This window comes from Lissotriton helveticus, chromosome 9 (genome assembly GCF_964261635.1).
Source record: "Lissotriton helveticus chromosome 9, aLisHel1.1, whole genome shotgun sequence".
In the NCBI taxonomy this organism is placed as follows: domain Eukaryota; kingdom Metazoa; phylum Chordata; class Amphibia; order Caudata; family Salamandridae; genus Lissotriton; species Lissotriton helveticus.
Window position 1 is genome coordinate 634,064,304 of NC_136070.1, and position 288,358 is coordinate 634,352,661.

Genomic DNA, 288,358 nt, shown 5'->3' on the forward strand with positions numbered 1-288,358 from the left:
CACCTTTCAACTCCTATTCTGTCCAACAATATTCACTTTGTTGCTGATAACTTCAATCTGCATTGAAGAATCCTAATAATTCCTCATCCTTTCTACATGAGAATTACATGCTCTAATACTGTTTTAAACCTACTCTTCTAAAAGGGTTTGCCTCTGATCTCATTAATTGCCAAGAAGGATTCTTTACTACTTGAAGATTCAATTCTATTTGACTAGTCGGCACACTTTGGTTCTTTTTTCCCTATCTTTCACTTATCTGGAAACTTCACTGACCTATGATGTGCCTCTGTTCTATCCAATGCAAAGCCAGATTCAAGTTCATATTTCTATTATGAATCATACTTTTGTGTTTTGTTATTAGAATTTTTATCTTCCTTTCCAATTCCCTAATGGTCATTAGTCCACATGGACATTTATACAGTATATGAGATTTTTAGTGTTGCAATCAGTTGAATGACTAAGAGTGACTGCTTCTCCTGTTCTGGGGTGTATGATGGTACTCCCTGTTATGACATTGTATCAGGAGTTCATTTTAACAAATCTATAGACTTGTTAATTCAATGATGTGTTGCATTATTTGACAGGTCACTGTTGTGAGGAGGTTATCTTGGATTTAAGTCCTGCATACTTCTAAATGTATCGAGCGGTTCCGTCCAAACCCTTCCGGCTGATTTCAAGAGGTATGTCATTTAGCAGAGCGGCTCATGCACTAGGCATGTTTCAAGCATGGGCAATCCACTTAGTGGTATTTTGATTTATTTGAGTAGGTCATGCCTACAGTTGTGATCACTGATGGTCCGCGGTGAACCAGGAACATAAGGGGCCATTAGGATGGCGGGTGCACATCCTTTCCGGGAATGGGACTGCCCACCATCAATGCAGGGTCCCGTTGGTGGTATTAGGATGTGCCCGCCACACTGGAGGGCGCATCCTGCATACTTGACATTGCGGCGGGCGGTGCTCTCAGCACCACCCGCCACAATGCCAAGAAGGCATGTTGTGCAGTTTCATGCACAACGTGGCAGGCACCGTGCGGTGCCTGCCATGTTGTGCATGGAAGAGCAGGGAGGGTACCCCCCTGTGCACCCCCCACCCCCTAGAATCCATGTGGCCCGCTACGGGCCCCTAATGGCGAAAACCACCTGCCTTTCTGTGGTGTGAAGGCATGTCCCTGCCATAATGCTAATATGGATGGTGGTGTCTACCAGACACCGCCACCATGTCAGCAGCTTTTCCGTCCAGTCGACTCCTCGACTGGGTGGAAAACCGGCGGACAGTCTTTCCGTCTGCCGGGCTCCCACCGCCATTGTAATGTGGCGGGGGAGAATTCAGAGCGGGCGTATCGCCACCGCCATATGTGCGGTGGTGAACCGCCCGCAATCATAATGGACCCCATAGTTCTTGAAGTAGGTTTGATTCCCATTTTTTTTATTTGCCACTTCTTTTGAATTAATAACTAGATAATGAGTATAAATTGCATGAATTTTCCAGAGATGCTAGGTATTTTGGAGCATGAGGGTATGCTCTTTCTCAATAATATCCATTCACTTTTTTCTTCACTTGGTGTATCAGAGCTTTTGCAGTCTGTTAGTTATATTCAGTGCTTTGGTGATCCAGTCTAGGTGCACTTAATGATGTGTATGTTCACAAACATGTACTTGTTTGTGCTTTGAAAGAAACCCAACTTGTACGTTTTGTTTTTATGTAGATTAGCCTGTGAAAGAAACCCAACTTGTTGTACATTTTGTTTTTGTTTAGAATGGCCCCTGAGGAAGGGACAATGTCCTGAAATGCATTGGGCACAACTATTATTAGTAGACATATCAATGGACTTAACATTGTAATTGGTTCAAGCAAAATGTATAATTCAGGCAAAAAATAAGGTCATAGGACCAGGTTCTGTGTTAGATAAGGGAAATTGAAATTGGATCCTGAATATTGTTTAAATAACCAATGAAGAAGATAAATAAGTGTTTATGGTTTATAGTGTAAGATAAGTTAATAAGCAGTGTGCTCCTAGTCCAAAGAACCAGAATTATTGTGTTTAAAACACTTGTTAAACACCCCAGATTAAACAGTAAGGTGGGGCTTTGGTACTTTTTTTCTTTTTTGTGTGTGAATTTTGTGATAATGTGAACTGGCAGGTCTGTTCCCTCTGGTATTTGTACTTGGAGTGTATTGTTATTGCTTTAGATTTGTACTAGCATGAATAGCTGTGGGGCTGGTTGTATTTTATAGGTGATGTAATTGTTTGGAACTAGTAAGATATGTTTTTGATTAAGGCTAGGTATACGTAGCTCACAAGAGATACATTTTCACAACTAATTTTTTTCTGTGATCATAACTTAGTGAGCGTGTTTACTCTGTATATTTCCTGTTTTGTTTCTGAAAGCTGTATTTGAGAACTTATTGTATAGACTTATGTGTAACCTAATTCTGATTTGTTTAGGATATATGTGGAGAAATATATATTTTTAGGTATGTTCTGAGTATTTTTATGCCTCTAGATTGGCATCCATTAAGGTGTTGTCATGTGTGGTGGTTATATTTTATGTAATTTTTTATAGTTTGTGATGGAGAGGCCATTTGTAATATGTCACAAATAGGTGTTTTGTTAGATTTCTGATGTAATTTGTAGACACTGCATTATTGCCTAATTCACTTTGCAATACCAAGCTGATGTATTATATGCTGGTGATCTTTGTCACAATACAATATGGGTTCTACCCTGTGGAAAAGGTTCTTTCACTAATAATTGTGTAATTAATTTGGTGGTGTTTTTCAATAGGCACATCATGGAATGTACTTATTGTATCTAATATGATTATAACAAAAGAACTTGTAATTTTGCTTACCTTTAGCCCTGATGAAGTCAAAGGCATAACAGGAGTACGGCGAAACATGTGTTGGCTAGAGGCTTGAAGATTAGAATTAAAGAGACACAAGAATGGAAAGTTTTAGAGTGGAGTATTAATTTTTATGTGTTCAAAGGTTCCTTTGAAAAACAAAACTATGTTTTCTATCGAAGACTGTGTACTGGCAGCCTTTCCTTTTAGAGCACTATAGCTTGGATGAGACATATGTAGATTGAGTTCTATATAATGGTGGGCATGCACCTGTTGATATTCTGTCACCTATTGATGTACATTTAATATATAAACAAACTCCAGACTGCTCCTTTGTTGCACCTACCAAATAAGTGTGGCAAAAGGTGGTTTATCTATCCGTACACCCATCCTGTAGATAAAAAACATTGGCAAAGATAATAGGTCTTGGTTTGTTGACATATTGACTTTTACAAGAATTTATGCAAATGCTGTGCAGCATTGGGGAAAAAACACAAAATGCTTTTTGCAGATGCTAGGCAGATTCGGCACTAAGAAAATGTTGCCCTAATAATTGCGCTGGTGCAAGCTTCTGTGATGACATATGACATATGCATCTGTCAAGCACTTGTGTGCCACCATAATGCCATGGGCGGCACTATATCTTTTATATTGATCCAAGTTAGGGACACACTTAGATTGAGTAAAAACTTTGCTTGTGCAAAGGCTCTGAAAGGCCCTCCAAAAATAAAAGTGAAATACTTTTTCAAAACGTTTGGAGCACAAGAGGAGGGAATAAATATATCCACATTTGTAAAGCGCACAATCACCCGTAAGGGTCTCCAGGCACTGGGGGCCGTCGGGAAGATTAAGCAAGCTATTGCCCAGAGTCACATGGTGCTGGGCTAATCTGCCGCCGGTGGCAGGGATCGAACCGTGATCCCCAGATTCCGGAGTCAGTCGCCCTAGCCGCGGCGCCACACCTCTTCCTCAAGAGGGAAGCAATGGGGAGTGGCCTGGAGGGCAAAATACAACAGGAAATGAGTTTGGGGGGGAAGCAAGAGGGATGTGAGGGGAAAGCAGCATACAAGGGAGAGAGCAACGCATAGCTTGGGGAGGCACATGATTGGCGGAAGAGAAACACAAGAGGGAGAACGGTGGCAAAAACATGCACTCTCATACATGCCAACAGCCCCTACTCAGAAGAGAGACTCACACTTTTTAAAGCAAAAAATGGGTTTATTTTAGCTGTCTCTTGCTTTATATTGCCTCTGCTTCAATATAAGTCAATGGGGAAAATACTCTCCGTTTTTTAATTTCAAAATCCTTAACTTTCATGTTGGCATGTATGTAGTCTCATGGAGTGCTTAACCAAAAAGAAAAGTATTTCCCTATAAGTAAGCAGTGGAAGGGTACAACTCAGCCAGTCAGACGGATGGTAAAAAGGCTGTGTTCCAAGGGCAGCACAAACACAAGATGGACAAGACGGGACATTACATCTAAACAATGATATACTAATGGCAGGCTCCAAGTTCATTGTAAATTCTTGGTAAGCCCACAACCAAACAGTTTGCATTGTTTGTCAGGGAAAAAAGTAAACGAAATCAGAATTCCAAAATCGAAAGGTACTTTGAAGCTATTTTAACGGTCTCTGGCCTAAAATTGCCTCTGCTTATATATAAGTCAGCAGGGAAAATGCATTCCCGTAATTTCTTTTCACACTCCTCCACTTTCCAGTTTTACATTGTTGGCATTTATGTAGTCTCATAGAATGCCTAACCAAAACGAAAAAAGAAGTTCCCTAAAAGAAGGCAGTGGAAGGCTACAAGTCAGCCAGTCAAAAGGATGAGAAAGAGGCACGAACACAAGATGGGAGAATAAAGCTACCCAATAGTAAGCAATGTGCAGGTTCCAAGCTCATTGTAAATTCTTGGAAAGCCAACAGACAGACAGCTTGCGCTGTCTGGTAGGCGTGACCCAGAAAAGGAACCAGAACACCAAAAACCAAAGGTGCTTGAAGGATTTCTTCTGCCATGCCAAAACCATCAGGATCCCTTGAACCCTCTCCTGTCTGATCTGTAGCTGATTCATCTTGATCATGGAAAGAAAACAAAGAGAATGAGAGGAGCAAGGGCATCACCCCAACTGCCCTGGGATCCCACCTTTGGGAAACAACAAAGTCTGCAAACAGATTAATTTGAGGCCATCTTCTCCAAAACTCATTCTATTCTCAGTAAAAACTCCAGCGATGAGTAGAATTTCAACAAATGAGATGCTGTCCTGGCATTAGTGCTCTGCTCCCTGACTACTGCAGGGGGGGACTAATACTTCATACACGGGGATGCCCCCCTAATGGCACTGAGTCAGACACCAGGGTGTCAAGGAGACCACCAACAACCCAGGGCTTCAGGTTCATGATGACATGTGAGTGGGGGTGGGGGGGCAAGAGTAGTGAAGAAGAAGGACAAACAAGGATGAGGGCCAACACCATAAAGTGTAGATCCCAGGGGAGTGACTATACAGCAGTATCTCCATACCAGAAATTGAGCTAGATGAGAATGGGAGGGCAGGGACCCCCTGGAAGAAAAAGGGAGGAAAAAGAGTAGCAAGGTTCCAACCCTCACTCTCCACCTCCAAGGACAAGTGACAAACCAATCAGGTGCATGCCTCCCCTAGAGTGAACATGAGAGAAGTTCAGAAAGGGGTTGCTAGGATTAGGGTTTACAGATTCTTGTCTGGGGTTGGACCATCCACTGGACCGAGGAACAGTGATGAAGGTGTAATGCCTCGGATATTGTAAGGGCTGCCATTTTACGCTGGTTGTAAGTCAACAGGCAATATGAAAGATCTCTCTGATGGTGTAATAGTTCTCCTCCTGTGACAGTTGTTGCTGCATTACACCATTAACAAGCCAGCGTCGGTTTCTGAAGGGCTCTTAAGGAACTGTTTCCTCATAGCACTGGAATAGTACAGTGTGCTCCAGGTAGGGTGAACAAGCATAGGTATGTTAGGACCCCTGTGATAAAATAGCTGTGGGTATAAGAGCTTTTTATGTTCAGTACTAGAATAGGAGGTGAATGAAAATAGGGTCTGCTTCTATGGTTAACCCCACTTTTTGCTTGATGCAATACTGCTTCTGACTAGTCTGACTGGGATCCTGCTAATCAGACCCCAGTCTCTCTGCTTTCTCCCCTAAACTGTTATTGCAAGTACTTAGGTACATCCCATATAAATACTGGGGTACTTTATCAGTCCCTAGTATATGGTACTCAGGTACCCAGGGCATAGGTACCCCAGAGGTCCCCCATAGGCTGAAGCATGTATTGTACCACCTATGGGAGACCATTCAAACTATCTCTACAGGCCTGCCATTGCTGCCTGTGTAAGCTGGTGCTAGCACCATTTACGAAAGATATAGGTTTCCCTATGTCTAAGGTCACTGCACTTGAAACCTATAAGTCACCCCTACAGCTGGCCTTTTCAATCCTGATCGCAGGATGCTTGGTTCTAACTGTGAGGGTGTCCCTGCATGAACAGGACACTCTACAGCCTTCGGAGTCCCTTCTCCTGGGTTGTAAGTGAGACAGCCATATAACATATAGAGGGGCACTGCGTCATTACCCGATGACAATCTCAAGACTGGCTGTAATGAACCCAGTCGTGCTTGGTATAAAAAATGTTGGAATTATACCCCCACACCGTAAACTGTGTGGAAGGTATGATTCCAGGCACTGTAAAGACCCTTCTTAGGCCCTCAGTGGTCCTGGCACCAGTCTTTTAGACCCGGACAGCACAACATGGCTGCCTCCGACCAGAGACACGATTCTGTCCTCCTGCTGTTGAGCCAAGCTCGAGCAGGGGAAGGCAGAACAATAGGCATCCTGTCACAGGGAGGTGTGACCATCTCCCAGACAGGGTTCAGTGTATTGGGGCAGGGTGGGAGCACTTGACAGTGCCACATATCTGTAGGCAGGGCACATTTGTGGCCCTCCATACATTGTCAAGCTCAAACCAGTTCAGGGAGCTGATGGCTCCGGCTCAAAACTGGACAAAGGACAGCCTTCCTTGTCCAGCACCTCCATAGGGAGAGACCCCTGTATCGTCCCAACCCTTTCCTTAGGGTACTTAAGGGCTTACCTGTGGGTTGGTCCCCTAGATTTGTCGTGGGACACGATACAATTCAGACACAATTTCAACGTCGACCGTCTGGGCACTCTGAACTTCTCTCTGGGCATCAAGGATGCAACCAGGAAGACTCCTGCTGCTCCTGATTTCTTTACCCTGCTCGTCTGCTGCAATGTCCATGCCTGTGCTCCAAACAGTATCCAGTCCAAGGTCTGTGGACATCAAGACTCCTGAAGGAATCTCCCTTAAAGTGAAGGAGTCACTTCCCTGCATCTGCAGGCACTGCAACACAGCTGATAGGTCTGCTGATTCTGAGCTCCTACTGACTCCGAAAGGCTCAGCAACACAGGTGGTTGCTCTCCACATCCCTTGAGGCCTGCCCTGCTCTCACCAAGTTTGAGGCCAGTATCCCTCATCGGAGCCACAGGGACCGAACCCCTGTGCACCGCATCAACTTGCAGTTGCAAAGGTTTATTGCCTTCCTTCCACCACGATCTTAGAGCTCCAAGTAGCATCAACCTCAAGCATCTCCAGTGACCAGAATCTTTGATCACACCACATTGCTTGCACCGTGGGGCTGCTTCTTTGGTAGCTGCTCGAGGTCCTCTTGCGACTCTAGTGCCTCGAGCCTGTGGGTCCTGTCGAGGATCACATTTGAATTCTTTTGGGCTCCTCTGATTGTTCAGGGCCTGCCCTGACTCCCCTGCTTGTGGTGAGTTTTCTGGACCTTGCTGGTCCCGACATTGCACCTTCTGCTACTCCTTCATTGGTTGCAATTGCCAAGGCTTGTTGGTGCTCCCGCCGGACACTGACCCCTCAACTTCCACATTGTTGCCTGGTACACACAGCTAAAGTTTCAAGGTCACCGCCAGCTCTCCTACAACACCTGACATCGATTGGCATTCGTCTTCCATGCCTCTTGGTCACTCCTGAGTGGCAAATACTTTGTCCCTTCTGCTTGCAGGTTCTTCACATCTTGAATCCACCTTTGAGTTCCACCAGACACTTTCACGTACTTCAGCAGTGGTATCTTTCTGAAGTTCCCATTTAGTTTGACAACGGTTTCGGAAGCCACTTCACACCTATGCACCAGGCATCCCTGGTGCAGGTATCCTGGTTCCTAAGGTATCCACGGGTGGGGTGGCTCTCCAACCTCTTACTTCCACTGGGTTTCTTTAGGGGCCATTGGGAAGGGCCCTTTTTCTTTAAAATTGCAACCGCGGCTTACACATTGATTTGTACGGAGAAGCGGTTCACGTTCCTACACTGCATACGACCGCCGTGGGACTCCTAGATACTCACCTTGGGTGGTTCCTTGCGTCCCCGGCACTTCAACGTCCTCTGACTATTGTCTTAACTCGAGTCGTGGTTCGCATATGCAGGCCTGCCAAGTATCATGCAACGGACGGGACTCTAACGCATGTCAGTGTGGTGTTCCACATCACCGCACTGAAATGCATTGTCACGCATTTTAATTGCACTGTCTCTCTGCTGTACCAGCCACGCTGAAGTAACGCTACACCAGACTGCTAGCGCGCGCCGGCCTGTGACACCTTCTAGTGTTAGTGATGTTGTGCACTCACTGCTGTTGCTACAATGTATCTTGATAGCCTTGCTGAAATTCCCGCCCGCGGTGCAGCATGGGCATAGCTGAGTCACTCACTACTGCCAGGCCTGACGTCACCCGGCAGAGTGGCAGTCCTGTGCTCATTCAGACACAGTAACCCGCGGCGGGCGGGGCCTTCCCTGAACAGTGGTTGCTTACTGGCTGTGGCTCCGCTGGGGGGGGAGGGGTGACCTCACATCCTGGTTGTGGAGGGAAGTGAGGTTGGATCGGTAGGAACTTAAGCGGGGACTCGACTGGAGATAATTTGGATTGCCGCGCGCCAGCGGGCAGACTGAATCACTGTCCTGTCTGCGTCCTGGCGCTTGAATTACCTTTTTTGTGCGGTGCAGCGCATATTTTACCGGTGTTGGACGCAGGCAGCATCACTCAGCAGCATGGCGCCTGAGTGGCCTCGGGCGCTGCAGAGTCACCGCCGCCCCGGATTGCAAATGCCAGGGGGCCCTGTCGGCATACGTGGTTAATGACATCATGATGTAATTGTTGGGCCGCCGGCCCAGCAACACACATGTCCAACTAGTCCATGGGTCCGATTTTCAATTTCCTGCCTCAGCCTGTCCAGTGTAGTGAGCACCAGCATTGATGCCTAAGTTAAGGGAAAGCAATCGAGTGTAATGAATGCCAGAATACACTGCAGCACTGAGCCCCAGTAAGGATAACCACTGCTTCAGCCTACCTACTACCACGCCAGCACCAAAAACATTCAGCTAAATTATCCGAGAAAACAGCACTAGAAGCCCGACTCCAGTACAGTAAGCTTTTTAATATCTTGGCAGATACAAACGGTATTTTACCCATATTTGTACATACTTTAAACAGTGCATAAGATATGAAAACATTATAAAATATGTTCCCTAGCTGCCTTAAGGACCCCTAACTGAGAATGTAAACAAAGACAGAAAGTGCATTTAAAAAACGAATACAAAAAATGTCATATAAAGTTGCCTTAAAAATTAAGTCCAGGCCTTAGCAAACTGTTAAAACCTGGAATGGTGGCCGGTATTTTTTCTGAAAAAAAGTGGCAATCCTAAGTGAGCACCAGAATTGAGGCCACAGTTAGGGGCCACCACTCTCTGCAGCACTAAGCCCCTGACAGATGACAGTGCAATCATCTTAGAAAGGGCCAGTAGGTTAGTGAACTTCCTTTTCAGGTATTTTATAGTAGTTTTAATATCTTTTTGAAACTTCTCATTACTTGAAAGTGTGTAATTTTGGATCTTTATTTCTGTCAATGCACTTCATTGCTTGATTTGACTTGCGGAAGTGTCACTCTAAGTGTTACACATGTTGTCACATGTTACCATTGAATGTCACTCATATGTACAGTGAAATCATGAAAATGTGACACATAAAAAGTCAGAAAACCTGCCAGCTATGAGTACGTGCTTGAGACCGAGATACAGTAGAATTTCTTAGTTGCACTTGCTATGCTATAAAATGTTCTTCTTAGGATACTGCGTGGTCAAGAATGCTCAGATAATAAGATCATCTTCTGAGCAGCTGCAGTTTCTGCCCTCTGTTACTGAGAACTGCAGTCACCCCTTTCATTTCTCGTGCTTAGCAGCAGTTTTCAGATCTTCTCAGAGTTTTTTGTTGCTCAAAAGGGTGTCATTTCTGATATTTAAATGTTTCCCTCGTCTTAATTGCTTGATTTTGCTTGTGCGAAAGTGTCACTCATAGTCATTGAAATGTCACTCACAATTACACTAGAATTATGAAAATTTCACACATAGCAATGTGAAACCTTGGCAGCTATGCATACCACTATTTTAGTATATGGTTTGGTCTTCCCCTGGGAACCACTGTGTATTCTGTGTTACTTACCTGTTTCAATTGAAAAGTATTGTGTGCATTGTGTATATCTCCGGCTAGGAAATATCTGTATGTGTTAGTGAGTGTCTTATAATAAATACATATTTTTATAACTACACTGTGTGGGTCATTTTCACATATATGATTGTGTTCTGGTAAAACAAGCTGTTTTACACTCCTGGACTAAGCCTGAAGGCTGCTCTTCACAGCTACCACTTAAAGAGCCTTTTAAGGTTGTCTAAGACCACTAACATCACCATAAGGGTTACTTGGATCAGTGCAAGGTGTCCACTTACACAAGTGTACATCATTTACTGAGCCAGCCTCTCACAGGAGGTTTCCATTGGTTTGGACTGAGGTGCGTTTGTAAGGCTGTGTGTCAGCTCCAGTACTGGGTTAACTGTTTTGCTACAGAAAGAACTGTCATTGGTGCTGTTAAGTTTATCCGGCCCTCGACAGTCCTTCTCGGTTAGTTTCCAACAGCGAATGTTGCTACAAATAATCTGTATTTTGTTCCAGTTAATCCGACCCTGGCGAAGCAGATGGCGATGAATCAAATAAAGATGTCGCAACATGGGAGTCCAAGCGCCCACTGACCAGACCAGGAGGTAAGGAAAGCCAGTATCTCTTATTCAAATCTCACTTTGCAGGCGCTGATAACGTCTGATGAGCTCGAGCTATGATAGACTCCGGTGTGTTCGAATGAGTTTTGATTGCTCTTTGCTGGGCTCTGGTGGTTTGTGAGGAGCTGAGATGAGGTGTATCAGGTTGCACTTACCGTACTCGGAGGCAGCTGTGATAGTCGCCAGTGGTTCGTGTAGGCCTGTCCGTTCGATAAGCACCAAAGGGCTCCAATTGGCCCTGACTGAACGTTTGTGATGGGCTCTGGCAGTCTCTGGGGGTGTTGTGATTGAATTCAAGGTGCTTTTCGGCTCCTTCTAGGATTCACACGCACATATTTTGTAAAGCAGTGCTTTAAATGGGCCGGTACTCACCGGTACTGAGTACCGGCACTTCCAAATTATCTAGCCGCCAGTACCGGCACTTTTTTTTCACTCGGGGAGAGTACCGGTACCCTGATTGTTGGTACGGCAGGCTTGGGTTGGGTATCTCCTCTAAAGCAGACATATGCCACTCTGCTTCCTGATCTCGCAAATCGCCCTGAGGCCCTGAAATAGCCTTTTTGCAGCGAGGCTGCTAGATTAGAATCGCCCATTAGGAATTTCTCCACACTGCAGGAGGTGTTGGAGAGGGCTTGTGTCACCCAGTGATTAACAACCCTACACCCTCGCCAAAGCGGGTTTTCTTTTGATTTTTTTTAAGCACAGTAGCTGCTTTCCTTTGTGCGCCCCTCCAACACAAATGGCCGCATTTACATGATAACAGCAAGGGATCCCTAGGTGTGAAGGAAGCCCTGCCCCAAAAAGCAATGAATAGCAGGGACCCCTGCACCTCTGCAGCACCCCAGGAATGACAACTGGCAATGGATCTGGTTGGGGAAAAATGAGATAAACATAGAAGGAAGGGAGAAGGAATGTAAATAAAAGTGTGGTGACAGTTTAAGTCAGGATTGCCACTTTTTCCCGATGAAAATACCAGATATTTGCTCAATTCTGAAATGGGTGCTTATAAATGATATTTTAACATAAATGTGTGTAAAGTTAAAAATCTGCTGTATTTCTTGAAGTAACTGGTTTAACTATTGATGAACCACATGCAATTTCAATCAAATTGCCTCTTTTAATGCCGGGAAGCAGTCTGATCAAATGAAATGAAATAACTTTTAGCCTGACATTTAGTTTAAAAATATTGCCTTGCATGCAGACGCGCTGGGGATCTCTTTGATCTACAAGGCTTCTTCACACTCTCAAATATCAAACAACACTATGACATCGTCGACCCCCACCTCTTCCAATACTTTCAATTACGTCACTGGCTTACTGACTCTGCGATTGTCACCTTGGTGGGGCGCCCTATGACTCCTTTTGAGAAATGGCTCCTGACCAAAGACACTGACCGTCATCTGATTTCTGATATATATAAAATGCTTACACCTCCAACGGAGTTACACAAAACCGCTGGTCAGAAAAGATGGGAAATCGAACTGGGCAGAACCCTATCACCTAAAGAATGGGGCCAAGTGTACTACAGGGCATCGCACACCACACGCAACACGGCAGGCAAAGAAGCTGCCGTGAAATTAGCGACCTACTGGCACCTTACACCGGTTAGGCTTCAGAAAGGGAACCCATCTAGGAGCGACCTGTGCTGGAGGGGATGTGGGGAAAAGGGCACTTTGACACATATCCTTTGGGAATGTAGGATGGTCCGGGGCTACTGGGACTTGGTTTTAGATGACATTGATGAGACCTTTGACACCGAGATCCCTCGTTTTCCCGCATATGCCATTCTGGGGTTACCCAATACACTTACCTTCCCCCTGAAATCTGTCCGAGGCCGCCAGATGGGCATCGCCATGCAAGCCGCCACACAACATATCCTCTCACTTTGGGGGTCCACGTCCGAACCCACTCACACAGGGTGGCTACACAAACTCTGGTTCACTTTGGGCATGGAGCGTATTCAGGCCACGCTCACCCAGACTACAGCCACATTTCAAAAAGTCTGGCAACCATTCATCTCACTGTTGTCCAAAGAATTTAACGAAATTACATGCCCGAAATACTTACGGCTGCTACGCCTTACGGACCCGGCACCTGACACCTAATCACTTTAAAAGTTTACAAGGCATGTCTCTTCTGTTCCAAAGACTATGGACCTCTGTCGTACGGCACACTGGTTGGGGAGGAGGGAAGGGGGTTGGTTGGGGGGGTGAGGGGGTTTTGTGGGTTTGGTTAGTTCTAAAATGTTGGCCAACATTGCCTATCAAGTGCCTCATCTGCATCGGCCAGCTCTTATTGACTGCTCGCTTCCAATGCCTATTCTTACTTGGCGATATATGGACAAGTGCTTACAATCCGCGACTGTCTTACCTGTTACATATACTTTGTACTGCGATGCTTTGCTGTGCTTTCTTTTGGCTCAATAAAACACAATTTAAAACTAAAAATATTGCCTTGCAGAATTTGCAGCAGGGCCGCGACGGCTCGTGCGCGCGCACTCAGGCACACACTTTAGCAGATTGTAAATACTTTTGAAGTGATTAAATGATTTAGGCTTTTATTTATTGGAAAAAATACCAATCCTGATTTAGCAACGTTTTTTTTTTGCGAGCCTTTATTTAAACGTACAGGCCTCAACAGTAGGCGTGCTCTATTAACACAAATAATGAAATACAGCACAACAAAATACTGGCCAGGTGACAAATTTAGGGCATGGGTACATCACTGAATAGAGAAGGGGAGGCAAGTGGGGAAAAAATAGTAACAAAATCTAAGAGACTTGTGGAGAGAGTAAGCGAGAGGTGGGAGTAAGAGGCGCAGAACGACGAAGAAAAGGTTAGAGGCTGGGTAGAAATGAGAGGTGAATTCAGAACGGAGCGGAGATGTGGATGTAAAGACACTGAACCAGCAAGAGACAGGAAGAGCCTGACCTTAGTGAAAAGGGCAGAGACAGTGCTTTAAATGGGACGATACTCACAGGTACTGAGTACCGGCACGCCTTATTTTTATCACTGTTAGTACCGGCACTTCGCTACTGGTAGGCTCATTGGCTGATAGTGCTGGTGAGCACAAGGCTGTCCGAGAAGAAGCTTCCTCTGACAGCCAAGGCGCTTCTGTAGTCCTGAGCTCATCTGCTGATGACTATTCAGCATAGGCTCCATTGCATAGTGAAATGCTTTTGTGTACGTCTGCGTGTTTGTTTCTGTGTGTGTGCATGCTTGAGAATATACAGCATTGTGCAAAACAACAGCAAATAACGGTTTGACATTAAGAATTTGCAATATTGCAAAACAAGGAAATGTTAACATATCATGTATGGCTTTCATTTTGTGTAATGATTTCACCTATTTTGTGTACATAAATGCATTTCTGTTGTGTTTTGACATGTGTTGCAACTGGTGTAGAAATCATCAAGTATCATTATGTCGCCCTTAGCCCCGCCCATACTCCACCCATAGCCCCGCCCCCTTGCCACACCCCTAGCTCATTTTAATGAGTACCTGCACTTATTTTTTCCCATTTAAAGCACTGTTGTAAAGAATGAACTATTCCCAGAAAGGCATACTTTTCACAGAGAAGCGCCAGGAAGGATGCACCTCAGAGGGTGTGAAGTTTCTGACAGGCCCTTGCATGCTTCTTCCCTCTAGTCTCGAGAGAGGGGGGGTGGTGGTGTTGTGACGGAAGTGGTGTGTCATTATTAACGAAGCCAATGCTCGCAGTCTAACTTTCTTCCGGCGGTAGTAACGAATTCATGTGTTTCCCTAGAGCGTGTTCCCGAGGAAAGAGAAGGCTGCTCGCAGACACATCGAAGCTGGAAGTTCCTGGCTGCAGCCATTGGCCGAACCGTGCACAACATGGCAGAGGTAAGAGAACCCCACGCTCCTGCTTTAAGTGGCCTCTGTTTTCTTGCTCGCACGGGTCTCGCCTTCAAGGCGCTTACTGAGACTTCGCGGGTTGTAGGGAGGAAGTTGGTGGTCTTGGGTCACGGTGGCTTATTTTGCTTTGTTCCAGGTTACCATGCTTCAAAAGAGCCTTTTCTTAACAGCGTATGTTCTTTTACGATAAGGATAATAATGACAATAATCAGGGCTTTAAGTAGTATGAAAAAACAGGGGGGGGCGGCCCCAAAGGGGCGTGGCCGACGTAATTGGGGGTGTGGCTTAAAACATAAACTGAAAATCTGTACTTGGCATAGTGCCGCCTGACTTAAATGTTGCTGCTCCTGTCATTACATCCAGATATATAATACAGAAAGTAGCATTACACGTACAAGCCAGTACTATTGGCTTTGTCAATGGTTGTTAGTTGCATGACATACATGAGCAACAACCATGGCTCCGTTACAGTATAGCATATTGAAAATGCCTCAGCTTTGAAATGATGAGACTATGAAAGAAGTATAATGCAGGATTTGAAGTCACATTAAAGGCAGTGGACGGTGGCACTGCTTCAGAGTTAAGATTTGGTTTTCACCCTGATGGTGATGGCAAAAATTAAGAGCCCGATAGGGACAAGTCCAACTGCTTTTTAGAACAGCTGGTGCTCAGCACCGGCAGTACCCGGCCCACTTAAAGCCCTGACAATAATTATTATTATTAGAGTCATAACAACTTGTTTTTAAGTAGCACGTCTGTAATTTATAAGCACTGTAAACAGCGGGGGTACAATTTCCAAATAATTTTACTTACCTCAGAAGGATGAAATGCTGACCAGCAGTGAGCATGTTTTTTTGCGCTGTTCGCATTGCAAATGCAATAGCACTGGGGAATTTAGGTTTTGGAGTTGGGGCTTTCGTGAGGGCTCCACATAAAGAGAGCAGTACACGTCAAATCTGCTACGAATGGGAAAAGCTGCGTTAGCTTCCATGCTCATCCACTCATTGACCTCTCTGCTGGCATTGTCAACATCGGATGTCTTTCCAGTACATCTATATAGACTGTTATGATTCCTAGTGATGAGGGTCATATTGAAAGTCGTCAATTTGAGGTGAAAGACTCTGTAATCCCAGCCAAATTCCTGAACCATCCAACCCAGCTTTTAAATCTACTTATGTTCTTCGGAATGCTGTCTCGGATTCCTCTGTAACAAGATATTATACTGCTTTAATAGATTGTGAGGGGAATATGAAAGCAGTAGTGTCTCACAACAGAGCAGCAGAGGCCCAGTACACGTTCACCCCTCTCAGGTTCCCAACCCGAGTTAGTGTTTCAGATTATGAACCACTGGTAATAAAAAAGATGAAGCTACCAGAAAGTGTGTCTAGTGTTCTGTTAATATTGCACAATCCTTCCCAGCACATGTGCAATAGTGTCAGTGTGGCAAGGAAATGTTTTCTGGTGTGAGGTGCTAGAGAGGAAGAATAATAGAAAGTATACACTTTGTATGAGTACACTTACAACATATCCTGCCAGAGAGCCATAGGGCATACAAACGAGGGCGTATAAAGACAATGGGGAACAAATCATCTCAGCGCAACTCTTGTAAACCACGATTACTACCAGGTAATCTCGCCCCAGTCCTAAAAACGTCAAGGTGTACCCTAGCAGGAAGTCTCTTGACCACAGTTAAATGAAAGAAACACTCAGAGGAAACACATTGCAGTCCACAGTGACTTTTACTGAACAAGTAGAAGGAATCCACACTGAGATTAACCCTTTAGCTACTGGACCTTATCCCAACCCCGTTAGTCCTTCTTTGGCTATTTGGGGTAATTTGTGCTTAGGGCTCCATAACTTTTTTTTACATAAGGTATTAAGCCAAATTTGTGTCCATTTTAACAACACGCTGGGGAATCTAAAGGCAGCCAGGGTTTGTGGATTTCCCTGGAGGGGACTGAGAAAAGAACCAAAATATAGCTTACAAAATAGGGTAAAAGTGTCTGATTATCCCCCAAAATATGGCATCAACGAACAGTTTTCTGCAATAAAGTCACCATCTTCTCAGCTTTCAGGAACATACAGAGCTGAATTAAATAAACGTATTTTGTCCCACAGTTTTGGCATTTTTCAAAGAGGCAGCTCATTTTTCCTATTTTTTGTGCTCTCAACCTACTTCCAGTTTGTGGTGGAAATCATTGTGAAAAGAAACCATGGGTGAGCCAGGAAAGCTATAGATTTTTGAAAAGTAGACAAAAGTCCAAATTCAACAAGGGGTCCTATGTGTAGATCCACCAAGTCTTTCCCCAAGGAATATAACTGTTAAATAAATATTGAAAATGAGTAGGAAAAAATGGCTATTCATGTTTATATTTTCCTCTGTAATGTTTTGTCATGGTGACTGATTTACAAAAGCAATATACCATTATGTCCGCTGGACCTTTCTGGTTGCATGGATATATGGAATTTATAGCTTCTCCAAGAACCCAAGGTACCTAGAGCCAACAAATGAGCTGAACCCTACAATGGTTTATCATTTAGTACTGATATAGACCAATTCGTATAGTGAAATAGGCAGAGTGAAAAATGGGTTTCAAAGAAAACCTATGTATTTCAGAAATAAGCATAAGATACAGAGTTTAAGAGCAGAGGTTATTTGTGCATCTCTGAATTTGTGGGTACCCATATTAGCGTTGAATTAAAGGGGATTTTTCAAAAGGTCTTCTTTATTTTGCACTAGCTTACATCTGAAAGGCACAATGCAACAAAATCCAATTGGCAATAACAAATGTTTATTATTCTATGCTCCCACAAGTCTTCTGATAGAAATGGCACCTCACTTGTAAGGTTAGGCTTGCTGCCTGCAACAGGAAATGGGCCAAAACACAACATGAACGCATCACATTTTTCACTTAAAAACTGAACATTTTTTTCCAAAGTGGTTAGCTCTAGATTTTGGACCCTAGCTCAGCCAGCACCTAAGGAAACCTAGCAAGCCATACTTTTTTTTGAAAACCTGACACATAGGGGTATCCAGGGTGGGGTGACTTTTATGGTTTTCACCATTTTTGCGTGCCAGAATCCCTTGCAAACCTCAAACTTTGACTAAAAAACACATTTTCCTCACATTTCTGTGATGGAACGTTCTGGACTCAGGTGTGAGTCACAAACTTCCTTCCACCCGGCAATCTCCCAAGTCTCTCAATAAAAATGGTACCTCACTTGTGTTGGTAGGACTAGTGCCCACAATAGGAAACGCCCCAAAACCCAACATGGACTTATTACAATTTTCCACTCAAAACTGCACCAATTTTTGCAAAGAGGGTAGCTGTAGATTTTGGACCCTAGCTCAGACTGGACCTATGGAAACTTATCAGAGCTGTACATTTTTTAAAACTAGACAGCTAGGTGTATCCAGGGAGGGATGACTTGCATGGATCTCACAGTTTTTTTTGTTTTACCCAGAATTCCTTGCACACCTCAAACTTTGATAAAATTACACATTTTCCTCATATTTCCGTGATGGAAAGTTCTGGAATCTGCAGGGAACCACAAATTCCTTCCACCTGGCATTCCCCAAAGTGTCCTGATAAAAATGGTACCTCAGTTGTGTGGTCCGATAAAAATGGTACCACACTTGTGTGGCTGGGCCCAGAGCCCACGACAGCACATAGCCCAAAACGCAACATGGGCGCATCACATTTTTCCACTGAAAAATTAAGTGTTTTCCCAATGTGGGTAGTTGTAGATTTTAGACCCTAGCTCAGACGGCACCTAGATAAACCTAACCGATTAGTATATTTTTGAAAACTAGACACCTAGGGGTATGCAAGGTGGGCAGACTTGCCTGGCTCTTATCAGGTTTTTTACGCAGAATCCCTTGCAAACATTAAACTTTGACTAAAACAACACATTTTCTTCACATTACTGTGATGGAAAGAACTGGAATCTGCCTGAAGCCATACATTTCCATCTACCCGGCATCCCCCCAAGTCTCCCAGTAAAAATGGTCCCACACTTGTGTGCCTAGGCCTAGTGTCCACAAAGGAAGTGGCCCAAAGCGCAACATGGATGCAGCCCATTTTTTCACTGAAAACTGACCCATTTTTCTAATGTGGGTAGCTGTAGATTTTGGTCCCTAGTCAGCCGGCACTTAGGGAAATTGAGCAAACCTGTACATTTTTTAAAACTAGGGGTATCCAGGGAGGGCAGCCTTGTGTGACTCTCTCCAGATTTTTTTGACCCAGAGCCCCTTGCAAACTTCAAACTTTGACATAAATAACACATTTTCCTTACATTTCTGTGACTTTAAGGTCTGGAATCTGTGGGAAGCCACAAACTTTCATCCACCCTGCATTCCCCTAAGTGTACAGATAGAAATGGTGCCTCACTTGTGAGGGTAGGTCTAGTGCCCACGAAAGGAAACTGTCCAAAATACAACATGGACTCATCGCAATTTCCACTGAAAAATTACCCTTTTTGTTTGCTAAGCGGGTAGCTGTAGATTTTGGACCATAGCTCAGCTGGCACCTAAGGAAAGCTATCAAATCTGTAAATTTTTTAAAGCTAGACATCTAGGGATATCTGCGGTGGGCTGACTTACATGGCTCGGTATCCGTGGTGGCCTGACTTGCATGGCTCTTACTAGGTTATTTGACCCAGAATCCCTTGTAGACCTCAAACGTAGACCAAAAAGACACACTTTTCTCGCATTTGTGTCTTGGAATGTTCTGGAATCTGCAGGCAGTCGCAAACTTTCATCCACACAGAATTACCCCAAGTCGACTAATAAAAACTGTATTTTTTTAAATTTATTTTTGTTATGTTTTGGCTCTCAACGAGGGCCACATAAAATTCACAATACAAATTACATACCGAAGGAAAAATTCAATCAACACACATGAAACTAATTGCATCCATTGACAAATAGACAAGAGGGAGCTATGTCAGACCTCTCCTAAACACCTTAATAAATAGCTAAAAAACCTTTAAAAAAATAAAAAATGTGGAAGCAAAACATTTCATTTGGAGGACAGTATAGAAATTGTAGAAAAGTATTCACATTAGAAATACCTAGTTGAAGACATATTGGTTTTAACCATTTAAGCCGCAATGGGCGGAGTGCAGGGCAAATCAACAAGACATGCATACGATACTGAATACTCAAGTTACAAAAATTGCACATAGGAGAGGTTCCATACCATTTGGATAAAAGTAAATTTAGGGGCAGTAAATCATATCGTAAAATAAACCATAATCTGCGAACACCATGTGGCATATTCCATGTGGCATAGGGTTGGGCCAACTTCATAGAGTAAGAATTAAGGACGAGGTCACAACCCCCTTTTTCTTGTATTGTATTCTTATCTGTTTGAAAACATAGTTCCCACGATGCCTGTTTTAGCAGGAGTTTTAGCTGTGTCGATGAGTGAAGGAACAAAACACTTTCATCTAACTTTAAAAATGACACAGCTCTTCTAAAGTTCCTTACTAATCGTGAGAACTCTTTAAAGTTGCCCAACAATTCATTTTTAAGGAGGGCTCTCATCGACCCTGATTCGGCTCTAGCCAAGCAAACCACACATCTTACCAGGGCACATAGTCCCTGAACCCAGCTGCTCCTAAGACCGAAATCGAGCCTACATGCGGCCAAAGAACACGCGGTGTTGAGGGTAGATAGGGATCTTAAGAGTTTCCCTTCAATTTTGTGACAAAAATCCCAATGCTTCAGCTCTATGAGTTCTATGCCATATAATATCGTAGCAGGAATCTTTGCCCTATACACCTCAAGTAAACAGGCGAAGTGTCTTTTTCCAGTGGCAAGATAGAGGGAATTTAAACCTTTGCCATGAGCGAGGGCTTTACGTGAACTATGCTCGATATGGGGCCTCTCACTCAAATTGGCCGCAATTAATTTACCCAAAAAAGTATAGGATTTAACAACCTCTAATTTCTGGCCACCGATAAACCATCCAAAGTTTTCAGAACTGCACTTCTTTTTCCCGGCAATACACATAATTTTACTTTTAGATGTATTAATCTTCATAAAATGGGAATCAGCAAAAACATGTAGAGCTTGCAGCCGATTAGCAAGACCTTTGGGAGTTAAATCTAAAACAAGGATATCATCGGCATACATCAAACAAGAAATGGGGGTCCCCCCCTACCACCGGAGCTATACCCACACAAGCTGACAAGGAGGCAGGAAGGTCTACAGTGTATAAGGAGAACAATAGTGGGGCCAAAAGACAGCCTTGTTTAAGGCCGTTCAAAGATGGAATTCTATGCGAGAGTCCCCTTTCGCCCCCCTTGGAGAACACTACACCACGTTTCCGTATGGAGAGCACGCAGAAGATCCAATAGATAAAGTGGTAAACCAAGGGCTGCTAACTTTCTCCACAGCGTTCGACGATCAACTTTATCGAACGCCCTGGAGAAATCGATGAACGCAGCGAACACCACCCCCCCTCTCACATGTGTATATTTATCAGTAATCCCATGTAGGGTGGTGAGATTGTCTAATGTACCGTGCCCCCTACGGAATCCAGTTTGTTCAAATGGTAAAATATTATTCTCCTCGATCCAATTGTCAAGTAAAATTAAGATACATTTAGCGAAGACCTTTCCGACTGAGTCGAGGAGAGCAATCAGACGGTAGTTCATGGGGCTATCCCTAGCTCCCTTCTTAAAAATAGGGACCAATATACTTCCCCTCCAAGAGGCAGGGACCATTTTAGTATCAAAGCAGGATTTAAACAATGGGTAAAGAATCTTATTCCATAGTAATGGTTCCTGCTTCAGAACCGTCATAGGGAGTTCGTCAGGTCCCATTGCGCCGGAGGAGCGCATGTTCTTTATGGCCATTTCTATTGTTTTTTCTGTAGGATAATTAATCGGACCCTCAGATGTTAAGTCAGGGTCACTATCTGCAGCCGATGTTACGTTCCCTGCATACAGCTTCCGGATGTAAGAGGACCATACTTCTTCAGAAATAGGGATGGGGAAAGGGCTCGTTCTAGTACCACATCCCTTCCCAACTATGGACCAAAATTCTCTCGCTTTGCCACGCGCAACTGCTTCCCGCAAGTTTATCCATACTGAATCTTCCTTCTCCTTTTTTAGTTTCGCTTTCAATCTAGTTCTCCTTCTTTTTAACCTCGATATTTCTTTAGCTAGTTCACCTGATCTACCTAAAAATTGCTCTTGCACTAATTTATTTATTTCCTCATTCAGGATGCGCAATGCACTAGGAAAAAATACCTTTTTCCTAGAACAACTAACCTTTTTTACATCTAAAATGATCTTCCTCATAAATTTTTCAAAATTAACAATTTCGGAACCATGCCAGTCGTTTAGTTCTAATATAGTTTTGCATAGAGTATCATGCACACCTATAATGGCAGTTGGGTTCCAAAAACATCTACCCGAAGATCCATGGAAAGTAACATCATTGTTATTAAAGGACCAGGACTCAGTGGGCGGAGGTTTTAGAGAAAGAGTTATAATGATTATGCTGTGATCACTCAAGGATGTAGGGGCTATCGTGAGATCCTGGATACATTGGAAAATGTCATAATCTGAGATCACATAGTCAAGAATTGAGGCACTAAAAGGGGACCTATGAGTGAATTTCGCGGGCACATCAGAGGGAAATCTCCTATTTAAAATGAGCCCCTCAACTGCCGATAATTCTTCCAGCAGAATCTTCCCTCTTTTATTAGTTATTATTTTGTCTGGAAAGAGGGATTGTGGGATAAAATAAGCCTCTTCTTTGGGTTTATTTCTAAATAGATTTAAACTAGCATTAGAAATTTTACAATTCAAATCTCCAACTAGGATAACTTCGGGTGGAGAATAAACATTTTTAATCTGTCCGATATACTGAAATACGTACTTCAATAAAATATTAAAACGCTCTTCGGGAGGAATGTACACATTAATGATTACGACAGCAGACTTATTTAGAGAGCTGGGGAGATTTGCTATTGTTATAGCTTGAAAGAGATTACTTGGGTCAATATAATGTGAGAATCTCCAATGCAGTTTATTAGATAACAAGCAAACGATTCCCCCTTTGGCATGACCTTTCTTGGATGGGGCAGCCGGCGCTTCCAACACATAGTAATCCTTCCCTACATAGATATTATCAGTACACCATGTTTCTTGGATGCAAATCACATTTGCTCCCAGCGAGAATAAAAATTCTAGTTTCTCTGGACTACTATGTATCCCAGCTGCATTCCAGGAAATAATTTTCAATTGATTATTAAAGATGATGGAATAATTTGGAATTATCTGTGCTCTTAGTTGATAGGGCACTATGCAGCCAATTCCACCGATGATTATCCTCTGATGGCAAAGAGTTCTGGATTAGTGGAGGAGGCAATGCCTGGGAGACCGAACGTTTCCCCTTAGAGATCCAAATCTTTAGATCTTTAAAAGGAGAAAAAACCCCATCTTGCTTAACACCCTTTTGGGTCATCCTATGGGGTGAAGTGGTATTACCAAGACTAAAAATAGGCAGAACGTCAATACCTCTACATTGGAAATTCTCCGCTTGCTGTAATATCAGATTTACAATAATTTTAGAGTAAAATTTGACCCTTATACTTGATACACTATCTCCACCTAACAAAGACACTAACTCAATATCACTTGATTGAATGAGGTGAAGACTTTCCAAGTCACTGAAACATTTAAGCAACCATGATCTATTTAAGGGCAAATCCGCATCAAATAGAGGGAAAAAGTCCAAAACCAAAGTGTCCACATAAGACATTGATATTTTTGCCTGGGAAGAGAGGAGTGGGCATACACCGACCCCATCCATAGGAGCAAAAGAAGGAGCCAAAGGGTTGAGAGCCCCCAGTTCAACCGGAATAGTGCTTCCTTGTCTCTACCATAGGAGGAGCAGTCAGCCCATGTCCACCCTTCTGAGGTAAGTCTTCCACAGTCGTAGGCAGAGTATTACAAATGATCTCTGGACCATAATATGGATGGCAGGATTCACTTGCCACTTTTGTGGTCACCAGGTTAGAGTCAGTGGCATTCTCTTCATTATCAGTTACAACAATAGAATTTTGGAAGATTATCCGCCTTTGTCTTTACTTCCTGTATTTGTGCACAGGTTTCCTTTTTTTCCCTTTATTATTTCTATGTTTGCAGGTTTTTTCCTTTATTTCTTGATCATCCTCTTGTTGCCCTTTTTTTTCAGGGATGAAAATTAGAAATAGTTCCTGTGCTACTTTACAGACTGAGACAGACAGATTTTCTTCCTCTATTTCAAGATCAGAGTTCTTTACACAATTAGTCGCCGCAGAAACTGGCAGGGCCGTAGCATTATTTTCTTGAACTATTACTGATGGCTTTATACCAGAATTCTCTGCAGGCACATTTACATTCCCCGTTGCCAAGCTAATATCGGCCGCGGTGGAGGGGGCACTCCTCATTTCAGGAGCCTTTTGCAGCATTGTATTCAGTATTTTAGTGACAGAATCCAAGATACAATCAGAGCTGCCCACAAATTTGCCCAAAAGACATAATATGGAGGATAACAGATGTTCCAGGGCAATCAGAGATTCCGATATGGGTTTTTCGCCAGCAGCAGCAGAAGGACAAATTCCAGATAGATTGAGCTCAGGGCTCATAGAAACATTTAACAACGCGGACATGTCCTGCACATTTATAGAGGGAGTACTGCTATATAACAATAACCCAGATGGGGTGACACGCACTGATGGCTTAATGGCTTCTAAAGATTTCAAACTACCTGCATTCACATAACGGCCACAAAGTTCGAGGTCAATGGATGACAATGAGGGATCTCCACCTGACCTAACGTACGAAGTAGAGGCTTGTGGCGCTGGAGAATTGTTAGCTTGTTTTCCTTCCATAGAATGAACGTGAAGCTCAATAACACCATCAGCTTCGGAATGTACAAGGCTGGTCCTCGCAGTGGATTCTATTTGGAATGGGTCTGTCATTAATGAAAGGGGGACCGAATTAACAACCATTTGAGTTGGGCCAACCTGCGCGACGGAAAGTAAGCCTTCATTTTCAACAACAGATACTTTCTTATCCACTGCTTTTTCCCACAGGTCGAAAAGCTGACATTGTCCCTTTAGTAAAGGATTATTCACTGATTTGTTTCTTAGGGGGTTGGATTTTGTTTTTGCACAAGTCCTTCCCCCCACTAATCTCCCAGAGCGAAGTTTCTTTGTCATCCTCTGAAATTTTTTTCCAAAGGGTGTCGTTGATGGAAAAATGTATATCCACTGAAAGTGTGATTAAAAATATGAATGGACCAAAAAATGGGTTTGATAATGGAGGAAAGTATGCAGTTGCCCTCCAATCAATGTCAATGGAGCGAAAACTGTTCTTTAACTTCTCAAGGGGACACTTCGTTTTAGACACAACACGTATATTTATAAGCAATTAAAAATAACCGGGCCCAGCCCAGCCTACCTCAGTCACCGAGGGCCACAGAGGGCCCGCCCCTTGCCCGGGCTTAGCTCCGCGCTTTGCCCGGGCTTAGCTCCGCGCTTGGCCCCGCGCTTGGCCCCGCGCTTGGCCCCGCTGCGCGTTTAGCGCTAACTGGTAATGAAGGGAAGTGGGCGGGAAGAGGACCAGCTGCGGCGGGTCTTGAGCGCAGCGCACGCTGGTCCTCGCAGTCCCACAGGAAGAAACAGCGGCGGTAGGCAGCTCCTCTCCTGTTAACAAAGTCCCCAAAGTCTAGAGCCTCGAGCGGCGCCCGCGAAGCGGGGGCCGCGAGGAGTGGGTTAGAGATGAAGGGGAGAAGCACTTGGCCAGCAGAAGATAACAACGGAGTCCCTCGGTGATTAGCACAGTACGCAGTACTCGCAGCGCTCTGCTCCTTTATGCAGGTGTGATGTGGGCGGGAAGAGGACCAGCTGCGGCGGGTCTTGAGCGCAGCGCCCGCTGGTCCTCGCAGTCCCGCAGGAAGAAACAGCGGCGGTAGGCGGCTCCTCTCCTGTTAACAAAGTCCCCAAAGTCTAGAGCCTCGAGCGGCGCCCGCGAAGCGGGGGCCGCGAGGAGTGGGTTAGAGATGAAGGGGAGAAGCACTTGGCCAGCAGAAGATAACAACGGAGTCCCTCGGTGATTAGCACAGCTGTAGATTTTGGTCCCTAGTCAGCCGGCACTTAGGGAAATTGAGCAAACCTGTACATTTTTTTAAACTAGGGGTATCCAGGGAGGGCAGCCTTGTGTGACTCTCTCCAGATTTTTTTGACCCAGAGCCCCTTGCAAACTTCAAACTTTGACAAAAATAACACATTTTCCTTACATTTCTGTGACTTTAAGGTCTGGAATCTGTGGGAAGCCACAAACTTTCATCCACCCTGCATTCCCCTAAGTGTACAGATAGATATGGTGCCTCACTTGTGAGGGTAGGTCTAGTGCCCACGAAAGGAAACTGTCCAAAATACAACATGGACTCATCGCAATTTCCACTGAAAAATTACCCTTTTTGTTTGCTAAGTGGGTAGCTGTAGATTTTGGACCATAGCTCAGCTGGCACCTAAGGAAAGCTATCAAATCTGTAAATTTTTTAAAGCTAGACATCTAGGGATATCTGCGGTGGGCTGACTTACATGGCTCGGTATCCGTGGTGGCCTGACTTGCATGGCTCTTACTAGGTTATTTGAGCCAGAATCCCTTGTAGACCTCAAACGTAGACCAAAAAGACACACTTTTCTCGCATTTGTGTCTTGGAATGTTCTGGAATCTGCAGGCAGTCGCAAACTTCCATCCACACAGAATTACCCCAAGTCGACTAATAAAAACGGTACTTTACTTGTGTTTGTAGGCCTTGCACCTGTGACAGGAAACTGCCCAAAATGTAATATGGACGCATCCCATTTTTCCACTGATAACTGACCCTTTTTCCCAAAAATGGTAGCTGCATGGTTTGGACCCTAGCTCAGCCGGCACCTAGGCAAACCTAGCAAGCCTTTACATTATTGAAAACAGACACCTAGGGTTATCCAGGGTGGTCTGACTTGTGTGGCTCTCACAGGTTTTTTCACCTAGAATCCCTTTCAAACCTCAAACTTTGACTAAAAAAACTGTTTTTCCTCCCATTTCTGTGATGGAAAGTTCTAGAATCTGTGGGGAGCCACAAACTTCTATCCACCTGGCATTTTCCCAAGTCTCCCAATAAAAATGATACCTCTCCTGTGTGTCTAGGCCCAGTGCCTGTGACAGAAACGGATCAAAGCAAGGTCAATGGGAGTACCCTGGCGAGGGCTCCCATTGACCTTGGTTGGAGCTGTTCCGCAAATTCTGTCAGTTTCCATCAGCGAAATGGAAGGAAAACGAGTGAATTCAGTCAGTTTGAGGTGTGCAGAGCATTGTGGGTATGAAAACCTCATGGGATCCAAGCAAGCACTCAAAATCCACAACTACCCACATTTGGAAAAAAAGAAAACAAGGTATTCTTGGTAAAGGCCATCTGTACATTTTGGCTGATAAAAAAAACTCAGTTGCTCTTGCGCAGGACTTAAGGCCTTCCATGCTGAGACTACTCCACCTGCCAAATTTAGCAAACGACAGCCAAGCTGGTGGTCAATTCAAAAACATTGAAAGGAGCTACTGAAACCGAGGATCTTTCAGTGCCTTTTTATGTTTGGCGCACTACTCCATCAACATGATGGAACCGTCCATCAATGTAATTTTTTTTTTTATAAACAAATTTAAAAAAGTTGGATTTTCTTTTTGAGAAAAAAAGTCCCTCTCTCCATGGGAGTTATCTCCCATGGCAAGGGGGGCATTAGACAGTTATAACTGTCCCATACCGCCATGGTTTTCCAGGTGATGAGAGCAGGGAAAACTGCCCTATATGTCTGCACATCTAAATTAAGTGGACTGACACAGAGGTCAGCCTCAGATGGCCTTAATCAGTTGAGACATAGAAGGGGTGCAAGCATGCCACAGATGATAAATTAAGTACTAGATTTGGCAACTGCATTTTTTGCCTAAACTGAAGGTGACAGAAAACATATTTTTGTAAGCCAAACAAAACAAAATTTCTACAATGAAATAGCTACTTGGCTTGCCAAACGTCGCCCGTCAACTCAGAGGCAAGGAAGAATTTTCCTTGTGCTCTTCAAAATGGAATAACGTGCCAGAAAGTTTGTAACCATGCGGGCAGAAGGTAAGATCAGCGTTGATATCAGCACCTTACTTTTTGGGTATAGTGGCAGGGGCTGGGAATGGACCAAGTGGCAATGACTACCAAATGGAGGTTCAGGTCTAAGAATGATTCCCTAGAATTAACACCTATACTATCACAATTCCCTCAAAGATAAAGGTTCATAAGCAATTGACAAGATTTGAGGGAAATTCAACATCAATTTATAAAAATAGAGTATATATTTATGTACATTTATACACCAAAATAAACTAAATGCCACACATATAACTGGAGTTATGGATTTTCAAAGCATTAGAAAATAAATGCATTAAATAGGGCAGACCTTTAAAATTGCAGTCAATGGGAAAATCTGCTAGTGACAATCGGTCAGTTAGGAGTCAAGTTACATTGTACCCTCGCAGGGTAGAGGTCTTTTGGGTCCCAGTACCAGGGCCCAACAATCAGTTAAATTTTACTTGACCCGCGGAGTCCGGATGAAGTGGTTGTCCTGGCTGTTAGTGGTCTTCAAGTGGGAGTCGTACCAAAGCTGCTTTCACCACAGAGACTACGACAGCAGAAAGGGGATGCAGATGCACGAGAGCAGGGTCTTTGCTGACGTTGATCACAGGTGTTGTGAATTGCCCTCCTAAAGCAGCATCGAGTAAAGGGGTTGGTTATCGGATTAGTGACCAACAAGCCTTGGTAGCATTAAAAGTAACTAAAGGGAACTTGGACGTCTGGAGGTCCAGGGGAGTGCGGTAATAGTTTGAAACTTCAGTGAAGGCCAGACTACACTTTCCACAATGCACAACACCATTTATTTTTGGGAGATCCATCGAAGGGTCTGATGGCCAGTGCTTCTTTGGTTCCAAAGTATTGTTTTACTTGCAATTTGCAGGGGACAGGTCACACAAATCCAGGGGAGTCTGAGGGTGCTTCTGGCTTCCACAAGGGTCCATCACTTTGTGAGTGTCAAGCCAAGGACGAGAGTTGTTCACTCAGTTCCAAGTCTGTTGCCTCTGGGACACAATATCACTCTTTTGTTTTGTGCTGGTGGGCAACTTCCTGTTGTTGTGACACATGTCTCTATTTTGCCCTTCTCTGAAGTAAGTTGATCAGATCTGAAGTTCTGGTGTCAGGGGGTCCTTTAAATCCTAGAATTTGGGGATTTAGGGGTGTGGAAGCTAGTAGCCAATGGGCAGCTAGTCCGTCCCTAAGGCGACCACATCTGTTGGTATAGGTCACCTTTTCTACCTAGGGCCCACTATTTCTGCCCTCCTAAACATGGCAGAGCTTGAATTTAGGTGTACAGATCAGGCTGGTCACCCTGGAGGTGTGGCCAGCCTTCCTGAAGGTGTATATCTCTTGCATTTCTATTTTCTCGCAATGCCAGGGTCCAAGCGTGCATGGGTCAAGGGGAGGGCTGTGTCCTCCTCAGGTGGACAGCCAAGATGCATATCAGAGGTGGGGCACCCCATGAAGCTGATCGATCTGATGCAGCACTTCACCAGCCCACTTGGGAGGAGGAAGGTGTGCCCTCCTTCCAACCCAAGCCTTTGTTCTGACTCCTGGGAGTGCTTGCATTGCCTCAAAGGATGCCAGAAGCCTGTCCTGGCTGCGGCAGAAAATCTGGGCCTGCCAGCTAAAGCACATGTCAGCTAGGGTAACCAGGTGAGCAACCACTAGGTAGCCACCTGGGTGCATGCTATCCTTCCCTGAGAACAAGATTTGTGTCAGGGGAGAGAAGACATGTTGTTTGACACCAAGCTCAATATATTTAGGTGGTGCCATAATAGAGCTACCAACCCAGATATCCCTGGGTGCAAGTCCCATGTTATCTTATGGACCACCTATCACTTATTGTGTACTTTAATGATAAAGCCATTATAGAAACATATACGCTTGTACTTGTATGTCTAAGCTCTTAGTATACTACATCCTGCCTCCTGGGCACAAGAAACATTCAACCTTCTCTAGGGGTGACTGACATATACTTAAAAGCAGTGCTGGGACCCTGTCACACATGGTGAAGACAAAGCTGATATGCAGCAGTGAATACTGTTCCTGCAGTCTGCAATGGCCGAGCTGCTGTCATCTGCTAACTGGGTCACTCAGAATGGTGCAACAAGTGCTTCAGGCCCTGGGTACCCCAGTACCACTTACCAGGGAATTACAAGGGGGTTATGGCCTCTGTCAATCGAGGATACCATTTACGCATGTCACTTTTAGGGAGAGAGTACTGGGACTGGAGCCTGGTTAGCAGGCTTCAATGCACTGTCAGAATAAAAAAAACTGCATCTAGTAGTTCAAATGGGGGCAAAAGTGGGGGGGGGTATCTGCAAAAAAAAACTGTTTTCTTACAGAACTTTAATTCAGCCACAACTAAATTCTAAACCTAAAATGACAATATACTTAAAAGGTAACCTGTCTAGCATTACCTCAGTTAGAGAGCTAGTCTCTTAGTGTTAAACAACTATATAATCCCTACCTGAGGATAGGCTACTGCTAGACCTAATGTCAGATAAAGCCCCTTCCCTGACATACAGAAAGATAATGTACAACATACCAGACCCACTGGGAGCATTGCGAGACACATGGGAGGATGAACTGGGTATGCTGGAGGATGAATGAAATGAAAATGAAATGAATGAGAACTTATATAGCACTACATAGCCCGGAGGCATCAAGGCGCCTATCAAAAAAAATCACAAAAAAGGCAGAATCCCCAAACTAAGGGTAGGCTTTGGCAAAGAGCCATGTCTTCAGGGCCCTTCTAAAGGCTTGCAATGATGGCAGGGACTTGATTTCACAGGGCAGAGTGTTCCACAATTTAGGAGCAAGGCTAGAGAAAGCCCTGCCTCCCCACTTAGCTCTTCGAACGCGGGGGACTGATAACAAGAACTTTTTAGAGGAACGAAGGTTTCTGGAGGGGGCATACGGAACGAACAGGTCTCTTATTCCTCCCGTCCCATTCCTGTTCAGGGCCCCATAAATCAAACAGAAAACCTTAAAGGAAATCCTGGCTTCAATCGGAAGCCAATGCAGGGATTTCCTAGCGGCAGTGGCTGACGAGCGCCTAGGCACGTCCAGCACAAACTTAGCCGCAGCGTTCTGCACAATTTGTAGTCGCTGTAACAGGCCCTTGTTTATTCCTGCGTATAAGGCATTACAGTAATCGAGCCGGGAAGCTATTAATGCGACCACAATTTGCTTGCGGGCTTGCAGGGACAGATAATGTTTGATCTTCCGCAGGATCTTGATAATACCCCAACAAGTGGATATTGTCCTGTTCACTTGTTGACCCATCGCAAGGGCCGGATCGATCAAAACTCCCAGGTTCCGAGCCAGGGCCGTGGGTACAGGGCAAGCTCCCAGGGATGAAGGCCACCATTCCGCGGACCAGATGTCCTCCTTCCCACCGACCACTAGGATCTCTGTCTTCTCGCCGTTCAGCCTCAATGAATTGTCAATCATCCATTGAGCAACTGCCTCCATACAGTGTCTAAAATTGGAGGCAGAGGAGCTGACGGACTGGGCGAGAGACACCAAGATCTGAGTGTCATCAGCGTAGGAGACTACCTCCATCCCAAAGATCTAATGAGCCTGGCAAGTGGGGTCACATAGATGTTGAAGAGGGTCGGACTTAATGCCGACCCCTGTGGGACCCCACACTGCACAGGATTGGATGGAGATAGGAACTCCCCCAACTTAACTCTCTGTTCCCTCTGGTCAAGGAAGGAGGCCAGCAAACTGAGTGCCCTATCTCCCTCAGCCGAGCTATTAACACCGAGGGGGACAGGGTTTCGAAAGCAGCCGTAAGATCTAACAGGATGAGGAGGGAAGTCTGGCCCTTATCAGCTCTGGTGCGGATGTTATCAAGCACTTTGGTAAGGGCCGACTCCATGCTATGACCCCTCCGAAATCCATGCTGCGAGTGATCCAAAAGACCAGAGGTTTCCAGAAATGTTGCAAGATGCTGGTTGAGATGGGTTTCCAGCATCTTTGCAGGAGCTGGGAGCAGCGAAATTGGGCGAAAGTTTTTAAGAACCTCCGGGTCTAGGGTAGGCTTTTTCAAAAGGAGCTTAACCACCGCACTCTTCCACTGAGAGGGAAAAATGCCATCCCGCATTGCCCTGTGCATAATGTCCAGTAATGGGGGTAAGAGAGTTTCCTTACACTGTTTAAGAAGTTTAAGAGGGCAAGGGTCAAGGGGAGACCCAGACCTGGTCTTACTCAAGAGAACATCCAGTTCCTGATGGGAAAGAGGTAGAAAACTGGACAAACACACCAGGGAAGGAAGGAACCCCGGCAGATACTGAGGGGGGGATGGATGGAGAGGGGGAAAAAGATTTTGACGCCCTTTGTAACTCTAAGGCCGAATAAATTTTGACAATTTTTTTATGGAAATATTGGGCAATATCGTCACAGAGCTGCTGTGTGCTGGCGACTGGGTCCGGGGTCTGCAGGGTAGACAGCGAGTCCGCGATCTTAAACAACTCTTTCGGCGAGGTAAGCGAGGTAGTAAGATTTGTAAAATGCTCCTGCTTTGCTCTCATAACCTCAGCCTTATATCCCCTCAAAAGGGATTTGTGGATTTCCCTGTCCTGTGTAGCCCAGCTGGCCCGCCAGAGTCGTTCCTGCTTCCTGCAACCCTGTCTAAGTAGTCTTAATGACTCCGAGAACCAAGGGGCCGACGGCTTTTTTCTGGCAGAGTAGCATAGGGAGGCTGGAGCCAATTCATCCATAGCTACTATGATGGAGTTTTCTAACTTAAGTACAGCCGAACCCACATCCTCCTCCGTAGAAATAGCCATAATGGGAATCAGGGGAGCAAGTGAGTCATTAGTTATACTCTTAAGATTTCGCCTGGATTCCATTTTACTAGGTCCATTCCGCTTGCTGTTTGCAGGAGTAGCCACCAATTCCAAGGGGACCGCAAGGTGGTCCGACCAGGTGAGCGGGATAGGGACATCGATAGCCAGCCGACTGTCATTCGAGAAGACCCCATCCAACGTATGGCCCGCCTTGTGGGTAGAACCCTTGACTAGCTGCTGCAGCCCACAAGCGGATAGAGCATCCAGGAGAGAGAGGGTTTCACTGGCCTCTAGATTTTCTAGATGGAAGTTCATATCTTCCAGTACCGTTAAGTGCTCACAACCAAAATAAGGTTATAAAATGCCGAGCAGATGCTGACCAGGGGGGCGGTAGATGAGAATGCCCATAAATGGAGCAGCATTTGCTGCATTGATAGAGAAATAGAGGGCCTGAAAGGCATCCTGTGGGACTAATAATGGGGTAATACGGCAGGAGTGAGAATCCTTATAAAGGATGCCCAACCCTCCACCTGTACGGCCCACTCTGTCCTGCCTAACCAGCGTATAACCCTCCGGTACCGCCTCCACCAGGTCCGGTCCCGAGGAGTCTTTAGCCCACGTTTCCGTAACGAAGACGCAAGAGGGTCTTCTATCTGAGACAAAGTCCTTAAAGGCAATATTGTTCTTTATCAAAGATCTCGCATTAATAAGGAATCTATTTTCCCTCCTCGTGCTAAGCACAGGTTTACCACTAGTGCCTGCCTTAGTGGGTCCAAATGGCGAAACAAATCCCGTGCAGCTTGTCCGAAAACACCTGCAACAGGGGGATAGCTTTTGGATAGCCTCCGGGGGGTTCATATAGTGACACGGTAACCGAGATGGTTAAGGTTGATCAGATCATGATGAGAATACCTGATACAAACGTGTCCACCCCCGGTAGGGCCAGTCGCCCACTCGTACAGCCCGTTCTTAGCGCGGACGGGCGCAGACGGGCTGGACTCTGGCGTGACTCCGGCGTTACTGCGGCACACACGCCACGCGCACACGCCGCGTGCTTGCATAAATAGGGCTCTAGCCAGTCAGCCTGACTGCTAGAGCGCTGACCACAATGGCGTCCGGCCGACGTCCCCTTCAGACCCCCAAGATGGCAAGGAGACTCCCAGGGAGCGCTGAAGCCGTGGTGTGGGGCACAATTATAGTGCAGGTATGCGGAGTGGATTAAAAGCAAGGGAAAACGATTAAATTAGTTTTTTAAACTATGGATGACGATTGGGCAGAGGCAGTGCAGAGTACCAGGTAGGTGGCCGTAAGTATGCGTTTTCACCTTGTACAACTTCGCATTTAGCATAGATCATACACCTCTAGGGCCCTCCTGCCACAATGGGCCGCAGCGATACTGATTTTTGCGCTAGGGGCTGCCAGGAGGTGGGCTCCTTCTTCCAATACTGGAGAGAGGTAACACAGGTTATGTCAGAACTGGTGGGCCAGCAAAACCCACTAGAAGCTAGGTAGCACATACTGTATGTGACAGGGGAACACCATGGCTGAAATATTTAAGGATCTGGCTAATGGTCGCAGATATAGTAAACTCAAAATTTTCCCTTTTGAAATTTGCCCAGGAAATTCACATCACATGAGATTCCTGACGTCTCAAAAGGTTATAAGAATTTGTATACTGTACTCTTCCATTAATGCCCACCTGCAGAAAGTTGCTTTTAGTCTTCCTTATACTAAGTTATCTCTATGTGGTCGTGCACTTTAGAAATAAAGAAACATCTAAATATATAGACTTCCAAATTGCAGCACTGCAGTGTCATGACCCAGTGCTAGTTTTGCTTGTAGTTGTATGCCTGGTTCCTTCATTAATTGCTGATTTGGTCTGGGTCATCTGTAACCCACAATCAGTGGTGCACTCATCTTTTCTTCATGGTCTTCATGGTCAGTGGCATGGAAGGCATCCCAGGACTTACCAGCTTTATTGATGTGTAACCATGAAAGGAACAGCTCATAGTCTCAATTACTCAAAAATATGAGACTCAAACCTAACTTGCTATACTCAACAGCCTCCTCTGTAGAGTCATCCTTAAAGACAAACATCTTCTTCTATGCAAATTTTCTGTTTCTTCTTTGCCTCTTCTATTCTGCTAACTTTTCCATTGTATACTTGTAAAGAGCTCTGCTGAGTAAGTGACTATGGGCAAGATTTATATCTTGGTGGTAAGCTACTCTGACGCAATGATAATGGTCCCACGGCCAATTTAGATGCAGACACACCATAGGTTTGGTACGGAGATAGCTACTCTCTTACCGCCATAGCCAAACCTTTCCGACAGATTAAGGGCAATCGGAGGAATGGCTATTTATCTGCATACCCAAATAGGATGGGCAGAAATATAGCCATTTTTTGCTGTCTGTCACCGCCAGGCTAACCCTGGCGGTGAAGGATAGTAAAAAAGGAATGATGCCCCCCTCTTCATAGGAAATGACTCCCATGACAAGGCGATGACTCCCATGGCAAGGTGGGAATTTCCTTTTTATTTTCAGAACGAAAATACAGTTTCAGGATTCTCCTTTTGAAGAAAAAAAAGAAAACTGTTTTGTGCAGGGCTCCATCATGTTGACCTAGCACTGCACTAAGCAACGAAGAGCACCGTCAGGAACCTCTATGACGAATATAGCACATTACAACGCAATGTATTACATCGCGTGCTTTTACAGTGTGGTTGTTACAATGACCGTGTTGTTAGTACGCGAAGCATTTACATCGCAAGTCATTACAACAACTTGCAGTAGGGGCCCGCTGGACTCAGGAATAGTATTTTTTACTATTCCTACTCCAGTTTGCGCAACAGTAGGGAAGGTGTTGGAATTCATTTTTTCATTTCATTTCAATACCTTAGCGCTCCCTACAGCAAGTTGTAATGACTTGCGATGTAAATGCATCGCGTACTAACAACGCGGTCGTTGTAACAACCACGTTGTAATAATTCTGCAATGTAATGACAGCGTTGTAAACACTGTTTCCCGCTATGACGGTGGTTCCTGTCAGTGTAATATAAATGACCGCCAGCTTGGCAGTCATTTATATATTTGGTGGGCGTTCTCTCACCAGAGGGATGAAGTAATAGAGTCCATTCCCCTGGCATGACCACGGGGCGTCTACAAACATATAAATCAGGCCCTATGTCTAAGCTAAATAAACACCCTCAACAAATACAACAATTGCTCATTAGAATTAACTTGAGGTGTCATATATACTTCTAGTGACCTTGTAGGCATCTTTGGTAGCCATGACGGGAAGTGTGAGGAAAATCTTCATTCCTCCTCCTTTTCTACGCTGAGTAGACAGTCTTGTTTCATTACTATGCTTTCATTTTGGTGCAAGATCTATTTTTTTCAGCATAGGTAGTTTGAAGAAGCAGAAGTGGTAAACATGACAATAACACTGCCTTGTACATCATGCAGGCATATGCTTTCATTGCACCCACTGCTGGTCCTGTCCTGATTATGTCCTTAGTTTTCTTTTTCCTTCTTTGAGTTCTCTTCCTTCACCATTTTTTTCTTTTCCTCTGTGCACATGGGGGATCCCCTCTGCTACCATCCCCTTTACTAGTGGTTGCATGAATTACATAAGCAATTGGGTGGTTATCAAAATAGGACTGCAGCTGTGGCGCAAATACAGCAGGACCCCTCGGGCATAATATCGGTACATTCTCAATGCTTGGGAAAGTCTCATTTATTTGCCAGTGTGCCACTCATAATAGCCAGGGGGCCTACATATGTTTGGGAGCTGCCATGTCCACATTTACTTAGTGGTGGCCAGGTGATTTCCACATATCACTCGTCACAGTCCTTAAGTAGTGTTTACATCTGAAACAGGACATTTGCCATCTCTACTGGTTTCGACCGCTACTTACGCTATCTCGTTCTGCTACAAGTCTGTGGTGTAGGTAGGGTTGCCATCTTTGCTGCAGGCAAGATTTGGACTTTAAACCCTGCTTGTGTGAAAATGACTAACCATTTTTTCTGGGAGGCATTTCACACACTTTACATACATATATAAGTACATACATAAGTAGTAATGTATATATGCATTATCATATTACTCACCCTAGAAGTAGGAATGCTTAATTTTTGCAACAGTAGTATGTGAAAATTTGCGATTTAGGTTGTGTTAAGTTTGATAGAGTAAGTCATTAGCCACCTCGGTTATTTTACTTTTGTCTGCTGGGCAAGTTAATCTTCTGGGAAAGCAGCCAAATGGGTTGAGACACCTAATGGAAAGATATATGTGTATCTACCAGTTATTGGTGTATAATCCTCGCAAGATGCCTCTGATAGTGGATGCACTGTCTTCAGATATCTGTTAGTAATCTACTGGTTACAGATGTGGATCATCCTAAAACAGGTTGGATAGTTTGGGGCCTATTCATCAACTGCAATATGTAGTATGTTTAGTAATTCTACAATAGCGTACTTATGTACTACAAAATGCTATTCACTGACCTATTTTCAGAGTTCTATGCCCCTCCTATCATATCAGTGTGGAGATTTCCACACCCATACCTCCTACATTTTAGTGGTAAATGTTGGCAGGACAGTAGTAGTGGCTCGAAAATTGGGAACACTTACTACAAATTAGAGGGGCATACAGAGGACTAAGGAAGGATTTAGGAAGGCACATGCAACCACCCAAAGAAACATAAGCCCATTGCTATTCACATCCAGCACTTCTAAAGTTACTGCAGCCAAAAAGGTCCCAAAACATCGTAAATGTACTCCAGCTCAGACCTGGAGTAAGTTCAGCACCACACACGGCAAACCACTTGTTTTGAAACATCCTCCCATGGACAACTTTAAGCAGGCACATAAAATAGAACCTAACAGGAACATTTTTTAAATAAATTAATTCATTTCTACTCTTAACAAATATATATATACGTAATTTAACGTTTAAAAGAAAATAAACAAAAAGAAAATATTGCACTATAAAATATTTTAAAAACCTTATTTCAATTTAGAAATAAATGTAACTTTATTTGTTTAAGACAAATAATTAGATTGGCTTAAATTAATTCCAAACACATCTTTTAATAGTTTACATTACATAATAAATATAAATATTTTACCCTAGTTGGCTATTTTTTATTAAATAAAACATAAAATACTAATATAACGTTATTTATTTAAATTAATTAAATATGTAATAAAACATTAACTTAATAGTGCTGTTGTTTTTTTGTGGACACATTTAAAATATATAAAATTAATTTACAATAATATGTAACATAACAATGTTTTCACTAGTTTAAATTTTCCCATATGTTACCACAGGGATATATTTACATCAAAGAGTGGAGTCTCCCGGCTTATGTGTGAAACATTACTAGTCATAAGTTTACACTCGCAAATTAGACTCAACTTCCTGAATTGAGAGGCGGGGTGACGAAGGCCTCCACTTTGTAGTAACTTTACACTCATAAATGTTGACTAGCCAAAATAAGTCAAGGTGCTATGAAGTGTAAGAGTAAATTTACACTGTAGATTTACTCATGTGTAAATTTACCTTTATGAATAGGCCCCACATGCTCATTATGCAAAGCACAACAAGTAACATACCTCTCATGAGTTTGATTCATAGTTGGATAGCTCAGTAGGTTCATGTGTTTGTTGTAGAGACCCTTACATAACCAGCAGGTTACAAGTTCTAATCTTGGGGCCTGATTTCGAGTCTGGCTGTCGCAATACAGGAGTGGCAGTTATGCTGATGACAACTCTCTAAGTCATGTCGGCGGTGGACTGCTGGCTGCGCCAAGTAGCAGTTGTTCCCCGGCGGTGGTGCAGGAGCACCACACCGCATTATGCTGTGCAGGGACTGGCGCAGTTCCGCTCAGCATGTTTTGAGATCCTGGACTACCAGCCTTTTCATGGCGGAGCCCCGTCATGAAAAGGCTGGCAGAGTAGGAACAAAGGAGGCCGTACAGGGCCCCCATATGCCCCCACCATGGGGATACACTAAGTTCTGTATTCCCCCCAGTTCCAGCACGGCATTCAGAGGTGGAACTTTTTGGCCATTCACATTGCGGTGCCTGTTTTCAAGCCAGCGCCATGGGGAATGACAAAGGACCGCTGACCGTATTACGAGTTGTGCTTTTACAACTTGTAATACGGCTGGAGGTCCATGTGCAGGTTTGGCGCAGCAGAGCCGGCGTTGAGCCTTTATCATTGCGCCAAACTTGTAATCAGGCCCTGGGTAAATCATTTATTGGCAGCAACTATCCGGATGCATCTGGAAGGCAAAAGTTTGAAACCCTGCATAGCTAATGCAAACTATCATCTTCGGAGGCCAATAAAGTGAGTGACATTCAGTTGAGTAGTATTTTACGTATATTAATATTCTCAAGATCATTGTGTTTTATTGAAATGGTCAATATTAGTAAAACCTATAGATACATCTAACTACAAATGCTTGTTGAAAGGACATAACTTTTATATGCCTTGATTGAAGACAAGATGACATGTATGCTGTCTTCCCTTCTGATAGAACCTTCAACATGAATGTGTAGGACTTATATTTAGCAATCCTCGATTGCCCCGCAGTGATCTTTGTAATGAAAGTTCATCAACCACTATGTACGATGCACAATAGTTGTAGTTGAATGACAGGCAGGTGGGCAAGGTAAGCAACACCCCCCCACCCCAAAAAAAGCAGAACCTTCTTGCTGCAAAGCCACAGGTACATCGCCATAAGGTTCAGTGAGTTTTATTCCTGCTCCTCAGGGAGATTTTTAACATTTTCCTTCCTGAGACTACCATGTCTTGTGTGAAGAACCAGGGAACGAGTAACAGTGATGGTCACCCCATACAAAAGTGTGTGTTACCGGGACCCGGTAGCCAGTGGTAGAGGGGCTGTCAGATCAAGAGTCTCTAGCAGCAAGCTGACTGGGACTCTGAATGTGGAAAGTAGTTACCCCACCTCTGAATGGGGCCCTAAGTAGGCAGGTGAGGCGTTTGCTGTGTTTTGGCAGATAAACTTAAATATAAAAATATTTGGGAGGATAAAAGGCATTATTCAGGTAGGAAATGGTTAGAAATGTATGAGGGGACCACCTTCAAACTTACTAGAACATTCTGGTAATTAGTAAACATCTGTGATGCTTATTATTTGATAAGTGCATCATATGACTTTTGTGAAAGAATTTATATAACTGTGGAATTGGCCACTTGATTTGGATTTTTTAATAGTGTTCCAAACTAACCCGAGTATTAGTGAAGGTTTGAGAATTGACCTCAAATAACAATCACAATCAGGGTGAAACACAAATGTCAATAAATTATCCTTTGCTTAACCATCTGGTAGCTTGGCACAAAGCAATCAGGCTTAACTTGGAGGCAATGTGTAAAGTATTTATGCAGTACCAAAATAGTGATAACATTAAAAAGCCAAATAATAAAAATCCACTAATTAGATCAATAGGGTATATTGGGTATATTTGATTAAACAAAATGACACCAAAATAACAAAAATCCAATAAGAGGAACCAAAGTTCTAAATTTTTTAAAGTTTAAGTAAAAATAGCACCAAGAAGCACAAAGTGCCAATAATAGTCAGCGATCGTGGTAGAAAAAGACTCAAATGCAATTTTGCTGACTGTGAGGGAGCACAGGTCAAATACACCAATCAAGTTTGTACTTATCAAAGACTTTTACTTTCTGACTTTAGGAGTACAATTCTAAAGTCTGCCAGGCACTTAGAGACTCACATGTAGCAGGTAGGGGCTGCAGCAGGGCCCAGTCCTGATTGGCTGAGCAGTTGTAGGAAATGGCATGTTGTGCCCCCATAGCTTTTACAGGAGGTCAGCCAACTGACCCTTGGAGTCACTTCTGATATCCTGCTTTCAAGGCAAGCAGGTCCTGCCTTCCTTCTTCATACACCAGGCAGGCCTCTGAGTCTTCTCAGATCCAGGAGTGTTCTGATTTCAGGTTCTGAGGGTTCCACTTTTACACTCAATGCCAACCTGAGGGTGGCGAAAATCCTTTGTCTACCTCCAAAACTGGTTTTGGTCAGTTCATCACTCTTCCTTGGGTTTGGCTCCAGGCACCAGCCTGGCTAGTGAAACAAAAAGAGAGGCAGTCTGGGTGTCAGGTTTGTTTGGTATGCTGGGGCTGGCACCTTTGAAGTGTAATGCCAACAAAAATGGGTTTTGCTACAGAAGGCAACAATCTGGGCGTGAAACATGGTAATTCCTACGAGGCTGCTCATTTACATATGTGGAAAATCGAACTACCGGCTTGTACCCATGTTTCATTTCAATTTCACTGGCAATATGGGAATTTACTAAATCAATTTTTGAGAATTTTTGGAGTTAAAGTGTTTCAATATTGAGAAACAATATTATGTCCTGAGTCAGAATATCATCAAGGGAAGCCAAAATACAACATGCTTATCACTTTGCAAGTTGGTCAAGTGATAAACTGTGTTCCAACTCCAGGACTCGGCTCCATGTAAGGGATTATAGAGTGCCTGCCTTTCAATTACTGCAATTATAGAGTGGATTTTGGGCACCGCTCTTTATTCCTAATCGAATCATAGATTAGATTTATACTGCAAAGCTTGACTGCAGTCCCAGGGAGAGACTAAAAGCTGACACAGACATACAAAGCACAGCCTTTCTTCCCACCAATTACCAGGCGCCCCAGGGTGGCAAAGGCAGTGCTTAATTTGAGCCAGTGGTTTCCAGTGCTTGGTACCTGCACTTAACCCCTTCGGTGCTGATGACGGAACCGCTCCGTCATCAGCCGCGGTCGCGCTGTGTTGATGATGGAGCGGTTCCGTCATGGCCCGCCCAGCTCGATAGAACGCTCATGCGCGGCGCGAATTCCGCGCCTGCGCTGAGGGTTCTATTGAGCGGGCGGGGCCATGACGGAACCGCTCCGTCACGAGCACAGCTCAACCGACGCTGGTGACTGAGCGGTTCCGTCACCAGCATGCGCCTGCCGCGCGGCCGCTCAAAACCCGTAGCACTGCGGCGGAATAGCCGCCGCAGTGAAGGTGTTAATTGTCAACACCGGCACTTATGACAGTCTGCTGCATGGTGGTGCTCTTTGTCTTGTTTAGAGATGAGCATACCAAAAGTTGTTTATTAATTCAATGCACTTTAAAAATGACTAATACCTGCTGCCAAAGCCATTCTTATAGCTTTCGGGGTCTGGAATAGTCAGCTTGTCACATTTGTAGGTGTGTGACGCTTAGTAGATGTGTCATTGGCAGCTCTGAGAGCAGCAATGGGCGGTGCAAGCTGAAGCGACCTCCAGAAGAGGGCTCTCTCCTTTCTATTTTAACAAATTAAGCACTGGAAAGGGATGGTCCCTTCAACTCCTCTTATGATTTTGGAAATCGTGCACAATATTTAGCCACAGTTTTTTGAGTTCAGAGTTGAGAGTGTGTGGTGGTTTCACCTGTATGTAAGCGTGCCTCTAAATCAAGGGGCACATGTTTCCTGGGGCTCAGACAGCGCTGGCAGCGATTCACCATCCACGCAATCCTGGTTCACTGTTTCCTTGCGAATGAGCATTACGTGCACCTTTGTGTTTTTTGCCTTGAGTTGCACCCTTAGGGCATCAGTAAGAGTGTCGGACACTGGGCAGTCAAATTTACTATTAAAATAATTCCACAGTTCTACAATATTTTGGGAAAGTGCAGCTTTCCCCAGAATAGTCCAAGAGGTTCATTTACTCTTCTAGCTCTAGTGCTGGAATATTTTGTAAATTTTCGGCTGAGTAACACAGATGTATCTGTGCAGAGGTTATATAGGGTAAGAAAATATTGCCATGTTCTAGAACATTATGAATAATATGTTTTGGGGATTTGTACAACCATAAGTCCTCCCATGATACAGGAAGGGCGAGAGGAAAATCACTAAAATCCACCGCCTGTTTCTCCCTGGATGCTGCCTGTGTTACCTGTACTTGAATGTAAATACAAAAAACAATATGACAGTGGTGGCCCTTTGGATGAGGCTTATCAGGCAGAACAGAGTAGAGCATGTTGTGGTGTGGCAGGAGAGATGCCTTCTCAGGGGCTGGAGTGCAATGTAGAGGGTAAGAGGAAGGAGGAAGATCATGTGACTTTGGCTGCTCAAAAATGAGATTCTTCTCTGTGATTCATGTATTTCCTATGCTGACCAGATTTTGGCAGAACAGGATTATAGGCTACAAGTTCCTTAGTCAAGTCATAAAATTTGTATAGCGCACTACATACCCAGAGGGTTTCAAGGCGCTTAGGAAGGGGAGGAGGATTATTTGTCAAATATCCACGTTTTAAGCTGCTTTCTGAACGCTAGGTGGTTCTGGGTGAGGCGAAGGTAAGCGGGGAGTGAGTTCCATGTTTTAGCAGCCAGGTATGAAAAGGATCTGCCTCCCATGGTGGTCTTGTTGATGTGAGGTACAGTGGCGAAGGCTAGGCTGGAAGAACGTAGTTGGCGGGGGGGGGGTGTAGAAGGACAGTCGAGAGTTGAGGCAATCTGGTCCGATGTCGTAGAGTGATTTGTGTGCGTGGGTAAGCAGTCGGAAAGTGATCCTCTTATTGACGGGGAGCCAGTGAAGGTCTTTAAGGTGACCGGAGATGTGTTCGTTGCGTGGGATGTCTAATATGAGCCTGGCTGAGGCGTTTTGGATTCGTTGGAGTTTCTTCTGGAGTTTAGCGGTGGTACCTGCGTAGAGGGTGTTTCCGTAGTCCAGTCGGCTCGTGACTAGTGCGTGGGTGACTGTTTTCCTTGTTTCGGAGGGGATCCAGCGAAATGTTTTTCTGAGCATGCGAAGAATGTTGAAGCAGGAAGAGGATACGGCGCTGACTTGTCTGTTCATTGAGAGTGAGGAATCCAGGATGACGCCAAGGTTCCGTGCGTGGTCTGTCGGGATGGGTGCTTTTCCGAGGGCTTCCGGCCACCAGGAGTCGTCCCAAGCAGAGGGGGATGTGCCTAAGATGAGGACTTCTGTTTTATCTGAGTTCAGTTTCAGACGGCTTTGTTTCATCCATTCGGCGACTTCTTTCATTCCTTCGTGTAGGTTAGTTTTGGCGGTGCTGGGGTTCTTGGTGAGAGAAAGGATCAGTTGAGTGTCGTCCGCGTAAGAGATGATGTTGAGGTTGTGTTGGCGGGCGATGGCCGCGAGGGGGCTCATGTATACGTTGAAGAGGGTGGGGCTGAGTGATGATCCTTGAGGCACGCCGCAGATGACTTCAGAGGCCTCGGACTTGAATGGTGGTAGTCGGACTCTCTGGGTTCTTCCGGTGAGGAACGAGGTGATCCATTCAAGTGCTTTTCCTTGGATTCCGATGTTATTGAGGCGTTGTAGAAGGGTGCTGTGGCAGACTGTGTCGAATGCTGCAGAGAGGTCGAGGAGGATGAGGGCGACTGTGTCTCCATTGTCCAGTAGAGTTCGAATGTCGTCTGTTGCTGCGATGAGGGCGGTCTCAGTGCTGTGTTTTGCTCGGAAGCCAGATTGTGAGGGGTCGAGTGCTTTGTTGGCTTCGAGGAAGGCGGCGAGCTGGTTGTTGACGGCTTTCTCGATGACTTTGGCCGGGAATGGAAGAAGCGAGATGGGGCGGTAATTTTTGAGTTCGGTGGGGTCCGCTGTTGGTTTTTTCAGAAGGGCGGTGAGTTCAGCGTGTTTCCAATCTACTGGGAAGGTCGCGGATATCAGGGAGCAGTTGATGACGTCTCGGAGGTGCGGTGCTATGACGGAGTCTGCTTTGTTGAAGATGTGGTGAGGGCATGGGTCTGTGGGGGATCCAGAATGGATGGAATTCATCAGGCGGATGGTTTCCTCAGTGGAGATTGGGTTCCAGGCGTTAAGGGTGTTTACGGGGGGAGGATGGTCAACAGATGGTGGGGTGGGTTGGTTTCCGGGTTGGTTGTCAAAGCTGTTGTGGATGTCAGCAATCTTGTTGTGGAAAAAAGAGGCTAGGGAATCGCAGAGGGTTTGAGAGGGGGTGATGTCGTTGGAGTTGGCCGAGGGGTTGGAAAATTCCTTGACGATGTTGAAAAGTTCCTTGCTGTTGTGGGCGTTGTTGTCAAGTCGATCCTTGAATGCTGTTTTCTTGGCTTTTCGGATCAGTTGGTGGCGAGTGCGGGTGGCGCTTTTGAAGGCGTCCTTAGTGCTGGTGGATGGGTCTTTTTTCCAGGCTTTTTCGAGGGAGCGGCAGAGTTTCTTGGATTTCTTAAGATCCTCGTTGAACCAAGAGGCCTTCTTGCTGCCAGGTTTGCTTTGACGTTTTTTCAGTGGTGCTAGGATGTCGGCGGTGTTGGATAGCCATAGGGTGAGGCTGGCTGCGGCTTCGTTGGCGTTAGAAGAGAGGGCTGGGGAGTTTCGAAGGAGCGATGCGGAGATTTGTTCCGTGGTGATTTTCTTCCAGTTTCTTTGCAGGGTAGGTTGGGGGTGGTTGATGGGTTTCGGCTTGTTGTAGGTGAAGTGAACGCAGCTGTGGTCGGTCCATAGGAGGTCCGTAGTGTGGCTGAAGGAGACATGATTGCTGGAAGTGAAGATGGGGTCGAGTGTGTGGCCTGCGATGTGGGTGGGGGAAGTGACCAGTTGTTTAAGTCCAAGGTTGGCGAGGTTGTCCACGAGGGTGGCGGTGTTGTGGTCGTTTATCTTTTCGAGGTGAAAGTTGAGGTCTCCCAGAAGGATGTAGTCTTTGGAGGGGAGCGCGTGTGGAGAGATGAAGTCCGTGATGTCTTCACTGAATTTTGCGCGGGGTCCTGGTGGTCTGTAGAGGAGAGTGCCTCTGAGAGTGGTTTTGGGGTCGATGTGGATCTGGAAGTGAAGGTGTTCGGAGTTGGCGAGGTTGGTGTCAGAGCTGGTTGAGATGCGGATAGATTTCTTGTGGACGATAGCGATTCCTCCTCCTGTGTGGCTGGTACGGTCTTTGCGAGTGATCTTATAGTCTTCAGGGATGGCAATGGTGATGTCTGGTGCGGAGGAAGCGTTCATCCATGTTTCCGTAAGGAATGCGACGTCTGGAGAGAAGGTGTCTAGAAGGTTCCATAGGTCAATGGCGTGTCTGTGCACCGAGCGGGTGTTGAGAAGGATGCATTGTAGGTGGTTGGGGTCGGGAGTCTGTGGAGTAGTCGTATCAGAGATGTTGTCGGTGCCGCTGTATTTGCAGGAGTAGCAGGAGAAAGGTCCATGGGTGTGTCCGGGAGTGGCTTGGACGCAGTTGGGGGCGCGACCGGGGTTAAGGGCTAGGAGGGTGGCGGCATCATAGGTAATGCGGGGGGGCTGGGCAGCGCGAGGGGCAGGGGGTCTGGCGCTGGGCGCGGTCCAGGCGCGGACGGGCGTAGACGGGCTTACCTTTGGCGCACCTTCGGCGAGGCCGTAGCGCGTGGACGCTGCGCGTGTGGACATTCGACATAAATGGAGCGTGGAGGGGGCGGAGCGTGGGAGGGGCAGCAGGGAGGCGGTAGTGTGGGTGAGGGGCGGGTCAGGGGATCCCAACAACAAAATGGAGGGTCAAAGGGGAAAGCCAGACAGGGACAACAAATGCGAGTTCTTAGAGATCAGTACATGAACAAGAACACTGGAGAAATGAGCGCAGCTGCCTGAGCGAGGTCGCGCTGATGAAACCAATCAAAGCTGCGGCGCTGCAATTCACTTCTAAACCGCGCTAAATATGAATGTTACACAGCGCTATAAGTGAAGGCTACACAGCGCTATTATGCTATGTAAAAACGGCGCTACAATAGGATGATGCACAGCGTAGCGATTCTATATAAGACAGCGCTACAAATGGATGCTACAAAGGCGCTACAATTCTCTGTCGCACAGCGCTACAATTGTACAATTGGAGGATACACAGCGCTATTATTCTATGTAAAGCAGCGCTACAGTAAGATGTTACCCAGAGCACGAAATTGAAGAAATCAGCAACGCGGTATCGTGGAGTGATGCAGCTGTGAGTGAGGAGGGGCAAGGGTGAGCGACCGTTCTGAAGAGAGTCCAGGTGGTCACAGTTTGGCCAGGGGAATGGAAGGCTCGGTAAACGTGGGTGGGAGGGGCAGCAGGGAGGCGGTAGTGTGGGTGAGGGGCGGGTCAGGGGATCCCAACAACAAAATGGAGGGTCAAAGGGGAAAGCCAGACAGGGACAACAAATGCGAGTTCTTAGAGATCAGTACATGAACAAGAACACTGGAGAAATGAGCGCAGCTGCCTGAGCGAGGTCGCGCTGATGAAACCAATCAAAGCTGCGGCGCTGCAATTCACTTCTAAACCCACAAAAGCACTCCTCTAGTCTCTCGTTGGTGTCTGAGTTGGGCATTAGGAGTGTCCCGTCAGTACGAAGTGCCATAAACAAGGTTGAGATAAGGTGACCAGGTTCTCCCTCCTTGGCTATGACTAATTGCAGCTCATTGTACCCCCCAGAACAGTCACTTGAAAGATAACTCAGCACCAATTGGGATGGTGCATTTAGTCTGTGGCCTGCAATGGCATTACAAAAATCAGAATTGCTAAAATGTATAAACAATGATATATTCAGGTAAATATAATAACATTCAATTGCCAATAAATAATTACAGGGAAATCATTAAAAAAACTGTTCATGGTTATGTTTAAAAAAATATTCTTCAAAAACCTGTAGGTATTCGGGAAACATTGAAGAATGACAAACAATATTTCAAAACGTAATACACAATACAAGCGGCTGAACGAATGTCGCAGAGCTTATATTTCAGCATCAGAAAACACTTTACAATAAACATCGCATCTCTTCATGAGACTATCATCAGGACGTAAGTATTCCTAATATATAATTCCTGAAAACTACAAATCAACCACATACAAAGAAATAATTTACCAAGCACCATCAAAATATGTGGTCATCAAGGCAAGAGGCAACATTTTATGTTTTTTAAAATGTTATTTTATAATACATCCATATTGCGCCCATGCCTATGTTGGCTTACAGCTGTGAGGCTTCAACTTCCATTGGAGTATTATCTTTCAACAATTACCAAACAAAAAACATCCATGTTGTCCCCTTTCCGATCAGTCAGTTTCTCATCACGCCATTAGGGATTGATCCAATTGGACTTAGCACAGGCACTTTTGCTTGAAATGCTTTTCTCGTTGCTCTAGTACTTAACGCAGAATTCTCAATGTAGCTTTAAGTTTCCTCCATTCACTCCCGGCCATCCTGATAGGTAATCCTGTCTTTAGTGTATACAGCTGTGGCCCATGCAGGTAAGAGCGGTGGGGCCGGCTGGGGGGGATTTCGACACATGATGACGAGGGAAAAATAAATAAATAATAAATTTTTCCTCGTCATTGTCAGTCGAAATCCCCCATCACCCGGCCACACCCCCCTTCCGCTCTTACCTGCATGGCGGCGGCTGAGTGTATGTGGTCTCAGCAACATAATATTGTGTGTGGCTGTACAGAACCTTGCAAACACAAGGAGATGATGGACGGAGCGCTGAGACTTTTCAGACACTCACCCCCAGTTACAGATCTGGGTTGAATCCATCATCATTCTTTAGCTCACTTCACCATCCCAGTTCAGACACAGCTATATGCAAATCAGTCTTGACCCTGTTCCTCATGGGAACAGTCCATCCCAAACTGCCAAGCCATGTCTTCTCTGGACCGGAAACAAGCATCATGGGACTGGTTTTGGGCCAACAGCCCTCATCAACCAGGCTAGCTTGAATCCAGTGGCAAAATGAGCAAGGGACCCACGTCTTGGGCATACCCTGCCAACTTAGGGCGAATAAAGCATACACAAGAAGATGATGGACGGAGCGCTGAAACTTTTCAGACACTCACCCCCGGTGTACAGAACTGTATGCATTATATTTTGACTTGTTCTTCCTTACAGTGGACATTTGTTCAATATGAATGTTAATGCTAGTGTGATGGTGTCCCACTCATTGTAAGGCAAGCCTTTGCATAGTGGTCTTTCTTGTGTCTCAGCAGATAACACCTAAGCTGATGACCATTTCGTAACACCAGACTACCCTGCGCTAGCATTAGTGGGGCTGCTTGCTTCCAAGTTCATTGCTATATTCATTTTAGGTAGAACTAATGCCAGGTCCACAGACTTGCCGATTTCCGTTGCATTTTAGGGCTGCATTTCCACAGGTAAACATAGCGTGGGAGTAATCTCTAATCTTTTCACGATTACTTCTGAGATAATCACAAATTATTCCCACCCCGTCAGTATTGGTTAATAAATGCACATTCTCAACCCACGTAAAAAAGTATGTTTTTTTTGTTGACATCTGGCACAGTGATCTGACATCTGGATTCATTTTGGCGATCTTTGCAGGAGATAGTTGGGTCTGGTGTAAGCAAATACATTTATTGAATTTGAAGCGTAGGTTTCTTTTCACTTCCTTGGTGTGTTATATGCTCCTACATCATTCTTTCTCAGTATGCTCCCAACCAAATGTTAAATGCCATTTTGCTTTCAGTGTAGTGATATCTACATAAAATGAAGATTCTACCCAGTATGGTCACTGCATATCTGTTTACACCATATGCAAGTTTTGAACCTGCCTACTCCCAGGCTATAAGTTTCTCTCATGGCCTCAAATATCTGTAGTGAATAAGATGTATATTTGAGTTCAAATCCCCCACTTTATCTATCTTTGCTATTGTTGCTTATCATGCCTCTCAGCCACTTCTCAAAACTATTTTAGACACCAAATAGTAGGTTATGTGTTGGAACAACGAATGCCATTACCACGCATGTCTAAACAACGCGGTCTAAACCACAAATATATGCCTCAACCACGCACTTCTTTACCACGCATACAACTACCATACATACTCACAGACATACATTAAAACTACCATTATCACGCATAGCTTTCCCATGCATACCGTTACAATGCAGCTTTATTGTACATAAATAAACGTGTTTCTGCACTGAAAGTTTGCAAAAAAAAGGTAAGTAACATTTTGTTTTAACATTTTCATCCTGTTATTTAGATAAAAAAATACACCAGCTGTGTAATATTACCTCAAAATGCAATTTTACCACTAAATATTTTCGGAGAAAGCATAATACAATACATCAATGACTTTAAAGGAATATATATCAAACGATCCTGTTTCTACAGTATTCCATCCTTTGTTTTTATGCTAATAATACAGCCTGTCCAAAACGTACTATGGGACCTGAATAAACATTTTTTTCCTACCATTGAAAATAAACACACGTTCTGTCAGAATATAAAACAAGGTTAAATACAGAATCCAAAACATATTTTTGATGAAATGTGTTTTTTCTTTGAAAAAAATGTATATATTAAGCCGACCTCCATTTTCTGACCAGTGGTTCACTGGCACTGCTCATGACCACGTGTCTCTCGGACTCTGAGGAAAACGGCAGTTTGCTGAGGAGACACTGCCATCTACCAGGCAAAGTAAGTACAATTGTTTAAACAAAACACATCCAGAGTATGCCCAAATTATTCTTAAAGTTAAATATTAATGATTTTTTCCTTATATCACAGATTTTGTCATCTCATCCAAAAATAGAATTTATATTGTACTCTCTTCAATTACAGTAATGTGAGTCATTTTCAACTACATTTTTCTTGTAATTAAAATAAAAATGGACCAACTTTTTTTAAGCATTTGTTTCACTTAGTAGTTAAACTCCAGTGGGATCGTCTCTCGGGGCACTTTCTGGACAGTGACTGGGGGGCAAATGTACTATTCTAACTCCACTGGGGGCTTTCCTCAGGGCAGGTGCTGGACAGTGATGGGGGCAAACTTACTTTTCAAAATCCCGTTGGGGGGCGTCCCTGAGGGCAGGTGCTGGACAGTGACTGGGGCACATTTACTATTGTAACTCAGCTGGGGGCATACCCCAGGGCAGGTGTTGGACAGTGACAGGGGTTGGAATTACAATTCTTACTCCTCTGGGGGCATCCCTCAGGGCAGGTGCTGGATAGTGATTGGGAGCAAATTTACAATTCTAACTCCGCTGTGGACATTCATTGGGGCAGGTGCTGGATATTGACTGGGGCAAATTTACTATTCTAACTCTGCCGGAGGCATAGCTCGGGCAGGTGCTGGACAGTGACAGGATGGGTGAATAAAATACGAAGAAAAAAAAAGATTTTTATTTTTTTATTTTCTCACAGAGCTAATCAGAAAGTCCAAACACAGAGAAAAGTCAGAAAATTCCCACCTTAACAAATAAAAATCATCAGAAGGCAACACCGTATATGAACAAACCAAAGCCAAACAATGCCAAAGGGTATAAAACTAATAACATATTTCATGTTTTTTTCTTCACAAACATAAGACCTCCAACAGTAAAAGTCCAGAATCACCTGCTTCCTATAACAAAGCCAGAATTCCAAAATTGTATACTTCCTCCTAAAGTACCAAAACAGACCATACTACAGGTAAATACATCCCAACTTTCCATTTCTACTTCTGTAACAAAATACCTTCTTTCTAGGAAAAAAATGCTAACAAACAATGCAACTTCACATTTTCAACAGAGTATCTAAACTGTTCATTTTCTCCACAGGAAGCCAAAATTAACAAAACCATTTGCATTTTTTCCAAACAGGTAAAGTAATAGAGTACAAAACTGAAAACAATGCAGAAAACACAGTAACTTGTACTTTTTCTGTTTCTTTTTTGTCAACAGAATCAACACTAATGGCTGCAGCTAGACAAGTGATGTCTGTCAAATCAAGAAAGGGAAACCAACTGTTGACATATGGTGGCTATGTTTATTGTAAGGATACATTGACTGAGCCTAGGAGTCATTGAAGGTGTGTGCAATATTTTTCATCCCATTGCAGAGGATGAGAAGTTACTCTAGGTGACTGTTGAAAGCACCTCCAAGTATAATCACTCAACGTCTGCAATGGAGGTAGAGGTAAGAGGAAATAAACAGGAAATAAAGTATCTTGCATCCACTACCAATGATCCCCGTGGCGCAGTTTTGAGGGAGGTATCACAAAACATTCCCATGCATGTAGATAGTAATATGCCTCCAATTGTCAACCGTAGAAGGATGATCCCGAGAAAAACAGGCAAGTATTCCCCAAAGTGTGACCCCCACAGACCGTTTCTGATATTAATATTCCCCCAGAACTAACTGTTACTTTCACTAAGGAAACTTTCCTACTGCATGACAACGAAACCCCCCAAAGAAAAATGTTAATGTTTAGCACACTCCATAACTTGCTAACACTTGAAAATAGTGATGTTTGAATGATGGATGGTATTTTGAAATCCACACTCCATCCATTCACCCAAATTTACACTATTCATGATAAAATAAATACAACCACACCATTAGTATACAGTTTACTCCCTGACAAATAATCCTCAACATATACTCAATTTGTGTTAGTGATAAAAACCTTAAATCAAAGCCCTCGAAAAGAGACAATTGTCTTTGAATTAACAATGAATAACACCATTTGTAAAATGTACCCCACCACACAAATTCAAGGTTGTTTTTTCCACTTTTCTCAGGCATATTGGCGTAAAATTAAAAAAACATCCTTAGTTGAGGATAACATTTCAGTCAGTAAATTGCAATATGAATTACAAAAACTTACTAACTTATGCTTCATACTTCCTGAGTGTGTAGTCGAGTTCTACACATCAATTACTGAATCTGACTATTTTACACAAATTTAAAAGAAATTGGCATCCTAACTAAAATTATTTTGAGGAAACATGAATTGGTCATCTAAGCAGGTCAGGCAACAGGAGGAAGCCAAGGTTCCTCATTGACTGGTTAAACTGCTATGCTACCTGCTTAGAGGGAGGTACGAAGACTAACAATGCCATTTAGGGACGGCACAACTCCTTCAACTAATCTATTGGCAAATACCACCAAACCTATGTAATTTCCTGCAAATTATTGAAGAATGAACAAAGTTTCCACGAAATGAGAATTGCACAATCTTTTACAGGTAATCTAAGCCCCCAGGTATCTAAAAAAAAGCAAAGCAATGTCAGAAAGACTGTTGGCACAGATCAAAGATTTTTCTTTGATGGATGCATCAGACTACCATGAAAATATTGCCTAGATCTTAAACTTTTAACATTCTCTAACACCCTGTACCATTACTGTCCTGTTTTAACAACACTCCATTTAAATTAGCATTTTTCCAAAATGTTATTAAACATTTTCTTGCGACCCGCAGATGTGTTCTTTTTTCAACTCCTGGAAACAATTTAACTCCACCTGTCATCAAAAGTCTTTGACGTTCCAACTATCCAAATGTGTATCCAACATCCAGACCAAAGTCCAAAACCTGAAATATGTGTTCAACAGACAAACAAATTCCTTTTTCTAAACAAACATCCATCCATTTTTTGAAAAAAGGATCATCCAAACTGCCATTCCAAAAGACTCTTCCAAAAATGAAATGTGGTCCATATCATTGCAGAAATCCGATGTAGATGTCCAAAACCAGAAAAATAGAAACATGATCCGCGAAAGTAAAAAATAAATGTCCCAACCTTTACAACATCCCAAAATGTTTACTTTTTGGGAAAAAATACCAAATATGCAAAGAAATCCAAATGATCTCCAACCATGTGCTCCGGCCTCTTTCCACCAAGTGTGTCATGTTTGTTGAAACTGCAAAAACACGGGAAAAAACAAAGAAAAATGTTTAGGGGCTCACCATGAGTAAGGCGATCCTGGGACCGCCATACTTGTGGTTGCGGTCCGACCACCACCACCAAGGCGGGTCCATGCGCCATATTATGAGTGCAATGGTGGGACTGCTGCCTCTGTCTGGATAAAGGTTCCTACTGTGGTGACGGTCAGCAAATGACCTAAATATTCTGGCAATGCCTATGATGAAACCGTCGAGCATATTACAACTTGCCTATCTACTGCCATTTTCATGTCGGGAGACCCCTTCCATGAAAAGGGTGGAGGACATGCAGGCAAGTGGGCCTTATTAGGGCCTCCGAATTAATCTGAGCATGGGGATGCATGCTGGGGGGATTGTGCCTTTGTTCCTGCATGGTGTGGTACAAAAGGGGGTGGTGATGGACGGAGCATCTGAACCAATCAAACACTCACACCCAGTCAACAGATCTTCGTTTAATCCATCACCGTTCTTTATCCCACTCCGCCACCCCAGTTCAGACATGGTCATATGCAAATCAGTCTGACCCTGTGCCTCATGGGAACAGTCCAGCCCGAACTGCCAAGCCATGCCTTCCCTGGACCGGAAACAAGCTTCCGAGGACCGGTTTCTGGCATTTCAGCCGTCTTCAGCCCGGCTTGCTTGAATCCAGTGACAAAGTGAGCAAGGGACTCACGCCTGAGCATACCCTGCCAACTTATGGCGAACAAAGTGGTACAAAAGGGGGTGGTGATGGACGGAGCATATGAACCAATCAAACACTCACACCCAGTCAACAGATCTAGGTTTAATCCATCACCGTTCTTTAGCCCACTCCGCCACCCCAGTTCAGACATGGCCATATGCAAATCAGTCTGACCCTGTGCCTCATGGGAACAGTCGAGCCCGAACTGCCAAGCCATGCCCTCCCTGGACCGGAAACAAGCGTCCGAGGACCGGTTTCTGGCATTTCAGCCGTCTTCAGCCTGGCTTGCTTGAATCCAGTGGCAAAGTGAGCAAGGGACTCACTTCTGAGCATACGCTGCCAACTTATGGCGAACAAAGTGGTACAAAAGGGGGTGGTGATGGACGGAACATCTGAACCAAGGAAACACTCACACCCAGTCAACAGATCTGGGTTTAATCCATCACTATTCTTTAGCACACTCTGCCACCCCAGTTCAGACATGGCCATATGCAAATCAAGTCTGACCCTGTGCCTCATGGGAACAGTCCAGCTCGAACATTGTGCATGCCACACCGCGCAGGAACGTTGCAGTAGGCACTCTCACAGTGGTGGTCTGCTTGTTAGGCTCTCACAGGCCGCTGCCATGACATCACCATCACCCACGCGCCCTGGATTCAAGTCATAATCCAGCAGGCGTGCTCACCACGGGCTTTGCGGTCTTCCTGAGGCCACTGCGGTAGCAGTCCCACTGGAAGACCACCAAACTTATTCTTTTTCAGAAACGTTAAAAAATACTTACTAATGTATCTAATCACTTTTTTAAAAGTATATTGAAAAAAATGCAACCATCCCATCGCAGTACTACTATAGCAACATGCATGGGAATGAAAATGTGTTAAAACATAGAAATAAAACAACATCCTACTTCCTTACTATTATATATCCCCAATCCTTGCAATGAAGTTAGCCACCTATATACATTTAAAATGTAAATAAAATTGTTCTTACCTGAACGCAGCTCTTCCTTTCTTCTGATTCCACTGCAACGTTCCATCAACGGTAGAAACAGATGCACTACCGCGTACGTCATAGATGAAAATGTAAATGAAAAAATTGCAATTTCTTCCATTGAAATTAATGGGAAACCATGGGAAACTGTCTTAATACATTATTTAAAAATTGTTACAACTATTCTTTCGTTTTTATTTCAAATAAATTACTAAATATCTATTCCAGAGTAAAAAAAAAAATTATAATAAATATTTTAATAAAATACATAGGGGCCCATTAGGATGGCGGGCGGATTGCCCCCGCCAGGCTGGCGGTAGCCAGCGCCAGCCTGGCGGGGGCAGTCCGCCCACCATCCGCACCTGAATTCCCCCCCGCCATATTAGGATGGCAGGGGGGACCGCGGCTGACGGAAAGACCGTCTGCCGCTTTTCTGGCCCAGTCGCTTTGCGACCGGGGCGGAAAAGATGTAATATGCTGGCGGTGTCTAATAGACACCGCCAGCCATATTATGATGGGCTTGTTTAGATGCCTTTCCGCGGCGGCGATGCCACCACGGAAATAATTAATTTCAAAAAGGGGGTGGTGATGGACAGAGTATCTGAGTTAATCAGAACACTCCTACCCAGTCAACAGATCAGGGCTTGATCCATCACCGTTTTTTAGCTCACTGCACCATCCCAGTTCAGAACCTGGCTATATGCAAATTAGCCTGTCCCTGGCCCAGTGCATCATGGGAACAGGGCAGACCAAACTACCAAGCCAATTCTTCACTGGAAAGGAAACAAGCTTCCGGGGACCGGTTTCTGGCATTACAGCCGTCTTCGGCCCGGCTTGCTTGAATCCTGATGATGCAATGAGCAAGGGACTCATGTCTGAGCATGCCCTTCCACACTCATGGTGGCCAAAATAATTTCAAATAATTTCAGATACTCTGTCCATCGCCACCCCCCTTTTTGAATCGTTTTGGCCACCACAAGTGTGGAAGGGTATGCTCAGATGTGAGTCCCTTGCTCACTGCACCATCAGGATTCAAGCAAGCCGGGCCGAAGACGGCTGTAATGCCAGAAACCGGTCCCCGGAACCTTGTTTCCTTTCCAGTAAAGAATTGGCTTGGTAGTTTGGTCTGCCCTGTTCCCATGATGCACTGGGCCAGGGACAGACTAATTTGCATGTAGCCAGGTTCTGAACTGGGATGGTGCAGTGAGCTAAAAAACGGTGATGGATCAAGTCCTGATCTTTTGACTGGGTAGGAGTGTTCTGCTTAATTCAGATACTCTGTCCATCACCACCCCCCTTTTTGAATCGCCACCACGGAAAGGCATGTGGTCTTCACTCTGGGGGCCCCCTGCGGGCCCCCAGAGTGAAGGAGAGGTGGGAGGTGCACACGGGGGGTACCTGTGGTACCCCCCTTTATTTGCATAAACTAAGCGGCAGGCACCGCGCGGTGCCTGCCGCTTTGTCTATGCAAATGCATTAATGCATTTTTAGCATTGTGGCGGGCGGTGCAGAGAGCACCGCCCGCCACAATGCTAAAAATACAGGATGTGCCCGCCACTGTGGCGGGCACATCCTAATACCCCCCACGGGACCCCTGCCCTTATGGCGGGCGGTCCCAAACCCCGGTACCCGTCATCCTAATAGGTCCCATAGTGTTGTCTTTTTTAATTTAATAAATTAATTATGAATGTGAATTATTTTTCTTTATATGATTTATTTGTCAAAAAATATTTTTAATATTTAAAGAAGAATGAGGAATAGTATTCATTAATGAAATTGTTTTAATTATTTAGGTCCTGATTATAACCCTGGTGGTCACACGGTCAATCCGTGGTTGCGAAAGGCGGTCAGGAACACACCGCCAAGCTGGTGGCCTTTTTGGCCGCCGCATTACGAGATCCCCGTGGTGGTGGCAGTGTGTCGGCGGCACCGCCACATTGATGGCTCCTGAAAAATCCCAGTAAACTCAGTAAGTGAGATGATAGGAAGGGGATGCACTTCTAAGAAAGATTCTCCAACATCCTCCTGATTAGGCAGCGGAACAGAGAAGGTATCCTGGATAATTTTTAATTTTTTCATAAAAGAAATATGCCATATGCTCAGTCCAGTCGCTTGTAGGAGCGAATGGGCGACAAGTAGTCGTGGGTGAAGTGAAATTTTTTACGATGTTAAAAAAGGATTTACTTTTGTTGGCTGCAGAGTAAAATTTTGTTACTAAAAAAAGTTTCTTTTCCTCACAAACTTTTTTATAATGTTTTTTCAGGGCATTTTTATAATGTAATTTATCAGAGGAGCTGTAGTTCCTACACCACTCTCTTTGAAGTTGTTTACAAATCCTCCTACTGACCTTTAAGGCTTCCTGTACCACAGGGCAGAACCACGAGTGGCTTTAGCAGCCCTAAAAGAGGGGGGGCCAGTTCTGATGCCTGGCAACGAAGCCAGTCTTCTAAGGATTGAACATTGTGTTCCAAATTGCCATTCGAAGGAATCGGATGGTGACTCAAAGCATGCTGGATCACCTCAGGGGTCATAAGATGGAATGGCCTAGAGCTGTGGCTCGTCATAGCTTTGTCTAAAAATTGTGATCTAGAATTGTTGCGTCGAATTTTGAATGCAATCAAATGATGGTCGGACCAAATTAAGGCACAAGGGGCGTCAACATAAATCAGGTTGGAAGAAAAGACCTGATCCAAAAGATGCCCCCTATCATGAGTAGGGAGGTGAACATAAGGAGTCAAATTCAAAATATCGAATGATGTGCGTAGTCTCATGGAATCAGGATCAAGTGGCTTGTACATGTGAATGTTAAAATCCCCAAGAACCACGCAGTGGCTGTATTTAGCCGCAAAGGAATAAATAATGGGGTTGATAATGGGGCCGATAGTTAACTATTCCTGCCATGGATTGATGAGCAGAGATCGTTAGAAGAAAACCCAGGCTCTCACCTCCCTCAATTTCCAAATTTGCCAAAGGAATACAGGGCAAGGAACTCCTATTTAATATATATATATATATAACAAAATATATATATATATATATAAATAAATATATTTATATATATTATAATATATATATATTATATAAATATATATTTTATATATATTTATATATATATATATATATATATATATATAAAAAATTATATATATATATATATATATATATATATATAAAAATATATATATTAAATAAATAATATATATATATATATAAAAAAATATGGCTAACCCACCACCCCTCCCCTCAGGGTGGTCTTTCCTCATCATCTGGTAGCCTTGGGGAACTGCATTGGCTATAGTGGGATTAGAGGCGTCCGTTAACCAAGTTTGGAGAAGAATCAGCTAACAGTTCATAAATTTCAAACTCATGTTTCTTTAAGGAACGGACATTCAATAAAAAAAGCCTTCAGGCAACTCCCATCGACCTCTGAACTAGAACTGGAGGAACTCAGATCCTCGGTAACAGTATGTTCGCCAAGAGAAGGGCAGTCAGTCCAGTTACAGTCATTACTTCTCTGGGGAAGTTTATTCTTCATCATGGCAAGATGAGGTTTGCAGACCAAATGTTTATTGATGTATAACAGAAAGTTCCTGCCATAACCGATAATTTTGGGGACCTCCAAGGCCAAACCAGCAGCATGTCTGGCCCAGGCCCCTTGCGGGACGCTGACGGGCGCAGACGGGCTTGCATTAGGCTCGCCTTTGGCACGCCAGAGGCGCGCCCCCTGCGTGCGGCGGCAGCGTCCCGTTTTGAGAGGGCCAGCGTAAAACAACTAGACCTCACCGTCATGAGGAAAATGGCTGTGGCGGTCAGATGCGGCCAAAGTCAGGGTTCGATTCCTCCTCCCTCCAATTCAAATTCCCAAAATATGAGCAGCGAAATAAAAATAGTGTTCAACACATTAGCACACAATAGAACACGTTAAAACAACACTAAGGCTATTTAAAATTAGATAAAGTGCAGAGCGTGCAAAGTAAGCAGCAGAGTGGAGTGTAATGGAAGCAGGAATGCAAACTATGGGGTCGCTCGTGCTAGCACTGCGTTCCGTTTTGACAGGGCCAGCGTAAAACAACTAGACGGCACCGTCGTGAGGAAAATGACGGTGGCGGTCAGATGCGGCCAAACTCAGGGTTCGATTCCCCCTCCCTCCAATTAAAATTCCCAAAATATGAGCAGCAAATAAAAATAGTGTTTAACACATTAGCACCCAATAGAACAAGTTAAAACAACATTAAGGCTATTTAAAATCAGATAAAGTGCAGAGCGTGCAACGTAAGCAGCAGAGTGGAGCATAATGGAGGCAGGAATGAAAATTACGGGGTTCCTTAATCTGAAGAGAAGACTTTGGCATCAGTATTGAAGAACTGCTGTCTGTATATATTAAAGAGAGTTGTCTTCAGCTGTCTTGACCATAATCAGGATAGAATCTTTCTCTATGGCAAGTGTATCGTGTTGAGGCACAAGGTTAAAGAGCAGGGTTCGAAGTCCTGTCAGAGAATCCTGCTTACTCCTCCGGATGCACCCTTCTGAGGCTGTTTAATAAGAAGGCCCTTAGAACTGATGTCTATCGGGGAGGATTCTAATGTTAGAGTTAGAAATGCAATTCTTGTGGGCCTGAAAGCTTAATTATGAGATCCACCTTGCAACTGGAAACAGTTCCTTAGTCATCTTATCTAGCTCCATAGTGGGTCTAGCCAAGCACAGTTTCCAGCCCTGTCCTGCCGCAGATTTTTGTCCTCCAGAAACGTTTCTATTTCCAGGAAAAAACTTTCAGAGGGACTAACCCCCATCTACTACACCAGCTGCGCTCACTCACATATTAGTCACAGAGGTTGCATTCGTGGTCCACATAGTTGTGGTTCAAATCTTCTCACCTTTGAGTGATCATACTTGTTGGGCTTTTAAAAACTACTGCACATTGACAAGGCCCTTTAGCTCTTCTGCATGCCCTCAGGTTCACATGAGGGGGATTGGAGGAAGAGCAGCAATGCACTTCTGCTCAAAGAAGTACTGGGGAAGTTTATTAAATATCAGTGTCACCTATTCAACCCCTGATGTTTTTGGAGACTAATTTCTGGGCAGGCATTGTTACAGTTCTTGCACAGGTGGGAGTAGTTGGTGAAATGACTTAACAATTTAAAAAAAAATTCAGCATGCCTCGAACTCCTCCTTGCCTCTGGACTTACAACATTTGCCAGCATGCGTTTGTTTGTTTCTTTTTTTCTTTTACCTTTGGCACACCTTCAGGTTTGTTCATGGAATACCCATTGTTCCTCAAACCCATGGTAGTTTTAGACCTTAGGCACAACAGAAAAGGGTTTAACTCAACCCTCAGTGGTGGCTGGTGATAATTTTACTCATTCAAAGCTTGTTTTTGAATGAACTTTCCTAGAGAGGGTCACAATGGTTGCAAGAAGGTTAAGCTGAGGTTCTATGCTACAGTCACGGGCAGTTTACGGGCTATGGGGCCAGATGTACGACCCATTTTTGCATGCGCAAACGGGGTAATGACCGGTTTGCGCAGGCAAAAACTGTTAGGGCCATGTACAAACCCATTTAGCGAGTCTCAATTTCTTTGCAACTCGCTAATTATGAATTGCGAGTCGCAATTAGGAAGGGGAGTTCCAAGGGCGTCCCTTCCTAATTGGGACTCGGTGGAAGAGGTGTGGCGCCGCGGCCAGGGCGACTGACGCTGGAATCTGGGGACCACGGTTCGATCCCCGGCTACGGCGGCAGGTCAGCCCAGCACCATGTGACTCTGGGCAATAGCTCGCTTAATCTTCCCGACGGCCCCCCAGCGCCTAGAGACCCTTACGGGTGATTGTGCGCTTTACAAATGTGGACTTTACTTTACTTTATGTAAGGATGTTTTGTGGTCTCTTCAAGAGGGTGACAATGCAGTCGCAAATGGGAAGGGGTCCCCAGGGGACCCCTTCCCCTTTCCAAATGCAGGGGTAAATATTTTTTAGGTGCCCTTAAAAAATGAAATGTAAACATTTCATTTTATTTTTTTATAAATGCATCCTGTTTTCCTTTAAGGAAAATGGGCTTCATTAAAAAAAAGTGTGTTGTAATCTACACAGAAAGCTTCATATATATTCTTGAAGTGTCTTTAATGGAGTACAGATTTCATGCAGCAACCATCAGCTGTACAATTCAATACTGGTTATCATTGAAACATTAACTGTGATGCAATTCCACCGCATTACATTTACATCATACAATCCTAAATATTACCACATATCTTCCCCCTATAGAATCTAAAAGAAAAATATTATTTGAGAAAACATTAAACCTAAGAGATACATGTATTGCAGGTAAACAATTTTAAGAGTATTTACAAAAGAGCAAGAATTAATAAAAACACCACCTTAGAAATGAGATACTTTACACAAATTTCCAAAACTCCACTTCTTGCCATCATCCAGTTCAGCCACAGAACCTCTGACAGAGATCACTTTATGCGGCTGAGAAAACTTGCTCTCTCCTTTCTTCACAAATCCAAATCTTCTTATGACTACCCAATCACCTTCCTCAAACACCAACTCCTTAGCACTTTTTTTTCTGTCAAAATCTTATTGCGCCACTGACAATCTACAACTCTTGACCTCATCTTTTCTCTATCAACCCAAACTTGATTCTTCTTTTGCAACCACATCGGACACTCCTTAGTACCTGGCTCTCTGCCCTTCAAAGCAACAAAAGGAGAGACTCCAGTCACTAAGTGTGGCGAAATCCTATGACTCCACATCATTCTCCGTAATTCATCTTTCCACGACAATCCATTAGCCAGGGAAAGTTGAATGCAATCCATCACAATCCGGTTCACCTTTTCCACGAGTCCATTGGCTTGTGGACGGAACAAAGCTAATCTATCATGACTGATTCCAAGATCACAAAGAAAACTAGCCATTTCAAAAGAAACCAATTGAACTCCATTATCTGTTACAAGTGTTTTCGGTACTCCCTCTTCCAAAAAAACTTCCTTTAAAAATGCTATCACATTAGCAGTAGTGACCTGTCCCATAGATTTACAAGTAAACCATTTGCTATGATAATCAACCAATATAACCAAATACTGATTATTACTTCCCAAGTTGTCAATTGGACCCAACACATCCAGAGCTAATTTCTCCCAAGGTTTCATAGGTAATTCCACACATCTCAAAGGAGGTTCTCTCGTAGTTTTTACCTTATCACTATTGCTACACGCTTGACAATCCCGCACAAGATCTTCCACATTCCTGTCCATTTCAGGCCACCAAAAAGATTCTCTTAATCTCCGCTTAGTCAAACTTCTGCCTAAATGCCCTTCATGTACGATTCTCAACAACCTTGTTCTCAACAAAACCGGAGGTACTATCCTATTTCTTCTCAAAATCTTACCTCCTTGCAAACTAAGCTCATCCTTCACCGACAAGTATTGTTTGCGTACACCCCCTTCACTAAATCCATGCCAACAATTCATTATCAGTTCTCTCAACTTCTTATATTCTTCATCCTTCTCCAGTGCTTCCTTCCATTTATCTTGACTAATAGCATATTCGCAGTCCACACTTACAACAAAATCTTCCAAAATTTCCACACTAGAGTCATCTTTCACTGGCATCCTAGAAAGGCATTCGACAATAACATTCTTATTGCCACGCACATATTCTACCACAAAATTGTAATCAAAAACAGATAGTAACCACCTCGATATACGGGGAGTCACACTTCCATCTAAACACCGTCCACCTTTAAAAATATGGCCTAAAGGTTTATGATCCGTCTTTACAACAAACGGTAGGCCCCACAAATAGTACCTCAAATCCGCCATTCCCCAACAGCATGCCAGGGCTTCTTTCTCTACAGTTGAGTATGACTTCTCAGCTCCCTGTAATCTGCGTGAAGCAAACCCAATGATTGTTTCATCATTATCTGACACTTACAACAAAACTGCTCCTAATCCGACATTACTAGCATCCGTGACCAATATGGATTTCTTCTTAGAGTCAAAATGTCCCAATGATGGAGCACTGGAGAGACTAACTTTTACCTTTTCAAACGCATCCTCACATTCAGAATTCCACTCAAACACAGCCCCTTTCTTCAAGAGAAGCCTCACAGGTTTCACTAAATCAGCAAATTTCGGAACAGATTTCGAACAGTATTCAGCAAGACCTAAGAAGGACTTTAATTGCTCCTTATTAGTAGGACAAGGAGCATCTTTCACAGCTCTCACAATACTACTCTTCGGTCTTATACCCTCTGCTGAAATTTGATGACCCAAATAGTTGACCTGACTCAATCTTATTTGACACTTCTCCCTTTTGATTGTCAACCCACATTTAGAAATTCTTTGCAAAACTTCTTCCGTCAACTCATCATGTTCATCGAATGATCTTCCCACAATCATTATATCATCCTGAAAACATAATACTCTCTCCATCCCCTTGAATATATTTTGCATAATACGTTGGAACACAGCCGAGGCTGAAGCTAATCCAAACGGCATCCTACAATACCGAAACGCCCCCAAGGGTGTTACAAATGATGTCAAAGGACGTGACTCGGGATGTAAGTTCACCTGATGGTAGGCTGAGGACATGTCTAGGACACTGAACACACAACCCCCACCCATCATGCTTAGCATTTCTCCAATATTCGGTAAGGGTTGTCTATCCCCCCAGATATTTCGATTTAAATCTCTCAAATCAATAAATAAACAAATGTTGTTACCTTCCTTCGGTGCAACGACGATTGGAGATAACCATTCTGATGATTCTATTGATTCTATAACCTTACCCTCCAACAATTTATCTAACTCTTTACTAAGTGGTTCCCTCATCATATGCGGTATTGTCCTAACCTTATGTACAATAGGTTTAGCATTTCTTTTCAAAATGATACGATGAGCAAATCCTTTCAACATACCCAAATTATCAGAAAACAGATGTGAATACTTTTCCATTAACACCTTTCCCCATTCAATGCACATCTCCACTTTTGAAGATACATTTTCCACATTTTGTTCAATAACCATAATTAGTTCTACAGCATTTGGATTGAGTATAATGTTCAAATCTTTCTGATGTCGCCATCCAAGCAAATTAGATCCTTCCTGGGTGATATAAACTCTTCCATAAACCCCATTGTTTTGGAAAATGATATTCATCCATTGCATTCCTAGAATGTTAATTTTTGATCCACCATATCCTACAGCTCTTACATCCGCTTGTAGAAGATTTTTAATTTCTCCATGCATTTTTTCTTGAAAAGTTTCCTTTGAAACTAAAGTAAAAAGACTACCAGAATCAGCGAAAATTCTTACTGTTCCTTTTCCCAATGTGATCTCGCAATGTGGTTTTTCTAATTTTTCAGTACTCTCCCTTTTTAAATTCATACAATTACTATCTATATTTAACACATCAAAATCACATTTTTCCACAGTTTCTACAACTTGTGATGTATTTAAATGCACCCCTTCTATGGATAGGAACAATTCTTCACTTTCTTCTTCCTTGTTTTCTACTTCTTTGACACTAGTATTTTGAGTGTATCCCTTTGATCAACATGCCTTAATCGTTAATACTTTTTACAGCAGGCATTAATTACTTTTAAAGCACTGATATTCTTCTCGCGCTTGGCTCCAGACATGCTTTTCTTCAATTACTTCATAACACACAGCTTGGATGTAATCCCACCCTCGTCGCCAAAATATGTAGTAATCCACACAGAAAGCTTCATATATGTTCTTGAAGTGTCTTTAATGGAGTACAGATTTCATGCAGCAACTTTCAGCTGTACAATTCAATACTGGTTATCATTGGAACATTAACTGTGATGCAATTCCACTGCATCACAATTACATCATGCAATTCTAAATATTATCACAAACTGCTTCATTTAAAAGCAGTCCCAGACATGGAGGTCTGCTGAGCCCAGCAGGCCACTATACCTGGGAGGGCCAGCCATTCCCAATGTGGTGGCAAATTGCGAGTGCCTCATTAATATGCATGAGGCATGCAATTTGCGACCCATTGGGAATCGCAGTCAGTGTCGCAGACACTGTTGTACATAACAATTTGCGACTCGCAAATTGCGAGTCACTATTGCGAGGCAATTTGCGACTCGCAAATTCCTTGGTCATACATCTGGCCCATGGTGAAGAATGAAGAAGCAGTGGATCAACAGTAATGAAAATCACAAAAGTTCTCATGTACTTCCTGACCTGCACCCATCCATCAGTGCTTTGTAGCAGCAATTCAGTTTCCATTGTGCCCCTCTATTAAGACTGATGCATGGTGCATGTTCCTTTCTGTTTTATAGTCTGTTCTGCATTCCTAGAATCATATATATAATTTTGCAATAGCATTTCAGACTCTTGACTGAGCTTTTCTCACTTTCACTGAGAAGTCTAATGCATGTACCTTTTAGTGTTGGAAACCCGTCAAAACCAAGAAATCTCACATTAGCAAGCCCCTAGGCCTTTTTTTAATATGTTGTGATATTGCAGTTGCTTTTATTTTTAATTCCATCAATTAAACTCATGATCACATACATCAACCTTAAAAATTATGCTTTTGCGAAATCATTCCAACTTTTCTAGAGAATAACAGTTTTGTTGGATGCTATTTAGAATTTACTGCACTCCTTCAGGGCCATGCCTCTTACAGTTCTTTTATTTTTAATGTTGAACCTTCATGTTCTGTTAATGAAGCATAAATACGTATGATTGATGTAATTAAAGGTCCCAAGGAATTTAGTACTATTGTATAAATAAAAGTTAAAGATGTAACCTATTTGTGATGTGATGAGGGGCCTGATTACGGGTTTGGCGGATGGGCTACTCCGTCACAAACATGCTGGGTATCCCATCCACCGTATTACAATTTACATTGGATATAATGGAATTCTAAATTGGGGGGCGGGATATCCATTACGCTTGTAACGAAGTTACCCTGTACGCCCACTTCGTAACTAAACTCTTCGCCGCAGCGCGAATTAGGCCGTGGAGCGGGCGGGGCTAGGGGGTGGGCGTGGCGCTCCCTTACTCATGACGGCTGCACGCCATCATGAGTCACGGGCGGCGTGTGCTCGTGACGGCGTGGAGCCATCATGACCCCGCCCACTCAATAATTCGCCGCACAGGTGGGGAATTAGTGCCGCGCAGGTGGAGAGTGGGTGGAGCAGCAGTTGATGACGGCTCCACACCGTCATGAGTACACGCCGCCCGTGGCTCATGACGGCGTGGAGCTGTCATATGCATGGAAAGGGGTACTCCCTTAATGTACTAAGTTGTTAGTAATTAGGAATTACTCAAGAACGTCAAATAAAGGATAAAATACTTCTAATTGATATTACTTAATAACATCAGCCTTTCAACAGTATTAGAGAATTCTTCCCAACTCACACATATCCTTAACTGAGTCTGTTTGAATGTTATAGTCCTGTCTCTCCATTTGTATCGTGCTTTTGCTAGTTTACTTTAATTTCTGACTTGCTTGTTCCCATAAACTCTCCGCACCCTGAAGACAATACCTTTCTTGCTAATAATGTTCAGCGGCCATCATAAAAGAGTCTTAATACAATAGAAATCTTGTGAATCTTTGCTTACAAACACTTAGAAGAGTGAGTTTATGTGGTAGGTTTAAACTTACATAGGTCTGGACAAGGTAAAATGCATAATGATTGTTGTTCACTGTTCTCGTCTGTCTCTTTCCATCACTTTCAAGGCTCTCTGCCTGGTCTTTCTAGCTTTGTACCATAAAGGGCCCAGGCATTTGAAATCCATTTTTCACTGGTACATCCAATGCAGACTTCTTAGATGCTCCCTCGGTAGGAAGATGATTATTACCAAGTATCGGAAAGCCAAATGGGGTGGACCTTCCATCTCGGTTGCCGCTGCTAAGTTTGGAATTCACTGTCCGCTCACATCTCGTAAGTAGATTGATTCTCTACATTTAAAAACATCTGGAAACATGGCTCTTTTCATTATAGGTTATGTCATCTGTTGCTGCTCTGTTTCAGGTTGGGAGGCTATCTTTTTTGGCTCAGCGCTTTGACACATTTGAGTTTACTGGCCTCTACATATTTTGTTTTCATTTCATTTGTCCTATAAATGGCTACCCTCTTATTTGAAATTAGTCCATCAATTTACTTTATTCTTCTTTGAATACAGAGGGGAAATGTACCTACTTTTCATGTAGCGCACTGCAGCAGCCGCAAATGCTGCGCTATGTGAAAATGAGAGAGGAGGAAAGCACCCTATTTACTAAACCAAGTCCTTCTCCTCTCCTCTCACTAGCCTTGGAGCTTAAATCAGCTACTGTGCACCACAGAGGCACCTTTGTGCCATGGTGCAAGGGTGTCTCTGTGAGTCTAGCATAGGTTTTATACTGGAAGGGTACAAATACTATGCTGAGACTCACTTCAAACCTTTTCCCTCTTTGCATGCGTGCTCTACAGTGCAGCACACTTGCAAAGTCGGAAACTTACCTACTTGAAAAGGGCGCAGTTTACCCAATCTGCTTTACTTAGTAAATTGGGTTTAGCATGAGAAACCTTTGGTGATTGCACTGGAACGCTCATGCTCCACCCTAGGTACACCCCGTTGCACAATGTAATGCAAAAAGCTGCTTTGCAGTACTTTTCTGTTATTTTCAGCACTAAACAAGTTTAGCGCTGGAAAGTAAATTGAAAAAAAAAGATTTTACTCCAATTTGTGTAACATGCAAAATCGTAGTAAATCTCCCCTAGAATGTCTGACGATAAGGTAAAAATTTGATTAAATTCCTTAGAACTTGGGAACTTTTGGGTATAAGGACATATTTCTTCTGTTGGTTTTCTAAAGATAGTACTTCTGTTCTTTGGTAGATGACATTGAGATAATAGGTGTCAAGTTCGCCAATATTTACAGTAATCCGAATTCCTCATTGATATTATTTACCTCCTCATAAAAAATATAGATCCTCCAGATATTACTGTTCCTCTCTAGCGTTCCTTTCCGCTTCTTTACATGATGCCTAGCAAGTTATTTTCGGTACTTAAGGCTTTAAGCTGTTTTTCTTCTCAGTAGGACTTTAAGAGCATCATTATTCAATGCGCAGTTCTACTCGTTTTGCTGTCCTTTGGTGAAGAACAGTAAGGATCAGGCACAAGAGAATGTGGCAGCTTCATGCTTTTAGGTTCTCATAATAGTTAAAATCAGTATAAACAGCCCCTCCCTTGTATATTTAACTCCTTTCGAGCATTGGGTATCAGATTTCTCCTGTACTAAAACAAGAAATTGAGAGAATGAGGTTTTGGATGGAAGCATGTACCTGGAGAATGGGTAGCATCAGGCCTAGGCACCTTCCATGTTGCATTCAGATTGGACTAAATAGTCAACTGGAAGGGGGTTATGGGTTAGGACTCTTGCCTTGAACAATTTCATTAAATTTTCTATCAAGACTTTTTGGTATTAGTTCCATTGGCGAGATCCTCTGTTTCTGGTGAACAGCTATCAACCTTTCAGGGAGCTCTGATGGTGTAGAGGGAAGGGAGGAACTAACCCAGTACTTCTGAATTCCAGGCATATGGTTGCCTTTATAAATTCCCAGCTGTTTGCAAGCTAATCAGAACCATCCATTTGCCTCTCATAAAAGTTTTGATTTTGGGGTAAGTTCCATCTTATTGTGTTGTGGTGAAACACTGTGATTTATGAGTGTTATTTCTTTGATGAATTAGCTCTATAAGTATGTGTTCTTCCATTGAAGCACATTTTTTCTCAATTCCATAACACAGATAATTTGTGACCTACATAGAGAATGTGAGGAGAGGTGCTGGATCAAAGTTGCAGAGTTCTGCTGTACCCATTTGCAACGCGCCTGTTGGCTCATTGGCCAAGCTGGCCCAAAGATGCTCCTATTTTAGGTTTTTCAAGCTCTGTCTTCCTACCAGATGTCTAAGATATGCCAACTTTAACTTGCAGAAAGAGATTTGGAGTAAAAGCCCTCAGTGTAGAAGGCTAATCTCCGTGACACTCTCTTCAAAACAAAAATCAGACTTTTTCAAACTCAGCAGGATACCATAAAATCATTTTTTCAAAAGGACCAAAAGTTAACCATTTATGCCCTGGCCAGCTCTCCCATTTGGACCAGGACCTGTCAGTTAGACACCTAAAACATGTTAAACCGGCTACCACCCCTCCCGCCCTGTTAGATTTTACGAGTTGGTAATATCTTTACTGAATTATTGCCTGCTACTATCCAGAAATTAAGGACATTAGATTGAAGGCAAATTATGCCCCACGTTACGTTACTATTGTGAAACTGATCATTTAACCAGTACAAAAAGAAATTGTAGAGTTATAAAAAATTGGTTTCATAAGAAAGAACATTACAAATTCAGCATATCCTATTTGAAATGTTATTCACCAGCAATGAACAATTTTGGGTTGCATCAAATCACAGAAAAAACAATGAAGAAACACAGTCTTTTCTACCTCCAGAGTGAAATAGATTGTGTAAAATATACAATTCACTCAAAAAAGAGTTTTATGGACTTCTCACCTTGTAAAATGCTGTCTAGAGGTTCTTATCGTACTGAAGCTCAAGATGCATTCAACAGGCTCCCTCACTGTACTCTGATCTCATCTTCAACAATACTTACACGCGCCACTGACCTACCATTAGCTTGGAAAAAGTCCTCACTTGCAGACTCTTCACAGTTCAAACAAACTGACCTATTGAAATCTCTTCTCTCTACTAAGGAGGAGTCCTTTAAAGATCAGCACAATATGCCTTGCTTTTCAAAGTATATCATATGCCAATGGCAAATATTATTGCCCACACAGAATTGGCCTTCACATTTGTTATGTAGACAATGCTCTCCTGCTCATCTAACCAAATGATCTCCTGAAGAGTGCAAGAACATTCACCTCACGTCTCAGGTCATGTGATGTTTCAATTATACTGTGAAGTCAGGCAGATTCGGGCAATTTCATACTTCAGGTAGAAGTATGAAATTCCCTGATATTTCCCTGATAGTTGAAATGTACCAGACCCCTGTAGCTTGATGTCTTGTCTTTTAGGGGCTAGACATCACGCTGCAGGTATTTGTTGAGGTGACTGTTACATTCTTTCTGTGATGAAGAATCGTGAAATTCTCCAGTGGGACTTTTTAGGAAGATGATTGAGCCAAGGGGCTGCCACATTGTCCCTCACAGACTGCCATAAGGAGAGTAACAGATTTAAGTTGCTGTGATATAGGGCTGGAATTATCAATTTTGGCACGTTTCTCTAGAGCTAAATCTGACTACCATGATGTTTTGTCCCTCAATGGGGAATACCTACACAAACCATGGAAGTACCAGTCATTTTCTGCTTTGTTATCCTGATTCCGGGCTCAAATCAGGTAAGAGTCACCAGTTGATTTAAGCAGGTCGTAAATCTGAGTAGGAGCTGAAGTGTGGCATCAGGTCTCTGGGGACAGAGGGCCAGATGTAGGAAGCCAAATTGTGATCACAAATGCTGAAGTTCTGTGAATTTCAGCCTTTGCGATCGCAATTCAGCTTTGTCCAATGTAGAAAGGCAAATACCTACTCGCAAAATAAGGAATCGCTAAAATTGCTATTCCTTATTTTGCGCAAGCATTTAGAGAAACGTAATTTGGGATTCCCTAAATGCTATGCTAGTAGGCATCGCAAATTGCGATATTGCCTTAAGGAATCGCAAATTACCACCAACTTCAAGTTGGTGGTAATTTGCGATTTCCTTTGAAAAAGCACATTTTTCCTTTTTTTAAAATGCCATGCCTTTAGGCCCATAGGAATGAATGGGAAGGTATTCCTTGATTGCTAATCGCAATTTGCAATTAAGGAATATTAAGGAATCGCAAAAAGTATTGCGATTCCTACCTACATGGCATTTTGCGAGTCCTTAATAGCGATTCCCTAAAAAGCGCTATTAAGGACTCGCAAAACTGACTTTACCCAAGAGTGTTTCTTCTGCTGGGGGAAGGAGGAGTGCTGCTTGCTCCACCTGTAGTATTATAGTGGGTGGAGGAGGCACATGATTATGCCTCTGCCAGCAGCCCCAGGCGCATTCTGTAGAGGTTTCATCAGGTTGGAAACACACTGGCTAAAACTGGGCCTGGAGTTCACATACCTAGTAATCAATGGCGTGGGAACACTGGCCCTGACTGGATAGGCTGCAATGATACTCCTCTGGGGATATCTCTCTGGCTGAGTCGTAATGGGAGCCACATTGAAAAAAAGCAAAATGGCAACCAGATGCCTTTACCATCTATGTTCCTCGATCCTGGCTCAGGATTTGGTATATCAAAATGATGTGAGTTTTGTATTTTCTTTGTAATTTAATTGTATTGGTTACATTGATTATACTCACTTATATTTATTTTTGCTAAAAATGGAAAATGATTAAGTTAGGAGAAGGAACAAGGTATAGATTAACCTTGTCAAAGTGTATCCAGACTATAGAAGAAAGGCTGTTTAAGATTCAATTAAGATTCATCATCTAACTTTATGGTTATTATATCTTTAGGTGTCTTCTCTCAAGTCAGTTCAGTTCAATTCAATAATCTTTAGTCAATCACTTAAAAGCAGATTATAAAAGATACAACATATGCATATAAATGCATCATGGTTGTAATACAAATCAAAAATCAGAATCAAAGTGAAAAATGTCAACAAGATCAAATCCATTACCAATAATTAGGCTATCTGGTGTAAACATATAAACACTGAAAAAACACCTTTGCAACCATAAACGAAGTGGCATTCAAAGAAAGGAAAAGATGAGTGAAAAACATTTTTATTTCTTCCTGAAGGGGCCAATACAATGTAACATTGTTATACAAGGTAGCATCAAGAAAGACTGGGCTAACATTATTCTGCTTGAGTTTTGTTGTTTAGGGATGTCACTAAAACATTGTCTCTTCTTCCTTCTGCTTTTTTCAGTTTTGTGGTCTTTGGTCTAAAGATGCAGTCTTTAGAAGCATGTTTTAGTCTTATTTAGTTATTTTATAAACTGTAGAGAATCAGGGAAATATCAAAATGATATTTGATATTTTGACTACATTTGATTTCACTGATAGGTAAAATGGCTGGTTTCATAAGAATTGTTCCTAATATGTACTATCACATTTACCCACAGACAGAGAATGGGTGAAATCCTTTGATACATCAGTCCCCTTTTCTAGTCAGTCAGTATTGATTTCAAGTGAATTGCCAAACACCCCAAGCTTTAAACATTCAATGCAAGATGTAGTGACAGGTATATGTGAAAAGAATGTTCTCACCAAGCATCTGAGATAATGGTGAAAACAAGACACCGGACGTTTGGTGAAAATAGAACGCATCGTCACTTGGGATGCTGCTGAAAAAAGTTGCCTACCAAGTTCAATAAAGATTGGAGTGATATTGTTTGTATTTGCAGTAATTCAGCTATGTATGGGAAACTGTTGTATGATGGTCTGTCAAAATCGATACCTGAGCTGAACTTCTTCCCTGTAAGAGATCCTTGTCACTTGCCAGATGGTATGCTGAAAGCATCTTTACAATCTTCAGAGTTAATGAAGAATGCTATTGACTTTGTAGTCCATTCTGAAGCAGTAACAATTTATTTGAACCTCAAATACCCTGTGCACATGCTAATTATACACATGTACTATCACTGCAAAAAGCAAGCAATAATTTTCATTAAAATTCCATAAATACCGGAAAAACACTGTTTCTGTTGTTTTTAACGGCGCAAAAATGTGTAACCACTGATAACCACTGTTTTTTAAGGTATTGAAAAAACTGAAAAAACCCCACCAGAATTTACCGAAAATAGAAACTGAAAGCAAGAAAACCTACCAATAATTTAAAAAATAATTGAATTATGCATCCGTATAGCACATTCTAAAAAGTAGCCCACAGCTGAACCTACATCAGGGCAATCTAAATGCTGCAAATAAAGCAGTACTACTCTGCACTTACGGAATTTATATTTATGTAGCACATAAATAAATAGCATTGTGTATAAGCGAGAAAAAACAGAGTGCAGCAAAATCTGGGAAGACACTTGATCACAAACGCATATGCATATATTGGAAGAATCATATTGACCTTGTGGGAAACATAGTACCCATCTGATCAAGCCCAATCTGAACCGGGACAAAAGCATGCGTTCACAAGGGCACGGAATCAGGCGAAACATAGGGTGCCATCCCCAGCGTAGTTTGTACGAGACAGTATTCCCTGATTAAGGGATTCATTAATGCTCTACCCTCCCTCTGAACCCTTCTGTCAAATTAAAAGTGATCCACCCTTTGTATATATTTACTTTTTATTTCCATACATATTTATAGACTGTATTGTTATTCATCTCTCACAATTAATGATAGACATTCACTTGAAAGCAAATGAATGCTACTGTGAAATAAACAATGCAGGGGTGACATCATGAATGCAACAGTGATGGTATTTCTAAAGAACTGATGCCAAAAGTGCACCACTGACGTCATGAATGCACTACCATTGTCAAGAATACACCCATTATGTCAAGAATATATGCACATATTGTGGCACTAGTATTCTAAACTCCAGGCATACTGATCATCAGTGCGGGATACACTGAAGCATTTCATTTACATCTGTTTCCCTTTGACCTAATTTGGGGTTCTACAAGATCCATGAGGCATTCATAGAGAAGTTGACTACTTGCGTGCACAGATAAATAGCGACGTCCTTGGCAGCCATCTGCATATGACGTCACTGAAAGCAACAGAAAGCACCCTTTCAGCTTACAGGGCTAAGAAGAATAGTGTTCATTGAAAGCGTCATATTTCGAATCAGTGACCAGATGACAGCATTCAACAATATTTGGGGCAAGGGAGTAGCCAGAAAATTTAAAATACAACCCGTCCACTTCAAACCGAAGCTCCTATGGCACAAACAAACATAGCAAGTCATCACGATCCTCCCCTTCCATCCACACATCTGTCCATTCATCCTTTCATCACTTTCCATCCACCTGCTAACACTCACCATTTCACCTTTACATTCTGTCACCGTTCATTCTTTCATCCATTATTCAGTCTTTCACCATTCCGTCCATCCACCTATCCATCCATACCCAAACCTATCCATCCATCTATCTATGCACCCTTTTACATGTCCATCTCTCCATCCACCTTTCACTCATCTCTCGCCTTTCAGTCATTCACCCATAAATCCTTTCACTTATCCATCCTTCCATCTTTCCTTTCACTCATCCAGCCACCTTTCACTCAGCCATACCTCCTTTCATTCTTCCATCAAACCTTCCACCCATCCATCCACTCATCCATCCATTTATCCTTTAACTCGTCAATCCTTTCACTTACTCATCCATACATGCTTTCACACATCCATCCATTCATACACCATATTTCACTCATGCATGCATTCTTTCACTCATCCATCCACCTATTCATTCAACCATCCTCTAGTTCACTCATGAATCCATTATTTCACTCATCAGTCATTACTCCCCTCCATCCACCTTTCACACCAGCAATCCACCCATTCACTTCCCCCATCCGTTCATCTTCCCTGTCCTCCCATCTGTCCTATCTCTGATCATCCATTCACCCTACAGCTCATCCTTTCATCCAAGCTTTCATCCATATATCCACCCCCACTTTCACTCATCCATCAATTCCTTAACTCTTCCATCCACCCTTCCATCCCTCCACCCTCCCTTTCACTCATCTATCCATATTTTCACCCATCAATCCATCTACCCTTTCCCTCAGACATCCAAACTTTCACTAACTGAATCAGCTTTTTCTGCCAGTTTGCAGACAGGACAGGTCCATCAGGAACCCCTTCCCTGCGGTAGCTGATAAAGTAGGGGGTTCACGATGCCCCAGCATCCATCCTTTCATGCATCAATTCATCCATCCTTTCACTCATCCATCAATTCACCCTATCACTCCATCCAGCCACCCTTTCACTCCACCCATCCATCCAAACGTTGTCTCCACCATCCGTCCTTTTTTCAGCCATCCATACTTGCAGTCATTCACCAGCCATCATTTATTTCATTATCCACCAGCCTAGAAAGGGTAGTAGTAGCATCAAGATATGGTACTACTGGATGTCAAACTGCAGCATTAGCAAAACCAATAGGTCTGATGCGTGCAATTTAGTTCTGGCAACAGCAATAAAAAAAAATAAGCCAAATGCAGTGTAAAACAATTAAAATAGATTTCTTTGTTTATACACCGGCCCAGTTGACCCCTTGTTGTCTTCCACAAAATAATGACCAATAATTCATGTTTACTCTGGGGCTCACACAGCTTTTTTTAGGCTTGACTATTTCTCAAAGCCACTTCTCAACCTTGGGCGCATTATGAATATACATGTTCCTGTCAGAGACCAGTCATGTCATTCACCACTGACATTCAGACCTGACCTTGGTGGGCAAAGGGAGCCAACGGGTTGGAGCCTTAATGCATGGTTGCTAACGGATGCTAAACGTATGGCCTAGTTAATGATGGATATTGACCCTTTCAAATTAATGTAAGGACGATGCACTCCCAACTGCTATTATGGGAAGCATTAAAGGCCATGGTCTGAGGCTCTGTGATCAGATCCTACCAATCCATACACCAACCAGCATCCAACCACCCTCCCAGATCAGTCCGTTCGCCCATCCATCCCTCCATCCCTCGATAATCATCCATCCTCCCAGTCATCCATCCATCCATCCACCCATCCATCCATCCGTCCATCCTCCCTGTCCAATAACCTTTTCACCCACCCCTCCATCAATGCGGCAATCTATCTATCTATCTATCTATCTATCTATCTATCTATCTATCTATTCAGATCAATCCATCTTCCTGACCAATGCAGTATCCATTTATCAGTCCGCATCCTATACATTTGTACCCACACTCTTCATCCACCGATCCATCTGCTCATCATTCTCCCTGTCCACCATAAACAACAATAAGAAAAACATTACAATTATTTACTATGCTCAATGTAAATCAAAATGTCGATGCTTAAAACGCCAAGAGCCAAATTATATGAGAAAAAAACAGCAAATAATTAATATAAATTTGAAAAACAAAATAATACAAGCACAACAGGCAACAGGGGAGAACTTTTCAAATGTTCCACAATGTTATCCATTCTTTTGAAAAATACTTCTCTTTTCCTTTCATTGCACTTGAACACATCAACGTTTCTTAGAGTACTGGAGGCCAGTTTTAATGCCTGCTCTGCCAAGTGCTGGGTGGGTTAAAAGGACATCATAGGAGCTGCAAGATGCACAATATACCACAAACCTGTAAAATGGAACATCCTGAAAGTATAGCAAATGCTGTCTGTTCTGACCACAATAAGGACAGCTAGCCCTGGGCTCAAATTACGAATAGGTCGTGTAATTGACAGACAAGTGGTCACCCTAGTAGATTATTGTTTGGTCTCGCGTGCATACGCCGTCCCCCAGACTTACTAGACTGTCAAACCCCCCCCTAGAACTTATATTGCTCCACATTTGGGGCTCAGTTCTTTGAGATGCCGTCCATGTGTTCCCCAGCCCTATACGTGACAGAGCACTCTTGCAGTCTGTCTCCTTTTCTGTCCACACTATACCACCGGTGTACCAAGCAGCCTGTCCTGTGACCCTCTGTGTACCCTTTTGATGTATTAGATTAGTGTCAGGCTTATCATACCTCATGAATAGCTCTGTCATCTCTTTTTGTTTCCTGTTGGTGCATTCTATTTGCAAAAATATAAGTGCCAGAGCTCTCGTCAGGAGGCCACTGCACCTTGTACCACACATTGACCCTGTCAGCACTACCAATGATAGTAACAACACAAAAGCTAACATTAACAATCCTACAAGTGTGACAGTTCGGACTAGTTCAGGCCCCCAAAGCTGTAAGAATGGCTTGGATGGCAAGTAATAATAATTTTTAATGTATATTGTGTTAATAATTAACTGTTGTTGTGGTCTTCACTAAATTAGCCAGACAGTGGCACCTTGTGGCAGACAGTCACAGGCCCCGGTGCTGACGATTAAGTGCTGGTGCCGAGCACTGGAAACCATGCTCAAATTAAGCACAGGCTAGTCTAAGCCGCAGCTGATGTAAGTCCCACATGCCTCTCTTTCCAATGTACCTTCCCTTGATAAAGAAACGTTGAAAAAACTAAAATACATCAGCGATGTTAGAAATGCCCCTGTGATGTCATGAATGTATCAGTAATATCATGAGTACTAGCAGCCCGTCCCGACGTTGTCCGGGTACGAAATAGAGTGTCTGCAATGGTTGTCATATATGCATCATTAGGTAAGTTGCAGAAAAGGTAAGATTACTTAGATGGGTGCTTTAAGAATGACCTTGCACGTCGTCTTTTACCTGTTCCGTTTACTTGTGCATATAGGGTAAAGTTAGTTCTCCATTGCTGTGCAACATGGACGTACGCTTCTGCAGCCAGTGTGAGGCTCCAGCCTTGTGATATGTGCCTCAGCTGACGTGTTTGCCCGCTGTGTTGTCAGTTCCACGACCCACATTGGCGTGAACGGCGAACACACCGCAAATCACCAAAAGCACCGCCCAGTGTTATTGTAACGGTAGTCGCACCCAGAAGGCTTGGCGCAAGGGGTGGAATCCATCTTGGTTTGAGGCACGCCTATCGCTGTCTGCAGACGCCCCCAGCCCTACGCACACAGCCACAACGGAGTCCTGTGAACGCTTGTTTTCCAAGATTTCCGCGCCCCATATTTGCCGATTGCCCGTTGAATACCGCGCACATTGCTGTATGGCCACGCCCCCACATGCCCACAACAGAGGCCTGTGAACGCTTGTTTTACCGGATTTCCGTGCCCCATTTCATCCGAATGCCGCTTGAATGCCGCGGCCATTGCTGTATGGCGACGCCCCCAGAACAACGCACACGCCCACAAGGAAGTACTGTGAAGGGTTTTATTTTCGGAATGGCGTTGTAATATGTAGCGAATGCCGCGCTGTATGGCCACGCCCCCAGCACAACGCCCACGCCCACAATGAAGTACTTTGAAGGCTTTAGTTTATCGCTGTATGCACACGCCCCCTGCAGAACGCCCACAAGGGACTACTTTGCCCCTAAGGTTCTTTTACCCTTCTAATGTATATGGTGGCCAGCTGTATAGCCTATGTCCATCTGCTCCAACTGTCCTTTCCAATGCTGTATTGGGTGTTGTGATTGGTGCTGTGGTTCCTGAGATTACCCGCCTCAAAGGTTTGGGCTCTCTCTTTATATTATTAGTATGGATGACGACACTGCCCTAACGGTCAGGGTTGTCGTGTACAGAGATCCCATGTCATCAATACCTTGATACCGTATCAGCGATACATCAATTCCGTGTCAGCGATACCTTGATACTGTGTCAACGATATACTTATAAATTGTCAGCGATACATCAATTCCGTGTCAGCGATACCTTGATACTGTGTCAATGATACATCTATAAATTGTCAGCGATACATTGATACCTTGTCAAGGATACATCAACCGTGTCAGCGATACCTTGATACTGCATCTGCGATACATCGATACCGTGTCAGCGATACCTTGATACTGTGTCAGCGATACATCTATAAATTGTCAGTGATACCTTTATACCTTGTCAGCGATACATCAATATCGTGTCAGCGATACCTTGATACTGCATCTGCGATACAGCGATACCGTGTCAGCGATACCTTGATACTGTGTCAGCGATACATCTTAAATTGTCAGTGATACCTTGATACCTTGTCAGCGATACCTCAATACCTTGATAACGTATTAGCGATACCTTGATGCACCATTAATGCACCATTAATGATAAGTGTAAACCAGTGATGTCGAAATGCTTCAGCAATGCTATGAATGTACTGGTGTTGTCAAAATGAACCAGCGATGTCATATTTGCTAAAGTGGTGATGTTATAATTATGCAATTGATGTAAAAACTGTGCCAGTGATGTCTTGTCAGCTAGTGATGTCAAGTATGCACCAGTGATGTAAAAAAGGAGCTAGTACCTGCTGCAAAGCACTGCATTTGCTGAAGGCACCTCAAGTGATTTCATGAAAGCACCACTGATGTAATGAATGTGTCAGTGATGTAAGAAAAGCACCAGTGAGGGCCCAAATACAAAAGTGATGTAATGAAAGTACCGTTGATGCTAGGAATGCTGTGCACCAATACTCATGAATTTACCCGTGATGTCATGAATACACCACTGTGCATGTCAATACATATATTTTTAGATGCAATGAATACAACTGAGCTTGCAAAAGTGTTGATTCTTCTTGAGATGTATTTTTCTTTTGACATCCTAACATTTGTTTCCATAAAATATAAAGTTTTTGTTTTGTTTTAGGGAGACCAAAGTAATGGGAAGCACCTCTACGCTGATTTGGGTAGGTTTGGTCTATTTTGATTCAAGTGCAAGTTGATTTATTTTGCTTAGTTACTTAAAACCATTACAACATCATAAAACTACCAATAAAAATCATTATTATTCACCAGTAAAACCAATGGTGCACATGATAAAATGCAGTACAGTGCTTACGTAACTAGTGTAAAAATGTCTAAGTGCCTTCAATACACACCAATGGTGTATGCCAGTAAAATCAAGAGTCCTGGAAGTGTGCAGTGCTGTAAAGACGTAACTAATGTAGAATTAGATGATATGACCATGAGTATACATCATTAGTATATGCCAAATGAGACCAGGAGTCCCCATAGTAAAGAGCAGTGAAGTGCATATGTGACTGGAGCAGACTCCTAGTAGGTGTAAAGCAGAATAGGAATTATCCCCCATCATGAGCACTCTTTTTTGAATGTTAGCATTATGATTAGAAAATGACAGCGTCCAGTTTAAGAGCCAGTTTCTTCTTCATCCACCTATTGCAAAAATTGCTAATGCAAGCTTTTTTGATTCGGCAGAAATGGGTCTTATTGCTCTTCGGACATCTGCTTTTTTCTATTTCAACTTGCATAATCGCCATCTGTAAACATGAATGCCGCCCCTGTTCCCACCATTCCACTTCACTTCAGCTGTCCCCTCCTGTACAGCATGAGCAGGCAATGCAGATTCACAATGGCGCAATTAAGACAGAACCTGGAACCGTATTATGGAAAATGCACCAGTGGCTCAGCGGCTTGTGAGCCCTCGTTCAGCATCCCCCAGGCACTTAAGGGGAGGTGTACTACTTTTTCACACAGCGACGTACAGCAGTCGTAAATACTGCGCTGCGTTGTTTGAAACGGAGAGAGAAGGAGAGCGCCAAATTTGCTAAAATAAGGCACTCTCCTCCAGTCTCCTCAGCGCCGGTGCTGAGATCAGCTCCTGTGCGCCATGTAGACACCTTTGTGCCGGGTTGCAAGGGTGTCTCCATGAGTCTAGCCTAGGTTTTGTTCTGGAAGGGTACCCTTCCAGTACCAAACACTATTCTGAAACTTACTTCAGACCTTTTTCCTCTTTGTATGCGTGCTGTACAGTGCAGCACACATGCAAAGTATGAAAAGGATGAAAAAATTAAAGCATTTCTCCTTCCATGCATCTACTTTAAAAGGGGCGCAGATTTCTGACGCTAAACCCAGTCTAATTTGTTTAGTAAATTGGGTTTAGCATCAGAAACTTTGGTGGTTGCATGGGAACGCCCTTGCTCCACCCATTGTACACCTCCTTGGCTCTAAGTAACACACAGCAGAGCTGTGCGCTGCTTTGGGTTACTTTCATGTTATTTCCAGTGCTAAACAAGCGCTGGAAAGTAAATTGTGAAAAAAAGATTTTGTGGCCATTTGCATCCTTGTAGTGATACAAATAAGGTGTAAAATCTTAGTAAACCTCCACCACAGTACTACAGAAGTGGTTGCAGATGCTTGCATGGTCACTTCTGTAATACATGTCTGCCAGTGTAATCTATGGGAGGGCATTCCCTCACCCGTGCCGTATTATACATTCATGGTCAGAGGAAAAGGAGCAGTCAAGGGGCACACTGTGTGCCACAACAAGGAGGCGTAGAGTCAGTGCGCCCTCGAGGACTACTTGAAACGGGTGTCCCATTGTCACTGACTGCACTTTCCTGCAGGGAAGGCTATGCCCCTCAAAAAGGCAGACCTCATTTCCACTTGTAACTGCACGCCCGGTTCTAGCGGGTGGGCCGGGTGGGCCAGGCCCACCCAAACATGACCCTGGCCCACACAAACAGGAGCTTTGGCCCTCGCAGTGAGGGCTTGAAGTCAGGCGTGCAAGGCACAGGTCGTGAGTGTCAGCCCGGGCCGAGACAGCTTCCGGGCGCACAGAGACAGTTTTAGAGATGATCGCAGCCACACCGAGTACTTCAAATGTCTTTAAAGACCATTTAAATGTTAACAAGGCTTTGTTTATTTTTTCACCCCTTCATCTCTGCATGGTGAAAGACAAATCCTTTCTTTGACAATAGTAACCTTTGGTAACCTTTGCCTGCTGTCCTTCTGCATTGATAGTTCTTTTTCTATGCAGCACAGGAGAAAAGAAGTTTGTAAAATATGCACAGGCCCAGCAGGACACATACTTCCTGTGTGCTTCATTTAAACAGTTTTTATCGTTATCATGGCCGATGCAGGACAGCGATAAGACAATACAAAATGCCCAGATAATGCTGGTGATTAATGATCCTTCTGGAGAGCAATCATTTATCTGTTCATAGTTTTTAAATGCAGATGAACTGTATTTTATGTGGATAGCTCAGTGGGTTACTGCCTTTGTCACAGAGATCCTTGTGTTACTTGCAGTTCAGAAGTTACAATCCTAACATAGGACAGTGACCAATGAACTGTCACCAAAGAGCTACATACAAACATGAATGGTATAGTTAGAACTTCGCTTTTTTGTTTTGTGATATAGTTGGAACTTCCCCAGTCTTTCATAATTCTAATGTTGCTAAAATGAGTATGTTTGGGCAGATATACATTTTTATCAGTAAAGCTGACCCCCATGGAATACTGTTTAAATCCTAAGGTTGTGTTCCCCAGACCAAAACCTCTTAAAATATACTGCCCACCAGTATGGATGGCATGTGATTACTACACCTTGTAATCCTCATTGGCTTATGTGACACTCCCTGTAGACTGATTTACATACTTGTATGATTCATTGTCTTTGTATAATGTGTGTGTGGTGTAAAGTACTGAAACACATGAAATGCATATGAGAGAGGGGCTACGTAAAGATGAGGGGCGCTGATGGAGGGTGGCAGTGAGGGAATCCGAGGAGGAGGTAGTGGGCAGGATTGGATTGGGATTGAAAATCGGCCCGGCACGCCTAAACAAAAATTGGCCCACATTTGCATAATCACTCCTCAAATCACTGCTTTGGCGTAATCTTATAAAAAATCTTTCGGAGGGAGGTAAAAAAATGCATGCGTTAGTTTGCACAGGTGAAAAAAGTGAGGCCACTTCTGCTCAAGCCCCCTGCCCGCGCTCAGTATGTGCATTGTGCACACATTCATGGGCCGGCCAGCGAGAGAAAGGGAGTGACATCTCTGCCTGTTGCTAAACGGAGGAAATGAGCGCCCATCTGCCTCTAGAAAGGCCACTCAGACACCAAATGGGCGCCGGCTGAGCCTGTATTCGAACAATAGACACAGCGCCCAAATGGCCCCCCAGACTGTTAAAAAAAAGCAGCCCACAGCAGAACTCGGACACCGGCCCCTCGGGCATTGCCCGAATGCCCATGTTACCAATCCAACGCTGGTAGTGGGAGGGGCTATGGAGTGATGAGGAGCACTGTTGGTGGGTGGCAGTGTGGAATCCGAGGAAGAGGCTCTGGGGTGGAGGGAGGAGCTAGGGAGAGATGAGGGGCACCGATGGAGGGTGGTAGTGAAGGAGTCTGAGGAGAAGGTCATGAAGGGCAGGGGCCACAGAGAGATGAGGGACACTGGTGGTGGGTGGCACTGAGGGAATCTGAGGAGGTTATAAGGGGGAGGGGCTATGGGGAGATGAGGGACACTTGTGGCGTGTGGCAGTGAGGGAATCCGAGGAAGAGGTCAATAGGGGGGCCATGGAGGGATGAGGGGCACTATTGGAAGGTGGTAGTAAAGGTATTTGCTGAGAAAGAGGTTATTGGTGCAGCGCCAAAAAAGACTTTCGCCTCAGCGCTAAAGCCGGCCCTGTCATGGCCTTTCTGTTTTTGTTTATTTAATTATCAGTCAGGCTATAAGGGCTACTGTGGAACATACTTTAAAGTGCCTGCTAATTATATTTACTGCTATATTCAATGTTTTAAGTATGAAGGTGATTTTACGAATGTTTTTACCGGGAAAAATGAAAGTGGAGCCCGATGGTGCCTGATATGGGGCTGGGGCCCAAGGTCAGCTGTGAGATAAGGTGCACTGGAGAGGAGTAGTAGATAATCAAGCCTGTAAGGGAGTGTGTTGCAGAGTCCGTGGTTAGGTGGAGGTAGTAATGAAGAGGAATTCTCCCTGAAGGCTCGCACAGAGGGAGCCCGAGGAGTGTCACTTGCCTGATACTCCCACCTCAGAAACCTCCTCTTCCCATCAAAGTAACATTACATGGAAAAAACACTTTTTGAAAGTGATAACATTAAAAAGATATTGGGAAAAGAGTGAGTTTTACTGGGCCTTGTAAGACTAAGAAGAAATAAAGGAGGGCCCTGAAGCAGGCCTGCCTAGACATATATGCAACAAATCAAGCCCGCAGTGGCCCACCCAAATGTACCCTTGGCCCACCCAAATAAAAATTCCTGGAGCCGGGCCTGCTTGTAAGGGTGAAAGACGAACCGGCTGCTTCTAAAAACCACTCCACCTTTTGAGAAGTCCCAAGGCAAGTGAAGGGTTGAGGACACCCTGTAGGCTCCCTACCTGTCTGTATTGCTTTTAGCACTTTTAAATCCTCATGCACTGCTGATAAATCATTGTGTTTTAAGTTGCATTTGAATCTGACTGTGTTTTACTTATTTTAAAAATCGAATCTGTTTACTCTGATGCACTTTACCATTGCAAGGCTCGCTCCCTGCTGAGGCCATTTTGTTGTGCCTCACACTATTAGTGGTAAGAGCTCTAGCTTCCCACGCTGCGTTACGCCTCGGCCCCTTTCTTAATGACCCGGGAGCGGACGCACAGCGCCCGGTAGGCTCCCTACCTGTATGTATTGCTTTTAGCACTTTTAAATCCTCATGCACTGCCAATAAATTTTTGTGCTTTAAGTAACATTTAAATCTGACTGTGTTTTACTTATATTAAACAAATCAAATTTGTTTACTCTGATGCACTTTACCATTACGAGGGTCGCTCCCTGCTGAGTCCATTCTGTTGTGCCTCATGCTATTACCGTTTAGCACTCTAGCCTCCCATGTTGCGTTACGCCTCGGTCCCCTACTTTATGGCCCGGGAGTGGACGCGTGCAAAAGCAAGCCCGTCTGCACCCGACCGGGATCAGGGGCCACTACCCCTAGTCTAACTACCTTTCATGCTGAAAGTAATGTCTTTTCCTCCATCGAACTGCCTGGTGCCTGAACAAAAGACTAGAAGATTGGCACAGCTCGATGTCACAACTTTTAACACAGTTTTAATTGACAGCAGACCAGCTACTGAACACATTTCGACTACTGATCTTGGTCTTATCCAAAATTGGATTTTACAAGTCGTAGACACCTGCCTTCCTCTGTCCAACAAGTGTTCTAACAGACATCTACCACCAGCTCCCTGGTACACCGAACGGCTTAAGAATGAAAAGTCTAAATGTAAAACCCTTGAAAAATGTGGAGGAAATACTAAATGAAGAGGCTAAAGTGGCATATAGAAAAGCCCTAAGTGAATACCATACTCTCTGTAAACTAGCCTGCATCGAGTTTTTCTCACATAAAATCTCTCAAGCACAAAACTGCTCCAAAATGCTTTTGAAGGTGGTAAAGAACTAGCCGGCTAGGAAACCCAGACAACTCCCCTGCTCTTACCAGCACTGAATGTGAAGAACTCGCTGTTTACTTCACCGATAAAGTTGAAAAGATACACTACGTGCTGCAGAGTAAAAACTCTCAAAATACACTATCTGAGACTGAGTATACTCCTAATGTTGCTCAGGATCCAGTGTTGACAAGGTTCAATAATAATACCTCAACCTCCTGCAAATTGGAAACTTGGCCCCTCTTGGAACCTAGCTCCTTTAATCTTCTTTTGGCTAACATTAAATCTGGCTCCCCGTGCCTTACTCCCTATTCGTGTCCTTAAACAGCTTGACGCTTCTATACTTTTGATAATTATGGAACTTTTAAATGCCTCCTTACAGGAGGGCTCAGTCCCGCTGGAATGGAAACATGCTATGGTGCTCCCTCATCTGAAGAAAGCCAATGCTGATCCTGCTATACCATCTAACTTTCATCTCATCTCACTGCTTCCAGTTTTTTCTAAAATTCTGGAAAAGCATGTTAATGGCCTTTTGACCTCTTTTGTGGAGTCTGATATTGTGGTAAAGATATTTCTGGCACAATATGTTTGTCACATATGTGTTGCGTACCGCAGTATTGTGTGAGTGATCCCTTCACAAAGGTTGATTGGCTACCTTTCTGCTGCTTATTGCTTTATGTCGGTATTAAAGTAGTACTGTTTTGGTAAAACCTTGGACCACCTAGTGATAGCATGTGTAAAAAATTACAAAATAATGGAGCAATATTAGCACAACATGTGCTGCTTTACGCCACCTAATTTACCTTTCCTTGCTGGATAATTTAGCCAACCGTCCTGCATAGTTTGGGCCTTCTTTGCTGCATAATTCCAGTGACCCCGCTTATCGTGCCCGTCAAAAGCCAACTTAAATTGGCCATCTCTTACACGAATAAAGACACCACTCGCACTCACACCGCCACTTCACTTAGAACGAGACAAACACATTCATTCATCCAGTTTTTTTGCTGATTTGTGGTCAGGAAAGTTCAAGAGCTCTCATCTGACAGGAAAATTAAAAGCATTGTCGAGGATATTTGCACTGTTTTCCACTGTGATAGCCAGGCCAAGGCAAAACAAGTTTCCAATGAAAGTTTAAAATCCGAGCAATGAGGAACAGTACATTCCATGCCCAGCCAGTGTGACAAATCAGTCATTTCTAGAATTAAAATATCTCAAGGTATACAGCATGGCAGAAAGGACAATCAACATTTCACAGGGAAAAAAATACACCAGGCATGGTCAATATAAATTCGGATTATTTCTCACCTCCCAAGAACGGAGCATTTACTTGCAGCAAAAGAAAAACAAGAAAATGAAAGAAAAAATAAAATTGACTTCAAAGGATTTTTTGTTGAAATAATCGCTTTCAAATAAAAAATCAATAATTCACAGATGGGTACATGACCTGCTACTTCACAGAGCTGAAATGTGTAGTGCTTATCACCCTGAATTTAAAATGTATAATGCGTTCCACTGAGAAAATAATAGATTTGTTCTTCAGTTTAATGTTTTGCAGTGTACTGGCAAAGGTGCAGGTTTGAGCCCGTTGATAAAGGTTCCTAACCTGTTAAGTTACACGAGTACCATGATCATAAAATGCTTGTTCAATTCCAACTTTCCATTGAAATGGATTGACCAGCCTAAAGACTGAGGGGCATATTATCAAGGACCGGTGTTAAAATTATCGCCGTTTTATCGGCAGGAAACTGCTGATAAAACGGCGATAATGGGCTTGATAATACGCCCTTGTTAATTCCCATAGAAGCCCATGTTCTGATGTTAACATGGGCTTCTATGGGAATTAACAAGGGCGTATTATCAAGCCCATTATCGCCGTTTTATTGGCAGTTTCCTGCCGATAAAAAAGCGATAATTTTAACACCGGTCCTTGATAATATGCCCCTGAAGGTTTTGACAGGGCACTGTCAGCTCGCCAGATGCATCACCTCCTAACTCTTTTGCATTGTCTAGAAGACTGTCAACGTGGGCCCTCCGATGTCTTTGGCGACCAAGATCAATGTGTCTGAAGGGATTTGCAAAACACACAGCAGCAGCTCCACCAGATAGAAATCCACCACCTGTAAGAAGGAAAAAAGAATAGGCCTGTCAGATTCAGATGACATTTTTTGTTTATTTAGACCTTAGTCTACAAATAGGGAAGATAGTTACATATATAACTATATCCTAAAACATCCACCCATAAATCGATTAATAACTCTCCTTCAGACATGCCATTTGCCCCAGATACATAGATAAAAGCTCATATCACCCCCCTAAACGCTAGTATTTTAGTTGAGAGCCCTTTAAGGGACTCCCCTATTGTTATTAGGAATCCCCCTTTTGCAAACACCACATTGAAGCAATTCATGTTTATTTGAAGAATAATGGCTTGATCCCGATTAATAATACTATTGCTACTAAAAACTGGTTTTAAAAACTCTTCCATTCATAAAAAAAACAATCTATTAAAAACATGTAGCCCGCTACGTTTTACATTCAGTCCACATGTAGATAAGCCCTGCTCATCTCTCATTATTGCTTTAATCTTCGTATCTACGTAGCACAGATTTAGTCCAACTCTAATCTCAACACGGCTTCCTTATCTTGGGGCTGGCAGGGCCTCGATATAAGGGAATACATCTTCATTACTCCAACCCTATAAACAAAAACTGGGCAGATGCCCCCCCGAGAAAGCCAATCCATTTCCTGCTGTGTTTTAAGTGTGCAAGACTACATCCTTTCGAAGGACCCGATTCAGAAAGGGCCTCCCCACTCACGGCAGAGACCCTTTAGTGGTGGTGTGGTGCCCACTCTCATTGCCGGACGTTCGGAATAAAAAACTGCAATGTGGAGGTCCCACCACTAGTGTGGGGCCCCCACTACGACTGTGAGGGGGCCCCACACAGAATGTTTTTAACCGCAAATATTTTTATTACTGTTTAAAGACTATGGTCTAAATAAACATAATCTTGACTGACTGACTGTGAGGCCTCCATCACGAGTGCAGAGGCCTTTTGTGAATCGGGCCCATAGTCTTTGAGGCCGCATCTCACTGGTACTTCAGGAAAGATCCCCAGAATCTATTGTTCAAGCAACACCCAGTGCTTAATTTGAGCCAGTGGTTTCTGGTGCTCGGCACCAGGACTTAATTTTAAACACCGGCACTTATGACAGTCTGCCACATGGTGGCACTGTCTGTGTAATTTAGAGATGAGCATTAAAATTGATTCATTCCTGTCGCCCAAGCCATTCTTATAGCTTATGGGGCCTTGAATAGTCTGAATTATCACATTTGTAGGAGTATTAGAGTTAGTAGTTTTGGAGGTATTGTCATTGGCATCTCTGACAGGGGCAGTGGGTGGTTAAAGTTGCAGCAGTCTCCTGACGAAGGTCCTGGCATATATTTTATTACAAATTAAGCACTAGCAACACCTCATCACTATGTAACCACCGGACATCGGATGTGCCAGAAAAGTGCCCACTAAAGTACTGGCCCAGGCCCCTTTTAGAATACAGTCACTGATCTACTTAGAAATCACAATTCTTAACTACACATCTAGTTAGTGTGATAATAAAGTGGTGGTCAATCTGATACAGTCGATATTGTGGATGCAGTATTTTTGTGGGTAAACATTACATCCATGATAGAGTGACTTTCCACCATCCCCAATGTTGCTTCCCCAGTAGCCCGCTATCCGCCTTCGTTCCAGAGAGCCACAGGGCAGACAGTAGCTACTGAGACACAAACAAGGTGGTTGAGGTCATTTGCCAGTGGTGTCTGACTCCTGTGGCCCATCGTTCTATGACTGCAAAGTGGAGCAAGTACACGCTTTTCGAACTTTATTCACAGGGTAGCGAGCAGTTAAAAAGTACAGAGAGCACGGGCACAGATCTCCACCATCAACCAATAGAGGCAGTAACGTTCTATACAGCCCAGAGCTTATTTTCTCATTAAAACAAAGTACTTGAATCTCACAGCAAAACGAAATACTACACAGATCTGGTGCTCAGTTACAGGATTATAATCCTACTTACAATATTCAACTAGGTGATAACCCCATTTTGATACCTTCTCTCTGCTACGAGAGTTTCAAAATTTCTACAGTCCCTTACGTATTTATGGGTTATATCACACAAAGAGGGTTTCCTAAGAGAAAACTCAATACAGATATGTTATGGCCCTGAATAATGTATAAGTCATTATTGGGTATTGCATATAGAAATTTTACACCCAATTGCTAATGGACTTTGTGTGACCAAGGTGTATTAAAATTAATACAATTTCCTAATAAACCTGGCACAAGATTTGAAAAATTATCTAAAGTGCTTTATTCTAAATTTTACATATGGCATTATAAAAAGCTGTTCAGAATTAGTATAATTAAATAAGTCATTACTAAACCATCCTTGTAAACATAATCTTCGGGTGTTTCCACATGATTCTGGTGTCCAGTTTAACATTCAGAGGTATTTCACAAAGTCAGCAGGCTCCATATTGTTTCGGCAAACCTTTGTTCCTAGAAATTCCAAAAGAGTCCTGTAATTCAAATGAGTCATTATTTGACTCCTCCATAATTGCAGTCAACATGTTTCGGTCATCATTCCATAGGGGCCTTCTCAGGGCGATTACAAGGAAAGGTTATACAAGGTGGGAAGATGAAAAGCAGAGTGTTGCAGAAATCCAGACTGACAGCTCTTATTTTCAGTTTCCCCACAATAAAGAGAAAGCAACTTGTTAGACTTAGATAGTCAATTATGACAATCGTATAGAAAGATGATGGGAAGCAGAATATCACCAGCCTGAAATTTCAATTTTTACCTCAACTTGCATAAAGGGCTCCCTGTTCAATGCAGATGTAGAATGTCCATGATTGTAATCTCGCCTACCTCTTTCAACTAATGGTCATCGGTGCATGGGTTAGGCGCAGGTGCTCTTTACTCAAATGTACCACACTGCCTGGTAGCGGAAGCCAGTTCAAATATTTTTTACCGGTTCCAGTTCACCAGCAGAACATTTTACGTTCATACATCAGATTTCTTCCCCGATTTCAGTCTTTTGTTAATTTTAGACTTACATCCAGCTTATACTGATCCCTGCTTCACTGTAGGTGCTGTTCTGGTGCTGTGGGCAGGCGTTTTCACCATCCCTGGTCGTATGGTGGCAGCTTTCATAACTGTGGGTCCTGTGTCTGGGACCTCACTTGGAACTCTGCAGCAGGGCAGAATCAGTACAGCAGGCTTACACAAAAGCACTCATTCTCGACAGCAGAAGCAGTGTTTCTGACCCACGACAGGATGCTGAATGAAATGATCATGCTTGGCAGTTACAGGTCTTGGTGCTCTTCAAAACAAGAAACGCTCAGGTAGACCAGAGGTCCCTTGACAATTCAGATTGCTCATTGTTTTGCTCTGTTTTTAAAGTCTGCTTCCTCTGGGTGTTCCTCACGCCAATAACATGCTAGAATTCTCCTCTAGCACGGCCTCTCCTCCTGCCACTCTCTTTCCTTGCATCCCCAAGTGGGCAAGCTTACAGTCTGTAGACAAGCAATCAGTTCCTTCAGCAAAAAGTACAGACTTTGGCCGATGTCTCCCCATCACCCCCGGCTTGGGAGACTGTCATGCAGACACCAGCCCTATTCACACAGCAGTCATTCCAGAAGAGCTTGGAAATGGAACAACAAGACGTGGCTTGGATTGCATTTTAATGCTATTTTTTTATAAAAGGGGTATGGATCTATTCTGTAATGTTTCCGAACCAGTTTGGCTTGGTTTGTTTTCTGGCTGTGCCTCAGACTCAGCCTTTGTGCAGGAGAATGCCTCTCACTTCAGCCAGCAATAATGCTGGCTCGAAGCAGGAGCATCTAAAATAAGGATACAAGGCCACATGAAATCTCTTGACCTGGCTGTCGTCCTTCCTGAAGCCGTAATCAGAAACAGACAAAACGTGAGACCCTACCTAGGAAGGTCCTCACCTACAATAACTGATGTTTGTGTCCCAACCCCTCACTCATGCCATCTGCCTAATAGCAGTGCTCAGGAGGAAGCACTAATTATCAGCCCCTTGCTAACAAGGACCTCATTACATTTCTAAAGGTTGCTCTGTCTTTATTTTCCTACACTTTTGTATCTAGGTCTCCACCCTTCAGTCACTAGAAAGCCGGAAAATGTACTTCCCATGACTGGGGGAAGCTGTCACCACCCTCCGTCTGGTGCCAATGCTAAACAAGGGGCCATTGGAAATGGATCTCACTGCCCCCAGTATTCAGACTCTAATCACACACAGAGTCCTACTATCATACACTGCTGCACTTCTACTGCACATACATGCACTTGACTCATCCACGGAATGACAGCACAAGATGTAGAATTCATATAAGAAAAACTTTACACTTGACGGGTCAGTTGACTGCTGTATCCTGGCATAGAGAAAAAGGTCTGGTCAAATTAAAGATTCATAGAAACCTGGCACGATAACACCACCATTTTGTGTGACTTACCCAGGGTATGGAGAGTAGTCCTATATCCACTATAAGGGCAAAGTTGATGCACCACTACATGTCACAGAACAGTTTCAGGGTCTCACATTTCCAGGGGCATGCCTGGCCCTCAGTGTAAACACTAGATTGGCATGATGGCAGAGCCAAAAAAAAGTGGGGATACCAGTTTTACATGCAGACGGGTACTCATGGCATGGGTGCATGCCTCTTTACCATGCAAGGAACATTCCCATCCCAAAACCCACACACCCTTGTACTTCCTGCCCACCCTACTCTGCTGTAACTCACCATATATAGTGTATTTGAAACAGTCTATAAAAAAGGGCTCTTGTCAGGAAAGCATGAGTCTTTGTTCCTAGAACATAGTGAACTGTGCCATCATTATGAGATGGCTCATGCTTCCAAGAAAGCAACATTTACACGTAATGAGTGAGGCTTAGAGGCCAACTTCAGCTGTGTTGCCTAGCAAGAATATTGACAAAAACAAGAAGAGAGCAATAAAAGTTTGTCCAAGGAAAAGGGGTGGGAAAGTGACTGACAGGAACCACCCGTGTAGACAATAAAAAAAGAACTCCAACAATGTTACCTCCCACCGGGAGTAGGCTACATTCTCTCACCTGGGTTTAAAGGAAGCAGGCAGAGTGGGACCTATAGTTCTAAATCCTGGGCAGTATAGCCTCGATCATCTCCCAAGAGTTATTTAGGACTGGTGATTCCCAAAGGGAACAAAATCCCGCTCACATGGAGCATCTGCACAGTATAGGTGAAGCCATGTGGTCAAATGTCACCACAGGCCTTGCCTTCTGTGGGACAGACTGACATACATATAGACTCTCCGCAGATACAGATCGCGGAGGTATTTCAAGAAGGTTGCTAAGGTTTTACGAAAGGGAGAAAACGCCACAGCATCACACCACTAAACTCTTACCTGACTGCTCTTGTTGACTTGAATTCAGTGAGTTTACATATTTTACGGTTGTATGTCACTGTATCCAGTTCAACGATATTGACCTACAAAAATACTGCATCTACTACATGGCCTACCAATTCATCAACAATGCAAGTATATATAGATTACTCCTAATTACACAACTATCTACTTTGACAATGTACTGGTTGTCAATGTGGTGGATGCAAGATTTTTATCCTGTGAAATATCGCTTATGATATATAGACCTTCCCTCCTCGTTTACGTCATGAGACATCACATGTAGCTCCTTCAACCTCTAATCAGCATAAAATTACACATCTTTTACCATAAACAATAGCTCACCAGACCTTCAAATCCACATCTTTTGCTTATTTGATCTTCTGGATTTTAGTTAGGGGTGGAAGTAACAGGCGTTATTCTCTCTAGCGTAATTACTCATAATTAAGTATAACTACGCGAGAAGTGTAATCCAGCATTTAGAGCTCCCTTGCATCCAATATAGGTAATATGGCGCATTTTCCACGTAGAAAAAGGCACTAAATGATACAGGAAATGAGCAGCAGTAGCCAGCAGCCACTCGCTCTCGCTTAGAGCGTTGTTCCTGTGCTCATGCGGGAGGTTTTTTTGCCCCAAATTACTCTTAATTACTCAAAACTGGCGTAATTGTGTAATTTTGGTAATTTTGCATCAAAAGAGTAATGCGCAATTTCTCCGATTACTCCAGTGTATTTAAAATTGTGCCCAGGCCCATTTAATGTAAAGTCCCTAAATGCCCAGGTCTGCATTTGACCGATATAAGAATGTTGCAAAAATAAGTCTCTAACACCATAAGAGGCATCACTCATAGCATCAGTATAGAACCAATGTAAGATGGCATTTGCTGCACTGTAATGGATATCTTTCCAGCGCCCTTCATCTTATGATCAGTGTGAAATGACATCTCTTACAGTACGCCGAGGTTCACTTACAGAATTTATACACGTCAAGACAGCATAAACTGATCCTTCATACCAAAGCACCTCTATATTTTACGCTGCAGTTAGATGACATATTTTAACATCAGACATAACTCACATTAACAGAAAACTAGGGGGATGCCAGAAAATTAAAAAAGGGTTGTCCTCTGCAATTTAGTGAGTTTTATACAAAAGCCTTTTGTTATTCGTAAACTTCACAAAGTTTGAGATTTTTGAAAGGAAACAAGTAGCAGGATTTTTTTTTGATGCAATTAGATTTACAGGAGGCTCCTAGTTTGTAGCGGACACATTTTTTCGCAGAAATCTTGTTTTCCAAGACAATTCATTTGCAAAAGCATTTTTAACCAGTAAAGCTTTCCCACAAGCAAAGATTGGACATTTTTGTGCAACTGCAAACTATGAAATTCAGGTTGCCCGCTTCGAACACTTCCGAGGGCCGAGTTTGAAATCTTGCTAAACCCTATTTGGTGACAGCTAATCCCCAGAATATATATTTTTTAACAACTTTATTTATTGATTTTTTAAACCTCAACAGGGCGGTTCTACACGGTTCTTCTTAGCGAAAATCATCAGGACATTTCTTGGAAGGTGCAAGTCTCCAGAGACACATCGATCAAGCATAACAGATATAACACAAAATACACACTGAGGTACATATTTTCATAACAAATGTGGATACCTCTACCAACAAGTCACGTGATGACATAGTAAGAAAACCTTTACACTACATATCGCTATTACTATCTGACGTGTCAGTCTGTTCATTTATCCACCAGAATATTAATATACATTTGGTGTTATATGATTTATTGAGCCCACTAACTTCCTCGTTGTGAGTGTCGGGCTATATGTTGTGATATGTACTGCACCTAATAGGAGCTATCGCAAATACCAGAATTTAAAAGGCCATGAGTAACGAGGGCCGAAGATGCATATCTTTTAAAACAGGTTTATCTTTATGACCTTAGATGTAAACATACATCCATGAACAGCACTGGCTCTACAGCAGCTCAATGATAACAAGCAGCTACCAACAGTGGGCGCCAGGTTGCAACTCTTAACATCAAATGTTACCCCGTTACCAGGGTAGGTGATGGCAAAATGACCCTCGCCTTAAGTGCCAAGAAACAGAGGTTCAAGTACATTGGAAAACAAACTGTATGCATGCGACTACCAGGTGGCTCATTAGAGACACCTTAAGGAGTCCTGGACTTTCCTTTCACAAATTAAATTGATTAATTTCTTTAAATGTGTATATATATATATATATATATATATATATATATATATATATATATATGTATGTGTATATGTATATATATATATATATATATATATATATATATATATATATATATATATATATAATTACCTACTGGCGGTCGCCAGTAGGTAGTTATAGTTAGGATTGATTTCCATAGGGAAATCGCAACATTCTATTGGGAATAACTTTGGCGCCGGTTGAGCAATCTGCCTGATATTTTCAGCAACTTTGCTTCGCGGCGCTCCAGACCTTCCCTGAAAGTTTGGGGGGGATTCGTCACGCGGGGGCCGAGATAAAAGGGGGGTCCCAAAATGTGTTTTCCCCATGTTAATTTCAATAGGGCGGTCGGTCGCACTTTTAGCTCGAACGGCTGAATGGATTTTCACCAAACTTGGCAAAATTGTAGGGACTGGTAGCCCGATGTGCCTATGCTATGTCTCAAGATATGTGCTCCAGAGGATTTTGAGTAATTTAGGTTCAAAAAAATTTATATATCTATAGCCGCGCCCCGGTACGCGCTCCGGGCGCGCCACGCGACTTGCACACGGAAAGCTGATTGGCTCTCGGGTGTCTGTAAACATTCCAAACAGTCCGGAGCGGCCGCCATCTTGTGTCTCGGTAGGATCGAGACACAAGAGGTGGTAAAAACAAAGGGGGAAATAATCAAAAGGGGGCAGGGTAGACCCCCATGACCCCCTAGGTTTGATGTGGGGGCCATAAAAGTGACTCTCGGGTAAAAAAAAGGTTTTAATTTTCTTTCGGTTTTCGCACCGGGGAGCGTACCGGGGAGCGTAGCATGGGGAAAACCCCGTTCATTCACTACGTCACCTCTACGACCCTTTCTTGCGTCAATATACCCATTTTGCATACATTACACCTGACGTAGGTATAATGTGGCGCAGGGGTTTACAAAGTGACGCATCTACCTAGATGCGTCACTTTGTAAATATGACTCAATAAGGTGCATTTTTTTTTTGTTTGTTTGTTACAAGTCTGTTTTATTTTGAAACAACACCCCCAGGAGGGGCACAAAGACACAGCGTTAAGCTACAACCTCTATCCGAGGCCGGCCGCGATGAAGGCGCAACAGGTGTTGCTCAGTGGAGGTAGATAACACAGCGCCTTGCCAACAACCCCAAAGGGCCGGCCGCGTGGCTTAGGAGAAGCTGTTGAAGTCACTCAGCGTTACAAGAACCCCAATGACGAATCAAGGGGGGGGGGGGAAGATGAGGGAACAACAAGACCAGTACTTACTACCTTACTAACAACCCAACAGGGGTTCGTGGAAAGAGAGAGAAGCTACAGAGGAAAGGAAAAGAGAGAAGGCGAAGAAAAGGCAAGACAGCGACAGAAGATAGACAAGTAGTGTGGTGTGTAATTCCTTGGATGAAAGGCAGCGTTAGGCCGTGAGGGTCAGCCGCCGGGGCTCCGGTGTTACAGGCGTCGCTTATGGAAGCAACCTAGTAGGATTTGCAGGGACAATGGCATCCTCAAAGAGATGTAGAGTCCTAAGTCTAGTGGGCATGTGCCGTGCATGCTCCATGGAGCACAAGTAGCGCACCAGGGGCCTCCAAACGGTCTCAAAGCGGGTGTGTCGCATCTGGAGTCACGCCGTAAGGAGCTCCATTGCCAAGACGTGCCACAGCCGCACAAACCAGGAGGTTATGGGTGGTGGGTCAGCTTTCTTCCAATACAAGGCTATGAGTTGCTTGGCCGCACCTAGCATCTGCAACATTATAATCCAGTCATTTCGGGTAAGGGCCTTAAGTTTAGACGGTCTAAGACCCAGCAGAATCGTACCTATGGCTTCAGGCAGAGGAAACCCCAGTACCCCCCTGATGTGGCTAAGGACCTCTTTCCAGAATACGGTGAGGAGCGGGCACGCCCACCATATGTGCACGAAGTCCCCCGTCGCAGCCCGACATCGCCAGCACAAAGGCGAGATGTTGGGGAACATCTTGTGGAGGCGCAGGGGAGTGTAATACCGTAGGGTCAAGAGCTTATACGCGTTCTCTCTCTGTGGGATGCTCCGATACACCTTGGGAATATCTCTCCACACTGCTTCCCATTGTGAAGGTGTGATATCCGTGTCGACCGCCGCCTGCCATCGAAGCTGATACGGGTGCGTGGGTGTGAGTGGTGGGTGCTGCAGGATGTGGTAGATCTGGGAGATCAATCGCTTCAAACCCCCAAGGGTGCGGGCCAGGCGTTCGAAAGGGGTGAAGGCCCGTGTAGCCGCCTGATATACACTCTCTCCAGAAGCCCAGTGTCGGAGTTGGACGTAATGTAACCGCGCAGCGGGTTGTAAGCGAAACTCCTCACAGCATTGACTGAATGATTTAAAAGATCCCCCGTCGAACAGGTCGCACAGCACCCGACAATCCCCCTGTATCCAGTTCTCAAATGCCCGGGTGCGATGGGCCGGCGGGAAGTGAGGGTTAGCCGCTATGGGAGTATGTGGAGACGGGAACGTAGTGAGGCCCCTGGAGACAGCAGTGGCGTCCCAGATGTCCAGTACTGTTTTTGTGGGCACTGCCAGGTACGCACTTCGAGAGCGGGCCGCTCGGTGGAGCCAAGGCAGGTCCCAAACAGTGCGTCCCGTCACCACCCTGTCCATGTGGAGCCACCCTTTTTCACTTTCCCTGACCCCCCATTCGATCACAAATCGAAGGTGCGCGGCCCAATAGTAATGTACCAGGTTGGGACAGGCTAGGCCTCCCCTGTCGCGCGGAGCCATAAGGATTTTCTGGGAGAACCGGGGGCGCTTTCCACCCCAGATGAAGGATATGAGCTCACGCTGCAAACTTCGTATGCAGTGCAACGGTAGTGGAGTGGGGAGACATTGAAACACGTACAGAATTTTGGGAAGGATCGACATTTTGACTGCATGCAAGCGGCCCAACCAGGACAGCAGCAGGGGTTTCCACCGCCGCAGATCATCCAAGATCTCCTTTCGGCAGGTCCGCCAATTAACAGAGCTCCAATCATCAAGGGAGGGGGTCAGGGTGAGGCCCAAGTACTTGATATGATGTTCGGCCCATTGATAGGGCACAACTCCTCTCAGGGTGGGAAGGTCCTCCGCCGGGATGGTAAGGTTCAGGGCCCAGGACTTGTCGTGGTTGATCTTCAAGCCGGAGGCACATTCAAAAAGACAGAGCGTCCTATGCACAGCCGGCAGGGAGGTATGCGGGCGCGTGAGAGTAAGGATCAGGTCATCCGCGAACAGCACCACCTTGTTATCTCGTCCCCCGTGTGCTATCCCGTGTATGTTCGAGTCGCGCCGTATAAGCTCCGCGAGGGGTTCCACTGCTAAAGCGAATAGAAGGGGTGAGAGGGGGCACCCCTGTCTAGTGAGTGCCCCTATGAATCGCTAAGGGCTGCGTTAAGGCACCATTGACTCGAATGCGAGCTTGGGGCCCTATGTAAGGGGCCATAATCCTAGCGATCATCAGCGGACCTAGCCCGAGCTTACAAAGTACTGCCCTGAGGAAGGTCCATTCCACCCGATCGAACGCCTTCTCCGCGTCCAGCGAGAGAAGGCAGGCCGGGATTTTCCAATGCTGCACTTTCCCTACAAGGTGCGCAAGTTTGCGCACGTTATCCGCTCCCTGGCGATCACGGATAAAGCCAACTTGGTCAGGGTCCACGAGCCACTGCATATATGGGTCTAAGCGTTGGGCGAGATCTTAGTGTAAATTTTAAGATCCGTATTGAGCAAGGCAATAGGGCGGTAGGACGCGCACATTGCGGGGTCCTTCCTGGGTTTCGGGATTAACGCTATCTCCGCCATGCCCATGTCAGGGGATGGCCCTACCTCATCCGAGAAAGAGTTGAACAGCCTGAGAAGGAAAGGCCGCAACTGGGCCTGGAATGTGCGATAGAAAGATAGCGGCAGGCCATCCGGGCCTGGAGTTTTCCCCAGGGACAAGTTCTTAATCGCCGTCGTGACCTCATCCTCCGTTATGAGGTGTTCCAGCGCAGCCGCGTCCTCTGGCGGCATCTGCGGTCCCTCATAACCGTCTAGGACGGCTGCCATCGCGTCTACCGACACAGGCTCACTTCTATACAGGGACGTATAGTAGTCCACAAACGCGGCCTGTTTGGATGTTTCCGTAACCACTTTCGATCCATCCCGCAGTTGGATGTTAGTGATGTGGGCCTTGGCAGCACGCGCTCTCAGCCTTCCCGCCAGCAAACGGCCTACCTTATCGCCACTTTCGAAATATCTTTGCTTCAAGGCCAACAAGGCACCTTCCGCCTTGTTTGTGCGCATCAGTCTGAGTTGCCCCCGGAGAGTGGCCAACCGTCTCCTAGAGTCTCGAGACGGCCGTTCCCGATCCTGTATCTCGGCTTTCTTAATATCCGCCGCCAGTTCAGCCTCCAGCTTGTTGGCAGCACGCCTGCGTGCAATCGCCAGTGAGGTGATGTGGCCCCGGATTGTGGCCTTGAAGGCATCCCAAACCACCGGGAAGGGCATGTCCGGAGTGTCGTTGGAAGCAAAATAGGCATCTATGGCCTCCCGGATGCTATCGACATCATCAGCATCGCGGAGTACACCCGGCGGGAAGGACCAACGGGCGACACGCAGGGGACGCACCGTCGGATCCTGAAGACGCATTTCAACATGGGCATGATCCGACAATGAAATATCCGAAATGGAAGCGCCCAGCGTGTCTCGAAGCAACTCCAGCGACGCAAAGAGATAATCGATACGGGAGTAGGACCTATGGGAATGTGAGTAGAAGGAGTAATCGCGAAGGTCCGGGTTGTGATAGCGCCACACATCAAGCAGTCCTAAGTCAGCAATCTGCTTGCGCAGGGCAGCGGACATCACCCCTGAAGCGTTGGAGGCAGTACCGTAGCGATCCAAGTCCGAGTCCCACGCCAGGTTGAAGTCTCCACCCAGTATCAAGTGCGGGTCTCCACAGGGTACCTGTTCCCTCAACAATGCCTGGAGATAGCGGTCTTGCAACTGGTTGGGGGCATACACGTTGCACAAGGTGAGCCTGCGCCGTCCCGCACACACCGTAACCCTGAGGAAGCGCCCATCCCCACTTTTATAGGGCCGGGAATCCCCCCGCCTGAAGCCAGCCCTGCACAATATGGCCACCCCTGCAGTTTTGGTGTCCGCTGCCGCCCAAAACTGAAGAGGGTACTTGGGGTGGGCCATGCGGTGAGTGTCCCCCTGCAGTAAATGAGTTTCCTGGAGATAGATAACGTCAGGTTGCTGTTGGAGGAGGTAGTGTCAAACCTGTTTGCGTTTATTAGGGTAATTCAGGCCCTTAACGTTAAGAGACAAGACCTTCAAAGCATCAGGGATAGTCGCAGCCATAGTAGATTTCGAGCAAGAGCCGCCCACGCGCCCCGCTCCCACCAATGCAAAAGAATAGGACCATAGGGAGACGCCAGGGGGCCCAGCCCCCCCACCCAGACAGCAGTCGCCACCCCGCCTCCATCCCACCACCCACCAGTCCAGAGGGAAGGAAGAAGGAAAAAGACCAAGGAAGGGAAAGCAAGGAAAAGAAAGGAGAGGGGAAGAGAAAAAGAGAGGAATCAGCAGGAGGCCAAGCACGCCTCAAACATATCAAGAACAACAAAGGCCAACAGGGCCACAGTGTACTACCCCAGTCACCAGGCATCCTCTACCCAAGGGTTTGGACGCACTCAGGAATGTCACTCCCTATAGGGCAGTAGGGGGGGCACTCACAGGCAGGGGGGAAGATCTCAGCCCCGGCGGCCCCGCTGTTTGAACCAGAACCAGGGGCATCTTGTGACCAGGTGGGGTAGTGAGGCACAGGAATGGTCACCGCCCAGCCCCCGATGATGGGCCAAGCGTTCTACTGCAGGGAGGGCCCCATCGTGACCACGCCCGTCCCGCAAGTAACTCCGGGGGCCCCGCCCGACGAGGCCAGGGGCAGCGGCATGTCCAGGAAAAAGGCGCCCCCCGACTTCAGAGGGGACCCGAAAAAGGAACATCCCAGCAATTTGCAGATCATGGAGTGGGTGGCTGGGCGGACCGTCCATCTCGATCACCCTCCAAAGAGCGAATGTGCGCTATGATGTCCTGCTTAGCCTGGGATGCGGACTGCTCGTCCACCGGGGGGGATCGACGATATCTCCGAACCTTGGTCCAGTCCGGACGGGCAGGTATCCTCTCCCGTTGACGTGATCGTGGCGGGCTGTGGGTCGGCGACTCCGGTAGCTTGAGGAGCTGCGCTGCTTCATGGTATGACCGGAGGACCCTGCGCTTGTCCTCCCAGCGAAAGATGAGGGCGAAGGGGTGCCCCCACTGGTAGGCAATGTGAAGAGCTCTCAGCTTCTCTGTGATCGGTCGGAAAGCTCGCCTCCGACGCAGGGTGTTAGGAGCCAGATCCTGAAAAATTTGTATTTTGTGGCCTCCGTAGGTGAGGTCGGGTTTGTCCCGGGCCGCTTTCAGGATAGCCTCCTTTTCAGTAAAGTAGTGTACCCGCGTCAGGATGTCCGGGATGGGTCCCGCTCTACCCGCCGGGCCATACACTCTATGAGCGCGGTCCAGAGTCGGGGGGGATGCATCATCGTCCCCCCAAACCTCGTGCAAGAGCTGCGCCACATAGGTCAAGATGTCCGCCCCTTCCTCATCCAATGGAACGCCACGGATGCGGAGGTTGTTCCTCCGGCTCCTGTTCTCAAGGTCCTCCTGTTTAACCTGTAGTTCAATATTCTGCCCCTCCAGGGCCACCACTCTCTGCCACAGCTGCTCCTGGTCCTCCGTGCGCGCATCGACTATCTTCTCCAGGCCGTCTACTCTTTCTCCCAGCTCCGTGACCTCCTTGCGCATCTCCTTGACACATGTTTGCACCTCCGTGCGTAGGGAGCCAATTTCCGTCTTGAGATCAGACATGAAGGAGGCCATGAATGCCTGGGTCACCGGTGGCGAGTCCGCAGCCGCACCCGCAGGCCCGTCGGTCGGCGCCGCCGCTCCAGCCTTGCCCCACATAGCCATCACTGACGTGTCTTTGGTCGCTGCCGCCGGGTCTTTGGCACCTCCTCGGGACCGTGTCATGGTCGGGGCCGAAGGGGAGGGCCACGCACCCAGTCCGCCGCAAGCAAGCCGCTGGGTCGTAGCCGCTGGGGGTAGTCAACAGGGGAGCCTCGGCACCACAGTCCCCCCCCACCGCACTCCCAGCGCGTCAGGCGGCAGCAGTCCAGGGACCAGTGGACGGGGCCCCCTGTCCACCACGGCTCTCGGTGGAGGGTGAGTCGAGGAGCCGAAGCGATGCAGGGAGAGAGCGGAACCCAGCAGTGCAGAGTAGTGGACAGTGAGCTGCTATCAGAGCAGGTATGCTGCAGGGCGGGGGGCAACATGCGGGGGCGCGCACAGCACAGCACGATGGACAGCAGTAGGAAGCGAAGCTGTCGAGAGTCCGGGTCTAGGAGCACCAGCAGTCCCCTTAGCCCGGTCTTCCACCCAAACAGATTAAGATCCACTCCACTGCAGCAGGAGCAGGGCGCAAGAGTGGCTAGGTGTATGGCACCCCGCAGCTGTAGATAGTGTCCCCCACCAACAGCCACCAGCACCCAGCACAGACTCCAGGCGTCTATAGGGCCCTTCACCACCCTCCAAAATCACACCCTCAGGCAGGAGGAACAGGCTGCTCGCAATCCAGGCCTAGGCGATCGCGACTGTGCACCGCCACTAGCCCCAGTGAAGTAGCGCCGGGCAGGGAGCAGTGCAAGCCCCCGGGACCCCAGAGCAGCGCACACTCCTCACAGGGAGGGACCGCAGCGCCCATCATCCCACGCCGTGCATGCCATCTCTCGAGGTCCCAGCCAAGGCAGTCCAGGACAAGCAAGGGGGCGGGGGGAGAAACAGCAGGTCTCGAGGCGCTCCGCGGCCTCCGCTTCCAAAGACAGTGAGGCTCCCACGCTCTCTCGGGGCAATGTTCAGAGGCAGTCCAGGCCACAGGGGGGGGAGGGGCGCAGGGGAGCAGGCAGCGTCTCACCAGCAAAATCAGGGGCGAGGGGGCGCCCACCACACTCAGCCGCACTCCCCGCAGCCCCCCAGCACATGCACCTCACCTCCGCCCCTGCTCCAGTATCCGAGGGCTCTTCTGCGTACCAACGCGGCCGCCGGCCGCCTCCAGGCCCGCTTCCAAAATGGCGGCTGCAGTCTTCTGTCGGGCTCTTCGCGCCCTTTCTAGCAGACCAGCACCCGGGGCTGGCGCCGGCGGGCGCACCTCCCCCAGACCCCGGGAGAGCTCAGATCTAGCTCCCGGTCGCTCCGCGGCCTCAGAGAGGGCCGGCACTAAGGTTCACCGCCCCCGAGGGATCCACCGTCCCGTTCAGGGACAGCCCGCCGCAGGGTCCGGCGTCCGGCCCAGCCTCAGCTCCCCGACCAGGATCACCGGCAGCCGCTTCAGACGGCAGCACCAGGGCATGGGCAGCGCCCGGCCCGCTCCGCAGGGCCCTCCAGGCCGTCGTCGGGGGGTTCCCCAGGGGAGGCCGCCCAGGTCCGGGCGATAGAGCAAAGGTGTCCGTCTCCGGCCGCACTCGCAAGATAGCGGGCGCGACTACCGGCCGGGACCCGGCCGCTGCTTCAGTCCCCCGCCGTCCGCTGTCAGGACCTTTGCAATCGTCCACACCGTGACCCACACTTCCAGCGGGCCCCCTCAGCTGCATAGAGGTAAAGCGGCCCCCTGGTTCCGCTCAGAATAGCTCAAATCAAGCAGCGGGGCGCCAGAGCTTATCGGAATCGCTGCTCACGCCATTGCCGCCGAAGCCACGCCCCTAAGGTGCATTTTTAACAGCACTGCTGCGTCACAAAAAGTGATGCACCGGTGTCGTAAAAGTGACGCATGGCCTCATAAATGAGGCCTTCAGTTTTCTACTCATGCGTCATATTAAATATATGACGTATTATGTCGCAAGTACTTTTAGATATGTCAGTATTTCAGACGTATTTGTAAGCGCAAAAGTGATGCATTGCTGGAGTGTGTCACAAAAATGATGCAACTCCAGCAATGCATCCTTTCACATAGGGCCAGGCCCCATGTGAAAGGGCCTGCACCAGTCTTACGCCTGCTGTGAAACAGGCGCAAGATTTGTATGCAACAGCGTCATAAAAGTGACGTAGTGATATCTCATAGATTTTACTGCGTCACCTCTACGACCCTTTCTTGCGTCAATATGTCCCTTTTGCATACATTACACCTGACGTAGGTAGAATGTGGCGCAGGGGTTTACAAAGTGATGCATGTACCTAGATGTGTCACTTTGTAAATATGACTGAATAAGGTGCATTTTTAACAGCACTGGTGCGTCACAAAAAGTGACGCACCGGTGGCGTAAAAGTGACGCATGGCCTCATAAAGGAGGCCTTCATTCTTCTACTCATGCGTCATATTAAATATATGACGTATTATGTCGCAAGTACTTTTAGATACGTCAGTATTTCAGACGTATCTGTAAGCGCAAAAGTGATGCATTGCTGGAGTGTGTCACAAAAATGATGCAATTCCAGCAATGCATCCTTTCACATGGGGCCAGGCCCCATGTGAAAGGGCCGGCACCAGTCTTATGCCTGCTGTGAAACAGGCGCAAGATTTGGACGCAACAGCGTCATAAAAGTGACGTAGTGATATCTCATAGATTTTACTGCGTCACCTCTACGACCCTTTCTTGCGTCAATACGTCCCTTTTGCATACATTACACCTGACGTAGGTATAATGTGGCGCAGGGGTTTACAAAGTGATGCATCTACCTAGATGCGTCACTTTGTAAATATGACTGAATAAGGTGCATTTTTAACAGCACTGGTGCGTCACAAAAAGTGACGCACCGGTGGCGTAAAAGTGACGCATGGCCTCATAAATGAGGCCTTCAGTCTTCTACTCATGCGTCATATTAAATATATGATGTATTATGTCGCAAGTACTTTTAGATACGTCAGTATTTCAGACGTATCTGTTAGCGCAAAAGTGATGCATTGCTGGAGTGTGTCACAAAAATGATGCAATTCCAGCAATGCATCCTTTCACATGGGGCCAGGCGCCATGTGAAAGGGCCTGCACCAGTCTTACGCCTGCTGTGAAACAGGCGCAAGATTTGGACGCAACAGCGTCATAAAAGTGACGTAGTGATATCTCATAGATTTTACTGCGTCACCTCTACGACCCTTTCTTGCGTCAATACGTCCCTTTTGCATACATTACACCTGACGTAGGTATAATGTGGCGCAGGGGTTTACAAAGTGATGCATCTACCTAGATGCGTCACTTTGTAAATATGACTGAATGAGGTGCATTTTTAACAGCACTGGTGCGTCACAAAAAGTGACGCACCGGTGGCCTAAAAGTGACGCATGGCCTCATAAATGAGGCCTTCAGTCTTCTACTCATGAGTCATAATAAATATATGACGTATTATGTCGCAAGTACTTTTAGATACGTCAGTATTTCAGACGTATCTGTAAGCGCAAAAGTGATGCATTGCTGGAGTGTGTCACAAAAATGATGCAATTCCAGCAATGCATCCTTTCACATGGGGCCAGACCCCATGTGAAAGGGCCTGCACCAGTGTTACGCCTGCTGTGAAACAGGCGCAAGATTTGGACGCAACAGCGTCATAAAAGTGACGTAGTGATATCTCATAGATTTTACTGCGTCACCTCTACGACCCTTTCTTGCGTCAATACGTCCCTTTTGCATACATTACACCTGACGTAGGTATAATGTGGCGCAGGGGTTTACAAAGTGATGCATCTACCTAGATGCGTCACTTTGTAAATATGACTGAATAAGGTGCATTTTTAACAGCACTGGTGCGTCACAAAAAGTGACTCACCGGTGGCGTAAAAGTGACGCATGGCCTCATAAATGAGGCCTTCAGTCTTCTACTCATGCGTCATATTAAATATATGACGTATGATGTCGCAAGTACTTTTAGATACGTCAGTATTTCAGACGTATCTGTAAGCGCAAAAGTGATGCATTGCTGCAGAGTGTCACAAAAATTATGCAACTCCAGCAATGCATCTTTTCTTACCCTTCCACACACCCGTTCCTTTTCTACATTTTGTTTGAATAACCACATTCCCCATGTTCACTCTCCTTCTCCTTACTTTCGTTCCCAACACTCACCTTCTTTCAGTCCCCCTAATTCACTTCCTTTCTCCTCTCATACTATTCTGTTCTTTCTTACTCATTTTCCTTTCATTTATCAATGCACACCACTTCACTTACTCTTTTTCCTTTTTTTTAAGAATATAGCTCTTTGATGAAAATTGGAGGTAGTTCTGAAAAGAACTTTTTTTTTCTTCTTTTTTCTTTTTTTTAGAACTACAACAAAAACAGGGAATGGAAACTGCTCAACAGGAGCAAAAAAAAATAAAAAAATTAGGGCTGGTACCGGCAGTGATGGTTCTCCAATGCTCGAACCATGAGCAAAACACTTTGCTCCCCACAGGAAAGTAGCTGATCACAGTATCTGCATTTAAGGGCGCCTTTGTTAAATGCAGGCTGAATGTTCGGAACCTGCTCTTGTGATCTCCCCCTCACCGATGGTGTTCGTCCTCCGGTTGATGTAGAGGCCCCATCACTGGGAACCTTTTGTGCCAGAGCCCTGACACTTTCCCGGGCAAAATTCTGGGGGTGCCTTCTCTCCACATGGCAAATCATTGTGGAGTTCCCAAAAGAATATTTTTTATTGGGGTTACCCCGTGACAGGACTGTGTGACAGATCCTGCACTCCACTTTTGGAGCATTTACCTTATTCTGGTGAGCAGGTATGGAAAAAAAATTCCAGATGAAATGTTCTTTGTATTTTGGCTGAGGAGGCTCTTCATCGATGAATTCATTGGAGTCCTCTTCACTGCTGGATGGTCTGGCAGCCATGATAATCCAAGATATCCAACAAAGAACCGACAGCAAAACAGGCAGGTCTTTCAGTCAAAAAAGTGAAAGAAGAAGTGAAGGAAATGGGTGGGGATTTCATTCTCTATAAAAAAAATGTTAGCAACCAATGAAAAGTGTTATTTTCAGGTCACATGACCTGACGCGCTTACGCTACGTGCCCCGGGACGCGCCCGTAGTCGCGCTCCAGGGCGCGCCCCGTGGCGCGCGGCGTATGCGCGTCAGGACGTTGAGCGATCGTATGCGCTCGCGTGCTTCCGGGTGCGCTTACGCAGTGCGTCATATGACGCATTACGCGGTTACGCGAAACATCACAATGTTGTTTTCGTTCGCGAGAATAGCGCTAACGGGACGCTCCCCGGTACGCGCCCCGGGGCGCGCCGTAACATTGCGCTTACCCGTGCGTTCACCGGTACGCGCCCCGGGAGCGCTCCGGGCAAAAAATATATAAAAAAAAATAATTGACATAATTATACAATATAAAATTCGTTTTAAAATGTATTATTTTTTATACCTATAAAGATTTGCTATTAAAAAACCATTGAAATTCACTGAAAAAACCATAGGTTTCACACCAGTTATAGTTAGGAATTAGCATTAAAAAAAACTATTAAATTCACTGAAAAAACCATAGGTTTTACACCAGTTATAGTTAGCTGGAAGTTTTACTCGCATAAAACCATTGAAATTCCCACGTTATAGTTAGTTGGACTCACTATAACTTGCGCGTGCAATGCACTGCTGATGACGTCACATATTACATCACTCATGACATGGTCAGTGACATCACTCATGACATCACTGATGACACCATCCTTGTGACAGAGTGACAGAGTGACAGACCTCCTTTCAGTGTAATGTAACCCTTGAAACACATATTCAAAAATAGAAACTAAAATTTTCAAAAAAATGGAGAGACCCATACCAGTTACAACAACCAATTCAGTAATCCCACCATCTATATACACATCCACTCATTCACCAACAGTTCTATGTAGTCACTCATACATATACTCACTCATCATATGTAGTGATACACCTATGCATCCTGTTACACACCGACAGTCATCCAAAAGATACTCTCACACATACTCACACATGCAAAAAAACTATTGAACATCGATTTATTTGCATATACAGCTATACACACACTAGCACCTTACGTCTAAGGAACCTTACACATACTTACTCTCTTAAACAATCACTTATAGAAACACATACTTATTTAAACAGGAACTCTTACAATCCCTTACTCTCACATATAGTCACTTATATACATGAAAATTCACATATACTACATTAAAACATATGTAGTTACTGGTAAAGACACTAGTGAGACAGTCATTCACTCACTAACATACACATATACACACTCATCCACCCATACAGTCCTGCACATGTGCTGTATTCAAAACACATACAAACAGAGAGTCAGTCATTCATGCATCTATGTGCTAAGTAATACCCCCACCAAACCATACAAACACTTATACTGATACTAAGAAAAACATCTAATAACCCATATACCTACACATGTAGCTACTCACCAACCCATGCAGCCACTTATACACAAAGTGAAACATTAATACATATATTTAAATATTTAAACATTACTCACTAATATTTATTTTTCAGAAAGACACACATTCACTGGATGGTGTCATCAGTGATGTCATGTGTGATGTCACTGACCATGTCATGAGTGATGTAATATGTGACGTCATCAGCAGTGCATTGCACGCGCAAGTTATAGTGAGTCCAACTAACTATAACGTGGGAATTTCAATGGTTTTATGCGAGTAAAACTTCCAGCTAACTATAACTGGTGTAAAACCTATGTTTTTTTCAGTGAATATATATATATATATATATATATATATATATATATATATATTATATATTTCACCAAACAGAGTTACCCCCTTGGACCAGCACACACACAGGTAGGTTGATTTAATCCGTTTATTTACTGGAAGCTGCAACCAGGAAAGGCAAGCTCTCCACATAAAGTTCAATTGCCTGACGCGTTTCGTGAAATGGATTCACTTTTTCAAAGGTGGGTTGATAAGACATACGCTAAGCATGCCGGCGCACTTTTTATACAATCCTGGTACCCTCCCAGTGGTTGCTGGCAAAGCCTGCTGGTACCTGTAGTGCCTGCAAGTGTTCCTTCAGTGAGGTGCTGTGCGCTGCCAAGTACATCGATTAAAACACCCCAGTGGGTTTGCAAGAGGTCACGCTCCTCCTGGCTGCACCATAATTCTCCCAGTACGGCCTCCTGTCCTGACGAAAACCACCTGGCGTCACCTTCGGGCCGCTGCCATGCGGCGGGGCTCGGTCCACGGCTGGGTCAGCCATAAAACATTTCACCAAACAGAGTTACCCCCTTGGACCAGCGCACACTCAGGTAGGTTGATTTAATCCGTTTATTTACTGGAAGCTGCAACCAGGAAAGGCAAGCACACCGCATAAAGTTCAATTGCCTGACGCGTTTCGTGAAATAAATTCACTTTTTCAAAGGCGGGTTGATAAGACATACGCTAAGCTTGCTGGGCACTTTTTATACAATCCTGGTACCCTTCCAGTGGTTGCTGGCAAAGCCTGCTGGTACCTGTAGTGCCTGCAAGTGTTCCTTCAGTGAGGTGCTGTGCACTGCCAAGTACATCGATTGAAACACCCCAGTGGGTTTGTGAGAGGTCACGCTCCTCCTGGCTGCACCATAATTCTCCCAATACGGCCTCCTGTCCTGACGAACAACATCTGGCGTCACCTTCGGGCCACTGCCATGCGGCGGGGCTCGGTCCACGGCTGGGTCAGCCGTAAAACATTTCACCAAAGAGAGTTACCCCCTTGGACCAGCACACACCCAGGTAGGTTGATTTAATCCATTTATTTACTGGAAGCTGCAACCAGGAAAGGCAAGCACTCCGTATAAAGTTCAATTGCCTGACGCGTTTCGTGAAATGGATTAACTTTTTCAAAGGCGGGTTGATAAGACATACGCTAAGCATGCTGGGCACTTTTTATACAATCCTGGTACCCTCCCAGTGGTTGCTGGCAAAGCCTGCTGGTACCTGTAGTGCCTGCAAGTGTTCCTTCAGTGAGGTGCTGTTCGCTGCCAAGTACATCGATTAAAACACCCCAGTGGGTTTGCGAGAGGTCACGCTCCTCCTGGCTGCACCATAATTCTCTCAGTACGGCCTCCTGTCCTGACGAACACCATCTGGCATCACCTTCGATTATACAATCCTGCAGCCAGGAGGAGCGTGACCAGCCGTGTTGTTTTTAGGTACACTTTGCCTGTGTTCTGCAGTTCGTTCTTAGATGTAGGTAACTATTAGGGGGTCAATTAAAATGTAGGGCGGATCGCCACCGCCCATATTGCGGTGGCGATCCGCCCAACATTCACTCCCGCCCGCCACCCATTTCCCCTGCCATATTAGTATGGCGAGGGACCCTGGCGGACGGAAAGACTGTCCGCCGGTTTTCCGCCGGTCACCCAGTCGACTGGGTGGAAAAGGGGCTATATATGGTGGCGGTGTCTGCTAGACACCGCCATCCATATTAGCATGGGCAGCGGTGCATGGCTTACCATGGGGGAGACTCCGCCATGGAAAGCCATGCGGAGTCTGCTTTCGGGGGCCTGTTGCAGGCCCCCAGGGTATCGGGGGGGGTGCACATGGGGGGTACATAGGTACCCCCTACATTGTCATGGACAAGGTGGCAGGCACCGCACGGTGCCTGTCACCTTGTGCATGACAATGCACACAGTGCATACCCAGCATTGTGGCGGGCGGTGCTGTGAGCATCGCCCGCCACAATGCTGGGAATAGAGGATGCCACTGCCACGGTGATGGTGGTATGCTAATCGCTGGTGCGGGACCGTAGCACCACTGACGGCCGGTCCCAGCACCGCCATCCTAATCAGGCCCAAGAGTGGCCTGATTAGGATGGCCACTCTAGGGCCTGATTACGGCCCTAGCTGTGGAGTGGTGTGGCTCACTGGTTCGAGGTGGCAGACCCGGGAGCAGAGGACGGCCCGGGACCAGGGTTCAATTCCTGACGCGGCAGGGTCTTGGACCAGGGTCAAGGGACTCGATAATTCTCGCCTCGGTGCCTACTCTAACTAGGGATCACACTCGGCAACTCTGGGCATTAGCTTGCCTCATCTCCATAACGGCCCCCGACATACACCGGGGATGCCTGGTTTCACCTTGGAGATACCCAGTAGGGACCATCTCACAGGGAAAGCCAGGACGGGTTCCACAGCGGTATACCATGCAGAGATACTCCTTCGGGAGTCGATTCTAGCGCTTTAGAAACCCACAATCAATCAATCAATCTAGGTTTGATATTTTTCCCCTACCTATTACCATTTTATTAAAGTGGTAATAGGTAGGCAAACATATTTAAACGTTTCTATATGTTTTAAAAGAAATGTACAGACTACTCATTACTGCTTTGGGAGTACCACTGTACTGAAAAGAAATGGAAAAAAATATATATGCTAAAAAAAATACACTGTAGTACGCATGTTTATCAATTAAATCTTCAGTAAAAAAAGTCTCCTATTAAACTGCTGTAAATATATATACAAAATAATAAATACATTTCTCTACCTATTGACACTCTTATAAAGAAAACCAATAAAACCTACTACTTCCCTAGATCTAAATCCCTGACCCTGAACGCAGCGAAATAGAAAACAGAGACAAAATATGCTGGAAACGACATTGGCTGCCTTTTACCCGTGGTAAACACAGCCATTAGCCAATCACATAGTGCCTTAACATTGAAACCGAACATTCATTCCGCCTGGAGCCCATCGGCCAGTCGGAACCAGCACGTAATCCAAATGGACAGCGGTTTACACCGTCTGGATTATAATGTACGGTTTCCATGCCGTCCTTTCGGACATGGAAACCCTGTCAGAAAGAGTATTTGGGGGGTCCTAGCAGGGTCCCCTATCCCTTGCGGCCTCCAGTTGGGGGCCGAGGGCGCACCTAAGGAGCCCCCCTGTTAATTCCTGCACCCGTTGCAGGCACCTCAAGGTGCCTCCCACGGGGTACAGAGATTAACACCACTCCCATTTCCCTATGGGAGCATGTACTATGGCCAGTTTATGGTTGTAACATATGCTCACATAGGGAAATGTCGGAATGAGACTGAATGGTGTTCAGTTGCATCCTAATCAGGCGGTCAGGACCACTAACCAGAGGTCGGTTGGTCCTGTTTCGCCCAACATTGTAATAGGCCCGTACGTCTCTTTCAATTACTACACTCCACTGTATGACACTACACCTCAAGGGCCCAGCCACGGGGTGCGGATATTAGCACCACCTCCCATTTCCCTATGGGAGCATGTACTACGGCCAGTGTTCATCTCGCCACTCCATGCCACTCCACTCTAAGCTATTCCAATGTACACCACTACACTGTACCGCACTCCAATCTACAGCACTCCACTGTACGCCACTCAACTCTGTCACCCCACTTTATGCCACTCTATGCTGCTCCACTGTATGCCACTCCACTCTAACACACTCCAGTGTACGCCACTGCACTGTGCTCCACTCCACTTTATGCTATTCCACTCTATTCTACTCCACTGTATGACACTCCAGCCTACGCTCCTCCACTGTACGCTACTACACTATACACCAATACACTCTACAGTATTTCACTGTACTCAGCTCCACTGTACGACAATCCAATCTATCCTATTCCACTCCGTGCCACTCTACTATATGTCACTCTAATATATGCTTTTCCACTGTATGGCACTCCACTGTACGCCACTCCACTCTATCCCATGCCACTCTACGCCACTCCACCCTATGTCACTCCACTCTTCACCCCTCCACTCTAAAAAATAAAAGGGGTATCTCAAACTCGTTTTTCCATCAATGCATTTTCAATAGACTTTTGTATCTCACATTGCGCAAAAATGGTTCAACAGACTATGACATTTGGCAGGATTGCACATTATAGTGCACAGATAAACCTTTTGGGTATTACAGGTAAGTATGGTAAGTATTTCTTAAGTTATAAGGCTTTTGAACTTAGTGATATCTATTGTTGTGGTACTTCTGCTAACTTTTACGGAATTTCGCTGTAATTTGCTGTAGTACCACGGTACATAGCGATGACATGTTATAATGTGATCGGCTATTAACTGGCTTTACAGACGTTAAAGGCAAACATGTCGTTTTTAGGTACATTTTAGTGTGTACTGCGTTATGCCTTGGATATAGGTAAGTATTAGTATTTTTTCCTCACCTGTTGCCACTTTAATAAAGTGGCAATAGCTAAGGACAAATATTTATACGTTTCTACTTATTTTTTTTTAAGTTACAAAAATTACAAATACACTGTACTACACTACATTTTACAAATGTAGTATACTACAGTGTAGTTTGTATTTTTATGATATTTAAATCTTCACGAAAAATTCTAGGGAGTACCAATGTAATACCTACAAATTACTGTGCTGCTTTAACACATTTGAAAACATTTACAGTTCTTCCCAACCTGTTGTGAAGATGTATAGCAAATAACTAATAAACAGATTTCTCTACCTATTGCCACTTTAATAAATTAACAATAGGTAGGGAACTAGGATTAAATCTACCACTTACCTATATTGAAGACCCCTACCCAGAACGCAGCGAAATGCAGAAAGCAGCCAAACTGTGCTAAAAACTACATGGCTGCCTTTTACGTTCGGTAAACACAGCCATTAGCTAATCAGGCTACCTTTTCATTAGCATGTAATGCGGTATACCTCAAACTTACTGCGGTATACCATGGCACAGTATATAACTAAGTATTTTAAAACTTACAAATTTAACACTACTTACACTATTCACACATTCTAACAAAAATGACCATTTGCACCTCATAATGTATATTCTTGCCAAATGAAATTTATATCTGTTCACCCACTATCATAATACTGCTGCTTCAATTACCATGTCCCACTCTATACAGCTCCTATGTGTTCTACTCCACTCTACTCCACTCCACTTTACGCTATTACACTCTAAGTCACTCTACTCTACCTCACTCTACATCACTCCACTGCATGTAATTACACTCTACAACTCTACATTCTATGACACTCCAGTCTATGCCACTCCACTGTACAACCATCAAATCTATGCTACTCCACTGACCACTATTCCACAGTCCGCAACTCCACTTTGTGACACTGCACTCTGTGCTATTCTACTCTTTGCCACTCCACTGTATGTCAGTTCTGTGTACAACCCTGCACTGTACGCTATTCCACTGTACTCCACTCTACTCTATACCATCCACTCTACGCTACTCCACTATACGCCACCCCACTCTACGACAATTTCTCTGTATGCTATTACACTGTACGCCACTCCGTTCTACTCCACTCCACTCTGCGCTTCTCACTCCACCCTACTACACTCTATGCTATTCTACTGTACAAAACTCCACCCTACTCTACACTACTCTACTCTGCTCTACTCTGCTCTACTCTCTCTACTCCACTAGAAGCCACTTCACTTTACATCACTACACAGTACACTAGTACACTCAACGTTATTACACTCTACACCAACTGCATGCTACACCACTGTATGCCACTCCACTCTATGCCACTCCACTCTATGCTATTCCTCTGTACGCCGCTCCACTCTATGCAACTCCATAGTACGCTATTTCACTGTATGCTTCTCCAGTCTACACACTACTCTGATCCACTCTACGGTATTTCACTCTACAACACTACACTCTATGCCATTCCAGTCTATGCTATTCCACTATACGCCCCTTCACTCTACCTCACGCCATTCTACGCCACTCCACTGTACACTACTCCACTCTACGCGACTCCACTCTATGCTATTCCACTCTACTCCACTCCACTGTACCCTACTCTGGTGTACTCCGTTCCTCTGTACACCACTCTATTGCATGCTACTGTACTCTAAGCCAATCCACTTGATTCTGGTCCACTCTATCCAACTACACAGTAACTCTATGCCAGTCCAGCCTAGACCACTCTACTGTATGCCACTCCACTCAATCCCATTCCACTTTAAACTATTCCACTTTACGCCACTCCACTCTACCACACTCCATTCTACGCCACTAAACTGTACACTACTCCACGGTACACTATTCCACTGTATGTCACTCCACTGTAAGCCAAAACACTGTATACAAATCTACTCAACACTATTCCACTGTATGCAACTCCATTGTACATCACTTCTCTCTTCGCCAATCTACTCTACCTCAGTCTACTCTACAGCACTCCACTCTATGTCACTCCACTGTACTACTCCACTCTACGCTACTTCACTCGCTTTCCCACTGCACACAGCTGCACTCTTGCTACTCCTCTCCACATTATTCCATTCTACGCCACTCCACTGTATGCCACTCCATTAAATGGTAATCCACTGTAAGCCACTCCACTTCAGTGTTGAAGATCCTCATGCACGTCTACAAACCCCTCCACAACCTTGGACCTGCCTACCTCAACCATCGACTGAAATTCAACCAACCTGCTGGACACCTGCACTCCTCTTCCCTCTCTCTCTCACACAATCACTACATCCGGCACAGCCACAGCTCCTTCTCCTACATCACTGCCAAGACCTGGAATGACCCACCCCCCAGCTCCGCAGAGCCCCCTCGCTGGCAGGCTTCAGAAAGAGACTCAAGCACTGGTTCTTCGACGGAGACACAGCGCCCAGATACCCCTAAGGGTGACAGTGTTGCGCTTTACAAATGGTGTTTGTTTGATTGATTGATTGACTCCATGCCACTCCACTGTACGCCACTCCATTATATGCTACTGCATTCTTCACCACTCCATTCTACGCTATTTTACTCTATGCTATTCCACTGTATGCCACTACACTGTACTTCACTTGAATATACTCTGTTCCACCGTATGCCAGTGCTCTCACTGTATTCCACACCACTGTACACCATTAGACTCTACCACAGTCCACTTTATGCTACTCCGCTCTTCACCACTCCTCTGTACACTATTCTACTATAAGCCACTCAACTTTGTGCCACTGAATGCTATTCCACTATAAATTCCAGGGTACATCACTCCACTCTACAACACCCTACTGAACACTATTCCACTCTGTGCATTCCACTCTACTCTATGCAACTCCACTGTACCTCACTCCACTCTACGCCACTCCACTATATGCTATTCCACTGAAAGCAACTTCACTCTATGCCACTCAACACTACGCTTTTGGACTCCATGGCACTCCACTTTAAGCTATTCCAATCTATGCCACTCTCCTGTATGCCACTCCAGTGTACACTACTCTACTTGTGCTACTCCACTGTACACTATTTTAGTGTACATTAAGCTACTGTACACTATTCCACTGTATGCCACCCCACTCTGTGCCACTCAACTGAGTGCTACCAAAACCTTGTAATATATATATTGTAAAAAAGTTTCAAACACTTCAACGATGTAAGAGGCGGCACTCTTTCCACCTTACTATCATAGTAAATGTAATTGTAAACCATAGCCGTGGCAAAAGTGTTCAAATAAATGCACTATGATGGATGGATATGTTTAACACTCGAGATTATTTTCATCTTCCTCATTCTCCTAATCCCTAAACCCCAATGCAATCAGTTTCAGCAACACTTCCGGCTCTGCTAACAAGGTCTGTGCTTTGTTTCCCCCACAGGTCGGTCCATAGCCTGTTTGATAATCTTTTGCGGATTGGGTGGCGCCATGATTGCTGTGGGTAAGTTAAGTATTGCCTGTTGATTTGAACATAAATTCTTGGGGTGGGAAACCCTGGGTTATGTGCACAAGATCACAAAAAGCCACAAATGCTGCCAATGAGAGACAGCCACAATGGCTGGTATTCTGCGCTGATCAACAGTGTCAGATGTCATTTGGAGGTATGGCAAGTATATTGAATATCGGGTTCTAACTTGCTTGCCTATATATACTGACCATAACGATATGAGTGGCCTGTACAAATTCACATTATTTCCCTTCCCTGGATTTAAGGTTACCGGGATCCTGTTAATTTTGAGGATGGGGTGATAATAGAAATTAAGGGGGTCCTTACGATGACGGGCAGACTTAGTCCGCCCGCCATCCCATCGGGGGAAGGGACCGCCCGCCATAAGGGTGGGGGTCCAGTGGGGGGGTATGAGAATGCACCCGCCACAGTGGCGGGCGCATCATGCATGTTTAACATTGCGGCGGGCGGTGTTTACACCAGCACCAGCCGCAATCTTAAAAATGCTTGTTATGCATTTGCATACACAAAGCGGCAGGCACCACGCGGTGCCTGCCGCATTGTGTATGCAAATGCAGGAGCGTACCACAGGTACCCCATATGTGCACCCCCCACCTCGCCTTCACCATGGGGGCCTGCAACGGGCCCCCAAAGTGAAGACCGCATGCTTTTCCGTGGCGGCATTGCTGCCACGGAAAGGCATCTGACGAAGCACCATCCTGATATGGCTGGCGGTGTCTGATAGACACCGCCACCAAATAAAACCCCTTTCCGCCCCGGTCGCAAAGCGGAAAAGGGTTTTTCTGTCCGCCGCGGACCACCCAGCCATGTTAATATGGCGGGGGGTCATTGCAGCAAGGATGGCGGGCGGATCGCCCCCACCAGGCCGGCGGCGGCTACCCGCCAGCCTGGCGGGGGCGATCCGCCCGCCATCCTAATGGGCCCCTAAGAGTTTAGTGGGAATAACCTGCAAAAATCTTACTTACTAAGTTGATCTCTGCATGTTTTCTCTAGTATTCCACCCAGTCTTCGCCTACCTTCTGTGGGTGAAATCTATAGGTGGAAAAGAACTAACCAACGATTTGCCCGCTTAACTCTTAATTCTGATGAGACCAAGTAACTCTCATTCCGTGCGCACTGAAACTAACATGCCGGGGGGAAGGCTATGTTAGTCATGCTTGACCTGTCGGCGGCTTTCGACACCGTCCCACATGACGGTCTCCTTTTCAGACTCTGGGAGATCGGGCTGCGGGGGACGGTGTTGGATTGGTTTCAATCCTTTCTATCAGGTTGTCGACAGGTGATCTGGGCACCTCCGTTTTCCGCTGAAATGCCACCGCTAGAAGTGGGGGTTCCTCAAGGGTCCATTCTGAGCCCCACCCTTTTTAATATCTATATGGTCCCTCTGGCGGAGGTAGCGGAGGCTTTTGGTGCCCAGATCATATCTTACGCTGATGACACCCAGCTCCTGTTCACTTGCAGGAAGGGAGAGGTTTTCGACGGCGACAGGATCAAAGGCTGTCTGAGTGCGGTCTTTGCGTGGTTTCAGCGGCACGGCCTGAAATGCAACTCAGATAAGTCTGAGCTGCTTTTCTTTGGTGGTGCCCCTGATCCTTGTTGGAAATCGTGGTGGCCTCAGGACATGTTCCCACCGGAGAAGGCGTCGTCCCAAGCTAAGAACCTTGGGGTATTATGTGACGACGACCTCTCTTTCAGACCCCACATCTTTGGGTTATCTGGGAAATGTTTCGGCATCCTGAAGATGCTCAAAGTTTCTTCCACTGCTCTCTTTGCAGTATAAAAAAATTACGGTCCAGGCGCTTGTAGGGTCACAACTCGACTATGTGAATGCGCTATACTCAGGATTGCCCAAATATCTGTTGGCCAGATTGCAAATAGTGCAGAATTCAGCGGCAAGAGCTATATTTGGCCTGCCACGGAGGGCAAGAGCCTCGGATCTGCTAAAAAGGCTGCTTTGGCTGCCCATCGCCAAAAGAATTGTCTTTAAGATCCTTACTTTGGCATTTAAGGCCCTTCATTCAGTAGGCCCGAGCTATATTAGGAAGCGCATGGTTTTTTATGTGCCGCGGAGGATGCTGCGGTCAGCTGAGTTGGCTAAAGCAAATGTACCGTCTATTAGACGTGCCCGGATGGGAGGACGGTCCTCCCAGTATTTGGCGGCTTGCCGCTGGAATGAGCTTCCTATCACTCTTCGTAGAGCCAATAGTCTCCTCTCTTTTAGAAAGGAGCTAAAGACTTGACTCTTTGCTTCATAAATCTTATAACCGCTGCGAGCTGCTGTACTGTGTTTTTTGGTTTTCAGGCCTCTTTGCCAATGCGCCGGGACACCCTTCGGGGTAGCCGTGCGCTATAGAAGAGTTGGGACATAACATAACATAACACTGAAACTAACATGCCACCGTAAAGAGGATCAAAGCGGTAGTTAATGTCCTACACTTGCTTTTGTTGCAAATTAACATTTTCTCACTTGATATTGTGGCACATCAAAAACATTTTCTGTAGTATTCGATGCTGGGTTCAGGGGCCCGATTCACAGAAGTAACTTGAGACAAAATCCTAAACTTACTACCATTTTGGTATTCACAGAAGTTAGGAGTCTTAACTTCAGGACTCCTAAATGCCTTCTGTGAATACCGAAAGTCTTAAAGTTAGGGTTTTTCTCAGTTTAGTAGAAGTAAAGTTAGGACTCCTAACTTTAGGACACCTAAATGCCTTCTGTGAATACCGAAAGTCTTAAAATTGGGATTTTTCTAACTTTACTACTACTAAACTGAGAAAAATCCTAATTTTAAGACTTTTGGTATTTACAAAAGGCATTTAGGAGTCCTAAAGTTAGGAGTCCTAACTTTACTACTACTAAACTGAGAAAAATCCCCATTTTAAGACTTTTGGTATTCACAGAAGGCATTTAGGAGTCCTAAAGTTAGGACTCCTAACTTCTGTGAATACCAAAATGAGTAAGTGCCTTCTGTGAATACCAAAATGGTAGTAAGTTTAGGATGTTGTCTTAAGTTAGTTCTGTGAATCGGGCCCAGTGTGTTTTTTTTTTTAATGAAAATCGAGAGCAGTTCTCCACAAAAAAACAAATAAAAATCATCAGTTTGATACTTCATCAAGCGGCGTTTCGTTTGCAGATGATTTCTTTGAAGATTGGTGTTTCACCAGAGAAGGGAAAGCCGGTAAACAGATATGGTATTTACTGCTGATATGACTCGTGACTGCTTGTCCCCTCGTAAAAGACTCTCAAGGCGGTCCTCACGCGGCAGGTGTAATCTGTTCACTTTTTAATAGAATGCGTGCGCCATGGCATGGCACGCGGGCCACGCATTTGAATAAACAAAGACACCGTGAGGGTTTGGCGTCAAACCGGGGAGGTACGTTTACTCAGTGGGACGTCATGCGATGCCAGCAGAGACGTTTTAAGGCATGAACAAAGTGGGCTTCGGCCTAGGGCCCCAGCCTTTTTAGGGGGAGGGAGAGGGGGGTGGGTGTTCCTTGATAGAGCAAGCTCTGTTTTGCAGAGTGTCTTCCTCTGATGACCTTGAATAATTCTTATACAGATTGTTTCAAATACTGTTTTCCATTTTTTTTTTTAAATGTGGGTTATGAGTGAGATTCTATTACAGACCTTTTGCAGAACAAACGTTGAGTTTATGTTTACTGCGACAGCTATAAAAAAGTTTCTTTTAGATAAAAACAGGACCTCACATAAGGGAACAGGGAGGGTGTAACATAGATTATTTGCCTAATATTAGCGAGCTGCTGCTGTGTTACAATATTGAAAACACACATAATTATCCCTGAATATTAGATGAAAGCACATTTAGAATTTGACAGTGGCAGTGCCCTGACCAAACAGGGCATAAAAGAGCTGAAATTGAATCATAATTTCAAAGCTGTTTTGACAGAGCCCCCCTAAATACGATTGGCCCATGGCCCCCAAAATCATTAAGATGTCCCAGGGTGCCAGTGCCTTGTTTAGAGGTTGTTTGGGCAAGACGCAGAATTGCAAACAAAAAGAAGGAAGTTAGAGAGACATAGAGATGTATGAAAGCTGCCTAACCCTGACAAGAGCTTCCTTAGGCTCGTTATTTTTAATGTAGCTGCATCACGACACCTGTCATCAAAGTCACTTGTGGCTCTGCCTCACCCTAAGAACCATCACAAACTCTACCAATGGTAAAATAATCACTTCTTAACTAACTGTCAAGTGACACGAGCAAGAGGACAACCCTCATTTCATTGTGTGTGAACACCTACGCTGCAAAGCAAACCAGGCAAGGGCGTACCAAAGCAGTGATATTCAGGGGTTGTGAATCTTACATTTCCCAACTAAACAAGTGAAGAAAAAAGCACACAGGGCCCTCAAACCCAACTACCAAGCCAAGAATGCATATATCTGGTGCGGGGTGTCACACCCCAGACACTTCCCCTGAAGCTACAACCCTGCCCCCAGGCTTGTCCTCTGAAGGGTCGGGCCTACTCACCACCATGTAAGGAGGAAGCTTGAATGCTTAGAACTGTTGAGATGCCCTAAAGCACCTTTGTGTCTAATCAAGAAAATAACAAATGTAACCCCTACTGTTATGCTCCATCCATACCCAGAGTGAGACCCCAATTTCCAGTCTTTAATTACATAGTTCTACAGTTTAACCAGAGGAGTTAACATAGCCTTTTGCACAGGCTGACATAACAAGTCAGGTCTGCCCTCAATTGTTACAGAAGAATTTTGGAGAGACAGAGAAGGTGATTTAAAGTTTGTCAGGTGGCCTTTCAGCACTCTAGATCAGTAGACCCCATGGCCTCCATTTCTATGGTGGACTGCTCACCATATTGAGAGATGCCTCACTGCTCAGTAAGGGGAGCGTGGGCGGGTGGATTCTTACTTGCTTCATAGCAACATCCGGTGTGGCTTGGTCTCTGAAGGTAGAGAAGTTAGCCACATGAGCACCAAGTTGCTTTAGCCCTGATCTACAAACTGCTTTGTTTCTCTACTGGGTTTTCAATCAGCATTTTGAGGCCATTTGAATTGTTTTCACTCATTTCCTAACAGTCCGGAACAATGAAAATGTATCTTAGAAGGACAACTGCCAGTAGAGCAGGCCTTCCGATGTACATTGGCCAACAAAACTGTTAAGGATGGGCCAACGGCCAAAGTCTGTTGCGGGAGAGACAGCTGAGCCCTCTCTACCAATAACTGATGCTTTTCCCACTTCTAAATAAGTCTTAAAACCCAGAGTTTTTAGGGTCAGGAGCCTCGCTGATTTACAGTGAGGTTCTGATGCCTCCAAACGCTAAATGAGGCCCGAAGTGATGCAGTCCTTGTCCCCTGTAGGCCCGCTAAGCTCAAGGGGCGTAGCTTAGTCATATAGACACAGGGGGTGTGAAACAGAGATTTCTCAACCATCACTGACATTACAATGGCAAAAGGGATGAAAATAGTCTTACATTGAAAATGCTAGCCTGCACCACATAGGAGCCATCAAGTATTTTGTTTATTCTTTTCCTGTTTTATGTGAAGCCCGTCTACAGACACTTCTAGCCCACCTGAAGGCCTAAGAACCCAACTACACACACCAAATTCAATTTAGTAAGATGGTGCCACACCCCAAACCACCCCCCCTCCCCCATGGAGCTAGGCCCCTGCTTACCTCTCCTACCTCACATCTCAAACACAGACCAGGAGTTCTTGCGACTGAGCCTGTATGCATTGCCTTAGTATGCGGTCTCAATTGCACCAAGCTGATATCCTTTGCTTACAGATTAGCTACACCCTTTCCCTTGACATCCTACCTTTTACTCTAGGCTGCCCTGAATAAAAACAAGCAAATCTTGCTGGTGACCTGAAAACAAGGTGGATACCAATGGTTCCGGGTCCTAGGAGCAGACTGCGCTTGAACTGCTGTGTTCAAAATGGACGGTTGTCAACCCTGCTCAGTAGCCCATACTTCAGTGGTGTACCACAAAATGATGTCCCCTGCAGAATGTTGTGGGGGGCCCTGTGTCTCCTACATACAGTTAAATGGAAATTTAGAAGTCCTGATACTCACTGTCTATACTACCTGTTTGCTCCTGAGGAGCGCGGGTACTCTCCTATTAAATGTATTGCATCAGTGTTGAGAAGTGCAGGTTTAAAAGTAATTAAACCAATTTCAAAATAAACTAAGTACCGGACAAAACCTGCCCTTTTAAAGCACGCATATGTAGCACAGAGGCTCATAGGTATAAGGCTGACTGGATGTCCCCCTGCTGAAGAGGCCTACGGTGCACACCTGCTATAACGTGCACTCCTATCCCCTCATACTGCTTCCCTTTCGAATATGAGCCTTTCCTGCTGCCATCCTGTGCAGTTTCCCCTCCTTCTCCTATGTATATCCAAAGGTTGCCTATTAAATGGGAAACAGTGCCCAGTTCTTCCCTGATGCCATTGCGGCCCTGGTGTTCCACCTCCTGTTCTGTTGGCATGTTCTGCCAGTGCAGCCGGCTTCTCAAGTAGATGGTTCCCAAAACATTTTGAAGTCGCGTTAATTATGCACACAAAGGCGATAGACTGTTAGAAGACCAACCTCCTTTGCACAAAAGGGAACCATTTGATTCCCTTTCCATCCCATCTGGTGCAAGCTGTGTTTTTTATATTGGTCTGTTTTTGTGGGCGAAATGCCTAGAGATGCTTAACTTCGCAGCTACAAAAACACAACCTAATCTGTGTTGGAGATGAACATATTTATCTGAACAGAGATTGCCTCCCCTTGCCTCTAATAATTTCCATGCTACTAACGCTGCAGGGAAAAAGAAGAAACATGTCAATAAAAATCAATATGCGTCCGAGGCAGTGAATCTGGGTGCAGTTATGGTGCCGCTCTTGAACCCCATGAAGTTGGGGTGGGGATCCTTTCCTGAGGCATGGATGTGCTCTTAAACTAGAAAAGCTATAAACTCGCCTTCCTGCACTGTATGCTGCTGCCCAGGGAGTAGCTAGCAGCCATCTTTTCCCCCTAGAAATCACAATTGGGGGAGGATGTGCATTACGGCCAGAGCTGCCGACTCTGGTCAGGGCCGGACTGGGAACCACAACTGGCCCTGGCAAAGGGCTCGGCCGCCCCCCCTCCCCGTTTGAGGGGTGAGGGGAGGGTTGGAGGTACCGCCGAGCTCTTTGCTGGGGCCAGTTTTCGGCCGATTTTGGTACAGGGCCGATTTTGCTAAAACGTCCCTGTACCAAAAACGGCCCCCAGGGGCCCAAAACCGACCCCCACCCGTGCGGCGCACCGGGGGATTGCCTGGTGCCCGCTATGGCCAGTCCGGGCCTGACTCTAGTGTAGGGGCAGTGGTTTAACACAGGCCCCCGTGGTGCGGGGGGGATCCCCAAACTCCAAGGGCCCCTTCAGCACAGTACTCTGGCCAGAGGTCTCCTGATTGAGTCCGGAGGGGGCCCCTGCTCGTACCTAGCAGGGGGCCCCCCTCAAGTTTTGTTACACCAGTGATTATGGGTGGCGGAACTCGCAGAGTTTCACCCTGCAAAATTCTGCAGTGTTATGTGAAAACTCTGCAAGATTACACAGAGTTCCACGAATGAGTGGGATATGGCAAGTCGTGCTGCTCGAGCTGATTTTTAGCACGGGGAGCTCATTCCGAGCGAAAATATCAGTGCAAACAGCACCATGTGGCGCGCCAGAAGTCGTTGTTTCTTGGTTGATTTTGCTGCTGCACTAGTAGATTTTAAACTTGAGCGGCAGCTTTCTGATCACGAACGGTCGTGACCGCCCTCAAATGCCCACATTGTGTAAATCTCGCAGAGTGCCTTCCTAGTGACCAAAAATTGCGCTAGAGAGCACCAAAACTTGCTCGCTCTGCAACTTACCGTTGGCGAGTCACACACAAGATTAAACTCTGCCACACGTTGGGTGGCCAAAATCCTGCCAGCTCTGACGGCAGAGCAGAGTTTATCGCCCACCCTTATTCTGAATCTGATGAATCAATTTTGAGTGTTGGTGATGCTCATTATCCTGTGATTCTGGGCATATCTCTTAGTCACAATGTTCTCAGAAAAAATGAACATGGCCTTGTTTAATGCTTAATGCATATAAAGTGCCCTGATACCTTTTGGTCAAGTTCACACTTTATAAAACTGGGGAAAAATAGCACAACCACATCCTGGAAACCACAGTCAACCCAACAGGAATTGAATCCTCAGATAAATGAGTGAATGCTGAATATATACGAACCTTAGGGTTACACATGCAATTTTGGCAGATTTGCTTATTTTAAGAAACTTCAAAAAGTTGCAAGTTGTTTAACCTGGAAATTTAGAAAATCGCTGAATTCTAGGCCTTCATCTGCAGGTGGACGGTCCACTGATTGAGGATTTGGGGATTTCTGCTGTTGTACATACCTTTTTCCTGTTTTTTTTTGCAACATGGGGAAAAAAATGTGATGTCCAGAAGTCGCTTTCCTTACACCACTGGAAACACTGGGACATTTGCCGGCACCTTCTTGCCATAAATACTAAGGACCTAATTTAGAAGTTGGCAGACCGGCCACTGCCCTCAGATAAAATCCTTCTCTGCAAACAAATCATCTGACCTGTCATTCGCATTCAGATATTTGGAGAGCAGTCCTTCTCTACACTGGCCATCCCATTGTGGAATTCATCACCAGCAGCCGCGGTCCTTGCAGGTAACAGCGGGGGGCCGGTGGGCCGCGTGGGGGGGATTTTGAGGGACAATGCAGAGGAAAAATTAAATAAATACGCGGACTGCGGCTGATTACCAGTCACAACTAAGTTTCTCCCCAGACATTTGGGGCATGATTATTACTCAGACGCTGATGTGTGTGGTGATGCGAGTGTCTGGAATTTCCGTGTCTGACCCGTATCTACACTCATACATCTCAGGTAAACTCCAGGGAATGGGGATAACTATAGATACAGGTATTCCATACAGAATTCCACCAGATATTTTCTATTCTGTGGGTTTAAAACACATATTCACCAGAACCTCTGAGCATATGATAAATGTGTGCAGGGACTGGTGTGAAGGGGCTAGAGGCGGGAGTGGAGGTTGGACGAGAGAGGGGGAAGATGTTGCCTGGCTGGGGCAGGGTGGGGGGTAGGTGGGAAAATTACATGCTCACCTATACCTTGGTAGAGGGTCTAGTGGTGCCTGAGGAATTGGACTGCACTGCAGTCCATGCTCAGTGCAATTTTACTGCCCTGATTTTTCAACTGCTAAAATTGGGTCTGGTGTGCTCATGCCTGAGAAATCTGTGTTCGGGAGGACTTATAATTGAGCACAGAACAGTGCTTAATTTGAGCCGGTGGTTTCCGGTGCTCAGCACCATCACTTAATTGTCAGCACCGGCTCTGGTAACAGTCTACCACATAATGGCGCAGTTTGCCTAATTTCGAGAGGAAGACAACAACGATGTTTATTAAGTTAGCATGCATTAAAAATGAATAATACCTGCTGCTCACACCATTAGTAAAACATTGGGTGGCCTGGAATAGCCTGAATCGCCACACTTGTAGAGTGCGATGGTTAGTAGTGGTGTTGGCACTGTCTTTGGCAGCGCTGGCAGGGGCAATAGGTGGTGCTGCTGCAGTGGCTTTTGTAGAAGGGCACTGGTACTTACTTTTTTGGACAAATTAAGCACTGGCACAGAGCGATTCCACCCACTCAACTCATAATCAGGACCTGTGGGTTAAGGGAAGCCTTGGTTATCTGGTTGGTTTCTCTTCAAACATTGCTAGCTGCCACTCTGAACTAGCTTTAGCTTGTGCCCTCTTGCCAAGAAGCCCCCGATGATTAAGAGATTTATCAAATTTTTCCCCACTAGAATCTCAGATGTGTTTAAATTATTGAAATCATCCATCTATCAGTGTTGAGATTCAGATCTCCTTTCATCGACGCTAAGCTTGCTTATCCCATATAGTGATACCTAAACTTGCACATTATGGTGTCTCAAGTTACAAAGTCTACATTAACAGCAGGAACTCGATTAGGTCTTTTTGTGTTCAGTGATGATCTTCTGCTGCCACCTACTGACGTGTTCTTGACATTGGCACTGGAGACAGAAGCATCTGCCTCTTTTTAAAGCTGTGGGAAATCAAGAGATGCGCGCCTGGTCCACCCGGGGCCCAACCCCAGCAGTAATTAGAAACGGGTTCCTATCGGCCTCTATGTTCATATCCTTACATTAAAAGGCAAAATTACTGATTGATTTCTGAAAAATGACTGTACAAACATTCAAATAATTCAGATGAGTGGTGCTGTCAGTCCCTGATCACTTTTCGCTTGTTTTACTTAATCTTGCACTGTTTAAGAGTGTTATTTTTCCCCCAGGATGTTGTGTTTGTGTAGTTGTTTTGTCGTGCAGCATATTGCTGCTGTATAGTGCGCACTGTGAACTGGGTCATCTCTAAGTGTCAGCGTGAGTTCATGTTGTGGGTTGGTATTTACGACTGGTCGCGTTTGAAAGGTCTGGAGATGAGGCTGAAGGCAGTGCTAGTTTCTCACAACGACTGTCAGTGGGTCATACAGGAGTTCACAATACATGCTCTTTCAATCCTTGGCCTCTGTAGGGCGCATCGAGCTAGGATCATGGGTGGGAATTGTAATCGTGGAAAGTATTTCAGTATTTAATAAGCTTTATTTCGATAAAATATATCTTGAAAGCTCTGCGATCCAGAATAAAAAGTGTACAATTAAAGCAAAAATATATATATATATATATTTTTAGAAGTATACAGTGTACAAACATTCGTTAAAATAGCAAAGTTCGTTAAAAAGTAGAAAACATTAAATAGTTTAAAAAAAATGCATTTTCAATTAAATAAAAGGGAGGAGGAAGTGCAAGTTATGGGAAACAAGATTCACATGAGCATTTTAATATTTAAAAATTAGTGTTCAAATTTCTCGCTCTAATGCTCCATGGCCATCTGAGAAATTTTGCTAGGCCACAGGCATGAAGATCCCGGGCGTCAGATCTTAAAATACGCAATGCGGCTTGGTGACTGCGGGTACCCAGCTCTTTGCAGACTGGTTTCAACCAGCGCCCCCTTGGAGCTTTGTAGGTGGGCAAGCGAACATAAAATGTGCAATTGACTCAGTGGTGGCCTCACAACTTGGACGAGAAGCTGGGGTTTGATAAGGAGGCTTCCACTGGGCAGTCAGCTCTCTTATGAGGAGTGTGCCTAATCTGAACTCAAAATACAAAGCTCTGTCGTATGGTTTTTGTATAGTGTCTAGGTAGGGTTCAAGACGGATGTGGTGCTTATGCTGCATAAACTCCTCTGTGAGCCTGCCTGTTTTCGGGTTAAGGAGATCATTCTTGCTAACTCACAGCCAGTATGCCTTCTTGACTTCTGCCTTGGGTGGGGAAGTTCTATTTAGCCAGGCATCTTTAAGATCAAGGTCGTATAAGAGTTTTGTTATGCCTTTAAGCCAATGGATCTTGTGCCACCCATCCATATCCATTACCTCCCTTAGCCCTGCTGCATATTTTGATAATTCGAGTGTCCGTCACAGACGAGCCCACAGCAAGAGTGGGCAAAGTCTTGCAGTGTCTCTGATTGAGTGGCAGCCTAAATCGTATAGTAGGGGATTGGTAGGTGTCCTCTGAGGGAGCGTCATTAGATCTTTTAGGAATTTGTTTTCCGTTCTAGAAATTTGGTCTGCATTGGAGAAAGCCCACAGTTCAGCGCTGTAGAGTACCGAACTTACTGCTCTGGCCCTATATATTGTATGGGCGAGGGCGATTGGTCTGCTCGATGAAGTGCGATGTTCTTTTAGTATTGCCCTCCCCACCCTTTTATGGTTCAAAATCATTTTCTGCGTGTGTGGGGTCCAGTGCATGGAATCGGAAATACAAATACCTAGGTAGTCGAAATTAGTTACCCTCTCTAGTGGGACGCTGTTTAGTGAGGGAGGGTTCCTAAATGATCTTGATGGGTTTAGTGTTAGGAACTTTGTTTTCAGTGTATTAATGGTCAACACTCTAGTAGTGCAAAACCTTTGGAATCTATCCAGGAGAATCTGCAAGCCCTTTGGGGTTTTTGAGATGAGGAGGGTATCGTCAGCGAACAGGAGGGTAGGAATTTTTTCGTCCGCCAGGGCTGGAGCATCAGATGGTATTCGCTGTAAGTATTCGACCACCCCATTCACATACAAGGAGAATAGGGTGGGAGCTAATACACAGCCCTGGCGGACTCCCCTGTTCACTGGTATTCATGCAGTTTTTTGCCCTTCTGCACCCCACCTCACTTGGGCATAATTGCCTTCATGGAGGCGAATTAACATGTTCAAGATGTACCTAGGGATCCCCTGCTCTGCCAGGACCTGCCACATGCGCTCACGAGGGACTAGGTCAAAGGCTTTCTTTAAGTCGATGAATGCGAGATAAAGACTGCCTTTGCCTATTATGACCACCTTCCAGTATAAGAGGAGTAGCCTGAACGCCTGTTCAATAGTCCCTGTTCCTGCCCTGAAGCCAGCCTGGTAGTCCGAAAGGACCCCATTTTCATCCGCCCATGTTAGGATCCTCTCCAGCAATACCCGGCCAACAACTTTTTGGATGGAATCAATCAAACTTATTGGGCGGTAATTGGCGGGGTCATCCCTGGCCCCCTTCTTGAAAATAGGTACAACCTCTGCCCCCCTCCAGGAATCTGAAAAGGGGCAGCCGTTGTCAATGACATTAATTATAGATGAAATAAATGTTGCCCATTTAGCAGGATCTGCTCGAGGGAGGTCCCCTGGGAGTCCGTCGGGCCCCGCTGCTTTTGGTGGGACTATTCGCCGAATGGCGGTTTCCACCTCCATTTCGGAGAAGGGGTGTCTGTTAGGTTCCCCAGAGGTGTACCAGGAGTCAATTGTTGGACCATCAAAGGAGGTTCCATCTGCATTCGAATAAAGGCTCATGCCAAGTTTTGCTTGGAATATTGTTGGTAATTAACTCGCAATCACGGCACGTCTTGTTCCTAAGCAGGTTCCAGAAAAGGTTGGCATCTTTCTCCGTACTGGCTGCTTTTAAAGCTTGCCAATACTGCTCCTCCCACTCTTTCCTAGCTTTGAGGACTGCCACCTTGTACTCCCTTCTTGCTGTCCAAATCCTAAGAGGAGACTTGCTTTTGACAGCCATAATCAGAGCAGATTTCTTGTGTCTACAATTCTTCGTGTACCATGTATCAGCGGTGTTCCTACGCAAGGTATGCGGCCTGTTGCCAGAGGTTGTGTGAAAGAAGGTAATCAGAGTATTAATAGTTTTCTGATAAATTAACGATATCTTCTGAGTACCATATATATCAGTGGGAACCTCTTGCAGCTCGCTTAAAGCTTCTGCCAAGGTCTCTCTGATTCCAGATAATTTTGTTTCATCAATGGCAACTTTGTGCCATTTATGGTGCCTTCCTCAATTCGAGGGAATTACTTCCCTTGTGGACATTAGGTCTGCTCTGCATGTATTACCAGAATTGGGGAGCCATAAAGATTTTAACGATAGGCTTAATGGATTGTGGTCGCTATCGGTAGTTGGCATTACCACCATGTCCATTAAAAAACTCCATTGCTTGCATTCTAACAGGATATAGTCAATTCGTGAAGAGTGGCCCACCCTGTTGTAAGTATGTGACCCTAAGGGGTCAGAAAGTGACCTCCCGTTAGTTCCCTAAGCCCATACTCTAAGGATAGGGAGTTCAGCTGGACAGCTAATTGGGTCCACCTTTTTATCGGGGGAATATTCAGCGGGGGAATTCCCTGCGTTGTGTCGTCCTCTTCTAAGCCTAGCATATCCTCAGCAGCAAGAGGTTGAAAAGTGCAATTGAAGTCTCCCGCTACCAGAATATTCGAATCGGACGGGCAGCGGGAGAGTTCTGCTTCCAGACACCAGATTATGGAAGATTGCACTCCACCTTTTGTTCCACGTACATAGATGTTAAAAATCTCTAAGGTCCTCCCACCTTTATTGTCCCTAAGAGTCAGCCTAGTAGGTCCAGACAATTGCACTCAGTCTGATATAATGTACAGTCCAATGTGATACTGACCCATATAAGCAGGCCGCCAGATGGCCGCCCCTTTCCTGTTACTGGTGGTATTGCAGGGATGTAATAAGAAGCAAAACCCACTTTGTGGCGGGGCACCATACTTCAAGTCTCTTGGAAGATACAAATAGCATGGCTTTCAACAAAGTTATTCCAATCAGGCAGAGGTAAGTTCTTGGAGAGGCCAGCTATATTCCAGGAAAGGATTTTAAGGTTTAAGATGTTATCTCTAAGACTCCCTAATTCACTTTCTGATTCAGCCTGATGAAAATTGGATCCTAGTGTGCAACTTGTCAGTATTGACGTGTTAGTGTTTGCGACTATGTTCACGGAATTGCATATACTACTAGGTATGTGGGATAGGTCTATTGTGGGTATTATCACCTGAGTATTCAAGCTCTGTGGGACAGTGGGGACGTTAAATACATCATCCAAAGAGGCGCAGTCTTGGTTTACAGTGTACATGGTGGGAAATTGTGCGGTTGTTATTAGTCAATCAATCTCGTTTAGTTGCGACCCCCTTGGTGGTTTACGCTCGGGAACTTTGGTCCTCGTGCTTGCACTAGTAGCAAGTGGAGTAGATCTAAATTGGATGTCCGAGGTGCCGGGAGGGCAGGTCCTGTACTCAATGTAAGCTCGATTGTGTCTAATAGGTGGTCATGAGAAGAATACCTCCTGGCCCTAATGATATCTTCTCTTATTATTGATCGACACCTCTGACATGACGGATCCAGTGGATGGTCTTGTTTGTAAGTGGGTCCCCCTGTTCGCGACCTGCATATTTGGGAACATTTACCATGAACACTGTGTGCTTCTCAAGGGGGGTGGAGGAACCAAAGGTGTGCGGGCCAGGCGCTGTGGATGTATGCAAAATATGCTTAACTATAGGGGTGATTGATTTGGTGTGATTAGTTTCGAATGGAGCACTAGTTTGACCTCTGACTTGGGTCAACAAGGATGTCACATTAGGACCAGCTGGTGGGCGAGGTAAAATGGTAGATGTAGATTGGGGATAGGGAAGACCTATTTTGCATGTGGGCTTGACGTTGTTTAGCGGTAATTCAGTGGACTGCAGGGTGTCTGGTGGTTTATGTGACATGTGATGCAAAGTGAATCTGTTTACGGTAGCTGTTAGATCCAAAACTAAAGATTTCAGATCTCTCACCTGGGTTGTTAGGGAATTTATGATTGATATTAGCATCGGGTCACTAGCGCTGGGGACTATTCTGCTTTCCACTTGGGATTGGGTCAGTGTTTCTGGTAGAGCCTGAGTAACCAGGTCATCAAGTGAGGCTGATTCGTCAGTTAGGGCAGAGAAACGATTGGAGCAAACTATAACAGTAGGCTCCAAGTGGCTCGGCCCAGGCTGTGCCAATAGCGGGGGAGGTGTCCGGGGGGGCAAGAAGATAGCAGACTCTGAGCTAGACTGGCTCAAAGATGCCTCGCTGTTACCACTGGTTGAATTCAAGCAGGGCAATTTGCAAAACATCTGAGGTATACAAATTGGCTGGGGGCGTTTACCGGTTTCGGTTAGATCATCAAGCTTTTTTTCCGTGATATCTAAGCTTGGGGCAGGGCCTGCCACTAATATGCCCTCACACTCATCAACAAGCGATTCGATCCTGTTCATGATATGGGTAAAGGACATTTTCCTATTGCCTTTCTTTGTTTTTTTGGCTTTCCTGAGCCCCTGCACAGCATTTGTTCCAGCAGCCCCCCCTGTCCCCTCCATAGCTTTCTGTTTGCCCATGAAGAAGCAAGTAATAAGTTTGAGGGGAAGATAAAAAGTACCTTTCTAGGCAGTCTCAGGTTGGCGCAGATAGTTCAGTCAAAGGCAGAGAGCAAATGTCAGGGGGGTGGCCCTGCCCTGGCTCTCCTGGCTGTGACGGGCGCGGATGGGCCCACCCTTGGCCCACGCGTGTCCCGCGCTGCGGGAACCCTTCAGGGGATTTGTAGCGCCTCCTGGCGCAGGAGAATGACGCGGATCATTTGCGCCCCCGGGGACTTTGGGTAATGGCTGGAGCTGGCGCTGGCGTGGTGAGGAAAGGCAACAGCAGGATTTTCCGGAAAGTGGTGCGCTGATGTCGAAATATGGACAGGACGAAAGTTAAGAAAATTAAGTGCTTACAGGTGAGTGGGTGTTTGTATGGGGGAAGGAGAAGCGAAGCATGCAGGAGTGAATGAAAAAAATAAGGCTGAGTGTGAAATAAATGAGGCCTGATATATGCAGATTGAGGTTTTCAGAAACGTGGGTAGAAAAAGCTTGTAAGTGTCAAACATAGCGAGAACGCAGAGAAACGTTTTGTGAGGGAAAGAACAGGACTGATTGACAACTTCGTAACCTTGAATTCACAGCCTTATATTTCAGAATTGAAACATTTTCACTATAACAGAATAATTGCTAGTCGTTTATCAATTCAGTTCAATTTAATGAAGTCTTTATTTCGTTTATTCATCATAAAAGACAAATTCATCCAAAATTAAAACAAGTACTCCTTCACTTAAAATACAGCATATACATGGAAAATATTATACAAAATTACTACTCCAAACATCATAGATTAAAAAATAGATAAATGTACATAATAAAACGGTATCTTAAAAGGATTTAGATTGATAAAAGCTTTGTGCAAACTTTGTTTCGACAACAAGTCCTTAAAAAGGAAACAGGTTGTCTGCCTTATGGTAACAGGGCAATACAGATCATAGCTCAGACTCCTATAGAGTGGGGCCCATCTTGGCTCTATGTACTACTTGACCCCCCTTTTTGTTGCGAATGGCCCATGCCCAGCTTAAAAACTTCGTCAAGCCAACCACGATTAGGGCGGTGGTGTCTAATTTTAGGATTCTGCTCGCAACCATCGCCGACCTTGTATTTATAGCCATGCATATTGGTTTTAGCCATTTTAACCTAGGCAGGTGGTAAGCAGGACAAGCAAATAGAAAGTGATCTATGGTCTCAATGTGGTCCTGACAGAATATACACTTGTCACAACTAGCAGGGTGCCATTTACTAGTAAAACATCTTAATGGCAGCATGCCTATTCTAAACTGGCGGTAGAGCTTCCGATCATGAGGCTTAGTGATGAGATCCCAATAGGCTTCCATAGCGGCCGCGTCCTTAATATCAAGGAAATCCCTCGACTGTGGCTGCCCTATGTGGGAAGAGTATCTCTTGCTTTTGACCATTTCCCAAAATGCTGCTTTGAAAGTCTTTTTTGATGGAAATTCCATTACCTCAGGGTGGTCCCATAGATTACTCATCCCCATTTCAGACAGTAAGGACCCGATGTTATTAATCCATGGGATCTTGTAGGATCGGTTCAAACTCCTCACTTCCTTTTTTTTTTTTTTTAAACATTTTTATTGTTTGCAAGAAGTGACAAGGTTCATTACAATTCAATTCCCTACTTAGCATACAAATACAATTGATATAAACAGCAAATAAAATTGAGGAATGGAAACAATAACAAATAATCTGTAAATCAAACTTCACAATGGCTCTACTATTAAAGTAATAAACTACTAAAGCATAAAGACCAAACTAGGCCTAATCACATTTCTTGGCCTTCAAAGAAGTTCTTCCATATCCTTTCTTTTCTCAAAAGAGCTTTTGGACCTCTAAGTTTAGCTAAAGAAAACTCCATAGTTCTAATTTCATACACCAATGATAGCCAATCTGCAGCCTTTGGGGGTTCTTTAGATATCCAGACCCTAGCTATAGTTAGCCTAGCACATGCTAGTAAAATCGTTAAGAGATCCTTATTGGGACAATTCCTGTCTTGAATATCTAGCAAAACCATTTGTGCTGTAAAATCCGGTGAATTTATTTGGTTAAATTGAAGATGGTAAGATATGCGATTCCAAAAATCGGAAAGTACAGGACAGGAAAATAGCATATGTTCAATTCCAACCGCGACAGTATTACATTTAGCACACCTAGATTTATCTGACAAAGAATTACCTTGTGCCCAGCTAGATATTCTTTGTGGCGTATAATACAGTTCCGTGATTGTCCTATATAATTGCATTTTCAGATTAGAAGAATGAACTATATCATTTAAATGGGTTAAGGCACTTCCTATCTGTACTGAATTGATATTTTGATTTAATCTGCGAGACCATTTGGCTGCGATTTGAGTTGTATTTTCTCCCTTCTCCTTAACCCCTTCAGCGCTAATGACAAGGGTAACTCGTCATGGACTTTCCATTGATTTCAATGGAAAGTCAATGAAGCTCATCGACCACCCTTAGCAGCCAAGTGGTTAATAAGCCATTGATAGCCCCATTTAATTAGTGATTTAGTTTTTTCTGAGTAAATACCCTCAAGAATATCAGATTGTTTAACTTCCGTTATTTTCAATTTATTACAAAAAAAATCTCTCAGTTGTCTGTATTTAAAGTGCATATCATCCGTGAGCCCATTTGTGATTTTTAAATTCTCAAAATCCATCAAACCATTAGTGCCATACAGGTCTCCTAGTGTGTTTATATCTTGTCTTATCCACCGATTACCCAAACCATCCGAAAATATACCGGGAAGCCCAGGATTGTTCCATAATCTAAGTTCAGCGTTGTAGAATGAACTATTACTAATGTGCAGAATTTTGTCCCAAATTCTTATAGCATGTTTAGCAGTCTTAAATTTTACTCTTTTAAAGTAGTTAGGGTCATGGACCCGTAATAGAAATTGGTTGGCATCGTCCCCCAACATGTATTGATGAAAAAATAAAGATGGAGTATTTTTTAATAAGCTCCTAATGCGCAAAAGAAAAGTAGCTAAAAAGTAAAAATTAAAATCCGGAAAGGTAAGTCCCCCTTTAGAAATTGGTAATGTTAGAAATTTTACCGCCCTTCGTGCCTTTTTATACCCCCAGATAAAGCTACTACAGATGCCATCCAACTTCCTAAAAAAAAGCTTATTAGGTTGTAACGGAATGGCTCTACACAAATAAAGTAGCTTGGGTAAGATTTTCATCTTAATCAGATTTAATCTCCCTAGCAAACTCAGAGGTATCTTATGCCATTTTTTGAAGCTCGCAGCAGTTTCTTTAAGAAATGACCCATAATTTAGTACCACAATTTTCTCCACTTTAGCCGAAAGCTTTATACCTAAATATACAGCTTCTTTGCAGATTTTATAATTAGATATAGCCGGAGTATAGTTGAGTATAATTTGGGTTTTGTTAACATTTAATTTGTACCCAGAGATTTTCCCATACTTGTGTGCTTCTTCTATGATTGCGGGCATAGCTTTACAAACATCAGAAGTATATATTGCAATATCATCCGCGAAAGCAGTTAATTTAAGGGTTATATCCCCATGTTGAGCTGGTATTATATTGATTTGGTCGTTTAAAGCATTTAAAAAGGGTTCTAAAGATAAAGCAAATAATAATGGGGAAAGGGGGCATCCCTGTCTTGTCCCTCTTGCTATCTTAAAATTATCAGAATCTGTACCTCCATAGCTGATCACGGCCCGTGGTTCATCATAGATTGACTTAACCCAATCTAGGTAGGAGCCATTTATACCCATTTTACTTAATACTGTCCACAGATACTCCCACCCCACTCGGTCAAATGCTTTTTCACCATCTAACATTATCATACCGAGTGGGGTGTTAGTAGTTTCTGCTACATCCAAAGCGGTTATTGAGGTGTTAACATGCAGTGTGGTATCTCTACCAACCACAAAGCCATGCTGTTGGGGATTGACTATGTCCGGCATATGAGGCGCTAGCCGATTAGCTAGTATTTTAGCAAAAATTTTCACATCAGAGTTAAGTAGAGATATGGGCCGATACGAACCACACTCTTTTTCCGGTTTTCCCTTTTTCAGAAAGAATATAATTTTAGCGAGTTTCCATGAAGAAGGTGCCTGTTTAGAAACAATAATTGAGTTAATAACTTTTTGTAGTAATGGAGCCAGCTCTTGGTAGCAAAGTTTATAGAATTCACCTGGTATACAGTCCTCACCGACCGCCTTACCTAATGGTAAATGGTCGATAGCCAGTTTAATCTCCTCAGTAGTAATGTTAGAGTTTAGTTGTTGAATTACTTCGTGGTTTAGTACTCGCAATGGACCTAGATATTGATCAAGATATTTTTCAATCTCTGTTTTATTCGGTAACTCCTCTGGGGTATATAAATGTTGGTAAAATTTAACAAATTGATTTAAAATTTGATCCTCTTGCCCATATATCACTGAATCTGATCCAATTATTTCCTTTATTCTAGTTTTCGCTTTTCTATCTGCAGTTTTAAAAGCCAATATTTTTCCGATGCAATCGCCGCCTTCGTATTGATCTAATTTGTATTTATGTAATTTTACTGCATATCTTTCTCTTAACGTTTTTCTAAGTCCAGCTTGTAGTTCCACCAATTGTGATCTAAGCAACTCAATATTATTTTTTGATTGTAGTGTTGCTTCAGCTAATTGTGCTTCCAGGTCTGATAATTTAGATGTCATATCTTTGTTCTTATTGCGGTTTTCTGCATTAAGCCTGTATACATACTGCTGGACACACCCTCTAATACTACACTTGCAGGCGTCCCATACCGTATTAATACTAGCTGAGTTAACATTTAGTACTATAAATTCCTGTATATGTTTTTTAATTAGTGAAATAAATGTTAAATCAGCTAATAAGTGTCTGGGAAAAGTGAATTTTCGTAGTTTTACCTTTTGATTTTCAATATAAATTTCCAAAAGAAGAGGATTATGATCCGATGTAACTTTAGGGCAAATTTCAATCACACAATTTTCTAAAATTTGTTCAGAGGCCCATACCATATCAATCCTAGCGCATGATCTATGCGGGGCAGAGTAATAAGTAAAGCCTGGCACCCTAGGATGTTTGGACCGCCATAGATCTCTAATATTGTTTAGTCTTGCAAGTTCTAAAATTGCAGCTCTTACTTTGTACATTCTTTTAAAGTTCATTGGCCCCGTAGAGTCTATTTTATAGTTCATAACACAATTAAAGTCTCCAGCAATAATAGTTTCCCCTTCCCATTCTAGTAGTTCTAAACTTAGATCTTCATAGATTTTAGGCTTATCAATATTTGGACCATATACCACACAAAGTACCAGTTTAGACTTAGCACCTTGCATCTGTGCTATAGCCCATCTACCTCTAATATCTGAGGCAGTTTTAATTATCTCTAATGAAAGTGTTCTTTGTTTTAAAATAGCAACCCCCCTTATAGTCTCATTTAAAGAAGTACAAGTAACCAATTCGTAACCTAGTTGGGTTAGCAACTTTCTATCTTGATATTTTATATGAGTTTCTGTCAGCAGCACTATATTAGGATTATACATTTTGATCTCTTCATGTACTAAGTTTCTTTTACTTTTATTGTTTAGGCCATCTACATTCCAGCATAAAATTCTTAACTTAAGCATTTATTTGATATTGGTCTTATACATATTGTTCTCCTTTTCCTCCATATGTTTTACCTTCGTTAAATTTTCATTCCTACTTTTTTTAGAAAAAAATAAAGCGTCAAGTCTTGCAATCGCATTTTTCATTTTTATTACCACCCCCCCCCCATGACACCCGTTGCCACCCTTGCCCTTGTGGCAACCCCACCCCCTCCCTTGCCGCAACCCGTACAACCACCCGTCCCTTAGGGGGGAGCACCCCTCTATCTTTAGCTGCCAGTGAAAAGGCAGCGTAGTGAAGGAACATGCATGCATGAAAACCGCTCACGCCAAATCTTAACTTACTCAAAACCTAGACACAGACCTACACCTATATAGTAAAAGATGAGTAAAGTAAAAGAATGCCTGTGCCTATGAAAAAGAAAAACTTTAGTAATATAAGCCACAATATAAGCCACAAATATGGTTGTGCTACAAAATAGTGTAGATCATATATTCAATACAAGTAAGTTCAAGGAGCTAAACAAAACAAAAACGCAAGATTAGTAATATCATCAGTGTCATTGGAGCAAAAAGCGCCCATTACATTATCTTCTTAATTGACTTTTTCGTTTTGTTTTTCTTTTGCATTCTCCCAAGAGAGTTTTTCCAAGGATTGTTTGGCGGCCGAAAGATCAGTGAAAAAAGTTGTTTGTCCGTTACTAATGACCTTAAGGCGTGCAGGTTCTTGGAGATAAGCAGTACAGCCTAGATTTTTAAAGGCATCTATCAGCTTCCGGAGCTCCCAGCGCTTATCCATTGTGCCCTTACTTAGGTCAGATTTCACAAAAAAAGTGAGATTATCGACGGAGACCGGGTTATTGGGCCTAGCCTTAAGTGAGACAGCTTGCCGCAATAAAAAGTTACCAAAATGAATCAAAAACGGTCTGGGAAATTTACTACTTGTGCTTCTTTGTGTCAAAGGTAGTCTGTGCACTCTCTGTAACTGGGAATCCCAGTCCCAGTCGGCGAGATCAATAAAGGCTCTTTGGAAAAGTTTCACCATGAAGGCCCGTGGATCGGAGCCCTCCATCCCTTCCGGTATACCAAATAATCGAAGGTTTTGCCTCCTTGCCCGATTTTCAAGATCTTCGACTTTGGCTTCTAGAGATGAAACTCTTAGTGAATTTTGATTGGCAGTTAACGTAGTTTGACTCACATCTTCTTCCACTCCCACTATTCGTTGTTTGATGTCTTCAATATCCTTAGACACTCCCCCCAAGCCTAAACCAATATCTCTCATAGTTTCCTGCAATTTAGTGTTATCTTCTCTTAACTGCAGATACTGTTGCTGTATCTCCGCTCTTTGTTCTAGGAGCGTCTGCATAATTGTTACCATAGATATGTTCGATGGACCTGAGAGGTTGGAGGAATCTGGAAGAGGCATTTGCAAAGGTATTTGTGCAGATATGGTTGCAGAACCCACTATTACTTTTAGAGAATTTAAAGAGTTAGTGTCAGATTTGTCAATCACCTTCTCCACAAGATCTTGCTCAAGATTTAATCCTAAAGTATTAACTGGAACCTCAGCCAAGAGTAATTGGGAGTTCCTCTGGTTTAAGTTAAATAGTTCCGTGTCTTCACTTGGCTGCTCGGGGTTATTAACTACTAATTCAAGAGCTTGGTCTATAGATTCATTGGCCTCTACTGTGCATACATGGGGAGCAGAGAAAATATTAGGAGTAGGAGTAGGAGCTGGAGTAGGAGTAGAAATAGTAGTAGAAATAGGAATAGTAGAAGTCAGTACTGAAGATCCAGAGATAGTTTGGGAGCCCCCAACTCTGGGCTCACACACCTTATTCGTGATAGCTAAAATAGTGTTTCTTGGTGCCACTTGATTCAAAGACACTTCATTTAGACAAGAGTCGAATGAGTCCAGTGAGTTAGCTTTAGGGTCCATAGGCTGGTTTAGTTTAAAATCCTGTATACAAATCGTGTCATCAGGGCTGGCGCCGGAGAGCCTTAAAGCCATAGTCTTGACTCCTCCCTTTGCCTCTATCCACCTTCTCAGAGGGCTATCATCGACTAGGCGATTTTTTTTGTTCACTGGCAGTTCTTTTGAAACCGGCTTTAATAACAGATTTTTTTGGATAGTCTTGCCCTTCATCTTTTTCTTCTTAATTATAGTTTTTTTGGTTAAGGCTTTGAGTGATTCATCAGCTCCTTCTTCTTCTGTCATTTCTTCATACTCTAAATTAGACTCTTCATCTGATATAGCTATGGATGCTTGAGATACGCCATCACCTTCGCCAATATGTTTCTCCTTTGTTGTATTGTTAATTGTCGTATTATTAACTGACTGTAATTGAGCAAGAATATTAGCATTCCGTTCGTCATGCACACTCAAAGATACTGAATCCTCGTTGGTATCTCTTCGCTGTGTATTCGTTGGACACCCATGCGGAATTCCCAAAGTAGGTAAATCAGTGGTTGAACCCAAATTAACATTTGTATCAGTGTTTAAATAAGGCAGTTTATCCGACCCCTTCATTAAGTTTTTTGTTACTGCACTGTCCTCCTTAGCTGCCTCATCTGCTCCTCCTCCTTCGATACTGCCCCCGGTCATGGTTTCAGTAATAGCTGTAGTAACTGTAGTAGCTGTTGTAGCTACTTTAACATTAAATTGTATGTCTTTTATGTTAGTCTTCTTTTTCGGTTTGACCACAGTTAATAGCTCAGACCCGGGTTTCGGCACAGCACTCCCATCTCCCTTCGAGATTGCAGCACGTGTCGTTTCGTTGCACAAATCTGCTTTTAAGTTACTGGACTGGTTACTCCCTTTCACAGCAATAATGCTACAGTTCGTACTAGATAGCTGTGGTGCCTGATAAGACTCATTACTCGAGCCGAGCGCCCCTGCTACTGCTGCCCCCACTGCTGCTGCCGCTGCTGACGCCGCTGACGCCATGGTACCTGAAAGTGCTTGGGTCCGCGTCTGACAGGTCTTTCTATTCCGCGTGGACCTCGTCTGTCGCATGGACATCAGCGCTCCCCCTGCTTGGGTCTCCTGAAGTCTCGGCGGCGTAGTCAGTCTAGTTGGGCGTAGTCCCAGCCGGGTTCCCAGCTGCAGTGGAGCAGACGAACTGGCTACTCCCGCTCCCGCTAACGTGCAAACTGGCGTGTGAGCACGGATAATCGCGGCGTATTTCCAGGGGTGTACTAGAGTCCTTCCACAGTGGTGAAGCAAAACCCTTAACATTGAGTCCGTTTAGGGGTCCAGCAGTCGCGTGATACAGCTGACAAGCCCAGTAATTGCACAGAGCTAGAGAGGCAAAACCAAGCCGGCAGCCTCCCAAAACCGTAAGTTTTGCCGGCATCAATGGCGCGCGAAATGTTTAGAGCGTTCTGACTCCGCCAGTCCGGTCTGCATTTCCGTCCTCAAACGAATTAACACATCACATATTCTGGCCAGGTTAGCAGCATTCGTGCCTTAGCAGAGCGGTTACATGCTGCAGCCTTCACTCGGCGGCATCAACCCGCCATCTTGGCTCCCAAACTCCTCACTTCCAATAATGCCATGGCATACAGGGAGAGGTTCTGGTGTAATCCAGAAACGCCTCCAGAATGCCAGGGTTCTATAGCGCACTGCATCTTCAATGGTATGACAACCCAGGTCGAGAAAGAGTGGTAGAAGGGGCGAAGATTGCAAAAGGCCGACTATCGTTCGTACAAACTTGTTTTGAGCTATAGCTAGTGGGGATAAATTGCCAAAACCCCATAGTTCGGCACCATATAATATAGCTCGGCTAATTTTGGTTGTATAGATTTTTAGCATGGGGGCAATGGGCTTGGTTTGGGATAGCCTGTTTTCCTTGATCAGGGCTCCGGCTAACTGGGCAGGTTTTAATGCCAGCAACTTGACTTGGGGCTTCCAGCTTAGTTTACTACTAAATATGACACCCAAGTAGGTATTTTATCTAATAAAGCTGATAAACACTGTCAGAGCCAATAAATAGTTCTGGCTTGTTTTAGGCATACGACCATTGATTGTTGTATTTATGTTCTTGGGTTCAATTAGAGAAATTCTGCAGAGAGGCACAGGGGTACTGACCAGCTGGCATCCTGTGGGAAGAATGTGATTTAAGTCTAGATGTTTAAGCCACGCCCCTTTTAGAGATCTCCCACTGATGCGAGTTCCAACATTGCATAATAAGTGAGTCAGTGACTCACTGCTAGCAAGGAACCCCACATGTGCTGAGAGGCCTAAGTGGGACCTACCAGGCTCATGGATTACTCTCTCAATGTTTATCTAGGCCTGTCCCCCTTGAATTCACCTCTTCCACCACTGGTATGTTGGTGAGTCGACGTCCATGTTGGGAAGGAATTTGTCTGCAACACTGCCCAAAACTTGATAATGCTTAAAGATCACTTCAGAGAACCTTTGTGTAAATTACTAGGAAGTGTCATATTTTAAACTTAATGGTGCTGTAACACTGGAGAAAGCTTGATAACCTGTACACCACCATTTGGTCCCTGCATCTCTTTGCTGCACCTCAATGAATTTTTAGTCAGATTCAGAAACGTCATGTCCTCATCAGGCATCATTTGCAACAATCTGGCAACCCATCTGCTCTGACCCGTCGTAGCCCAATACCTTATTGTGCTGGGGACATTATTCAGGGCAGTAAACTTGAAGTCACCGGTTTTAATCATGGGAGAGTTGACAACCTTTGATCCTTTTAAGTTGATAAAATAAGTTCCATAAAACATAGTTGGCTACCAATAGCCTCCCCTGTATCTGGTGCTGAAACAATCAACAGCAAAGCCAATGGTATGGGCTTATTTTAGGTGTGTTGTTTTTTGTATGCACTGCTGTGACCGAGGCAGCATTGACCCAGCCACATGCAAGAGCCCCAGCCTCAGTGGACCTAGTAACAGGCATCAGTGGCCCCACGCTATGCATGCATAACTGGGGTCAGTACATAGCATCAGTGGTCCCTTATGAGGCATGTATCTGTAGTAGGTAACACTCAATCAATCAGGGTTCTTGTAAAGCGCGACTACTCACCCGTTAGGGTCTCAAGGCATTGAGGGGGTGGGGCGTGGATCTGCGATTCAGTCGAAGAGCCAGATCTTGAGGTCCTTCCTGAGGTGAGGCAGTGACTGTGATTGCCTGATATGTAGAGGCAGGTAGTTCCAGGTCTTTGCAGCGAGGTAGGAGAAGGATCTTCCTCCAGCTGTGATCTTGCTGATCCGTGGGATGGTGGCCAGGGCCAGTGATCCGCAGCCCCACATAGGGCATGCATCAGTTGGCCTAGTAACAGTGGCGACTGTCAGTTAATTCACTAGTGGAGTCTAGTAGCAGAACCCAGTGGAACATTGTAAAGGGTGTCAGTGAGACTACGTGGAACATGCATCAGTTGCCCTACTACTGGGAATCATAGTCCCTACAAAATGCATGTATCAACTGGTCTATCAAGGAATGCCATCAGCCCCACTCAATGCATGCATGAATGGGCCTGCCAACAGACATCATTAGTCTCACAGTAAGAACACCCCAACGAGCCTCCTAATGGGTTTCCTTTGTCCTACTTAGTGTTTACATTATTACGCCTAGTAACGAGTGGCCTAATGAAATATATGCGTCAGTGAACTAAGTAAGGTGCATCAGTGGCCCACCAGTGCATGCATAACTGGGTCCTCGTAATGTACATCAGTGGCCCCATGCAGTACATGCTTCACTGATCATAATAACAGTGTCAGTGACATGCGTACGTGCTTCAGCGGGCCAAGTAAAGGATATTCATTGCCCCAGGCAGTGTATGTATGAATGGGCCTTGTAGGAGGAAGCAGTGGCTTCACATGCCCCAGACAGTGTATGTATGAATGGGCCTTGTAGGAGGTATCAGTGGCTTCACAGAGTGTAGATGTCAAAGGGCCTACTAATAAAAATCAGTAGGCCCCAATAGAGCAAGCATCAGAGGGTCTAGAAACAAGTGTTACAGTCAGGCATCCATGAGCTTACTAAGGATGGTAAGTGCCCCAGCAGGTGATGGGTAACTGAGCTTATCAGAGGACATCAATGGCCTTACACAGTAATTGGATGAATGAGCTAATATTGATCATTATTCGCCCCAGAGAGTGCATGTATCACTGGGCCTGGAGACATGCATTTGTGATGCCACAATAACAATCAAGAAGGGACCTAGAAATATTAAAGAGCCTGCTAGGGGTCATCAGTGCTACTATAAAGAGCCTACAGCAGTGGGCTTAGCCAAGTACATCAGTACCCCCAGAGAGTGCATGTAAAAGGTATGGAGCATCCACAATAAGCAGTCAGTCTAAAGCATCTGCATACATTTCTGAACATGAGTAATTGTCCAACTCAATGTTGTTGTGCTACCCCTTCTGTAATACAGATCGTGTCGGCTCATATGTACTTTAAGCACAATCTTAATGGGGCGTTCCCCCATTGGCACTGGAGCATGGCCTCACACAGGTAATGGAAATATTTCCCTCTGTGCCATATTACAGACTCAGGCACAGAGGCAAAGGAGCTGTTGTAGGTGTACAGAATGAGTTTCATGCACATACTGTATGTAGGACATGCTGCCCCGGTGTGCGCCATACTGGTACACCAGGTGCAGAGCTGGTCAGCAGATGAGTAACTCAGCCCCAGTAGCGAAAGGCGGACCAGCTGTTTGAAGCAATTTGTCCTTTCACTGGAGGCAGTAACAGGATTAGTCTTTCAAAGGGGGACACAGATGCCCCTGTAGTTGGGTGCAGTGACTGCATTGGCCTGCAGGGGGACACCTACCGGGTCCCAGTGAACCCTTTCTCCACCTTTCAATGGCCACTCTCGGGGCACACTCACTGTGAGATGGCTCTTTGTGGTGCACAGTCACTGCATACTCCAAGAGCTCAACATCCTCTGCTCCCATGCCTGTCATATGTTTCAGGCTTGGAGGCAAAGTATTTTCACATTTGCCTGGGGCCTCCATGCAAATGAGGGAACACCCCCTCAGGATTGTGCTAGCTCTACATGGGCAAAAATGCGCTCTGTATTGAGTTTGCGGCTCCTTCTGCAATACAAAAGTGCCACTGGGGAGCAGCAAGTGGGCAATTGCAGGGAGCGCTAAAATCAGTTTTCACAGCAGATGCAATTTATTTTAGAGTGATGGGCAGGTTCAAGTTTTAACACATTTCACAGCAAATTATTGCATGCAATATGGATACAACATTCAACAACAATTTGGGGTCACTTCCGATTCGGGAAAAAAAAACCTCTGACGAATCGTATTCGTAGCCGTTTCCGTACGAATCGTACAAACCCGTCCGAATTGCGTAGTACGATCCGTTTCCGAAATATACGTCCGAATGTCTCCAAACCGTACGAAAAACGAGCAAAGCTCCGTACGATACTGACTCTGGAATTGAACCGTACGATTTGTAAACATGCTGAACGACCCACAAAGTATGATCTGGACCGGGTACCCAGAAAGCCATACGTATGGGAAAACAACGTCGCGTATGAACTGAGATTTGTACGGAAAACATCACGTATGAGCGAGCCGCACTATCAAATACAAAACAAACCCCCCCACAACGAAGCGCACGCGTACCCCGCAAAAACGTCATGGTAGAGAGAGCTACACAGTAAATCACGAAACGAACCCCCCCAACCAAGGGCACACGTACCCCGCAAAAACATCGCGTTTAAGAGAGCTACACAGTAAATCACGAAACGAACCCCCCAACCAAGCGCACGCGTACCCCGCAAAAACATCACGTTTGAGAGAGCTACACAGTAAATCACAAAACAAACCCCCCAACCAAGCGCACGCGTACCCCGCAAAAACATCGCGTTAGAGAGAGCTACACAGTAAATCACGAAACGAACCCCCACAAAAAAGTGCACGTGTACCCCTAAAACAGCACAAAGAAGGTGCAAAGTAGTCGCACAACACTCCAAAACATGTCTCATAAGTACTAACCATTGCAAAACAATGTCCTGTCCAGATCAAAACTGCCAAACAGAGGGCCCAACTCAGACCCACCCCATATAACACACCTACCAACAATTCAAAATAAGCCACATTCACAAATGGACCAATAAAAAGAGCCCACACACACAAACCAGCATCCTTTGCAACATACACATTTTACAACAGAGACTGACAACAAGCCAACAACTGCACACATCCACCTTCACACATACCACCAATCATATTGAAACCCACACACCCCTTTCACACTGAGACCCACACACCCCCATCCATACACACCATCTCCCCCAATCACAATCACCCCACAACATGTCTGCACCAAAGAATCCAAAGTTCACAAACCAGGAGATGGAGATCCTTGTAGATGAGGTCATCAGAGTCGAGCCACAGCTGTTTGGCGCATTGGTCAGACAGACCAGCATAGCTGACAAAACACACCTGTGGGAGAGGATCGTCAATAGGGTCAATGCTGTTGCACCCATCAGGCGCACCAGCTCGGTTTGCCAGGCCAGGTGGTCTGATCTGCGGAGGATGGTGAAGCGCAAGATGGACGAGTACTACGCCCAGAGCCAGTCCACTGGAGGTGGTGGTCCCCGCTGACCAGTACAGTACCATCCCTAGGAGGAGAAGGTCATGGCCCTGCTACCACCGGTGGGAGTAGATGGAATTGAAGGAGTCGTGGAGCCTGGTGAGTATACCAACAACTCATGTAACATGGGGGGACTCCCAGCAGTGGCCACACATATGAAGGGTGGGTGGATATGACTCCCAGTAGAGGCCAGACATAGGAGGGATGGGTGCAGAGGACTCCCAGCACTGCCCAGACATAGGAGGGGTGGGTGGATATGACTCCCAGCACTGCCCAACAGTATGGTGGTGGGTGGATATGACTCCCAGCAGTGCCCAACAGTATGGGGCTGGGTGGATATGCCTTACAGCAGTGGCCAACAGTATGGGTGCGGGTGGATATGACTCCCAGCAGTGCCCAGCCATAGGAGGGGTGGGTGGATATGACTCCCAGCAGAGGGCAGGCATAGGAGGGGTGGGTGCAGAGGACTCCCAGCATTGCCCAGACATAAGAGGGGTGGCTGGATATGACTCCCAGCATTTCCCAGACATAAGAGGGGTGGGTGCAGAGGACTCCCAGCAGTGCCCAGACATAGGAGGGGTGGGTGCAGAGGACTCCCAGCAGAGGCCTGACATAGGAGGGATGGGTGTATAGGACTCCCAGCAGTGCCCAGACATAGGAGGGGTGGATGCAGAGGACTCCCAGCAGAGGCCAGACATAGGAGGGGTGGGTGGATATGACACCCAGTAGTGGCCAACAGTATGGGGGTGGGTGGATATGACTTACAGCAGTGGCCAACATTATGGGGGTGGGTGCAAGGGGCAGGGCCTAAAGGCTTCAAGGGAAAGACTGATAAGGGTGCAAGTGGGAGTGTAGGAGGGTGCAAGGGGGATTGTGAATAATCTGAAAAGTTGCTAACCCCCATCAACAATACTGTGTACATCCATGCACAATTGCACTCATCCCATATGGCCCAGGTACACACCAATGCCTCATGCCCAATGTACAGGGAGTGTGAAAGTACTGACAACATAGCTGACACGAGGCCCTGGTGTAAGCAGCACAAGGCCCTCCTGTGACCACTGCAAATACCAACACCAGGACAACAAGGACAGATATCTTGAACAGGAACTCTCAATCACTGTGATGGCAGCATGCCCTATGGGGGAACAGCCACACCACGAGGGACGCCCAGTTGCAAACCTGACTCAAACTACCAGCACAGCCTGTCACTCACACCCCTTACATATACTTAGCCACCTAGGACAGGCAATGGAGTGCCCTACTGTCACAATCGTCATGTAACACAACAAATACAGATCTGATGAAGCATCCAAGCAAAACATGAACGGTGCTGATGCACAAGTCCCTTGCGCTGATACCGCAACACCGTAGATTCACCTCAGTGAGGCAGTGTATGCAGAAAATCGTGCCATGGTGCTGGGTAATGTCAAGGTGATGCACCTTGGAGATGTCCCACGTACTAAAGCCCAGCGTCAGAAGTCGGTGTACTGGTTGTGTTGTGGTGTGCGGTGTTTGCCTGTCATGGCTCAGCAACACCTCCTAAAAGTTGCTGACTGTAATCTTAAAGATTTTACTCACTCACTTCTATGCACATGCTGCCTCAAAACCCTGTGCATGCTTGAAGCAGACGTAAGGATTGACACAGCTTTGCGCAGATAGGGCCACACAGAGTATAACAGGATGTGCCTTGTACCAGCTACACAACTACAGCAATGTGCCACTTCCATGGCACAGATGCGTGACGCAGCTGTTCTGTTCTTCCACCATGGTGATCCACAGTTTTAATGTGTTGCATCCATCTTGGCATAGCTGTGATGCATGATGAATCCCAAATCACTGCTGATATGCCTGGCTCTGCCAGTCATTGTAAATAGACCCTCACATGTCAATGATTCCTGAGCACAGATCAATCTGACCCCACAAAATAAACATCCACAAGTGATCAATATGAAAAAAACAAAGCAGGTGGCACAGTGACAAAGACAATGTATATGGAAATTTTATGTTGTATTATATGGCATTAACATCTGCTGTCTCTCACACCCACAGGGCAACGTGCGGTATCTACCCCCAACCAGGGGGATATGGATCCCAGTCCCAGGCTCCGCAGGATCCTGATCCCACCAACAGCGACGCCTCTCACCACTCCACAGATGACACAGACCAACCTGGCACCTCTAGTTCCCAAACCCGTGCAGCAGCTGGATCAGGGCCATCTGTGCCAACCACCACACCCATTCTTGCCATATCCCAGCAGACAGCTCGGACCCCTGCCCACGATCCACAACTGAGCCAGTCTGACAATGAAGGACAAGGTTCGCCGGACACCCAGGAGGTGGCAGACAACACCACCACTGTCAACCCTCAGGGGTCCCGGCGACCCGATGTGCCCACTACAGCAGGCCAGGCTAGTGTGGGCAGGGGTAGTGGGAGTGGCACAAGGCGGAGGCGAGAACCTGACCAGCAAGCTGCAGGGTCCGGTATATCTGAACTGAGAACCATCATGGAGGTATACCGGCGGGACACCAGGGAGTTCTGCCAGGGAGTGGGGGCCCTCATTGACTTTACAAAGCAGCAGGCCGAGCAAACCGCCAGTCAACGACAACACCAAGGACGGATGGAGGCAAGACTGGCTGAGCTCTTGGCAGTGCAGAGGGACATAAGCCACTCACTCCTTCGGATCGCTGACAACATGCAGCAGCATCCCTTTGTCACCAGGCCAGAAACATCAAGGCAAAGACTGACAACAGGCACAGGGAGCAGTAGGAGGCGGAATCGTCCGACGGAGCGTCCCAGGCATCGTCAAGGCCTGCATATGAGGGTCCCCCAAGGAAGGTGGGTCATCCACGGAGAAGACGTTGAGAGGCAGTGGGGCATGCGCATCTCCCAGGTCACCTGGTCTGGCATCTTGCCTTTCTGTGCAACAGCATCACCTTATTGACTTTCCAACTCTCCCACATGGCTTTGCTGGTCGCAGTGTGACCAATGATGCCAAGCAATGTGTGATGGACTCTCTTGACTCAAACTGCAAGGCATCACATCTCCCTTTGTGAACTTTGTATTCCCAACATTTTTGTACAGCACCTACCACCTCCTCACATTTCACGCACAAGATGGTCAAATAAATTTGACAACAACTATACGTATTGATGTACTAATTATTTTTCCCAGACTCAACAACCTACGCGTGGGGATATGTCAAAGTATGCCAGAGTGTAGAACAAACTAAAGCCATCCATACAGTGGAGTCTGAGTCCGGTTGAGGACACACATAGGTCACAATGTATCACCAACTACATACATGGAGGGCAATACTCACCTGTGATGGTTACTATCTGCTGAGGGGGGGATGGCTTGCCATACTGCTATGACAGACAGTTACGGAACAGTCCCATGAATGTGTAGAGGTCATGTGTAATGTGTAGGTGTCCAGGGAGGGAGTACCAGGTCTGTTTGTTTAGGTGGGAGAACTATCACCCACATGCAGTTGTATTGTGGATGTGATGAATGGTCCCCAGGGCAACGGTGGCTGGACGGACTTTCGCCAACGGGTGTAGTTTGGCAGATGTACATATTTCAGCTACTATGGGCTTGGGGTGTGGAGTGCCTACTGAGTTTGGCAGAGGAGTATGAAGTTGTTCCTGCAGTTGACTGTGGGACTATTGTGCGTATCTAAGGTAGGCGGTCATGTGGCTGTGGCAGAGGAAGTTGAGGATGATGTATGTGCATGCACCATGTATGTGCACAAGTACTGCTGGAGTATAGCTCTTGTTCCTGCATAGATGTTGTTGCCATAGTACAGCTGCCTGGTGTCGTGGACCTGGGTGGCTGTCTGTTTTGACTAGGAGTGGATCTATCTGAAGATCCTTTCCTGCATGTGGAGGGAATTGCAGCATGAGGTAGTGATGGTGTTGTCTTGGGGAATTGGATGCAAACGGTGACGTACCAATGCTGGATGTTGGTGTGCATCTCATCCAGCCAGGACTTGCTCTACCTCTGACCCATGTAGTCTGTGTTGGTGCGGACCTGTGTGCTGATGTAGTACTCCAATGTCTGAGGATCAATCAGTTGTGTCGATTCCAAGCTCAGTAGTCTCAGATTTTGACACAATTAATGGTGAAGCCTCTCTGCTCGATTAGCAGATGTGTCAATCCAGTTCCCCTATGGACCCCATGCCCGCAAAGCAATACAACATCCTTGCTAAGATTCCCAAACACCATTTGTACACCATTTGTAACCTGTACCTCAGATTGGCCACTAATCAGGATGGCTGCAGATACCTGTTACTCCTGCCCATCTTGAGTAAAGGCTAGAACAGCCCATCGGGTTAAATGTGCACACAATTAATGACTATTAATATGATACTAGATGGCTTAGCAGATATGTGGGTGTAGGCTTGGAGAGCTGTTGATGATAGTTACACTGAGGATGGGCCGGGTGTTGGCGTGAAAGGTGAAGTGCAGAAGTTTGACAATGCGGAGTGTGTCCTTGGTGTTGTATGTGACTCAGAGGGTGTACCATGTAGAGTCTGGCAAGTCATACTCCTGGAATCTTGTTCTGGTCCCTGCGGGTGTACCACTATCTGGCAGTGATGGCAATGTTGAAGTAGTGTGCTGAGGTTGTGGACAAACAGGTCACATGAATGAAGGCGATGTGTTGAGCTGTTGTGTTGATGAGTTGACAGATAACAATGGGCTGGTGGTGGAATTAGCGTGTGTGCAGTATGAGGCACATGACCTCGTTGTACGGACATGCACTGTTATGTGGTGCAGCGTGGTGTTGGCAGTATGAGTCGCACACACAGCCTGCAAAGGTGTCATGTGTGCACCTAGGGATTGCCTGATCCCAGATGGATGAATGTCTGGCCTACACTGTGTGGAGGGTGGCTGGAGCATGAGTCTGTTGTGTTACCTGCGTCAAGGATGGCCCAGAGGGTCCTGCATTGTGCACGTTGCATGCGCTGATGGTCCTGCCTTTCGTAGGTGGTGCAACAGTGGCATAGACAAGTTGTGGAATGCCTTAAGAATGGATGGCTGAAGGGCCATCTTGGAGGCGTGTGTGTTGCAGAATCAGGACACTCGGAGTTGTGGTGTTGGTGGTGAGGCAGCAGCATAAATGACTAGAACACATGACGGCAGAAGGGTTGACACACCATGAAAAACTAGTACACAAAGAGAAGGATTATTGAAAGGCACCCTGTAACATGTGTATGCAAAGGAAGGAGTGTGTGGTTACTCATGGGTCACTGCACAAAACTTGTTGAACACTCACAAATTATGATGGACACAGGATCAGGCACCAAAAGGACAAGGGGGGCACAGGACACACAGCGTCATCTGGTGTTGCCTTCCCATTGTGGGTAGCCAGCTAAACAAGACATACCCAACCATGTATGTCATGCACTATATGGACCATTAGCCATTTAAAAAACAGCATGCATGTTGCCACATTACACATAAGCACATACGTACAAACATTGTAAATAAAGACATAGATGACGCGTGGAAACTGGCTGAAGATCTGCGGTGACAGTAATGATGCACTACATACTGTGGGTAACACATTCACTACACAAAATTATCACGTTTGCTATGAGGCCATGCTGCTTTGCACAATGTACATGGTCAGTGGCATTGCTCTGATGAAGATAACAGACATGCAATGATGTTGATGTTACCTGTAATGCTGTTCAACCAATAGCAACACGACTGCCAGGGACTGTCGGTACCTTTGGGCCTCAGAGTTGTGTGATTATTTATTTATTTATATAATTTATAAAGCGCACTGTAACCCTGCGGGCATCCTGGCGCTGAGAGATAGATCGCAAGAAGGCGGTCAGCTGTAAAAACAAACAGAAAGTATACCAGCAGAAGCTATTGCTATCGCACCTGGGATGATTATGCCCTCGGAAAAAGACAGGTTTTGATTTTCTTGCGAAACAGCAGCAGTTCATATGTTTTCCTGATTTCAAGCGGGAGGCTATTCCAGAGGCGGGCCGCTGCTACACTGAACACTCTTCCGCCCTGGGTCACTTTCTTTACCCTGGGTATTCTCACAAGGTTGGTGGAGGAGGAGTGGAGGGTCCGGGTGGGCTCATACCACTGGAACTTGTTCTGAAGTGGCTTGGGACCCTGACCATGCAATGCTCTGAACACAATGCATAAGGACTTAAATAGGATCCTTTGAGGTACTGGGAGCCAATGTAGGTCTGCTAGTGCTTGTGTGGTTGAGAATCGACGGGTTCGTGAGAGTGCTAACTTGGCTGCTGCCGCCTGGATACTCTGTAGTCTGGCAATCAGATATCCCGGAGATTCCAATAACAGGGCATTTCAGTAGTCCAGGCGGCTAAGGATGGTACTCCTGACTACTGACTATGCTGAAATGGGTCCATCTCCCAATAGCCCCTTGGTCTGAGTATAAATGACAGACACAAAATGGTGATCAGGCGAGGGAAGGGGAGGATGGGAACAGCAGGGAGTGAGATCTGAAACAAAGGTAAAGAAGCATAAGCATTCCACACTTCTTGTCACAGAAATAACAGAATACCTCTGGACCTATACTGTAACATTTACACATGTGAAGTATGATCACAGCCACTGTATCCTAATTGGGAACACATATTTGGATATGATACAAGATCAGAACATTGAATATGGACACATAAAAGGTAGCAGAGTTTGTCACCTAAATGAAGGGGGTGTAACGCTCACCAGGACAGCATCAATGCAATGAGATCCATGCGCTTATCTATAGATTCACAGTGTATGAATGAGGCTCAAACTTACAGTGAATATAATGTGTGGCAGTGCTACTCACACAAAGCCCACAATCTGTATTCATCCCAGGGAATCAGTGACGGTCATGAAGGCAAATGACACATCACCCGCAAGAGCCCTAAGAAGCTCAACCAACGAGGAAGGGAATTATCTAAACACAAGGTAGCCCTGCAAGAGCCTGCCATTGGCTTGTCCAACTGTGCCTTATGATGCCTAACATGACAAGCAGGTCACAACAAACTACAAAGAGAGAAATCATTTACAAATCCAATAAACCACACCTACCGTGACCAGGATATGCAGCACAGCACAAAAGAATCCTGGGATTGACGTCACCCGACTGGTGCCACAGACGTGTAAACATTATCCACAGCACAACGTTGTGACGTCATCAGTGCTACATACCTGCCATCATGGGAATAGAAAGTTAACATCAACTTACAGAGAAGGCTTGCAAAGCAGTGTTCTCCACCGGCACAGGGGTAGCAACATGACTGTGACATGACATACGGGCACAAGGGGCAATGCATCCCTACGAACAGACTCACAGGACAGTTGACAGACCATGTGGGACATACACTATCCCACAACATGGTTGTTTGCAGATCAAACTGTACTGGCACACAGGATAAAGGGGATGAGCCAGACACATCCTGCAGCACACAGTGAGACTGCAATTCCACACAGAGCCTGTTGTTGAGATGTCCCACGCTATGTCAACCGGTGTCTGCGGCAATGTGTTTGGGGCTAGTATACACACATTGATGCATTCACCAGTCAAAAGTCCACAACAGATGACTGTCAAGAAGGGTGACTGTTCTGTCATTGGAGTGGTGTAACATGCAATTTGATCAATGGGAATGGGACATGTAAGTATGGTTCAACAACATGCACAGAAACAGTTCACACACATTCGATAACCATACCAACCCAATACAGCCTGTTTGGATTTCTTACCAGAACTGACATTTCCACATGTCTGTGCATGGCACGCTGATTCGGCACACGTTGCAATCATCATGGGGAATAGCAGGAGGACTAAGATGACACAAACAGACAACAGGCAGAGCAACCTGCAAATAACAGGCACACAAGGCTTTACATTGAGAATCAATATCCTACAGGCATGGTCATGTAAAATACACCAGCAATGTAGTACACATGTACATTTCAGGATCACTCATTGTGCATATGTGTGTGGCCGAACATCAGCACTTGTGTGACACATCACAACATACATCAAAGTGACTTTCCATACAGTCAGCTGGACACACAGTTTGCAACAAATGCCACTCTATGCTACAAGCTTGCACAATAATTCACAGTGACTCACCATTAAGAGAAGAAGTTGCGTATGAGCTGACTCCGGATATCATCCTCCTCCTCCTCATCACTTTCATCGTGGCCAAGGCCGGCATCCTCAACGGGTGGATGTTCCAGCTCGTCAGGATCCAGGATGAGTGGCACAGCCTCCTCAACTTCCATGTTGTGAAACATGCAGCACACGATGGAGATGTTACACAACTTTTGTGGGGGGTATGGGAGGGATCCACCAGTCTTATCAAGGCACCGGAATCGACTCTTCAGGAGTCCAAAAGTCCGCTCTATCACTCGCCTGGTTTGCCCTTGTGCATTGTTGTACCGCTGGTCTGCAGCTGTTCTGGGATTGCAGAACGGTGTCATGAGCCACGGCATGTTGGGATATCCCACGTCTCCTACAAGTAAACATCATGCAAAAAAGTGTGTAATGAGATGCCGTCATACATAAAATATAAATGAGACATACAGGACAAACAGAGTTTACCCACCATCAATACATATTCGCTCGTTGTGCAGCTGCAGCATCATCAGTGGTACCCTGCTACGCCTCATGATGAATGCATCACGGCACGATCCTGGAAAACGTGCACAAACATGGGAAATCAGCATGTTAGCAAAACACACAACCAGGGCATTTATTGAGTGGTAATGTTTCCTGTTGCGGTAGGCCTGCTCCTAAGCCTGTGGTGGCACCAAAGCCACGTGTGTACCATCAATGGACCCAATGACATGTCGCATCCCTCCCAGGGCATAGAAGTCACCCTTGACATCTGTCAACTCTTGTGCAGTTGGAAATGTTATGAACTCATCAATGTGCTGCAACATAGCAGCTAACACATCACGTAGAACACGGCTGAACATATATTCTGTAAGTAAGTATTCTGGCCTATCACACTGTACTCCAGAAACAAAAAGCCCCTCCCTCAGCAGCACAGATTTAAGGCTGCATGTGTCTGTGAGTGAGCACTTGCCTGCACAACATTGCAGTGGACCACACTGCTGCTGTCTCTGCATTCCCTGGACTCTGAATTTGCTGCCCATGGAGTGGGCACCTGCATTCAGTGCGGAGGAGAACCAGGCCCTGCTGGATACCCTCCTACCAAACTACAGCAAGCTGTATGGGAGACCAGGGGAGCAGGTGAGTGATGACTGCACTTCCTTTGACTGTGCACCTGTTGTGTGAGTGGCACTACGGGCATTGGGTATTTGTGGAATAGACATGCAATGTGGTTTGGCAGTGAGTGCCGGGTGTGTACATTGTGCTGTCTCCCATGCAGAGCATGTTGTAGTTAAAGTGTGTTTACTCCTTACTTGCATGATGCTAACTGTGACATTCAATGCATTCTGATTTACACATTCTGCTTTGCCACGCTTTGCAGGTTCTTTAGCCATAATTTACTGAGCTGTAATAGTGTTCACCCCAGAGTGACAGCTGAATGTACTCACTGATGTTTCTGTTTTTTGTGGACCTGTGGTGATGTTGTACAAATGCTGTGTTTGAACTCATGGACATTGAAGAGTGTGAATGTTCCTTGTCACCTGGCTGAGTGTGTATGTGATGTTTTGCACCACAGCTGCATGGCGTATGCAGCAGCTGTAGCCATCTGATGTGACAAGTATGCTATGTTGTGTGCCCGACTTGCACAGTTAGCACAACACCTGTGGCACCTCTTTGTCAAGTAGGACATGTGCAAAATGAAGGTTTTATACACTGTTGACACTGACAGGCGAGTGATCTGTGCCAGGGTGTGTCTGTCTGGTCTGCTGAGTGTTCTTAAGTGGAGTAGGATATGTGACAGATTGTCATGTGCTGTCCCACAACCTGCATTTGCATGTGTTGTACAGTGTGTGCCATGATCAGTGAGTGTGTTGCACCCCTTATGCCATATGTTGACTTTCAAAGGCATGTGGTGTGTTTGGGTTTGCCCAAATGCCTAATTCACATGGACAATAATGCAAGTCCTGTCAGCATCCTATGTCCTATTCACATTATCAATGGTGTGCAAGTATGTGTCTCTGGGACATGGAGCAGGTGTACTGATGTTGATTCACTTGTTCTTCCTGACAGGTATCTGCCTATGAGAAGGGAGAGATATGGATGGAGATCGTCAGGGCTGTCAGGAGTGCGGGGGGGCCATTGCCGCTGCCTGAGGAATGCCAGGAAGAGGTGGCAAGACATCCGGTGCTGTACCCGGTGTATCGCCCGGGTCCAGCTGAATATGGAGGCCCCACGCCGGCATGGTAGAAGCCGCCACCTCACCCCCCCAGATGCTCTGGGTCCTGACAGTGGTCTTTCCAGACCTCCAAAGGCAGTTGCAGGCGGGACAGCAGCAAGGAGGGGGTAGGTACATGGCTGTTTGTAGTGTTCTGTGTCAGCTGCTACTTGAGGTGCTATAAATCCTGGAAATACTCCCACAGTTGGGGTGTCTGGTCAGACAGGCTATTTGTGCATTGTATCTTCAATTCCAAATATTCAGCTGGTGCTCTTTTTCATCCCTTCCCCTCCTCCACAGGTGTCCCCTGGTCTGTGTGTTTTCACATTTGCACATGTTCCTCTAGGGTGCAAGGTAATTAGACTGCACATTGATTAGCACATCATGTGTGAGGGACGTTTGTGACATGTGTTGGTACCATGCCTGTGACCTGACCTGTGCACTGTGTTTGGCCTTCACATGTGTTTGCACTGATGATGAGTCTCAACATAGGAGTGTGCGGTTTAAAATGCACACACTTGCAGCATGCATGACCCATGTTGCATTCTCAGACATCATTTGTGAGATATGCATATTGTCATGACGGGTAATCCTGAGACAGTGAGCATTTTCTAGACCCATGGATCTGTGTGCCCACTACAGTCCCCTGAGACACCCTGGTATCCAAATCATGTGTTTCATGCAACACTGTGCCCATTCTATGTGTGTTCAGGATGGGTCAGCGTCTGTGGGATTGGTGCCTTGCATAGTTTGTATTTATCATGTGTCTGCTACATGTGCACACTGGCCATAGATACAAGATTTGGCTTGTGCATGTTCACACTGGCCAGTGCCTGTGTGCCTATCCAGAGCAATCTGTTGTTGTTTGGTTGTGACTAATATGTATTGCCAGCCCCACGAGGTGACCTTGGTGTAATTTTTGTGAAGTTTCTGCACTGTTTATGTTACCCTGATTCTGAGTTTTCACTTCTTGGGCTGTATCAATCACATTGACTGAGTGATGTGGGTGTTGTGCTGGAGTGGTGTAATGGGCCTGCCTGTTTGGCCCTTGGCAGTTTTGACCTGTGGATGTAAATTGTGTCTTGGATTTTTAAACTAGGCACTTCCCCTGTGATGGTGGACAGTGCTCTCATTAGGGGATTTACAGGCTATGTCATTTGCTTCCAGAGATGATTGTGCCTCAATCTTTTTAGCCACATGTATGTACTTCTGGGTCAACACTGTTTTGTCTTGGTGTGCACACTAAGGCATTGACATTTAGCATGTGGATAAGGGTATGTCCACGATGCAGCAATGGTTTTGGACTACACAATTGCAGGCACATTAGCTTACGTATTGCCGTGATTTGGGACATGTGGGCCACTTCACATGACATCCAGTGGGTGTTATGTGCTAGCAACTGTATGATCTGGTGATAGATGCCCCTGTGTGGACTGACACATTAGAAGTTGTCTCACATTGAGGTATGTACCGTGGCACTCCCAGCACTTGTTAAGAGTTGTTCATGTTTTGAATGTGTTCATATGACAAATTGTGTAGGTAACACTTATGTGTCTGCATTATAGTTGTTTCACAAGGTAGTGCACACCAAAAAACATTTGCAATGTTTTGGATTAGCAGGCAGCTTTTGGAGGAGGCCAGTGTTCGTGATTGATGGTGTGCCTTGATCTACATAGACATGTCCATACAGTGTTCTGGAGTGCTTGAGAGTCCTTTGTTGTCAATTGCACAGACTAATGCGTGTCAAGCCATCAAGACCTCCGTTGGAGCATGTATATGGTACATGATCCACGCCAGTTTGTGACAGTGTTTCATTGAAAAGTGTGTCAGCTGTTTCAATGAATGTGTCTATGTTTTGGGGTGCATTTCCTTGTGAGAGATCTTTCATGCAGGCACCTACGTGTTATGTTCACAAGATGGCAAATTTACACATGCAATGCATATTGAATGTGTGAAGTGTGATGAGTCCCAAGATGTCAACAATTTGTGACATTAGTTTTCACCAAAATGTACTTACAGGGCTCAGAGTGTGGTGTCACCTTGGTGAGTGAGGTGCGTTCGTTTGCCCTAAGGGGCAACACAACTGTTTATTTCTTTGTGAACTTGAGGTGGCATCACTTCATTGTATAGATCTGCTCTCCTGTAAACAAACAGAAGCTACTCAGTGTGACTCTCATTCAAGTTGTGGCCGGGTCTGTTTTTTGGATCCTTGTGTCCAAGTAGAATTGCGTCTATACCAACTGGGCAGTACTAGTATCAATTCTGTGCTGAGCTATCTGGCTATTGCTCATTAAGCCTGCCAAGATTTGCAGTGTGACCAAATGATTTTGTGCTCATGTGTAAGATGTGTACAGGTGACTGATGCATTTTTGTTTCTTCTCCTTGCCCACAGCATCATCAACCGACACAGGAGGAGACATCAGCACGGACCAGGAGGAGGGACCCAGCTGCAGTGCCACCAGCGCAGAGGAGTTGGAGGGAGCTAGTGGCACGGAGGGTGAGGGGAGTCAGACGGCCTGACCTTTGGAATGCGACACCTCTTACCATGCGGACGGCTCGGCTTCTGACTCCCAGGAGGAGGGGGAGTATGCGGCAACAGCAGCTACCATCGCTGTGTCCGTCCCCACCTCCTCCAGACCCATCTCCACCCTCCCAGTTGCTCCGGTCCCTTTTGTCCATGCTGCCCCCCATGTCTCCTTCAGCCCTGGCACCGCAGCCCCTGCCCCTGTCTCCCCTGCTCTCCTCAGTGCCGAGTCTGTGGACCTACTCTGGCAGATTCATGATGGTCAGACATCAATGCTGACTGTCCTCCATGCCCACACTGCTATTCTGACACAGTTGTTGTCATTCATGGAGGGCATGTCAGCTGCGATGTCTGACCAACGTCGGATACTAGCGTCCATGGACTCCTCACTGACGGCAACAGTTTCACTCCTGCAGCGGTCAGTCCCCCCCTCCTTCTGACCGATCCACACCCCCCTCTCCCATACATGTCCCAAGCACACGCCGACGCACAAGATCACGCACGCCAACACCCGCAACCAGCACACCACCACCACCTAAGTGTAAGCGCAGATCTCCTGGCACACAATCTCAGAGGGATGCAGGCACACCCACAGGGACAGGGGTCAGACGGCAGCCACGCAGCCACAGAGACAGTACGCCTGACTCACAGCCCTCTACCTCCACTCCCATTGTGTCCCCGGGTGCAGGTGGTGGAACTGGCAGCAGTGTGCAGCGCTGAATATATTTCCACCTTTGGCGCTGCACAAGCCACTAAGGAGGATTCCTCCCCCCCCTGCACCCACAACACTTGCCCTTCCCTCAACTGTCCTTGCGGTGCCAGACCCTGACCCTGATGATGCCCCTAACGGGTCAACCCACCTTTAGCTCCAGAATGTGCAGGCAATTTGGGGGTCGACAACCTCCACAACGTCCCCCAAACAGACTTCAAAATGGACTGGCCCTTGGCCTTGTTGGAGACAGGACTCATTTTTAAATTACTTTTACTTTGGAGCTGAATAAAGCATTTGCTTTTTCATTCTAAACTATTGCATTTCAGGTACTTGCTTTAGGTGCTGTGTGCCTAGGAGTTGATGTCATGTTCATGTTTGGAGATTGTGAAATATGTATATTTTATGATGCTAATGAGGATGGACCATGGTATCTTTGTGCCATCACCAAGTACCAGCAATTAATCTTTGGTTGTGTGTGTTCAGTTTGCCAACAGACATTGTCCCAAGGAGTGTCCAATCCTCAGTTATATGATGAGAAGTTCACTACAGACAGTTGCACAATGGTTGTGCTGACATGTGTGCATATTCCCTATGTTGTTGAACGTTCACTCAACAATGGCCATGCCTGCTCACAGATGACTACTGATCATGACTGTGTGCTATCCATGCGACTCACTGTACTTGTATTTAGAGTATGTAGAGATGCATTCATGGACACATTCACCCTTTTTCCCAATATGCAGATGTATAATCACAGCCTTACCCTTATGTTTGTATTGGTTCTGCAGGGTATTTGTGCACATGAATCACAATGTTGTGCATTGTATCTAAGGTCTTTCAACCATATTCCGTCCATGAGCAAGTACATGTTGGTGGTCATGACTAGCACCTGGACATCCATATCAGCCCAGGGATGTACATGACAGTGTGTGTTCCCTTTTGCTGTATTTGTTTGTTGGGCTGTTACATGACTATACTCTATTGTGTCATGATGGTAGGGTGTGTAGATTGCCTGCAACCTCCAGGGGTGGATATGCATGTGGGATCTGTCATCACACCCACATGTGGTGTGTCACAATGTGTGTGACAGATATCCATCATCCGTGTAGTTTGACACTGCTGTAAGTGATGTGTTGCTATGGCACTATCAGGACTCTCACAGGTTAGGGTTGTAAACATAGCTCCATGTAGTTGAGGTATGATGATGACAATGCCCCCCTATAACTGTGCCCTGCTGGGAGTCCTCTGCACCCACCCCTCCTATGTCTGGGCACTGCTGGTAGTCATATCCACCCACCCCTCCTATGTCTGGCCTCTGCTGGGAGTCCTCTGCACCCACATCTCCTATCTCTGGGCACTGCTGGGAGTCATATCCACCCACCCCTCCTATGTCTGGGCACTGCTGGTAGTCCTCTGCACCCACCCCTCCTATGTCTGGGCACTGCTGGGAGTCATATCCACCCACCCCTCCTATGTCTGGGCACTGCTGGGAGTCATATCCACCCACCCCTCCTATGTCTGGGCACTGCTGGGAGTCCTCTGCACCCACCCCTCATATGTCTGGGCACTGCTGGGAGTCATATACACCCACCCCTCCTATGTCTGTGCACTGCTGGGAGTCCTCTGGAGCCACCCCTCCTATGTCTGGGCACTGCTGGGAGTCATATCCATCCACCCCTCTCATGTCTGGGCACTGCTGGGAGTCAGATCCACCCACCCCTCCTATGTCTGGGCACTGCTGGGAGTCATGGCCACCCACCCCTCTTATGTCTGGGCAATGCTGGGAGTCATATCCAGCCACCCCTCCCATGTCTGAGCACTGCTGGGAGTCCTCTGCACCTACCCCTCCTATGTCTGGGCACTGCTGGGAGTCCTCTGCACCCACCCCTCTAATGTCTGGGCACTGCTGGGAGTCATAGCCACCCACCCCTCTTATGTCTGGGCACTGCTGGGAGTCATATCCACCCACCCCTCCTATGTCTGGCCTCTGCTGGGAGTCCTCTGCACCCACATCTCCTATCTCTGGGCACTGCTGGGAGTCATATCCACCCACCCCTCCTATGTCTGGGCACTGCTGGTAGTCCTCTGCACCCACCCCTCCTATGTCTGGGCACTGCTGGGAGTCATATCCACCCACCCCTCCTATGTCTGGGTACTGCTGGGAGTCCTCTGCATCCACCCCTCTTATGTCTGTGCAATGCTGGGAGTAATATCCAGCCACACCTCTCATGTCTGGGCACTGCTGGGAGTCGTCTGCATCCACCCCTCCTATGTCTGGGCACTGCTGGGAGTCATATCCACCCACCCCTCCTATGTCTGGGCACTGCTGGGAGTCATATCCACCCACCCCTCCTATGTCTGGGCACTGCTGGGAGTCCTCTGCACCCACCCCTCTTATGTCTGGGCACTGCTGGGAGTCCTCTGCACCCACCCCTCCTATGTCTGGGCACTGCTGGGAGTCCTCTGCACCCACCCCTCCTATGTCAGGGCACTGCTGGGAGTCATATCCAGCCACCCCTCCCATGTCTGAGCACTGCTGGGAGTCCTCTGCACCTACCCCTCCTATGTCTGGGCACTGCTGGGAGTCCTCTGCACCCACCCCTCTAATGTCTGGGAACTGCTGGGAGTCATAGCCACCCACCCCTCTTATGTCTGGGCACTGCTGGGAGTCATATCCACCCACCCCTCCTATGTCTGGCCTCTGCTGGGAGTCCTCTGCACCCACATCTCCTATCTCTGGGCACTGCTGGGAGTCATATCCACCCACCCCTCCTATGTCTGGGCACTGCTGGTAGTCCTCTGCACCCACCCCTCCTATGTCTGGGCACTGCTGGGAGTCATATCCACCCACCCCTCCTATGTCTGGGTACTGCTGGGAGTCCTCTGCATCCACCCCTCTTATGTCTGTGCAATGCTGGGAGTAATATCCAGCCACACCTCTCATGTCTGGGCACTGCTGGGAGTCGTCTGCATCCACCCCTCCTATGTCTGGGCACTGCTGGGAGTCATATCCACCTACCCCTCCTATGTCTGGGCACTGCTGGGAGTCATATCCACCCACCCCTCCTATGTCTGGGCACTGCTGGGAGTCCTCTGCACCCACCCCTCTTATGTCTGGGCACTGCTGGGAGTCCTCTGCACCCACCCCTCCTATGTCTGGGCACTGCTGGGAGTCCTCTGCACCCACCCCTCCTATGTCAGGGCACTGCTGGGAGTCCTATCCAGCCACCCCTCTCATGTCTGGGCACTGCTGGAAGTCATATCCACCCACCCCTCCTATGTCTGTGCACTGCTGGGAGCCATATCCACCCACCCCTCCTATGTCTGGGCACTGCTGGGAGTCCTCTTCACCCACCCCTCTTATGTCTGGGCAATGCTGGGAGTCCTATCCGGCCACCCCTCTCATGTCTGGGCACTGCTGGGAGTCCTCTGCACCCACCCCTCCTATGTCTGGGTACTGCTGGGAGTCCTCTGCACCCACCCCTCTTATGTCTGGGCAACGCTGGGAGTCATATCCACCCACCCCTCTTATGTCTGGGCACTGCTGGGAGTTATATCCACCCACCCCTCCTATGTCTGGCCTCTGCTGGGAGTCCTCTGCACCCACCCCTCCTATGTCTGGGCACTGCTGGGAGTCATATCCACCCACCCTCCTATGTCTGGGCACTGCTGGGAGTCATATCCAGTCACCCCTCTCATGTCTGGGCACTGCTGGGAGTCATATCCACCCACCCCTCTTATGTGTGGGCAATGCTGGGAGTAAAATCCACCACACACTCAGATGTTACGCACCGTACCCCAACAATATTGACGTCTGTGCGGCTCGTGTCACTATTGCACTGGTGCCATACGCGAGTGTGACGCACGTACCCCTGAATTAGTGACGTCTGTGCGGCTCTTATCACTACTGCAATGATGATGTATTTGAGCGTGTGACGCACCGTACAAGTACACTTCCGTTATTGAGGTACGTTGTACTCACCGTATGCGCCGTCGTAGATTTCTATGCACCAGGTCGTAGGCGTACAGGACTGGGATGACACGGCCGTTGGGGTTCATGGCGAGTCTGTCGCGTACCGGGGTGCGGTTCGGGCCGGACTCTGCTTTTACGGCTGTTTTCAACTCCCGTTGCAGAAGGGTCGTACGGAGTGTCATCAACACAGATCGTACTTGTTGGGCCGGAAACTGCTGGCTGTTTACGTACGGACGACACGTACTGCGTGACCCGGATATGAATCGTATGTATTTTTGTGTTGTATGGTGTTTGGTACGATTCGTATGTAGATATGCTTTGTGTTAGGATCATACTTCATTGTACGTACGGGGACGTTGTAGGTGTACGAATCGTATGGGAAAAACGCTCCGTACAGCGAATCTTGGGGGATTTTACCGGATCGGAATTGGCCCCCTAGTATCCTTCTTCCCTATCTGACTCCATTCAAGAAACAGTGCCTTAATCCCCGCATGCAATGGTTTACCCTTTTTGAATCCAGAATTCAAGCATGACGTAGTCAGAGTAGAATAGTCAACAATCCAAGCAATGAGTACAGCTGCTCTATCACGCAGGTAGTGTTAAAAAGTGTGATCAAAAGTAAAACCAACTTTGACCGAAGGTTCTGTAGTGACATGAGAAGGTAAAATAACATAACGCTCCACTTATCAGCCTTTGTTGTTTCATGCCTTCAGTTGTATCATTTTCGATTTATTGCAGCTTATCCTGAATGTGTAACTCATTCCAAAATGTTATTTGGGACTCCTTCTTAAATGCACAATATTGAGGCCCTCGAGTTAGTTTGCTTTAATCCTGCTTGGTTCGCTGGTTCTAAATTTTCGGTGACCAGGGCTGCCAGGAATTCGACCTTTGCCCTCCTAACACTTGACCCGGACATTTGCTGGGCTCTGCAGGACACATGTAAATAAGAGCCAGTCGACTCAGCCTTCCATAATCCCGGAGCTGATAAACCTAATACATTTAAACGGAGTCATAGTAACAGCTATTACATACAGCACTTCGAAGAGAAATGAGGGTGGTGGGAAATGCTCTGTAAGAATAATCTATTTTTGTTTTTCATTATTGATATCACAAAATGCTCAGAGCTGAATTTATGCTGGCAAGTGAAAAACCCCAAGAGTAACCTCTCAGTTATGGCATGTCCCAAGCTGGCAGCGGCATGCCACCCTATGTGATAGACCAGTGCAGGTGTGTAGGGTTCCTAAGAAGGTGAGTGGGTGGACTGACACCTGGAAAATACCTTAGCCGGATCCACTGAGCCTGAGAGCTTTCTGTGGTTGCATGCTTATTGTCATGCTGTGCAGGGGTCCTAAAGCTGATCCAATGGGGAATAATGAAAGAAACTCTGGACACCAATTTATGTTTCATGACAGTTATACTGGTGTCCATCACTTGCATAGACATTTTCCCAAGAACAAGTAGAACTAAGGGCCCCATTAGGAAGTCCGCCTGCCACCCTAGCGGTGCTGGGACTGGCCGATAGGGGTGCGGCGGTCTCGCACCGCCAATTAGGATGCAACCACCACCCTGGTTGCCGCAGTACCCCCGCCATGGTAATATGGCTGGGGGTAAATGTGGTTGTGATGGCGGGCAGATCACCACCACCGGCCGGGTGGTGGTGATCTGCCCGCCATCCTAATGGGGCCCTGAGTTCCTGTCTCATATTTCCGGCTTGACCAGCTTTGGCTTTCTTGCCCACATTTCTTATATGTGACGCGTCTTTGGATCTTCTCTGACAAAACCTTTTTTATACTTGTAAATAGACTAATCTCCAGTAAAAGGCAATATATAATAAGTGAAAAATATGATTTTAAATTCTATGTGCCTTTAAATATATTAATGACACCTTTGACATATCTGTTGATTTTACACCCACAGGTGCTGTGTACATGGATCAGTGCACCATCCAGTCCTTCATACCTCTCTACCTCCTGGTCCAAGGAGTCATTTTTCTCATACTGGGAACCCTTTTAGCTATTTTTTTGATGAAGCCATCAATGTTAATTATAGCTGCTGTCATGATGTTGAACATCTTCTGGTTTTGCTGGTTCATATCAGGTAGCTTTCTCTTTTTTATCTTTTGGGAGTCACAAGATAGGGGGGCGTGGAGGGATGACTGTGACATATAATGCAAATGAAATGCACTTACCATAAATCGATACCCACAAGATGGCAGGCAAGAGAAAAGCATGTCACTCGCAAGATGGCGGTTAAGCATGAAATTCCACCCAAGAAAGAGTCAGACAAGAAAGGCCTCCACTCTGTAGGTAGCAAATGAGCACGAAATCTTATAAGATGCCATGCAAGTGTAAAATACCAGACAAAAGATGGCAGGTGTGTAAGGAACACCATTGCCATTGTTTTTAGAAAAGCATAACACACCATATAGTACGTAGCAGGTTAAAAAAAATGATGTTTTTGGCTATGTATAAATTGTTTGCCACAAACTGAATTGCCTCTTGACAATTATCAGATGATTTATGCCAGAAAACCATATACCAAAATACTTTCTGACCTGAATGTTGGGCCAGATGTATGACCCTTACAATTTGCGAGTCACAAATTGCATAGTTTTACGACTGGCAATTTGCGACTCTCAAAATGTAATGTACAACAGTGTCTCAGATACTGTTTGCGATTCCTAATGGGGACGCAAATTGCCTGTCTGATTAATATTAATAAGGCAGGTGCTATGTGCGACCCCATTGGGAATGGCTTGCACTCCCAGGGATGGTGGCCTGCTGGGGTCAGTGGACCACCCTGCCTGTGACTGCTTTTTCAATAAAAAAGTTTTTCGTTTTTAGATGCAGCCCATTTTCCTTAAAGGTATGCATTTAAAAAAGAAAAATGAAATGTTTCTTTTTCATTTTTTAAGAGTAGGCAGTGGTCCATGGCGCAGATTGCAGTGGCATTAAGTAAAGTGGTGCAGAGTAGAGTGCAGTGGCATGGAGTGGAGTAGAGTGGAGTGGACTGGTGTAGACTGCATTGGCATTGAGTGTTGCAGATGATCGTGGCATAGAGTGCAGCGGTAAAGAATTCAGTAGTGTACAATGCAGCATCGTAGAATGTAGTGGTGTGATTAGAGTGGTGCATAGAAGAGTGCAGTGGTGCAGAGTACAGTTGTGCAGAGTACAGTGGTATAGAATGCTGTGGTGTAGAGTACAGTGGTATAGAGTAGAGTGGTATAGAGTAGCGCTGAGTTGAGTGGTGTGGATTCAGTGCCGTGGTCTAGAGTGGAATGATGCTGAATGCAGTGGCGTAGCGTGCAGTATTGCAGAGTAGAGTAGTATTGAGTGCAGTGTCATAGAGGGTTCACTGATACAACATCGATGTCAAAAATATCGATGTAAAAATTATTGCAGAAAAAATATAGAGTACAAAAATATCGACTCCCATACCTAAATAGGTAAGTACAAAAATATCGACTAAAAATATCAATCTAAAAATATAAATTTAAAAAATATCAATTTAAATATATATGTATGACATAATGTATATTAAATATTGATAATATTTTTACAAAATAAAATACATTTAAGATACATTTTAATAAAATATAACAAATAAACGTAATTAAAAAAAGATAAACATATACACATAATAATTTACACACATATATTTACTCTAAAACAATTAATAAACGTATTTTTAATTTATTTTAAAAATTTAAAATTATACCAAAATAAAATGCTTGTATATAAAATATGAAATAAAAACATTCTATAATAAGTTAAAACAACTATTAAAAGATATTTAAACTTAAATTTCCCAATACAGTTAGTGCAACAGCAGGGAAAGTGTTATGTAGAAGAAAGGTAAAAATCATGATTCGCACTCCAATAAGTACAACAGAAGGGAAAGTGTTGGATTGCGAAAGGATAAAAATTACTATTCCAACTGTAATGAGTGCAACAGTAGGGTAAGTGTTGGGTAGTGGAGTGAGTAACTTTACTATTCCAACTTCCATCAGTGTAACAGTAGGGAAAGTGTTGGATACCGGAAGGGTAACGTTTACTATTCCCACTCCAGTGAGTGCAACAGTAGGGAAATTGTTGGATAGTGGAAGGGTAAAAATTACTATTCCCACTCCAGAGAGTGCAACAGTGGGGAAAATGTTGGATGGTGGACGGTAGAAAATGACTATTCCCACTCAAATGACTAAAACAGTAGGGAAAGTGCTGGATAGCGAAGGGGTAAAAATTACTATTCCCACTTTAGTGAGTGCAACAGTAGGGAATGTATCGGATAGTGGAGGGATTACATTTACTATTCAAACTAAGGCGAGTGCAACACTAGGGAAAGTGTTGGGTAGCAGAGGGGTAAAAATTACTATTCTCATTCCAGTGAGTGCAACAGTAGGGAAAGTGTTGGATAGCGGAGGGGTAAAAATTACTATTCCCACTCCAGTAAGTGCAACAGTAGGGAAAGTGTTGGATAGCTGAGGGGTAAAAATTAGTATTCCCACTCCAATGAGTGCAACAGTAGGGAAAGTGTTGGATAACGAAGGGGTATAAATTACTATACACACTCCACGCAGTTCAAAAATAAAACCTAAATAAATATTTAAAAATCAATAACTAATATTATAAAAATAAATAAATAAATACATTTATAAATATGTTAAAAACTGTATTTTTAATAGAAAGAAAACATTATAATGATAAATACATATAAAAATACCTACAAATAATATATAAAATAAAAAATAAATTTCCCCAAAATAAATAATTCTAACTAGAGATTTTTTACAAACAAAAACATTAGCTATTAAATAAATGTATTTATTTTACTTCCTACCCTACACCACACAAATAACAAAGCACTTCAAATTAAAAAAATTATATATACTTCTATAATTAACATAATTAATTATCAATTAACAAATATTATTAATTAAAAAACTACCTACACTTTAACCCTATAATCCCCACAACACACGCTTAAATTAACTGTAAAATAATACATTACACAATTAAAACTTTTTTTAAATTAAAAACTATTACTATTAAACAACTAATTATGAAGTTAGTAAAATGTATTTAATACCCACCCTTTGCCCCTTTAAAAATAAAAACACACAAAAAAACAATGACCCAAAATAAATATAATATAATTAACATTAATTAACAACTATATATTAATTAAACACAAATCACTGCACACACCTAAATTAAACTGTAAAATAATACATTACACAATTAAAACTTATTTCAAAATTAAAAACTCTTACTATTAAACAACTAATTATGAAGTAAGTAAAATATATTTAATACCCACCCTTTACCCCTCTAAAAATAAACAATGACCCAAAATAAATATCAAATAATTAACATTAATTATCAACTATATATTAATTAATTAAACACAAATCACTTGCCACCCTTTACCCCTATAAACCCCAAAACACAAACCTAAAATTAATTAATCAATTACCATGATTAATTACCAATGCATTATTTATTATTAATAAACAAGTAATTATTAATTCATCAATACAAAAAACTTCCCACCATTTACACCTATAAACACCAAAACATGCAACTAAATTAATTACACAATTACCATGATTAATGACCAATTCATTATTTAATATCAATTAAAAACCAATTTTTAATTAATAATACATCAATTTACACATTTAACACTATAACATCTAAATTAAATAACTATTAATCAATTAAAAATATTCATTAACGTAATATAATTAAATTACTATCCACCCTATTTCCCTATAAACCCACAACTCGTTATGCAACTAAAAGAAGCAAAATAAAAAAAATACAAAATGTAACACATATATTAAAAAATATAAACACTACTTATACAAAAAATACCTCACATACATTAAAAATATGTACTAAAATATATAACTAATTAAAAAATAGATATTTTTAACAACTATCTTTTTGCAAACTATAGTAAACACTTAGATATTTTTTAAATCGATATTATTTACCTTAAGTCGATATTCTTGACCACGATATTCTTGCTGTCGATATTTCTCAATCACAATATGAGAGTTGGACAAGTTAGGAATGTGGTCAAGTGACCAAGCTGAGGGTTTTAGCATCCTGAGACCTAGTTTGACATCCGGATTCCGCACCTGAACAAGCTAAGTCATTCTGGAACAAACTAACTTGCTTACTACTGTCAATGATTAGAAACAATTCAATTTGCAGTGTGTGTGTAATAAAACACTGTACTAAAAGTAAACAGCTTAGTATGAAAACAGTAACTTCTAGGCGCGAGCATGTACCAGTAGGAGGCAAGTAGAACATGTTAGTGAACAATATTGATTGAAGCTTGTCTGTGTGCGTTTGTTTCTTTAACAAATTCCTTTTTGGTTATTTGAGAATCACCAGATTACAAGATTAAGATGTGGCTTGTGCTTGTGTCATTTTAAACTTTGTTATAGAATGCCCCATGCAACCATGTCATTCAAGATGGTGCATATTTGGTCAAGAAATGTATTTTCCTCATATTGAAGTTAAAATAAAATTGGAGAGAATGTATGACTATGACTGGGGAGATATTGTTTAAGACAAATGCGCTACAACACATTCTATTACAACGCAGTCGTTAAAACGACCGTGTTGTTACAACGCAAACCATTACATCGCAAGTTGTTACAATGACTTGCTGTAGGGGGGCAGAAGGTTTTGGATTTACAATCCAACACCTTCCCTGCTGTTGCACAAACGGGAGCCGGAATAGTAAATTATACTATCCCTAAGTCCAGCGCGCCCCCTACAGCAAGTCATTGCAACGACTTGTGATGTAATGGTTCGCATTTTAACAATGGGGTCGTTGTAACTACTGCGTTGTAATGGAATGCATTGTAGCACATTTGTTGTAAAGAGATATATTCAAAAGCCAGCACAGCAGACCCTACAACAGGCCCAGAAACCATAAAATCTGACCCACACACTGATTCGTTAGACCAACTTATAGAGCACTGCCTGATTGCCCCATAGACCAGTCCAACCCTGGACTGCAGGTATACAATAATCACAATCAACAGTATGTTTCAGGCATCCCAGAAGCAGCATTGACACGTATAGTATGTCTTCAGTACTAGTTTGAGAACTTGTTCTGGCCAAGTGCTAATAATGACATACACTATTCCCTCAGCAGAGACATGGCCAATCACTGTTCCAAATGAAAGAGACTTGTCTCCACAACTGAGAGGCTTTCATGGACGCAAGGCACTAAAATCTGTCCCTGTCCTCAAAAAACGTGAAAGAGAATTATGTCACAAGCCTCAGATTGAAGTTAAATAAAGGTACTTTGGCATTTCTCCCCAAAAGAAGGGAAGAAGTGCCCTAGACTGGGGAACTAGTGATTATTTGATTCTGACCACAAGTGACCAGAGCAACATCAGGCATTTCCCTGGCAAAGCACAAAGAGGTTGCTCTCGCACGTGTCCAAGGGGCAATGCCCTTTACCAAAGAAGACTGTCCTCTAGTATACTGAAGTACTACTCTCATTAGTACCCAAAAAAATCCCGCTGTTGGACTGTATCCTGCGATTTTTTTATGATGTGTAACAGTGCTAAAGTACTTTTTTCCTTTAAAAAAAATTGGGAGCTGGACAGTGAATTATTGTTCGTCACCTGACTTCTGTTGAGTGCTGAGTCTAAAACCCCCCACACCACCTTCCCGATTAAACCTGCTCCGGGAGTAAACAGCTCAAATTGCTACAATCTGGTGACGAGTAACCTCTACCTGTCCGGGGACTTCTGAGAAATTTTCCACACCAGAAACCAATAACTTCATGAGGTGTGGGGGCATTTGGGATAATCACAACTTAGAAGGTGTAACCTGAGAATACCCTAAAAAATGCGATATTACTAGGTCAAACTGTAAACTCTGTCCCAGAAATGTCTTGGTGAAACAGCAAATCCACAGCTACCACGGATCTCTTTATGCCAGTGGGGTTGGTCACTCCTGTTACTGGTCCCTTTAGAATTACAGGGGCTCTGATAAAGAGACTCTAACAGTGTTACAACGACCTACAATGGGACCTACCATTTCCCTGCCTTATAATACAAAGTGGCTTCCATGCAATCCATTTGAATTCAGAGGGATATGTGATTGCTGATCATATCTCCATAACAAAATCAGAACAGAGCAGGATGAACTATTGCACAGAAATTGCAAAATACATTCTAGCTATTTATTAAAAGAAGAAAAATAGAAAAACATCTAAAGAGGAGCAGTCTGGGAACAGAAATGGCACAATGCAATCCTAGAACAAATGGTCACAGAAATGTGGTCCAGGAAAAATATGCAACATTAACCATTTCCTATAAGTAGTATTCACAGTAGAAGACAGTGGTATCTACCCAAAGTTAATGAACAACCACAAAAGGAAGGAGCATGTACTATTTTCATATTCAATGGCAGGAGAGACTTCTCTCTGAGCTAGCTCCTTGCAACTGTTCACCGCAGCTTTCTTGGCAAGATGCTGAACCGTTAATAATAAAATCTGGATGTCCATTGTCCCTCAAGCATGGATTGAATGTCTTAATTTTGTGAAAGGGCCCTAGAGTTCTGGGATAGGGGTAATCCCTTTCTGTGAGATTGAAATGCTGACCAGCCTGGCCTTCCCAACATTCTAACAGTATACCCACATGAAGATGCATAAGTCATGCTGTGTTATGGTGGCATGCCCTATGAGCAGGGCTGGACAGGCCTTTTATTCCACCGGGCATTTCCCAGGTGGGCTGGAGCACTTGGAGGCCGGTTTAGAAAGCCCGGGTCCGTTCCTGGTGCCTCTGTCACTTTCACCGCCTTCCAGAGGTTAGTGCAGAAGGCACAGAGAGGCTTAGAGAAAGGGAGGGCGAAGGTACAGCGAAAGCGATCAGAGAGTGAGGAGGAAGGAGAGAGAGGGAATGGTTGGTTGGAAAGAAAGAGACTGTGCAAGGAGATGAAGGGAGATGGGCTAGTTTGAGCTTTTTTCCCGTGGCACCTTTTGGTAACCCAGTCCGGCTCTGCCTAAAAGGTAACAAGTCAACCTTCATTTGAAACCAGTGTCTACACTCAAAGGATCTCATTCCAACTGGGGTAGTAATTTGGTAATCCAGCTAGAGTGTAAAGTTCACCCTTTTTCCTAAACTCATACCCGTAGGTAATATCTAGCAGATTCTCAGTGGGACAAAAACACGTTTCAGAGTTATCCACGGTTGCGAGGTACTGGACTCTGAATGTTGATTACCAGGGGTACAGTAGATTCTTGGTGCATCTGTATTACCCCTGGCACCATGAACACACAGGATTACTGTGATAGATGGAATGAGGGCCACAGGAGGGGTAAGCAGCACTTTAGTTGAACAGAAATAACACAACCACTCTAGCCAGGCTAAAGGCGGCAACTCATGGTCATGCTATGGCCATTTCAATTATATGAAAGTACATACTCTTTCGTGTCAAGCACAGTACCTATTACTAATCTGCCAGCCAGTCAGGGTATAACACACATCATAAACAGGACTCAGAATAATGTCTTTACATCCCTGACTCTCATGTAGCCACACCACTGCCCCATGTTCTAGGCCAGGGTTGTCCAAAGTCAGTCCTGGAGGGCCGGATCCATGCCAAATGTTTAAGATAACTACATTTATCTAAATGGGATATGCTAGAAATATGGCATGGATCTAGCCCTCTAGGACCGACTTTGGAGAACCCTGTTAGGCTCTTAGAGGCAATCAGCCACTATTTCTCCTCCTTGGCAGAGACAGCTAGAGTGGGCTTTAACTGCATCTGGTCAAACATGAAGCAACCCCACATGGAGAAACTGTACAGTGGGAGCCATGTTTGGGGCCCTCTTGCTGGGATAATCTTTCAACTCAAGATTGTTTGCTAACACTTCAACCTTATAAGAGCCATCCAAGTAGACAGCTGTGAACACAATACATACAATGGGAAACCATGCTTAATAGTGTGTCACACTCAGGCAAGCAGGGAGGTAATATATCATGCCTATGCAAAATGTGTCCTGCTCGCTAGCTCTCTTTGCATGTCCTCAGCTGCTGGTGTAAATTCACCAGAACCAGAGTAGTCCCTCACCCCAATAACTAATTAACACCTTGCCTGCTAAGGCAATTCCCGCTGGGTGCTGACTCTTCTGGATTCTCATTGTTCATGACAAGGTCAGCTTGTCATAAGCACAGCTCCAGTAAACTGCATGACGAGCTGACCTTGTCATTAGCATGGAAGTGCTTAAGATCATTATTTTCAGCGCTGAGGGATGTAGTTAATTCATGGGAAATTTAGACTGATTAGAACTTCCAGAGTTAAATCAATTAAACAGATAAGAAACCCCAGAGGATATCAAGAAATACATGTGCAACACTAGTCGTGACCATGTTATGGTCTCGATAGAAAGTGGAGTGGTACAGCAAGACAGACAGAAAACAGTTGTAGTCAAACTCAATAATAGGATATGGAGAGAGGGGGTTGGTAGAGTTGGATCTGTCAACCTCATTACAGTGGATGAGAAGTTCCTAGAAAGGTTTTGTGGAATATTCGAAAGTTATTCACAAACATATTCACAATTCAAGGCATGGTTGGTCTTTTGGGCTTTGGGAGAGAGGAAGTTGTGTTAATATGTGACTAATTAATAAGAACCATTAAGAGCTCTACTTAGATCTCATCAAAGCCTCTGTCACTGTTCCATTCACAGGGCTCACCATTTGATTAGGATTTGAAGGTGGAAAACTGTGTTATTAATTAGCTAGGTGAGGAGGCACAAAATACGCTATGACATGAAAATGAGAGATCCCCCTGTGCTGTTGTGTGCCTTAGGGATCAGTTATTTGGCAGATAATTTCCAAAAGCAAATCCAGCTATGTGTTTTCTTTGCATTCTGGTATTTATTTTCATAATGGGATTGATAAATAGGATTACAAGTACCAGAATATACATAGCAACTAGACCGATGAGCCACTCATGCATGAAACTGAAAAGTTGAAAATGTTTGGGTTATCTTAGTCACGTCAATAATTGCAGACACAGTGAAAAAGCAGTACAGGGAGCCAGGGGAATGTTGTGGTTAATAGGGAAAGGTTTATCCAGCAACCAGCAAAAATAAGGATATACTACACATTTTCAAATGTCATTGTTGAGGTCTCTCTAGTCATATCAGAAACTGTTTGGAAGGACTTGTCTCTAGGACTGCAGATACAATATCGAGTAGAGTTATCAAGACTGTGCAAGGATAAAATCTCACGAATCTCTAAATCTATATAGTCAGAAAGAAATGATGTGGTGGGGCAGGCCAAATAAATATAGATAATCACTTCAAAGGTGAAGCTACATTGGAGAAAGATAGGTTAGCCACCTCTACTCTGGTTCTTCATCATGGAATATGTATTATTAATAATGAACTCTATGTTTTCCTCTATGTGTGGGATCCTAGAATCCCACGTAAAGGCACAGAATTTATAGGGGCCTATCATTATAGTACATTTACATTTGTAGATTTACTCATATGTAATTTACTCTTATACTGTGTAGTAACTTTATAACGTTTGCCTATTCCCCATTTCTAAGTATAAAGTTAGTTCAAGTGTAGACTTTTCTTGTACCCACCTCATGAAAACCAGGGAGTGGAGCCAATATTAAACATAAAAAAGATATTATTTAACATTTAAGTGATAATGAAAAATAATGTAATAAACTCTTTGAACTTCAAACCAATAATGAAAATGTTACAGGGCTATTTTCTTAAAAGCGTATTACAAAAATTCATTTAAATATATTTAATTAAATTTTAATGATTTATTTAAATATTTATTTGAAAAATTCCATTTACAGAAATGTTTTTATTTTTATTTAATATTTATTAAAGATTTCCAAAAGTTATGCATCAAATTAATTTGAATTAATGAATTTTTTTAAACAAAATATTTAGCTACATTTATTTTTAAAAAATCTATTGAAATAATAACACCATTTCTTAATTATATATAATAATGTACCATTAAAGAAATGTATATATTGGTTAAAAGTCGAAAAAGGTTAATTTATTTTTAACATTATTTCACATAGGGTTTTATGTTAAGGGCTTGGCTACCTCCATTATTTTCTATAGAAATGTATTGAAGTTCTAGTGGTTGGCCATCTGCGGTGTTGGACTTACTCCAAATCTAAGCTGGAGTACATTTAAAATTGTTTTGGAAGTGCAGTTTATGAATAGCAATGGGCTTTTTCTTTTGTGGCTGGCTGTCAGTCTCACCCTAGTCTCCTCCTTAACTCTTCCCATTTTCCAGCCATTGCCCTCGTCCCTCCCACATTTACTACTGAAACGTAGGCTAACTTGAGGGAAGACCTCCACAGTTGGGGCAGAGAGCTCTGTGTAGAAAAAATAGGCGAGGCGGAGAAAGAGGTCTCCTCATGTAGGTTTGTGAATAGCATTTTGTAGTACCTCAGTCATGCTATTTTAGTACTACTAAACATACTACAAAATACAGTTTGTGAGCTGGCCCCCTAGTGTTTCTTAAATTTATGACTATATCCATGATAAAGAAATAGGATTACAAGTAAGGTATTTTCCTTCTACAACAAGAAAATGTGGTATGACTTGTAAGGGGGAAACGTTGCTTGAACTTAACATGTAGGAATGAGAAGAAATTGAATCACCATCTCCTTGACATTTTTCTCCTGCTTCGTTTTTCCAGGAAGTGTCTGGGTCTTCCAACGCTACATGACCTACCCTGGGCAGTGCCACCGGACCCTTTACCTGTTTGCTTTCTGGACGCTTATCACACATTTCATCGGCTGTGCCATTGTCCTCTCTGGTGTCTTGGTCTACTGCTGCTACTTCTGCATGCTACTGCTTGCCTGCCAGGCTGTGAATGGGTAGATGTCTCACGACAGTCACCTGGAGACCTGAGCCATAAGCACTAATGACCTGTATGTGCCCTTGGGGATTAGTGGGGGGCTCCTAGCTCCTCACTCTGTCCCCTTTGTGTTCACTGTTCTCTCTCCAGTGATCCAGGAATGAGAGATCAGACCTGGCCATGCATCCAGCCAGAACTTAAGTGGATAGTGTGATACAGAGGGTTGTTACTCAGGGGGTTAATCTATTGAAGAGAGAGGCTGTCCCATTTGTTAGCCAGCAAGCGATAGATACCAAAGGGCCACAAGAGCCAGGCATTCACTGGTACAGAAGACAGAATCTCATGTGTGTTGTTTTTGCATGTTTGTCTGCGTACCTTTTTTAAATGTAATGTAATGAAAAAAACAAGATTTTGCAAAAAGAAAGTATTGAAGATGGCTGAAGGACCTCTGAAAAGTGTTGCCCAAATAGCTAAAAGCAGATCCTTAAACAGGAGCCTAAATTATTCAAAGTGAGATCTAAGCTGTGATGTGAAAAGTTGGAGACCATAGCGTGGAGTGCTCAGTTTCTAATTGAATGGTGTTGTCTGCAGCAATTCTGAGTAGAGAAAGACAAAAATAAAAGGTACGGAGAAATAGCCGGCAAAAGGTCGCAGGCAAGTCCTCTTTGTACATACAAGCTCCAAATTTTAGGAATGGTTTCCTTTGTATGACTCTCAGTCTTAGAGTATTCGAGGGAGAGCCAACATTCTTTGCTTCTTCACAACTCACAATGACCAACCTCTATTTCCTTGATAAGCCACTTGTTTCTTTTCTGAACCGGAGTTACATATTTCATGTCCTTACTGATACCTGCATATACCACTGGTGTCAAAATTAGCAATGTGGTAAAGATGTTCCTACTTGCGAATCATCCAGCCTAACACTAAGCACCACACAATCAATTGTGCTCAAATTGAAGGCCAGTCCTACTCTGTGATTACCTCCTCACATTCCAGACTCTGGAACGAGCTCCAGCATCTAGGCTTCTGTTAATGAAAGCCTCTGGCTCTATGGGAGTGAACTGAAGACTCTTCCCTTCTTACCACCAACCAATGGTTTCTGGAGAGAAGAGAGCTAGGGGCCCATTAGGATCCGCAATCAAATTCCCCCCCGCCATATTAGTATGGCGGGGGGGACCTCGGCGGACGGAAAGACCGTCTTCCGCTTTTCCGCCCCTGTCGCCTTGCGGCCGTGGCGGAAAAGGATTAATAAGGTGGCGGTGTCTATTAGACACCGCCAGTCATATTACAATGGGCTTAGGGAGATGCCTTTCTGTGGCGGCGGTATGCGGTCTTGACTCTGGGGGCCCCCTGCGGGCCCCCAGAGTGGAGAGGTGGGGGGCGCACACGGGGGGGGGGGTACCTGTGGTACCCCCCTGAATTTGCATAAACAAAGCGCAGGCACCGCGCGGTCCCTGCCGCTTTGTTTATTCAAATGCAAAAGTGCATTTTTAGCATTGTGGCGGACAGTGCTGAGAGCACCGCCCGCCACAATGCTAAAAATACAGGATGCGCCCGCCACATTGGCGGACGCATCCTAATACCCCCCGCGGGACCCCCGCCCTTATAGCGGGCATTCCCGATTACCGATGGGATGGCGGGCAGACTAAGTCCGCCCGCCATTCTAATGGACCCCCTAGTGTTTAGCTCCTTGGAGTCACCCTATTTCCCAGAATGTCCTAGGATTGCCCGCTTCCAAAAGAAGCAAACCCATCTCCCTCGACTTATCTGACGTACTTCAGTGAATCATTGCAAAAAATGTATTGTTGATGTTCTGATCATACTGTCAAGTTTGTTCACGCCCTAACAGGTTTGCTGCTTTCGATAAAATATGTAAATAAATGTGAATAAATATTTTCTCATCAATTTATAAAGGATGTAAAGTGCCTCTGCACACCAAATGTTTTTCAGACAACTGAAGAACAAATATTATTTTTTCTAAAATATGTGTTAGAAAGGGAGATCTCTGGTTGGCAGTGGTATGCACCCTATCCAAGTAGGAACCCTTCCTTCTAGTCAGGATAAGGAAGTTACATAGCTCGATAACCTCTCCTCACCCACTTGGTAGCTTGGCATGAGCAGACAGGCTTCTCTCAGAGGCAGTGTGTAAAGCATTTGCAGAAAACATACACAGTAACACAGTGAAAACACTACAAATTGACACCACACCAGTTTCGAAAAATAAAGTATCCTTATCTGAACCAAACAAGACTAAAACAACAAAAATCCGACATACAAAACTCAAAATATGACTTTTAAAAGGTTTCAAGCAATTCTGTACATAGAAAACTATGGATGTGTGATTTTTACACTAAGTACCTCAAATGTTTCAAAATCCACAAGGCAAAAAACCCGCAGAGAAGGAAAGCATTGGAAAACACAGTGATGCGTCAGTTCTTGAGTCCGTGAGGAGGTGATGCAACAGTTCTGCTGCATGTAGGAGAAGTGATTCATCGAATCCAGACTGTAGGGGGAAGTGATGTGTCGATTCCAATACAGTTCTGGTCTGTGGGTGCTGCATTGGGAAAAATTAGCGCCCAGGCATGATGCATGCAAAACAGACGCTGCGCCAATTTCTTCAGCTGCAGTCCCACAATACGTCTATTCTTTCAGCGGTACACAGTCAAAATATCGATTCCTAATTATCAACCTACCTTAATATCGAGTTGAAAATATCGAAGGTGAAGAATATCGTTGGACAGAATATCGACCCTAAGGTAAGTAATATAGATTTTTTTATATCGATGTAAGTAATATCGAAGTTAGTAATATCGATATCAATTATATCTATGTTACTAATTTCAATGTTACTAATATCGATATTTGTTTGTTGTTATGTATTTTATTATGTATTTTATATGTATGTGTTATATGGTTTTTTTAAGTATGTTATTTGTTTTTTATGTGTACTATTTTTTGTATATTAAAAATGTTATTTTTAATTTAATTGTATGTCTTAGTACTGGAGCAGGTTGTGGGTTTATAGGGGAATAGGGTGGGAAGTAATTTAATGATAGTAAATTCATTATTAATTTTTAGTAATTGTAAATTAATTTTAATTACTTTTTGCGTTTAAGTTCTGTAGCGGGTTGTGGGTTTATAGGGGAATTAGGTGGGAAGTAATTTAATTGTAATGAAGTAATTATTTATTTTTTATTGGTATTGATAATTTTTTTATTTCTAATTAATTATTAATTGGTAATTAATTATTTTAATTGCAAATTAATTTTTTTAATTGGTAATTAAGGTTCGTAATTGGTAATTACATTTTGTAATTGGCAATTAATTTTTTTAATTGGTAATTAAGGTTTGTAATTGGTAATGACATTTTTTAATTGGTAATTAATATTTTAATTGGTAATTAATTTTTTACAATTGGTAATTGATATTTATAATTGTTAATTACTTTTTATTAATTGGAAATTTATTTTATTAATTGGTAATTAATTTTTCATGAAACATTTTTTTATTTAAAAATAAATTTATTGTTTACCATTTTTAATTGTTATTTTTTAATTATCAATATGTTTTTTTGTTTTGACAAATATTTTAGTGTTCAATATTTATTATTTGGTAATTTATATTTATTAATTAATATTTATTGGTATTTATTGATAATTTATTGTTAAATAATTATTCAATTGTAATTATGATTTTACTAATTATTAATGGGTATTTGCAAATGATGTAGAGTTATTTAAAAATTACATTTTTAATTATTTTATTTACAACAATTACTTATATGTATGTTATATTTAACTTCTACGCTATCCAATGCTTTCCCTACTGTTGCACTCTCTGGAGTGGGAATAGTCATTTTTAGCCCTACGCTATCCAACGCTTTCCTTACTGTTGCACTCTCTGGAGTGGGAATAGTCATTTTTAGCCCTACGCTATCCAACGCTTTCCCTACTGTTGCACTCTCTGGAGTGGGAATAGTAATTTTTACCCCTACGCTATCCAACGCTTTCCCTACTGTTGCACTCTCTGGAGTGGGAATAGTAATTTTTACCCCTACGCTATCCAATACTTTCCTTACTGTTGTACCCTCTGGAGTTGGAATAGTAATTTTTACCCCTACGCTATCCAACGCTTTCCCTACTGTTGCACTTTTTGGAGTTGGAATAGTTATTTTTACCCCTACGCTATCCAACCTTTTCCCTACTGTTGCACTCTCTGGAGTTGGAATAGTAATTTTTACCCCTATGCTATCCAACACTTTCCCTACTGTTGCACTCCCTGGAGTTGGAATCGTAATTTGTACCCCTACGCTATCCAATGTTTTCCCTACTGTTGCACTCTCTGGAGTTGGAATACTAATTTTTACCCCTACGCTATCCAACGCTTTCCCTACTGTTGCACTCTCTGGAGTTGGAATAGTAATTTTTACCCCTATGCTATCCAACACTTTCCCAACTGTTGCACTCTCTGGAGTTGGAATAGTAATTTTTAATCCTACGCTATCCAATGTTTTCCCTACTGTTGCACTCTCTGGAGTTGGAATAGTAATTGTTACCCCTACGCTATCCAACGCTTTCCCTACTGTTGCACTTTTTGGAGTTGGAATAGTAATTTTTACCCCTACGCTATCCAATGTTTTCCCTACTGTTGCACTCTCTGGAGTTGGAATAGTAATTTTTACCTCTACGCTATATAACGGTTTCTCTACTGTTGCGCTCTCTGGAGTGGGAATGGTCATTTTAAGTTCTATGCTATCCAACAATTTTATTACTGTATTTTTTTTACCTAGGGATTTTGAATAGTATTTTTATTTATTTAGCTATTTAATTTTTTTTGTGTAAATTTAGATAATGTTGTATATAATTAATTTAAAAAATATTAAAGGTATATTGAATTTTTTTAATTTATTAAACGTAATTCTTTACTTTTTATATATGTTTTTGTTTCATGTTTGTAAATGTATTTGTAATTTATAATATTTTTTATTCATTTATAAATGATTAAAATAATTATTACAACTTATTGTTCAGTATGTATATATTATATATTTTCTGTATGTTTAATTAATGTATTATTATTATTATATATGTATTATTTATTAATTGTAAACATTATTAGATACTTTTTAATTATGTTTATTTTATTTATTAGTGTTATTTACTTTATTTTACATTTATTTTTTTACAGAAAAAAAAACGATATTTTTAACATCGATATTTTTGACATCTATATATTTTTTTTCGATATTTTTGTACTTACCATGTTGTAGATAGGATGTTGATATTCTTGCCTTTCGATATTTCTGCATCGATATTCCTGTAGGTCGATATTTTCTAGGTCGATATTTTGTCAGTGATCCCTTTCAGCTGCACAGCCTGGCCTCCAATGGAGTTGGTGTGGTGATTCCGGATTTTGGAGGTCTGTGCACTGGACCCGGTGTGCAGCGGATTTTTCAACCACTGACAGGCGCTGCATCGATTCTTCGCCTGCATGGAGGCGGTGTGGAGAAATTCTTCCCGCGCCGCGGTGCTGCATCAGAAAAACAGGCGTTGAAGGGAGAGGTGTTGATTTTCAAGTTTCTCAAGTTCTTTGCAGCAGAAAGAACATCCAAGGTCCCAGAACTTAAGTTGGCACCACAAGGCAGGTCAGAACTCCTAGCAATGGAGTTCAAGGACACTGCAGGTGTAGTCTTTGTGCCTCTGAGATTTCAGAACAGGAGGCAAACTCTGCAGCAAGCCCTTGAAGATCTTCTTTAAGCGGCTTACCAGAGCAGGGCAAATGTTTCAGTACTTTCCTCTGCCCACAGATACAAGCAGCAACTGGAGGCCAATCCAACAAAGCAACACACAGCAAAGGGGCAGTACTCCCACTGGCAGCTCTTCTTGTTGGCAGACTCCTCTAAGCTCCCGAAGTGATTTAAACATCTGGGGTTTTAGGTCCAATACTTATACCCCATTTTCTCTTTGTAGTCTCTGTTTCCAGAGCTCAGTAAAACCAGTTCTGCCCCTTTTGGTCCAGCTTCACTACAGGAGGTGGAGACAGCAATGCGCAGAGCAGACACAGCCTATTACGGTGCTAGTGAAAACTCCTCCCACCACTCTAAATGCAGAAAGGTCTATTCAGCCTGGCTATGAGTCACCCAGGAAAGGCAGGATTCCCCTCAACATCCTTGAGACTGTGTAGAGTGAATGCAGATCCCCAGCTCCTGTCACTACAAAGCCAGATGTAGAATACAAAAACAGGCAGAATTACACAGGCTGGTTAAACAAGAAAATGCCCACTTTCTAAATGTGGCATTTTCAAACACATAATTTAAAAAACACCTTTACTAAGGGTAGGTATTTCAATTCTGAGTCAGAGAGCCTAAACTCCAAATCTCTAGCTGTTCCCAATGAAAAGTTACATATGTAAAATATTACAAGGCAGCCCCAATGATGGCTTATGGGAGAGCTAGTCCTTGCAATTGTGAAAAACGAAATATACATTATTTCACTATCAGGACATGTAACACACACCAGTACATATCCTACCTTTCACATACACTGCACCCTGCCCAGGGGGTACCTTGGGTTTACCTTGGAGGTGACTTTCATGTAAGAAAAGGGAAGATTAGGGCCTGAGAAGTGGGTGCACTTAGCAGGTCGACATGGCAGTTTACAACTACACTCGGAAACACTGTAGTGGCAGGTCTGAGACACATTTGAAAGGCTACTGGTGTGGGCAACACAACCAGTGCTGCGTGCCCACTAGTAGCATTTGTTTTACAGGCCCAGGGCACACACAGTGCACTTTACTAGGGACTTACCAGTAAATCAAATATGCCAATAATGGTTAAGCAATCATAATCATAGTTTTCACAGGGAACACTTGCACGTTGGCACTGATCAGTAGTGGCAAAGTGCCCAAGTACCTAAACAAGCAAAAACGAAATCCAGCACACATTCAAATATACAGGCGGTAGAGGTAAAGAAGTCAGGGGAAATTACACCAAGGATGCCAGGTCTAACATGTGTCCCCTCCAGCTGAAAAGTGGTGAGAACTACCCACCCACATGTGAGTTCTCATCACTAAAGTGGAAGAATCTGGACAGACCATCAGCATTGGTGTGTTCTGTACCAAGGCGCTGTTCCACCATGAAATCCATCCCCTGTAGGGAAATAGACCACCTCAACAGTTTTGGATTGTCACCCCTCATTTGCATCAACCATCTGAGGGGCCTGTGGTCTGTCTGAACCCAAAATTGAGCGTCAAACAAGTAGGGTCTTAGCTTCTTCAATACCCAGACCACAGCAAAAGCTTCTCGCTCAATTGTACTCCACCTCTGCTCCCTGGGGAATAGCCTCCTACCAATGAAAGCTGCAGGTTGGTCCAGACCTTCATGTTCAGTTGTGAGAGAACTGCACCCACAGCATGCTCTGAAGCATTTGTCCGCACAACCAATTCTTAGGAGAAATTGAGTGCCCAGAGCATGGGCACCATGCACATGGGGGATTTCAGGGCCCCAAAAGCGGTCTGACAGTCATCAGACGAGATCACTTTCCTTGGCTGCTTCCAGAAAGTAAGTTCAATTAAGGGGCAACAATGGTGCCATATCCCTTGACAAACCTCCTGTAATAGCTGGTAAGACCTAAGAAGGCTCTCACCTCAGTCTGGGTCTTAGGGGGCTCCAAAACTAGAATGGTGTAAATCTTAGGTTGCAGGTGCGCCACCTGGATGCTTCCTACGTTTTGCCCTAAGAACACCACAGACCCCTGCCCTATCTGCCACTTACTGACCTTGATAGTGAGGCCCACCTTCTGCATTGCCTTCAACATTTTACAGAGATGATGCAAGTGTTACTCCCAGCTCAAGCTGAACACTGCAATGTTATCTAGGTAGGTGGCGCTGAATTCCACCAGCCCAGATAACAATACCTGGTGGACCAGTCTCTGAAAGGTGGCAGGGGCGTTCATCAACCCAAAAGGCATGATCCAAAACTGGTAATGCTCTGGCATTGAGAAACGAAGAACTCTCCTTGGCTCCATTGGTTAAGGCGATCTGCCAGTAGCCAGACGTGAAATCAACATGCTGAGGAACTTGGCAGCTCCCAACCGATCTATCAGCTCTGAGGATGGACTGCATATCAGTCCTGGGGACGGCAGTGAGCTCACGGTAATCCACACAGAACTGAAGTTCAGGTGTGTCATTGGCGGTAGCAACTTTTGGAACCAAGACCACTGGGCTGGCTCAGGGGCCGTTGGAGGGCTCGATTACCCCTAATTCCAACATCTTACAAACTTCTTCTTTGATACTGACTTTGACCATGTCAGTCAACCTGTAAATCTTGTGTTTCACAGGAAGGCTGTCCCCAGTGTCCATGTCATGTGCGCACCAATGAGTGATACCTGGGGTCAGGGAGAACAATGTAGCAAACTGTCCCAGCACCTGGCAACAGTCCCTCTGCTGCTCTGGGGTCAGGATGGGGGAGAGGTTCACACCATCCACTGACACATCTTGCTCCTTGGTAGAGAGGAGGTCAAGAAGAGGCTCACTCTCCTCTTCTATTCCATCATCTGTCACCAAGAGTTTTTTCACCTCAGACCTCTCCAAGTGAGGCTTGATGTGTTTCACATATAGGACCCGTAAAGGGTTCCTTGGAATCTGTACGTTCAACAGGTAGGTGACATTGATCTTGTGTGCCACCGCATCAAAAGGACCAGACCAACTATCCTGGAGAGCGCAGAGTACTACCAGGGCCATTAACCACACTTTTTGGCCAGGTTGAAACTCTTCCAGAGTAGCATTCTGGTGATACCAGTATTTCATTTCAGCCTGACGGGCTTCTAGGTTCTTGTGAGCAAACTTCCAGAAGCATGCAGTCTGATTTCTAAAGGCCAGCATGTAGCTAAATACATCATGGGGAGGTTTACTGTGAGATTCCTCCCAGCCTTAATTCACCAGACTGGCAAGCCATCTTACAGGATGCCAATTCAGAAATTCAAACGGACGAAACCCTATGTATTTCTGCAGTACCTCTCTGTAAGCAAACAGTTGGCATGCAAGAGAACATCCACTTACACCTCATGGGGTCTCCAAGACCCTTGATCCTGTCTTTCAGGGTTCAGTTGAATCTGTCAACCAACCCATTCTTTGGGTAAGGAGTGGTGAACTTTTAGGTTAGACAACACTCCTCCCATAGAGACATCATATACTTGGATATGAAGTTGGTACCCCAGTCAGATTCCACCTCTCTGGGGAAACTCCTGTGGGTAAAGATCCCCATTAATGCTGGGCTCACCACAGGGGCTGTGATTGTCCTGAGAGGGATAGCGTCCGCGTGTCGGGCGGCATGGTCCACCAAGACCAGGATGTACCTGTTGCCTAAGCCTGTCTTAGGGTCCAGGAGCCCCACAATGTCAATTACCACCTGCTCAAAAGGGGTGCTCATCACTGGAAAAGGTTGGAGAGGAGCCTTCCCCTTCCTCCTACTCTTACCACTTTCCTGGCAAGTTTGGCCCAGACCTACAGTAGGCATCATAGTTCCATCACATTTGGAGCCAAAAGAAGTGGGTGACAAGCCTGTCAAAGATGTCCTGCCCCAAATGTCCTGCCAAAGGCACACCATGAGCTAAAACTGGTAGGAAGGCTCTGAAGTATCACTAGCACATGGGCTAACCCTGGCTCAGCAACCGAATGCTCATTATACAGTAGACCATTCTCCCATTAGATCCAGTTTGATCTAGACTGATCACCAGTTGCCTGGTCTGCAGCCTGCTTCCGCAAACCAAATAAAGTATGGCATTCCATCTGTTCACAGCAGAATTCCCCCCTGGTGGGACCCCCCTCTTTACTGCCAGCGTCAGCTCGGGTAGGTCTCTCAGTTTGGCCACTTGCTCCTGATAGAGATCGCAGGTCACCGACCCACAATTTTACCATATACGTACCAGGCCCATAAACACTTTCAATTTACCATATGCGTTAATCCGGGGACCTTACAACTCTACTACCAGTAACCCTGTTTCCTTTCTATTTATTTCTTGTGTACCCGACTTACCAATCCACCGTTACGGGTACCTATGACCACAACGGATCAGGGAGCTAGCTGTGAAGAAAGGCAGGCAAAATACAAAACTGTTTTTATTTCTTGGTATTCATAAAATAACCACAGACTACTGAGAAGTTTTAAAGCTTTATCTAGTTTTCAAGTTCAGAAAGCATTAGATTCATAGTTAATAAACAATCAATGATTAGGATAACGAAAATCACATATCCATAAAAAATGTATACTAGGGCTATCATTTATGAGTCTAAATGAAATGAAATTCAGGGAAAAATACTAAGCAAGTATCAGAAGGATAAATCTGAGTCCACAACTATAACTGGGCCGGAATGAGGGCACATACATAGAGAATACTACAGTGGATAAAAGTTAGGGCTCCTATACCCCTATCGGAAGGGTGAAAAGGGAACACGCTATAACAACATAACTTCCGTTCAGTTTACAGGAGAGATTTTATAGACAACATCTATATGTCATAAACGATGTGGAGGAAGATGCATAAAGGGAGGGTAACATAGGAACACGCTACGAAAAATAGTGTATGACTTTCATATAGTTGGCGCAAAGCATGGAAAAATATAACAAGTGCAAAGGTATGTCTTTATTGAAGCAAAGACAGAGGAATAGGAAGGTGCAGTATAGAGTTCTTAGCCCTATCTATATATTTACCTAGAATGGTGTGTAGACCAACCCTGGCCACGGATCAGTAAAGGACAGGAAATACCCCAAGGAAAAGCAGTCATCAATGGGACAGCAGGTGCAGAATGGACACCCCAAGACAGGACAGGAAACCCAGATAAGGATCAGGACAGGACCACCAAGGCAAGACCAGCACCCGCAGTTCGGACGCAACGCCTGCGCTCCACACTCTCTGCAGCTATCAGTCAGAACCCCGATTGGGTTAGCGAATTCTCCAGCAAAGTGCTCCGCCAGCACTTAAGGTTCAGTAAAACCTTTCAGAGTCTATGGTATATTCGGACAGAGTGCTCCGCAGCACCTCTGTATCAGTCACCTATTGAGTGCGTTGGGTCAGTGACAGGTCAGCTATTCAGACAAGTCGGACAATTTTTCTAGCTAAACCTAGGCTAGATATACTGTTTTTGGGTCAGTGTACCACCCCCCAATGTTGCAAAGTGTCAGAATCCCCACTTTCGATTGGTCCCCAAGTAGGCCAGGTCTACACACCAATCAGAACAGACTATTTCCAGCTCCTATTTGCATTCTAAGGATCCGCCTAGTGAATTAGGGGTTCCCATGAGATAGTCGACAGAATACAATAGGAAGGAATACAGTGTTTCAACTACGATACAAATTCAGCTTCTCCGGCTGGGTGAAGGTGCATCTTCCCAGGCGCGTCTTGGCAGAAGCTTTCAGTTGGCACATAGTCAATGCCGCCAGCAGAGAATGAGCATGCGCGGTCTGGCCCTTCAATATGGACTCGGGAGCAACCCATCAGACCCTCAATACCGCGGTACATGAAAAGTAAGCGAAGACAAATTAGAACATAGAAATAAATGAATATACTACATATCATAATTGTGTACTTATGGTTTATCACTATAAAAATATACTATGCGGTTTAATATTGTGCAATACACAATAACACGAGAGCATCTGCACGAGCTTCATCACGTTAATACATAAGCAGCCATCTTGTGGCTATTACGCATGCGCACCCTTTCCCTCCAGAATTATAATTACGTCACGTCACGTGAGTGTGACTAACGCATGCGCAGAAGCAAAATTCTAAACAGCGGCCATTTTAAAGACACAGAATAATCGTATTAGTAAAACACATAGGCAAGCATCACTAAGATACACGCACATTCAAAAATAAAGGAAATTTAGTACAACATACAATTTTGTTACCAGGTTAAAACAGATTCGAGGTTCATGACTCAAGCAAGTCGCGTAATATGCGAAATCTTGCTCTATCAATCCCCTCTTTGATGATATTTACTATCATCACAAAACTACTGGAACCAGATGCCAACTTTCTTTCACACATTATTCATCTCTATTTCTTCCAGCATTCGATTCAGTTTCTCTTTCACATCTTTGTTAGGGTGAGAATTTTTCACCCTTTTGTAAATCTGATTATTCAGATCCTCCAATTCAAGTTCATCCACACTTCGTTTCACACCTCTCTTATTTACAGTGTATCTTTTGGTGTGCTTACGACATTTACAACAGACAAATATGAGGAATAGGATGAAACCTATTATGGCAATTGGTATCAGTACCTTAAACAGCAACCCTCTACCTAATTGGGCAAACCAGTGGCCTACAGCAGAGAGACCATCAGTGAGTATTTTCCAGGCACTGTCAACCTCCAGTGGTTTAAGTTCTTTTTCCAAATTTGTAATATTACTCACATACCTTTGAATGCCTACACTTTTGTCAGGTATGTAAGTGCAACAATGTTGCGTTTTCAACATTCTGCAGACTCCGCCCTCTTTTGCTAATAAGGTGTCAAGCGCAAGTCTGTTCTGTAAAACCATTGATCTGATCGCAACCATTTCGGTATTGACCATCAGGAAACCCCAGCAGTGTCGGTAGATAACCGATCTACTACTGTAGACAATTTGCAAAGTTTGTTCGAGTTCAGAACCACTCCCACTGCAGGTATTATTGCACTGAAAATATCTCCTACAATCTCTCCAGCAGTTTCTCTTCTATTGCGCACTAATGGGTTAGTTTCTTCATTGCTTCCAGTGATTTTTCCTACATGGTATATCTTTGGGAAGACAATACCAAAGTAGCAACTCCCGTACCAATGGTCGGGCAATTTGAAGTAAGCCTTGTTCCCACAAATAAAATAAATTCCAGGAAACACAGGCTCTGTCCCATCTTTGAAACCCCAACCCCCAATTACCTTATAAGTATGTTCACATTCACTGGAACCGATGAAAACATTGTTATAATAACTAGTCATTTCCCTTTTAAGACAGAGTTTTCCCTTCTTTTCAGAGTCCAGGAGCATAGCAGCAGTCGCTCCACCATCTGAGGTACTTTCTATATTTTCAGCCCATTTAGGAACTTTATGGTTCTTATCTTTGGCTTTCTTTTGAAAACTCTCCCTTCTTTTCTCTACCATGTCCAGGAATTCTTTTTCCTTTTCATGTAAAGAACAGGTCAGGTTATTTTTATGTGCATCATCTATATTAATTTTTCCTACAGTTAGAAAATAATCACCCATGGATTTAACTACGTTTCTAGTTGTTTTTGCAGGATTTAGGTCTCTTCTAACAGGAAGTCTTGAAAATGTCATATCATAGTTGGAATAGGAATACTGTAAAGGTCCTTTTTTGTAAAATAAGCTAGTCAGTATACTACAGGAAATTCCATAGGTTAAGGGCAAGTGGTGATAGGTCACACCTTCAGCTACAGAAGTAGGTAGCTTCGTGCAGACATAACAGTCGTCTATTTCCATGGTCTCTACATAATGCAATAATAGGTTCGCGAAAACGTTTAAATGAGTCTTGTTCTTAATCTTATTGAAGTGTAATTCATCCTCATCTGGTGCTTCTAAAGTCAACTGTCTTCGTTTCAGGCTCAGAAGTTTGTCCAATGTGTCTACTCTCCGTGGTGTATTCTTAGTATGTGTTTCTACCGTGTCGTCAGGTAAGTTATTATTCGGGTAAAAACTTGGGTTTTTACTCATCAGGGAAGGAAGGGTTACAGTTAGTCCTATCCAAAGGATCAGTACTATAGCTACACTACATAAACATACTTGGCAGCATGTTTTACAACAACTGCGTCTAGGCCTTCCATTCACGTTTGAATCAGACATTTGCTCAGAAGAAGTTTTCAACCCCTCTTTGTAACTTTACCCAGGTAGCTTACACTGGGCAACTTCAGGTGAGTTCGTCTTCTTCCTCTGCAGAAGGATCAGCAATCGGTTCTCCGTCACTTTCGTCAGTTATATCAAGATCCTCAAACTCCTCCAATATTAGATAAGTCCATTCAGGATCTTGGTATTTTTCGTTCAGTCTTTTTATGCGATTACTTCTTCTTTTGGAGCTTTCTCCAGCTTGTTCTGCTATTCGAGGACTTTTCCTCCTTTCTGCAAGTTTTTCTTCTACTGTTTTTATTCTCAGTCTCAACCTCTTGATGTACCTTGGTTCGATATGTTTCTTTTTCTTTAGTCTTTTAGCTGGCACTGTGGTTTGGCTTTCTTCTAATGGTCTTTTATTTTCGTTTGTTTGTGGCACTTCTACTCCTGTTTCTTCCCTTCCTATCTGACTAGTCCCAGGTCTTGTATCTATTTCTTCTGCCTGGTTACTAAGCTGGCCTGGTTCAGGTGAATTTTGGTTCTGGCTTTTGAATGTCTCGGTTTCTGTGTCCTGAACACGTTCTTCTAATTCTATCTGATCCTGTTCAAGCACTTCGATCTCTTGATTTTCTTCTGCTCGAACTTTCCCACTAGATCTAGACTGTCCCTTTTCGACTTCAGGAGTTTGTGGAGGTGTGTCGATCACTTGCTCTGTCCTTGTCTGACCTTCCTCTTCTTCCTCAGATTTGACGTGAATTTCAATTATCTGAGGGTCTTCGCCTGTGCCTATCTCTTCCTCTCTATCCCACTCTCTATCTTCGTAGGTTCGCTCTTTTATTCTGATTGGGTCTTCAGTTGAGTCGATTATGGGTATCCAGTCCTCTTGGCTGGTGCTCGGCTGTTCGTCATCAGCTACTTCAGGACCAACGTCTGCAGACCCCTCAGCTGGACAACCTTTAGCTCCAGGTTCCTTGTCTGGAATTACCTTCTTTGTATGGCTGGCATGGATCCACTTGGGAACTCCTGCACACTTCACTGCTGTCGTAGTCACCAGTATGATTTGGCGTTTCTCTCCCCACCTCGGTGCAAGGCAACTTGAGCGAGTATGTTTCTTGATTCTAACCCAGTCACCAGGAACCAATTTGTGGACTGGAGTTGTTGGATTGGCGACGGTGTCTTCCCCAATCTGGCGAGAGATAGAACGCACTTGGTCACCTAGTTGCTTACAGTACTCAAGTACCAAATCATCAGTAATGTTTAACAGTTTGTATCCTGGTACCCACGCTTGTCTCATCACTCTTTCCATTAGGATTTCGTGGGGGCTCAGGCCTGTTTTTCGGTCTGGAATACTTCTGAGTCCCATCAGAACAAGAGGCAAGGCATTATCCAGTTCAAGCCAGTAGAGTCACACATCTTTGCTAACCTCGATTTTATAGTGCCATTTATTTGCTCTACTACTCCAGAAGCCTCTGGACGATATGCACAGTGCAGCTTTTGTGTGATCTTGAATGCCTTACAGAGCTGATCGATTACCTCATTCTGAAAATGTTTGCCTCTATCTGATTCAATAGTGACTGGAACCCCGAACCTAGGTATCAATTCTCGTAGTAACAATTTGGCTACTGTTAGGGCGTCACTTTGTTTGGCAGGGTAGGCTTCCACCCATTTGGAAAATAGGCAGACAATGACAAGACATATCTTTTTCCCTCACAACGAGGCATGGTGATGAAGTCAATTTGTAGTCTCACAAAGGGACCCCCTGATTTCCCAATCTTGCCCAATTCAACTACTGTTCTTTTCCCAGCGTTGAATTGTTGACAGGATAAGCACCTCTGGCAGAGTGACTCTGCTACTTTCCTGAACTTTGGATTAAACCAGGTTTGTTGGAAAACCAGGACCATGGCATCCCTACCCATGTGTGAATCTCCATGTATCAATCTGGCCATTGGAGCAAGCAGATGTCTAGGCAACACAGGCATACCATTTGGGCTCACAATGACACCATCCTCACTCCTTGGTTGACAACCAAGTTTCCTCCACCTTTCTTTCTCTTTCGAAGGCACAGCATGCTGCCAATCTCTCACCTCATCCCAGGTAGGCACTTCTTCAAACATCATAAGTTGGCAGCTGTTTCCGGTTCCTCCCAGTTTAATATTTACGGACATGCGTTCCTTAGCGCACTGTCTTGCCACTTCATCAGCAAAATTATTCCCCAAAGATACAGCGTCAAGGCCCTTTTTATGGGCAGCACATTTGACTACTGCCAATTCTTTTGGTAATTGGATTGCCTCCAGTAAATCTTGTACAACCCTTCCATTACGAATGGGAGTACCTGATGAAGTCAGAAATTCTCTTTGTAGCCATAATTGGCCGAAGTCATGCACAACCCCATAACAGTACTGACTGTCAGTATACACTGTTATTCTTTGGTTTTTCCCAATTTTACAGGCTCTTATTAATGCAATTAATTCGGCTACTTGTGCAGACTTCACTCCAAATAAACAGGATGCTTCTTTAATGCTGTCTAAAGTGACTACAGCATAAGCAGCACTTAGGCCTACAAGTTCGTGTCTCATACATGAGCCATCCACAAATAACTCCAAGTCTTCCACTGGTAAAGGTGTCTCTTTAATGTCTGGGCGGGGTTTGGTACTGAATTCTGTCAGGTCAATGCAGTCATGCTCGTCCTCTCCCTCGGCTTCCATAATCATGGTGTCAGGGTGGCTGGGTTCAGGATATTACACCGAGTAATGACTACATTTGCAGCACCCACGAGAATCCTCTCGTACTTAGTCAGCCGACTAGGGGTGAGATACTGAGTCTTTGTTCGGGTCAGCAAAATTACAACTGCATGTGGAACATACACAGTTACAGGATGTCCCATAACAATGGATTCACTTTGTTCTAAACTCGTGCAAGTTGCAGCTTCTGCTTTCAGACACCCAGGTAATCCAGCAGCCACTGGATCCAAAGTGGCAGAAAAATATGCCACTGGACGTCTAGTCAGCCCATGCTCCTGAGTTAGGACTGACAGTGCACAATTGTCTCGTGTGTCACAGAACAGTGCAAATTCCTTGGAATAGTCAGGCATCCCTAAAGAAGGGGCTGTACACAGACAGTCTCGCAACTTAGTAAAAGCTGTCAAGCTTTTATCATCCCATTCCACTGGGTCCTTTGCTCCTTTCTTTGTCATTTTTATCAAAGGTTTTGCTAGGACTGCAAATCCCACAATCCATTGCCTCCAATATCCTACAACTCCGAGGAACATTCTGACTTCCTTCTGGGTACGGGGTAACTGCATTTTTTTAATTATCCTGACTCTCTCTGAGGTGACCTTTCTAATGCCTTTTTCTATCTGGTGCCCCAGATATTTCACTGACTTCGTACAGAACTGCAATTTGTCAGGGGATACTTTATGTCCTTTTTCACCTAGGTGATTCAGTAAGGCAATGGTGTCAATCACACAATCTCTATGACTTTTAGACGCCACCAAGAGGTTGTCGATATATTGCACTAGGACAGAATTTCCAGGTAACACTAACGATTCAAGGCATTTCTTTAAAATCTGATTAAAGATAGAGGGGCTTTCTGTATACCCCCGGGGGACACGATTCCAAACGTACACGTGACTGTTGAAAGCAAATGAGAAAAGAAATTTGCTGTCTGGGTGTAATGGGATCGAAAAGAATGCGTGACATAGGTCTATCACCGTGAACCACTCAGCATCCCAGGGAATCTGATATAGGATCACTGCGGGGTTCGGGACAATAGGACAGCAAGGAACCACAATCTTGTTCACTTTTCTCAGGTCCTGTACTACTCGATATTTGCCACTAGGTTTCTTGATTCCAATTATAGGAGAGTTACACGGGCTACTCATCACCTCTTGTATGATGTTGGCATCTAACAATTTCTGTATCTCAATGGCAACTCCTGCTCTCACTTCTGCACTCATTTTGTAAGGCTTGGTATTTGGGTAAACTGCGTTTTCTCTCATAGCTATTTTGATTGGGTCTACATTTGCCATTAGACCTACATCTTTCCCAGTAAAGTCCCATACCACCAGTTTCACTGTCTTTTGGAGTTCTTCAGGTAAGTCTTGTACCGTCATTTGTTTAATTTCTGAGTCGGGTCTGATTAACATTAATTTGTATATGCCATCTTCATCCGGGGTTTGAATTTCGACGCCCTTTGGTGTGCAGAAGGATGGTGCAGTTCATTTTGCACAACAAATCACGTCCCAGTAAGTTTACTGGACTGGTATCACAAACTACAAATCTATGCATTTCCTTGAAGTTACCTATTGTTATCTCCATGGGCTCAGTAACTGGGGTACTAATCAATTGATTAGATACACCCACTACTTGGATTGCTTCTCCCGAGAGGGATAGGTTTGGAACTTCTGCTGTTCTCACAGTAGAACGGGTAGCACCAGTGTCCAACAGAAAGGTGACATCATTTCCGTCAACCTTTCCTTCAATGTATGGCCCTGACTGGTCTACTGGCAAGGAGGCGCCAAGCACGCACTCCTCGTCCTCCCCTCTTAGGCCCCGTCAGTATTGATCGTCACAGAAAAAGGTGTAATTCAACAGATACTGTGGAGTTGCTGCATTTCTATTCTCGTTTCTACCCCAGATCTCGATATCATCACTCTGTGGTGATTTTCCCTTGTAATTCGGTTTTGGCGCACGGGGCAATTGACTTGCTTTTACCTGATACTGGGTCTTTCTTTGTTTCTCATTCTGCGTCTGTGGAGTTAAATCAGGGGTATGGGCATTATCATTCTGTAAATATGGACACTCGTCTCTCCAGTGCCCGATTTCTCCGCACTGGTGGCAGGGAAATTTCTTCGTAGCTTCTTCTCTACTCATTTTCACCTTGGGCTTCCCTCCACCCCCAGAGCCTTGATTTTGGGTATTTTTATTTATTTTATTCAATTGTTTTTCTTGTTGTTCTGCTAGCTTCACCTGTGCCCACATAACCTTCTCCTTGAGTGCCTTTTTCTTTTCTGCCATCTCGTCCTCACAGTATTTTGCATACCGTAGGACTTCATCCATTTTCTTAGACTGCCAACATATTTTATTATCTTTGATCCACTGACAAATTTCGGGTCTTAAACCATTTACAAACCTGTAAATGAAGTGGGTCATGTCCTTCATCTCGATGTTATCTATACCACTGTACGTTTTAAACACTTGTAACAGTCTCTCATAAAAGGAATGCACAGTTTCGTCCCTTTCCTGCGTAGTTCTATCTATTTTGGTCCAATCAGTTTCCTTTGCGGGCACCTTTAGCTTCAAATGTTGAATTACTTGTTCATATTTTTTCATCACTTCTTTAGAGGGTTCCCCTGTTTTGGAGTCCCTCGGGTACTCCTCACTAGGCCAAGCTATGGTTATTTTACACTCGGTCCATAAGTCTACCGGAACCACAATATCAAAGAACCCATCCAAATCTTTCCACAGGCATTTCTGTACCTTTACAAACCTTTCCACCTGCCTGTACCAGTCTACAGGTTTCTCTCGTAATTTTGGGAAATCATTTGTAAAGGACACAATATCCTGTCTGGACCAGGGAACGTGCACATATTTTCCACCTGGCACTTCACGCATAGGGTATAACTGCTCTGGTTTGTCAGCTTCCTTTAGAGCGAATTCAGGAGTCGCTTGTTTGGATCTAGCCTCATCCTTTTTCTTGGTCCATCTGGCTTTCCATCTTTCTACGTCTCCCCATTTCTGTAACACAGTCAACATTTCTTTGACCTGTGCCTTTTTTCCTGACACATTCAGATTTTCCAAATCTTTGTCTGAAAACTCGGCCCTATAGGGTTTTTGCAATGGCTTTGATTTTGAAATATCTATTCCCATACTAGCTGCGGTGTCTGTTAGTTTCTCATGGAGCACTCTGGCATTTCGGGTAAGACTTTTGACGATAAACAGTAGTTCTTCTTCTGAATAGGTATTTAATCTATCCAGACCCACATTTCCTGCCATTAGTTCTTCAATTTCTACTCTCAGCTTGTAGATATCTAATGGTTTCGTCTGAGGAGCTTGCTTCTCTAATTCGCGACTCCATCTTTCAATTTCTTCAGGAGTCACTAACGTGACACTCTTGGTACCCGAAGTCGATTCCATTTGAATCTCCCTCGTATTAAATGGGTTATGCTTTTTCTGCAGACTTTTTCCTAGGGTTTTAATCGGCAAGTCCAATAAGGAAGCTTCGGATTCACACTCACTCGACTGGTCATCTACAATTAAGGGCTCAGGTCTCAGCTGTGTGATTATTGGGGTAATAACTGGAGTTTTCGGACTTCCTTGTCGGTCCCCATACAACGGAACCACAGGTCCAATAGTTACCGGAATTGTCAATGCTTCAGGACTTGTATTTACCTGGGCCATTTTCTGAATTATCTCAGTCCTCTGTTGGGCTAGAGCCTCCCGCTCTCTTTCCTGTAGTAACCTATCCAGGCTTATTTCAGGTATTACCTGCGGAGTCAATGTTGGGGTAGTTGGGTGCGTTATACTAGGTCCTTCACCATAATTGGGTCTCGGGAACAAGCTTCCTGTACTTAAGGATCTTGTATCTTCTGTATATGGAGGCCTCGAAAATGGATTTCCTGCATTTGAGGATCTTACCTCTCCCTCATAGGATGGTCTGGGACTGAAATCTCTCCCACCTGAGTATCTCGACTCCCCACTAAATGGTAGTCCTGAACAGGTATCTCTAGCACCTATGGGTCCTAGGCCTTCAGTGTAAGCAGGCCTTTGGCTACTATCTATTGGGTTTACAACTTTATTCCCTTCCGAACATAGAGGTTGTTGTGAAGTATTCTCTTCACTAGAGGGTCTGTTTCTTTCATTATAAGGAGGCGGACTTCTCATAAACAGGTCATCTATCAATTCGTCATCCGACTCCTCAAGGGGTACCCAATGTTTACACTTTTCTGTTTTCTTTCCCCCCTCCGGAGGACCACCCACGGGCATCATTGGAAACAACCCTTCTACAATCATATTCTGCCTCCACTGTTTCATCTTTTTGTCTCGGGCTTCTTGTTTTAGTTTCGGATAAAATTTTGTTAACCCTTTATCCATACGGGGCTTGTCTCTCTCAAAAGCCTCAATCTCCCAGAATTCTAATGCTTCATACTGCGTTAGTCTAGGTCGGGGATGTAAATCCTTCATTCGGGTTCTCAAGTTAAACAAAATTCTGCCATTAAATGTACCCTCTAACGGAAAAGCCAAAACTCCGTCATCCTTGGTGTATTCCACCCAATTGTCCAACCATACACAGGTATGGTACCCTTTGTCAAACAGCATGAAAGATGCGGGAGTATTTGGCGGCGGGATGACTACACCTTCTCTGGTTCTAATGGGTTTGTCTTTCTTGAAGAAATTCTTTACCTTGTTTGCAAGGGACAATTTTCTCTTGTTTCCATACATAATATCGTTTTTAACACCTTTCCACTGATCGTTCTCAAATCCCATCTGCCGAGGATCGGGTCTGGTATGCGGTCTATACGAATGCCACATACGATTCCTACATGTGACTTTTGTTTACAAAATTACTTCCAATCCAAGTGCGTCTTTTACTTTCGTGCAACCAATGAAGTGCACGGTTTCAAATAATCTCGACCAATCGGTGCGCGGCCTTTCGTGAGACAGGTTCTCACGCTTCGGCACTCACCCCTCCTTTACAATTCCAGCTCCGCTACACACCCGCTGCGTCTACCAATCCCAGCGCGGCACAGAGTGACGTCAAACAGCTTCGCGACTGACTCCCTCCTCCACAAGGTAACGGAAACTAAATTTCTTTCTAAAGTGCTAGTGCTTGGTTATTTAACAACGAATACACATTCGCCACTGTACTCAAGTGTCTAGACAGAAAAGATTTGATTTACTGCAAGTAAACTACTTCCATTTACTTTTCACACACTACGGATAGATCTTTTCTGCCTACCCTTCACTCAAGCATTAAGGAACCTGCTACTTCTTTAAACTCATCCACTTCTTTTCAGGATATATATAGAGCCTAAAGTTCCGCCAACGAACCTCTTTGCTATCACCCAAGCTCCGACGAACCTGCTACTCCTTCCGATGTGACCCTCACTCGGTTTATATCACAATCGAAGTTTTGCCAGCGTTCTCGTTTGCTATCATTTATTCAACTATTCATTCAGAAAAACCCTGGTTAGTGCTTCCAGTTCTACCTAACCTGCACTAACCTTCCTGGAGTAAGTGACCTCAAAGCAAGTGGGTTCTATTCACCACTCGCTATTCAATTCCCCGGGGATTCCAGACAAACATACAACATTTACTAACGAGTGGGTTAATACATATATCAGTATATCAATAAGAAAAACAATTTAAAACATTTCATAATTTTCAAAGCAAAGCATTTCACGTGAGTGATCAATTCACCTAAAATCTTTACTCTTTAGCAGCAATAATTCTTTCGCCTAGTATCAATGATTTCTAGCAGCATCCAACTTATCTAGCTTAACTAGTCCTACCTAACTTTAACTAGTCCCTAACCATATCTCTGCTACCAGAAAACTACTGATAGAGATCGCAGGTCACCCGACCCACAATTTTACCATATACGTACCAGGCCCATAAACATTTTCAATTTACCATATGCGTCAATACGGTGACCTTACAACTCTACTACCAGTAACCCTGTTTCCTTTCTATTTATTTCTAGTGTACCCGACTTACCAATCCACCGTTACGGGTACCTATGACCACAACGGATCAGGGAGCTAGCTGTGAAGAAAGGCAGGCAAAATACAAAACTGTTTTTATTTCTTGGTATTCATAAAATAACCACAGACTACTGAGAAGTTTTAAAGCTTTATCTAGTTTTCAAGTTCAGAAAGCATTAGATTCATAGTTAATAAACAATCAATGATTAGGATAACGAAAATCACATATCCATAAAAAATGTATACTAGGGCTATCATTTATGAGTCTAAATGAAATGAAATTCAGGGAAAAATACTAAGCAAGTATCAGAAGGATAAATCTGAGTCCACAACTATAACTGGGCCGGAATGAGGGCACATACATAGAGAATACTACAGTGGATAAAAGTTAGGGCTCCTATACCCCTATCGGAAGGGTGAAAAGGGAACACGCTATAACAACATAACTTCCGTTCAGTTTACAGGAGAGATTTTATAGACAACATCTATATGTCATAAACGATGTGGAGGAAGATGCATAAAGGGAGGGTAACATAGGAACACGCTACGAAAAATAGTGTATGACTTTCATATAGTTGGCGCAAAGCATGGAAAAATATAACATGTGCAAAGGTATGTCTTTATTGAAGCAAAGACAGAGGAATAGGAAGGTGCAGTATAGAGTTCTTAGCCCTATCTATATATTTACCTAGAATGGTGTGTAGACCAACCCTGGCCACGGATCAGTCAAGGACAGGAAATACCCCAAGGAAAAGCAGTCATCAATGGGACAGCAGGTGCAGAATGGACACCCCAGGACAGGACAGGAAACCCAGATAAGGATCAGGACAGGACCACCAAGGCACGACCAGCACCCGCAGTTCGGACGCAACGCCTGCGCTCCACCCTCTCTGCAGCTATCAGTCAGAACCCCGAATGGGTTAGCGAATTCTCCAGCAAAGGGCTCCGCCAGCACTTAAGGTTCAGTAAAACCTTTCAGAGTCTATGGTATATTCGGACAGAGTGCTCCGCAGCACCTCTGTATCAGTCACCTATTGAGTGCGTTGGGTCAGTGACAGGTCAGCTATTCAGACAAGTAGGACAATTTTTCTAGCTAAACCTAGGCTAGATATACTGTTTTTGGGTCAGTGTACCACCCCCCAATGTTGCAAAGTGTCAGAATCCCCACTTTCGATTGGTCCCCAAGTAGGCCAGGTCTACACACCAATCAGAACAGACTATTTCCAGCTCCTATTTGCATTCTAAGGATCCGCCTAGTGAATTTGGGGTTCCCATGAGATAGTCGACAGAATACAATAGGAAGGAATACAGTGTTTCAACTACGATACAAATTCAGCTTCTCCGGCTGGGTGAAGGTGCATCTTCCCAGGCGCGTCTTGGCAGAAGCTTTCAGTTGGCACATAGTCAATGCCGCCAGCAGAGAATGAGCATGCGCGGTCTGGCCCTTCAATATGGACTCGGGAGCAACCCATCAGACCCTCAATACCGCGGTACATGAAAAGTAAGCGAAGACAAATTAGAACATAGAAATAAATGAATATACTACATATCATAATTGTGTACTTATGGTTTATCACTATAAAAATATACTATGCGGTTTAATATTAGTGCAATACACAATAACACGAGAGCATCTGCACAAGCTTCACCACGTTAATACATAAGCAGCCATCTTGTGGCTATTACGGATGCGCACCCTTTTCCTCCAGAATTATAATTACGTCACGTCACGTGAGTGTGACTAACGCATGCGCAGAAGCGAAATTCTAAACAGCGGCCATTTTAAAGACACAGATTAATCGTATTAGTAAAACACATAGGCAAGCATCACTAAGATACACGCACATTCAAAAATAAAGGAAATTTAGTACAACATACAATTTTGTTACCAGGTTAAAACAGATTCGAGGTTCATGACTCAAGCAAGTCGCGTAATATGCGAAATCTTGCTCTATCACTCCCTTGTAGGTTCCAGGGCATCCCCCTCCAGGCCTGCCTCATCCTGGACCGTAGGAACTCTTTCAGGCTCCAGGAGCTCTTGATCACCCCTACTGGCTAACATTGACCAAGTGGTCACACACACCCACTCAGACTGACCGAATACCTCCATATGGGCCTGGCATTCTACCTTCTCCTGAGGGGAACTCTCCAGGTCATTGCCAAGCAGACAGTCAACAGGCATGGTGGGACTCACAACTACTCACCCAATTCAATGGGAACCTGTGCAACCTTATACAGGTGCTCAGAGATGAAGCACACTGGGGACAACCTGCTCCTCAGACACCAGCTGATACCTAACAGATGTCACACTGGCTCCAGTGTCTCTCAGAGATTTCACTCTTTGCCCATTGATGGTCACCCACTGCCTGTACTTTTTAGTGTTATCAGGCACAAGGGACCTCTGGACCATCTCGTTGTCCCCTAGTTAAACAAGGGTCATCTCAGCTGTGTCCCACCCTTCACATGGATCCCCTCTAATGTGACCCTCCTGATCAGATGCAGAACACTTATAGGTCCTCTTCTCTGCAGGCTTCCCTGTAGAGATCCAAGGTTTATTACCACTGGAGAGATGGGAATCTTTACCCTGGGAACTAGTTTGGGGCCCTTTTGAAAACTTCCTCTGTTTTCATTGTCCCCCCACTCTTCTGCTGGGGACCCTACCCACCTTTGGCTGAGTTTCCCCCATATCCCTTGTAGACCCTTGTGCTGGTCCAGCGGTCCGCCTCCTGAGCAAGCTATCTATCAGATGCTGGTGCAGCTCTGGTAAACAGACTGTTCAAGTGCTCACAAGCAATCAAATCATACAACCGCTGATTGTCAGTTACCGCTCTGCCCTTTATCCAGCCATCCAGTGCTTTGCAGAAAAGAGTAACACATTCCACCCCAGTATTTTATATTCAAATTTCTTGAAAGACCTACATTTTTCCTTATATTGCTCAAGGGGGAGCTGGTACCTGGTGTATAAGCCCTCCTTTATGAGTGGATAGGTGAGGTTGTTTCCAGCTCCTAGGGCTGTCAAAGTGTCTCTCCAATCCTTCTCAAAATGTTTCCACAGGAGCCCTCCCCATTGCTTCTCATGGACCTCATTCATACCTTGAAACTTAACTCATGAGCCAACAACAGTTTTTTCTCCTCTAGAGCAAGAGACTTCTCCTTCTCCTGCTGTTTGTACTCCATTTCCAATTTTTTTATTCCCATTTCATACTTGAGCTTCTCAATCTACCGCTGATGCTCTCTCTCCTGTTGCCTGTCCTTCTTATATATATATATATATATAGACATAGGACATATTTGTAGAAGGCACACATCTGGTTGGCCTGGAGGACCCTCTCCCCACAAGCAGATCCCCACATCGCTCTCACCAGCTTGTCTTGCTGCCCACCAGGCACTCAAAGACTTCTGCACCTTCTCATTCCTAGCGGAGCTCCTTATGGAACAAAAAAATGTTTTGCAAAATTGCTTGAGCAGATCTACTTAGCAAGACTGCAACTTTTCAATTTCAAACTCCAATTTTGAAACATTACTTGCTGGCTCACCAGAGTGAGACTTGGTACTTGGATACTGTGGCAAACAATACATAAAGGAGCACAAGCTACTACAGAAACTTCAAGGGTTATCACAAAAATAGAACAAAAAAGTCAAACAGTAGTATGTGGTCACCTAATGGTCTGCACTCAGTGATGGTTCACAATGATCACGGAATGTCAAGTAAAAATAGAAGTCCTAATCCTCACCGCTGACCAACAATGTTAGAAATGGGGGGTCTCTAGTTGGCAGTGGTATGCACTCTGGGGTCCATTAGGATGGCGGGCGGACTCAGTCCGCCCGCCATCCCATCGGTAATCGCTCCTGGCGCCAACCGTGACCCCAGTCGCCATCTACCACATCCTCATCCCTGAATTGGACATGGAGCTGGACCTGTATCGATCAACATCACTTCCAATGCCAGAGGGGACTTTTGTCCCTGTGTTCGCCCATAGTGTTGATTTTGTACCGGGAGGTGTTGAAGAGGACTGGGAGAGGCCACTGGACCCTTTAACAGACCAGCTTGAAGACCCCATGGACTAGAATGGACCTAGGCGAGGCCAGTAGGTTGAACACTTACCCTGACACTGGCTTGCTTTCTCCCCCACCATGGTTACAGTGTAGGGGGCATCCTTCGAAATGGTGGTGGGAAGGGCTGCCGAGGTCCTTGACCTCAAGCTCCCTTGAATGTCAGTCAGGACTAACCTACTGACAGAGGTGCTTCAGCCTGTGGCTTCTACCTCCGAACCTCTTGATTTTTAATAAAGCCATCACTGATGTCCTTCTGGGCACTGGTGCCAGGCCCAGCACAGGGGTTCCTGTAGACAGGATAATCGCCTGCTGCCAACGCCTGCTCTGGGTGACCCAGCGTTACTTATGCAACATCCTTCATCTGAGAGCTTGGTTCTCCAAACCTCATCTTCCAAAGGTGCAGTCCCTTCTGCTCTCCCAATAGGGAATCCAAGAAGCTGGACGACCTTAGGAAGAGGATGTTTTCTTCCTCAAGCTTGGCATTGTGGTTGGTGAATAACGCTTGCCTCTTGGGCCGATACTCCCATACCATCTGGTATAGGGTTGTGCAGGTGCTGCCATTATACCCGGGCCATTCTCTCCCAAGCAGTTGTGGACGGCAGAGATGCAGTGAAATTTCATGGCACTGGCCTTTTCAGTGAGTAGGCAGACTGGGCGCTTGAGTGCTTTAAGGACTCTCAGGCTATGGCCGGACCATTGGGCCTCATGGCTCCAATTTGTCCCCCTCATTCTGCCTTTTGTCCCTTTGGCAGCTCCGGAAGGGGCACTCAGCCACATCCTGTCCAGCCCAGCCACTGAGTCTGGCAAACTTCCCAGCCTCTGCGTTGCAACAGACATGGGACACAGCATCCTTGTGGGTCAGGGACTGCGTCAGTCAAGCCAGTCCACCCTTTCCCCCTCTGCCATTGCCTCCAAACCTTCCTAGTCCCATGTTTCAGGCCCATCATAGACCAGTCGGATGCAGGATTAACCATCACCTGCTCAGCTAGCAGTCCATCACTTCGTACAGGTGGGTTCTGCAGATAGTTTGAAGGGGCTACTCCCTCCCCTTTAAGACTACACCTCCCTCCATGCCACCCTCCTACAACCATATGTCAGAGGTTCATTTGGTGCTTCTCCTGGAGTTATGCCTTTCTTGGCCAAGGGGCCATAAAGAGAGTCGCTATGCTAGACGTAGGACATGGTTGTTATTTCCGCTACTTTCTGCTGCCCGAAAAGGAAAAAGGCCTGCATCCTATCCTACACCTCTGTGCCCTCAAATTCTTCCTTTGGAAGGAGAAGTTCAAAATGCACACTTTGGCCCAGGTCCTTTCTGCTGTTGACCATGACTAGAAAGTAGTGTTGAACTTGCAGGGCACTTATTTCCAGATCCCCATCTTGCCTGCCCACAGACTTTACTTCCGGTTCATGGTAGGCAACAAGCACTTTCAGTTTATCATACTCCCCTTTGGCCTTACCACTACCCCGCAGGTGTTCACAAAATTGATGCAGTGGTCGTAGCTCATCTGCGCAGATCAGGGGTACCAGTCTTCCTGTATCTCGATGACTGGCTGTGGAAGGCGGGTCCATCCCAGACTGTTGACTCTCACCTACAGACTAAGGTTGAACTCCTGCACTTGCTGGGGTGCACTATCAACATGTTGAAGTCACACCTGACTCCATTTCAGACACTCCCTTTTCATATGAGCGATTTTTGGCACATTGCAGTTTCAGGCCTATCTCCCGAGCAGCGAGTCCTGGATCCAGGATTTCGGTGAGAATGAATCTAAGGCTGCTGGCCTCGTGGCCTCCTGCATCCTGCTGGTGGATCATGCCAGATGGCATATGCGGGCTCTGCAGTGGGACCTGAAGTTCCAGTGAGCGCAACATCAGGAGAATCCTTCCGACTATGTCCAGATCTCTGAGGGAACTACACAGCAACTGCAGTGGTAGCTAACGAACCAAGATTGGGTCAGAGGCAGATCCTTTTCCCTTCCCCAACCAGATCTGATGGTAGTGAATGATGCTTCACTCCTGGGATAGGGTGGCCACCTGGGATAGAAAGAGATCAGAAGTTTCTGGTCTCCGGCGGAGTCCGGTCTCTAGATCAATCTTTTGGAGCTCTGCGTGATCAGACTAGCACTGAAGGCAATCCTTCCCTCTCTCAAAGGGAAAGTAGTGCAGGTGTTCAACACCACCACCATGTGGTACTGCAACAAACAAGGTGGGTGGGGTCATGGACTCTTTGTCAGGAGGCTATCCACCTCTAGACATGGCTAGATCATCAGGGCATATCCCTGGTGGTTCACCACCTGACAGGTTCTCTGAACACCACAGCAGACAAACTCAGCCGTGGGTGGCTGGTCCATCACAAATGGTGTCTCTTTCCAAAGATGGCTCAAGGTCTCTTTCAGCGGTGGGGAGAGCCTTGGCTAGATATGTTTTCCTCCAAAGAGAATGCGCAATGTCAGCAGTATTGCGCGTTAGTGTTTCCAAGGCGGCACTCGCTCGGTGACGCGTTTCGTCACGAGTTGGGCTTCGGCCTCCTCTATACTTTTCCGCCTATACTACTTCTGCCCAGAGTGCTCAAGAAGATCACGCACAACTGTGCTCAAGTCATTTGTGTGGTTCCGGATTGGGCATGAAGAGTCTGGTGTTCCGACCTTAAAAGCTTTGTTCCTGGTTACACTCTTTCATGTGGGACAATCCGTTACCCTGTCCACCTTTTACCCTCCTCCGCATGCCTTCAATGAAGAGTAGAGACTCCACCGCCCGGACCCAAACATGCATTGTCTTTTTATCTTGATCGAACCAAATCATTCCGGGAGGATAATCAACTTTTCTTTGGCTATGTGGGTGCCAAGGAAGGTCGGGCAGTGCAGAAAAGGACCATCTCTCGATGAGTTGTCCTCTGCATTAAATTGTACTATGCATTGGCAAAGAAGAAACCCCCTGTGGGTTATGTCCTCACTCTACTAGAGCAGCAGCGGCAGCCACTGCATTAGCGCACGGAGTCCCAGTCCTGGATATCTGACAGGCGGAACATGGGCATCTCTGCAAATATTTGCCATACACTACTGTCTGGACAGCTAAGTCCTTAGGGCAGATACTTTGTCCATTCAGTCCTCCAGGACTTCCTCGTGTGATCTTGGTCCATAGACCCTCCTTCGGGGTTGGTCTTGCTGGGGTATCTGTTATAGGGTAAGGAATCTACAACTAGAAGTCTCTATTATATGTGTAAGTTACTTACCTTCTGTAACAATGTATCCGGTAGAGATATATTCTAGTTGCAGATTCCTTAACGCCCCACCCATCCTCCTCACTCTGCGACCTGATTTCTAGGGATAGGGATTCCCCCAAAGGACCCTACTTTTGACTCACCAGTGGTCAGTGTCTTTCATGGCTCTGCGCTTCTGGCGTGGAAAGTCGTGTAAAGAACTGACATTCATGTGTCAGGGCGGTGTCTATGTAGGTCCCACAATGCCATTTCAGGGGCGTACGCTGCCGACAACGGACACAGAATCGACCGATGTGCAGGGGTACTGCTAATGAAAAATCTCCAGAGCCAGATTGATGCCTGGGGGAAATTCTAAGGTAAGGAATCTACAACTAGAATATGTCTCTACCAGATACATCGTTTTAAGTAACTTACTGTTCAGGTTTCTTTAGTTCTGCTGGCCTGCTCTGCATTATTTTTATTTCTTGGAAACAAAACCCTGAATCAGTGATTTTCTTAGAAACAAATCAAATCGAATTCAGAGGCAGTTTTTTCTCTCACCAACGGAGCCATGGAAAACATTTGTTTTGCCTGGGAATGCCATGGCTCTGGCGGAGGTCCTGGGCAGGCACATTGACTCGACAACTCTGTGATGGATAGGCTGCCTGGTAATAGGTTTCTGATAAGCCTGAGTTTGGTTGACACCTGGCCATGTTTTAAAGTCCTGGCCTGTAAAAATATTGAGAAAAAGCAGTGAAATTCCGTATTTTGTCTATTGGAAACACAAACCTAAAACAGCAAACACATAAAAAAATAAGTTCAGCATTTGAGGCCTGTCTAAATCTTTTCAGAACGATTAGGTTGGACAATAAGATGGACAATTTGCATCTTACATAAAAATCATGACAATTTTACATGAATTATTTTTTTGCTTGCAGCTCTTGACTGTTCCAGAATAGCAAAACATAAACAAATGTCCAGATTTCTAAAGAAAGTTTGAAACCATACTGTAAAGCCCGTTGAAGCTCCGCTTTTGAAAACCTGGCATAAAGGGATAAAGGATCAGAGAAAATACCTCATGCACCTAAGCTGTTCAACCCAGAATAGGCCTCTCTTGGTCAATATTTGTATGAAGTCTGTGAACCTAAGCATGCCTTAGGCTCATCTTCCTCTAATAATGCATACAGGTGGATGCCATTTTGTATTTTGACAAACGTGTTAAGGATCACGCGGGCCAGGGACAGGCACCATGTGTCATCAAGCTTTAATCAGAAGAACCCTAACAAAAAAGCAATCCAGGGGCTAAGCTGAACATGGTCAGTAGCAGTGAGAACACAAGCCCGTACTATCTGGAGGAGCAGGGGTTGCTGTCACCTTACTGCTCAAAGCTGACTCTAGAAAATCGATCAGTCGTCACTTATGGCCAAATTTAGATGTGTGCGGACAGGTTATTCAGTCACAATGGTGACGTATATCCCATACGCCGAAATATAAATCCCATTATAGCCTATGGGATTTGTATTTCGGCAGATGGGATACCCGTCACCGTTGTGTGATGAGTAACCCATCCACCAGCATTTAAATCAGGCCCTTAGTCCTATAATGGGAAGTTTTTGTTAAATTCCACACTCTACACGAATACTTGTTTGAGCAGTGATAGCAATTACAAATTGAGTCAGGTTTAATGTACTAAGGGGCTTATTTACAGCCGCTTGCGCTGCCATTGCGTCACTTTTGCCCATATCAAAAGTGACGCTTTGGCGGTGCAGGGGGCGAGTAAATAAGCCCCTAGGTGTTTAACAGGTGCAATGAAGACCACACCTTTGTATTTTACCTCAATACACTTTGCCAGGTAAAATCTTCCAAAATGTAATAGGGAAGGATTCAGTAAACACTGTGGCATACCTTTTGATATGAAAGGCACAATCTTCATAAATTGCCAAATTTTGAGAGCATAAATTGTAATCGGTGCTATTTATCTCACCTAGCAAATTGCACACCAACGATTAATAGATTACAGCAGGTACAATAACCAGCACCCCCCTGGGCACTCATAATAGAGGGTTAATAGTGCATAAGCTTTTATATTGTGTTTACTTAAATAAAATACTGTAACAGAATTATGAATTGACAATGGCGGTAAGAACATATTTATGTCATCTTCATTTTTATGGTGAGTTGCAGTAGTGCTCAATTTGAGCCTGTGGTTTCTGGTGCTTGGCACCAGCACTTAATTGTCAACATCGGCCTTTATGAGAGTCTGCCACATGGTGGGACTGTCTGTCTAATTTAGAAATGAGTACAACAATAGTAATTTATTAATCCATTATACATTGAAAAGGACTAATACCTGCTGCCCAAGCCATTCTTTTAGTGTTGAGCGCCTGGAATAGCCTGAATTGTATCACTTGTAGGAGTTTGATGGTTAGTAGTTGTGTTGGTACTGTCATCAGCCGCATAGCAGGGGCAATGTGTGGTGCAAGTGCAAGTGGCCTCCTGTCAACCACTGAGGCAGTATCTCTCTCTCATTGTCTAGCTCCCTCTCTCTCTTTTTTCTCTGTGCCCATTTGTATTTTGTATTTTCTGTAAGTCATAAGTCAGATGCTTTTATAGAGCGCACAAATCACCGTTAGGTCTCAGGGCACTTTGCAGTAAAGAACAACAACCATGACCTAGGCTAGGGTTGCAAAGTAGCAGTTATTTGGGAAAGAGCCAGGTTTTTAAATTTTTCGAAACAACTGGTGGTTGGTAATTGACAGAAGATGGGGGGGGGAGTTTATTCCAGAGACGTGGAGCCACATAAGAGAAGGACCGACATCCATTACGCGACGTCCGAGCCCGTGGCTGAACTAGGAGAGATTTTGAGCTAGATCTTAATGATCTAGTGGGACGATACCAGACCAATTTTTTTGCAAGATAAACAGGCCTGGGACTGTAAAGAAGTTTGTGGTTCAGACTTAGAACTTTAAAATGACTTCTCTGGCGGATTGGCAGCCAGTGTAGTTGCTTGAGACTTGGCATAGCGGCTGATCTGGGGGGAAGGCCAAGCACCAGACTTGCTGCAACATTCTGCAGCGTTTGTAGTTTAGAGAGTAAACACTCATTGATTGTTGTAAACAGAGCGTTGCCGTAGTCCAAGCGGCTTATGATTATACCTTGCACCAGTGGTTTTCTGGTTTCCAGAGGTAGCCATTTAAAAATTTTACGCAACTTATGCATGATCCCGTAGCAGACGCCGGATTCTTGGTTAATATGGGTTTTCATGGAGAGAGAACTGTCTATCATGATTCCCAGGTTACGAAGCACCTCCTTGGGTGCGGGGCAGGGTCCCAGTTCTTGGGGCCACCAGTCCTATGACCAAACTTCATTAGCCTTACCGCACAAAAGGATTTCTGTTTTGCTGTAGTTCAGTTGAAGTTTGTTGTCACACATCCATTTGCTGATGTCGATCATACATTTTGTTAATCTAATACATGTTTCATGAAAATCAGCTTTACAGGTGATAAGCACCTGAGTGTCGTCGGCATACGACACTGTTGTGAAGCCATGGGCTTTTATTATATTGGCCAACGGAGTAAGGTATAGATTAAATAACATGGGGCTGAGAATTGACCCTTGAGGGACTCTTACAGTAAGAGGTAGACTACTGGCTATGAGGGTGTCAACCTTAATGGAAGCGAAGCGATCCGCCAGATAATTTTCAAACCAGGATAGGGCCTTGCCTCTGACGCCTATCTCCCACAGCCGATGTTTAAGAATGCTTTGGGAGATGGTGTCAAAAGCAGCCGATAGATCCAATAGAACAAGAATTGCGGAATCGCCTTTATCTAGGGTGAGTCTAATAATGTCCACAATCTCCATTACAGCTGTCTCAGTGCCATGAGCGGCTCGGAACCCCGACTGAGAGGGGTCCAGGAGCTCATGCGTTTCAATGTGGGTAGTGAGACTCTTGTTCACCAAATATTCTAATACCTTCCCAAAATAGGGCAGTAGAGAGATAGGTCGATAGTTAGTTAGGAGGGTGGGATCGCTGGATGGCTTTTTTAAAATGGGTTTGACCAGGGCATGCTTCTAACTTCTGGGTATGAGGGCTAGCTCAAAGGAGGTGTTAAAGATGCTGGTAAGAGAGCTAGCCAATAGCGGGAGTATCTCTGAGCAGTTACGGGGAGACAAAAGGTCAGAGGAAGAGCCGGATTTCATTTTCCTAAGGCCTTCAAGAGCTTCAGAGGGGATGATGGGATCATATTCTGTGAGATATGGCGTATCCAAGGCTACATTGATAGTGAATTTGAGCGAGGGATCGTCATCAACAAGTGGTGATGAGTCTTGGCTAGTGTCCGGAAATGCGGAATAGATCAACTTAATTTTATTATCAAAATAGGAGGACAAAGAGTTTACCCATTCCACCGTGGGAATAAATACTGATTGTTCTACCTGGGGGGCAGTGAATTCCTTCAGTATTTATAAAGCTCTTTACTAGAGTGGACCGCTTTATTTATTCTTTGCGTAAGATAGAGTTTTTTTGCCGCTTTTATATTTTTTATATAATTGGAGTGAGCCCGTTTGTAATTCTCCCGGTCCTCCCTTGTTTTCGTTTTTCTCCACTGGCGTTCTGCAGATCTGCTGATCATCTTTTCTTTTTTTAGGTCAGCACTAGTGAACCAGGGGGCCACAATAGTTTTCACATTTACACTGGTTTCAGGTATTATTTTGTCCAGCGTTTCCCCGATGGAGGTTTCTAGCTGGGTTAACATTTATTCAACATTGTTTGATTGTTCTGTGAGAGGTTTAAAATAAGTCAGGAAGACCTCTGAAGTCATTTTACGCCACGGTCGCAGTAGGACTGTTGTATTTTTATGGTTTCTAAAGATCATCCCATTGGGTTTAGGAATATTAATTTTAATATTTTATTCTTAACTTTACTCTCTTTTAATGCATCTATTTAGCCCTAGTAGCCAACATGCCCTCTGTCCCAAATGTCAGGGCGTAAAGAGAGGACCTTCCACTGGCCGTTTGGCTGCCTTGGCAGCAGAAAGATGTGTGCCACGCACTCGGGCCGAGGGGTGCATCTCACCCCTTCCTTATCATATAAATCATAATTGTCCCCAGGTTGCAGCTGCCCACTCTCTTGCGGTGCAGCTGAGACAAATCAGGCACTGGCACCAACAATGCTACTGAAACCCCACTCCGGGACTTCTAAAACCAAAAGGCCCAAAATGAATTTGGCACAGGCACCACAGTGCCTCAGGGAGTGCCAACACTGCTCTGCTCTGCCCCCACTCACCGGGATAGATCGCGGCCGGCTCCAGGCACCGACAATGTGTCTCAGGAGGTCCCGCTCACAGGACCCTCCTTTACCTCTCTCGGTCTCCTCTGGCAGTCGGAAGGCACTGACAAGGCACCAGGGCCTATCCTCACTTCCCCGGTCTCTTCTGGGTAGGGACAAATCACCAACCATGTGCCTTGCAGGCTCCATCTCCGTTCTCCGGGGCTGCAGGCAGGGCTCCTCCCACCTTCCGACTGACTCGGCCGAGACGTCCGGCCAGCACCTAGGTCCTGCCCACAATCAGGCAGCTTGCCTGGCTTCCGGGTTGCCGCTCGTGGTGCGGCGGACCTTTCCTGAGATGCAAGACACGGGCTAGGCTCCCGCCTTTAAAATACACACAAATATGAGGTGGGCTCCCGCTTTCCAAATGGTAGGCAGTCCCTTGTGGCGGTTCCTCCTGGGGTCCAGCAGCAGCAAGTCTCAATGTCACAAGGAAGCACACATTCATGGGGTCAAACCCCAAGTACTTATAGTACATTTTCCTTTGTCTACGCTGGCACGGGGCTTTGGGGAACCAGTCTCAACTGGTTCTGGGGGGTGTTGAAGCGCTCTGTTTACCGGGCTTTGCCCCTCCTTTGTCAGATGGGACTCGGTCCTCAGACACACCACAGGGGGGCAGAGCCAGCATTCACCTAGGCAGGCACAGACCTATTCAGGGTCAGGGGACTACTCCTCCCACTTCTCCAAATGCATATCTCCTATTAAGCCTAGCGTCACCCTGCCCTCCCTGGAGCCACACACACCTCCCCAGCCCCTGTCACTCCAGAGCCAGACATGCAATACACATCAGGCAGGCAGACACAGAGCACACAGAAATGCCAACTTTTAAAAGTGGCATTTCTCGAATATTGATAATAAATCTGCGCACACCATTGCGCAGAATTTATTATTACTATTCCAAATATACCAAACTTGACCACGCTGTTCCTCTCATATCAGGAATTACCACTGAAACACATATCAGGGAATCCCCAATGCATTCCTATGAGAGGGCAGCTTCACAGCAGTGAGAAACCAAAATGACTATTTGTCACTACTAGGACATGTCACGCGTTTAAGGTACATGTCCTACCTTTTACCTACAATGCACCCTGCCCACAGGGCAAGCTAGGGCCTACCTTAGGGGTGACTGACATGCAGTAAAAGGGGGGGGGGGTCACAGATGTGGCGCACATTTTAGGTGTCATGTCACAGCGGCAGTAACACTGCGCGCACACGCCCTGCAATGGCAGAGGCCTGAGACAGGTTTGAAAGGCTACTTTGGTGGGTGGCGCAATCAGAGCTGCAAGCTTACCAGTAGCATTTAATTTACTGGCCCTGGGTATCTGAGATAGCACTTTACAAGGGACTGACGCCAAAGAGGTGTAGACCAATCTTATCATGTTAATCACAGAGTGCACATGCACTTTAGACTAGACAGCAGTGCTAAAGTGCCCAGATTCCTAAAACCACCAACACCATGTCAGAAAAAAGTCTAGGAGAATGGCAAAAAGTTCAGGGATGACCCTGTAAAAAGGGCCAAGTCCAACAAACCTTCACATTACAATTTTAAAACAGAATAAAACAACTAAAAATAAAACTCAGCCCATGGTCGTTATTGTTGTTTGAGCCTTTGAGGTCCAAATGGAGCTAGCAATCTATGTTGGGCCTGTGAATTACGTTGTAACCTTTATCAGTGGGACACCCTAAGATCAGTTAGTGAGTGAGAATATGTCTGGAAAAAGTAGGAGAGGAAGTTAAGCACTATTTGTGGGCCAATAAGGTTGAATAGGTACAATGCTCCAAAAAGTTTGAATAAGATAGAGGTACAGAGCCGAAGGAGAAGTTGCTTCTCTTTCTCATTCACATGACCTAGCATTCTGAAGATTGGTTACCCTAAGGGAATTTTACTGGATTCTTATCTGCAAAGGCATAGCATATAAAGGACAATTGTGAGATTTATCAGTAAATTTCATGTTATGATATAGTGCTTGTAGTGGTACCCACTCACCAAATTTGTGTAATAGGAAACTGCAAAACTCCATAGTGTAGACTGAAGTCTGGAAAGCTGTGTCTAGTGTTTTTCAAGAATGGTGAGAGCATCATGTTTTATACAACACCTATTTCTGTTTGATACTTTCAACGTGTAGGACATGGCCTCTCTTTCCATTTCAGAGAGCTAAAAGAGTTCGGTCTCACTGTTATTATTCTGAATGTACATAGAAATAATAATTTAGACTGCCTTCTGAAAAACCAAGAAATTCCTTCCGAGGGGTCAACAGATTCGTCATTGTTGGCAATTTATTTATTATCCTTACCAGCGATTCAATTTCAGAGGTGATATTACATGGATAACATCTGACACTGAGTTCAGAATCTTTCCGCACCGAAAATCATAGCCTGTTGTGAGTTTTGCTCATGAAATGGGGCATAACCTAGATTTTGGTGCTTACTGACCTGCCGAAGTTTGATAGGGAATTTGATATTAGTGTACCCTGCATGCCGCAGTTGTGAATAGAAACTGGAAATTCCAAAATGTTCGTAAAGAGAGTTGAGATCACTTGGACTCTGGTCAGCAACAAGGCGTCATTCGGCATTCACACAGTTTAAGGACACTAAACATCTCTGGAGGTAATTCTTTGTGGTAGTGAGATTACTTATTGTATACGCAGAGTTGTATTTGATAGCTCTGAAACTGCATCTTACTGTGAACATTAACAAGCTCTCTAGCTTACCATAATGTTCCCAATATGTCACATTCTGCAGGACATCATCCACAATGACTGTGATTTGGAGGTCTGTGTCACCTGACTTTCTTCTACATTTGCTGTGGGGTCCTCAAAGACGGCCTTGATCCCTTTCCCATGATGCAGGTCAAAGCCCACTCTTCTCTACATTACATATAGGATTGGTAATTGAACTCTATTAAATACTTTTTTTGGCATTCTTAATTAGGTGTAAGGTGCTGAGATGTTCCTGTGTTGAAAGGACTTTGCATGAGTATCTTAACACCAGTCTGGTACATGTACATCAGTCAGTGCCGGGGAACATCCTTTACAACGCAACTTTTATAACGGACTACCATTACGACGCAACTTTTACAACGCAAGTTATTACAACGTATTGCGCTGGGGGGGCGCTCTAGGATAGGGAATAGTTTAATTTACTATCCAACACCTTCCCTACTATCCACGGGGACTGGAGTTGGAATAGTAAATTAAACTATTCACTATCCAGCGCCCCCCAACGCAAGTCGTTGTAACGACTTGCGTTGTAAAACCTGCGTTGTAAAGGCATGCGTGGTAAAAGCATGCGTTGAAACGTCATACGTCCGTCAGTGCCAGTTATTCACTTTTGCCAGGATCTGATTGCCCATTAAACATTGATTCAGTCACTTCCTTATGCGTTGTAAATACCTGCACTGGCAAAACTGTTGCTCCATATTGGCATATAGTGTTGAGTGAGAAATACAGACACGGAATGAACAGCATGATTCTGCAGCCATTTTAATAAAGAGGCCTAGTTAGCTCAAGCCAGAAAAACACACTAAAATACGTCATAATGGTTTTGTTTCTAATACAATAGTTCTATGTCATTACACATAATTAAATTCAAACTCAGAACAATTAAAATTAATGCTCATTTTAGTTCAATTGTGGAAATCGTACACTCATAGATACCTAGACCTCTTCTAGGCCACAGAATGCACCATTCTTTGACACTGTAAACATGCACAGACAAACACATGGGAATCAGCATAAGCTCTGTACCGCTGTAGTGTAAGCGATGACATTAGCTTCATTCTACATGCTGTGCTTTCCCACTCACGTATTCAATGAACCAGCGATGAATGTGAAAGACAGGTTAGTGTAGCCCCACAAAACACTATTCAATGTGCAGTTGAGATAGAAATATTGCTTTTGGGTTACTAACAATCAGGGGCACGGTGTAAACTGCAATAAGCCTTATTTTGTTATTCACAGTATCACACACAGACTGAACTAAGTTGAGTGAACACTTTTGAGTAAAAGTATTAATTACTACAGGAACAATCTGTTTCTCAGTACATCCAAATCAACTACATAGAATTATATATTTACAGCAAAAAGACATGTTTGAATAAAAAGAATAACATTAACATTTCTAGCAAGTTTTAAAATGTCATCGAAAATCCTAACACCCTAGTGCCTATTTATATGCATTATTCTAATAGAACAGGAAGGCAGATTAACTTGCAGTCTAGAGTTTCTTAGGGAGTAGATATGCACTGTTTACCTTGTTGACAGCAATGGCTGTCTTTATCAGCAGAGGTGTGAAGACAGTGTTCCCTGTGGAGGGTGAAGACACGCTGCAGTAGAAATCAGTCAGGCTTCTCAGGGACTCGGCTTTATCATTTTCAGGCAAAATACAGCCTCTGTGAAGTGTGTTGGCTGTAGGTGACCGTTTCTGGCAGAATCTTGGATGATAATCTGGGCAAAGGAACTCACCTGACAAGTGGTCAGGTGGTATATCTTATATACTAAATCTTATCAGAAATTGGATTCCTGACATAAGTTTATGAATGCCTGACATAGAATATGTGCATCAAGGTGTGTGTCCCAGACGTTTCCTTATGAATAAGATAAAAGGACATCTATTCAGACTACACTGTTTTGGTTTTATATCTGTATGTGTTCTTATTTAACCTTGACATGGTGAAAAGTAGACATTTTACCCAGACGAATGTTGCAGTAAGTGTTGTATACATGTCATCAATTGGATAGCCTAATGTTTTCCGAGTGCTTAGAAAGATACGGTCAGACAACATCTGCATCTAGTGGCAGACATGGCAATGATTCTTCATATATTTGAAAAGGAGGGGACTTCCATCGTTTGAGAGTGAGAAGATGGCACCCTCCATTAGCCAAGATGGATTCGGGGCCTACATAAGTTGGAGTCGAACCTTAGAGGCTTTACGTCATCCCCAGCTTGTACTTCTGAGTGTGACATCATAGGGGCATATCTAACCAATAGTGATTAATCTAATGTATAGGGAAATCCCTGCTCTCAAATTACTGAAGTCTAAAAAACGTAACGTAAAATATACACTTATTCAAACTATATTTGTAAAATGTATTAGAAATCATTCAATATCAAACATATAAATTAAGCATAAAGCAAAGGCAATTAATACATGATAGATGTAAATAGCAAAAATGATATATATATATAATAAGTATAGCAAAGCACAAATACTTTCAAGCCTTGCTTTGTTTCAGTACATTAATATTAGCTGAATATATTGTAGTCTATACTTTCAAGCCTTGCTTTGTTGCAGTTCATTAATATTAATTGAATATATTGTAGTCTATCTAAAATGTTTGTGCATTTTGCCACTAAAACATACCAGTGATGATATGGAATAGGCCTGATTAAAAATATGCTGCTAAAAAAGCAAAATTGAGAAAATGTTTAAAAGGTATATAGGTTTTTGTCGTATTAATGGCAAAAACATATTGTTTGTCCATTGGCTGACTCTGGTGTTGAGTTCATTCCTCATCAGAGGACATGTCGACATCATCGTGTGCACACACAGCATACATGTCTTTTTTATGAAAACCATACAGAGCGTGTACTTCGTTTATAATCTGTGCATTCAAAGGACCAGCAAATTGGTTGCTCGTTTGAGGCCTTTTATGGTAATTGCAGCTCTTGTTCTGTGGATTTGAAAGATAGCAATGAGTTTGTCCACTTTTTCACTGTACTGGGGGGTCACAAGGTAGCATATTTCTGAAAGTCTGGAGCTAAGTCTTTGCCCTCACTATATAACTCATATCCTAGGAAGGTCAACATCAGGTAGGCAATTTTCGACTTTTAAAATTCATTTTGTAACCATGGGTTGTCACTATGGTCACTACTCTGTCTACCCTGGTTAGGTGTATATCCAAATCATCATGAGTAAGATAGATATCATCAATGTATGACAATACCTCAGGATCTGGTTGTGCAATCTCCATGATTCATGTTAAAAATAAGCCAGGAAAGTTCTTATAGCCCATGGGCGGAATGAAAACTGCACTCCGTTGAAACTGAAAGTGGTTAGGTATTGACTCTCAGGTACTATGTTTTGACTGAAAACCCAATTGGAAATATCCAGGGTCATTATGTACTTTCTCCTCACTAGGTTGCTCATTAAACCTCTGCCATGCACGTTTCCTAGTGCATATGTTTGCATGTTAAAATTTATATTTCTATAGTCTAAACTATTTGTAGGAGAGTAGGATCTGCTTACTATGGTTACCCCCACTTTTTGCAAGTGTTTCACTGTTTTTAGACTTTAGTATGACTGGGGCCCTGCTAACCAGGACCCCAGCCTAGCCGCTTCCTTTCTAAATTGATTGCATGTACTTTAGGTACACTCCAGATTGGTTACTGGGTTACCCTTGTGAGTCCCTAGTATATGGTACCTTAGGTACTAAGGGCATAGGTACCCCAGAGGCCTACCAGGGGCTGAAGCATGTATTATGCCACACCTGGGAAGCCTTCCAAAATGGCACCACAGTTCTGCTACGCAGCCTGGGTAAGGTGGTGCATGCACCCCTTACTAAGATATAGGTTACCTATATCTACCTTTAATCACTGACACATATAAACCTATAAGTCACTCGCATGGCAGGCCTTATCAATCCTGAAGGCAGAGTGCTTGGTTTTGTGTGAAAGGGTGTCCATGCAGGAGCAGGACTCCTCTGCAGCTTTCGGAATCTATTCTCTGAGGCTGTTCTGTGATGCAGCCAGTCCATATACTTTGTGCATTATAACCTTGCGGCGCGTGCTAACTTTTGACTGGCTGCATGGAAACATGTCGTGTTTGGTGTCAAACACTTTGGAATCCTACCCCCCCCCCCTTCCCCCCAGTCCTAGTGGCGGGGGTAGAATTCCACCCTTCTAGAGGGAGTGACATGTACACACTGACCTAACCGGTAATAGTTTAAAAGAGCCCCGGCATCACAAAATGGATGCTGCCGCCACAGACACGAGTCTGGCCTCCCCTTTGCTGGATGAAACTCTGGCAGGAGAGGCCTGGACAATAGGTTTCCTGTCACAGCGAGGTGTAACCACCTCCCAGACAGGTTTTAGTGTATTGGGGCTGGGTGGGTGCATTCATAGAATGCTTTTCAGACAGTGCTGGGGGCACATTTGGTGTCCCTGTGCATATCCCAGTTCAAACCGGTTGCAGGGGCACTCAGCCCCTCCTCTGGTGCAAAACTGGACAAAGGGAAAGGGGTGTAGCCACCCCACTCCCTGGATCCTCCCATAGGTGGGTCCCCAGAGTATGTCCAACCCCCTATCTTAGTATAAGTATAGGAACCCAGTCCTTATGACTTTCAGATTACACCTCGACAAAACTCTGCAACATATATCCTGGAACTTTGACATTCTACATCGATGAGAAGTCGGAAGAATCTCCCTTGGGCAAGGAGTGACACCCCTGTTCAAACAGGCACCAAAGAAGCATCTTGCCGGTCTGAATTTCCAAGGCTCCAGCCGGATCCCGACGGATTGGCGACTCAGGACATGGACTTCCAGTCTTCGCAGAGTCCGACACAAGATCCCAGTAAAGCTGAGACCTGCTGCCGTCACGAGTGATGTGGGACCGGAACTCCTGGACAACGTGCACATTTGCAAGTGCATCACCTTCCCAGAGCTTTCCCGAAGTTGTGCATTGGGCTACTTGTAGTCCAAGCCCCGAGCACCATCTGCACCGAGGATTGTAGTCCTACATTCCATGAGTGTTCCGTGAGCCCGCTTCTGCTCGACGCCCCTTCGCGATCCCTGGTCTGCCAACTGGTGGGTCCCCACGAAAGTTACACCTCTGTTTTTTGGGCTTTCCTGGTTGTTCAAGGTGTACCCTGACTCCCCTCCAAAGGGTGAGTTCCTCAGACCTTGCTGGTCTGCACCGAAGCCAATCTCTGCTTTCTCTGTGGGTTTCTGTTGCCAAGGCTTTTTGGGTCCAATTCAGAAACCAACACTGCAGCACTTGACATCCTTTGTGGGACAGCTCAAATCCAGCTCCTGGTTGTCCTCGACGCCTCCTGGTCCTCATGGCTGAAGAGTCAAGCTCCACCTTCTTCACCTGAAATCACCCAACATCGGTTGGCATCTTCTCGTCGCCTTCCTGGTCACTGGCAAGTGACCCAGACTCTGTCCCCTCTGCTTTCAGGTTCTTCAGATCTCCTATCCACCCTTGGATCCACCCGGACACTTTCCACTTGGTCACCTGCAGCACTTTTCAGCATCTCGCCATTGAAATCGATGACGAAACCCGACATGAAAAGACACCTATGCACCCGGCTTCCCTGGGTGAGGTAACTCGAGTACTCTGGTGCTCCCATGTGTGTTGACTCTAGAACCTCCTAGTTCTAAAGGGGTTTGCTCCAAGTCCTCTTCTAAGTGTCCTTAATCTGCAATTTTCCAACTGCGACTTTCCCCATAGAAGTTAATGGTGATTCGCGGCTGTGTTTAGACACTGCACGCGTCCCCCGTGGGTCCCCTGTGTCTCTATCCTGGGTGGTTCCTGGTGGCCCCAGCGGTTTTAAAGGCTCTAGGCCTTGTATCTATGTCAGTCGTGGTTCTTATACCCCTTTCTTAATATATGGTTTGGTACGCCCCTAGGGCTCAATGTATATTGTGCTAATTTACTGTGTGCTAAGTATGTTTTTTTTTTAAATGTCTATTTTTATTGGGAATGTGGTACATACAAGGACACAATTCATCAATTATTACATACACAATTACAGCACAAGCCAAACAATCAATATATTTACACACAATTTGCGATGAGGCCTGACAAAAAGAAGAAATAAATTACGAGAAAAAGACACTTTAAGGGGTTTAAAAGAGTGAGCCTGTCAGTCCATAAAAGAGAAAATTACAACAAAACCCATCACACTCTGACAGCTCTCCAGTTTGTTACAGGAGCCCAAAGACGTACACCCTTCTTGTGCTTCCTATTACCTTTAATTTCAATGAGGCATGATTCTATATTATGGATTGCCAACAACCTGGACAACCACATCTGGAAGGACGGAGCAATCGCGTCCTTCCATGCAGCAGAAATTAAAATTCGAAGTACTGCAACAGATAAAAATACTAGGGCTCTTTCATCTTCCCCCAGGCCCAGCTTAGAGTCTATGCCAAGCAGCATTAGAGTAGGGGATAGATCAATGGAATGACCTAGCAGCCCCTCCCAAAATTTCATTATCTCATTTTTAACAGCCTCCAACCGATTACAAAAAAAGATCATATGTGTAATATCAGCATGGCTTTCGTTACATCTGGGGCAGCTGTCATTTTCACTTATACCCCAGGCATGTAGCTTCGCAGGTGTATGATATAAATTAAAAATGGTCTTATAATGTTGGGCGCGAAGATTGGATGCCCGGAATACCCTTTTGTTCAATGAAAGAGCGAGATCCACATCAACATCAGGATCCCCCAATTTTAGAGCCCAATTAGACTCCACCTTCTCAATATCATCCTGAATTCGCTCCAATAGACAGTTATAGATAGTCTTGATCTTCCTACAACCTCTGTGAAGTATCTCAATCATAGGAAAGTCGTCTGTCGATGAAATCCTGGGCCTAACAGACCTGATCGTACGGGTAACTTGGCCGTATACCAGCCAGTGGCTATCTGGGATACCATATCTTTCCAGCAAAATCTCGAATCCCAAGATTTCACCTCCTTCCAATATATCTCCCAAAGATTTAATCCCCATTCTCTTCCACACCTGCAGATTTCTATCGGTTCTCAGATGGGGAAAGAGAGACGAGTTACACAGTTGTACATAGGGATTTACTTTCGGAATATTAAAAAATGTCATGATATCTTTCCTCACCTGCCATGCCCCATACAGTGTCTTCAGCCTCGTTTTTTTATAAAAGCGTCGCTCTGGTTCACTCTGCAGTACACTTGCAGCCTTGCCACCCAATAACATCCTATAAATCTGGGGGGGGCTGCTGCCCATATAGAGTCCCAGGTCCTGTACCAATTGGAGATTCAGACTGAAATAAGGTGGTCATTTGAACCAATTGACAGGCCCAATGATATAGTCTTAAGTTCGGGAGAGCCATCCCACCCCGTTCTCTAGGCAACGACATTAAGTTTGTAGAGCGCCTTATCCTTCCATATTGCAAGACAAATCTAATAAACACGGATTCCAGATGTTTCATAATCTTATCCTCTATTACTAAAGGAATAGCGCGAAACAGGTACAGCACTCTGGGGAACATAGACATTTTAACTGCATTGACCCTGCCTATCAGTGAAAGATGTAATAAGTCTATTCTCTTTAATCCATTTCAATATTCTTAATAAGCGGCAAGTAGTTCTCCGTGACAATCTTTTCCACAGTGGCATTGATTTTAACCCCTAAATACGTGGCAGAATCGACAAATCTATAGTCAGTTTAAAAAATATTCTTGGAGCATATGACCTGCGTTTTTTTTTCATTTAATAGATACCCTGACTCACTACCAAACACTTTAGCCATATCCACCAGGATAGGGAAGGACTGCTGTGGGTTAGTTGTTATAACAGCAAGGTCATCAGCATACGCCAAGATCTTATTTGAGTAGCCGTTAAAAATTACCGGAGTTATTCCGGGGCAAGCAAGAATACCCTGAATAAGGGGGTCAATGTACAGGGCAAAGAGAATAGGGGAGCAGGTGCACCCCTGCTGGGTTCCCCTCTTGATGTTAATCACCCCTGATTTCTCACCCATGGCAGTCACCCTAGCTACAGGCTCTACGTACATGGCCTTAAGGGCTCCTATAATGTTAGGGCCGAATCCCCTTGCCGCTAACACGCTCCAGAGAAAGCTCCAATCAACACGATCAAAAGCTTTCTCTGCGTCGAGCAGGATCATGGCCATCTCCCCCCACCCCGTGGCAGCCTGGGCGTCAAATAATGATATTGCCCTACATGTGTGGTCAGTTGTACCCCGACCCGGGACAAACCCATGCTGCCACGGGGATATGAGACTACCTATGACCCTGCCCAACCTCTTTGCCCAGATTTTTGAGTAGAGTTTTGTATCAGAATTGATCAATGAGATGGGGCAATATGATCCTGCCATTTCCACTGGTTTCCCCTTTTTGTGGAAAATTACGATATTTGTCTCTTTCCAAGAGTCGGGTATCGAACCTGAACACATAACCCCATTAAACAGATCTAGTAAGAGTGGGGCAATTTCTGCTTCAATAACTTTATATACTTCGAGGGGAATCCCATCAGGGCCTGAAGCCTTCCCAGAAGCTAATTCCCGCAATGCTGACATAACCTCTACTAATGTAATGTCCTCATCAAGTTCTTTTTTGGTTGATTCCTGTAATAGAGGGCCAGAATCTGGGAATCCTTCCCCTGGTTTTTTACTAGGTCCTTCATGCTCATAAAGCCGCTGATAAAAATTCTCAAATACCCTGAGGATATCCTTAACTTCCGTAAACCCAACCCCATCCTCTTCAATATGGACAATTGTATTTCTAGCCTTTTCCTGCCTTAACCGGAGGGCATTATTTACAACAAGGGGTGGTGAAATCTGAGTATACCCTTCCACGCTTAGGGTGGACAAAATCATTTACAACAAGGGGTGGTGAGGGACAGACTAATTTGCATATAGCCAGGTTCTGAGCTGGGATGGGGCAGTGAGATAAATAACGGTGATGGATCAAGCCCTGATCTTTGGACTGGGTAAGAGTGGTCTGCTTAATTCATTCAGACACTCTGTTCATCACCACCCCCTTTTCTGTATCGTTTTGGCCACTATAGGTGTGGCAGGGTATACTCAGACATGAGTCCCTTTCCCACTGCTCCATCAGGATTCAAGCAAGCCGGGCCGAAGAGGCTGAAATGCCAGAAACCGGTCCCCGGTAGCTTGTCTCCTTTCTGGTGAAGAATTGGCTTGGTAGTTTGGTCTGCCCTGTTCCCATGATGCACTGGGCCAGGGACAGACTAATTTGCATATAGCCAGGTTCTGAGCTGGGATGGGGCAGTGAGATAAATAACGGTGATGGATCAAGCCCTGATCTTTGGACTGGGTAAGAGTGGTCTGCTTATTTCAGACACTCTGTTCATCACCACCCCCTTTTCTGTATCGTTTTGGCCACTATAGGTGTGGCAGGGTATACTCAGACATGAGTCCCTTTCTCACTGCTCCATCAGGATTCAAGCAAGCCGGGCCGAAGAGGCTGAAATGCCAGAAACCGGTCCCCGGTAGCTTGTCTCCTTTCTGGTGAAGAATTGGCTTGGTAGTTTGGTCTGCCCTGTTCCCATGATGCACTGGGACAGGGACAGACTAATTTGCATATAGCCAGGTTCTGAGCTGGGATGGGGCAGTGAGATAAATAACGGTGATGGATCAAGCCCTGATCTTTGGACTGGGTAAGAGTGGTCTGCTTAATTCAGACACTCTGTTCATCACCACCCCCTTTTCTGTATCGTTTTGGCCACTATAGGTGTGGCAGGGTATACTCAGACATGAGTCCCTTTCTCACTGCTCCATCAGGATTCAAGCAAGCCGGGCCGAAGAGGCTGAAATGCCAGAAACCGGTCCCCGGTAGCTTGTCTCCTTTCTGGTGAAGAATTGGCTTGGTAGTTTGGTCTGCCCTGTTCCCATGATGCACTGGGCCAGGGACAGACTAATTTGCATATAGCCAGGTTCTGAGCTGGGATGGGGCAGTGAGATAAATAACGGTGATGGATCAAGCCCTGATCTTTGGACTGGGTAAGAGTGGTCTGCTTAATTCAGACACTCTGTTCATCACCACCCCCTTTTCTTAACCGGAGGGCAAGCGCTCTCCCTGCTTGCTCCCCGGTCTCATACCTTTTTACCCTATTCGACTGATATTCCCCTACGGCCTTCATGGCTACCTCTTTCTGAAGTGCGGCTTTAATGACTAAAAGAGCTTCCTGGCTTACGGTAGTATTCGCCCCTGTGGCTATATCTTTCACATGTTGTTCTTCAGCTTTCACTAATTCTGTCATTAAAGCCTCAACCTTACCCCTATCTTCCCTTCTCAGCCTGGCTGAGCAGCTGATGGTCTCGCCCCTCAGAGCCGCCTTGAAAGTTTCCCAGACCATATTCCTAGAGGTGCTGTACCTGTTTGCCGCAAAAAACTGTGTCACCCATTTTTTCAAATGATCTGTGAATCTAATATCACTAAGTAGCTTTTTCTCAAAAGACGAAGAGTTAATTTTCCTTTTCCTATGACCTAAATTATATGATAAAATTAAAGGATTATGGTCTGAGACCACTCTGGGGAGTTTAGTGATATCCACTTTCGGTAATTCAGACGAAGAGATGAGGAAATAATCTAGCTTTGTATACCTTTGCGCTAGGTTAGAAAAATAAGTAAATCCATAGTCCAGAGGAAATTTAGCCCCCCAGACATCCTGCATTCCATGGGAGCCCAACAAAGATTGTATAGATTGGAAAACCTTGGGCTTACGGCCCATATATGGTGTGGAGCCAGCCCAGTCAGCCGAGATATTAAGATCCCCTGCTATTATCAGCGGGGTAGACCACCCCACTAGTTCAGCTTCGAGAAAATTGAATATCTCAGGCTTATCCAGGTTTGAGCCATACGTTACACATAACGTAAAGCCCAGATCTAATTCGGCAACTGCCCATCTCCCAATACTATCTGCTTTCACTTTTTTTACTTTACCTAAGGACCCTCGGATTAATATAGCGACCCCACGAATTGTGGACGTCTGTGTAGAACATACAGCTAGTTCAAAGCCACTAAGACAAAGTTGTCTACGTTTAGCCCATGGGAGATGGGTCTCCTGTATACAGACGATATCTATTCTTTCATGTCTTAGCAGGTATGCCAGTCTCTGTTTCTTCCTCCAGTCGTTCAAGCCTCCCGCATTTATAGTACATATTCTAATATTTGCCATTAAATTGTACTTGCATTTCGACAATCAAATCCTTTATCATGTTATTATCCGTCGCATCATATCTTTGCCCTGGGCTGTGCCACTTCCCTTTTTCCCCCTTTTTCCACCCAATCACCCCCCAAACCCCTCCCTCGTCCCACCCCCCTTCCCTTCTGCCCTCTACCACCCCCCCCACCTCTCCACCCCCCCTACTCTCCGCTCTTCGTGAGGCACACAGACCTGGTCTGTGCAAGTGATGGAGCGCAGTGACTACAGTGAGGACACTTGTGAGCTAATACAATTATCTACCAGTATTATGGAGCCCAAAAACAAACATACACTCAAATCATTAACAAATTGAGCAATTCGGGAATCTAATGAAAATCAAACATTACTCGGGCCCGCACCACTGCCGCTTAAATCAGTTATTCCCTGCCACATATTTTAGGCATCAACCTCCAACAATCAAAGTGAGTCCAGATATTCTTTCACCTTAATCTCAGAAGAGAAAAATAGAGTCTTGCCAATATTGATAATCTTTAACTGCGCAGGGTTTAGCAGGAAGGCCTGCAAATTCTTATCCTGACAGGGCTTGATCATTCCTCTCAATGGCCACCGCCTCTCTACCGTAGTGTGGCAGAAATCTGGCCTAACAAAAAATGAAATCCCTTCAGCGCTTCGATTCGCATTTGGCCTTGCCAGATCTGATATAGCTTGCCGTAAAATAAAATTTCCAATGAATATCAAGACCGCTCTTGGGTAATCCCCCTCCTTAGTATTTCTTTTCGCCTAGAAAGGGGTACGGTGAACTCTCTGAACCTCAATGGACCAGTTCCATCCATTCAGCTCGGGAAAGGCCTGAGTAAATAACTTGATAATATATGCTCTAATGTCAGACCCCTCAGTTCCCTCAGGAATTCCCAGCACTCGCAAATTGTTCCTGTGCAGCCTGTTTTCCATTTCCTCAAGCTTCCAATGGACATCATTCATTTGAGCACCATATGAGCCAACTTTAGAAACTGCTTCAGCCACTTCAGTTTCTGTAGATACAATCCTGTCTTCTAAATTTGCCACTCTATCGCCAGTGGTAGCGCAGACCTTTGATAATTTTCTAACTACCCCCCTGCATTTTTTTCATAGCGGTATGGGCTTTCTGATTGTCCTTGCGAGTTTCCTCTCTATGCGCAATAATCTCCTGGTGTATTCTTTCTAAAAGTGACATCTGGGTGGACTCCAGGCCAGAACTATCCTGTAGAGAATTACCATTGGACTGATCCCAGCTTGACTCATATTGAACAGTTGATGTCGCACCCTTATTTGTAACACTGGAAACCTTTAAGGCCGTTGCTGGTTGATCTAATTCTGGATCGCTTTCAGAGTCTAAATCGGAAGAGCCGACTTCTTCATCCTCAGACCATTATTGGCCATCCGAAGCAGAGTAAAAAGCCTCACTTGGAGCACTCTACTTCGCACCCCCATTCTGGGCTCCATCAATCGGTAAATCTGTACCACACATTTCGTCTGCAGCAGAAGTTGACTGGTTAACTAACTCATTTGTGACACCCAAACATGTCTCCACTTCTGAGGGGGCCAGACTTAATGTATTACTCTGCAATAGCTCAATATCCGCCTGATGTGTCTCATTTATACTTGAGCCCATGTTCTTAGCCATATTCATAATTGTGCAATCCACCGCTATTTGTATTTTGCCCTCCTTCAACTCCTTTTCCAGTTCTAGAGAAACCTTAGCGGGGGTATTATCATTGTTAGGCGCTAGACAGTCCTGGGGGTACACTATCTCAGCCCCATTAGCAACCTTCGTTTCAGTTGATGTGAGCTCTTCATCCTTCACAGACTCTTCAGCCCCCTTCACAGTCCTTTCAGATCCCTTCTCCTTACTGGCTTTAGCGAAAAGTTCCGCGATTGACGCTGTCACTAACCGTGTCCGTGCTCCTGCTGGCTGCTGTATCTGTGGCTGCTTCCTCTTGCCACGCTCGTCAGCATGGGGTGTATGCGCCCCTCCGGGCTCAACCAATTCTTCCTCCCTTAGTGCTTGCTGTTTCTTCTTAGCACCCGGGGGTTTTACGGTGGAATTCACTTTGGGGCCATTGCTTTGTGAGAGGTAGAATTCCCCTCCGATATCTGACAAACGCCGCCTCTCCCAGCCGGCTTCTGATTTGAACAGCTCTCGGCGTCTGCAACAGCTACGGTGTTCCTCAGCTGAGAACGCTTACAGCTCTTACCCTTGCTCCACCTCCCAGCTGTATCGAACTGCTTCCACCTCGGCAGCACAACGGCGAGGATGCTTGACAGGTCCCGCAGAATCTGCCTAGCAGACCCACGGCAGGCAAGCATAGACTGCATCAATTTCGCTCACAACAGGCGTCTTCCTCAGCATCCGTTCAAACAATGGCCCAGGCTGTGGGTCCCGGACTGTTCATTGAGCCATCCTCAACATTGACAACAAACTGGTAAGGTTTTGGCAAGTTCCGCAAAATTCGCTTCACAGCTCCGCGGCTGGCAGACTCGTTAAAAATTAATACAAGCGGCAGCTAATGCGATGCGTCTCGCACCATACCTGACCCTTCAGAGCTCCAGTTTACAGCGTCCTCACTGCAGCTCTGCTACAGCCACTAGTGAGCAGCCGCCATCTTGCGTCCGCTCCTGCTCGCCATCTCCAGAAGGATCGTGTGCTAAGTATGTTTATTGAATGTACTTTTGCTTCTAGCCTCATAAAGAGACTAGAGGGATGTGTTTAGAATAAATACATATATTTTATATATATACCTGGTGTGGTTTTCCTTTCATTTGGTCATTAATGAGATTATAGACTGGTAAAACAAGCTGCTTTACATTCCTTCAAGCTTTCTATATAGGTTGTCTTTAAACCTACCATCAATAAGGGTCGTTTGGACTGGTGCAAGGTGCCCACTAGAATAGTGGACAGCATATGCCAGGCCAACTTCTCACATTGGTGTGCAGCGTGTGGGATTCCAGCTTGCCATTGTTTTACCAGATAATCTCAAGTGATTGATCATTTGAAAATCAAGAAAGGTACCAGAGGTACATATAATACAAGCTTAAATACACTAAATTCTCCTGAACTTAGAGTTGTGTATTCAAGGGCTTAAGCACACCCTTTCTACAACTCAAGAGAGTTTAGTAGGCAAACAACTAGAGTAGGTAGTTCATACACAACACCTCACTAGTTATGTCTTCAGAGCCAGGAACCAGTGTGTCCCTGCCAGATGTCAATATGCTACAGACGTCCAAGTATGACACATTCCCTTTTTTAGAATTAAGGGCTCTGTGTACTATGAGCAAACTGAATGTAGGAAGGTGGCTACCTGACTATGGTTACCCCAGATTTTTTGCCTTGTGTTTAACTGGTTTTCGACTTAGTTGGCCTGGTTCCCTGCTAATCAGGGCCCCAGGCCATCTGCTCTCTCTGTAAAATGGATTCCATGTACCCTAGGTGCATAACTAGATTGGCTTGGGTCACCTTATCAGCCCCTGTACAGAGCACTATAGGTGCCCAGGGCATAGGTGCATCCAAGGCCTACCAGGGGCTGCAGCATATCTTTTGCCACCCCTAGCTGGCTATCTAAAATTGACACAACTGGCTGATCACTCAGCTGGGGCAAGGTGGTGTAATCAACACTTGCTTAGATATAGTATGCCTATATCTAAACCTATCTGGACACATATAAACCTGTGAGCCACTCCTATGGAAGGCCTTATCAATCCTGGAGGCAGAGTGCGTGGTTTAATGTGAGATGGAGCTCTAGCATGAGCTGAGCCTGTCTGCAGCTGTCGGGAACAACTCCCTAAGCTGTTCCGGGATAATGCCATACCATATACTATTAAGTGCATTATAATCCTCGCGGTTATATAGCAACTTTGGTTTGGCTTTATCAAAACATGTCGTGTAAGGTGTCATACGATGTGGAATACTATCCCCTCGCCAGTCCTGGTGACGGGGATAGCATTCCACCCCTCTAGAGGGAGAAGACATGTTACTTTGCTAAAATGCAGTTGATTTTTAAAAGTGCCTCAGATCCACAAAATGGATGCTTCTGCCACACACAGGTCTAACCCCCTGCAGCTGACCGAAACTCAGCCAAGGGGGCCTGGACAAAGGGTTTCCTGTTGCAGGGAGGTGTCACACCACCCCAGACAGGAGATAGTGGATTTTAGCAGGGAGGTTTGAAAGAAACCAGACACTGCTTGGGGCGCACAAGGCTGCCCCTTGCATAATCCGGCCAAACCGGTTCTGGGGCACCCCAGCCCCTGTCCCAGCGCGGCCTGGATCAAAGGAAAGGGGTGTACCCACCCCCTTCCTGGGTCCCACCCATAGGAGGGGACCTAGCAGGTAATCCAGCCCCCTAGATTGGTATAAGATTGGGAGCAGTGCCAATGCACTTCAGATTATCCTGATGAAACATAAGAAATGAAACTCTGGACCCTTCGACATCCTACTCAACGTAGAAGATTGAAGAATCTCCCTTGTGGTCAAGGAGTGACTACCCTGTGCAAACAGGCACCATCCAGCCCTCGACGTCTGCTTTGTTGCAGTTCCCGCCGGAACTCGAGCGACAGAGATCAACGAGATCAAGCTTGCCTGCCTTCTTACAGCCCGATCCACAGTCCCTGCAGAGCTGAGACCCGTGGAGGCGACCGGAAGCGTGGGGCACGCCATCTTGAAAAGACCACGAGACGCTGATCGTGCAGCCCACGAGTGACCCTCGAAGCTGTACACCAGGGTTTGAGAAGCCCCAACCCTGAGCCACTCTTGCACCGAAGTTCACCTCTCCACACACGACGAGTGCTGCGTGGGTCCCTTCTGCTTCTTTTGGCTCAATGCGTTGGCCCGGTCACTTGCCAGCCGGCTTGTGGCCCCTGTGCCAACGAAAACCGAAATACGACTTGTGATTCTGGTTGCTCCAGATTTGCACCCGCTCCCCTGAAAAGGAGCCCCCACTCTGACCCTCCTGGTCCGAGTGAGAAGCAATCTTCCAGTTCCGCGTGGATTGCTTTTGCCAAGTGTTGTTTGCTCCAATCTTGAAGCCGACAGCGCCGGCAGCGAGAACCTATGTGGGACAGCTCGTGACCCGCTCCTGGATGTCGCAGATGCCCCAGAGCCCACGTGGCAGCGGAGAGAAGCTCCTTGACAACCACCTGATTGCGCCCGACATTGCCTGGTTCTGTCCTGGTTCCACCCTGGTCACTGCTGAGTGACCCAGACTCTGTCCCCTCTGCTTTCAGGTACTTTTTGACTAGGATCCACCCTTGGATCCCACCGGACACTTCTCCTTCACATCGCCTGCAGCATCTTCAGCTTCAAGCACCCAGAACCTGCGTGACGAAACCCGACGCCACTTCCACCCTATGCACCCGCTTCCTGTGGGTGAGGTAACATTGCAACGCCGGTGTTCCCACACTGGTACACACCTCTAGGGTCTGAGTCTAAAGTTTTGTCCTTCTAGGTTCAGCGGAAGTGTCTTAAAACTCTATTTGTGTAACTTTTACGCACCATTGACTTAACATTGGTGCATGCGTGCGCTTTCAGCACTGCACCCGAATCCCGCTGGCTTTTCCCGACTTCAGCATTGCTTGTCCCGACTGCTCCCAGCGATTCCCTAGGCCCTAGGCCTAACCACTGATCGATTGGTATCTCTTATACCATTTTTTTAGTATATGGTCTGAGTGGCCCCTCGCCCTCATCCATAATTGTGCAACTTTGTATGTTATACTGTGCTTTTGATTTAACGCTTGTGCCCCTTTGTTCATAAAGAATACTGGGAATAATTTGTAGGAATAAATACATATATTTTTATAATATATACTTGTGTGGTGTCCTTTCATTTGATATTACAGGACTGTGATTGGTAAAACAGCTCGCTTAACACGACCTCTTGAGTTTAGCCTTTAAGGCTGCTTAGTCTATGCTACCATTAAGATAGCTTGTCTACAAGGTTGACTTACAACCAGACACCATAAGGGTTTGCTTGGACTGATACAAGGTGGTTCCAGAATTGGAAACATCATATATCAGGCCAACTTCTCACATTGGTGCGCAGCGGTGCGGATTTGAGCTTGCTGTTGTTTTACCATTGCAATCTTTTTATCAAATTGAAAGATCACATCAAGTACCTTAGGTACATATAAATGAAAAGCTTTGCATATTTAAGTTCTACTGAACTTAGTAGTTGTAGATTAAAGGGAGTAGCACACCCTGACTACAACTCACTAGCAAGGTACAGTAGGTAAACACTTAGTGTAGGTAGGTGCATCACTTACACCACACTAGAGTCATGTCTGGCACAGGTGAAGCTTCAAGCTCTCTACCTGTGACAGTTGACCTTACCAAGGCAACTTCCAGCTATGACAAACTTAGCCACAAAGACTTGTGTGCCTTGTGCATTGCAAGGGGGCTAAAAAGGGGCAGAAGTCCCACCAGTCCTACCCTGATAGCCATTCTGGAAAAGGATGACTTAGATAAAGCAAGTGCAGCTCCCTTAGATTCAGTAGATGGAGTATAACCCCCTGAGAATGAGACCACTCCAGAGGTGGAAGAAGAAGAGGAGGACTCAGATGTAGAGGACCCTGAAAATCAGGATCAGGGGGTAACCAGGTTATAGTTGCCAGGCTGATTTTGTAGATTGTGCTACTAAGGCTCTGGAGGGTTGGCTACATGGCAGCAAAGTACATGACTTCACAGGATTGTATAATTTGATTATGAGGGAGCAGATCCTAAGTAATTGTCAGAACCAGCTCTTACACCAGCACCTGGTGGACTCAGATTTGACCTCTCCCCAAGAATTGGGAAAGAGGGCAGATAAATGGGTCAGAACCAGGATTAGGCCTAAGAATCAGGACAGTAACCAGAGGAAGGAGTCTACCAAGCCTCAAGATAAGGGTGGGGATAAAAGTAAAGAAAATACTTCCCCAGGGCCCCAAAACTCCAAGAATGGGGGTGGGTCCAAAGACAATTCCTCAACTGAGAAAAAACACCTTATTGTCATGTCTGTAAACAGGTTGGGCATTACAAAACAGACAACTGTTGTCCCAAGAATGGCAATAAAGAGAATATCCCGGGGAGAGTACAACAGTGTGGAGAAGGAGAAGAAGTGCAGAGTCAGGGAACTAGAGAGGTTCCCTTATCGGAACTAGAGAGCCTCACACACCCAGAGCGCTAGGTGTAAAACACCCTGACTGTAGGATGTCCAGCTTCATCATCGGCTCACTGCTCCTCGTCAGACCGGCGCTGCAATGTCTGACGGAATGCCAGGAGGCACTCTTTTGGCGGAGTTCTTTTGTTCCTTGCAGATGGTGTGTGTGAGTGAGAACAAGAAGTGTAGTCGGTGAAAAGTGAGTGAATGTTAAAAAGGGTAAGCAATCCACAATGTATTTTATTGGCGTGGCTGATTCCCTGAATAAAAGGGGTGAGAGGGGAGCTAGAGACTGTGGGGTATGCAGAAAACTAACTTAACCCCCTATTGTGGTCAACATGTTTCTCGCCAACCGGCCATTCGTCAGGACCTTAACAAGGTACTACACAGGAAAACGGTGATACACTGCTCATTCAAAAAGTAAAAAGCAAATGCAAATACAACCTCACTGGGTCGGGTACAAAGCGGGCCAGGGGTCCTGCTCTAATTAGGCGACCCTAAGGGAGAGTAACACAGGCCTCGCAGCATGCTCCCGTGAGGCCAGCGCTGTCTGGTAAGAGTACCTGAGCGTAGACGCTGGGACGGCAGCGACACCTACCCCTCACGCTCGCGGCACCTGGTCACCAGCTGCTCCGCACCCTGACCAGGTGCCGCGAGCGTGAGGGGTAGGTGCCGCCGCCGTCCCAGCATCTACGCTCAGGTACTCTTACCAGACAACGCTGGCCTCACGGGAGCATGCTGCGAGGCCTGTGTTACTCTCCCTTAGGGTCGCCTAATTAGAGCAGGACCCCTGGCCCGCTTTGTACCCGACCCAGTGAGGTTGTATTTGCATTTGCTTTTTACTTTTTGAATGAGCAGTGTATCACTGTTTTCCTGTGTAGTACCTTGTTAAGGTCCTGACGAATCGCCGGTTGGCGAGAAACATGTTGACCACAATAGGGGGTTGAGTTAGTTTTCTGCATACCCCACAGTCTCTAGCTCCCCTCTCACCCCTTTTAATCAGGGAATCAGCCACGCCAATAAAATACATTGTGGATTGCTTACCCTTTTTAACATTCACTCACTTTTCACCGACTACACTTCTTGTTCTCACTCACACACACCATCCGCAAGGAACAAAAGAACTCCGCCAAAAGAGTGCCTCCTGGCATTCCGTCAGACATTGCAGCGCCGGTCTGACGAGGAGCAGTGAGCCGATGATGAAGCTGGACATCCTACAGTCAGGGTGTTTTACACCTAGCGCTCTGGGTGTGTGAGGCTCTCTAGTTCCGATAAGGGAACCTCTCTAGTTCCCTGACTCTGCACTTCTTCTCCTTCTCCACACTGTTGCACTCTCCCCGGGGAACTTTGTATCCTTCTGTGTGCTCTATACTTGGACATGTACACTGGACCCCATTAAATATCGTCCTATCCCCGTTCCTCTTGTTGTTTCAAATAAAGAGAATATACCTCCAAAGCCAGCTCCAACACCTCCTGTTACTGTCAGCAGTAATCCCCCAGGAAGTGGGAGCACACCCAGGAATCTGGGTGGGTTTACTTTTGAAGCCCAGGTGGACCCTGGCCTATCCAGGTCCCCATCCCCAAATGATCTTGTTTATGAGACTGCCATGGGGTTTGCCAACTTCTCTGATTGCCCAAATACCTTGAGCAAATATAGACAAGAACCCATCATCAATGGTTTGAAAGTTGAAGCCTTTAGAGACACAGGGGCTAGCATCTCCATGGTGGCTGACTGTATAGTCCCCTCTAAGCAACTTTTACCTGGTGCCACATACCAGGTAACAAACATTGATGGAATCCAAACAAATCATCCCATGGCAGTAGTAAGTCTCAGCTGGGGAGGTATCACTGGCCCAAAGAGAGTGGCAGTGTCCCCAAACTTGCCTGTAGACTGCCTACTTGGTAATGATTTAGAAATCTCAGCCTGGGCTGAGGTTGAACAGGAAACCCATTCTAGAATGGTAAATTCCAATGGAAAGGTTAGTGGGGCTGTAATGGCTACAGCCCCAAATCAAGATGTCCTTCCTGAAAAGGTTGGTAGGGCTGTGCAAAACTCAGCCCCATCTTTAGCAAACGCTCTTCCTGAACAGAATAGCAAAGCTGTTATGATAACAGCAGAAACCCAAACTGAGTCCCCTCCTGAAAAGGTTGGTGGGGCTGTGATGGCCACAGCCCAAACTCAAACTGATATGTGTGTTGTGAAGCCTGAAATGATGGATAACTCCACACAAACTGAGAGCACAGAGGAGGGCGAGAAATCTCTCCCTCACCAGACTTTAGGAAAGGATCAGCCTCCTCAGGGAACTGATCTTACCCCTGATGAAGGAACTGCCCCAGAGGTGGTTAGGCCTAGCCTGACAGAGCCTCTGATGTCAGTGGACCCTTCTCAGGTGGGACCCAGTCTGGAGCAGGTAACCTGCCCCTCTCTACCTTGCCTTAGTCAGCCAAGGGCTGCAGAGGACAAGAAGGACAGTGAGACCCAGAGGGCCCCCTGTCAAATAAAGCACCCCCATCAACAGATTAGGGGCACCAAAACTAGTAGCCCTAGTAAGGTGAAAACTTTAAAAACTCCTGAGGGAGCCCCCTTAAAAACAGTTAGGGACCTCCAACAGATGGATTCTGTTGGGCACAGCCAAACCTGGGACCCAAAGGGCCCAAACCTGAACTGTCCCTCCAGCAAGCCAAACAGAGGGACCCAGCCTTCAGCTTTAGGTAGCCAGAGGCTGACCCTGAGAGCACAGTGCAACTCAGTTGAAGAAAGAAAGGCACACATGGTGGAAGATAATTGGAGGAAGCTGAACCCTAAATTAGTGGAGCCTCACTTCAATACTCCATATCCAAGCCAGCTTTTGACTTTGCATAAACACACCCAAGGTAGTAATTCCCTATGGTGGAGATCCTCTAATACCCCAAGGGTGAGGGACTGCTTAGTGGACCATGAGACAGGGGGTACCCATGCTAGTGCAGGTACTTCCTTATATGGCCACTCAGGCAATATAGGCTTACCTGGCCAAGGATAGCCTTATCTCCTTTCGTTTGGGGGGGGGGGGTTGTGTAGGAAGGTGGCTACCTGACTATGGTTACCCCAGATTATTTGCCTTGTGTTTAGCTGGTTTTCGACTTAGTTGGCCTGGTTCCCTGCTAATCAGGGCCCCAGGCCATCTGCTCTCTCTGTAAAATGGATTCCATGTACCCTAGGTGCATAACTAGATTGGCTTGGGTCACCTTATCAGCCCCTGTACAGAGCACTATAGGTGCCCAGGGCATAGGTGCATCCAAGGCCTACCAGGGGCTGCAGCATATCTTTTGCCACCCCAGGCTGGCTATCTAAAATTGACACAACTGGCTGATCACTCAGCTGGGGCAAGGTGGTGTAATCAACCCTTGCTTAGATATAGTATGCCTATATCTAAACCTATCTGGACACATATAAACCTGTGAGCCACTCCTATGGAAGGCCTTATCAATCCTGGAGGCAGAGTGCGTGGTTTAATGTGAGATGGAGCTCTAGCATGAGCTGAGCCTGTCTGCAGCTGTCGGGAACAACTCCCTAAGTTGTTCCGGGATAATGCCATACCATATACTATATGGCATTATAATCCTCGCGGTTATATAGCAACTTTGGTTTGGCTTTATCAAAACATGTCGTGTAAGGTGTCATATGATGTGGAATACTATCCCCTCGCCAGTCCTGGCGACGGGGATAGCATTCCACCCCTCTAGAGGGAGAAGACATGTCACTTTGCTAAAATGCAGTTGATTTTTAAAAGTGCCTCAGATCCACAAAATGGATGCTTCTGCCACAGACACAGGTCTGACCCCCTGCAGCTGACCGAAACTCAGCCAAGGGGGCCTGGACAAAGGGTTTCCTGTCGCAGGGAGGTGTCACACCACCCCAGACAGGAGATAGTGGATTGTAGCAGGGAGGTTTGAAAGAAACCAGACACTGCTTGGGGCGCACAAGGCTGCCCCTTGCATAATCCGGCCAAACCGGTTCTGGGGCACCCCAGCCCCTGTCCCAGTGTGGCCTGGATCAAAGGAAAGGGGTGTACCCACCCCCTTCCTGGGTCCCACCCATAGGAGGGGACCTAGCAGGTAATCCAGCCCCCTAGATTGGTATAAGATGGGGAGCAGTGCCAATGCACTTCAGATTATCCTGATGAAACATAAGAAATGAAACTCTGGACCCTGCGACATCCTACTCAACGTAGAAGATTGAAGAATCTCCCTTGTGGTCAAGGAGTGACCACCCTGTGCAAACAGGCACCATCCAGCCCTCGACGTCTGCTTTGTTGCAGTTCCCGCCGGAACTCGAGCAACAGAGATCAACGAGATCAAGCTTGCCTGCCTTCTTACAGCCCGATCCACAGTCCCTGCAGAGCTGAGACCCGTGGAGGCGACCGGAAGCCTGGGGCACGCCATCTTGAAAAGAAAACAAGACGCTGACCGTGCAGCCCACGAGTGACCCTTGAAGCTGTACACCGGGGTTTGAGAAGCCCCAATCCTGAGCCACTCTTGCACCGAAGTTCACCCCTCTACACTCGACGAGTCCTGCGTGGGGCCCTTCTGCTTCTTTTGGCTCAACGCGTTGGCCCGGTCACTTGCCAGCCGGCTTGTGGCCCCTGTGCTGACGAAAACCAAAATACGACTTATGATTCTGGTTGCTCCAGATTTGCACCCGCTCCCCTGAAAAGGAGCCCCCACTCTGACCCTCCTGGTCCGAGTGAGAAGCAATTTTCCAGTTCCGCGTGGATTGCTTTTGCCAAGTGTTGTTTGCTCCAATCTTGAAGCCGACAGCGCCGACGGCGAGAATTTACGTGGGACAACTCGTGACCCACTCCTGGACGTCGCAGATGCCCCAGAGTCCACGTGGCAGCGGAGAGAAGCTCCTCAACAACCACCTGATTGCGCCCGACATTGCCTGGTTCCGTCCTGGTTCCACCCTGGTCACTGCTGAGTGACCCAGACTCTGTCCCCTCTGCTTTCAGGTACTTTTCGACTTGGATCTACCCTTGGATCCCACCGGACACTTCTCCTTCACATCGCCTGCAGCATCTTCAGCTTCAAGCACCCAGAACCTGCGTGACGAAACCCGACGCCACTTTGACCCTATGCACCCGCTTCCTGTGGGTGAGGTAACATTGCAACGCCGGTGTTTCCACACTTGTACACACCTCTAGGGTCTGTGTCTAAAGTTTTGTCCTTCTAGGTTCAGCGGAAGTGTCCTAAAATTCTATTTGTGTAACTTTTACGCACCATTGACTTAACATTTCAGCACTGCACCCGAATCCCGCGGGCTTTTCCCGACTTCAGCATTGCTTGTCCCGACTGCTCCCAGCGATTCCCTAGGCCCTAGGCCTAACCACTGATCGATTGGTATCTCTTATACCATTTTTTTAGTATATGGTCTGAGTGGCCCTTCGCCCTCATCCATAATTGTGCAACTTTGTATGTTATACTGTGCTTTTGATTTAACGCTTGTGCCCCTTTGTTCATAAAGAATACTGGGGATTATTTGTAGGAATAAATACATATATTTTTATAATATATACTTGTGTGGTGTCCTTTCATTTGATATTACAGGACTGTGATTGGTAAAACAGCTTGCTTAACACGACCTCTTGAGTTTAGCCTTTAAGGCTGCTTAGTCTATGCTACCATTAAGATAGCTTGTCTACAAGGTTGACTTACAACCAGACACCATAAGGGTTTGCTTGGACTGATACAAGGTGGTTCCAGAATTGGAAACATCATATATCAGGCCAACTTCTCACACTGAAGATACCAAAGAATGCTACCACCCAACGTCTCAGAGAGGTGTTAATGCTTGATGACCAGAGAAAGGCTTCAGAACCTGAAAGAGTAGGCAGTGGGGTGGAAGCAATAGAAGTGGAAGAGGCCAGTGGTACCAATCCACAGGGCTCGGACTCTGATGTTGACTAGGCAGGTGACAATGACCTAGACCTGGAAGGACCAGCTCCAACTGGAGATGAAGAATGCCAGAATGGCCCTGTCTTTGTCCCCCCAGGAAGAGTTGGGTGTGTGCCTAGAAGGCCAAGATCTCCTTCAGTGGAATCTAACCATTCTGGCACATCAGTAGGGTCCTCTCTCTCTTTTCATAGGATGGACACCTCCCAGAAGAAGAGAGAGAACCAGCTGAGGTTTGAAGAAGCCCAACTGGAGCTAAGGAAACAAAGAGTAGCCTAGAAATGGAGTACCTAGAGCTTGAAAGAGCAAGAAAAAAGTTGGGACTAGAGTCCCATGGTGACAGCAATGTCCCTAGTGGTAGGGATAGGTCTTATGACCATAGAAACCTGAGCAAGATTGTCCCTCCCTACAAGAGTGGGGATGACATCCACAAATGGGTAACTGCACTGGAGAGGGCCTGCAAAGTACAGAAGGTACCCCAGGAGCAGTGGGCAGCAATCTTGTGGCTCTCCTTTGCAGACAATGGTAGAGACAAGCTCCTCACTGTCAGAGAAGAGAATGCTGACAATTACAAGGTCCTACAGAGTGCTCTAATAGATGGGGTTGGCCTAACCACTGAGCAGTACAGATTACAGTTCAGAGATACCCAAAAGACATAGACTCAGGACTGGGTTGACTTTGTAGATTGTGCTACTAAGGCTCTGGAGGGCTGGTTACTGGGCAGTAAAGTGCATTATTATACAGGATTGTATAACTTGATCATGAGGGAGCAGATCCTTAATAACTGTCAGAATCAGCTGTTGCATCAGCACCTGATAGACTCTGATCTGACCTCTCCCCAAGAATTGGGAAAGAAGGCAAACAAATGAGTCAGAACCAGGGTGAAGCAGAAGGTACAGAACCAAGGTGGTGACCAGAAGAAGCAAGATCCTAATAAGGGTGGAGAGAAGGGTAAAGACCAGGAGTCTTCACAAGGTCCCCAAAAATCTTCTATTGGTGGGGATTCCCAATCTTCCAAAAAGAAAGGCCAAAAGAAACCATGGTGTAAAATCGGTAAACAGAATAGCCATTGGACTAGTGATTGTAACATGTCAAAAGAACCAACTCCAGCAACCATTCCCCTAAGGCAACTGTTCCCCCTAGTTCATCTATAAGTGGTGGTACTCATCAGAAGGGTGTAGTAGGGTTAATCCTGAGTTGGGCTCTGACCTAGTCAGAGTACCAGCTCAGGCTGTCCTGATCTGTGATGGAGGCATGGATATGTCCTCCTCTACGAGTTCCAGTAACTTGGACAAGTACAGACAATGGCCTTTAATAAATGGAAAAGAGGCTTTGGCCTATAGGGACACTGGGGCAAGTGTCACAATGGTGACACAAGACCTCGTGGACCCTGGACAAATCATACTTGGTGAACTTTACCAAGTGACCAATGCTAGCAATGTCAGGACCAACCATGCCCTGGCAGTTGTTAATTTCCCCTGTAGAGGGGTAACTGGCCTTCAGAAAGTTGTGGTGAGTGCAGACCTCCCTGTTGAATGCTAATTATTTAGAGACTTCAGACTGGGTAGGCAGACAAAATATCTATATTTTAATATCGACCTACAATAATATCAATGTTTTAATATCGAAGGGACAGAATATAGAAGGTAAGTAATATCGATTTTTTTTATATCAAAGGGACAGAATTTCGGAGTTAAGTAATATCGATTTTGTCAATATCGATGTAAGTAATATCAATGTTACTAATATCGATGTTAGTAATATCGATGTTACTAATATCGATTTTTATGTGATTTTTATGTATAATATTATCTATTTAATATGTTTTTTTAAATGTAATTTAAGTAAATTTAGTATTTTAGTACCGTAGCGGGTTGTGGGTTTATTGGGGAATAGGTTGGGAAGTAATTTAAATGTAATTAAGTAATAATTTATTTTCATTAATTGTTTTTGCTAATTATATTATTGTTAATTAATTATTAATTGGTAATTATTTTTTATTAATTGGTAATTCATTTTAATTAATTGATTAATTGATAAATATGTTAAGTGTATTATTTTATTATTGGAGTATGTTGTGCGTTTATAGGGGAATAGTGTGTAAAGTAATTGATATGTAATTAAGTGATTATTACATTTATATAGTTGGGTATTGATAAATAATTTATTGGATAGTAATTATTAATTGGTAAATATTTAAAACAAATAATGTTTTGGTTATGAAAATTAATTTATTGTTGTTTAATCATTAATTGGTAATTACATATTTCTAAATAATATGAATTGATATTTTTAATGTATATATTAATAAGTAATTATTAATTGGCAATTAATGCTTGATAATTAATACTTTTGGATTAACAAATGATTTAATTGTTCAATATTAGTTAATTGGTAATTACTTTTCAATAATTACTATGCTTTCGTTATAAGAAATATTTTATTGATCAATCTTTATTATTTGGAAATTAATATTTATTAATTATTATTAATTGGTATTTATTATTAATTTATTGTTAACTTAATTATTCATTGGTAATTATGTTTTTAATAATTATGTATTGGTAACTGTAAATAGTTTAGATTTTTTTAATAATAATTTTTTTAAATATTAAAAAATATTAATTTATTCATAAGTATGTTATTTTTAACTTCTACGCTATCCAACACTTTCCCTACTGTCTCACTCTCTGGAGTGGGAATAGTAATTTTTACTCCTACGCTATCCAACACTTTCCCTACTGTTGCACCCTCTGGAGTGGGAATAGTAATTTTTACCCCTGCGCTATCCAACACTTTCCCTACTGTTGCACTCTTTGGAGTGGGAATAGTAATTTTTACCCCTACGCTATCCAACACTTTCCCTACTGTTGCACTCTCAGGAGTTGGAATAGTAATTTTTACCCCTACGCTATCCAACACTTTCCCTACTGTTGCACTCTTTGGAGTGGGAATAGTAATTTTTACCCCTACGCTATCCAACACTTTCCCTACTGTTGCACTCTCTGGAGTTGGAATAGTAATTTTACCCCTACGCTATCCAACACTTTCCCTACTATTGCACTCTTTGGAGTGGGAATAGAAATGTTTACCCCTACGCTATCCAACACTTTTCCTACTATTGCACTTTTTGGAGTGGGAATAGAAATGTTTACCCCAACGCTATCCAACACTTTCCCTACTGTAGCACTCTCTGGAGTTGGAATAGTAATTTTTAACCCTACGCTATCCAACACTTTCCCTTCTGTTGCACTCTATGGAGTTGGAATAGTACTCATTCATTAGAAACTTTATTTGGTTAATATCATTTAAAACAACCATAAAAGTACAATCAAATTTAAAATATAAAAATAATAATCATGGCACAATAGAAATAAACTTATTAGATTTCATACATGAATTGATTTTCAGGATCTAAAAATATTTTTTTTAAAAGCAGAAACATGCAACAGTTAAAATGTTATCTAATTTCTGAATAACTAAAAAAAAGCAGGGCGGCACTGATTAAATTCCATGATCTTTAGTATGGGCACGATCCATCTCTTTCTTAGATTTGTGTAAAACTTGCAAAATAACAAAATATGAATATCTGATTGTTCTGACAAATCATCACATGGGCATTTGTTAAGTTGCCTTGACCAGTTGTTCATATCGGGGAAACTAAAAACTCTAAATAAAATATTTAACCTGAAACGCATTAATAAAAACCTTTCAAATTCACTCATGTGTAATGTTACATATGGTTGCATAATACTAGAGGTCATTATTAATTGATGGACAACCACTGTCTTTTTGGTCATTTCAGCGTTAGTTCTACGTTCTCCCAGGTGCAACATACAAAGATTGTTAAACTCTTTTCTGGGGACATGACACATTAAAAAGGGATCATCGTAGTAATCATCATGTCCTATATTTGTTAAAAACATCTTTACGTAGGATAACCATCCCATCTTGCTAACGTTATCGAAATTCATCACGTCCCTTAAGATAGAACGGTTAAAAACACACTCCTTGGTGGTCCAAACCCTATGCCACAGGAGAATCGGTTGTACCTTGATAATATCTTCTATATGTGGCTGGCCAAGTTCAGCGTGATAAATATATGTAGAGACATTTTCTGGGACAGCTAGAAGGTATCTCATAAAGGTATTTTCCACCACCTGGAGACATTTCACGTTTACATATCCTCCTATACCTGCACCATAAATGACAGTTGCTACGCAAGTTGTTCTATAAATGGTTAAAAGTTCCCCAATCGTTTTTTTGCCCATCATCTTACTAAAAAATGTGAAGGCCATTATAGATTTACAGAACATCAGCCTCCTTGCCTTTATTGCACTTTTCCATAATCCAGATTGATCAAACAATATACCTAAGTATGGAAAAGTTGGGGTAAAATCCAATGGTTTCGAATTAATGTACATTATTTTTTTCTTTTTGTCTGCCCCAGAGCCGCAATTAATGCAAAATGTTTTTGTACAATTAATTCTCAGGTCCAAACTAGACATAAAATGGGTGAAAGATGTAACCATCCTTTGCATAGCAAGAGGGGTCCAGGCCATCAAGACCGCATCATCCGCGTATAATAGTGCAGGGACAGATCTTTTTGCTATCATAGGCATGTCCCTGCACTCCCGCATCAATGTTCTTTCAAGTTCATTGATGTAGATAGTAAATAAGAAGGGAGCAAGGACACATCCTTGTCGCACTCCTCTTGCTATGCTAAAGGACCTAGTACACTCACCATTCTTGCCATAACGGACTGACGCTGTAGCCCCTGAATAGAGCTCCTTAAGGAAATAAAGAATATTTTTCTCTACCCCAAAATTCTCCAGGATCATCCAGAGCTTGGTATGGGTAACGCAATCAAAAGCTGACGTTAAGTCAACGAAAGTTAAAAAGATACGTTCCCCCTTAGCCTTGGTATATTTTTCTAAAGGAATGTGCAGATTAAGGCCCTGGTCAGTAGTACCAAGGCCCTTCCTAAATCCATATTGTAGATCACTTATAATTGAGTGTTCATCAGCCCAAGTTTGTAGTCTATTTAAAATCACTCGACCGAAAATCTTAATGGATGAGTCTAATAATGATATCGGGCGATAGCACGAGCAACTTGTTCTATCTCCCTTTTTAAATATAGGTACGATAATAGACTCAAACCATGATGGAATCAGACCATTAGAACAGGATGCATTAAATAGTTGCATGAGAAGTGGCCCCATAGGTCCATGTTACTTTTATACAGGTCAACTGGCACCCCATCAAGGGAAGGTGCCTTGCCTGCCTGACTAGCTTTTTTACTTAAAGTTACCTCTTCCAGGGTAATGCCCAAGTCTATTTTCCTATTGGTGTCAGAGATCTTTTCAACCGCTGTAAACTCAGATGATGTTTTCTGCAATACACGCGGCGCACTATATAAGTCAGCGTAATGCTTTACCCATTCATTCTCAGAGATCGCTATTTCTACCCTTGCCTTAATATTATCATTAAAAAAAGGGGCATTGACCGCTTTCCAAAAAGCTTTGGTGTCCCTGTTCAAAGAGGCCTCACACAGAGAATCCCAGGCTTCCTTTTTTATAGCATCTTTTCTTATTTTCAGGGTCATCTTATAAGCTTTCCGCAGCTCCCTAATTAAGGTAGAATCCTTAACGGGGGCAGTCAAGGCATGCTAAGGTTGGAATAAGCCTTGGTACACGCTGTGTCACACCAACTCACTATTTTTTCTTTGCGCTTTTTCGATTCTACCCGTAAGCTATTTTTAATGTATGTAGCAATTATTAAAAATGTTTTAATAATAATAAAATTATCCGAATTTTCATCCAGACAGGCCTCAATACTGGATTTACATTTTTTAATTAAATTATAAAGAAAATCATCTGTAACCACCTTAATCCACTTTAAGGAATAACCATTTTGTCTATTCAAAGTAACATCGCATATAGCCTGCCTTAACATATTATCTCCGACAAGATCACAATGTGGATTTAAAATTTCCACAATTAGGGGGAAATGATCACTAAGGGCCATATGTAGGTAGCTAAATACCGGTCGGTAACACCGAAAAAGGGTCATTTTCGGTGTTACCGACAAAAATTTAGCCATGTGAGATGTAGGTAATACCGAATAGAGTCGATAATAACGATTCGGTAAAAACAACAAGTTACCGACTAGGAATTACCGAAACAATGAATACCGAATCGGTATAAACGATTCGGTAAAAACCCCAAATATGCTACGTAGCAAACCCCGGTAATACCGATTTTGGCCAAAATCGGTAATAACGAATCGTTAAATACCACGTTTCAGGAGCATGTGGTAATCAGGAGGAGTCTATATAAACAGACCCAAAATGCATCAGTGTGAACACAATGGCAAGCCTCTATCTCATAGCAAGGCGGCTACGCCTGAGAGCAGCAGGAATGAGGATCTGGAGACGTGAGGAGCAGGTGTACAGAGTACGCATCACTCTGTTCCAGTTGACAGAGGCAGAAATACACGAGAGATACAGATTGCACCCACAAACCATCCTGGAGCTAATACGGGACCTAAGACCCTATCTGGAGCATCAGACGCCAAGGGCCCACGCAATCCCCACCCATGTCCAGGTACTCTGCTGCCTGCACCTCCTTGCATCAGGAAGTTTCCAGGGTGTGATAGCAGCAGTGGGTGGAGTATCACAGAGCTGCCTATCCCGGTTCTTCAACACCTTCCTAGACGCCATGATGGACAGAATGGAACATTACATATCCTTCCCCAGTACGCAGGCGGAGCTGCAGAGAACCAAGCTGGAGTTCTATCAACTTGCCCACTTCCCCCACGTGATCGGCTGCATCGATGGGACCCACATTCCCATCTGCCCACCTGCAGCAAGTGAATACATTTACAGGAACCGCAAATCCACCCACTCAATCAATGTGCAGGTGATCTGCAATGCCAAACACATAATAACAGACATCGTGGCAAAATACCCCGGGAGTACCCACGATGCTTACATCTTCAGGAACAGTGGCATACATACACGTCTGCTTGCTGGTGAATTTGCCGACGGATACATACTTGGTAAGTAAATGTCACACACCCTGATGTACACCCTGGCACAAGCTGTTGGTCACACCAATCAATGCCACTTACTTCTCATCATAGGTGACAGCGCATATGCCCTCCGGCCTTTTATCCTCACACCATATCTGAACCCAACCACCCGAAGGGAGAGGAGATACAATGTGGCACATAGGAGCACACGCAACGTGGTGGAGCGCACTTTTGGTTTGCTCAAAAGCAGATTCCGTTGCCTCCACAAAACAGGAGGTGCGCGTCTGTACAGCCCCATCAAATGTTGCAAGATCATTGCTACGTGTGCAATGCTACACAATCTGGCCACTAAAAAAGGAACAGCAGTGGAACTAACTGAGTCAGAGGACGAGGACGAGGACAACCCTCAGCCAGAGCCCAGCGCGGCTGGTGCTGCAATTGAACATGATGGGAGACATAGACGGGCAGAGATTACATCACACTATTTCTGAGTGAGTAACGACACTGAGGCATTTCAAATTACATGGAGAGGTGTTTATTTGGCACACCTCCAGCATTGTGAGCATTGTCCAATTGGACATGGGTTACATCACCCATCACATGCATGTGGACAGCCAGTGTCCTTCACTTCTTGCGTCCCCGTGCTGCACGTGCATGTTCCCCATCGACACAGACTTGTGAGTCGGACCGTTCCTGTGCTGGGACATTACGTCCACTACGCCTCCTGCACTCGGTGGGTGAGGGTGTAATGCTACCACGGCTGGTAGCCTCCTCACTGTCCCCCCCCCTCCATATTTGAGGCCTTAGCATTCTGCATGAGCTCTAGCACTGAGGTCATGGACACCATCCCCCTGGCCACATCCCTGCTGCAATGCGCCATCTCCTCCTGCATGGCGATGGACCGGCGACACATCAGTGATGTCGTAGTAGCCAGCCGGTTCACCGACTTGGTATAGTCCTGGAGTCTCTGTCTCTCCCGGCGCATGCCAACACGGTCCTGCTCCAGCTGGCTGCAGAGGTTGTCCACCGAGGTTGCTACCCTCTCCATCCCTGCAGACATATTCTCCCCCATGGCACTGATACCCTTCTCCATCTTGTGCATATGTCTGTTAATGTTTGCCACCTCCCTGTGTAATGACTTCATCTCCCTCCATTGCAGGCGCTGGACCTTCAGCATGTTGCCTTCCAGTCCAGCAAACACACTGTCACCCTGCTCAACTGCCACTGGACTGTCTGGCCTTGCCCTGCGGCGTCGTGATGAGATGTTCGCACCCTCGGATGCAGAACCAGCCCGCTCCCTGTTGGATCTCTCTACGATAGGACTTTGTGCGCGCTGGCTGCCCTCCTCCTCCGACGCCTCCATCTGCTGGAGGGTGTTCACGGCATGCCTCCTGCCTGACTGTGGTGGTGGTGGTGATGGTGGTGGTGTTGGTGAACGTCGCAGTGGTGACTGAGTGAGAGGGGATTGCGGACCTCCCTGGCGCTGTGGTGATGGCAGTGGTGGAGGATTGGCTGGCTGCGATGGCGCAGAGCTGGTGTTCCCTGCAGGCATGCTGTCTTCATCCTGTTCACTCCCCTCTGGCCTGGCTGACCTGCCTCTGCTGCCCTCAGCTGCACTGCGAGATGACTCGCCTGAAATGACACAAATGTAAATATTCTCAATGCTCTGTCTGCAATGCCATTGCATTAAAGTACATGCCAACAGTGCACAGTGGTTATCCTGACCTATCCAATTCTATTACCATGCTATTGTGTTAGCTGCCCTGACAGTCCAGATCATGATTTCACACTGACTACATCACCCAGAATGCATTGCAGGTAAGCAGTAAGACATGGTGTGGAGTGGGAGCACATTTACCACTATGGGGGTTGGGGTTGGGGAGGGGGTAGGGCAGCATGCTGGGCATGCTTCTTACCTTGTTTTCTAACTGCTCTGGCGGAGCTGTCTGCGTCTCCTATGCCACTCACACTCTCCCGCTGGATGGTGGACTCTACCATCTGTTCCAGTGGTGTTGGCACTGGGGCTCGATTTTTTCCTCCTCCAGTTTTCCCAGCCAGCCTATGTCTCTCTGCCATCCTCTGTTTTGCTGTTTTTCTGAGGTCGTACCACCTCTTTCTGATGTCCTCTATGGTGCGCAGGGTCACACCTATGGCATTGATCTTGTCCCGAATGCCACTCCATATTTGCCTCTTCTGTGCGTCTGGCACTTGTTGGGACTGGGCTCCAAACAGCTTGTGGTACTCTTGGGTGACATCCTCGATCAGGATCTCAAGCTCCTTGTCGCTGAACTTGAGTTTTCTTTTTCTTTCACCTGCCTCCTTCTCCTTGTCCTGGCTTGCCATTGCAATGCTTGTTCAGTGGTTGTTTTTTTAATTTTCTTGGCTGTGTTGCTGCTGGCTCCTCAGCTCTCCTGCCTGCCTGCCTGCCTCACAGTGTGCTCCAGGCCCTGTGCACCTGGCTGGGTGTGGCAACTTCCTGTTTGGGAAGTAAATGGGTGTATCAGGATTGGCTGATTCACCAAAACGCTATTTTTTGAATTACCGATTCGGTAATTCCGATTTTGGGTGTGGATTCGGTAACACCGATTCGGTATTAGCCTTTCGGTATGTATTTTTATTACCAATCAGTTCACAATCGGTATTTAATACCGATTTGCAACGAATCGGTAATGTTTAACGATTTTTTACCTACATCACGTTTACCTCATTCTTAATACCGATTCGGTATGATTCGGTATTAAGGATTCGGTATTGGCAATTTACCTACATATGGCCCTAGGTGCTATATCTAGGGTTTTAAAAGTTTTGATCTGTCCTCCATACCTAGCTAACAGCAATATAAAATCAATTGTTGAGAAGGCACCTCTACCATTAAATGTAGGGAAAAACTGGGCCTCTGGTTGACATATTCGATTTGCAAAGCCCATGTCACAGGAGAAGATAATGTCATTCAAGAGGTCCCCACATGTGGTATGTTCAAAATGCGTTAGGCTGGTATCATTATTCAGCATTATACCACATGTCCCTTGTTCTCCTCTTTTACATACGGAACAATTGAAATCCACTCTCCATATAACAAAGGCTTCTTTGAATCTCCCCCCATCAAATATTTAATATCTGTACCCAATGCTTTCAACATTTCTACAATTGCCTCCATGGGAGCGTTATTGTAAAGATTGACAATTATCAAACAGAGTGCCTTATCAACATGTATCTTAACCATGTGATAGTATCTATTATTAAACACTATCTCTATTTTCTCACATTTAAACAGGTTCGATACGTACGTACACAATCCCCCTTTGGCCCTGCCATGTGCAGAGTTTATTGCCGGTGAGAATAGGGTTTTAAAACTGCATAAGTGATATGCCTCCGTAGCCCAAGTTTCTTGTAGGCTTACTATGTCGTGGTCATTTACGGTATTGATCCATATTTGATTAGACAATTTTGTTTTTAAACCTGCAACATTCCAATACATTATCGACCATCTACCCATTTTAGCTAATGGATCCACAGGACTAATGAGACCACTCTTCTCATTTATATTTCCACACAGTATGTTCCCCGCTGTATCACTTTCCTTCAAAGCACCAGGCTCTTCAGGATTAGATTCCCCAAATCTCATACTTAGGACCTCCCTTGAACAGTTCACTCCTTCATGGGTTCCCCCAATCACAGGTATCAAATTTGAAAAATTGGGCGTCAGATTGACAACTGAGCCCTCAGTTCTGAGTCAATCTACCCCCTCATGCTCTGAGAGCATATCAAAGTGATTGAACGTAGGGATATTAAATCTGTTTCTATGCCCAACCATAGTACCTCCGTGCTGAATCCCAAATGGATGTATATTTGGTGGCGCAAAAAAGGATGGGGGAAGAAATAACTTAGATCAAAGGTATGTATATCACCATCTCCTCTTTGATGATACCAATCACAAATGTGGCTAACCACCCGTCTGTCCCTAAAATTAACAATGATACAGTCTCCCTGTAGGTCCTTTGCTCTGTGACCCACCCAGCTTACTCTTCGAACATATAGGATATCTCCGTGCGTGTTTGGCGGGAGTGGTCTATTCTTATTCAGCCAAAATGTTACCTTGTTTTTTAGTTCGGGATAGGTTTCTATTTTTTCACTATTTAGCTCAGGGACACCAGATAACACTACTGTGTATGGAGAAGAATCAGGTGGTAGGTCAATGCGTGGGAATATTCTCTTTCATTTTACAGCTGTAGTGGGTTCCTTAGCTGTATATATAGCTTCATTAGCCTGTCCCGCAACTCCTGGAACCTTTACCACCTCCCTCGCCCCTGCTTGCAGGCCCTCCCCCTCATTCATCAGTGTCCTGTTCCCGGAGGTTTTATCAGCCTGGCCAGTTCCATTAGATAACGGGACAGTTATTAACGCAGTAGGTGGAGATAAAGCGATCATGCTTATGTGATCTCTAATTGGATTATGTCCTACTACACTCTGTTTATGTGTGCCATCAGCTAGTTGCCTTAGTGTATCAGAGCTTGCTGTAATTACCTGTTCTAGAGTCCCTAATTTTTCACTTATCAGTTTTATCCTCTCTAGGAGTGGTAACATCAAAGATTTTATTAAGTGTTTAACTTTCTCCATAAAACCCTCAATAATTTGGGGTGGAGGAGGTAAGGACTCTGCCAGACTTACGGCCGTTGCATTTGGCGAGGGAATGGTATTCAATGCAGATGTTATAGTCAGTGCAGGTTGCGTCGATATAACTGTATTGTTGGTTATTTTGGGTGTTTTTACTGTTTTAGCTGTCTTAGGGAACCTGCCCTTCTTGCAACACCCTTCGCGTTTCCTCTTTGTTGTATGACCTAGCTCTTGAGCTGTTTTAAGCGGCTGAACGTTAGGATTATTTTTGGCTGTGAACCTTGTGGGAAACCGCGGTGTGGATTCATTAGATGTAATACCTAAAACCAATTCATTACTCGAAACAGTAAAACTGGCCTCCCTAGTCGCATGTAGTTTAAACGACGCCTGGGGCTGTGGATCTTTACTATTTCCCCCGTTAACTCCATGGTTAGATATTTCATTACCTTGTTTTTCTGGAGAGGTAGCTAACATTATGGGACCCTAAGAAGATTGTTTAGTATAAAGAGGTTCTAATGACAGACGGCGTCTGTCAGGGCAATTTTGTGTTCCAGAACTGATGTAACCCTAGTTAAAAAGTGATCCAATGTCCCAGTGACACTCCCACCTGTTACTCCTTTCCTCCCTTTCCCTACACGTAACTCCATCTGACCTGGCTACTTATGCTAAAGTATTACACAATACAGGGCAAGTGTCAAAAGCAATAGCAGGTATAAAACACAAACTGAAGTAAACCAAGCTATTAAAAGTCTTACAAAATGTCTGGTACACCGATGTTCGAGGGGTGGCCCAGCCCTGCCTCCTCGGCCTCTGCCGGGTGCGGACGGGCCTGCCCTTGGCCCGGGGGCGCCCGCCGCGTCCTGCACTGCGGGAGTCCGAGGTCCGTTTTAAGCGCCTCCTGGCGCTAAGCTGTGACGCGCTGGTCCTGCACCACAGAAGGATTCTGGGTAGTGAAGTCCCCCCTGCTTAATGCGGTGATGGTGGCGCGGCGGCAACAGCCGCGCGAGACAGCAACAGTCCCCGTGTGAGGCTACGTGGGAGCAGGGCAATGAAAGAAGATCCGGTAAGGGCAGCAGCAGGGCACAAGAAGTCAAGTTGAGTTGGAATAGTAAATTTTACCCCTATGCTATCCAACACTTTCCCTACTGTTGCACTCTTTGGAGTGGGAATAGTAATTTTTACCCCTACTCTATCCAACACTTTCCCTACTGTTGCACTCTCTGGAGTTGGAATAGTAATTTTTACCCTTACGCTATCCAACACTTTCCCTACTGTTGCACTCTTTGGAGTGGGAATAGTAATTTTTACCCCTACGCTATCCAACATTTTACTTACTGTTGTTTTTTTTGGGGAGTTGTAATAGTATTTTATTCCCTCTGTTATTTAATATTTTTTTGTATTGCTTTAGCTAATGTAGTATATAATTAATTTTAAAAATATTAAATGTAAATGTAATTTTTTTCAATTTGATTGCATAATTATTTAATTTTTATTTATGTTAATATTTTACGTGTATAGATGAATTTGTAATTTATAATATTTTTAATTATTTATAACTTATTAAAATAATTATTAAAACTGATTAATAAGTTGGGGGGCGTGGCTTAGCAGGCCGACATGGCGGACGTGTGCTAACCAGCTCCATCCAGCCCAGCATTAATCCGAAGATTATCCTGGCTCCCTCTGACCTTTCTGAAGTCCTGGAGGGGGCATCTTGGTGCCGGTAACCTGAGCGGCAGCGGTGTCTGGAGCGGCTGGGAACCGCAGAGGCCGTTTCCACGTGGCGAGGCCTGGTCTGCGCTGGTGGAGCCGGGGAGTAAAGTTTGGCGTGCCCTGGAGGTGGTGAGAGCTGCACGGCTGCCCGTGTGTGCCTGCAGAGGCGGCTTGGCGCCCCGGCGGCTTGGGTGGCAGCGACGATCTTTGTGGGGCAGGTTGCCCTGAGGTTCAGACTCTTTGTGCCGGTGAGGAGCTGCGACGAGGCGGGGGTGCCCCAGTCAGCGGGGAGGCTTGGCTGTGTCTGTGCACCGCACCGGGGAGTGAGGCCAGATCTTGAGGGCGTGGGCAGGGACCCCCCTTGAGTGCTTGGTAGCTGTGGGCCTCCCTCGCTGGGACGCGGGCCCCCCCGGACTGGTGCTGGCATCAGGGGACCAGTGGCTGTATCGGGCAGCGTGGGGGGCTAGTGTGAGGCCTTTGGGGAGCTGCCTGGACCCTTTGTGATCCTTGGGGCCTGGTGGCAGAGGCGGTGCGTGGGCCCTGTGGTGCTCCTGCAGTGGGGGCTCTAAGGCCTGAAAGGAGATCGACCGGGCCTGGTGTGTGGCCCCACGGGGGTGCCCTGGAACAGTGACCAGAACGGAGCTGGGAGGAGCGGCGCAGCTGCAGGCGAGGACTCTGGATTACAGAGGGGCCCCTCAGCTGCGTGGAATTTGAGTGGTTGCGGTGGCTCACCTGTCGTGGGGCGGATCAGCCCCGGAGGCTGGTGGTGCTCTGCCGGTGAGGGGCTGAGTGGAGGGGGTGCCAAGGCCTGTTGAGGGGCTTAGTGGCTCCTGTGCCTCGCGTCTTTGGAGGTGACCTGACCAGTGGACCCCGGGCGTGAGCTTGCCCCACTCTCCAGGTGGCCCCCCGTTGGTGGACGACTATTGCTGGGAGGTGCTCGGGTGCGCCCCCCCTCTCGGGCTGCTTGTTGCGCAGAGGGACCGGCGGCTGTATCGGGCAGCAAGGGGGGCAGGGAGAGCCCCGTGGGTGCTACCGGGCCCGATGGCTCAACCGGGGATTGCTGTGCTTCATCATTGGCCCTGGGTGTGGGGTCACCGGCCGGGCCCTGCCGCCTTGGTGGGACGGGTAGTTGGCGGACCGATGGTGTATTGCGGGCCCGGCTAGGGGGTACATTCCCTACCCTGGCTTAATCATCGCACCCCTCCCCTGGAATCGGACCGAGTGCCAGAGTGACCTGCAGTTCATCGGAGTTGGGGCAGACCTGGTGTGTGTGCTGAGCTTCGTCATATTTGGGTGCCCCGGGAGTCTGTGATAGACCAACATGACGAGGGACAAGGGCAGCGGTGGTTCCGCGAAGCACGTTCCCATAGACTAATTCACAGGCCCGGGGGCAGGGGACAGTGCGGCTGGGGGAGTCCAGGAGGCTGTGCCCGACAACGCTGCCCTGATGGCGGCGATCACCCAATCCAGGGACATGTTAGATGCCAAAATTGGAGCTGTGGGCGCGGATGTTACGCTGCTCCGTCAAGACCTCAGGAACGCAGTGTCCCACATCACGGAGGCCGAGACCCGCATCTCGGGAGTGGAGGATGATGTCTCGGTTCTCAAGCATAAGGTGACATCCATGGAAGGCATTCAGAAGGGTCTGGCTCTCCGTGTCGAGGATGCGGAGGGACGGGCAAGGCGGAACAACTTGTGCTTTGTGGGATTTCTGGAGGGATGCGAAAATGACAATATGGAGCTCTTCCTCACTCAATGGCCGGAAAGCTGGCTCCCCCGGATAAGCTGTCACGGTGCTTTGTCGTGGAGCGGGCGCACAGGGCGCTCACCCAGAAACCGCCGGTGGGGGCTCATCCGCGGCCAGTGATTGCGAGGTTGTTGAATTACCTTGACCGAGACACTGTGGTGAAACATGCCCTTGTCAAAGAACCCCAGCTATATGACAATCATCATATCCTGGTGTTTCTGGACTATAACAGGCTGGTACAGCAGCAGCGCCAATCGTTTATGGCGGCGAAGGCCAGATTGAGAGAACTTAAGCTCCCGTACGCCCTGCTCTTCCCAGCTCATCTGTGCGTTGTCTTTCAATCTCGCACCCATTTCTTCGACTCCCCGTAGGAGGTCTTCAAGTGGACTGATGTGACTGTGCGGGTGCGGGTAAATACGCCGCCTGGGCTGCACTCCAATTCATCCCTGAGTGAGGGGCCATTGAAGAATCCCCGTGGACAGCGTCGGAGGGGGCACAGAAGATTGCGGTCCCAGAGGTGCTCAATGTCCTGCGGGGCCTCCTCTCGGGTAGACCCGGCCTCCCAGCGTCAGCCGGTGGACCCATGATTTTTGTGCATTGCATGGCGCCGAGATGCTTCTCCAACAGGACTATGTGAATGCTTAAGTTTTCCGATATGTTGAGGTAGCCTCTAGGAGGGCTGACCCCCACCAGGTTGGTGTGTGTGGGGAGTGGGCCTTGGGGCCATGGGCTGTGAGTTGGGGATCCATTGGTGGGTGCAGACTGTGCCTCCCCATTGGGGGTATGGTGTGGTTCCTGCCGCGACAAGTACTTCAATGATTCTGAGGTATGGGGTGGGGGGTTAGTTGTGGGAATGGGGTTTGGTTTGGGGTTGGGGTTGCACTTTTACACGGGGCACGCCGCTATCCGCACACACACTGGAGGGTCCTCCTGTCCATAGTACACCTTGTTTGATGCCGGATGGCTAGAGGGGCAGTAGAGGATTGGGTGTCCGCGGGCACCCTCCGCGTAGTGAGCTGGAATGTGCGTGGGGTCTTGGACAAAATTAAGCGAGGGGCGGTCCTGCGTCATGCCAAAAGGGCCCGAGCTGATATCCTGCTACTGCAGGAGACCCACTTGATGGGTTCCAAGGTCCTTTTCCTGCAGTGTTATGGTTTCCAGCAGGTCTTCCATGCTGGGTTCACACAAGGGTCTAGGGGTGGCGGTTTTAATCCATTGCAGGGTTTCGTATGTATATTCACAGCAATGGTTGGATTCACAGGGATGCTACGTCTTTATTCGGGGTATGATTTGGGAGGATCCCATTGTGGTGGGTTGTGTGTATGCCCCTCCCCCATTACAGTGGTCCTTAGTTGAGCGGCTGCTTTCATTATGAGCCGATATGCCAGATGTAGCCACAGTGGTGGGTGGAGATTGGAACAATGTTATGGACATGGGTAGAGACAGGCACAGGACAGGAGGGGGCCCGAGCAGCACGCACACCACGAAACTGCGCTCACTGGTTACTGGCCTAGATTTGGTGGACACCTGGCAACACATACATGGCAACAAGAGGGAGTATACCTATCTATCAGCGGTACATAAATCATTCTCTCGGCTGGACTAAGTCTTTGTCCCCCGGGCGACAGTGATGAATGTGATGTCTGCTGGAATCCTCCCGAGGGGGCTGTCGGACCCCTCTCCGGTGTTTGGGAAGTTGCGGCTGGGTAGGGGGCGACAGCCCTTTTGCTGGCGGTTGGTGGTTTGGCATTTGCAGAAAGCTGACTATGAGAGGCACATGCGGGAGGCGATCGCCGATTATTTTGCAACCAATGTGGGATCGGTGTCTAGCGTGGTGACACTCTGGAAGAGGTGTGGCGTCGCGGCCAGGGCGACTGACGCTGGAATCTGGGGACCACGGTTCGATCCCCGGCTCCGGCGGCAGGTTAGCCAAGCACCATGTGACTCTGGGCAATAGCTCGCTTAATCTTCCCGACGGCCCCCAGCGCCTAGAGACCCTTACGGGTGATTGTGCGCTTTACAAAATGTGGACTTTACTTTACTTTGGGAAGCACTGAAACCCACACTACGGGTAGGTGGATATAGCATGGTGTACGACAGCCTGCAGAAAACGGCCGGGATGAGTTGGTCAGGGCGGAGTCAGAGGTGGAGTCCCTTGAGCGTCGGAGCCGGGAGGCGGGCGATGGTCTGGTGTTACGTCAGCTGCTGAAGGCACAACAGTCGTGCGCCTCTCTCTTGCTGGACGAGGCCCGTCAGGTCTGGCTGGCGACACGTAGTAGAATCTGCAAATGGGGAGACAAATCGAGTAAAATGCTACATCGGCTCTGTCAGGGTGTGTTTCATCCACAGGCCCTTTCAGGGGTGCTAGATGAGAGTGGGGTGCCGCTGGCAGACCCAGGGCTATAGCGGAGAGCTTCACCACTTACTACGCTTATTTATATGCGTCGCGGGAGTCTCTACCTGAGGAGACGGTGGATAAATTTATTGTGGACCTCCCGCCCAGAGCGGTGTCTGATGATGCATGCCAATGGCTAGAGCTCACCCTTTCGGTGGAAGAATTGGGCAAGGCCCTGGGTGAACTCAATACGGGGAAGGCCCCGGGACCCAATGGGTTCCCCGCTGAGTTCCTTTTTTTTTTTTAATTCTTTTTATTGAAGGATTTTTATATATTTACCACCCTCTGGAACACAGAGGGGGCGTGGAACAGGTAAACAATACAACATAGCCATGGAATATTCATACAGTACATCTCCATATACCAGACATAGAGTAAGGTAGAACTTATTCTTCAAAACAAAATATAACATCAGTCACAATTAAAATTAGCTCAATATCCTAAAACTTATATATTGATTTGATATCCTTTTATGCATTGAGTATACACTAGATAATATCGATTATATACAATTTATATACAATTTATATACAAATGCAGTTTAGATACATTTTCTATATACATCATCCTTCTTCCTTCCATTTCGTTATGGCCTCCCATATTTTCAAGCCAAGTTTCCTCGAATTTTTCCCCCTTCTTGAGTAGATTGCTCTTTCTAAATTATGTATACTCAACAGCCTGGCTAACCATTGCTGGAATGATGGTACCGTTTGATCTAACCATGCAGATGCTATACATAGTCTATACACTGCCATAGCGATGAAGATGCAATATTTCCCTGCTTCATCTTCATTACTACCATCTGTCCCTAATAGTATAGTCACAGGTGTTAAATTAGCAGCTACTTTTAATGCCCTTTGTAAGAACATTTCAATTTCCTTAAGTAATATGACTAAGTTTGGACATGTTGCAAACATATGAATGGCATCCGCATTTGCACTCGTACACCTGGGACAATGTATACCAGTTGTCGCTCCCCATTGTGCTAATTTAGCCGGGGTATAGTAAAGCCAGTACAAGGTCTTGTATTGCTGTGCCTGTAGTGATGCAGAACACAAAATATTTATCCCTAAGTCTAATGAGTCTTTAAAACATTCTTGTTCTATACCCAACTTCGCTGACCAACTTTCCCCCCATTTGGCCATGTCATCTGATCTATGCTCATTTAACTCTGCGTAGAACCTTTTAATAGTGCAATCTACTCCACTCTCTATTATTTCTAATATATTGTTTTTTTCAAATCCTCTCGTCCCCCCTCTTTTATTTTGTAGGAAACTTCTTACTTGTAAGTATTTAAAAAAATGACTTCTTGACAAATTAAATTTTTTCTGTATTATTCCAAATTGTTTCATCCCTTGTGTCCCCATAATGTCCCCCATTGTTATTACTCCATTTCGAAACCACTCTCTATATGTTGAATCAGAAAATATATCTCGCGGAAATGCCATATTATCGTATATCCTCGTATACCTATTGAATTTACCCAAACCAAATTTTTTCATAAACGCCTTCCATAACTTATAAGCTCCAAACATAGTCTTAAAGCGTGTTCTTTTAAAATATGCTGTGTCAAAATTTTTCAAAAAAATATTCTTGGTTTCTTCACCCATCAAAATACCATATATTGCTAATGACCCCAGATGATCCTCTCCTTCTTCTTCGGCTCCACCTATTAATCCTATCATATACTGTAGAGCAGCAGCCCAATAATAAAGCTTAATATCTGGTAGTGCCCAACCTCCTCTTTCACGTGGAAGTGCCAAGAATCTCGCCGCCCTTCTAGTCTTGCCTTTGGACCATATGAACTTGTTAATCATGTTCTCAATCTTTTTAAACCAGACATTATCGAACCATAGGGGGATTGTTCGAAAAAGGTATAGAAATTTTGGCATAATTAGCATTTTTATAATATTTACTCTTCCAACCAAAGTAAGATGGAGATTATTCAATCTATCGAGCTCACCCCCTACTTTCTGTATGACAGGATCAATATTTAGTTCTACTACTTTTTCTAGAGCTGAGGTTATAGTTATTCCCAAATATGTTCCTGTCAGTGCCACCCTAGAATCCTGACATAGAGCCTTGTTGTTTTTTATAATTTGTGTTTTTCCAGTGTTCAAGGAGTACCCAGACACTTTCCCAAATTATTTTGCCTCTTCTTCCACATATCTTATAGCCTCCGTGGGTGAAGATGTTATAACCGCCACATCATCAGCGTACGCCAGGATCTTGCACTCCCCCCTGAGTGTGACAATTGGGGGGATATGTCTATTTAACTCCAATTTTCTAATTAGCGGATCTAAATATATAGCAAACAACAACGGGGAACATGGACACCCCTGCCTTGTGCCCCTATCAATTTTTACTTTGTCCGTTAGCCCCGCATTAATTCTAATTGCAGCGCTCGGGTCTCTATATAGTGTCTTTATCGCTGTCAAAAAGCCGCTGCCAAATCCCACTTTTTCCAGAACGCTCCATAGATATACCCATGACACACGGTCGAAAGCCTTTTCAGCATCCAGTAATAATACCGCAAATGGATCCCCATTAACCTCCGTCATGTCCATAAGGGTAATTAATTTCCTTACATGATGCGTGGTCCCACGCCCTGGAATAAAACCGTGCTGAGTAGTAGTAACTAACGGTGTTATTACACTGGCAAATCTAATTGCCAGTACCTTTGAATAAGTCTTTGTATCTGTATTCATAAGGGTAATTGGTCTGTATGACCCTGGGTCAGTCGGTATTTTTCCTTTTTTGAGAATAACCACTATTTCAGCCTCAGACCAGGTATTTGGTATTGAGCATCCCTTCTGTGCCTGCTTAAAAGTATACAGCATATCTCCTGCCAACTCCTCCCAGAAAACCTTATAAAATTCTAACGGGATTTTGTCTGGGCCAGCAGCCTTTCCTGATGGTAAACTCTTCATAGCTGCTTTTACTTCCTCTAGTTCTACCAAAGTGTCTATCCTCTGTTTCTCTGTTTCATCCAGCTGTCCCCCCTCATAGTCATTCAGATACTCCATTATAACTTCATGATCTTTTATTTGACTCTCAGAGTAAAGCTTCGTATAAAAACTTCTGAAGACTTCCCTTATTTCTTGTACATTAGTTACCATCATCCCTGAGATATCTTTTATTACTTTTATCTCGCTGAGAGATGTCTTCTGTCTGGTTCTAGCTGCTAGCATTTTACCGACCCTTTCATTCAACTCATAGCAGTTCTCTCTATTCACTGTATATTGTTTCGCAGCCCTTTCTGCTATGTACTCTTCTGCTGCCGTTCTTAATTTTACAAGTTTCATATATGCGGGATCCGTTGGGTCTCCATTATCAGTTTGGTCTGTCCTATTGGTTAGTTCCTCCTCTGCCAACAACAACTCCCTCTTTATTCGCTCGGATCTTTCTTTTTCCTCTTTCCTTTTTCTAGCCCCAAAGCTAATAGTCTCACCCCTTACTCCGGCCTTAAAACAATCCCACACTATCCCAGCCGATGCTGTTTGTCTATTTATATTCAAGAACTCAACTATCCATTTCTTCATATGCTGGATGTATGCATCCTCCACGAGCAATGCCCTTTCAAATGTCCACTCGGAAGCCTTCCTTACCGCTTTCATACCTTTCAAGGTGACGATAAGAGGGTTATGATCCGAAAAGAGCCTTGGTATTCTTTCAATCTCTGCCCCCTCCATGCGTTGGGTACTAATTAAAAAATAATCCAATCTAACACTTATCCTATGAGGCGACGAATAGTATGTGTAACCATCTTGTCCCGGGTTAAGAGTATCCCATACATCTAATAATCCATTATTCCTAGCTAGGTTATAAACTGCTTTAAAAACTCTTCTCTTCCTCCCTTTGTATTTAACTGGAGGTCCTAACCCCAAACCCAAGCCTCCTGCTCCATTAATGTTAAAATCGCCCCCTATCAGTATAAAGGGTGCCCAGGTTGACAACTCTATATCAATTTCTTCACAAATCTCCGGATCATCCCCTGTAGACCCATAGATAGACCCCAGAGTGACCCAAGTTTCTCCAACCATACACTCTACTAGAGCCCATCTTCCCCATACATCCTCCCATTTTTTTCTAGTGCATATATTTCTTTGTTTTGCCATCACAGCAACCCCCCTATTCCTAGTGCCCTGCCTAGAGTGTGCTATAACCGTCAGCCCTAACTGATCTAAAAGCCTAATTTCAGATACCTGTATATGTGTTTCCTGCAATATTAAAAAATCCAATCTTAATTGTTTGATCAAGGCTGCCGCCTTCTGCCTTTTTACCCTGTCGTTAAGACCACATACATTCCATGTCATAATACGAGTACTCATCCTGGGTTTTTAACAAATATAGCCATAAATTTAATCAATTTATACAAAAAAAACTTAACACACTTTGTTGCCACGGCATTATACCTCACAGATATTTCTTCCATTTTATTAATCTTCTTATTCCATAGTGTCTCTTGTTTACTATATTTCCAAATTCCTCTGTGTTCCTTGCCCCCCCTGTGCCCCCCACCCCTAAACCCCACCCCGGCTGACCCACCCCCCCTACAGGCAAATAGGTCCGCAGGACCTATATGTGACAGCTGTGTCTGCTTGGATCCCGTGCCCCCCTGCCCCCCGCACCTGTTGTCTACTGTCCATTGGCAGAAAAAAGCTGTACAATTTATTACTATCATTCTACATCTTTCTACAAATTATGTACATCAGAATGCTAAACTGCTCTATTCCTGCTTCAGCTTCTCAAGACTATACCCTAGATCCTACTATCTTTTTGTCAGTAGATCTACCACCAGTTCGCTATCGGCGTGTGCTTGGGATTGTGAATGGGTGTGCGAATTCTTTTCTTTCAGCCATTCCAGAAATTCAGCTGCCCTAATTTCCGAATGGAAAATTTTAAATTGACCGTCTCTTACCACCTTCAATCTGCTAGGGTACAGTAGGTATGCCTCACAGCCAATTCTCTGGAACGGAGTTATTAGTTCCCGCAATCTCCACCTACGCTCTACCGTCGTGTGGCAAAAGTCTGGTCTGGCGAAAAATTCTACCTCCTGATATCTACATTTTGTCTGTGGCCTTGCTTTCGCCATAATCTCTTCTCTCAACAGATAATTGCCCACATATATTAGAATCGCTCTGGGTTTACTTGAACCAGCCCCCTTCCTTTGTACAAATGGGAATCTGTGGGCACGTTGAATTTCTGACTCCCAATCCCAGCCTTTTATATCTGGCAGTGCCCCCTTAAGAAGCTCTATTGTGTAGGCTCTAATGTCTTTTCCTTCTCTTCCTTCCGGAATACCTAGGAGTCTGACATTATTCCTCCTCTGCCTGTTCTCAAAATCTTCAAGCTTCCATAACACATCACTGTTAGTTTTTTCCTGATCTTGCCTAAATTCCTTCCAACCTTTCATTTCGTCTTCCAGATTCCCTGTTCTTTCTTCAACTTCCGTAAGTCTCCCTGCCAATTCTGTACATGCCTTACTTACTTCCCGAAGGGAGGTTTGTATTTTTTTACTTTCCTGCCTGGCTCTCTGACTCTCTACCCTCGCCTCAGTTTGGATTTGTTTGAGCATTGAGAAAATCATTTCAAGCCCCTTAGGTGAGTCTTGGCCTCGGGAATGTGACTGATTATGAGTCTGGGTGTGGATCTGGGTCTGAATTTCAGATTGCCCTTGCCTTACCCCCTCCTCATTCATCCGTGAAGGGCCCGTGGTTTCGTCTAGGCCACCAGTACCCTCTTTGTACATCTGAGATGTGGGTGCGTAATCCCAGTCTAACCTTTTTGCAACGCTAATAGCAGCTGGGCTTATAGACCCTTTCGCTCTTCTCCTTTTTTTGGTCAGTACTTTTGATTTACGTTTTAAAACTATATCTTGAATAGAGCCTGATGTGGTGGTAGACCCTGTTTCTAGCCCTGACAATGTCTGGTCGCTCCCCGAATCTACAATAGAGGGATCCGACTCACCTCCCCCAACCGCACCCACCTCCTCTCCTTCCTCTTCACCCTCATTGACAGAAAAAAAGCATTCATCACTAGGAGAGCCAGTTATGGTTGTCAATGCCTTAGGGTCGCTGGCAATCATATCCTTCATATTATTAACACCAATATCACCATTGCCGTTATCATTACCATCGCCATCTCCGTTACCGCCTCCTTTTCCAGCCCCCCCTCCATCCGAATGGGTGCTTCTACTACCCTCTTGGTTACTTTTCCCTATTACGGGTAGGTTGGTAACATTCAGATTATGAATATTGAGGCTACTTTCCCCCTCCCTTATCGCCTCATTTAATGCCACTGTTAGAGTCAGTATATTGGCTGCTTCTGCTCCGGGAGGTAAAGCGCTCTCCTCAGCATTATATATGGCTCTGTCATCTTTCGCACTTCCAATAACCTTATTAGTAACAGTGAGCACACCGCCCTCTTTTGCGCATCCTCTTATGTCCTTCTCCGAAAAGTTCTCTTCCCGCTCCTGAAGTAGACTTCCTTGTGATATTTCAGTATTTTTATATACTTTTTTATTCAAAGTAGTCATGTTTTCTGTTTCTGTCTCTGTCAAAACACAGGGTATCAACAGGGTGCTATCTACCCCTTTCATAGGGGCGCCGTGGTCAGGGTCGGGGTCACATTCAAGTAGAGGATCCGGATCACATACCCTTTCTGGCTGGACTATGGCCATATTAGTATCAAGCGCCACAGAACTAGTAACGGTAACAGGGAAAAAGGCCTCTAAAACTAACGGCTGCCTCAAGCTCCCTTGTTCTGTTAATTTTCCTTTATTTCCTTTGGTCATCACAGCCCCTTTACTTTTCTCTTTTTTCTTTGCTTTCTCTCCCACACAGCTGCCAGCCTCCTTACTTCTTACAGCACTCCTTCCTTGCTCGGCAGCACCAACCTCCTCCTGGGTCCGTGTCAGTTTTTTTGCGCGAAGGTTTGCTGCCGGCGCATCAGACTCACTCCATGCTGCTTTCTCCTCCCGCAAAGCCTTCGAAATCTTTGGCGCCATTACACGCCAAGCAACTGACAGCGCTGCTGCTGCCAAACTCTGCTGCCGAAAATGCCGCTGCCGCCGTGACTGCCGAAACTGCTCCCTCCAGGAATCCGCCTTCACCATCAGCTGACGAGCATTGTCCAATGCACGGGTCAGCACTGTATCTGCCGCCGGGAAGGTTAGTGCCTCCGTCAATGCCTGTGTGAGCAACCACATCGGCCGGCTTTCTCCTCGTTTCTATACTTTCTCTTTTAAAATCCGCCGCAGCTGCCACCGGTGCACAATGTAAGTGCAAATGCAGTCCGATGTTATTTTACATTTCTGCCGATCGGTCACCTCATTGCTCTACCCCGGAACAGGGAGCGGCAGGGAGCACGTCCTCCACCTACAGACTGTCAGCGGCCATCTTGCGGAATATTTGATTCGGGTTCCCCGCTGAGTTCCATCTTAGGTAAAATCTGCAGCTGGCGTCTTATTACCGGGCGGCGGCGGAAGAGGCCAGGGAGATCGGTTGGCTTCCCCCGGACTGGCGACATGCGGAGATTGTGGTGTTCCATAAGCCAGGTCGGCCTCCGGAGCAGCATGCCTCCTACCGTCCCATCTCCCTGCTTAATGTGGAGGCAAAAGTCTTGGCCAAGGCGCTGGCCAACCGCCTTCTGCCTTATATCTCTGTTTTGGTCCACCCGGACCAGGCTGGGTTCATGCCCCAGAGGGCGATGCGGCACAACATACGGCAGGCTCATGTGGCCCTGGCGGCGGTCCGGCGGACAGGGGTACAGGCGGCGCTCCTACTGGCAGACATAGACAGGGCTTTTGACTCCCTGAGTTGGGTCTACCTGTTCCCCCTCCTCCGTCGGCTTAATCTTGGCCTCTGGTTTTTGTTGTATGTGAAGCTACTATACACTGACTTGACAGCGTCGGTCCGGGTGGCGGTGTGGTTTTGCCTAGCTTCGCAATACATTGTGGCACCCGGCAGGGGTGCCCCCGTCACCTTATTTATTTGCCCTGGCTATGGAGCCCCTCGCGGCCTAGGTGCACATCGATGCACAACTGGAGGGGTTTGAGTGGGCTACTGGTCTCTCAGACAGGATCGCATTATACGCGGATGATGTTCTGTTCTTTTTAACGTCGTTGGATAAGTCGGGGCGCAGATCCTGGAGATTATGCGGATATTCGGGGAGGCGTCCAGGCTGTACATGAACCCTCGTACGCTCTGGGTGCTTGGGGCTCGGGCTGGAGTGGGTATGTGGGCGTCTACGCTACAGGTGGCAGCGGGGGGCCTCAAATATCTAGGCGTTTTCCTCTCTGACGTGCCGGCGGTGTCCTGGGAGCGGAATGTGGTGCCGGTCTGGGAGCGTGTGCAGGCAGATATCAGGACATGGGCTCAAATGCCACTGACGATCTATGGCAGGTCGGCAATCTTCAAAATGGTCGCACTCCCCCACCTGTTGCATCAATTGCAGAACAACCCGTACCCGCTCGCGCACAGATGGTTCAGGCTGGTAAACTCGACTCTGGGGCAGTTTCTTTGGGGGGGAGGAGCAGTGCGGGTTGCACTGCGTACGTGCTTTCTTTCCACTTACTCTGGTGGTCTGGCGACCTCAGATATCCTTTCATATTATCAGGCCTCGCACCTGTTAGTCCTCAACAAGTGGTGGTAAGGAGACCGGAGGGACCCGGCCTATGCTGTGGAGCGATGCTTGATGGGGCAGTCCACTCTCCACTCGATTCTTTATTCAGCTGGGATGCGTGGGGCATTGCCTCCAGCTACGCAAGTGCTCTTTCAAATTTGGCGGCAATCTTTGAAGCGTATGGGGTGGTGAAACACACTTACGGAGGAAACCCCTCTGTGGCACAATGGGTGCCTGCCCGGCTTGGCGGCCCTTCAGGGCTTTCGCAGGTGGGATGCCATTGGCATTTCCACCCTGGGCGGTGTTGTGCGCGATGGCTCCCTCAAATCATTTCGTGATCTGCAAGTGGAGTTTGGCATGCCCGGGTCGCAATTCTTCAGGTACCTCCAGCTCAGACACGCACTTACTCCTAGCCTGGAGGGCCTTGACTCTATACCTGAGTTTAGTCCGCTGGAGGCAAAAGTGTTTATGGGCGACCTAGAGACCAAAAAGATCTCGCGCATATATCAGACCCTAGTCACCCACAGTGCATCTCAACTGGAGAAACTACGGGGGGCATGGAAAGAGGATGTGGGGGTCTTGGAGGAAGAAGACTGGAGGGAGGCCCTAGCCGCACCTTGGGGAGCAGCCATAGCAATGCGCCTCCACCTCATCCAATTCAAATATCTTCACTGAGTTTATTTTACTCTGGTGCGACTGTGGCGGGCGAGGCTGGTTGCCTCCCCGGAATGCCTCTGATGCGGTGGGACAGAAGGTACATTTTTGCATATGGTCTGGCAGTGCCTGTCGCTGGACTGCTTCTGGAGAGGGATATTCGCCTGCCTGTCGGAGGTCCTGGGGTGGTCGCTTCCACGTACGCCACGGTTTGCCCTGTTGCATGTGATGGAGGGGATTGGGGGAAATATTTATAACAGCATTTGTTATTGTTGGGCCTCACATTGGCGAAGCATGATATCGCCCAGAAGTGGAAGGATGAGCGAGCGCCCTCAGTTGCTGCGTGGAAGGCTGGAGTAGACCTCTGCATGGGATTGGAGCAGCCGATCTTTGTGGCTCGGGGGTGCCCGCGTAAGCACTTCAAAATTTGGAAGCGGTGGGCTGACTATATGGGTTTGTGGCTGGAGCCCCCACCTGAAACAGAGGATGTCTCAGTGGAATGAGGGTAGGAGCGGGGTGGTTTGGCCTGGCGCTGGGGGGGAGGTAGTCTGGGATGTGTGTGTGTGTGGGTGGGTGGGTCTCGGTGGTGGTTGCGTAACTCTGGGGATGGGGGGAGGAGGGGAACAGTTGGAGCGCGTGAGGTTGTTAATTGTACTTTATACTCTGTGCTGCTGGTATTCTTTAAAAGTCAATGGCTGACATTTGTTTATGTAATGTGATACTGCAGTGGACTCTGGTGTACAGAGTTATGCGTCTATTGTGCACATTGACGAATAAAGTTTGTTTTAAAAAAAAACTGATTATTAAGTAAGTATATATATATTATATATTATATGTATATGTTTAATAAATTTTTTATTAAATTATGTGTATTACTTATTGATTTTAAATATGAACTATTTTTGACTATGTTTATTATATTTTTAAGTATTATTTAATTTATTTTAAAAATTAATAATTTTAAAAAACAATATTTTTAAAAAAATGATATTTTTGACATCTATATATTTTTTCAATATTTTTTTACTTACCTTGTTGTAGATAGGATGTCGATTTTGTTGACATCGATATTATTGCTCCGATATTTTTGTACCTCGATTTTTAGTCTTTCGATATTTTGTCAGACATTCTTCAGCCTGGTCTGAAGTGGAGTTAAGGACCAATACAGAAATGTTAGGGATCTCTGCACATGTGTTTGCTGTGACTAGAGCACAGGTCAAAAAGTCTATCACTGAACAGGCTCTGGATTCTGGAATAATGGACCATGTGCCTTCCAAGAAAAGGAGCAGTAGGGTTAAGGCAGTGCCTTCCCCCCTGACTCAGAGTGATGATCAGACTCTTGAGGGAGATGATTGTGCTCCTGAAGAAGGAACTGTCCCAGAGGAGCATGAGCCTAATCAGGTTAAGTTCTTGGGGAGAGGGGGCCCTTCCAGACCAGATCTGAGTCAGGAGCAGCTGAGCTGCCCTTCTCTTGAACCCCTCAGGCAGCAAGCTGCTGCTGAGGCTGCTGGGAATGCTAGTGGCACCCATAAGATTTATTGGGATGATGGACTCCTGTATTCAGAGAGTAGAGACCCCAAGGCTGGTGCAGCTAGGAGGTTTGTTATACCTTTGAAGGGGTTCCTATTGAAACTAGCCCGTGATATTCCTTAAGCAGGATACCTGGGCCAAAACAAGACCTGGGATAGAATTGTCTCTCACTTTCATTGGCCCCACATGTCTGAAGACACAAAGGAGTTTTGTCGCTCCTGTGTCACCTGTCAAGCCAGTGGTAAGGCAGGTGGAACCACAAAGGCCCCCCTGATACCACTACATGTGGTGGGGGTTCCCTTTGAGAGAGTGGGGATTGACATTGTTGGACCAATGGATCCTCAGACAGCATCTGGGCACAGGTTTATCCTAGTGGTGGTGGACCGTGCCACTAGGTACCCAGAGGCAATACCCCTTAGGACCACTACACCACCTGTGGTGGCAAGAGCCCTCTTGGGCGTGTTCTCAAGAGAGGTAGTATCTGACAGAGGTGTACACGTTATGTCTAGCTACTTGACTGCAATGTGGAAGGAGTGTGGAGTGAATTACAAATTCACCACACCCTATCACCCACAATGCAATGGTTTAGTTGAAAGATTCAACAAAACCTTAAAGGGTATGATTAAGGGTCTCCCAGAAAAGCTTAGGCGGAAATGGGACATCCTACTAACCTGCCTTTTATTTGTATACAGGGAGGTTCCTCAGAAGGGGGTTGGCTACAGCTCTTTTGAACTTCTGTTTCAGCATCCTGTAAGAGGCCCATTGTGTCTGGTAAAGGAGGGAGGGGAGTTACCTCTCAAACCCCCTAAACAGATCACAGTGGACTATGTACTTGGTCTCCGCTCCAGGATGGCTGAGTATATGAAAAATGCAACAAAAAACCTTGAGGCAAGCCAGGAGTTACAGAAAGCCTGGCATGACCAAAAGGCTGTGCTGACTGTTTACCAGCCAGGATAGAAATTGTGGGTGTTGGAGCCTGTGCCCCAGCAGCTCTCCATGACAAGTGGAGTGGACCCCACACTATTGCTGAACAGAAGGGAGAGCAGAAGGGAGGGATACCTATTTGTCTGCGCCCGTCCGCGGCCGGTCGGGGCTAGGGGCCAAAATTTATGGCCAAACATACACTTATTCCTCTAACGATTTACTTACTTTAAGACCCCTTGAACATCTTTGCCCGCCATTACCCCTGCTTGTACTAAAACGTACCTCCTCTTATGGTATCTCAAAAATCAAATACACAGCTTTTAACTCCATCCTTAACCCACGTCCACACATTGCCCCTCAGCCCTTACCAAAACCACAGATTAAACTTTGCTGTATCTATCTCAACACGCGCTCTATGGCTAAACACCAAAGGGACATATTTTTATTACTGACATCTGAGAAACCTGATATTGTGTTTTTTACCGAGACTTGGCTTAACCAGGACTCACTGCCAGATATTTTGGCCTCTGTCCCATCTGATTATTATATTTTAAATGTTAACCGATCAGCTGGCAAAAAGGGCGGAGGAGTGGCTGCCATCATTCACAACACTCCTAAATGTATTACACTCCCCTCTCTTGTTCTGACCAGCACGGAGAATATCGTTTTTAAGACTGACACCGACAGTGAAGCACTATTATTAGTTTTGATCTATCGACCCCCCCAATCTATGCCTACTTTCTCTGCATCACTGGCCGAACAAATGGCCTCTCTTGTAACAAATTACTCAAAAATTGTCTTAATTGGGGATTTTAATTTCTGGTTTGATGATACTGAGGTAGACTCCCAGGCAGCAGAACTTAATGACCTACTTTCAGACTTGAACCTAACCCAACATATTCACTCTCCTATTCATGAGAAACGCCATAGTTTAGATCAAATATGGTCTCATAATCTTTCCTTATCCATTTCCTCCATAACTCCTTGTATCTGGTCTGACCACTTCTTTATACATTTTACACTTACCATCGATAGAGGCACAAAACAGTTAATCCAGGCGGGTGGAAAAATTAGGAAATGGAAGGGTAGTAACACACCGGCTTTTTTGGACACCTTGGCCACTACCCTTCCCCCAATGACTAAAGACATCGATGTCATTGAAGAGACCTTCTCACACTGGATCCAACGGGCAGCTGATATCCATGCACCCTGTGTGAATTTCCCGCGCTCACGCCCTAATGACGCACATAAATGGTTTACTCCACAACTGAAGATCCTAAAACTTGAAGTGCGTCAAAAAGAGAGGAAGTGGAGGACCAGGTATCTACCACAAGACAAAGCTAATTACTGTTTGGCCCGGAAAATCTACCAAAAATCTATTCTAAAACAGAAAACTGACTACTTTTCAGAAAAAATTCTGAATTCACAGAATAAGACAAAAGACGTGTTCAACATAGTGAACGATCTTTGCAACAGTGATAGAACTACCCCTTTGGTTACTCCTACACAAGAGCTTTGTGACTCTCTGAATGCATTCTTCCTAAATAAAATCATTATTATAAAGCAGAGCATATTAAATTCTCCGTCCCCTGTTCCTCTGGATGATGTCTATCATAATCCTCTCATACTAGAAACCTTTCCTTCCATCGATGCTAAAGCCTTGTCTGATCTCCTTGTACGTGTCAAGTCTGGATCACCTGATGATATCTGTCCCCCATACATTTTCAGAGAGGTGGGGTCGGCTATCCCACAGGGCGTTCTCTCGCTGCTAAATGAATCACTTCTACAGGGTAAGGTGCCCAGCAGCTTTAAGAAAGCTTTTCTCATTCCACTGATTAAAAAGTTAGGAGCAGATCCACACGACCCAATAAATTATAGGCCAATATCTCTTCTACCTTATGCATCAAAAATTCTGGAAGCCCATTTCTCTACGTGTGTGTCCAAATTTATTGAAAAATCTGAATACCTGGAACCCAACCAGGCTGGCTTCCGCCCCTGTCATTCGACGGAAGCCGTGATCCTTGCTGTCCAAAACACTTTAAGATACAATGCTGACAGAGGCATCCACCAGGCCCTTGTGCTCCTTGACTTGTCGGCAGCGTTCGACACGGTTGATTACACCATTCTCATCAACCGTGTCTAACAAGCCGGCCTCAGGGGCCCTGCCTTAAGCTGGATCACCTCTTTCATCACAGGACGCACGCAATCAGTGAGACTTGGCACCTTCACAGCTCCGAGAACTCCCACTACATGTGGGGCTCCCCAAGGATCATCATTATCACCTTTATTATTTAATCTTTATCCCCGCCCACTATTACACTCCTTAAGGAACGCCAAAGTTACAATCTATAACTATGCAGATGATCTCCAACTTGTCTTTCCCCTTAACACTACAGATTCTGTGATGGAATTTCAGAACACCATGACACACATACAGAGGTGGATGAACCTCAACCATCTAAAACTTAACCCAGGCAAGACAGAATTAATCTTGCCTGGGAAAAGTGAATTAAGTTGGAGTCCATGTTTTTGGCCACCTAGTATGTGGGTCCCACCTACCAAATCTCCCTCGGTTAAAAGTCTGGGAGTTACACTCAGCGCAGATCTTTCACTGAAAGGACAAATTGGCACAGTGGTCTCCGCCAGTTTTTTTCAACTTAAGAAAATAAAAAAAATAGCCCAGTTCCTGACGCAATCTGCATTTACTCAGGTTATCATTGCCCTCGTTCTGTCCCGACTGGACTTTTCAAATAGTCTTTATTTGGGACTTCCAGCGGGCCAGTTGAAAAGACTCCAACTTGTTCAGAATCAAGCTGCCAGGCTTATTTTGAAACAACCAAAATGGCAGTCTATTAGACCTGGCCTGGAACAACTTCATTGGCTACCTGTGACGCAGCGGATTGCGTTTAAAACTGGATGTATTATTTTTAAAAACCTACAAAATACAGGTCCGAAATTTATAAAAAATCTTGTTTCTAGATATAATCCCTCATTAAATCTCCGTTCTGCTCATAAAGCTTTATTGGTTGTCCCGACTTTTAAGAAAAAACGCCTTGGCGGCTGCTGCTTTGACCATCTTGCAGCCACCTTTTGGAATTCTTTACCACTTCCTTTAAGACTGAGCCCAGATCTTCTCACCTTTAGAAACTCTCTTAAGACATGGCTTTTCAAACAGGCTTACTTTGAGTATTTTTTGTGTTATGTTCCCTCCGATAGGGCCATGAAGCCTACGGGCGTACGAGCGCTTAACAAATAAATATTAACATAACATAACATTTGTTGGACCTAGGAACTCCCAGGAACCCCCATAGGGTGCTTTATGTCAACAGACTGAAACCATATGTTGACAGGGCCGACATGGGCTTGCTCATGGCTACTGATGAGGGACAGGAGGAGGAGAGTGACCCTTTCCTGACCTGCTCTTACAGAACCCTGATGATGGGTCAGTGGATGGTGTTGCCTTGGCAGGCAGCCTCACTGCTCAGCAGCAAACTGATTGCAGACAAGTGCTCAGTCAGTTCAGACATATGTTCTCCCTGACTCCAAGTCAGACCACCTGGTGCACTCATGAAGTGGACACTGGGGACAGTCTGCCTGTTAAAAATAAGATTTAATGGCAACCCAATCATGTCAGGGACCGTATCAGGACAGAAGTCCAGAAATGTTTGATTTGGGAGTTATTGAACCCTCAGATAGCCCTTGGGCTAGTCCAGTGGTCTTGGTATCAAAACCTCACACCCAGGGTTGTAAGAGAGAGATGAGGTTTTGTGTTGACTACAGAGGTCTCAATGCAGTCACTAGGACTGATGCCCATCCAATCCCAAGAGCAGATGAGCTTATTTCTGGTTTCTGAGCACATTTGATTTTTCAGCTGGCTATTGGCAGATCAGATTAGCTGATGATACAAAGCCAAAGGCCGCATTTTTAACCCCTAGTGGGCACTATCAATTTGGGGTGATGCCCATTGGTCTGAAGAATGCACCTGCCACTTTTCAAAGGTTGGTTAACAAAGTCCTAACAGGCCTGGAAGACTACTGTGCAGCATATCTAGATGATTTTGCTGTCTTTAGCTCCACCTGGGAGGATCACCTGGTCCACCTGAGGAATGTTTTGGAGGTCCTGAAGAAGGCAGGCCTAACTATCAAGGCTACTAAGTGCCAGATAGGGCAAAGTCAGGTTGTGTACCTGGGCCACCTTGTAGGTGGAGGTCAGGTTCAACCATTGCGGAGCAAAATCCAGACCATCATGAACTGGGTTGCTCCCACTACCCAGACTCAGGTCAGAGCTTTCTTGGGCCTGGCTGGGTACTACAGAAGATTTGTCAAGGGGTATGGTTCCATTGTGACACCCCTGAGTGACATAACTTCTAAAAGAATGGCAAAGAAAGTTAAGTCGACAGTTAGCTGTCAAAAGGCATTTAATGACCTGAAGCAGGCCATGTGCACTGCACCCATTCTGCAAAGTCCTAACTACTCCAGAGAATTCATTGTCCAAACAGATGCATCTGAGTTGGGGGTAGGGGCTTTGCTATCACAATTGAATGATGAAGCGAAGGTCAGGACCAGCCAGTAGCTTTTATTAGCAGAAGGCTGACCCCTAGAGAGAAACTTTGGTCATCTGTTGAGAGGGAGGCCTTTGCTGTGGTTTGGGCTCTGAAGAAGCTGAGGCCATACTTGTTTGCCACTCACTTCACTTTTCTGACTGACCATAAGTCCCTCTTATGGCTAAAACAGATGAAGGGTGAAAACCCCAAACTTTTGAGGTGGCCCATTTCCCTACAGGGGATGGACTATACAGTGGAACACAGACCTGGGAGTAACCATGCCAATGCAGATGGGCTCTCCAGGTATTTCCACTTAGAACATGAAGACTTAACTGGTCACGGTTAGTTTAATGTCTTTTCATGGGGTGGGAGAGTAGGCTCTGCTTACCATGGTTACCCCCGCTTTTTGCTGGTGTTTCTCTGTTTTCCGACTTAAGTCTGGCTGGGGCCCTGCTAACCAGGACCCCAGCCTAGCTGCTTCCTATCCAAATTGATTGCATGTACATTAAGTACACTCCAGACTGGTTACTGGTTTACCCTTGTGAGTCCCTAGTATATAGTACCTTAGGTACTAAGGGCATAGGTACCCCAGAGGCCTACCAGGGGCTGAAGCATATATTATGCCACCCCTGGGAACCCTTCCAAAATGGCACCACAGGTCTGCTACTGCAGCCTGGGTAAGGTGGTGCATGCACCCCTTACTAAGATATAGGTTACTATATGTATCTTTAATCACTGACACATATAAACCTATAAGTCATTCCTATGGCAGGCCTTATCAATCCTGAAGGCAGAGTGCTTGGTTTTGTGTGAGAGCTTGCCCATTCAAGAGCAGGACCCCTCTGCAGCTTTCGGAATCTATTCTCCGAGGCTGTTCTGTGATGCAGCCAGACCAAATACTCTTAAGTGCAGTATAACCTCGCTGCAAATGCTAACTTTGGACTGGCTGCATGGTAACATGCCGTGTTTGGTGTCAAACACTTTGGAATCCTACCCCCCGCCAGTCCTGGTGGTGGGGGTAGAATTCCACCCTTCTAGAGGGAGAGACACGTACACACTGACCTAACCGGTAATAGTTTAAAAGAGCCCCAGCATCACAAAATGGATGCTGCAGCCACAGACACGAGTCTGGCCTCCTGCTGCTGGACAAAACTCTGGCAGGGGAGACCGGGACAATAGGTTTCCGGTCACAGGGAGGTGTAACCACCTCCCAGACAGGCTTTAGTGTATTGGGGTTGGGTGGGTGCATTCATAGAATGATTTTCAGACAGTGCTGTGGGCACACTTGGTGTCCCTGTGCGTATCCCAGTTCAAACCAGTTGCAAGGACACTCAGCCCCTGCTCTGGTGTGAAACTGGACAAAGGGAAAGGGGTGTAGCCACCCCCTCCCTGGGTCCTCCCATAGGTGGGTCCCCAGAGTACGTCCAACCCCCTATATTAGTATAAGTATAGGAACCCAGTCCTTAGGACTTCAGATTACACCTGGACGAAACTCTGCAACATCTTGGAACTTCGACATTCTACATTGACTAGAAGGCGGAAGAATCTCCCTTGGGGTCAAGGAGTGACTGCCCTGTTCAAACGGGCACCAAAGAAGCATCTTGCCGGTCTGCATTTCCAAGACCCCCGCCGGATCCTGATGGAATTGCGACTCAGGACATAGACTACCAGACTTCTCAGAGGCTGACACGAGATCCCAGCAAAGCTGAGACCCACTGCCCTCACGAGTGACGTGGGACCAGAACTCCTTGACACCATGCACATTTGCAAGTGCATCAACTTCCCAAGCTTTCCTGAAGTTGTGCATTGGGCTACTTGTAGTCCAACCCACAAGCACCATCTGAACTGAGGATTGTGGGCCTACACTCCACGAGTGTTCCGTGAGCCCGCTTCTAGCATTTTTGCTTGAGGTCCCTTCGTGATCCCTGGTCCGTCAACTGGTAGGTCCCCACAAAGGTAACTCTTCTATTTCTTGGGCTTTCCTAGTTGCTCCAGAGATGCCCTAACTCCCCTCCAAAGGGTGAGTCCCTCAGACCTTGCTGGTCTGCACCGAAGCCAATCTCTGCATTCTGTGTGGGTTGCTGTTGCCAAGGCTTATTGGGTCCAATCCGGAAACCGACACCGCAGCACTCAACATCCTTTAGGGGACAGCTTGAATCCAGCTCCTGGTCATCCTCAACGCCTCCTGGTCCTCGTGGCTGAAGAGTCAAGCTCCACCTTCTTCACCTGAAATCACCCGACATCGGTTGGCATCTTCTCGTCGCCTTCCTGGTCACTGGCAAGTGACCCAGACTCTGTCCCCTCTGCTTTCAGGTTCTTCAGATCTCCGATCCACCCTTGGATCCATCTGGACACTTTCCACTTGGTCGCCTGCAGCACTTTTCAGCAGCTCGCCATTGAAATCGACGACGAAACCCGACATGAAAAGACACCTATGCACCCGGCTTCCCTGGGTGAGGTAACTCGAGTACTCTGGTGCTCCCATGTGTGTTGACTCTAGAACCTCCTAGTTCTAAAGGGGTTTGCTCCAAGTCCTCTTCTAAGTGTCCTTAATCTGTAATTTTCCAACCGCGACTTTCCCCATAGAAGTTAATGGTGATTCGCGGCTGTGTTTAGACACTGCATGCGTCCTCCGTGGGTCCCCTCTGTCACTACCTTGGGTGGTTCCTGGTGGCCCCAGCAGTTCTAAAGGCTCTAGGCCTTGTATCTATGTCAGTCGTGGTTCTTATACCACTATCTTAATATATGGTTTGGTACGCCCCAAGGGTTCAACGTATATTTAGCTAATTTACTGTGTGCTAAATAAGTATACTGAATGTACTTTTGCCTCTAGCCTCATAAAGAGACTAGAGGGATGTGTTTAGAATAAATACATATATTTTATATATATACCTGGTGTGGTTTTCCTTTCATTTGTTCATTCATGAGATTATAGACTCGTAAAACAAGCTGCTTTACATTCCTTCAAGACTTAACCTGAAGGCTGCTCTCCACAGCTACCACTAGGATAGCTTTCTATATAGGTTGTCTTTAAACCTACAATCATTCATTCATGAAATCTTTATTTCGGCATTTAGCCATAAAAGAGTACAAAAGACATATAAAAAACAATATACATGGATGGCAATTCAATTCGTTTTAGCAAGACATGATAAATTAATACCGTTGCTGTGGAATAATGTATAAAAAGAAAAAAACAATAAATATTTAGATATAAAACATAAGAATGGAAAATTTGCAGTGGTTTCAATATAAAACAGTTTCTTGCAGATAGCTATTGGTCAATGATCAAGTGCTGGCAATTAAGTCCCTTCGCTTATGCCAGATGGCTGCCAGGAATTGCGAAACAGCAAATACAATGGGTCTGGTTGTATTTGTTTTTAGTACTCTAAAAGCATGCATACACAGTACAAAACCCAAGTTCTTGCACAGGGGTACGAGCCAGTACCTCCTGGACTTACAGTATGCTGGACAAAAGAAAAGAACGTGCAGATCATTTTCCATGTCACAGTTACATCCAGAACAGTTTTTTGGAGCACCGGAAGGCCATTTACTAGTAAAGGCTCTTAAGGGTAGAGTACCATATCTCCATTGTACGTATAGTTTCCTTGCTAAAATAGGATAAATGTCATCCATGAAATACTCAAAATAATAAAAGTCTTTCATCATTAAAAAGGAATCAGTTAGAATGCCAGCATGGGGATTGGACAAAGCAGCAGTGAGTTTATTATCAACGAATGTCCTCGTGAGCAACTTGCGTGTAACCATTTTGCAACCCCTCTCGGGATCAAACCATAGGGCAGGTACTCCCAGCCTTACACATTCATTCTTTATAAACATAATCCAAGGGATTTTCCCTGCACTAGGGAAAGTTAATATTTCTTTGAGTTCCAGCCTGTAGTTTAACAGCTCCGGTGTTGCCCAGAGCCTACGCTAGAACCTGAGAGGTTTAAGCGCTAGCTCCTCATCGATAGGTCTCACCCCCAAATCAAGCCTCAGGGGAAGAAGTGGAGTGCTGGATGGTAAAGCTAACAGTTGTCTTAGAAATTTGTTTTCTATCTTGATGATTTCGGCCCTGCAAGAATATCCCCATAGTTCGCCGCCGTACATAATCGCACCCCTTCCTTGCATTTTATAAATCTCCAATGGTGGACCAACGGGTTTAATGGTAGACTTATTGGAAAGCTTGCGGATTCCGCCTGCGAGTTGGGCCAATTTCAGTTGTGACTTGATTTGCTGGGGGGCCCACGTTAAGCTCTCATTGATGGCGACCCCCAGATAGTCAAAAGTCGAAACCCTTTCCAGTCTTGTTGTACCTAAACTGGGGTTTGGTCGAGTAGTAGTGGGGGGGTTGAAGATCATAAATTTGGTTTTAATAGCATTTATCTCCAAACCCCGACCTCTACAGAATTCCTCAAAGCCGTCCAATATACGCTGTATCCCCATTGGGGACTTAGACAGTAAAAGGGTGTCATCGGCGAACATAATCGCAGGTACCCTACTACCCGCCAGCTTTGGAGCATCGTTGTTCCGCACTCTATTCAGGTGCACGATTACCCCGTTGATATAGAGGCAGAACAGGGTAGGTGCCAGTGCGCACCCCTGCCGTACCCCCCTATCAACGGGAAATCTAGTTGACAATGCATCATTTTTCCCACATCTGACTTGGGCGGAATTCGCCTCATGTAACCTCATCAATATGGTTAAAAGTTGTACCGGTATTGTCAGGTCTCGTCGGGGCGCCTGCAGTGTAGCGCACCGCGAGACGGATGCCTCTTCAGACTCAATACGAGGTAAGAACTACATTACCCAGAAGCCCTAGCTGAGGCTACATCAGTCAGGGCGACACGCATCCTGTTGCGTGTTATTCCGTTTCCTGGTATCCGGTTTTGGAGGAAGGAGGTCGCGTCTTGCTGCTGGCGGAGGGGCTCGTCCTGGACGATTGCTGTGGTTATTCAGCTTGTCAGGTAGGAGCGGCCCCTCGCCGGTGTCTCTCCGTCATTAAGCGGAGCGCTGTGGGGATCCACGCGTTGCCGTTTGTTTCTAGGAGGGCGCAGTGAAGGAACTGCTGCGTTTGTTGCATATTGTTATGGGACTAATCTGAGGAGCGGAGCGGAGTGGTAGGAAGCCACACGTTGCCGTGTCTTCTTTCTTGTGTTTACTTTTCGACCTGGGTGATACTCCTGAAGGAGGCGGTGCGCTGAGGCGGTCGCAGCTTCAGGCAACCAGTGCAAGCGCTTGTGTGTTTACTTATGGTTTATGGAACAATCAGTATGCTCAGTACTCAAGGAGCGCTGTAGTGGTCGCAACTGCGCGTTGCCATAGGAGCAGTCCTCCTAGGATTGTGTGTGGTGTCATACTGGAACATTTCTGCTTTCTTCTCAAGCCCCTTGCTTATTTACTTTGCTCTCTTTTCCTTGGTATCTGGGAACTGCCTGGTGTTCAGAGGGTGCTTTTCTCGAGGGAGCGGAGTGCAGTGGTTTTTGCTTCCCACGCATTACCGTGTCCTGGTTTGAGACGTGTACACAGCTGCCTAGTGCACTATCATTTCTTTGGTTTTCTTTGATGGTGGCGAAACTTCCACGGAATCCCTTATTCTACAGGCATAGGCTGTGTTCAAGGTATAGAGGAGGGTTCTGTTTGGGTGACAAGCGTGTTAGTGTATGGGAAATGCAATGTGTCTAATCTATGTGTGTTCCTTATAGGTTTCACGTTCATATATATCTAAAAAGGGAACATCCAAAACAACCAGTAGGAAAGACCTGCCTTTTCCTCACAGGTATTCAGATTACATATCAATACCTTAGATGTTACGGTGTTGCACGACAGGTGGCCTTACCCTTGTATGTTCTGTCGTTTCAGGTACCTCCCTTCCCAGCTGTCCCCTTCCTTCCCTTCCCTGTTTGTTATTTTACTTTTCCCCTCACCTAATGGCTCAAATCCTCTGTTAACACAAAGTCAGAGTGTTTGTGACGTTTGGAGGTGGGCTTTATATTCATCACTCGGATCCTGTGGAGCGGACCTGACAGGTATGCCCAGCTCAATGAGCACAGACCATAGTTTCCCCGGGGGACTAAATCAAAAGCAGAGCAAAGGTCCACGAACACCATGTAGAGGCTGTCTCACCGTTTTCCAAAATAGTAGTGACAAACGAAAAATTTGGTCCATGGTGGAAGTGTTTTTCCTGAACCCTGCTTGATACGGGCTAAGAATTGCATGCTCCTCTATCCAGTCCTGTAAGCGGTCTAGAATGAGTCGCGCAAAGATCTTCTGCGGGATGTCAATGAGGCTGATGGGCCTGTAGTTGGCTGGGAGCAGAGGAGAGCCCTTCTTAAATATAGGGACTATCTCTGCGCCCAGTCAAGTACAGGGAACCGCAATGCCTCTCAGGACCGCGTTAAAAAGGATTTGTAGATACGGGCCCCATATCTTTGATTCATGTCTAAAGAGGTCTCCCGGGAGTTTGTCTAGACCCGGGGCTTTTCCTACGGCAAGTTTGGAGATTGCATTACAAACTTCGGCTGTCGTAAACTCTACCACCTCAGACTGTGGGATAGAAGCTGGCGGTGCCGATATAGTTTCCAAAATTTCCATACCATCCTCTATGGAATACAAAGCCTGGAAGCGGTCTTCCCAAACTTCGGCTGCTATATTTGGTTCAATAGCATCTTTCGGTTCGCCACAGCCGTTATTGACTATGGACCAAAATTTGAAGGAATCTTTTGTAGCTAGAGCGATGGATAAACTAACCCACTTATCGTGCTCCCACTCTTCCTTTGCACACTTAGTTATCCATTTGTAATGTGCTCTCCTGGCTTGAATTTGGGGTTTGTTATTATTTAACTTTAGAGCCTGTACTAGCTCTGTTTTAGCCTTTCTACAAGCTGCATTATACCACGTGCTTTTTTGAGCCCTTTTGTTCTTTTTAGCCACCCGAGGATTAAATACCTCTGCCAGATTGGATACTATATCCGTGTGGAGAGCCTGCATCTTTGTATAATAATCGGGGGGCAATGGTTGAGTGTTTAACACATCAACCTCCACAAACAAGGGGCCTATCCGGGTATATAAGTTCCAAAGTTCTTCCGGATGTTCCATTATTTTATGCCACCTGACTCTACGTCTGTCGTTAGATAATGTGAGCCTACCATCAGGGTCCCCAGAACTTGGCGTGCTGTTCTTACTAGTGCCGGGGGAGCCCAACTCCAAAATTAGAGCATATGGTCACTCTCAACTCTTGTGATGACATTTAAGTCTATGGCCTTTGGCCATAACCATGTTTCAGCCAAGATATAGTCAAGACGTAACTCGTGTCCAGGTTTATTAAATGTACACTTGGCTGGGGTATCCGAAAGAGTGCGGCCATTACAAGCCCGTAAAGAATGGTTTAATGTTAGAGCCGTTATCTGTATGGCTAGAGGAGACCATACCCTTGGAGATGGGGCCTGGGTCGCTGGTATTGCCCAGTAGTCATCCTCTGCCAATAAGACGCCATCCTTCATACCCGCTAAAGGCTCGAAGTGGCAGTTCAGATCGCTCCCTACCAGAAGATGAGTGTCACTAGGAACGGTATGCAAAAAGTGTGACAACTCCTCAATAGTCCTTGATTCACTGGCTATGCTAACAGGTCGAGAATAGACATTAATGAGGGCAAACCTACAATCAATAAGGGTCGTTTGGACTGGTGCAAAGTGCCCACTAGAATAGTGGACAGCATATGCCAGGCCAACTTCTCACACTATTGAATAGGAGACGTCTGGTTTGGAGATGGCAAAAAGAGATGTGTTCATTGGTAAGAGGTAAGGCACTATTATTACCTGGTTAAGAGTGTATGTGTGCCTCCTCCATTTTGAGTTTTTTGGGATAAAGAATTGCTTTATGATTCCAAGTAGTGATTTTGAATATATTTATTGTCCGGCGTTAATAGCAAGGTAAGGTGCAATTAGGAACTCTCAACAGCCGACATCTGTTTCGCCCTTACATGGTCATCCGGACCAGGGCTTCCTCAGGGCTGTAATGAAATAGAACAAGAGGTCTATAATATTTTGTTCCGGTGGTTATATATAGCCACCACCAAGTGCTATGTGACAGTGGATAAGTTGTGAAAGTGAATTTTCTGCCATGCATTAGAATCTGCATGTGCACAGCGTGGTATCACTGGAGAGACGAAGTGCAACATAATGTGAAAGTGTTGTGAGTAAAGATTGAGATTAGAAATGTTGCAAGAACTTACAATTGGAAATGTTATGAAGTTGCACATGATTAGCTATGGTGCTGACATTCCATATCAAACAAACAGTCATGTAGTATAGCATAGTGTTGGTTATTCTTGCTTGTCTTGTTGTTGATACATTTTCTGAAGACTTAACGCCATAATAATCATCTGTTAACGTTGTGTGTTATTCGTTATTAGGTGTGTCATATCTATTGGTGATAGTATGCAATACCACGTTTTGCTCCTGGCTTTAAATGGTATTTAGCCTGTGGTTGTGGTTCACTGCATAAGGGAACGACATGCAGACTAGAGTGTTCGTCCCAGCTCACCTGATTTCTGTATAAGGCTGGAGCTTGCCTTACAGCTCATTTACTGGTATAAATTTAACTGATATCCTTATGTACTATGGGAGTGAAGAATACCCTTATGACTTCCTCCCCCCCGGGGTGCTTCCCTAATAAAGGCTAGAGACCAGTCTTCTTCCCCTTGGATGATATCATAATCATCAGCTAATTGTGTCCATAGGATGGCTTTAATAAGGCATGGTATGACCCCTTCAATTTGAATGCTTATATTGTAAACCCTATCAAGGTTTATCTGGAGTCTTGCTCTGTATGAATTCAGCAGTTGGATTTGCATCAAGAAACCTCTGAAGTGTCTGATGTACTATCATGACTTCTGCAGCACTGTCTAGGAGCCCTCTTGCCCACGTCCTGATTTGCAGGAGGACTCATAGCTAGATTGGCATGTTTCCTAGAAAGACCTTCTACTTTCTTCTTTTTTACTGGGGTTTTAGAGTCCAATCCTTTCTCTTTCTGCTTCATGCTGATGTTAGTCTTGCTTCCTGCTTCACTTTTTCTACTGTACTTCTCTTTTCTTTGGCACTCGGATTGGCTCCCCCTCTCTGTCCTTTTACCTTCAGTGTCCTCAAAAGAACTTGGCCAGTGGGTATCAGAATACTGACACTGCTCAGGCTTTTACTTTTTTTTTATACTAGAAATCTTTTTATTGATCATTTTCACAAATCAAAGCAGTATACAATACAGGTCGCTAGTAGCATCAGAAGGCATCCACCACAATGCCATACATTGCAATATTACAGTAGTAGGTAACAATTTTGCTCCTTAAACATAGGGTATGGTCTGCTCAGTGAGGGAGCATGTCAGGTGTGATATTTTTGCATGTGCCCACGAGAATAAAAAGGTTAATACAAGTAAACAATGTAACATTAAAGTCAGAAAAGTATATTGCATGACCACAAAAGCATGAGGATGCCTTAAAGCTACATGAGGGGGGAAAGGGAAAGTGGATAGGGAGTAGGGGGGCCTGAGGACCGACGCCATTGTGCCTGCTTTATTATGAACGGGGAATGCCTAATCAAACTGTTGGAGTGCTCTGAGTCGGGGTTGCATAAAGCAGGAGTATACCAGGCATGTGAAATAATCAATCAATGGTTGCAAGATGCGAGCAAATTTAGTGTTGGTGTTTGTGATCTTATGGGATAGGAGCTTCCTGGCCATGACATGCCAGAGACGTGTGAACCATTAACCATCAATCATTTCCTTATGGACGTATGAGGTAAAAGGAGTTCATTCAGGCTACATTATTTTGGTTTTATGTCTGTATATGTTCTTATTTAACATGGTGAAAAGTAGACATTTGATCCAGATAAATGTTGCATGAAGTATTATATCTATGTCATCAATTGAATGGCTTGACGCTTTCACAGTCCTCAGAAAGATAAGGTAGATGGCATCTAATGGCAGACATGACAATGATTCCGCATAAATTGGAAAAAATGGCGATTTCCATTGTTTAAGAGTGGGAAGATGGTGACCTCCATCAGCCAAGATGGAGTCAAGGCCTACAAAAGATGGAGTTGGACCGTAGGAGCTTTACATCACTGCAACAACACTCCCATATTTATTAACCTCCTTACGTGTTAATTCATATAGCATGGAATTTCTAGTTCTTTATTTCTGTAGGCATGCACTTCAGTTCCCCACATAGTAGCAGTAACCATTATTTAAATATTGTTGTATAATACAATACAAGAGCATTCATAAGACATCTAAACTAAAGAATAGTTTGGGTCAGCTACCTGCCAATCATCGGACCACACCACTTGCTTAACTGTGAAGACCCTCATCTTACTTTTTGTGAGCATGCACAAGACACAAAGCAACCACCTGTAGAGATCCACAGATTAATTTCATTAAATCCAGTCCAGTCCCAAAGCAACCTCAAATCAGTGACATACCTATCCAGGGGAGGTGAAGGGTTTATACAGGGGGGAATAAGGGAGAGGTGGTCAATGGAAGGCTCATCTACACATCTCTAGAATGTGGGAAGGCATTAGTGGATACTAGTAGGTGTCCACTTTGTATACAGTACTGCATCTCCCTAATGCACCTCCTAGTCTCCAAGTGGATTCTTCATGCTCATAGATGCCTCCACTCAAAATAGCAACATGTTCCTTGATGCAGACTTTCTTCCTAAATACCGCAGACTGCTGTAAAAGTTCCATGCTATTGTGCTACAGCAAATGTGGCTCAAGCTTCTCTCCAACCCTGAACTTTTGGTTCTTCTCCACCTCATTAAATTTCCACTCTGGTACCCATTCCATTAAATGACCCCGGGTCAGTGCTCCCTGAGGCAACCTTCATCCTCTTCATTCAATTCTCATTCGGCAACACTAGAATTCTGTACTTCACTCTGAAGGATTTTAATCATACTCCAGACTTTTGGATATGCACAGGCAACAAATCCACAGAAGTAGATTAGTGGAATTCCGAAAAGCTGTTCTATGTATCCACTGTTGGTTCTTTCTCTTCTTTCCAGCTTAGGTGCCACTGCCAGGATGCCAGGATGACTTACATCCCAGTATACCCAACTACAGCCATTGAACTTCAGTCCGTCAGTCAATACAACTTTATTTGGTTTGTTACAACCATAAAAGTATACACTTTACATATTATAAACCTGTTCAAAACACATGACATGATATATTGTTAAAAAACTGAAGCAGCTCATAATTATTGCACAAAAGGTAACCCAGCTCCTTTAAGTGCCAATCAGATTTCTTCCTCAAAACGTTAAAATCACAATGGTTTCAATCATATATATACAATCCTTCCAAAATGCATACATTACTATTAACCTTTAAAAATACACTCTCATTGTATACTGGGTGAACTGCTACACCTGTTACTCTATACACTGGAGAAACACCCTAATTTTGCTCATAAAATTCCCCAAAGCACAGGCCACATCTAACGCTTTCAATTCCACTAGAAGATTAGCAGCTTGCATCCTATTCACAATTCTATATTTTTTAAATATCGGGCATAACATCTCTTTTCGTATATCTAAAACCGACCTACAGTCTAATAAAATATGTACAATATCGCAGGGGGTACCTAACATACAAGTACATTTACCATTGCTATTTATCATGAGATTTTTAACCCTATTATTAACATAGCAGGGGTTTATTCCTATTCTCACTTTTAGTACCTCACTTCTTAGAAGGTAGTTTGGTAACCTGTCTAAATAGGGATACTGTTGTACTTCTAAATCCCATATCTGTATCATATGGGCCACCGATTTTTTCCACAAGAGATAGTCTCGGTCACCTATGCGGGACATGTCGGCTCCCAGAGACCTTAGTTCTTTTTTACCTGTTATTGCATGTCCTAGCTGCGGGCATAACTTTAGACCCAGCCTTCCATACACTTTTCTCAAAGAGGCTCTTGTTTCTTTTTCCCAGGACAGCTCGCTAATGGCAATTTCACCTCTACACCACTGGGAGATTTTTTGAATTTCCCCTGACCCTAGGTGCTGCTGTCAGAAACGTATTAGATATTTACAAACGTGAGACTAGAGGTACTCTAGTTGCATCCCATGGTTGGCACTCATCATTAGTTGTCATTCCTTATAATAAGAAAACGACTTTCATTCAATGTTCAAAACTTGATCATTTATTGTATTTCTTAGTTCAAATATTCCATGTTTGAAAACTCAGTTCAATTTCATTACAGATCATGGTAATCGTTTGCAAAAAAGTAGGCACTGTCATTTATGTGGGTCCAATGCATTTCGGGCATTGATGATAAGCCCTTCGTCAGGGAATTGACACTACAAATAACAATAATAACATAAATTAATCTGAGACCAAAAGGTAAACAACAGTACAAAACGAAAATCAGCAATAATCAACGAGGGATGATAATGATTAGAACAGTACATGTTAAAAAATCGTGTGTGCAAAGAAGTGCATAAAAGATAACGTAAGGATCAGGGTAAATAAGTAAAAACGGGCCATGTTGGTTAGCGTTTAAACCAAATATATAACGGGGTTATCAGTTTACCTAAGTAAATAAGCCATAAGGTTTCAATTGCACTTACATGCCTGTTGGTCGATCGAAATCGTGTGATCTGAAGGAAGAAAAGTAAACAAAAGAGCCGTCAGCGCCTATGGGCGTGCGGATCTCGGTAACGCTCGCATCTAATGGCAGTGGAGTTGTAACCACTCACCTGAAGAAAATCTGGAACGGGTTTAATCGGCCGGTGGTCGTCTACTGGGGAACGCCGGTAAAAGCAAAAGTTTCCCGCGTCAGTTTCATTCAAAAAACCGCGATCACGTGGTTGGTCACGTGTACTCGAGATGGTGAACAGACTAGGCAATTGCTGGTTATTTGGAAAGTATCAACAATGGGTGAGGAGTCTCTAGAAAAAAGACTCCAAAATACTGGTGATATTACGAGCCATAAAAGTATAGTAAAAAAACCAGGGATAAAAAAACGGCAGATAGATCAAGATGAGGAGTGGTGTTACTGTTGTTAATGCAGCAGTGGTAATATACGTGTTCTGAATTAAGGATTGTGCTTTAAAAAGAGGGGGGGGTTGTGTTGTGTGTCGATAGTGTAGAGAACATACACATTGACAGTCAATTCGGTAATCAGAGCAAAATACTTTACAGGTAACATGCAAATTCTATTCTTTCGTTCAATCCTGTGGGATTCTGGGTTGATAGCTTCTGAATCCAATAGTTTTCCCTTCTTAGTAGGAATTTATTATTGTCTCTTCCTTCTTGTTTGGTTACAGTCTCAAGAACGACAAATTTGATTTGAGAAACGTTGTGGGATTTCTCAACAAAGTGGGCTGATAGTGCTGATTTAGAATTTTTCAGTCGAATGTTAGATTTATGTTCCGTGAGTCGGACTTTGATGCGTCGTTCGGTTTTCCCGATGTACATTTTCCCACATGGGCACTTGATCCCATAAATTAGGTTGGCCGTATCACAGGTTGCGTTCACTTTGAGTTTGATGGTGTGACCTTGGCTTGGGTGGTTGATGGGGTTTCCCTTGATTATATTATTGCAGTTACCGCAATTTAGACAGGGTTTAGTACCTGTATAGGTGATGTTTTCTACTGGTTTCTGTTGAAGGATTTCTCCCAAGTTTTTAGCCCTAGTGTATGCAAATATTGGTGGTTGGATAAATGCATTTTTAAAATCTGGTTCCATATTGAGTATAGCCCAATGTTTCATGATAGTTTGCTTGTATTTACTGCTGCTCGTGGAGTATTTTGAGACCACTACTATACGTGTTTGCTCTGTTTTCATGGTTGGTGTCAAAAGTTTGGATCTGTCCTGTTTGTCAATTCTCAATTTGGTTTCCTCGATTAGGGTCTTGGGGTACCCTCTCTTCGTGAATTTTTGTGACATTTCCGTAAGTCTCTGGTTGAGTGTTGTTGTGTCCGAGGTAATCCTTTTCACTCTTGCCATTTGTGAATAAGGTAAGTTACGTATTAGATTGGGTTCATGGAAGCTGGAGTGTAACAGCAGGTTGTTCCTATCGGTGGGTTTTACGTGCAAGTCTGTGATGAATCCGTTCGGTGTTGTAGTAACTTTCACATCCAGGAAGTTGACCGACGTTGCCGAAATGTCCCAGGTAAGTTGGATCCTCTGGTCAATGGTGTTAAATTTAATAAGTTCCGTTCTTAGTGATTCCTCAGTGTCCGCCCATATGATGAAATAATCGTCAATGTATCGGGTTAGCATTTTCAAATGATTGGTCCAGTTTGTGTTCTTCAGGATATGTTGTGTTTCATACCAATGCATAAACAGATTTGCATACACGGGTGCGGCTGAATTGCCCATGGCCATCCCGGTGAGTTGTTGATACCAGTGGTCTTGGGTTTTAAAGTAGCTGTGGTATAAGGTAAAATGCATGAGTTCCATTAGAAACAATTGAAAATCATGGTCTAAATCAGTGTTCAGGAGAGCAGATTCCAAAGCTTCTATCCCCATATCGTGGGGTATGCTTGTATATAGGCTACAAACATCCGCAGTGCATAGGATTACTTTATCCGTGGGGTGAAGTTTGACTTGTTCAAGTTTGAGTAGAAACTGTGTTGTATCCTTAGTGTATGTATCCATGGCTTGAACTGATGGTTGTAAATACCTATCGATCAATTGGCCGATCGGTTGATGTAGACTACCTATTGTAGAGACTATGGGTCTCATAGGGGGGTTTGTGAGGTTTTTGTGAATCTTAGGTACCATTTTAAGTATTGGACTTCTCGGGTTGGTGGTAATGAGAAAGTTTTTTGTCCTGTCTGTGATGGTCCCTTGTTTATGTGCCTGATCAATGATGTTTTTTAAGGTGTTGGAATATTCCATGGTAGGGTTGAAGTCCAATTGTTTGTAGGTTGCCATGTCCATCACATGTTCAGCGATTTTGTCATTATACATTACTGTGTTCATGATGACAATTGCTCCCCCTTTATCGGCTTTGGTAAAGGTAATTTTATTGTTCTTTGCCATTCTGTTCAATGTATCCCAGTCTTTTTGTGTAATGTTTTTGGTTTTAGGTTTAGTATGTTTGATCTTCATGAGATCCTGCTTGACTAGATTTTCAAAAAGATCAAGTGTTTTGTGGCTGGTAGGGGCTTGAAATGAACTTTGTGGACGTAGTCCCAGTAATTGATCTTTGTCCTGCTGTGGACGTTCTGGTACAATATTGTCGAAAAAATGTCGCAGTTTGAGTTTTCTCATCAACTTAAAAAAACTCACTTCCAATTCCAGGTGGTCTGTAGAGGTAGTGGGTACGAATGAAGTACCTTTCTCCAATAACTTCATTTCGTATGCGTTGAACTTCTGATCACTGATATTGATTACTAGATGTTCTGTGGTTGGTTTTTCTTTGGTTTCTTCTCCTTCTCTTTGGTTGTGGCCGTCGCACTTCTGGTATTCGGAGGGTCCCTTTCTTTCTCTTTTTCCTTTTCTTTGCCCTCTCCTGGGTCTCCTTTTTGGGCTTAGCCCTGGTCTAAAAAAGGGCTGCTCTCATGTGATCGACTGGTAGTTGGTTCCACTGTAAGTGTGAGGTCTTGTGGAGTTCGTGTAGTTTGT

General features: G+C 44.9%; 1 protein-coding gene across 1 annotated transcript; it reads left to right on the forward strand.

The window, feature by feature from the left end:
* The first annotated feature begins 10,927 nt into the window (after positions 1–10,927).
* LOC144782887 (transmembrane protein 272-like) lies at positions 10,928–177,352 on the forward strand. The gene is made up of 6 exons (XM_078662140.1): positions 10,928–10,994; positions 14,775–14,872; positions 79,540–79,579; positions 116,383–116,442; positions 165,898–166,077; positions 176,699–177,352. Exons 2-6 carry the CDS (start codon positions 14,864–14,866, stop codon positions 176,881–176,883), a joined length of 474 nt encoding a protein of 157 aa, XP_078518266.1. The 5' UTR covers positions 10,928–10,994; positions 14,775–14,863; the 3' UTR covers positions 176,884–177,352.
* The last annotated feature ends 111,006 nt before the right edge of the window (positions 177,353–288,358 follow it).

What these genes read in the sequence shown, in the direction of transcription:
- LOC144782887 (XM_078662140.1), top strand. An exon ending in GCACCTCTACGCTGATTTGG is followed by an intron (nt 79,580 to 116,382) that starts GTAGGTTTGGTC and finishes TTTCCCCCACAG; the next exon opens with GTCGGTCCATAGCCTGTTTG. An exon ending in TGGCGCCATGATTGCTGTGG is followed by an intron (nt 116,443 to 165,897) that starts GTAAGTTAAGTA and finishes TTACACCCACAG; the next exon opens with GTGCTGTGTACATGGATCAG.